Below are 215,390 nucleotides of genomic sequence, written 5' to 3'. Positions count from 1 at the left end.
GATAGTTTTGTATGGGTGTGTATTTTAGTAGAGACAAGGTTTCACCATGTTGGCCAGGCTGGTCTCTAACTCCTGAGCTCAGGCAATCCACCAACCCAGCTGCCTCGGCCTGCCAAAGCACTAGGATTACAGGTGTGAGCCACTGCACCTGGCTTCAGCCTCCTGCTTTTAACTTAAGGCCACAACCTATTGATCCCCAAATTCACATGGGTAATCCCTGTTCTTCACAACTACTGACCTGTATTTTCATTGCTCGCTTGACACTGCTGCCTGGCATCTCAACCTCTCAAATTTCCTATTTCCAAAGGGAGCTCCTAGTCCTGCTCTCAAACTTGTTCCACCTCCAATCTTCCCCCTCCCAGAGTCCCTGAGTAACTGCAGTGAGTAGGCCAGAAACTGGAGTTGGCTTTCAGTCCTTTCTTTCACACCTCACACACCTGATTTGTCAGCAATTCCTATCAAAATACATCCAGATCCAGCCAGGCATGGTGGCTCATGCTTGTAATCCCAGAGTTTGAGAGTCCAAGGCAGGAGGACCACTTGAGGCCTGGAGTTTGAGACCAGCCTGGACAGTATAGCAAAGACCCCATCTCTGCAAAAAGGTTTTAAAAATTACGTTAGCCAGGCATGGAGGCCTGTGCTCCTAGCTACCTGGGAGGCTGAAGCAAGAGGACTGCTTGAGCTCAGGAGATGAAGGCTGCAATGAGCTATGATCGTACCACTGTACTCCAGGCCTGTGTGACAGAGTGGGACCCTGTCTAGAACAAAATAAGGCAGGGTGTAGTGGTTCATGCCTATAATCCTAGCACTTTCAGAGACTGAGGCAGGCAGATCATCTGATGTCAGGAGTTCAAGACTAGCCTGGCCAACATATAGTGAAACCACATCTCTTTAAAAATAAATAAAAATGAAAAGATAAAAAATATACAAAAATTAGCTGGGCATGGTGGCACAAGCCTGTAGTCCCAGCTACTTGGGAAGCTGAGGCAGGAGAATCGCTTGAACCTGGGAGGTAGAGGTTGTAGTGAGCCAAGATCACACAATTTCACTTCGAGCCTGGGTGACATCGCAAGACTCCATCTCTCAAAATAAATCTTGGAACCCCAAACTCATTCAGCAAAAGGGAAAAGTCAAGCTGGGAACTGGGTCACGCAAACCTGTCTCCCCTTTTTGTTCCTAAATAAGATGGTGACAAGATTAAGAGCTACAAGCCTCTTACGTATTTTACCCATGAAGAAATTATGAGCTCGAAGATCCTTAACCCTAAGGTCTGTTAAAATGTCACCATGGCAATGTAAATTGATAGCTCATCTTCAGAGGTGCAGTCACCCAGGGCCCACCAGGAACAAATGCGTATCTGATTGTTCCCTGCCCCATTTTGTCTGTTATCTTATGTAACCATGTAGATTCCCTGTATTTTTCCTCTGCCCCAATTATCTGTCATCTTATATAAAAAATGCAGATTGACTGAGCCAAAGGCACAAATGACTGTTTTTCCCTTCCCAGCTCTTACATGAAAATTGTGTGCTTCTCAATATCCTCTCTAAATCTTCAGAGAAAGGCATAGACTTGTCTCCTGCGCACACATCCTTATCTTTGGCAAATAAATCTCCTAAAATGATTGAGACCTGTCTCATCATTTTTCTCGATTGACAGCCCAATTGATGCTCTAGAGTGAGCTGACGCTGATGGGATTCCTGTGATTATGTTGCCTTATGTGGAAGCAAAAGGAATTTCGCTCATGTAATTAAGGTTACTAATCAGTTGACTTTGAGCTAATCCAAAAGAAGATTATCTGGGGGGCCTGGCATACTTGCCCTGAGCCAAGGGCTCGGAGATTGAAGGGGCCAAAATCTCAAAGTGTGGGAAGGATTTGAAGTCCCATTGCTGGTTTAGCAGATGGAGGATGCTGTATGCAAAGGAACATGGGTAGCATTAAGGTGCTAATTGCCCCAATTGATGACCGGCAAGGGAACAGGGGCCATGGTTGCTGGCTGCAAGGAACAGAACCCCTGCAAGTGACAAGAATGAGATTGGCTATAATGCCAGCACTTGGGGAGGCTGAGGAAAGTGGATCACTTAAGGTCAGGAGTTTGATACCAGCCTAAGATAGTGAAACCCCAATCTCTACTAAAAATACAAACATTAGCCAGGCATGGTGGTGCACACCTGTAATCCCAGCCACTCAGGAGGCTGAGGCAGGAGAATCACTTCAACCAGGAGGTGGAGGTTGCAATGAGTCAAGATTGTGCCACTGTACTCCAGCCTGGGCAACAAAGGGATAGTCCTTCTCAAAAAAAACAAAGCTTACAAGTTTGCTCCTTATATCCTCCAGGTGAGAATTCAGTCCAGCTTTATTATACCTTGAGCAGAGGACCTAGGCACACTCTGATAGACAGTCTACAGAGCTATACATGTAGGCTGTTTCAATCTGCTACGTTTGTGGTAATTCTTAACGCAGCAAGAGAAAGCAAATACAAATAACGACCTTCAATCCCAAGGGCAGGAAAATATGTTCGCAATATCCTATTGCATTAAACAACTTAGATCCAGGAAATAAAGAACTCCTGCAAAGCAATGAGGACAACAACCACCTGATAGAAAAATGAGCAATGAGCTAAAGACCTGAAGAGACACTTCATTAAAAAATAGCTAATAGGCCTGGCACAGTGGCTCATGCCTGTAATCCCAACACTTTGGGAGGCCCAGGCAGGTAGATCATTTGAAGTCAGGAGTTGAAGAGCAGCCTGGCTAACATGGTAAGACCCCTTCTCTCCTAAAAACACAAAAACCAGCCAAGTGTGGTAGCAGGCACCTATAGTCCCAGTTACTCGGGAGACTGAGGCAGGAGAATCACTTGAGCCTGGGAGTCAGAGGTTGCAGTGAGCCGAGATTATGCCACTGCATACCAGCGTGGTGAACAGAGTGAGACTGTCACCAAAAAGAAAAAAAAGGGCTAATAAACATGTGAGAAAGCATTGAGTCATTAGTCATCACAAAAATACAAATTAAAACAGCACTTCATACTCATCAAAATCTGAAAATGAGAAAAGGCAGGAAATATTAAGTCTTGGCCTGGATATGATGAAACTGCAATTCTCATACACCCCTGGCAGGAGATCAGATGGGTACAAATACTTTGGAAGACTGATTTGTCTCCTGAGGTTGAATAGATGCCTATCCTATGATCCAGTGATCCAACTGTCAGGTATATACCCAATAAAATTTAGCTCACATGTCCAAGACAAGACATCCACAGAAATATTTAAATGTGCATAATGCCCAACAATGATAGACTGGATAAAGAAAATGTGGTACATAAACACAATCAATACTAAGCAGCCATAAAAAGAAACAAGATCATGTGCTTTGCAAGGATATAGATGGAGCTGGTGCCCATTATCCTCAGCAAACTAACGCAGAACAGAAAACCAAATACCACATATCCTCATTTATAAGTGAAAGCTCAACAATGATAACATATAAACACATTGGAGGAACAACTCACACTTTGGGGCCTATGGTGGGGGTGGGGGAGGGAGAGCATCAGAAAGAATAGCTAATGCAGGCTGGGCACAGTGGCTCACACCTGTAATCCCAGCACTTCAGGAGGCCGAAGCAGACCTATCACCTCAGTCTGGGAGTTTGAGACCAGCCTGGGAAACATGGTAAAACCCTGTCTCTATTAAAAATACAAAAAAGAGGACAACCAAGATGGCTGAACAGGAACAGCTCTGGTCTACAGCTCCCAGCATGAGTGACACAGCAGACAGGTGATTTCTGCATTTCCATCTGAAGTACTGGGTTCATCTCACTAGGGAGTGCCAGACAGTTGGGCACAGGACAGTGGGTGAAGTGCACCCTGCCCAAGCCAAAACAAGGCAAGGCATTGCCTCACTCAGGCAGCACAAGGGATCAGGGAGTTCCCTTTCCTAGTCAAACAAAGGGGTGACAAACGGCACCTGGAAAATCGGGTCACTCCCACCTGAATACTGCACTTTTCCAGCAGGCTTAAAAAGCAGCACACCAGGAGATTGTATCCTGCACCTGGCTCAGAGGGTCCTACGCCCATGGAGTCTCGCTGATTGCTAGCACAGCAGTCTGAGATCAAACTGCAAGGCGGCAGCGAGGCTGGGGGAGGAGCGCCCACCATTGCCCAGGCTCGCTTAGGTAAACAAAGCAGCCGGGAAGCTCGAACTGGGTGGAGCCCCCCACAGCTCAAGGAGGCCTGCCTGCCTCTGTAGGCTCCACCTCTGGGGGCAGGGCACAAACAAAAAGACAGCAGTAACCTCTGTAGACTTAAATGTCCCTGTCTGACAGTTTTCAAGAGAACAGTGGTTCTCCCAGCACGCAGCTCGAGATTTGAGAACAGGCAGACTGCCTCAAGTGGGTCCCTGACCCCTGAGCAGCCTAACTGGGAGGCACCCCCCAGTAGGAGCAGACTGACACCTCACACGGCCGGGTACTCCTCTGAGACAAAACTTCCAGAGGAATGATCAGACAGCAGCATTCGCAGATCATGAAAATCTGTGGTTCTGCAGACACCGCTGCTGATACCCAGGCAAACAGGGTCTGGATGGACCTCTAGCAAACTCCAACAGACTGCAGCTGAGGGTCCTGTCTGCTAGAAGGAAAACAAACGACATCCACACCAAAAACCCATCTGTACACCACCATCATCAAAGACCAAAAGTAGATAAAACCACAAAGATGGGGGAAAAAAACAGAGCAGAAAAACTGGAAACTCTAAAAAACAGAGCACCTCTCCTCCTCCAAAGGAATGCAGTTCCTCACCAGCAATGGAACAACGCTGGACAGAGAATGACTGACGAGTTGAGAGAAGGCGGCTTCAGACGATCAAACTACTCCAAGCTACAGGAGGAAATTCAAACCAAAGGCAAAAAAGTTAAAAACTGCAAAAAATTTAGATGAATATATAACTAGAATAACCAATATAGAGAAGTGCTTAAAGGAGCTGATAGGGCTGAAAGCCAAGGGTCAAGAACTACGTGAAGAATGCAGAAGCCTCAGGAGCCGATTCAATCAACTGGAAGAAAGGATATCAGTGATGGAAGATCAAATGAAATGAAGCGAGGAGGGAAGTTGAGAGAAAAAAGAAAAAAGAACAAAAAAGAAACGAGCAAAGCCTCCAAGAAATATGAGACTATGTGAAAAGACCAAATCTACGTCTGATTGCTGTACCTGAAAGTGACAGCAAGAATGGAATCAAGTTGGAAAACACTCTGCAGAATATTATCCAGGAGAACTTCCCCAATCTAGGAAGGCAGGCCAACATTCAGGTTCAGGAAATACAGAGAACGCCACACAAAGATACTCCTGGAGAAGAGCAACTCCATCCAAGACACATAATTGTCAGATTCACCAAAGTTAAAATGAAGGAAAAAATTTTAAGGGCAGCCATAGAGAAAGGTCGGGTTACCCACAAAGGGAAGCCCATCAGACTAACAGCTGACCTCTCGGCAGAAACTCTACAAGCCAGAAGAGAGTGGGGGGGCCAATATTCAACATTCTTAAAGAATTTTCAACCCAGAATTTCATATCCAGCCAGACTAAGCTTCATAAGTGAAGGAGAAATAAAATACTTTACAGACAAGCAAATGCTGAGAGATTTTGTCACCACCAGGCCTGCCCTGAAAGAGCTCCTAAAGGAGGCACTAAACATGGAAAGGCACAACCAGTACCAGCCACTGCAAAATCATGCCAAAATGTAAAGACCATCGAGACTAGAAAGAAACTGCATCAACTAACGAGCAAAATAACCTGCTATCATCATAATGACAGGATCAAATTCACATTTAACACTATTAACTTTAAATGTAAATGGACTAAATGCTCCAATTAAAAGACACAGACTGGCAAATTGGATAGAGTCAAGACCCATCAGTGTGCTGTGTTCAGGAAACCCATCTCACATGCACACACACACATAGGCTCAAAATAAAAGGATGATCTACCAAATGGAAAACAAGAAAAGGCAGGGGTTGCAATCCTAGTCTCTGATAAAACAGACTTTAAACTAGCAAAGATCAAGAGACAAAAAAGGCCATTACATAATGGTAAAGGGATCAATTCAACAAGAGCTAACTATCCTAAATATATATGCACCCAATACAGGAGCACCCAGATTCATAAAGCAAGTCCTGAGTGACCTACAAAGAGACTTAGACTCCCACACAATAATGGGAGACTAACACCCCAACGTCAACATTACACAGATCAACAAGACAAAGTTAAGAAGGATGCCCAGGAATTGAACTCAGCTGTGCACCAAGCGGATCTAATAGACATCTACAGAATTCTCCATCCCCAAATCAACAGAATATACAATTTTTTTCAGCACCACACCACACCTATTCCAAAAGTCACCACATAGTTGGAAGTAAAGCTCTCCTCAGCAAATGTAAAAACAGAAATTATAACAAACCGTCTCTCAGACCACAGTAGAACCAAACTAGAACTGAGGATTAAGAAACTCACTCAAAACTGCTCAACTACATGGAAACTGAACAACCTGCTCCTGAATGACTACTGGGTACATAACGAAATGAAGGCAGAAATAAAGATGTTCTTTGAAACCAAAGTGAACAATGACAACATACCAGAACCTCTGGGACACATTCTAAGCAGTGTGTAGAGGGCAATTTACAGCACTAAATGCCCACAAAACAAGACAGGAAAGAGCCAAAATTAACACCCTAACATCACAATTAGAAGAACTAGAAAAGCAAGAGCAAACACATTCAGAAGCTAGCAGAAGGCAAGAAGTAACTAAAATCAGAGCAGAACTGAAGGAAATAGAGACACAAAAAGCCTTTCAAAAAATTAATGAATCCAAGAGCTGGTTTTTTGAAAGGATCAACAAAATTGATAGACCCCTAGCAAAACTAATAAAAAATGAATCAAATACATGCAATAAAAAATGATAAAGGGGATATCACCACTGATCCCACAGAAATACAAACTACCATCAGAGAATACAACAAACACCTCTACACAAACTATGCAAATAAACTAGAAAATCTAGAAGAAATGAACAAATTCCTTGACACATACACCCTCCCAAGACTAAACCAGGAAGAAGTTGAATCTGAATATGCAAGTAACAGGCTCTGAAACGGTGGCAATAATGAATAGCTTACCAACCAAAAAGAGTCCAGAACCAGATGGATTCACAGCCGAATTCTACCAGAGGTACAAGGAGGAACTGGTACCATTCCTTCTGAAACTATTGCAATCAATAGAAAAAGAGGGAATCCTCCCTAACTCATTTTATGAGGCCAGCATCATCTTCATACCAAAGCCGGGCAGAGACACAACCAAAAAAGAGAATTTTAGACCAATATCCTTGATGAACATTGATGCCAAAATCCTCAATAAAATACTGGCAAACCGAATCCAGCAGCACATCAAAAAGCTTATCTACCATGATCGAGTGGGCTTCATCCCTGGGATGAAAGGCTGGTTCAATATATGCAAATCAATAAATGTAATCCAGCATATAAACAGAACCAAAGACAAAAACCACATGATTATCTCAATAGATGCAGAAAAGGCCTTTGACAAAATTCAACAACCCTTCATGCTAAAACTCTCAAATTAGGTATTGATGGGACGTATCTCAAAATAATAAGAGCTATCTATGACAAACCCACAGCCAATATCATACTGAATGGGCGAAAACTGGAAGCATTCCCTTTGAAAACTGGCACAAGACAGGGATGCCCTCTCTCACCACTCCTATTCAACATAGTGTTGGAAGTTCTAGCCAAGGCGATCAGGCAGGAGAAGGAAATAAAGGGTATTCAATTAGGAAAAGAAGTCAAATTGTCCCTGTTTGCAGACGACATGCTTGTGTATCTAGAAAACCCCACTGTCTCAGCCCAAAATCTCCTTAAGTTGATAAGCAACTTCAGCAAAGTCTCAGGATACAAAATCAATGTACAAAAATCACAAGTATTCTTATACACCAGTAACAGAGCCAAATCATGAGTGAACTCCCATTCACAATTGCTTCAAAGAGAATACCCAGGAATCCAACTTACAAGGGATGTGAAGGACCTCTTGAAGGAGAACTACACAAACCACTGCTCAATGAAATAAAAGAGGATACAAACAAATGCAAGAATATTCCATGCTCATGGGGAAGAAGAATCAATATTGTGGAAATGGCCATACTGCCCAAGGTAATTTATAGATTCAATGCCATCCCCATCAAGCTACCAATGACTTTCTTCAGAATTGGAAAAGACTACTTTAAAGTTCATATGGAACCAAAAAAGAGCCCGCATTGTCAAGTCAATCCTAAGCCAAAAGAACAAAGCTGGAGGCATCACACTACCTGATTTCAAACTATACTGCAAGCCTACAGTAACCAAAATAGCATGGTACTGGTACCAAAACAGATATAGATCAATGGAACAGAACAGAGCCCTGAGAAATAACGCCACACATCTACAACTATCTGATCTTTGAGAAACCTGAGAAAAACAAGCAATCGGGAAAGGATTCCCTGTTTGATAAATGGTGCTGGGAAAACTGGCTAGCCATATGTAGAAACCTGAAACTGGATCCCTTTTCACCTTATACAAAAATTAATTAAAGATGGATTAAAGACAAACTTTAGACCTAAAACCATAAAAACCCTAAAAGAAAACCTAGGCATTACCATTCAGGACATAGGAGTGGGCAAGGACTTCATGTCTAACACCAAAAGCAATGGCAACCAAAGCCAAAATTGACAAATGGGATCTAATTAAACTAAAGAGCTTCTGCACAGCAAAAGAAACTACCATCAGAGTGAACAGGCAACCTACAGAATGGGAGAAAAATTTTGCAACCTACTCATCTGACAAAGGGCTAATATCCAGAATCTACAATGAACTCAAGATTTACAAGAAAAATAACAACCCCATCAAAAAGTGGGCAAAGGATATGAACACACACTTCTCAGAAGACATTTATGCAGCCAAAAAACATGAAAAAAATGCTCACCATCACTGGCCAGAGAAATGCAAATCAAAACCACAATGAGATACCATCTCACACCAGTTAGAATGGCAATCATTAAAAAGCAAGGCAACAACAGGTGCTGGGGAGGATGGGGAGAAATAGGAACACTTTTACACTGTCGGTGGGACTGTAAACTAGTTCAACCATTGTGGAAGTCAGTGTGGCGATTCCTCATCAAGGATCTAGAACTAGAAATACCATTTGACCCAGCCATCCCATTACTGGGTATATACCCAAAGCACTCTAAATCATGCTGCTATGAAGACACATGCACACGTATGTTTATTGTGGCACTATTTCACAATAGCAAAGACTTGGCACCAACCCAAATGTCTAACAATCATAGACAGGATTAAGAAAACGTGGTACATTTATATCATGGAATACTATGCAGCCATAAGAGATGAGTTTATGTCCTTTGTAGGGACATGGATGAAATTGGAAATCATCATTCTCAGGAAACTATAGCAAGGACAGAAAACCAAACACTGCATGTTCTCACTCATAAATGGGAGTTGAACAATGAGAACACATGGACAGAGGAAGGGGAACATCACACTCTGGGGACTGTTGCAGGGGGAGGGGGGAAGGGGGGAGGGATAGCATTAGGAGATATACCTAATGCTAAATGATGAGTTAATGGGTGCAGCACACCAGCATGACACATGTATACATATGTAACCTGCACATTGTGCATGTGTACCCTAAAACTTAAACTATAATAAAAAAATTTATATGTGCATAATTCGTAATGCCTTACAACAGCCCAGCTCTCCTTGGCTTCTCCAACCCCACTGCCCCGTTCTCCTCTTTGCTCACTCTCCTTCCTCGGGGACTTAGTATTTGCTGCTCCAGTGCTTAAGAACCTCTGTCCTTAGAACTGTGGATCTCAGCTCTGAAGGCAATTTTGTTCTCCAGCAGATGTGTGGTTGTCCCTGAAGGTGGCCTTATCCAACCAGGTGGTTGGGGGTGCTACTGGCATTCACTGGGCAGAGACCAACAATGCTGCTTTAACAATCCTATGGCACCCACGGCAAGGAATTAGCCAGCTTGAAACACCCATGGTGCTGAGGTTGAGAGCGCCACCCGCCCCGCCCCCCACCCAATATATTACCACAGCTCCCTCCCCGACCTCATCGAAGTCTTTCCTGGAATGTCACTCTCCCAGGGAGGGCTTCCTAAGTCACGCCATTTAAAGCTGTTTGGTTTTTGAGACAGAGCCTCACCCTGTCACCTGGGCTGGAGTTCAGTGGCACAATCCCGGCTCACTGCAACCTCCGTGTACTGGGCTCAAGCAATTATTCTGCCTCAGCCTCCTTAGCAGCTGGGATTACAGGCGCCCAGTACGTCTGGCTAATTTGTGCCTTTAGTAGAGACAGGGTTTCACATGTTGCCCCGGCTCGTCTCAAACTCCCAACCTAAGGTGGCCTGCCCACCTTGGCCTCCCAAGCTGCTGGGGTTACAGCATGAGCCACCAGGCCAGGCTCATTTAAAACTGTCAAGTGACCTTTGGACATGGCACATTTTCCCACCATCCCTGCCTTTGTTTCTCCATGATGGTAAGACGCACCTTACATTTCCCTTATTAACCTGCTCCCATCTCTCCACCCACTAGAATGCGCCCTCTTGCAAGGCAGTGGTTTGTGTTATTCTCTCTGGACTCCTAGCCCCTGTAGCAAGTGCTCAAACATTTGTTGGGTGGATGCATGGACGAATATCAGACTCAACCAGAGGGCAAATGATAACCAAGCTCTTGGCCGCTCTCAGCAACTTCGCTCTTCTGTATCAACTGTGAACATTAGCTCGTAAGTTAAAACTGCTGAAGAGGCGCCAATAAACCGTTTGAAAGGCTGGCTTCTCATCGGCCCGTATTTTATGTGTGAATGGTTTGCCTTCAAGGTCTAGCATATGTTGCTGTTCAACAAGAAGTCTGACCTTCAGGGGCCGCTTGCCATTATCAATGAAACAAGCATGGGATAAAAACGGACATGCAGAGGCAGAGCGCACACACATTCAGGAAGCACAACAGGACAATATTCAGATAGAAAAACCTGTCACAGCCCCGAAGCAGCTTTGTGCCACATCACAGGATTTGACAAGTGTGTTCATTTCCAATGTGAATCCTCGACTCCCTGAACTAAAAATAATCAGTACTACATTAACTTCAGCATGGACAAGCAGTTTTTGATAGGGGCCCACTCTGTCACCCAGGCTGCAGTGTGGTGACAATCACGATTCATTACAGCCTGAATCTCCTAAACTCAAGCCATCCTCCCACCTCAGCCTCCCAAGTAGCTGGGACTAATTACAGGCGCATGCCACCACACCTGGGTTTTTTTTTTTTTTTTTTTTTTTGTGCAGGGGGTAGAGATGAGGTCTTAGGTTGCCCAAGCTGGTCTCAAACTCCTGGGCTCAAGCCATCCTGCCGCCTTGGCCTCCCAAAGTGCTGGGATTATAGGCTGAGCCACCACCCCCAGCCGTGATTCCAACGCATGAGTTTTATGGAAGGGGGCTGGTCCAAATGGACAGGAAATTCACAGCTCCAAAAGGGGCCTCGATTTGAAGGGAACGGCTTTGATGTAACCTCTTTGGGTGCAGTGCTTTCAATTGTTGTCACATGCCCTTGTCAGCAAAAATTGAGCATGAACTAACAGATTTTCAGTTCAGAAATGAAATGTATTCTAATATGCTATTTATATTACAACAGATACCCCAAAGGAAAATTTGGAAATGAGATTTTCTAAAGTAGACTCAGATTTATACATCTACCCAACGACTTGCTTTATGCGTCCTCTGGGACACACAGACCCCATCGCAGCAACCTCGGCATTAGATGGAGTTTGTACGATTCTTCTCAACCAGCTCCGTAAGTACAATGATAGCAAATGAATTCAAGTCCAGCAGCCAAATGTTCTGTCCCAGGACGGTCATTATCTTCACAGCAGTCACCAGCCACGTTCCTCTTGAGGAGCCTTGGGACTCAGGCTGAGAGAATGGGACAAAAGGCACCCGGGGCCATTTCCATCGTTTGAGTTTCCTGTCCTTTTTTTCTACCTCTTTCTAGAGCTTTCCATCAAAGACTGCTGAATTGGGCTGGGCTGTGTGTAGTATGTAGTAGTCTGCATGCATATCATGAGAATTTCCCCAGTAGCCGGAATATTTCTGGAAGCCACTGTGGTGGGCAGCCATGAGGACCCCAACATCTATTCCTTCTTCCTTATAGAAGGACAGAACATCCAGTTTTCAATGGCACACATGGCCACCCAGGATAAAAGCTGTTCCCCAGCCTCTTCGAAGTTAAGAATGGCCATGGGACTTTGTCTCTAAAGTCTTGCTGTCACCCAGGCTGGAGCACAGTGACATGATCTTGGCTCACTGCACCCTGTACCTCCTGCATTCAAGTGAGTCTCCTGCCTCAGCCTCTCAAGTAGCTCAGGTTACGTGTGCACCCCAACCACGCCTGAATTTTTTGTGTGTTTTTAGTAGAGATGGAGTTTTCACCGTGTTGGCCAGGGTGGTCTCCAACTCCTGACCTCAGATGATCCATCTGCCTCGGCCTCCCAAAGAGCTGGGATTACAGGCATGAGTCACCATGCCTGGCCCATGGGACTAATTTCTGGCCACGTCCCATTCACAATAGCTCTTCCTTGCTGATATGCTATATTCCTCGCCATCCTCCCACCATCAGCCCACAAAAGAAACCTTTTCAGGCTGTCATGGAAGGAACACAGAACCACCATAACGTCCCATGATAAACATGTAAGCTTTCTCTTAGGAAACATGAATGAAAAATAGAGCCCTTCATTTTTAGGCACACTCCATCAGCGTGTGTCCATCACCACATGGGGCCCAAAAATAAGACCCACAGTGCATTAATCTGTTGTGTAGACATGACCCAAGCTTGATTTCTAGGTTTCTCGTGGCCATCCGGAACAACTCACCTCTCACTGCCCCCAATGCATGAAGAGCACTTCGGTTGAGTATCACCAGGGACAAAGTTGCTGTTAATTCCTAAGTTGCCTCTGCACAAATGACAAAAGTCATTTTACATTCTCCTAGGCAGATGCAGTCCTACACTTAGCTTGACAGGCTTGGCGAGTGGGGCACAGATCAGGCTTTAACTCCTACTGGTTCCATCAAAGGACATCCTGGAATTGTGTGCAACCTGTTCAACTGCACATGGCAGCCTTGAAGACGTCCAGGGTTTCCATCTGAGGTGTTAATAAAAGCAATCATAACTCTTCCTTCCACTCCAAAAGCATCACAAAGTCTTACCCACAGAGCTCAGGTATACTGAGCAAACTTCTACCTCAAATAAGAACGCTGTTTGGACAAGGAAGAATCTACCTTTGGCTAAGTGTTGGCTGCTGTGTAAATAATGTGAATATTGCTTCAACGGTCAGGATCTGAAAATTGGGGAACTTCATCCCATTGCAATGGAAATAGTCAAGGTAAGGGAAGGCCTGGAGATGCAGGTTGGCCTTTGTTTTCTTGGGTTCTCAGACTCAGGACCTTCACAGTTCAGGAAGCCTCTGTCCTCCTCCTCACGTAGCTGATACCACCTTGATCCTACTCATCTTCCCTGGTTTCAGTAGAAGTCTTTTTTTTGAGCATCTGTTACTCATTTTAGAGCTACCATGTTAGGTGGGAATTGACACCCAGAGCAAGGCCACACAACTAGTAGAGTGAGAGCCACACACACTCAGGGCAGCCAGCTCCCAAGCTAGCACTCCTTGGTCAAAAGTCCAGATACCAACATCCATAACACTCAAGAGCGTGTTAATGCTTATCACAGCTTGTAACCCCAAGTCACTACTGTTCCTCATACAAAAACATGCCCTCCAATGAATCCAAATTAAGACCACAGTGATTTGTCATTTTAGGAATGCCAGGCTAGCAAATGTGTCAAAACCTAGCATGTTGCAGTAGGCAGAAAAATGGCCCCATGCAGGCATCCATCTCCTCCTTCTGGGTACCTGTCATGGGACATGGCCACAGCAGGGGCAGCCCATCTGGAGCAGCCACTGCAGGGATGCCAGTTGCAAAGGAGGCATGGCCAGGGCTGCACAATTCAGAGCCAGCAAGAGTTGGGAATACGTAGGAGCCTCACCCTCCTAGGCACAACTGCAGCCACCTGGCTGTGGCTCTGGACCCGAGCATCCCTGTGCTCTCAGAGGCCTGGGAAGTCTCCTCTCCCACCACAGGCTCCAAAGTGCCTGTTCCCACTCCCTGGCCTGTCCCCCTGCGTCCTGTGCCCACTTCAATTTCAAAGCAAAGTTGTGGCCAAGCCCAGGCACTTTAGTAACCCACCTGGGGGTACGTGTGCTTGGGACAGGATTGTAACACCAGCATACACACCACCACCCCCAGCCACTACCTTGGCCCTCTATGGACTTTGGGTGGCTGTAAGTTTGAGAGGGAGGTCGGGGTGGCTGAGGGCAGCTCAGCATGGGCCTGCAAGAACCCCTCAGCACAAATAGCATGTGTGCTGTCGACAGCATGTTGATGGTGGGAGGCAGACACATTTCTGGACAGAAAGGGGTAGGTCCCTGGTGAAACCTCACCTTCAAAGCCAGGGATGGCCTGAAGCCCAGGCTGTCTGTTCCAGGTGGAGTGAGAACTTACAGTGCTTTCACTGGGCCCACTCATGGACCAATCAGCATGTACTTCTTTTCTTCTGAGCCTCTAACAACCCCAGACTCAGCAAGACTAACAGAAGTCAGGACTACCAGCTACAGGAAGGAGCTACCCACTTCGGGTCTCCTTTCTGCTTAAAGCTAGGAAGTCATCAGGACAACCTGCCTTTGGGAAGAAGCTACCCTCTGCAACCCTCCCGAGAGCTGTTCTGTCACTCAGTGAAGCTCTTCTCCACCTTGCTCACCCCTTCAGTTGTCAGTGTACCTCATTCTTCCAGGAAGGAGGAGAAGCACTTGGGACCCACCAAATGGTGGGACTGAAAGAGCTGTGACACAAACAGGGCTGAAACACACCCCCACACACTAACTTGCCACATTGCATGCGTTGAGAAGGAGAGAAGAGTTGCGGCCCTCCAGGGAACCCAGATCTAGGGGGCTCCCCAAGCCAGGACTGTGACATGCTCTTTGGGGCTCCAGAGTTCCTGGCATCTCCAAGCTTCCAGGTACCACCACATACTCCTTGTTCAGACAAGGGTGCCCACAGAAACAGCCACATGTGGTACATCTGGTCCAGTCAGCCTTGCAGAGCCAGCACCTGTGCCAGTACCCACAGCTGCCTGCCCTGGCTGCAGCACCCAGCACACCTGGCCATACACAGCAGCCAGACCCCACGCTTGTCACCCACACGCCCGTCATCACTTCATGCCTGGCTCACCCTTGGAACGTACGGGGACCTGGGTCAGCGGCATGAGCTAAGTGCAGCCTGCTTAACCAGGGGGTCAGAATGAGCCCAGCAGGTGTGAGCAATGCTCAGGCAGAAAGTGCCACTGGCCACAGGGGTTTCCAGTTGCAAAGCAACACCCTAAGGATCTTGTAATGATGGCAAGGGGGCATGAAGAATACAGATAGGATCAAGATTGCTAGCCAGCTGACTGTGATGGGAAGGTTATCCTGGATTAGCTGGGTGTGCCCAGTGTCATCACAGGGGTCCTTCGAAGTAGAAAGGGAGGGCAGACAAGGTCACTGCCAACAGATGCTCTTTGAGGAAGGGGCCACAGGCCAAAGGAACACAGCTGGCCTCTAGAAGCTGGAGAAAGGAAACAGTCTCCTCTAGAGCTCCCTGAAGGGATGCAGCCAACACCTTCATTTTATCCCAGAGACTCATCTCACTTTTGACGGAGATTGATGTGATCCTGTCTAGAGAAGTGAAGATGTGTACGCCCTGTTGGCCTAGTCCCCGAAGACTCCACCCCTAGGTTAAACACTATTAGGTGCCTATTGCTGCTGTAACAGGTGACCAGAGTTAGTAGCTTAAGACATTCTTTGGGCTGTGGCCTCTTTCCTTCATCTCCACAGCCAGATCAAGTTAGCCCCTCTCACTTCAGATCTCTCCTCTCCACTTCGTTTCACTTCTCAAGTCCTTGTAGCAGCTCTGTCAACACAGCCAGGACAGGCTCTCTGCTTTTAAGAGCTTATGGAAATAAGGCCAAGGCAGCCAGATCACCTGAGGTCAGGAGCTCAAGACCAGCCTGGTCAACATGGCAAAACCCCATCTCTACTAAAAACACAAAAACTAGTCTGGCGTGGTGGTGCACACCTGTAATCACAACTACTCAGGAGGCTGAGGCAGGAGTATCACTTGAACCTTAGAGGCAAAGGTTGCAGTAAGCCGAGATCGTGCCAATGGACTCCAGCCTTGATGACAGAGCAAGCCTCAAAAAGAACTTATATTGGATGCACCTGGGTAATTCAGAATAATCTCTCCCATCTCAGTTGCTTTAATCACAGCTGCTAAGTCCCTTCTGTCCTACAAGGCAATACCCGTAGGTTCCAAGGATTATGAGGTAGACGCCTTTAAAGGGCTTTGGCAGTACCCAAGGTGCAGGGAGAGCTGATCAGCCCTGGCTGCCTTCCATGCGGACAGAGGTACATGATGAACAGTGTCAGAGACTGGGAGCCCCTGGATGCAGTGGGGCTTGGGCTCAAGGCCACCTTCCATAAAAGCCCACTCTGCTGCTGTGGGGTTGACTGGAGCACAAACACCAACGCAAGCAGCCCCAACGGCAGGCTCCTGCAGCATCCGTGCAGGGAGTTCCAGAAGCCCAGCCCAGGGCTCCCATGGAGGAAGAGATGCCCCGGATGGACTAATTCAAGGTGTGCCCACAGTGGCTGCCCTCTCAGACTCAGTAGGGGCAGGATGAAGGAGGTATGTGGGTGGTACATCCCTTCCACCACATCCTCCCATAAACAGACTGCAAAAACTGCTGACACTCCTTAAAGTTCCTCCCCTGTCCCCGGAGGAGGATTTGACGTGGAACAGGGTCGTCATTGGCCATGTGCTGAAAGAGGCCCTAGCAGAGGAAGACGCATGTTAATGAGGGAGCTGGAGGGGAATGGAAGAAAATGACCACCATCTGCTCCAGAGCTTTAGGGAAAGGGAGGGACTAGGACAGATGTAGACTCAGTGACCCCAATTTAGTCTCAACTGCAGCTGTCTCAAGGTCTGGGCTGCAGGGACCCAGGTGTCCTCGCTGATGCCCTTAGCAGGCAAATGCCATTTCTATGGTTCCCACCTAGAAAAGGGCCCTTGGTCTTCTCAATCAGAACATGGTCACCCGTTGCAGTTGGTCAGCACCAGGGGTCTGTGGGAGGGGTTCTCCAGGCAGAGGCACAGTCACAGGACAATAACAAGTTGGCCAGAGCAAGGAGTTTGCATAGGGAGGAGGAAGTGAGGCAGGAAGGCTGGCACCAGGACAGATGGATCTGAAGTAGGGTCATTCATGTCATTCTAGGGGTGATCACATTTTCTAGGCAAAGTTGGGAGTGGAGGTGAAATAAGACGTCCTATGTCCCCCAAATGCTGTTCAAATCAAGAACTTCTAAAGCAAAAATAATTCAGTTTTTATAGTGACAGCATCAGGAGTAGAAGAGTAGATCGTTATTGCCATCTGGGGGGAGGAGCCAAGATGGCCAAATAGGAACAGCTCCAGTCTACAGCTCCCAGGTTGAGCAAAGCAGAAGACAGGTGATTTCTGCATTTCCAACTGAGATACAGGGTTCACCTCACTGGGGGGCGGGGGGCAGGGGGCACAGGGCAGCAAGGGATTGCCACACCTGGGAAGTGCAAGGGGTCAAGGAATTCCCTTTCCTAGCCAAGCAAAGGTGTGACAGAAGGCACCTCGAAAATTGGGTCACTCCCACCATAATAGGGGAAGCAGAGGGCAAGGCATTGCCACACCTGGGAAGTGCAAGGGATCAGGGAATTCCCTTTCCTAGCCAAGCAAAGCTGTGACAGAAGGCACCTCGAAAATTGGGTCACTCCCACCGTAATACTGTGCTTTTCCGATGGTCTTAGCAAATGGCACACCAGGAGAGTATATCCCACGCCTGGCTCACAGGGTCCTATACCCATGGAGCCTCACTCATTGCTGGCACAGCAGTCTGAGATCAAACTGCAAGGCAGCGCAGTGAGGCTGGGGGACGGGCACCCGCCATTGCTGAAGCTTGAGTAGGTAAACAAAGCAGCCGGGAAGCTTGAGCGGGGTGGAGCCCACTGCAGCTCAAGGAGGCCCACCTGCCTCTGTAGGCGCCACCTCTAGGGGCAGGGCATAGCCAAACAAAAGGCAGCAGAAACCTCTGCAGACTTAAATGTCCCTGTCTGACAGCTTTGAAGAGAGCAGCAGTTCTCCCAGTACGCAGCTTGAGATCTGAGAATGGACAAACTCCCTTCAAGTGGGTCCCTGACCCCCCAGTACAGGCAGACTGACACCTCACATGGCCAGGTACTTCTGAGACAAAACTTCCAGAGAAAGGATCAGGCAGCAACATTTACTGTTCACCAATATCCACTGTTCTGCAGCTTCTGCTGCTGATACCCAGGCAAACGGTCTGGAGTGGACCTCCAGCAAGCTCCAACAGACCTGAAGCTGAGGGTCCCTTTCTCTTAGAAGGAAAACTAAACAGAAAGGACATCCACACCAAAACCCCATCTGCACATCAAAGACCAAAGGTAGATAAAAACCACAAAGATGGGGAAAAAGCAGAGCAGAAAAACAGAAAAATCTAAAAATCAGAGTGCCTCTCCGCCTCCAAAGGAACGCAGCTCCTTACCAGCAATGGAACAAAGCTGGACAGAGAATGACTGACAAGTTGAGAGAAGGCTTCAGACAAACTACTGTGAGGTAAAGGAGGAAGTTCGAACCTATGGCAAAGAAGTTAAAAACCTTGAAAAAAAAATATTAGATGAATGACTAGGATAACCAAAGCAGAGAAGTCCTTAAAGGACCTGAAGGAGATGAAAACCAAGGCACAAGAACTACGTGACGAATGCACAAGCCTCAGAAGCCGACTCAATCAACTGGAAGAAACGGTATCAGTGATGGAAGATCAAATGAATGAAATGAAGCAAGAGAAGTTTAGAGGAAAAAAAATTAAATGAACAAAGCCTCCAAGAAATATGGGACTATGTGAGAAAACCAAATCTACATCTGATTGGCGTACCTGAAAGTGACAGGGAGAATGGAACAAAGTTGGAAAACACTCTGCAGGGTATTATCCAGGAGAACTTCCCCCATCTAGCAAGGCAGGCCAAAATTCAAATTTAGGAAATACAGAGAACACCACAAAGAACTCCTGGAGAAGAGCAACTGCAAAACACATAATTGTCAGATTCAAAGTTGAAATGAAGGAATAAATGTTAAGGGCAGCCAGAGAAAAAGGTCGGGTTACCCACAAAAAGGAGCCCATCAGACTAACAGCTGATCTCTTGGCAGAAACTAAAAGCCAGAAGACAGTGGGGGCCAATATTCAACATTCTTAAAGAAAAGAATATTCAACCCAGAATTTCATATCCAGCCAAACTAAGCTTTATTAATGAAGGAGGAATAAAATACAGACAAGCAAATGCTGAGAGATTTTGTCACCACCAGGCCTGCCCTAAAAGAGCTCCTGAAGGAGGCACTAAACATGGAAAGGAACAACTGGTACCAGCCGATGCAAAAACATGCCAAATTGTAAAGACCATCGAGGCTAGGAAGAAACTGCATCAACTAACGAGCAAAATAACCAGCTAACATCATAATGACAGGATCAAATTCACACATAACAATATTAACTTTAAATGTGAATGGACTAAATGCTCCAATTAAAAGACAGACTGGCAAATTGGATAAAGAGTCAAGACCCATCAGTGTGCTGTATTCAGGAAACCCATCTCACATGCAGGACACACATAGGCTCAAGATAAAGGGATGGAGGAAGATCTACCAAGCAAATGGAAAACAAAAAAAGGCAGGGATTGGAATCCTAGTCTCTGATAAAACAGACTTTAAATCAGCAAAGATCAAAAGAGACAAAGAAGGCCATTACGTAACAGTAAAGGGATCAATTCAACAAGAAGAGCTAACTATCCTAAATATATGTGCACCCAATACAGGAGCACCCAGATTCATGAAGTCCTGAGTGACCTACAAAGAGACTTAGACTCTCGCACAATAATGGGAGACTAACACCCCACTGTCAACATTAGATCAACGAGACAAAGTTAACAAGGATACCCAGGAATTGAACTCAGCTGTGCACCAAGCAGACCTAATAGACATCTACAGAACTCCCCACCCCAAATCAACAGAATATGCGTTCTTTTCAGTACACCACACCTATTCCAAAATTGACCACATAGTTGGAAGTAAAGCACTCCTCAGCAAATGTAAAAGAACAGAAATTATAACAAACTGTCTCTCAGACCACAGTACAATCAAACTAGAACTCAGGATTAAGAAACTCACTCAAAACCACTCAACTACATGGAAACTGAACCACCTGCTCCTGAATGACTACTGGGTACATAACGAAATGAAGGCAGAAATAAAGGTGTTCTTTGAACCCAACGAGAACAAAGACACAACATACCAGAATCTCTGGAACACATTCAAAGCAGTGTGTAGAGGGGAATTTATAGCACTAAATACCCACAAGAGAAAGCACTGAACATCTAAAATTGACACCCTAACATCACAGAAGAACTAGAAAAGCAAGAGCAAACACATTCAGAAGCTAGCAGAAGGCAAGAAATAATTAAGATCAGAGCAGAACTGAAGGAAAGAGAAAAAAACTCTTCAAAAAAAAAATCAAAACTGATAGGCCACTAGCAAGACTAATAAAGAGAAGAATCAAATAGATGCAATAAAAAAATGATAAAGGGGTTCTCACCACTGATCCCACAGAAATACAGACTACCATCAGAGAATACTATGAACACCTCCATACAAATAAACTAGAAGATCTAGAAGAAATGGATAAATTCCTCAACACATACACACTCCCAAAACTAAACCAGGAAGTTGAATCTCTGAATAGACAATTAACAGGCTCTGAAATTGAGGCAATAATAGCTTACCAACCAGAAAGTCCAGAACCAGATAGATTCACAGCCAAATTCTAACAGAGGTTCAAGAAGGAGCTGGTACCATTCCTTCTGAAACTATTCCAATCAATAGAAAAAGAGGGAATCCTCCCTAACTCATTTTATGAGGTCAGCATCATCCTGATACCAAAGCCTGGCAGAGACACAACAAAAAAGTAATTTTAGACCAATATCCCTGATGAACATGAATGGAAAAATCCTCAATAAAATACTGGCAAACCGAATGCAGCAGCACATCAAAAACTTTTCCACCATGATCAAGTGGACTTCATCCCTGGGATGCAAGGCTGGTTCAACATACATAAATCAAACATAATCCAGCATATAAACAGAACAGCAAAAACCACATGATTATCTCAATAGATGCAGAAAAGGCCTTTGACAAAATTTGACAACCTTCATGCTAAAAACTCTCTAATTACGTATTGATGGGACATCTCTCAAAACAATAAGAGCATCTATGACAAACCCAGAGCCAATATGATACTGAATGGGCAAAAACTGGAAGCATTCCCTTTGAAAACTGACAAGACAGGGATGCTTTCTCTCACCACTGCTACTCAACAGTGTCAGAAGTTCTGGCCGGGGCAATCAGGCAGGAGAAAGAAATAAAGGGTATTCAATTAGGAAAAGAGGAAGTCAAATTGTCCCTGTTTGCAGATGACATGATTGTATATCTAGAAAACCCCATTGTCTCAGCCCAAAATCTCCTTAAGCTGATAGGTAACTTAAGCATTCTTATACACCAGTAACAGACAGAGCTAAATTATGAGTGAACTCCCATTCACAATTCCTTCAAAGAGAATAAAATACCTAGGAATCTAACTTACAAGGGATGTGAAAGACCTCAAGGAGAACTACGAACCACTGCTCAATGAAATAAAAGGATGCAAACAAATGGAAAAACATTCCATGCTCATGGGTAGGAAGAATCAATATCATGAAAAATGGCCATACTGCCTAAGGTAATTTATAGATTCAATGCCATCCCCCATCAAGCTACCAATGACTTTCTTCACAGAATTGGAAAAAACTTTAAAGTTCATACAAAACCAAAGAGCCCACATTGCCAAGTCAATCCTAAGCCAAAAAGAACAAAGCTGGAGGCATCACACTACCTGACTTCAAACTATACTACAAGGCTACAGTAACCAAAACAGCATGGTACTGGTATCAAAACAGATATAGATCAATGGAACAGAACAGAGCCCTCAGTTGTAGATATGCAGCATTGTTTCTATCTGATCTTTGACAAACCTGAGAAAAACAAGAAATGGGGAAAGGATTCCCTATTTAATAAATGGTGCTGGGAAAACTGGCTAGCCATGTGTAGGAAGCTGAAACTGGATCCCTTCCTTACACCTTATACAAAAATTCAAGATGGATTAAAGACTTAAACTTTAGATCTAAAACCATAAAAACCCTAGAAGAAAACCTAGGCATCACCATTCAGGACATAGGCATGGGCAAGGACTTCATGTCTAAAACACCAAAAGCAATGGCAACCAAATCCAAAATTCACAAATGGGATCTAATTAAACTAAAGAGCTTCTGCACAGCTCAAGAAACTACCATCAGAGTGAACAGGCAACCTACAGAATGGGAGGAAATTTTTGCCAGCTACCCATTTGACAAAGGGCTAATATCCAGAATCTACAAAGTCATCAAAAAAATTTACAAGAAAAAAAGTCCCCATCAAAAAGTGGGCAAAGGATATGAACAGACACTTCTCAAAAGACATTTATGCAGCCAACAGACATGAAAAAATGCTCACTGGCCATCAAATGCAAATCAAAACCACAATGAGATACTATCTCACACCAATTAGAATGGCAATCATTAAAAAGTCAGGAAACAGATGCTGGGGAGGATGTGGAGAAATAGGAACACTTTTATACTGTTGGTGGGACTGTAAACTAGTTCAACCATTATGGAAGTCAGTGTGGCGATTCCTCAGGGATTTAGAACTAGAGATACCATTTGACCCAGCCATCCCATTACTGGGTATATACCCAAAGGACTATAAAACATGCTGCCATAAAGACACATGCACACATGTTTATTGCGGCACTCTTCACAGTAGCAAAGACTTGGAACCAACCCAAATGCCTAATAATAGAGTGGATTAAGAAAACGTGGCACATATACACCATGGAATACTACACAGCCATCAAAAATGAGTTCATGTCCTCTAGGGACGTGGATGAAGCTGGAAACCATCATTCTCAGCAAACTATAGCAAGGACAAAAAACCAAACACAGCATGTTCTCACTCATAGGTGGGAGTTGAACAATCAGAACACATGGACACAGGAAGGGGAACATCACACACTGGGGCCTGTTGTGGGGTGGAGGGAGGAGGAGGCATAACATTAGGAGATATACCTAATGTTAAACAAGTTGATGGGTACAGCACAGCAACATGGCACATGTATACGTAACAAACCTGCATGTTATGCACATGTACCCTAAAACAATTATTGCCATTTAATGGATGGGGGAACTGAGGCCCAGATAGATTAAAAGTTTGAAGTGAATCTGTATACAAGTCTGGATTAAAGTTCTGGCCTGTGGCTCACACGGCTTTTTTATATTGTATTTTTGAGACAGGGTCTTGCTCTGTTATGCAGGCTGCAGTGCAATGGCACAATCATAGTTCACTCCAGCCTCTGCCTCCTGTGCTCAAGCCATCCTCCCTCAGCCTCCCAAGTAGTTGGGATTACAGACACATATCGCCACACCCCATTAATTTTTGTGTTTTTAGTAGAGACAGGGTTTTGCCATGTTTCCCAGGATGGTATCGAACTCCTGAGCTGAAGCCATCCTCTTGCCTCAGCCTCCCGAAGTGCAGGTATAGGTGTGAGCTACTGTGCCCAGCTATGCGTGCCTTGTTTATCCGCAGAAGTGGTCAGAAAGCTTCCTGGGAGCAGGGCTGTGGGTTAAGGCTCTGTGACCACCCACGCACATTCCCCATCTCCAAACACACAATGAGCCCATAGCAATGAACCCTTGTTAGCCGATTTCATTAACTGAATGCACTTTCCCCAGATCTGATTAGACAAACAGGCTAGCCTGAATCCCAGCTGGGGTGGGAAAGAGACACAGGAAAACAAAGCACAACCCGCTATAAGCCAGGGGATGGAGAAGTATTTCTGTAAAGGGCCAAATAGTAAATATTTTAGGCGCAGACCATGAGATTCCCATTGCCAACTATTCAACTGATGCGTGGACAAGGCTGTGTTCCAATTAACCTGTATTTACTGAACAGGTGGGCCAAAGTTCACTGACCTCTGCACACTATAATCAATCTATTGAAAGCTAGTCATGGGGATGGGGGTACATATTAGATCTGAAAAAATGAGATGTCTTTCTCAGTCCTTTATAAAGTGGGGGAGGAAGGGCGGTATGGTAAGAAAATGAACAAATTCTGTGCTGAAGACTGAATAGTGGTATTTACCTTTGATCTGTTGTTTACTGCATGTCAGGTGCCGTACATTATTAGCTGTAAGCCTAAAAAAAAAAACAAAAAAACAAAACAAAACTCAGGAAGATTTAGCCCCATTCTCCAGATAAATGTAGTGGCTCAGAGATGTTAAGTTGCTGGAGATCACATAGGCAAGATATTAACACAAAAGCTTATTCTCATTTCGCTGTGTTCCACTGGGCCTCATCCAGTCTCAGCCTCAATTCTCCTGTTTGGGTAGTGGTATGTTATCCAGCAAGATGACCCTGCAAAGTCACTGCTGGGTATTCAAGGCACAATAGACAGTCTTCTAGAGGCAGTAACCTCCACCCAGCACAGTATGGTGAGACAAGGTAGCCCAGGCTGTCTGACCACTTCAGCCCAAATAAGAGTTTCACACAAGCATGAAAATTAGAGAAGATGTCATAATGATGTCAGAGGGGTTTGAACCAGAGCAACTCCATCTTGAATAGGAGCTGGGTAAAATGAGGCTGAAACTACTGGGCTGCATTCCCAGACGCTTAAGACACTTAGTCACAGGATGAGATAGGAGGTCGGCACAAGATACAGCTGTTTGCTGATAAAACAGGTTGCAGTAAAGAAGCTGGCAAAAACCCACCAAAACCAAGATGGTGATGAGAGTGGCCTCTGACCGTCCTCACTGCTACACTCCCACCACTGCCATGACAGCTTACAAACGCCATGGCAACATCTGGAAGTTGCCCTATATGGTCTAAAGAGGGGAGGTATGAATAATCCACCCCTTATTTAGCATGTCAAGAAATAACCATAAAAAAAAGGCAACCAGCAGCCCTCAGGGCTGCTGTCTATGGAGCAGCCATTCTTTATTCCTTGATTTTCTTCATCAACTTGCTTTCACTTTACAGACTTGCCCTGATTTCTTTCTTGCGGGAGATCCAGAACTGTCTCTCACAGGAAAGGGTTCCTGATGCAGTCCCGAAACAATAATGGTAGAAGCACCTGGGATTTGGGAAAATCTTGGAGAGTACTTTGAATTTCTATAAACCCATGAAAAGGGAGATTTTAAAAATTCACAAAGTGTTAGCTAGATCTTTAGGGGCCCAGAGATGCCAACTAGTTTTGGGGCTCCACACCACAATGCAGTCAAAAAAAATAAGGGAGGCTGCTTTGGTCGAAAAGGGAGGTAACAATGTTACAGGCAAGGGGTCCTGATCCAGACCAAGAGGATTCTTGGATCGGGTGCACAGAAGAATTCAGGGGCAAGTCCATAGTGCAAAGCAAAAGTATGTTTATTAAGGAAGTAGTGTAAGTACTGTTAGCCGTAGAGTAGGTCATTCCCAAAAGAAAGGGGAATGCGTCCACTCTACGTACAACACTTGTTTATAGAGAATAAAAAAGATCATGAGGGGCCGGGCATGGTGACCCACACCTGTAATCCCAGCACTTTGAGGCTGAAGTGGGTGGATTACTTGAGGTCAGGAGTTTGAGACTAGCCTACACAACATGGTCAAACAGTCTGTACTAAAAAAATACAAAAATTAGCCAGGGGTGGTGGCACGTGCCTGTGCACCCAGCTACTTGGGAGGCTAAGGCAGGAGAATTGCTTGAACCCGGGAGGTGGAGGTTGCAATGAGCTGAGATTGCACCATTGTACTCCAACCTGGACAACAGAGCAAGACTGCATCAAAAATGAAAACATCTGGATGAGAGACATGCTCTGCTACAAGGATTTGTGATAAGGAATTTTCTTAATTACTATATTTTACAAGAATCAGTGTTATCTTCGAAGCAAAATTAAGAATCCTTCTGTTCAAGGTATCAGGATAACAGGACACTCCCACATCTGGGTCTCTTTAGTAAGCATTGAAGGATGTAATACCTCTTCAAAGATTTTAGCCTGTCAATTGTTAAGTACAATGCGTTCTGACATCCCCTCCAAAGAACCGATTTATCAGTACGTTCGGCTCCCGTTTTGTCCATTTTAAAGTTTAACTTCCTCGTTCTCATCTCCTTGCCCCTAGTTTCAATAAACAACCTTTTCCACCAGTTCTAATCAGTAGTTCACATGTGTTGCCCTGGTCACGTACTCCATCCTGAGTCACCGCTGGTTACCTGCTCTGACTTCAATCATCTAGAGTCACTGGTTCTGTAGCAGTCATTCCTGCTTCTCAGATTCGTACCACTGCTCTTTAAAATAGCCATTCGGAATTAGCTTAGACTGTGGTCCAACCCTAGCCAATAGGGGAATGACAGCAGTAGAGGCTACCTGTGTCAGAAATAAGAACCCCCTCCTCTCCCTTGGTTCAGCTGTGCTCTCGCCATTGCTCCATCTGTAAGTCACACCCTTCTATAGAAGTAGAAATTGCCTTGAGAAAATGTTCAAGTGCTATTTCTTTTGTGGCATCAAAAATTTTTAAGTGTTATTAATCTGTTCCCTTAACCATAAACATCTAGAGGCCAGGAATAGCTACCAGTCCAGAATGCAGCCTCCCAAGTTCCAGCCTCATTTTCCTAGCCCTCATTCAGGATGGAGTTGCTCTGGTTGGAACGCCTCTGATAACAGACCCAAAAAGTTTCTTACTCATTCCCCCGGTCTCCCCAAAGGCCACCCCCGCTGCTAAAAAAAAAAAAAAAAAAAAAAAAAAATTCACTGGGCTACTACATGGTGCTTGAGGTTAAAGTCTTTGAGCCTTGAGATTGTCATTTCAGTGCAAATGTTTGTAAATTAGATGAAAGCCACAGATCAAGCCAGATAGAGGGGGAAAAATAGGCAATGTAGACCTTGGCCATGCTCCCAGGGAGAACGGCCGCAGACCAGCAGATGTTAATCATTTATTAATCCGACGAACATTTGGATGCCTCTGCCCTTTGTCCCTCAGCCCTTGAGTTCAGGGACCAATACAGCATGCTTATTCATTTTCTTTCTACGCCTTCCACCACCTCTTTGTTAAATATAGTGAACTCCAAGTTTCTCCTCAAAGAATCATTATGTCACTATGTTCAGCTGTCATTCTTTGTTCTCCATTTTAACGTTTTTTGTGGTTTTTCTTCACCCCCTTGCCTCTAGATTCAGTAAACAACTTTCCCACCAGTTCTAATCAGTAGTTCACATCTGTTCCACTGGTCACCTGCTTTGACCTGAGTCACCCTGGTCACCTGCTGTGTCCTGACTCCTCCTGAGTCACCTGCTCTGTAACCGTCCTTCCTGCCAAGCTACTCACCCCCACCACTCCGACTCGTACCCCTGGGCTTTCTTTAAAATAGGCAATCGGAATTAGCTTAGACTGTGTGGTCCGACCTTAGCCAATAGGGGAATGACACAGCAGTAGGGGCTACCTGCATCAGGAATAAAAACCCCTTCCCTCCCCTCCCTCGTTCAGGTGTGCCCTCAGTATTGCTCCACTCACGAGTTGCACCCTTCTATAGAAATAAAAACTGCAGAAAGTTAAATTTACATTTCAGTGCTATTTCTTTTGTGGCATCGATTATTTATAACATCTTGGTCCATGAGAAGCCTTGTGACAGCCACTGTGTTTGGAATCCACTCTCCAAAAAGAAAAGCATCGTGCTCAGGGCCAAAGCTGCAATCATGCACGTCTGGTCTCCTTGGGCACATAGTCTGTTTTCAGACAAGGTTATGCAGTATCAGTTTATAACTTGAAATCACAGAAAAAGAATGATTCTGCAGTAACAGTGTTTAACCGTGTATACTAAAATCTTCATGTGAGAGTCGCAGTTCTCTCATGAATATACCTCGCATTTCACAGTCAGCCAAGTTGGCTCAAGACTCAGGGTGATAAACTCTAAATTACCATGAGTCTTTCACAAAGTGTAAGTTACATTGAAAAAAAAGAAAACTTAAAGTCAAAAGAATGGAACCCTTTGTCTCTTATCTACCTAGGACCTGGAAGCCCACCCCGCCCCTCCCCTCCCCCACCACGCCGTCGAGTCTTCCCAGCTTTGGTTCAAGTTGTCTTGCCTTTCTAGACCTGCCCTGCCTTTCCAGACCGAACCAATGTTCATCCTGCATGTATTGATTGATGTGTCATGTCTCCCTAGGATGTGTAAAACCCAGTTGTGATCTGACCACCTCGGGCACAGGTCGTCAGGAACTCCTGAGACTGTCACAGACAGGTGTGCTCAACTTTGGCAAAATAAACTTTCTGGATTAACTGCAACCTGTCTCAGATTCAGCGTTTACAGATGTACACATGCTCTCTCTAGAGCCTTTGCTCTTGACCCCTGGGTGCCCCTGCCTTTCACAGACACCTGTGTGCTTTCTGTAGGCAGATCTAGGGAATTCTCTGGCAAGAATACATTTAGGAACCTGCCCAGGCAATTCAGTAGTCAGGCAATATGGGGACTGGGAGTTAAATCCTGGCTGTCTGCTTTTACCTACTAGTTACAACATTAACTCGCTACAGAACATCCTCAGTTCACCTCTTGGTGTATCTTTTTTAAAGGATACACTAATCTCTTTAAATGCAGGACTGGTAATCAAATCAGATGACGCATATCAAAGCATTTGAGTTATGATACACACATATAATCCATTATCATAGTTGTAAGAAGTTCTTATCACTGGAAAATACTAAGAAATCTTATTTTTGCCTAAATAGGGCCATCCCCCAAAGTACAAGAGAACCTTGTTACAGAAGATGTAACTACATTGAACGAGTCAGACCAGGCCTGGTGGCTCATGCCTATAATCCCAGCACTTTGGGAGGCCAAGGCAGGAGGATTGCTCCAGTTGAGTTTGAGACCATCCTCGACAAGATAGCAAGACCTTGTCTCTACGAAAGTTTAAAAATTAGCCACGAGTGGTGGCACGCACTAGTAGTCCCCAGATACTTGTGGAGGATCACTGGAGCCCAGGAGGTCGAGGCTGTGATCTTACCACTACACTCCAGCCTAAACGATAGGGTGAGACCCTGTATTTAAAAAAAAAAAAAAAAAAAAAAAAAAAAGTTGGGAGGTTGGGGAGTAACTCAGCATTGGAGATAACAGAAATGACGCCAGAAAATCCATTTCTCCAATAAAGCAGAAGGGCCAAAGACCAGAAAACATCAGAAAGGAGAAGAACCAGAAAGCTAATAATGAATATGGAGGACAAGAAAGAATCAGGAAACCAATGCTTTCCCTAGTAATTAAAACAGAATTAACAAGGATATAGCTGAAGTAACTTGGAGCTGAAAATACTCATTTCACGGATCAGAAAGCGTGAACAAAACAGGTGAAAGGAGATCTCTACCTTGGCAAAGTTCTTATATAATCCTGCATATATCCAGGATAATAAAATGTTAACCACAATAGGCCGCAGTTTAAAAAAATCCAGAATGGAACAAAGATTAAAGGATTGAGCCATGACCTAACAATTTCATGCCACACCGAGCTACTGGTCTCATGTAGAAACAAGACATCATACGAGAAGGCAGTAAGGAAAGTGACAGTAACTCAGCCCTCTATATTAAAATGTGACAAAGCTTGAATAGATATACTAATATCACCCTGCTGTAAGAATTAACCTCCGGTCAATAGGAACTGTATTAATAGCCTTAAGATGTCCCCAAGTGTAAAGAACAAGAGATTCATGCTATCATTTTTGGGGGGGGGGGATGGGGGAGAGACAGGGTCTCCTGTTGGCCAGGCTGGAGTGGAGCAGCACAATCATGGCTCACTGCACCCTCAACCTTCCTAAACTCAAGGGATCCTCCTACCTTGACCTCCGCAGGCTTGAGGGATCCTCCTCTACACCTCAGCCTCCTGAGTAGCTGGGACTACAAGGCTGGTCTGGAACTCCTGGGCTCAAGCCATCTTCTCTCCCAAAGTGCTAGGATTACAGGTCTGCGCCCCTGCACCCCTCCCATTGCTACTTTTCAAAATTGCACTTGAGGTTGTAGCTTATGTAATAAGAATTTTAAGTAGCAGGGCGATACAAAATTGCAGTTGTTTACACATTATTCTCCAAGCTAGAAAATGGTCAGGAAACAAAGTGACATTTACTTTGAGCAGGGTAGTCCCATACTGCATCAACGTAAAAACGAACAAGTCAAATATACAACACGAAGCTTTTTAGAAACAATAGCCGCAAAGCTAAGTCTTATTTTAGATGATCTATATAAAGTTGTAACTCTTCACTGAATGACAGACTTGTATCACCCTCATGAATGAAAGACCGTCAGTCAATTCTCCCCAAATTTTATGAACGTAATGCATCACAACCCTTGTTACATGTCAATTCTTTGTAGAATTTGACCAACTTATTCTGAAACGCGGAAGAGCTAGGGCAGTTTTGGCAATGAAAAAGAAAGGGAAGCTTTGACCACTGGATACCAGAATCATGTTACAAAGCTCTAAGAAACCAGGACAGGAATACATAAACCAAAGGAAGAATGCAAACCCAAATAGAGACAGGTTTAACAGAGATTAAGGGGTATTTTCACATGAGCAGAGAAAGACTCAATAGTCTTAAAACAACTGCCCGTGCATCCAGAAAAACATAGTACATTGGAACACTTATCACACACACAAGTAAACTAACAAATCCTCGAGCTATTTGAATAATGAAATACATTTATGGACCTTGCACTATTAGACTTACAAGTTTTTCAAAAACTATAGATAACTGATAACCACAGCGAAGTGATGACGTTCTGCATGACAAAAATATGAACAAAGTAACACAACCAACATTCCAGAAGGTATTTGTAACTTACAACAAATTGTTAATGACAAGGGTCCCCAAACCCCAGGCCAAAAAACGTTCGTGGCCCCTTAGGAGCAGGTGACACAGCAGAAGGTAAGCAGCTGGTGAACAAAGCTTCATCTGTATTTACAGCTACTTCCCATTGCTCACACCACCACCTGAGCTCTGCCTGTTCATCAGTGGCGGCATTAGATTCTCACAGGAGAATGAACCCCTATAGTGAACTGCGCGTGCGAGGGATCTAGATTGCGTGCTCCTTGTGACAAGGTAACTAATGCCAAATGATCTGTCACTGTCTCCCACCACCTCCAGATGGGGCCGTCTAGTTTCAGGAAAACAAGCTCAGGGCTCCCACTGATTCTGCATTTTGGTGAGTTGTGTAGTTTCATTATCATGTCAATTATAAAGTACACAAGAAATGTAAGGTGCCTGAATCATCCCCAAACTGTCCTCCCCTCCCACCAACCCCATCTGTGGAATAACTGTCTTCCACACAACGGTCCCTGTTGCCAGAAAGTTTGCTGACTGCCAATCTACAATGTATGTGTTTTAGACAACACCCCTTTTGTTTTTTACATTAGCTGAAACTAGTCAAGAAAACAGGCTTCTTTCCCCAAGGGCTCCCCATTTCCCAAGAAAATGAGATACTAATCAAAAAGTGGATATAAATGAGCAATTCACAGAAAATGCAGATATTCAGTGACCATATGAAAAGATGTTCCACCTCATCAGCAATCAGGGGGCTGTAAGTTAATGAAGTGTTTCTAGCTATTAAATCACCAAAAGCTTAAATATGATCAGGTGTTCTCACACCTCACTTGTGGTCCAATTGCTATAACCGTTTTGGAGAAAATTTTGACAAAGAAATATGTGCATGCCCCAGGATGGAGCCACCATCAGTATGTCCGCTTGAAAAGCATTTACCCAAACATCAACAAGATGGCCTGGCCAGCGGCCTGAGCTGTGTGTAGTAGCTAAAGAAAAATAACAGGAAACAACCCAGATCGCCTCCAATTGATGGGATGGTTGTGTAAACTTTTACATATTTGGACCATAATACACCAAGCAGTTAGAAAAAGGAAATTTCTCCAAGTATACTGATACAGCTGAGCTGCAAACAGCGAAAAAACCAAGTTGCTGAATGATATGTACATGATACAGTTTATACCTAACAGTTGCTGAAAGCATAGATGTTAACACATAGGAAAGGCCTGGGAAAGTGCACATGAAACTGAACAAGGTCAGCCCCAGAGGAGGAGGAAAGGAGACTGAGTCCTAGAATCACGGTAGGTGGTCATGGTACAGTGGGTAGCTAGTCAGACACGAGGGAAGCAGCAGCCCCTATCCCCCCCCCCACCACCAGGAATGCCAGGGCACTACCAGGTCATGTTCCAGTGGTTGTAAATGGTCTAAAATAATTGGTCTCAGCCAGTGCCAGGGAAAGGCAGGCTTACAACAGACACACCTTAGGCCGAGTACAGTTGCTCATGCCTGTAATCCCACTTTGGGAGGGCGAGGTGGGTGGATCATGAGATCAAGGGTTTGAGACCAGCCTGGCCAACATAGTGAAACTCCGTCTCAGCTATTAATACAAAAATTAGCCAGACATGGTGATGAACTCCTGTAGTCACAACTACTCGGGAAGCTGAGGCAGGAGACTTGCTTGAACCCAGGAAGCAGAGGTTGAAGTGAGCTGAGATTGTGCCACTGCACTCCAGCCTGGGCAACAGAGCAAGACTTTGTCTCAAAAAAAAAAAAAAAAAAAAAAAAAAAAAAAAAAAAAAAAAAAAAAAAAAGGCACCCTAAACTGGTAATCAACAGCTTACCAGTATGATCTCAGGAGCTGGGCAAGTGGGCTCAAACATGCACAGAAAGGCAAAATAGCGGAGTTTTAAACACTCGACTGGTAATGGAAGAACACCTCAAGTGGGCTTGTGCGCAACTTCAGTAAGCACACTGGGCATGCTCCACTCCCAAGTGCTGACAGACCCTGCACATGTGGACAGCCCACCGCAAGGGAAAAAAATCAGGGAAGAAGGGACCCAAGAGACCCCAGAAGCATGCCAACATACAAACCCATGTCAAAGATCAGCCAGTGCCTGTATCTCTCAAGTCACCCACTTGGCCTCCTGCCAAGTATACTTCACCTTCCTTTCATTCCTGCTCTAACACTTCTTAAATAAACTTTCATTCCTGCTCTAAAACTTGCCTTGGGCTTTCCTTCCGCCACATGCCCCCTGGGTCAAATTCTTCTGGCTAGGTGCTGTCTCATGCCTGTAATCCCAGCACTTTGAGAGGCGGGTGGATCACTTGAGGCCAGGAGTTTTGAGACCCGCCTGGCCAACCTGATGAAACCGTGTCTACTGAAAGTACAAAAAATTAGCCAGGCACAGTGGCATGCACCTGTAGTCCCAGCTGCTGAGGAGGCTGAGGCAGAAGACTCGCTTGAACCGGGGAAGCGGAGGTTACACCGAGCTGAGATCACGCCACTGCACTCCATCCTGGACAAAACGCTGGACTTTTTGGGACTCCTACCACCTCCCCCCCACCCAAAACAAAAAAAAACCAAACACACCTTCTGCAGATATTTACAGATTTGCTACTATTAAGACTTTAGTCATCCAAACAATCTTAAAAATCAAGACAAAGGATGAACAAACTGAGTAACTAAAAACCCATTTAAAATAGAAAGCTGTTTTGTCCCCCAGCTTTCCCACTAGTTGGATACTTACTTTACACTGCATTCTAAAAGCCCAGATGAGATGATCAGCCAAGCAATAAAAATGAAGTCAAAAAGGGTTCCTCAACAAAGAAAATATCGTATATCTTTAATACCTTAACTTCTTTATCAAATAACAGAAGCCAAAAACCCAAAGGCAGACAAATCTAGGAGAGCATTAAGTACATACGTAATATAGAAAGTTCTACAAAACAAGGTAGAAAATACCAAAAATACTGTAATAGAATAGGCACACAATTTCCAGAATTAAACCAATAGACCCAAGAACATGTCTGACCTCACGTGGCAGGGGGAGAAATTAAAACAAATGATACGACTTTTTTTGGCTACCAAAATGGTCCAAATGAAAAAATAATGTTGACAGAAAGTAGGATCAACCATTCCCAGCAATACTGTCCAAGGAAAATAGATACAAGCCATATGTGTATCTTCTAACACTACCAGAACCCATTGCAGAAAGAAACAGGTTCAATTTTAGTACTACATTTAAACACACTGTATCAGAAGTGTTATTTTGAGTCACTATAAACATTTACGAGCTATTCACTTTTGGAGGGGTACTAATTCTTCGACATTTGCCATGTGTCTCAGGCTCCTACTATATCTCAATCCAGATGTAAAATTTTACTACAAATTTAAGTTTTATAAAATTTTCCATTGAGAAGAACACTCGCTCAAGTTGTTTTGAACATATTTAAGCTTCCCAATAACAATGAGTAACAGGTCTTACAATTTATTCCAAAGTGGTTAAAATACAATTCAAACCAGTTACCTCAGTCACACCAACCTTTTTGGGGTGGGTTGTGAAGACAGGGTCTCACCCTGTCACGCACGCTGGAGTGTATTGGCAGGATCACAGCTCACTGCAACCTCCGCCTCCTAGGCTCAAATGGTTCTCCCACCTCAGCCTCTTCGAGTAGCTGAGACCATATGCATGTGCCACCATGCTTGGCTAATTTAATTTTTCGTAGAGACGGGGTTTCGCCATGTTGCCCAGACTGGTCTCAAACTCCTGAGCTCAAGTGAATCTCCAACCTCAACCTCCAAAAGTGCTTGGATTACAAGCTTCAGCCACCACACCTAGCCTTGACAACTCTTCAAGCCCATGAAAGCCACCTGTGGCTGGTGGCTGCCATACTGAAGTCTGCATTTCCAGAATAAGTGCACCCGCCTAATCCAGGTCCCGGCTACAACTGGAGGCAGCTCTTTCCAGAGTTTCCCAAGCCCTGGTATCACCGTGCTCTCTGATCAACATTCCGTGGATTTCCAGACTCAACCGTCCTGGCCTCATCCACAGGTGCCTTCCAGTCTGCCCTGTTCTTTGTGACTTTTGCCATGAGGCACACAGCGCAGTTCTTAGTCAACTGCCACCCTCTTCAGTTCTCACGCTGTAAGTTGTAAATAATGGGAATAAGAATGCTACTAAAAGCAACAGGCTCCTTTTACCAAGTACACTGTGTGCTAAACGCTTTGCATCCTTTATCATCTGTACCCCTTCTACTTATATGCAGGAAACAAGCTTAGAAAAGGACATGTTAGGGCCTCGTTAGTAAGCAAAGAGCCACTTGTTCTTGGAACCGGAGCGAACTGGCCCCGAACCCCATGCTCTCCCCCTTCCTCACGGTTCTGGCCTAATTGTGTGTGCAACCTCCCTCCCCCAGTCACCCACAGTGGCTCCCACTGCTCCTTGGGGATTTAGGTGAGCAGGACACCGCCTAGGACACTGCTTCTCAGACATTAGGCCAAGATAGCACCAAGAAAGAGGAGGAAACCCCCACATGGGAGCCTACCCTTGTCTAGGTAAGGAGCTACTGCGCTAGGTTCCTTACATAGATGCTCATTTAATTATCACAGCTATTTCTCAAGTCAGAACTGTCATCACCATTTTACAGAAAACAAGTGAGTCAAAGGCCAACAGCTGGGAAGCTATGGGGCTGGGATTTGGTGGACTGCTACCCCACCAGAAAACTGGGGATGCAGGGGGGAGTCCCCCCAGGCAGGGTTCACCCCATGTCCCTCTTCCTGAGATGATCACAGTACTTGTTTCCAGGGTCTGTGGGCCTACCAGAGTCTAATCCACAGTATGTAAAGTTTTTTTGTTTTTGTTTTTGTTTTTTTTTTTTTTGAGATGGAGTCTCATTCTGTGGCCCAGGCTGGAGTACAGTGGCACGATCTCAGCTCACTGCAAACTCCGCCTCCTGGATTCAAGCAATTCTCCTACCTCAACCTCCCGAGTTGCTAGGATTACAGGCACCCGCCACCACACCTGGCTTTTGTGTTTTTGGTAGAGATGGGGTTTCACCGTGTTGGACAGGCTGGTCTCGAACTCCTGACCTCAGCAGATCCACCCACCTCAGCCTCCCAAAGTGCTGGAATTACAGGTCTGAGCCACCGTGCCCGGCCAAGAGCCCTTTCATTATCATGCACTTAACCCATGATGAGCCATTCTGGAAGCCACTGTGTTGGGATCATTGGGCCCCCACCTTGCTCTAGCAGTGCAGGAAGACTTCACCTCTATTTCCACAAGCAAATCTCTTACAAGCCTATGGCCAAGGTGCTATCATTTGTGTTTTACAGATTAAAATAACCAAGGTTACCCGTAGCATGTCTAAAACCACAAAACAACTCATCAGCAGAGTTGGGGCACTAAACCACACCCTGAAGCTGGGGTTTACTCAATGTTTTTTGGGGGGAGGGGGGAAGAACATGGAGTCTCGTTCTGTCACCAGGCTGGAGTGTACTGGCCGCAATCTCAGCTCACTGCAAGGACTACAAGTGCCTGCCACTACGCCAGGCAAGTTTTTGTAGTTTTACTAGACACGAGGTTCCACCATATTGGCCAGACTGGTCTCAAATTCCTGACCTTGTGATCCTCCCACCTCAGCCTCCCAAAGTGCTGGGATTACAGGCATGAGCCACTGCGCCCGGCCTATTCCTTTATTCTTACAGGCAAACACCATTATCAGACACCTCCTGGGTACTGAGGCAACTGGGACACAAATCAATCAGACATGAACTTGTCAGAAAAAGGAAAACCTGAAAGATTTCTTAAAAAGCAGCCCAAGATGGCTGTAGGTTGGACGTACAGGTAATAGAAACTAAGCCTATGAACGAAATCTGAACGCTGGCCACCGAGGCTTGAGTTCATCAGCTATGTCACTGCTGTGCAACGGGTGCCTATCAGATGAAGGGCAAAGGCAGGAGAGCCTCAGTCCTCCCTCTGCAGACCCTAAGAGGCCTTTGTACTTTTTATCATATATACTGTGAAAGGAAAATAAATCTCGGGGCCCCCAAATCACTGGAGGGAAAAGTCAAGCTGCAAGCTGCTTAGGGCCAACCTGCCTCCCACTCTATGTAAAGTCACACCTCTGCTCACCAAGATAAACATCTATCTGATTGCCTACTTTGGAAAGACTAATCAGAAACTCAAAAGAATGCACCCAGCAGGCAGTACAGTGGCTCACACCTGTAATCCCAGCACTTTGGGAGGCCAAAGTGGGAGGATCACCTGAGCTCAGGAGTTTGAGACCAGACTGGCTAACATGGTGAAACCCCGTCTCTACTAAAAATACAGAAATTAGCCACGTGTGGTGGCAGGCACCTGTAATCCCAGCTACTTGGGAGGCTGAGGCAGGAAAAATTGCTTGAACTTGGAGGCAGAGGTTGCAGTGAGCTGAGATTACACCACTACTCCAGCCTGGGCAAGAAGAGAGACTGTCAAAAAGAAAAAAAAAACCACACACACACCCAACACACACACACACACGAGAATGCAACTGTGTCTTAACTAAGACCTGGAAGCCCCCTCCCTTGAGTTGGCCCACCTTTTCATTCAGTTTTAAGAAAATCACCTTCACTTTATTGCCCAGTGCAGGTTTCTTGGTTTCCACTAAGTGTTCCTGGCCTATCATCCTCAAACTTGCCTCAGGATCAAGTTAACTTTGGTTTATATCTATATATTTGCCTGTTATCTTAACCTCTTCGTTTGACAATTCTGACTCCCAGGAAGTAAATCCCTAGCTGGCTACAGCTGGAAACATTCACTCAAGTTCCCATGTGCTGCCTCCCTCACCTGCCACTTCCCAGGCCCCTTGTCAGCTGTGACCATGTGCTCAGGCCCAAACGGCAGTAACAGGTATCCTCTCCAGGTTGAAGCACTTAGGAGTTGGGGCATGACTCTCAGCCCCTCCTTGGGGGCCACAGCCAGTGGAATCACAAGGTGGCATCAGCCTGGATCCTGAGTCACCACATAGAGGGCTGTGTAGTCAGTGGATTGAGAGTCAAGAGGCAGCTTGCGTGGGTCCAGCCACTGGAACGTTGCCGTTACTGCAGCATAGCCTAATATATTCTGATTAAGCCAATGCGACATAAGCTCATCACATACTGTAGACAGTTGAATTTTTTTTTTTTTTTTTTTTTTTTTTTTTTTTTTTGGGGGGAGACGGGTCTCTGTGGCCCAGTCTGGAGTTCAGTGGTTCACTATCTCACTGCAGCATGGACCTCCCGGGCTCAAGCCATCCTCCCACCTCAGCCTCTCTCATAGCTGGGACCACGGGTGCACCTCTACCATACCTAATTTGTTTGTTTTTTTTTGTTTTTTTTTTTTTTTTTTTTTTTTTTTTTTGTGGAGGGGGATAGAGAAGGGGTCCTACTATGTTGCCGAGACTGGTCTCACACTCTTGGGTTCAAGTGATTCTCCTGCCTTGGACTACCAAAGTGCTGAGATTACAGGCACAAGCCATTACACCAGGCTGAAAACGCTAAGAAAAAAAAAGTGAGAAATTTTGAGAGACCTGATTGCTTTGGTCTTGAGGGGAAAGTGAGGGTTGGAAAGCCGAGATCTGGCAGGTAATGAAGGCAGGTTGACATTTGTCAAACACTGTGCCACATGCCGGGCACTGGGCTAATGTTTATAGACATCCAAGCAAAAGCCACACTCAGAAAAAAGCCTGTAGCATGGTGACCAGGAAGTCAGCCAGTGAAGGCCTCTCTCTGATTAGCCACTGGGCACTGAGGATGCCTTTGCCCTGCTTTGTGGGGCAAAGCAAAGACAAGGACATCCGAGCAGGGACATTCAGAGGGAACTACAGTGGCACAGCCCCCAAAGGCTGGGATGCCTAGTGCCTTTGAGAACCAGCAAGAGAGGTGGGGGGTGCTGGCAGATGACTCAGCCCAGATGTTACTCTGAGTGAGACCAAAGTCTTAGGAGGGTTCTGAGCAGACATGATTTCTCTTTTCAGGGCTCAGGAGGATCCCTCCTGGCTCGCTTGGTGGCTCCTGCCTGTAATCCCAGCACTTTGGGAGACCCAGGCAGGTGCATCACTTAAGCTGAGTTGGAGACCAGACTGGGCAACATGGATAAACCTCATCTCTACCAAAAAGTACAAAAAAGTTACCTGGCTGTGGTGGTGTGCTTGTAGTCCCAGGTACTTGGTAGGGGATCGGGGTGAGTAGAGGTAGGAGGATTACTGGAGCCTGGAAGGTGGGGGCTACAGTGAGCTGAGATAGTGCCACTGCACTCCAGCCTGGGTGACACAGTGAGACCCCATCTCGGGGGGGAAAAAATATCTTTCTAGGGCCAGCGGTTTCAGCTAGGGTTCTGTCCCCCAGGGCACACCTGCCAAAGACTGGAGACACTTTGTCACCACTCAGGGGCGGCTACAAAGTTCTAGTGGGTGGAAGCCAGGGATACGGCTGATGCCAGGGCACCCCTCCCCCCCAATTGGTGGGGGGTGCAGTCCTCTACTTCCAGAGATGCTTCCAATGCCAGGGCCCGCCCCACTCCCAAACAGACTTATGTTAAGGCCATACTAGATGTTTTCCTGAAGACTCGCTGGGGAGAGCAGCACGGGCCTGTGCCAGGGGAACCGGTGAAATCACAGGCGCTGCCAGAGCCTGGACAGACTCTCGGGTCTCCTGGGATGAATGATGACCCGGGAAGTGGTGGGGACTCCCCTGATACAGCGGTCTCTGGAGTTGCCTCCTAGTTAAGTTATTGCCTGCAGAGAAAGGGAGGGGGTGTCGTGCTTTCTGTACGCCCACCCTGTCTCCAAGAACGGTGCTCAAAGTGTATAACCCCCACTTTTGGAAAGGCTTCTTCCAGGCTAGGCACCGAGGCTCACAGCTATAATCCCAGCACTTTAGAAATCTGAGGCAGGCGGATCACCTGACGTCAACCTGGTCAACGTGGCAAAACCCTGTCTCTACTAAAAATTAACTAGGCTTGGTAGCAGACACCTGTAATCCCAGCTACTTAGGAGGCTGAGGCAGGAGAATTGCTTGAACCTGGGAAGCAGAGGTTGCAGCCAGCAGATATTGAGATCACCCCACTGCACTCCAGCCTGGGTGACACAGCATGACTGTCCCCACCCTCCCCCCCCCCAAAAGGGGGCTTCTTCCTGCCCTTGCCACTGGCTTCTGTTCGTCCCTGCTGCACTCACTGTGACCAGGACCATCCAGCTTCCCCCTGGCCCTCATCCCCTTAGACACTCTGCCTCTGCCTCATCGTGCCACACCAAGCTTTTCTCAAGCAGCCCCGTCACTCCTCCTCCTGAACTTCAGTGGCCAAATGAGTCCCCCGAATGAGTGGCAGCTCAGGGTCCTGCTCCAGGGCTGGATCACCAGTGAAATGGACAGTTTGTCTGAGGTCTGTGGGAACAGGGAAAAATGGACCACTTACCTCTAACTTCTAGGAACGTCCTCCTGGGGCTGTAGCAAATCCAAGGAGGTACAGCTGGGCCTGAGCCTGGAAAATTAATAAGGGACTGGTTAATACGATCCACACCTGCCCCAAGCTTGTGCAAGCCCGTGGCAAACTCAGGTCCCAAGACAGAGCCTGCATCTCCACCGCCTGTGTTGGCTTCACCCAGGGTGCTTAAGAAACACTCCCTGGCCTCACCCCAGAACCAGCGCTGCTGCTGGTGGGGCCTGGGACCCTACATTTTCATGGGCATCGAATACCATCTCCTCCCACCCTGACAGAGGCCACCTCCAACCTCCTAGATCCATGTCTTGGTGTGTCTACTTCCAAGCTCTATTACTTTAGAAAGCTCTCAGCTGTGACAGGTTTTGTGTTTTGTCCTATTGTCTTAAGCCAAGGGAGGATCTCAGACCTCCCTTCCAACCATGAGGCAGACATTACGTACAGGGACCAATGCTTTATCATCGCACATCAAGCCATTTGAACAGAGCAGCTCCCCTCTGTACTGAAGTCTTACATGCCCATTATGGGGAATTGGAAAACTAAAAGACAATTATAAAAATAAAAATGATAGTGGCCAGGTGTGGTGGCTCTCGACTGTAATCCCACTTTCAGGCTGAGGCGAGAGGATTGCTTGAGACCAGGAGTTTGAGACCAGCCTGGGCAACATAAAACCCCATCTCTCCAAAAAATAAAATTAGTCAGGTGTGGTGGCATGCACCTGTAGTCTCAGCTACTCTGGAGGCTGGGGCAGGAAGATGACTTGAGCCCAGGACTTCAAGGCTGTAATGAGTTATGATTGTACCACTACATTCCAGCCTGACTGGCAGAGATAAGCTGCCCCTACCAAAATAAAAATTAGTCACCTGTAATCCTGCTAGCCACAGACACCAGCATCCATTAACACTTTTTTTAATCCAGTTTCTATTTCCTATGCATATCTTTAGCATAATTAGGAGCTTACCAAATACAGCATTTTTAAAAAAACCCTATTAGAGTGTTATTGACTTAAAAGGGATAATTGACAATTAAACAGCACATGTTTCATCTATATAATACAATCTTTTCACACTTGTGTACACCCATGACAATCAAGATAATGAACATTGCCAGGTACAGTGGCTCACACCTGTAATACCAGCACTTTGGGAGGCTGAGGAAGGCAGATCACTTGAGCTCAGGAATTTGAGGTCAGCCTGGCCAACATAGTGAAACCCCGTCTCTACAAATAGATAAATTAGCTGGGTGGTGGCAGGTGCCTCTAATCCCAGCTACTCGGGAGGCTGAAGTAGAAAAATTGCTTGAACCTGGGAAGCAGAGGTTGCAGTGAGCCAAGATCACACCAATGCACTCCAGCCTGGGAGATACAGCGAGACTCCATCTAAAAAAAGATAATGAACATTTCCAACACTAAGTTTTTAATGAATTTTGAAATAATTTTAGGTTTACAGAAAACTTACATAGTAGAGACAATTCTTTATTTCCGTCCCCTGAATATTAATATCTTACATGCTTATGGTGTATTTATTAAAACCCAAGAAATATTGGCACATTACTATTAACCAAACTGTGGGCTTTTTTTTTTGAATTTTATCAGCTTTTCCACTTACACCCTTTTTCGGTTCCACCATCCCATCCAGCATCTCACATTGCATTTAGCCACATATGGTTTAGTATCTTGCCATTACTTACCACATTACTAAGCACTGTGTAGTGGAAACCTCTTCAAAAACATTGTTTTAAAGGTTGCTTCGTTTTTCTTGATATCAATTCACTTTATTGCTTAACTTGGAGATTATTCCCAAGTTTTGCTCTTATAAGCACTGTTGCAAAGAAATTATTTGTATCTAAGTCTTTTATATCTCATTGTTTCCTTGGTATCTCCTCCTTGAAATGAAGCCAGGTCAAACGTTCTTTGATACATGCTTGCTTTAAATCAAGAATGCAGAAACACTTTGCAACCATCCCAAGAATACTTTTCTAGTGAAGAATCATTCATGGAAGCAAAAATTAAACGATGGAAGTTTAATGAGAAACAGGATGTTTACATGATCTCAAAATATCTCCCTGCATATTACTTGTCAATTACCAAGAAACCAGTACCAACTTTACATTGGAGAAAACTGACAGGACTATTAATGTCAGAACAAGGCAAATCGACGTCATGGGCTTCACCTGGCATGCGAATGCAAAACAAAATCAGCCTGTGATCATCTTGCCAAAGATGCAAAACCTGAACTGAATAACGAGAACATGCCAGGCAAACAGCATCGAGGGACACGTACCTAGTAATGGGCTTGCACTCTTCAGAACCTTCAATGTCGTGAAAGGCTGAGGAACAGTCTAGGTGAAAGGAGATTAAAGGGACATGACCACTAAATGCAATGGATGATCCTGGACGGAATCCTGAGCCAGAGAAATTCTTAAGGATTTTGATATAAGATACAATTTTGGGAAAATTGATCCGTAGATTACGTCATAGTACCATATCAATTTTTTTTTTTTTTTTTTTTTCCTGAGACAGTGTCTCACTCTGTCACTCAAGCTGGGCATGGTGGTTCATGCCTGTAATCTCAGCACTTTGGGAGGCCTGCTCAAGGGGAGCTGGCAGAAGTACAGAAACTGATAGAGCTCAGACTTAGACTCTTGGGTCTTTCGGAATGAATGACCCGGGAAACAGTGGGGACTCCCCCGATACAGCGGTCTCTGGAGCTGCCTTCTAGTTAAGCCGTTGCCTGCAACAGGGAGGAGCAAAGGGGTTGCCGCTCTTTCTGCACGCCCACCCTGTCTCCAAGAACAATGCTCAGAATGTGTAGCCCCCACTTTTAAGAAGGCTTCTCCCAGGGCTGGGCACTGTGGCTCACACCTATAATCCCAACACTTTAGGAAGCTGAGGCAGGTGGATCAACTGAGATCAACCTAGCCAACATGGCAAAACCCCATCTCTACTAAAAATGTAAGAACTAGCCAGGCGTGGTGATGGGCACCTGTAATACCAGCTACTCGGGAGACCGAGGAAGGAGAACCGCTTGAACCCGCGAGGCAGAGGTTGCAGCCCGCAGACACTGAGATCACGCCACTGCACTCCAACCTGAGTGATACAGCATGACTACCCAAACAAAGAAAGGCCTCTTGGCCAGGCGCAGTGGCTCACACCTATAACCCCAGCACTTTGGAAAGCCAAGGCAGGTAGATCACGAGGTTAGGAAATGGAGACCAGCCCGGCAAACACAGTGAAACACTGTGTTTCTACTAAAAAAACAAAAAAATTGGCCGGGCATGGTGGCGGGCACCTGTGGTCCCAACTACTCCAGAGACTTAGGTAGGAGTACGGTGTGAACCCAGGAAGCAGAGATTGCAGTGAACCAAAATTGCACCACTGCAGTCCGGGCTGGGTGACAGAGCAAAACTCCGCCTTAAAAAAGAAAAAAAGAAAGAAGGCTTCCTTGGGCCCTTACTGCTGATTTCTGTCCGTCCCTGCTGTGCTATGACCAAGCCCATCCAGCCTCCCCCTAACCTTAATTCCCTCAGCCTTTCTACTTCTGCCTACCACACCAAGCTTCTCTCAAGCAATCCCCTCACTCCTCCTTCCTGAACTTCAGTAGCCAACTGAGTCCCCCGAATGACTGGCAGTTCAGGAGCCTGCTCCACGACCGGATCACGCAAGGAAATAGACACAGCTTACCTGAAACCTGCAGGGAAGAGAAAGAGAACTACTTACCACTCTGACTTACAGGAACGTACTACAGGGGCCGTAGAGAATCCAGCAAGACGCGGCTGGGCTTGAGCCTGGAGTATTTATAAGGGGCTGGTTAATACAATCCACACCTGTTCCAGGCTTGTGCAAGCCCATGACAAACTCAGGTCCCAGGGCAGAGCCTGGATCTCCACCACCCGTGTCGGCTTCACCCAGGGTGCTTAAACACTCCCTGAGTCCCCCGAACGAGTGGCAGCTCAGAGGCCTGCTCCAGGGCTGGGTCACCGGGGAAATGGACACAGCTTGTCTGAGGTCTGCGGGGAGAGGGAGAAAGGGACTATTTACCTCTCTGACTTCCAAGGAACCTACTCCTGGGGCTGTGGGGAATCCAGAGAGGTGCAGCTGGGCCTTAGCCTGGAAGATTTATAAGGGGCTGGTTAATACGATCCACACCTGCCCCAGGCTTGTGCAAGTCCGTGGCAAACTTGGGTCCCAGGACAGAGCCTGGATCTCCACCACCTGTGTTGGCTTTACCCAGGGTGGTTAAGAAACATTCCCTGGCCCCATCCCAGAGCCAGCGCTGCTGCTGGTGGGGCCTGGGACTCTGCATTTTCACAAGCATCAAATACCATCTCCTCCCACCCTGACACACACAGAGGCCTCCTCCTCCTGGATCCAGGTCTTGGTGTGTATACTTCCAAGCTCTTTATTACCAGGAGATTAGAGAGGTCCCATCTATGAGGGGTTTTCTTTCTTTGTGTTTTATCTCATTGTCTTAACAAGCCAAGGGAGGATCTCAGTTCTCACTTCCAACCTTGAGGCAGACACATTACGTACACGGAAGCAACAGTTTATTATCGCACATCAGGCTGTTTGAACACAGTGGTTCCCCTCTGTATTCAAGTCTTGCATGCCTATTATGGGGAATTTGAAAACTACAGCCAATTGTAAAAATAAAAATGACAGTGGCCAGGTGTGGTAGCTTACGACTATAATCCCACTTTGAGGCTGAGGTGAGAGGATCCCTCGAGACCAGGAGTTTAACACCAGGCCAGGCAACATAGTGAAACCCCATATCTACATAAAAATAAAAAATAAAAAAATTAGTCAGGTGTGGTGGCATGCACCCGTAGTCTCCACTACTCTGGAGGCTGGGGCAGGAGGATGACTTGAGTCCAGGACTTCAAGGCTGTAGTGAGCTATGATTGTACCACTGCACTCCAGCCTGACTGGCAGAGAGAAACTCTGTCTCTATAAAAATAAAAAAATAAGAATTAGAATCACCTGTAATCCTACTAGCCACAGACACCAGCATCCATTCACACTGGTATTTTTTCATCTGGTTTCTATTTCCTATGCATATACTTTAGCATAATTAGGAGCTTACCAAATACAGCATTTTTCTCCTTTTTTAAGAAAAGACCTATTCAGGTGTAATTGACTTAAAAGGGATAATTGACATAATTAAACAGCACATATTTCATCTGTATAATAGAATGTGTTTTCACACTTGTATACACCCATGACAGTCAAGATAATGAACATGGCCGGGTGCAGTGGCTCACAACTGTAATCCCAGCACTTTGGGAGGCTGAGGCAGGCAGATCACTTGAGCTCAGGAGTTCGAGATCAGCCTGGCCAAAATGGTGAAACCCTGTCTCTACTACAAGTACATAAATTAGCCAGTGTGGTGGCAGGTGCCTGTAATCCCAGCTAATTGGGAGGCTGAGGTAGAAGAATTGCTTGAACCTTGGAGGCAGAGGTTGCAGTGAGCCAAGATCGCACCAATTCACTCCAGCCTGGGAGACACAGCGAGACTCCATCTCAAAAAAAAAAAGATAATGAACATTTCCAACACTCAACACTTCCACGTTAAGTTTTTAATGACATTTTTATTTTGGAATAATTCTATGTTTACAAAAAACTTACAAAGATAGTAGAGACAATTCTTCTTTATCTTTCAGTCCCCCGAATATTAATATCTTACATGCCTATGGTATATTTATTAAATAAAACACAAGAAATTAATATTGGCACATTACTATTAACCAAACTATGGGCTTTATTTGAATTTTATCAGCTTTTCCACTGATGTCCTTTTTCTGTTCCACCATCCAATCCAGCATCTCACATTGCATTCAGCCAAATGTGGTTTCATATCTTGCCATTACTTACCACATTACTAAGCATTACATGGTGGAAATCTCTTCAAAAACATTGTTTTAAAGGTTACTTTGTATTTGTTTATATCAATTTACTGTATTGCTTCACTTAGGTTATTCCCAAGTTTTGCTCTTATAAGCACTGTTGCAATGAAATTCTTTATATCTAAATCTTTCTTTACATCTCATATTGTTTCCTTAAGATATTCTCCTTGAAATAAAGCCAGTATGTCAAAGGTCCTTTCATACATGCTTGCTTTAAATCTTCAAGAATGCAGAAACACTTTGCAACCATCCTAAGAATACTTTTTTTCCAGTGGAGAATCATTGATGGAGGCAAAAATTAAAGGATGGAAGTTTAATGAGAAACAGGGTATTTACATGATCTCAAAATATCTCCCTCCATATTACTTGTCAATTACCAAGAAACCAGTACCAACTTTACATTGGAGAAATCTGGCAGGACTGTTAATTGAGTAATCAAAGTTAACAACATCAAAACAAGGCAAACCGACATCATGGGCTTCACCTGGCATACGAAGGCAAAACAAAATCAGCCTGTGATCATCTTGCCAAAGATGCAAAACCTGAATTGAATAACGAGAACATCCCAGGCAAACAGCATCGAGGGACATGTACCTAATAATGGGCTTGCACTCTTCAAAACCTTCAATGTAGTGAAAGGCTGAGGAACATTCTAGGTGAAAGGAGATTAAAGGCACATGACCACTAAATGCAATGGATGATCCTGGATGGAATCCTGAGCAAGAAAAATTCTTAAAATTTTGATATAAGATACATTCTTGGGAAAATTAATCCGTGGATTAGCTCAGTACCATGACAACGTCAATTTCTTTTCTCTTCTTTTTTTTTTTTTTTGGAGACAGTGTCTCACTCTGTCACCCAGGCTGGGCGTGGTGGCTCATGCCTGGAATCTCAGCAGGTTGGGAGGCTGAGGTGGGTGGATCACTTGAGGTCAGGAGTTCGAGACCAGCATGGCCAACATGGTGAAACCCTGTCTCCACTAAAAAATACAAAAACTAGCCAGGTATGGTGGTGCACGCCTGTAATCCCAGCTACTTGGGAGCTCACAGCAACCTCCACCTCCCAGGCTCAAGCCATCCTCCCGCCTCAGCCTCTTGAGTAACTGGAACTACAGGTGCATGCCACCACATCCAGCTAATTTTTGTATTTTTGGTAGAGATGGAGTCTTCCTGTGTTGCCCAGGCTGGTCTCAAACTCCTAACCTCAAGTGATTCTCCCACCTTGGCCTCCCATAGGGCTGGGATTACAGGTGTGAGCCACAGTGCCCAACCAGAAAACTCTTAGCAAAGTGATGGTGAGATGCTTCCATAAAGCCTTGAAGCTTCCAACTTACAGAAAAACTGTGATATTAGAACAAAGAACTTGCATATACCTCTCACCTGGAGACCTTATTCAAGTTTTGATAATTGTCCCAGTGATGCTCTTTAGAGCAAAGGGACACAGGTCAGGATCGCATGCTCTCATCAATCTTCCTGTCTCTTTCGTCTCCAATCTGGACTGAACTAGAAAGGATGGGCTGGGTGTGGTGCCTCACACCTGTAATCCCAGCCCTTTGGGAGGTTGAGGCAGGCAGATCACCTGAGGTCAGGAGTTTGAGACTAGCCTGGCCAACATGGTGAAACCCCATCTCTACTAAAAATATGAAAATTAGCCGGGCATAGTAGCACACGCCTGTAGTCCCAGCTACTTCGGAGGCTGAGGCAGGAGAATCGCTTAAATCCAGGAGGCAGAGGTTGCTGTGAGCCGAGATCACACCACTGCACTCCAGCCTGGGCGACAGAGTGAAACTCTGTATAAAAAGGAAAAGAAAAGAAAAGACAAAAATGAAAGAATGATGGGAAAGAGGGAAGAGGGAAGGAAGGAAAGGAAAAAAAAAGGAAAGGAGAGAGGGAGGGCGCCTCCACGTTTTTAGAACATCCTTTTATTCTCTGAACATCAACATTTCTCAGTAGGAAAATTTGGAAAACCATAGCAAAACCCAGAGGAAAAATCTCACTACAGAATCACCAAGCCCAGTAAAGCATTGTTTACTCTTGGACGGGTTCCTCATTTTTTGTTCTTTGATCACATTTGAGATTATAGTGAATACATAACATTTTGTGGGTACGTAGCCTCTCACGGCAAGCTTATAAAAATACTGACTTTTGCCCTTGCTCTATCTATCCCAAGCCTACTGAACAGAACCCCCAGGGCTGGGGATCTCAGCATCCATAGTTTCCAATAGTTTTCAGGTGTGCTGATGTACCCACTCAAGATTAAGAACCACTCCTTGCATTCTGCCTTTGTCATTTAATATTATTTCCTAAACATTTCCCTTCACCACTGGAAGCTCTTGTCAATTACTTATATGAGCATGCATTATTTATATTATGCAAATAATTTTTTAAAAGATCTTTTACCAGCCAGACTCATAATTCTAGTTTATAACTTGTGTGAGAGGATTTGCCTAGAGTCGGGCGCTTGGCTGGAGTGAGGGGAACGTTTGTGGAATCTCCATGAGACAAATTGGACCCAAAAATCAGGAAACAGAGTGAAGTGGAATCTGTCCTAGAGACTCACACGTTTTTAGGAAATCATGAGTTGGTGACATTACACTGGGTGGTAATATCTAGTCAAATTTAAAATACACATCCAGGCCAGGCGCGGTGGCTCATGCCTGTAATCCCAGCACTTTGAGAGGCTGAGGTGGGTGGACCATCTGAGGTCAGGAGTTCAAGATCAGCCTGGCAGTGAAACCCCGTCTCTACTAAAAATCCAAAAATTAGGCAGGCGTGGTGGTGGGCGCCTGTAATCCCAGCTACTTGGGAGGCTGAGGCAGGGTAACTGCTTGAACCTGGGAAGCAGAGGTTGCAGTGAGCTGAGATCGCGCCATTGCACTCCAGCCTGGATGACAGAGCGAGACTCTATCTCAAAAAAAAAAAAAAAAAAAACACATCCAGCTGGGGAACACAGTGAGACCCCTTCTCTACAAAAAAATAAAAGATTAGCCAGGTGTAGTGGCACCCACCTGTAGTCCCAGCTATTTGGGAGGCTGAGGTGGGAGGACTCCTTGAGCCCAGGAGTTGGAGGCTGCAATGAACTATGATCACACCACCGCACTCTAGCCCATGCAATAGAGCAAGATCCTGTCTCAAAAAAACAACAAACAAACAAACAAAAAAACAAAAAGAAAAAATCTTAGACTTTGATCCAACAATTCCACTGCAAGGAATTGTTTTTCTGTGAATATACCGCACATAAAGCAAGGACTGAGGATGTAAAGAGCTCACTGAGGTATTGTTTGTGATAACAAATGACCACATACAGCATAGACATCCATCCGTACAATACGGAAATGATGTAATAAACACCATGGAAAGAATGTACCATTCTTTGTGCTTTTGAGCCACTTCCAAATATCTTATTAAAATAATTGTGTGCCTTTTTTTAAAAATTAGATATACGTATTCCTAGACATGAGTATTCATATTTTCATAGAGACCTTGTCTCTACAAAAATAAAAATAATTAGCTGGGCGTGATGGTGGTGTGTGCCTGTGGACCCAGTTACTTGGGAGGCTGAGGCAGGAGGATCACTTGAGCTTGAGCCTGGGAATTTGAGGCTCTAGTGAGCTGAGATCGTGCCACTGCACTCCAGCCTGGGCAACAGAGCGAGACTCCATCTCAAAGAAAAAAAAAAACACTTACGGAAGGATACACAAGCGACTGTTAAAATAGTCATGACTTGTGGGGAGGTGGCGTTGCAGGTCAGTGATAAAAGTGAGATTTGATTATTTATTTACTTATTTCTGTATTTATTTTTGAGATAGGGTCTTGCTCTGTCACCCTGGCAGGCTGCAGTGCAATGGCACTATCATGGCTCACTGCAGCCTCCAGCTTTGAGGCTCAAGTAATCCTCCCACTTCAGCCTCTTAAGTAGCTGGGACTATAGGCGTGCACCACCTTGCCCAGCTAATTTTTTATTTTTTATAGAGATGAGGATTCTCCATGTTTCTCTGGGCTAGTCTCGAACTCCGAGGCTCAACGGATCCTCCCACCTCGGCCTTTCAAAGTGCTGGGATTACCGGCGTAAGCTACTGTGTCCAGCTGATTTTTATAATGTATCTTCTGGTGCTGTTTGAAAATTTTACCATGTGATTGTATTATCTATTCAGGAGGCTGAGGTGGGAGGATTTTTAAAAACTTTTTAAGGACTAACTACAAATAAAGAGATGCTAACGAAACAGTAGCTTCAGCGGGAAGGCAGTGATTTGGAGCATGTGTGGGTGGAGCACAGGCCCGGCGTCGTATTTCTAGGTGATCCTAATGGGTCTTGACACCTTCTCCTAATTAAAGTGGGCGAACACAGAGGTGTCTGCTGGTTCTCGGAATACATCTGTCACTGGTCCCGCCACAGCGGGAGGCTAGCATGCTGAGCATGTGGAATGCGGAGCCTCGGCCCTGCAGCCTGGGCAGCTGGAGTTCAGACCGCTGGTTCCCAGATCAGCTCCCAGCTCACTAGGCTTCTTGCTATGACAGATACAGGGCAGCAGAGTGTTCAGCCTCCAGCTTCCACGCAGCCCACCTGCCCTTTCTGTGCTGTAAATGCCTCCTCCCAGGTTCATGGAGTGGCTACCGTGCCTTGAAGCCCACCTGTGTCCAGTCTAATGTGATGGTCATGAGTGTAGGCTCAGAGGGCAGAGAGAAGCGCCTTGGAGACCTGCTTTAGGCCAGGTGTGGTGGCTCACGCCTGTAATCCCAGCACTTTGGGAGTCTGAGGCGGGTGGATCACCTGAGGTCAGGAGTTCGAGACCAGCCTGGCCAACATGGTGAAACCCCATCTCTACTAAAAAATACAAAAACTAGCCGGGCTTGGTGGCATACGCTTGTAATCCCAGATACTCGGGAGCTGACGCAGGAGAATCGCTTAAACCTGGGAGGCAGAGGTTGCAGTGAGCCGAGATCATGCCATTGCACTCCAGCCTGGACGACAGAGTGAGACTCCATCTCAAATTAAAAATAATAATAAGAAAAACCCTGCTTCAACCACTTACTGTGCAGCCTTGAGAACTGTACCCAGTTTTTCTGAGCCCTTGTTTCCTCATTGGTAAGATGGAGTTAATAATATCTATCTCTCCAGGGGCTGTAAGAATTAAATGAGGTCATTTGTAGGAAGAATTCATCAAATATCAATTATTTATTTCATGAACAAACCTTTATCAGGCACGCTAGTAGGTGCCAAATCCCATGCTAGGAGCTGGAGATTTAAAAAAAATATTTATTTATTTATTTATTCATTATTGAGACAAAGTCTTGCTCTGTCACCCAGGCTAGAGTGCAATGGCATGACCTCCGCTCACTGCAGCTTCTACCCCCCGGGGTTCAAGCGATTCTCGTGACTCAGCCTCCTGAGTAGCTGGGATTACAGGTGCCCACCACCATGCCTGGCTAATTTTTGTATTTTTTTGTGGAGACAAAATGAAAGAAAACATTGGGTTTCACCATGTTGGCCAGGCCGGTTTTGAACTCCTGACCTCAAGTGATCCTCCTGCCTCAGCCTCCCAAAGCGCTGGGATTACAGGTGTGAGCCACCGCACCCGGCCAAAATTTTTTTTTTTAAAGGGCTGGGCAAGATGGCTTCTGCCTGTAATCCTAGCACTTTGGGAGGCCTAGGTGGGAGGACCCCTTGAGCCCAGGACTTTGAGACCAGCCTGGGCAGTATCGTAAGACCCTTGTCTCTACGAAATTCTTTTTTTTAAAAATTAGCCAGGTGTGGTGGCACATCCTGTGGTCCCAGCTACTCAGGAGGCTAAGGGAGGAGGCTCTCTTGAGCCCAGGAGTTTGAGGCTGAAGTAAGACATGATTGCACCACTGCACTCCGGCCTAGGTGACAGAGCAAGACCTGTCTCTAAAAAAGAAAAAAACAGTGACGTGGTTTTTGCCGTTAAGTAATTCACAGTCTAACAGAAAAGGGGTAATATATAATATTAATAGTTTTTTAAAAACAATCCCAGAAAAAAACTCTCCCAGATTTATCTTCCTATTTAATTTTATTACAATCCTCTGAGGTAGCTATTATTATTCATATTTTATATATGAGGAAATGAAGGTCCAGAGAAAAGTGGAGCAGTGGACTGGGAGGTAAAGGAAGTTAAGTGGCTAACAGAGAAGAGAATTCTCTGGGGTTCTCTGGTGACAGTTAACACACTCTTTCAAGGCTACTTTAAGCAATTTTTTTAAATGGAGGAAATTTGACATAGGGATCCAGGGGCCTCATGTAATGCCTGTCATCAAAGTGCAGACAATGTAGCTAGCCCTCCCCCAGGAAAAATAGGAAGTAGGACAAAGTTAGTATTTTTTGCATCTCAGCCAGGCCTGTCTTTCCTTCTTTCATCATTGCCTCCTTTTGTGCATCTGCCTCTTTCTTCATTGTCAATCTGTCTTCAGAGCACAGGGCAGAAAATGACCATCCTTGACTCAGATACATACCATCTCCATGACTGATACATACCATCTCCATGGAGGAGACCAGCCCAGATAGCAACAGGACTCCTCCAAGGAAAGACAATCTGGTTGGCCCAGTCTGGACCACGTGTTTACTTCTTGACCAATCAGCTATGGCTAGAAAGTCAAGTAGCCTGCTCATTGGTGGAGCAGGTAATCTTCAAACAGGAGGGTCTGGGTGGCTGTGTCCACCCTGGGAACCTCCAGAAAAACAATAAATTTCAATAAACAGAGCAAAAAGGGTGTCCAAAAAAGGACTTCCTGAAGAAGATGACATTGAAGCTTTTCCCCAAACGCTTGTCTTTTCTTCATTAAATCTATAATTTCCAAAGCACTTAAGTGACGTAGAATGTCTTATTTAGGTCAGCAAATGTTACCTTGAAAAATGAGAAAATGAGAGAGAAAAAATAAAAACAGCCCTGGCCACTTTTCAATGCCTTTTTATATAAAAGTACAATTATCCAATATGTCCCTGAAGGAATAGAGCTGGTACTCTCATGTATGCACTAACGAGTGTTCCCTAAAAAGATATGTCCACTTCCTAACCTCACGTACCTGGGAATGGACTCTTATGTGGAAATACAGTCTTTGCAGATGCAATTAAGTTAAGGATCTCAAGATGGAAGCATCCTGGATTATCCAAGTGGGTCCTAAATCCAATATCTATTGTCCTTATAAGAGAAAACACTGGGAAATTTAAGATACACAGACACGGGGGAGAAAGCCATGTGAACTCACCTGTAGACGGAGGCAGTGACTGGAGTGATAGTTTACAAGTTGAGGAACACCGAAGATTGCTTCAACCACCAACAGCTGGGAGAGAGGCATGGAACAGATTCTCCCTCGGACCCTCTAGAAGAAAGGAACCCTTCCAAACCCTTCCCACACCTTGATTTCACATTTCTGGCCTCCAGAACTGTGAGAAAATAAATTTCTATTTTTTTGGTTTGTTTGTTTTGAGACAGAGTTTCGCTCTTGTTGCCCAGACTGGAGTGCAATGGTGCGATCTCGGCTCACCACAACCTCCACTTCCCGGGTTCAAGCAATTCTCCTGCCTCAGCCTCCTGAGTAGCTGGGATTACAGGCATGCGCCACCACACTCTGCTAATTTTGTATTTTTAGTAGAGACGGGGTTCCTCCATGTTGGTCAGGCTGATCTCAGACTCCCAACCTCAGGTGATCCACCCGCCTGGGCCTCCCAAAGTGCTGGGATTACAGGCATGAGCCACCGCGCCCGGCCCAATTTCTGTTGTTTTAAGCTGCCCATTTTATGGTAAGTTCTCACAGCAGCAACAGCAAACTAACACAGGTATCAGTACGTGCCTTCCCAAACAGCCATGGTGCTCAGGACACATGTAGCGCATGCCCCTTCAAAGGACAGCCAGCTCAGAATGAGACACTTCATGGGGGCCAGGTCTCCAATCACAGGAATGGAACCCCCACAGCCCTGTCTGTGTTACTGGAAGTTACCCTGCCCTGCCCTGCCTATAGCTGATTGGTCAAAATTAGGCACTTGACCTAAGCCAGCCAATCTGGGTTTTCCCTGAGGATTCTTCTAGCCAGGAATAAGTCATTCATTCTCTTGTGGTTGGCGACAGAAATCATAAGATGGGGACCTGGTGCATGGAAGCACCTGTGTTTCCTGGTGCATGGAAATAAGAGTCTGTAGTATGAGGGAGTGAAGGCATAGCGAAAAGGAACAAGGTGGATGACTTCGAGACACTGAGATCCTTGAGACCACACTCTCTCTCCCTCCCCTTCCCGTGACCTGGGTGAACCACCCATTTTGCATCCCATGAGCCAATACAGTTTTCTGGTTTTGGTTTAAGCTGATTTGAGTTAGCTTTCCACCACTTGTTGCATATATTTTGGTGGCAGTGCTTGAAATCTACCCTCTTAGCAGATTTCCAGTACCTATTACAGTATTATTATGATAGTCCTCATGTGGTGTATTACACCTCAAGAGGTAATTGAGGTGTAATATACCACATGAGGACTATCATTATAATAGTGTATCACGTCAGGCGCAGTGGCTCATGCTTGCGATCCCAGCACTTTGGGAGGCCAAGGCGGGTGGAGCACTTGAGGTCAGGAGTTCTAGACCAGCCTGGCCAACATGGTAAAACCTCATTTCTACTAAAAATAACAATAATAATAATAATAATAATCCAGGCATGGTGGCGGGTGCCTGTAGTCCCAGCTACTCAAGAGGCTGAGGCAGGACAATCGCTTGAACTGGGGAGGTGGAGGTTGCAGTGAGCCGAGATCATGCCATTGCACTTCAGCTTGGGCAACAAGAGCGAAACTTCATCTCAAAAAAAAAAAAAAAAATTACTGTATGAATATACACATATTCATCCCACATAACTCCAACTTTACATTCTTTGACCACCATCTCCCCACCTCCCCACCCCTGGCTACCACTATTTTACTCTGTTTCTATGCATTTATCTTTCTAAAATTCCACATATACGTGAGATCATGCGGTGTTTTTGTTTCTGTGTCTGGCTCATTTCGCTTGGCATAATGTCCTCCGGGTACCATTCCACAGAGGGTAGGAAGTCCTTTTTAAAGGCTGAATAATATTCCCATTTAAATAATACTTGAGGGAGCTATAGTGCAGCTACATTTTGGACGCTGTGTGGGTCTCTGTGAACATTTACCTATGGGGCCTATCCAAATACCACTGAATGTTCACTTTGAAGGGAACTATTTGTGTAAGGCACAAATTCTCACAGTGTGAGCTGGAAAACACTGATCACACTGATTTATTTTTGTGTCACATGTTGTAGTAATGCATTTGTCGCTCAGACCGCCATGACACAACATCGTAGACTAAGTGGCTTACGCAGCAGATTTTTTTTTTTTCTTGCAGTTCTGGAGGCTGGAAGTCCAAGGTCAAGGTGCTGGCCAGTTCACTTTCTGTGACTTAATCTCTTCCTGGCTTGCAGATGGCTGCTTTCTGGCTATGTCCTCTCCTGGCCTTTCCTTGGTGCACGTGCAGAGAAAGAGAGTGAGCAGACACTCTGGTGTCTCTGCTTTTTAAAAATCTTTTTAGACACAGAGTATTGCTCTGTTGCCCCGGCTGGAGCAGCAGATGGGTGCAATCTGTTGCACCAAGATTGTGATACAACCATAGTTCACTGCAGCCTCAACCTCCTGGGCTCAAGTGATCCTCCTGCCTCAAGCTCCAGAGTAGCTAGGACTACAGGTGCATGCCACCATGTCCAGTTAATTAATTTTTTTTCTTTTTTTGTAGAGATGAGGTCTTGCTATGCTGCCCAGACTGGTCTCGAACTTTTGGCCTCAAAAGATCCTCCTGCCTTGGCCTCCCAAAGTGCTTGGATTTCAGGCATGAGCCACCAAGCCCAACCTGGTGTCGTCACTTCTCTTTTTTTTTTTTTTTTTTTTTTGAGATGGAATCTTGCTGTTGCCCAGGCTGTAGTGCAGTGGCATGATCTCAGCTCACTGCAGCCTCCACCTCCTGGGTTCAAGCAATTCTCCTGCCTCAGCCTCCTGAGTAGCTTGGGATTACAGGCACCTGCTATCACACCTGGCTAATTTTTGTATTTTCAGTAGAGATGGGGTTTTGCCATGTTGGCCAGGCTGGTCTCAAACTCCTGACGTCTTGATCTGCCCACCTCAGCCTCCCAAAGTGCTTGGATTTCAGGTGTGAGCCACCAAGCCCAACCTGGTGTCTCTTCTTATAAGGACACAAATCCTATCAGATCAGGGCCCCACCCTTTTGACCTCAATTAACCTTAATTACTTTCTTAGAGGCTCCATCTCCAAATATAGCCACATTGGGGTTAGGGCTTTAATATATGAATTTGGGCTGGGGGGAACCAACAGTTCATCGCAAGTAGTCAGGACGAGTAATGGCAGCTGCAGTAATAAAACATCCCACCATATCAATGGCACACATTACAGTTCCATGCAAGTGTGTGGCAGTCAGCCTTCCACACGGTGCTTCGAGGGTTCAAGCTCTTTCCACCTGTGGCTCTGACTTCCTCATCCCCATGGGTCCACTCTACTCAGCTGGCAGACAGGGAAAGTGAGTGAAGCATTGTATGGGGTGTGTGTATGAGGCAGGCCTGGAAGAGGTGCCTGTCACTTCATCTCCTGTCCCACTTGCTAGAACTCTATCATGTGGCTGCATTGAACTGCAAGGGAGACTGTCTATCTGGGTATCTGGAATAAGGAAGTGGATTGAGTGAACTGCTAGCCAATCTGTGCCACCATGGCGGAAAAGAGTTTGTGATGAAATCGACTTAGGAAAAGTTGTTTTTAAAACAGTTAGATGGAGGCTGGGTGTGGTGGCTTACACCTGTAATCCCAGCCCTTTAGAAGGCTGAGACGGGAGGATTGCTTGAGCCCAGGAGTTTGAGACCAGCCTGGGCAACAAGGCAAAACCCCGTCTCTACAAGAAATACAAAAAAATAGCCAGGCAGCTGGCGGCACACACTTGTAGTCCCAGCTACTTGGGAGGCTGAGGCAGGAGGACCCCTGAGCCCAGGATGTTGAGGCTTTGGTGAGCTGTGATCACGCCACTGCACTCTAGCCTGGGCAACACAGTGAGACTCTGTCTCAAAAAACAAAAACAAAAAGACAAAACAAAACAAAACAACCCAGTCAGATGAATTACCTTACTGTGGAACATCTTAGGTCCTTTAGTGAACTACTGTGCATTGTGAATTGCTAAGACGGCAGGGAGTGAATGGTGTTTCTCATCCTGACTTAAAGACTAGCCCTGTTTTGCTCAAAGAGCTTCTTGTGGCAAAAATATCAGTGTAGAGCAATAGGTCCAAAACCAAGTGAAGAGGGGTGAGTGTGGAGGGGGAATATGACCGGGTGTTGCAATGTGGATTTCGTGGGATGAGCAAATAAAGCTCAGGAAGTCAACATCAACACAGAAGAGGCAGCCTCACAGTGCAGCCCCGGTGCCCTGCCCTGACTGTGGAAGTCACCATCCTGGCCCCCAATGAGCTCATCGAAAGAGGGACATTGTTCACGGGCACTGAGAGGTCAGATAAGTTCATTGCAGTTGAAGGCATTAAAGCAATTTGAAAACTTCAGTACGTCATCTCCTGTGGGTCAGAAGCTGTGCTTTTCTTGGCATCATCGTCAGCCTCAAGATGGGGGACAAACACTGGCATTGTTGAGAAATTTCTTGAGAGCTCCAGGGAGCCTCTCTGCATCAGCCTGGTCTGATGCACTGGCTGGTTGGAAGTGCAGAAAACTGGTTCAAATGCAGAAAACCTCTTTTCTGACCACCTGGGTCCTTCAGAGCTGATGTGGGGTATATAGTGGAGTCCAGATTATGCAAGCTTAGGCAGGGCTGCCTCAAGTGTGGTGGGAAGGTGGATGCTGGAAACACTCAGAACTCTGCTCAAAGCCTGGCTCTGGCTTTGTTTCCTTACCTGTAAAGTGGGGACAATAGACCCCGCTCCAAATGCAAATATGAATATAGATAACAACAACAACAGTGATGATTAATTGAACACTTACTATGTACAAGGCACCGTGAACTATTTTACTTACATCATCTCTCATCCTTTCAGCAGTGGTTCTCAACCAGGGGTGAATTTGCCCCTCAGTGAACACTGGGCAATGTTTGGAAACATTTTTGGTTGTCACAACCAGGGGAGGGGTAGTGCTACTGGCATCCAGTGAATAGAGGCCAGGGATGCTGCTAAGATCCTACAGCTCATGGGATAGCCCCCAGAGCAAGGAATGATCCAGCCCAAAGTGTTGACATTGCTGAGGTTGAGAAATCTGACTTCCAGGGATCCTTCAAGATTGTTCCACCCTTCCCCATTTTACAGATGAAGGATCTGAGGCTCAGACATTATCTAATTTGGAGAAGTCTAGACCTGAACCGACCCGATAGCCATTGTTTGCAATGCCTCTGCGAGCATGTGTGTGTGTGTGTGTGTGTGTGTGTGTACATGCCATCCCCCTTCCTCTCACCATTCTTGTTTATTGACCTTGAGCAAACTCCTCTTCCTCTCATGGTTGTTCCAATCCATGCTAATCATGAGAGTGTGCAACTCATGGTACTTTAAAATCAATAAGAAAGGCTTAGCTGGGGGTGGTGGCTCATGCCTGTAATCCCAGCACTTTGGGAGGCCGAGGTGGGTGGATCACTTGAGGTCAGGAGTTTGAGACCAGCCTGGGCAACATGATGAAACCCCATCTCTACTAAAAATACAAAAATTAGCCAGGTGTGGTGGCACACACCTGTAATCCCAGCTTCTCAGAAAGCTGAGGCATGAGAATTACTTGAACCCAGGAGGCAGATGTTGTAGTGAGCCAAGATCGTGTCACTGCACTCCAGCCTGGGTGATAGAGTGAGATTCGGTCTCAAAAAAAACAACAACAAAAAAGTAAACTAGCTTTCCATTTCCTTTGATAATTTTAAACATTTACTTATTAGATAATTTTTTTGTAAAAAAGAGTCAATGTGTGGCCAGGTGCGGTGGCTCACACCTGTAATCCCAGCATTTTGGGAGGCCAAGGCAGGCGGATCACTTGAGGTCAGGAATCTGAGACCAGCCTGGCCAACATGGTGAAAGCCCGTCTCTACTAAAAATACAAAAATTAGCTGGGTGTGGTGGCGCGTGCCTGTAATCCCAGCTACTCTGGAGGGTGGGGCACGAGAATCTCTTGAACCCGAGAGGTGGAGGTTGTAGTGAGCTGAGATTGCACCACTGCACTCCAGCCTGGCAACAGAGCGAGACTCTGTCTCAAAAATAAAAATAAATAAATAAATAAATAAATAAATAAATAAAACAAGTCAATGTGGCAAAAAGTGTGAAGATGATATATTAAACATGACTGCCATTTGGGAAATATGGTTCTAGGGCTGTCCAGCTGGACTTTCTGCAATGATTGAAATATTCTATTCTGTGCTATCCAATAGCCACATGTGGCTATTGAGTACTTGAAAGGTGGCTAGTGTAACTGAGGCACTGAATTTTAAAATTTTATTTTACTATATAAAGACAATGCAGATCTTGGGTGATAACCATGATTGATAATGCATGCCTGGAATACTGTCTTTAGGAGGACTCAGCGGTCAGTAGTTCTGTGACAGATTGTTAATGCCTGGTGTGGGTATGAGGGGGAATGTGATGGTGAGAGTGTCATTTATTGGCCATCCCTAGACTACGTTTTCTTAGAGGGTCCTTCTAGCTCTAACATTTCAGAATGATATATTCTTCCCTAAGCCTTCAGTAGAATTTAGTACCCAATTAATGATCTGTCTAACCCAGGATGTCATGGAACTATTTGTTTCTGGTTTCTGTGTTTTTTAGAAAACCTCACACCATCTGCTTGTTTCCTGATAAATGTAGAGACTACCGATTAGAAGGCTTCACTTTAAAGTATTTACCCATGTCTACATGCATTTGCCTGAAACTAATTATTTCAGGCTGGTGAGATGTGAGTCACCATTTCCTTTTCTCAAGAAAGACACTAAAAAGTCACCTCTTTAGAGGCAGGGGATCATTACCAACGGAAAAGGAAGGACCCCATCTGTTTAATGTGTGGCTAAAAGTGGGGTGCTGGAAATAACCTTTCTCCACGTGACTACAGAGTTGGGACAGGCTGTCAACAGGCTTGGGCTATCTTGGAGAGAAAGTCCCAGATTCTGCCATGGAGAACAGAGGCAAGGCATGGCATGGAATGCTCCCTCCACCCACCGCCATAGAAGCTGAATGTCAAGCAGGTTGGCAGCTTTCCCCAGCCCTCCCCCAGTGTCCCTGCCAGGCACGGAAGGACGGGTCACAGGGCTGACCCTGGCTGGCATTTCAGACAGCTTTATAATTACACCATCTATTTTTCAACTTGCCAGTGACCTTTTGGTCTTCTCATTTGTGAGCATGCGAGCATGTGTGTATGTGTGTGCATTGGATGTGTCTTCTTTTATCTTTGCCTGATGCTCTCACCCTCATTTCCTTTTCTCTTCTCCTCTGGTCTTGTTTATCATTTAAACCACAGGTTGTTAGGGCCAAGTTGGTTTCTCTTTCCTTCTGCTTTATCCTATTATGGAATTATCTTGAATGAGCCCTGTCATCTCTCTGACCTCAGTTTCCCATTTGTCAAATCAAAGGTTTTGATTGGATCATAAGAATTGGTAACATTGAATTTTCTTTTTTGAGACAGAGTCTCGCTCTGTCCCCCAGGCTGGAGTGCAGTGGCATGATCTTGGCTCACTGCAACCTCCGCCTCCCAGGTTCAACTAATTCTTCTGCCTTAGCCTCCCCAGTAGCTGGGGACTACAGGTGCGTGCCACCACTCCTGGCTAATTTTTGTATTTTTAGTAGAGATGGGGTTTTACCATGTTGGCCAGGCTGGTTCGAACTCCTGACCTTGTGATTTGTCCGCCGCAGCCTCCCAAAGTGCTGGGATTACAGGCATAAACCACTGCACCCAGCCAACATAGAACTCTTGACTCTGCCCACCATATTGCTGTCACCTGCTGTCACTGCCTTAGTCCAAGTCCTCATCACCTGTCACCATTGGGACCAAGGTTCTATCACTCCAGAATGGTACCCCCCACCCTGGGGCTCCCCTCCAATCTGTTCATGAACCTGAACCAGAGGCATCTTTTGGAAATGCCCATTGGATCATGTCACTCCCCCATCCTCCTTGTACCCTCCAAGCCCAGCCTCCCTAACATGTCCTCTGAGGCGAATCATCAGGTCCACCATCTGCCCACCTCTCGTCCCCACTCTACGTCACTCTCCTGCACTCTCTACCCTCCAGCCCTCCTGGCCCTCAGTTCCTCAAGCATGTTAGTCTCCCTCTGGTAACAGACATTTCTGCTGGTGGTCCCCTATCCTAGAACAGTTGTTTTCTAACATGGTTGCATATTGGAATTGCCTTGGGAGCTTAAAAAAATCCTAATGCCCAGGCTTTACCCCAGACCATTTGGATCAGAGTCTTTGGAGGGGCAGTGTGGGCAACAGTATTTTTTGTTTTTTTGAAATGGAGTTTCGCTCTTGTTGCCCAGGCTGGAGTGCAATGGTGCAATCTCGGCTCACCGCAACCTCTGCCTCCCGGGTTCAAGTGATTCTCCTGCCTCAGCCTCCCGAGTAGCTGGGATTACAGGCATGTGCCACCATACCCAGCTAGTTTTTGTATTTTTAGTAGAGACGCGGTTTCAGCATCTTGGCCAGGCTGATCTTGAACTCCTGACCTCAGGTGATTCACCCACCTCAGCCTCCCAAAGTGCTGGGATTACAGGCGTGAGCCACCATGCCTGGCCAACAGTAGTCTTTAAATTTCCCCGGATGACTCCAATGAGCAACCAAGGTTGTGAACCAATGGGCTAGGATGCCCTTTTTCCTTTCCTCCGCTCTCATCAACTCATCCCTTAGAGGCGATGTCAAAATTTCATCTCTGGTTTCCACCTACGTCTAAGTTGGACCCCTTCTTTTATGCTCTCACAGGACCATGGGCTGTATTTTGAGAGCACATAGCTCAGTTTGCAATGACACATGTGTTAGTGTGATGTTTGATTACTGTCTTTCTCCCTCACTGTGGGACCAGCCTCTAAGATGGCACTCAATGTTCTCCACCTCCTGCTGTTACACCCTGTAAGGTGTGATCCCTTCCCACATTGTACCAGGCTTGGTTTCTGTGACCAGTTGCATATGGCAGAGGTGACGGTATGTCACTCTCAAGATTAGGTTTTAAAACACGACGACTTCCATCTTGAGGATTCTCTCTCCCCTGGATCACTAACTTTGGGGGAAGCCAACCCCCATGTCATGGGGTCATGAGGACATTCAAGGCAGCCTATGAAGAGATGCAGGTAAGAAACAAAGACCGCTGGCCAGTAAGGAATTGCAGCCAGCCAAGAGCCAAGGGGGATCACCTGAGATCAGGGGTTTGAGACCAGCCTGACCAATATGATGAACCCGTCTCTACTAAATATACAAAAATTAGCTGGGTGTGGTGGCACATGCCTGTAATCCCAGCTACTTGGGAGACTGAGACACGAGAATCACTTGAACCTGGGAGGCGGATGCTGTAGTCAGTCGAGATTGTGCCATTGCACTCCAGTCTGGGCGACAGAGTGAGACTCTGTCTCAAAAAACAAAACAAAACAAAACAAAACATACTCCCTTGTCAAGCCTAAAACCCCTCCCCAGCCTCTAGCTCTGGCTTACGGGAGTCAGTTGCAGAGGTAGAATGGACAAGAAATGGGACTTGAGATCAACATTGTGGAATGTTGTAGCAATCAGGCCTCTTTTGGTTTGCAAACAACAGAAAACTGACTGAAGCAAAGAAGGAAAGTTATTGGCAGCCAGGCACTGACGAGCTTCAGGTAAGGCTAGACCCAGGGGTTCATTCTGGTCCCTTGCTTCTTTCTTCTTTTTCTGTCTTCTCCCTGTTTCTCTGCCCTAGTTTCTTCTATGATGGCTACATTCCTTGGTAAGCTCTCTTCTAGGTGGGATCTCCCACCAGTTCCAAACATGCACCACCCCTTCCAGTGAACTCCAGTGGAAAGAGATCTTCTCCTAATACATCCAACGAGAAGCCTGGGATACACAATCCTTGATTTGACTTGGGTTCTGTGGCCCTCTGTGACACCCCTGGCATGTGGCCAGAACTGTGGCACCTGATACCTCACATGTACTTCTGCTTCCACCATGGCAAAGCCCAGGATAATGCCAGTGCCGTCTAAACAACAGAAACTAATGTGGGGGAGAGTAGGACCCCCAAAGTACAGTGAGAAGGCATAATGGGCCAGGCGTGGTGGCTCATATCTGTAATCCCAGCACTTTGGGAGGCAGGCAGATCACTTGATGTCAGGAGTTCAAAACCAGCCTGGCCAACATGGTGAAACCCCCTCTCTACTAAAAATACAAAACTAGCTGGGCGTGGTAGTAATCCCAGCTACTCGGGAGGCTGAGGCAGGAGAACCACTTCAACCTGGGAGGCAGGGGTTGCAGTGAGCCGAAGTTGCACCACTGCACTCCAGCCTGGGTGACAGAGCAAGACTCTGTCTCAAAAAAAAAAGGCATAATGGATGCTGCAGAGGTGTCCGTCACAGGTGGGTGGTTCCCACGGACAGTAAGTCACCCTGGATGGAGGTTACATTTCGGTGGTCAGAATGACTGTTAATCAAGTCCAAGAACCTTCTATAAAAGAGAGATGAGTCACCAGGAAATCACTGGGTGATTTCCATGAGAAGGAGCCATCAGATACATCCCTGGCACAGAGTAGGTACTCGATAATTTGCTGAATTAATGTAGAAATGAGTGTAAAGTCTGGGCACAGTGGGTCACACCTGAAATCCCAGCACTTTGGAAGGCTGAGGCAGGAGGATAGCTTGAGCCCAAGAGTTCAAGACCAGCCTGGCAACATAGCTCCCTACCCCATCTCTACATTTTTTTTTTTAAATTAGCCAGGTTTGGTGGTGCACACCCATAATCACAACTACTTAGGAGACTGAGGCAGGAGGATCACTTAAGCCCGGAAGTCAAGGCTGTGGTGAGCTATGATCAGAGCACAGCACTCCAGCCTGGGCCACAGAGCAAGACCCTGTCTCTAAAAAGAAAAAAAGGAAATGAGTGAAAGGCAGTGGAGGGCACACTGGGGAACTGGGAGACCCCTAGCTGGTTTATGGGCATCGTGGAAAGTGGCACATGGAGGAGGGAACAGCTTCTACTCAGAGGGAGTTGCAGACAAAGTAAAACGAGGAGTAAGAGGGGCTTAGGACTCAGAGGAGAGGCTGAGAATGCAGGGGGATTTGCTTCACAGAAACAAGAGCTCTGGGGGCTTCAGTGGAAAATTGAGAGAAGGAGGGGCAGGAAGGGGGGAAAGGAAGCGTTCTGTGTGTGCACAAGAACACAAGACTGGGCCCGGCGTGGCGGTGCACACCTGTAATCCCAGCACTCTGGGAGGCAGAGGTGGGTGAATCACTTGAGGCCAGGAGTTCGAGACCAGCCTGACCAACACATGAAACCCCATCTCTACGGAAAATACAAAAAAAAAAAAAAAAGAAAAAAGAAAAATTAGCTGGGTGTGGTGGCACACACCTGTAGTTCCAGCTACTCGGGAGGCTGAAGCACGAGAATCACTTGAGCTGGGAGGCAGAGGTTGCAGTGAGCTGAGACGGCAGCACTGCACTGCACTCCAGCCTGGGCGACAGAGTGAGGCTCTGCCTTAAAAAAAAAAAAGAGAGAAAAAAAAACCCAAAAACCAGAAGACTGGATTGAGAGATTGAGCTAGAGTCTGCATGGAGAGGAAGGATGATATGGGTGGGGGACATGGTGGAATGAGCTGTCCTCAGGGTGCCATATAAAGTCCTGGAAGCAAACTGGAGTCTGGCGATTGGTCCTGTGTTTGGATGGAAAAGCAGAGGTCATTGGGGTTGAGAAGTGTCTGTGTGAGAGAGAAAGAGAACCTGGAGATCACCTCCTCTCTCCCCCAGTGGCGCATGGCTTTTATCTTACTGATTTTCTGGAACTGAATGATGTAAACCAAGAAGAAAGTGTTGTTGTCAAATTGACATTCTCAGTCTGTAATTAACTTTGTGAAAAATCTTTACCTCTCAAAACTCAATGGAATCCTGCCACTGGGGAACTCAAATTATTCCCCTACTCCTTTCTGTTTTTAAACAAAGCATACTGTAAAATTTATTAGTATCAATGAATATCTGTATCCACGCTAAATCTTTTAGGTATTGAACCGTTTCCTTTATGCTAGGTTTGATTTCATGACAATAAATGGTACCCAGGGGCATGATGATTGCATTGGTTGTTTAATCTGAATTTTGGATGCCTGGCAAAATCCATGCCAATACAAACAATTAGCTTTAGAGCGCCTGACGGATCCGACTGGAGCCAAGATCGGCAAGGTGTCCACGACAAAGAGGAGCAGACATGAGTTCCCAATTTCTGGTTCCCCAGGATCTGATGTGATCACCTGTGGAAAAAGCCCATCATGTACTGAAAGGGTGTTAAAATTATCAGCCCTGCTGGGGAGATGTTGTTGAACTGTCTACACAACATCAAAACGCTTGTTTTCTTAAATGATAATTAGAGCAGCTCCATGGGAGAGCTAGTTCATAAAGACGCTCCCCGTGAAACTGCTCCATCCACACAAACAAGCCAGACGTGGTGCTGTGACCAGAAGGGCAGAGGCCACCGCTAATTAGACATGACATCAGCATTTATACTCTGCTGACCAATTACGTCGGAAGAAGTAAATAAAGCTAATGAAACTTTCCTTTCATCCAAGCTAGGAGCTGCAGACTCTCCGTAGGTGAGTAACGTTGGCCCAGAAACGCCTCTGCTGGAGATCTTTCGGGTAATGTGTGACTTTATTCCTAGAATTCCTTGGAGAGAAAAAAAATACTTAACTAAATTGAATAATGAAATAAATAAACTTGGCTCCATTTGTCAGTGGAGACATAATTTGAGGATGAAAGTAATTTACTTACTTTTTTTTTTTTTTGAGGAGACAGAGTCTCACTCTGTTGCCTAGGCTGGAGTGCAATGGCAATTCTCCTGCTTCAGCCCCCCGAGTAGCTGGGATTATAGGCGCACACCACCATGCCTGGCTGATTTTTGTATTTTTAGTGGTGATGAGGTTTCACCATGTTGGCCAGGCTGGTCTCGAACTCCAGACCTCAAGTGATCTGCCCACCTTGACCTCCCAAAGTGCTGGGATTATAGGCGTGAGCCACTGCTCCCGGCCAAAAATAATTTACATTCCAATGTCTGATTCCAAGAGGAGCAGACCTGCTTCTTCATCTAAAAGAAGAAAGCCTGGGGTCCTATTTGTGAACATGCGTTATCCTTTTTGGGTAAGGGAGTACATATGTCATTCCAACTCCCCCTGCCACAGAAGGCTAGAGGCTTGGTACAGTGGAGGGGTAATTGGTGCTGGGACCACAATGCTTGGGTTTGAATCCCAACTCTGACACTCACAAGCTACGTGACCTTGAGCAAGTTCCTCAATGTCTGAGGTCTCAGTTTTCTCATCTGAAAAATGGGAATAATAAAAATACTTACCTTGGTGGGGTTGTTTTTAGCGCTCAGTGAGTTCATACATGGGAAGTAATCACAATGGTCTCAGGCCACGTAGCTGATGTCTCAGCTGCCTGCTCCTTTACAGACAAGAGGGAAAGTTTGTTTTGTTCCTTTGAAGCTGCATTATAAAAAAATTTGACTGCTGCTGTGCTATCAAATGTAGTTTTTTGTTTGTTTGTTTGTTTGTTTTTGAGACTAAGCTTCACTCACTCTGTTGCCTGGGCTGAAGTGCAGTGGTGCAATCTCGGCTCACTGCAACCTCCACCTCCTGGGATCAGTGATTCTCCTGCCTCAGCCTCCCGAGTTTCTGGGACTACAGGCATGTGCCACCACACTCGACTAATTTTTGTATTTTTAGTAGAGATGGGGTTCACCATGTTGGCCAGTTGGTCTCGAACTCCTGACCTCAGGTGATATCCACCCACCTCTGCCTCCCAAACTGCTGAAATTACAGGCATAAGTCACTGCACCCAGCCCAAATCTAGCTTTAAGAATCCAGTCTGGGAGGCTAAGCACATTTTAAGGGGGACCATGGGCCCCTCATGGATGCGCGGCTGGGCTCTGTGCTGGGGGATGAGGGTGGAGAAACAAACATGTGATGTTTGAAGATGATCAATGTCATGATTATCTATTATGCAAATACTCTGCACAGACACAATGGACAGTGCAGAAGCATTTGGTTATATTCTGCCAAGATTTGCTCATGTATCAGTGCTAAGGTGTCAAGAAGGCTCATGTCAACCTTAAGGGAAAGGTACTATATTGTCCCCATTTTATAGACAAAGAAACTGAGTCCCAGAAACAGGACATGACCTACCCAAGGCCGCAGAGTCATTGAGTGGCAGAGCCAGCAATGGAACCCAGGTGGCCCAACTCCATCCCTTTAACACTTCTCCCTTCCTTTTCTTTCTTTCTTTCTCTTTCTTTCTTTCTTCTTTTTCTTTTTTTCTTTTTTCCTTTTCTCTTTCCTTCTTTTTCTTTTCTTTTTCTTTTTCCTTTCCTTCCTTCCTTTCTTCTTTACTTTCTTTCTTTCTCTTTCTTCTCTTTCCCTCCCTCCCTCCCTTCCTTCTCTCTCTCTCTCTCTCCTTTCTTTTTTTTCCCAGAATCTCTCTTTGTTGCCCAGGCTGGAGTGCAATGGCACGATCTGGGCTCACTACAACCTCTGCCTCCTGGGTTCAAGCGATTCTCCTGCCTCAGCCTCCCGAGAAGCTGGGACTACAGGCGTGCGCCACCACGCCTGGCTAATTTTTAAATTTTTAGTAGAGATGGGGCTTCACCTCAGCCAGTCTGGTCTCGAACTCCTGACCTCAAGTGATCCACCTGCCTTGGCCTCCCAAAGTGCTGGGATTACAGGTGTGAGCCACTGTGCCTGGCCCATTTTTAAATGTATCTATCTTTCTAGCATTTTCTGCACGTTAAGGAGGCCACTGGCGAAGCTGGGTTTTGATTTCAGAAACAGTAAAATGTGAAAAAAATGCGCATCTTAGAATTGAGGAGACGCACCCTGCCCTGGAGGTGACGTTCTGTGCCTTGTGTTCTCACTACAAGAACGGCTCTTGGAGGAGTGGACTGAAAACTTCTGCACTGTGCTGCCCACCTGGCGGTGCTGGGGGAGGCGCTCAGGTATGGCTGGGGGAGTCAGGGAGCAGGTGAGATGGGAGCTGGTCCCTGAAAGAAGTTTGGGCGGAGCAGTGGTCCAGGAGTTGTTCTAACTAAGGAACATCACCAGGAAAGGCCTAAGGAAAGGAGGCCCTGGGGGAGGCCGTTCCCCCAAGGAGAGTCCTGAGGCCTTAGCAACTGTGAGTTGTGAGACATTGGGGCACAGGACAGAGGCAGAACCTGAGTTTCTGGTTTAAGGCACGTGGGTAGGGGCTGTTGCTATTTGTCAAGACAGAGAAATACGAGACAGGCGTAGTGTCTCACACCTGTAATCCCAGCACTTTGGGAGGCTGAGGTGGGTGGATTGCTTGAGCTCAGGAGTTCAAGACCAGCCTGGGAAACAGCGAAACCCCGTCTCTACTAAAAAATACAAAAATTAGCCAGGCATGGTGGCTGGTGCCTGTGGTCCAGCTTCCCACTTGGGGAGGCTGAGGAGGGAGGATCACTTGAGCCTGGGAGGCAGAGGTTGCAATAAGCCGAGATCGTGCCGCTGAACTCCCCGCTGGGGTACAGAGGGAAACCCTGTCCTGAAAGAAAGAAAAGAAAAGAAAAAAAAAAACAAGAGAAAGTGCTTTCGGAACAGAGATGAATTAAAGTTTGGAAATGGTGTGTGTGAGTTGTTTTGGGGACACTGTCATGCTGTCCAGTCAGCGGAAGTTCATCTTGTCTTAAAATCATTCTATGTGGGAACTGTCATCACATACACAGTAATGAATGTGATTGGTGTTGGTCAGGTTTCCTAGGAACGTCAGGGAGCAGAGAAGGCTGCCCAGGACACAGGAAACATCAGTGTTTAAGTCGTCTCGCAAGAGACAAAGGCTGCTCTCTGTTCACCAGCGCCAGGCACAGGGCGCGGTACCTCCTCGGCAAGTCTTTGGAATGGATGAATAATTGGAGGGAAGGTTCATGGTGTTGGGAGGGTTGCTGAGCAGGGAAGCCTTAAATCCAGAAAGCCTCATCTGCTTCACAATGAAACACAGCACAGAGGAAGCAACAAGGAGGCAACACACATTTATAAGAAGGGTGAGGCCCCAGGCCAGGCAATGAGGACACAGTGGCTATGAAGACACTGCTCCTGCTCTCAGGGTATCATGTTGGATTTCATCCCACAACGACATAACAGAACAGGAAAACCCGAACCTATAGGGTAAATACAATACCATGTCACTTTAACAGTTTTTCACACCAAAATATGTGGTTTAAGGGTGTGATCTTGCAGTTTGGTAGCCTTTTTTTTTTTTTTCCTTTTTTTTTCAGAGACAGGATCTTGCTTTGTTACCCAGGCTGGAGTGCAGTGGCATGATCACAGCTCACTGTAGTCTTGACCTCCTGGGCTCAAGCAATCCTCCCCTCTCAGAATCCCAAAGTGCTGGGATTACAGGTGTGAGCTACTGCACCACTGAGCCAAAAACCTGCCTTGGTAGCTTTTTATTAATTACTTATTATTTTATTTTATTTTTTAGATGGAGTCTCACTCACTTTTGCCCAGGCTAGAGTGCTGTGGCATGATCTCGGCTCACTGCAACCTCTGCCTCCTGGGTTCAAGTGATTCTCCTGCCTCAGCCTCCCGAGTAGCTGGGACTACAGGCATGTGCCACCACGCCTGGTTAATTTTTCTATTTTTGGTAGAGACGGGGTTTCACCATGTTGGCCAGGCTGGTCTCAAACTCCCGACCTCAAGTGATCCACCTGACTTGGCCTCCCAAAGTGCTGGGATTACAGGTGTGAGCCACTGCACCCGGCCTCCTTGGTAGCTTAAGAGAGCAAATCCAGAGTATTTCAAAAATACTATGAGATGAAATCATTAGCTCTTTTTGTGGAAGCTTGAAAGGACAGCTTGGAAGACCAAGGAGATACTTTCAAACATCACAGTAACAGGCTACATCCTGGATCCGCTCTCCTTCAGTGCCTAGAACACATCCGTATGGTCTGCCCAGAGGCAGGGATTCCGTGAAAGGCAGATGTCACCCGTTCTATACAGATGGTGGCTCTTTCCTGACATGACCAAGGCGAACTGTGCATAAATCCAGAAAGCCTCACCTGCTTCACAATGAAACACAGCACAGGGTGCCTCTGAGAGAGGAATTAGCAGGAAATGGACATGTGCCTATCAAACAATGGATCGATTACATTTTCCCACGTCTCCATCCACTGCCCTAGCCTCATCGGCCTTTCCATTCCCTCCATTCTGGTCTCTAAAAAGAAGGGTTCGGCTGGGCATGGAGGCTCACACCTGTAATCCCAACACTTTAGGAAGCCAAGGCAGGTGGATCACTTGAGGTCAGGAGTTGGAGATATGGATATGTTGCCCAGGCTGCAGTTCTTTACGTATTTTGGATACAAGCCCTTTATCTGATAAATGTGCTGCAATTTATTTTTCCAGCCTTGCCTCCCATTTTCTAATATCACTGAAGAGCAAAATCTTTATATAATAAAGTCCAATTTAGTAATATTTTGCTTCATGACTCATGTTTTCTGTTTGTTGAGCATAGAGAATTTAATTTTTTAAAAAATTTCACAAAATATGAGAAGTTGTTGGCTAGCATTTTTCCAAATTTTGGGGGGCCCACTCTTTCTTTCCTTTCTGGTACTCATCACGTATACTTTAGACTTTTGATATAGGGTCCTGAAGCTTTGCTTAATAAAATCCTTTTTGTCTTTGTATTTTAGAATGAATACTTTCTACTGATCTGTCTTCATGTTTCCTGACTCTCTTCTCTCTCTTCTCCATTCTGCTATTAAGCTCATCCAGTAAGTTTTAAAATTTCAGATATTATATTTTTCAGTTCTGAAATTTTCATTTGATTTTTTCTATATTCTAGGAGATATCATTTCTTTTCGTTCATACTAAGTATATTTTCCTTTACTTTATAAAGCTTTGTTATAGTAGCTGCTCTATTCTCCTGGAGTGATATTTCCAACATCTGGGGCATCTTAGGGCTGTTTTTTCCTTTGAGAGTGATGTATTTTCTTCTCTTTTTTCTGTTGTTGCTTTTGTTGTTTTGTTGTATGTCAAGCAATTTTGGGTTGTATGCTGGCGAAGGTGAATATTACATTGTGGATAACTAGGATTCAGTTATATTCTTCCGAAGAATGTTGAGGCTTTTGCAGGCAATTAACTTGATCAGACTCCAGTGGTAAGCTTTCTATTGCTTCCTCTGGGCAGTGATTCAAATCTTGGTTCAATTCTTTAAGCCTCTGTTGCCCTGTCTGTCCTGCTCATGCATGTTCTGGGGGTAAGCAAGAGATTTGTGTGAAGCTCATATACAAATCAGAGGCTTCCTATCCCCGGCTGTCTCCCTGCTAGGACTCCTCACTCCCCAGTGACCCAGGCTTCTTCCTCTGGTATCTCTGGTCTAATACACAGTGAATGTTAGGCCAGGCCTGGTGGTTCATGCCTGTAACACTAGCACTTTGGGAGGCCGAGGCAGGTGAGTCACTTGAGCACAGCAGTTTGAGGCCAGCCTGAGCAACACGGCGAAACTCCATCTACCAAAAATACAAAAATTAGCTGGGTGTCGTGGTGCACGCCTTTGGTCCCAGCTACTTGGGAGGCCGAGGCAGGAGGACTGCTTGAACCTGGGAGGTGCAGATTGTCATGTGCTGAGATTAAGCCACTGCACTCCAGCCTGGGCAACAGAGCGGGACCTCGTGTCAAAAAAAAAAAAAAGTGAATTTTGAGAAAAACTTTATTGACCTCTGGTGTGCTGCTTTGCAATTGTGGTTTGCCCTCAGACCAATGTGGAGGGGAGGAGAGACTCACCAAGGTTTTGAGTTCCTTGCATGTCTTCACTCTCAATTGCCAGGTAGGTCTTTTCGTCTATAAAGTTATCTGTAGGAAGTTTGGACTGTAGGGGCTTAAACCACTCAACTCCAGGTGGAGTCAATTCCTTTTTTGTTCAGGGTGCACAAGCCTGGAGTTTTCAGATTCCCTTTTACTCCTTCTGTGACTTCCATATTTCCTGTCTTTTGCCTAAACATCTATTTTAAGGTTCTGTCCTTAGGTATCTTGCAGTGCTGCTAGATTTTCCCAGGAATCTTGTTCATTCCCATGACGTCCCTGGGCTGCACTCCCATGATGCAGTTTTCAGTGTTTCCTGAGTTTCATGCCTGTATTTCAAGCCATCTCTTTTACATTCACATAGAACCTTCAGTCTAGAGTCACTCTCTTGTCTGGCTCACCTGCTTTGGTTACTGTACAGTATTTGTTCAGTGAACTAGGCTTAGAATTACTACAAGTGGAGGATATTTTTGTTATCACCTCCAATTTCTTCACCGAGTGCACTGAACTAAAGATGACAATGATGCTGCTAGTTATTGATGGAACTACTGACAATATTTCACTTTGAGGACAATCCCACAAGGACTACTACCAGGCTTAGGAATATCACTTCCTTCCCTTTCTTCCTCCCCTATCGATTGAGTGTTCATAGTGATAATCGGTATAGATTACTATGTGATTGCCATACCTATGTAGCTTTACTCACCATCCATTGCTGAGTATTCTTTGAGCAGCAACTCTACGCCCTTAGGCACAGTTCCAGCTGCTGGGGATAGAGTGGCAACTGGGACAGACACGGTCCCTGCTGTCTGGAGCTTGCATTCTGGTGGGTGGGTGTGGTGGGTTACACTTAGAGATAATTAAGCAAGGATATTTCTCAGCGATGCGCTATGAAAAAAACAAGCAAGTGAACAAGAATGCAATACTGGGACAAGGAGTGTAACCTTAGATAGGGTGGAGCAGTGTGTTAGTCCACTTTCACACTGCTATAAAGAACTGCCTGAGACTGGGTAATTTACAAAGAAAAGAGATTTAATAGACTCACAGTTCCGCATGGCTGGGGAGGCCTCAGGAAACTTACAATCCTGGTGGAAGGGGAAGCAGGCATGTCTTACATGGCAACAGGAAAGAAAGAGTGTGAAGAAGGAGCTATCAAACACAAAACCATCAGTGTCATGAGAACCCACTATCACAAGAATAGCATGGGAGAAACTGCCTCCGTGATCCAATTACCTCCCACCAGGTCCGTCCCTTGACACATGGGGATTACGGGGATTACAATTCGAGATGAGATTTCAGTGGGGACACAGAGCCAAACCATATCAAGCAGGAAGGCCACTTTCAGGGGTGAGCGTTTGAGTGGATGTCGAAATGATGACAAGAAGCCAGTTTCTAGAGAGGCACAGTGGCTCACTCATTCTAAGTGTGCTGCTAGGCCCCTTTACTGAAGAAATCTACTTCTCAAACATAATTGTCAGAATAACGAAGGGTAACATGATTATTCACATTTAATCGACTTCATTTACATAGATAAAGCCTAAAGGAAAAATCCAATCTGTATTTATGTGCATGCACTGATGTTTAAAAATCCACTGGAGGAAAAGGAAAATTTAGTCAGCAAAATCTTTTCTAGATAAATGCTAGAAATCATTATTCCAAGAAAAGAATCCGCCACTTTTACTATATGTGTGTGTGTGTGTGTGTGTGTGTGTACTCATTAAAAAATACATAAGAGCTCCCCCATGGCTTGAGAGTATTTTATGAAGTTATAAAAATCAGTATTACCTGTCAAGTACTATGTTACATGTGCAATCAAAACTGTTGAGGTTACCTGAATAAAAAAAAATCCCTGATGTCTATTACAGAAAGCTTTTAACAGAACTTGCCTTGGCAATTTACTCCTAAATCTTCTTTTTCCTCCAGCTCAATATAATATTGCTACCTAATTTTGTGACTGCACAAAACCATTTTAGGTACCACTTGGGAATAAGTATTAAGAGTTCAAGTAAGGCTGGGTGCAGTGGCCAACGCCTGTAATCCCAACACTTTGGGAGGCCAAGGTGGAAGGATTGCTTGGGGCCAGGAGTTCAAGACCAGCCTGGGTAACAGAGCAAGACCTTCAACTCCACAAATATAAAAATAAAAAATTAGATGTGGTGACACGAGCCTATAGTCCCAGCTAATTTGGGAGGCTGAGGTGGGAAGGTTGGTTGAGCCCAAGAGTTCAAGGCTGCAGTGAGCTGTGATCACAGCACTGCACTCCAGCCTGGGTGATAGAGCAAGATCCTGTTTCAAAAAGAGTTCAAGTAAATGCAAATGATGTTTTGGCAACCTTTTCTCAAAAGATTCTGCATTGGAATACAGACTGTAATATTAAACTACTATGTGTATATTGTTTCTACAGTTGTATACACCGTAGTGTCTTTTACAGGTATATAAGGTCAATGGCCCTAGTCTAATTCAGGTTTAAACTAATGCTTGCCTTGTGACTCTGCAAGTGATCAATAATCTCTTAATACTGAAAATCACAAAATAGGATAAAACGTTCTGTTGCTAGTCCCATAAAGCTTACTAGATTTTTCCCCCATTCTCCCCAATCTTAGGAGAAACTTGACTAAAGATGTGAGATAAAATTATTTATTGTAAAAAGTAAATGATCATCTCCCCAGCCCCATTCCCAAAGTCACTTGAGCCTTTGCAATCCAATCTGAGATCACTTTAAAAAACCTTCCCCCGTAACATGTTTTTTCCTCCAATTAAAGTGATTAATTGGAAAGGGGAGCATTAGGTGACATTCCTTGCCTTGAGACAGCTGGTGGTTTCCTACACCCTGTGGTGGTAACTCCAGACATGGAGCAGCTAGAGCTGCGCACAGTTACTGCTGCAGACAGGGCTGCGTCCCGTGACTCATTATGGTTCAGTTCGGATTCTAAATCTCCCCCAGTAAAAATCCTCCCCCTGGAACCATCTGCTCTTTGGACAAGCTTCTGCCCCCTGAACCTGGTGCAATCAGGGTCTGGTCTAGGCTTTGCAGAGCTGGGAGGAAATCCCTGGGCCTCCAGCTAACGCTGTCCAAGGTGCTGAATACCGTACTCAGTGTGTTGCCACTGGCTGAGCTGGTGCAACCTTTCACCTCTGAGAAACGTTTTCCAAGACAGGACAGTGTTATGGAGCATGGACTCAAGCCTTGGGCCATCTACATCCGTTCTTTCTCCACCAAGATGAGTTGGGCGACCTTGGCCACGTGACCCCCACCTTTCTGAGCCAAAGCACTTAAAACACATAATAAACATTCAAAACCATAGCACTTAGAATCAGAAAGTCCTTTTATCGTTTTTCACAGTATAAGGCACTTATTTTTTGATATCATTCTCTTTTTTTAAAGGCAAAGGAATTACAAGTGAACACACTAGTCATGGCCCATCAGAATGATAGATGCTTATCTACAAAAACATTTCCTGACTTCTTTCTGAACCTCTTGCCTCTGGGAAATACTGCTGTTTGCTTACTTAAAAAGTGGTGAGAATTTAATATGATTCTCTCTTCCCTTTTAAAAAATTAAATTTGTATAAATATTAGGCGTACAAGTGCAGTTTTGTTACACGGATATATTGCGAAGTGGTGAAGTCCGGGCTTTTCCTGCAACCAACACCAGAAAAGTGTACACTGTACCCATTAGGTAATTTCTCATCCCTTACCCTCCTCCCACCCTTCTGAGTCTCCAATGTCTGTTTCACACTCTATGTTCATGGGTACACTTTATGTAGCTCCCATTTATAAGTGAGAACATGAAGTATTCGACTTTCTACTTCTAAGTTATTTCACTTAAGATAACGGCCTCCAGTTCCATCCAGGTTGTTGCAAAAGACATGGTTTCATTCTTTTTAGTGGCTGAATAGTATTCCATTATGTATACATACCACATGTTCTTTATCCAATCATCTGTTGATGTGATTCCCTTTTCTTTGCATATTCTTGGGGTACTTTTGAATCAGTTAAGTTTTTGGGGAAGGAGATTTGGTTTCATTTTCATTACTTTCAATTATCTCCATTATCCTTCTGCAAACCCATGTGCCACAATTCAGAGCATTTTGCATATGTAAGAACAGAGTGAGAGCTCCTTTTCATTTCCCCCTGGCGGAACCCCCATCCCGGAATCGAAGCCCTCTGTTTATGATCCAAGTGTCACCACATCTCAAGTCTCAATGTGTGTGTGTGTGTGTGTGTGTTTTTTTTTTTTGAGACAGAGTCTTGCTCTGTTGCCCAGGCTGGAGTGCAGTGGCATGATCTTGGCTCACTGCAACCTCTGCCTCCTGAGTTCCAGCGATCTCCTGCCTCAGCCTCCCAAGTAGCTGGGATTACAGGTGTGCACCAGCATGCCTGGCTAATTTTTGTATTTTTAGTAGAGATGGAGTTTCACCATGTTGGCCAGGCTGGTCTCAAACTCCTGATCTCAGGTGATCTGCCCGTCTCAGCCTCCCAAAGTGCTGGGATTACAGGCGTAAGCCACTGCGCCCGGCCCAATGTGTGGTTATTATTAGCTACGCCCTTTACCGAACTCCTTTTCTTGACCTCCTATACCTACACCTGTTGTAAAGAAACAAATACAAAACAAGATTTCAGCAAAACACTAAGAGAAGAGCGTTCTAGTTTTTTAAAAAATTTAATTTTCTTGTGGCACATAACAATGAACTCTGGTGTCACCAACCTATTGTATAATTAACTTCTCGTCTTTTGTTCCTTATGAATTTACATATTTAACTATCTTTCCATTTAATTTCCCATGGTTTTGCTACGTTGACTAAACTCTGTAATGAGAAAGTCTTTTAATTTAATAGACTTTGCAGGTCATGTGTAACCAGCTTTGGAAATCATTTTAGGATTACTGACTGCTGTTTCATAATGCTGTACATTTTTCCTGCCAGGATTTGGAGTACCTAGGTTATTTGTCCACCAGAACAATGGCTGTAAAGGAGAAAATTGAGCAGTGGTCAGAAGCTGCTGAGGAGATGCGGTAAAACAGGTTACATAAAAAACAATGCTGATTTGAAATAACCTATGCGCTTTTGTCAAGGGATTTTGCATTAGTGCATTTAATCCAAGTCAGGGCCAATTCAGAGGATGTGGCTGAAGACACCGTTTTGGCCTTTTTGTTTCTTTTGAGAGCTCTGCATACATTCCCACTTTTCCTGTCAAAGTGGACAAAATGAAGAGTCTCATGAGTGGAGGGGCATTCTGATCCCAAGAGACCACCCATCTGTGGAGTGGCTACACAGCCAGAATGTGGATGTGAACCAACTCAATGTGCTCCCCAGAGACTGAAGAAGCGGCGTTTTAGAGCTTTGGTTTCAGTCTCTTGGAGGAGATTTTCATAAATGGCCAATTTATGTGCAAAGGTGACTTTTCTAGGCACCCAGGAAGGCAAATTTAAGCTCCGAGCTGTATCAACTGCATTCTGTTCCTATCATCAGAAGTCTCAGAATTTAACAGTAAATGGTGGCTACTTGGCTCCTTGTCAAAATAAGTCTGCATGGCTCTCGCAACAAGGGAGACAGCTGTTCGTACTGCTGGAAAGGAAAGGAGATGAACTTTGTTTTGCCTAGCGTTTTGGGAATCGTGACCACAATTTAATACAATCAGGTGTAGTCTGTTTAAGGAATTATCAAAGATCATACTTGGCTGTCAGATTGGAATTGAGGTCGATAGGCAGACTTTGACCATACGCTAACCAGAATACAATCCAATTCAAAAGTGGAGTTGAGAAACACAGCATTAGGAGAATTTATTCAAACATCCATGCAGAGATAGTCTAATATTTTAAAAACTGATTTCCAGGATCACTCGCTCCATTTTAAAGGAAATGCAGTTCTATTTTGAATATAATTCAGGACAGGGCCCCAGCTCTCTGATTTACGCAAAAGGACATAAATTCACAAACCTGCCTGGGCTATTTTTATATTTCAGCAAGGGGTTGTGTGCAGCTGCTGTTTCTGGCAAAATAAAAAAATAGTGCAAGTGAAAAGTGAACGGGAACGGGAAGGAGCGTCATTTTTTCTTGATCAAAGCCATGAGATCGTCTTCTATTCCTTTCTCACTCAGTTCATCTAGACTGTAGTATCGGTGAACAATTTTCTCGGCGGTGACCACCACGACTCGGAGCCCATGGGGGTCTCTGCCAAGCTGGCATCCAATGGCAGATGACACCACCATGTCGAGGTTCTGGTAGGTACCCCCGGCATTCCTGTGGTAGTGGCCTGAGAACACGACTTTGACACCTGCAGGGAAGGGAAAAAGACATTAGGGGGCCGAGGACTTCCATTAGCTAACCTGGGGTCTCCAGCATTTTATTCTGTGAACAGTAATATATTAAATATATTATTATACCATCATGTAGAATTATCATATTAAATGTATAATATTATTCTGTATATAATCAACAAATAGAAAGTGTATGTGACGTCCAGAATCTTTGAAAGGATACTTCATATATATAATATATTATTAACATGTTTGTCTTAACTTGTACAAAGAAGTACTAGGGAAGAAAATGAGAGAAGGAAGATGAAGTGAATGACTTTGAGAAAAGACAAAGGAGACTGAAGAAAACATCCTGAGTCCTATAGAAATATCCAGATGACAAAAGTTATGTATTTTAAAAATAACATTTATGGCCAGGGATGGTGGCTCATGCCTGTAATCCCAGCACTTTGGGAGGCCAAGATGGGTGGATCACTTGAGGTCAGGAGTTCGAGACCAGCCTGGCCAACATGGTGAAACTCTGTCTCTACTAAAAATATAAAAAAAAATGACCGGGCGTGGTGGCTCACGCCTGTAATCACAGCACTTTGGGAGGCCAAGGTGGGTGGATCACAAGGTCAGGAGTTTGAGACCAGCATGGCCAATATGGTGAAATCTCATACTAAAAACTACAAAAATTAGCTAGGCGTGGTGGCAGGTGCCTGCAGTCCCAGCTACCTGGGAGGCTGAGACAGGAGAATCACTTGAACTCGGGAGGTGGAAGTTGCAGTGAGCCAAGATCATGCCACTGCACTCTAGCCTAGGCAACAGAGCGAGACTCTGTCTCAAAAATAAACACATAAACAAACAAATAAATAAATACAAAAAAATTAGGAGGGCCTGGTGGCGGGCGTCTGTAATCCCAGCTACTCGGGAGGCTGAGGCAGGTTATCGCTTGAACCCAAGAGGCAGAGGTTGCAGTGAGCCTAGATCGGGCCACCGCACTCCAGCCTGGGCGACAAGAGCAAGACTCCATCTCAAAATAAATAAATAAAAATAATGTTTATGGCATTCTAATTAAGGTAGCAGAGCATGTCTGACATATGATGAACCCCCTCTGCTCCAAACAGCCGTAGTGGATGAAACATAAAACAGAAAACCCAAGGACACAGGTAGGCTCAAAAACAAAACAAATAGCTCTACAGGCCAGACACAAAACAGAGAGGCAAAGTCATGAGTGGGAGTAAAATGTCACCGGGAGTTCAGCTCTTAGAAGATCATAGAGACTGAAAGCATTTTCAGGGGAAAATGGGGAAAATAAAGCCTGGCCCCCTGCTGGAAGAAGGGCTGTTGTGGGTGCCTCTGTTTACGGAAGGAGGCTGAAGAACGCTGCTGCTGCCTGGGGCTGGGGAAGTGGTAGGCTGGTAAATGTTTCACATGTTATTTTTTTTAAAGACCTGATTTGTCACATTTGTCAATTTCCATGGTGTAAATACTTCCATTGTGGCCGTGGCTGATTTCAAGTTGCCAAGGTGATGTCCTTGAACCAGATGTAGAAGAGATGCCCAGTAGTGCCCATTACATATACATCAGATCTGTTTCTACCATAGAGATACAAGAGCTGCCAACAGCCTCAAGAGCATGGATGACAGCAATATTTAGCAAAAGAATTACAAAGTGATCAGTTTTGAGTATTTATTACCTTTGCTTTTTAATATAATCTATTTAATACTGAGTTTATATAATTATTAATAAGGGCCACTTAACAACCAGCTCACAACATTCCTTAAAATGTAATGATTGGTCCTAATGAGTTAGTAGGAGCTGTCTCCAGCACACCACTAGGCTAAGGCTTACTGCAACCCGAGAGTCTAGGAAGGAAGGAGAGACACAGGTTCAAGTCTAGGAACTGAAATGACTTCCCCGATATTACCATGGGGCCCTAAACCACTATTATAAGGCCTGGTCCTGAATGGGGGTGGGGGTGGAGGTAATGAAAACCACTAGAGAGACAGAAGTTAGTCAAGAGAGAAAGAATGAGGGAAAAACAAAACACACAAAAAATACCCCTTACTCACATTGACCCTGAAATGAAAAATTCTGTTGCCCACGGAGAAATCACGTAGTAAAATAGTCTACAAACCCTTCAATTGGGAACACAAATTCACTCCAGATGAAATTAACTATATAAAATTGTCTGACAAATATTTCAAATCAATGTGTTTAAGATATCAAAGGGTCCTTAATAAAGGACTAACATCCATAAAAAGATGTTATGAAACAACATAGGCATAAATTGAATGAGAACAGGAGGTAATGAACATTTAGAGATGGTGGACACAAGACATCTGTTAAAATTTAAAATAAAAACAACCCTCAATAAATGAGATAGGCCAGGCATGGTGGCTCATGCCTGTAATCCCCATACTTTGAGAGGCTGAGGTGCAAGAACTGCTTGATGCCAGGAGTATGAGATCAGCCTGGGCAATGTAGCAAGACCCCATCTCTATAAAAAATAGTAAAATAAATGAGATCAATTCTAGACATCAATCAAAGAGGAAATTAGTGAACTGAGAGGTAAAACTGAGGAAATGATCCAGAAGACAATACAGAGACCCAGACACAAGCAATAGGAACATGCTCTTGATTTGAGTTCTCCTAATTCAAAAATTCAAAGGATAGATTAAGATCAGCAGAAGTTTAGAGGAGCTGATGGAGGAGAAAGGAGAAAATAATAGTGAGAAGAATTTGAAGAAATAACAGAAATTTTCCAGAAAGAAGGAAGACACAGGTCCTCAGATAAAAAGTACTACACAGGAAACATGACAGTTAATTCCTACTGACATATGGTGCAATAAAATTGTGGTACAGCAAAGACAAAGAGAAAAACCATAGAAAGAACCGCAGTAAAAACATTATAAAGAAATGATAATCATACAGATAGCAGGAATCTTAACAATAACAGAATCAAAGAGTAATACCTTCCAAATGCTGACAGCAAATAACTATGAACCTCAAATTTTATTCCTAGCTAAACTATCATTTAAGTTTGAGGGCAAAAAAAAGACATGTTTGGAACATAAAAACTAAAAGTTTACCACGCCTAAATCTTCACTGAAAGAATTGCTTCAGCAAAAGAAAGGATGAAATATTAAAAAATAATGATGAGCAAACGCCAATATTTTGGTAAACTGAATTAACTATTGACTTTTTTAAACCTATTTTTTAACGTTAAAAGTGAAACTAAACATCAAAAATGTCAAGATAAGGAGTTTGGTGGAAACTTAAAGCATATATAAGTTATTGCCATGTTTGGAAGGGAGATAAAAATACGGAATAACCTGATACTTTGCAAGAAAAAAATGTATAGTTACCTTATTTCTTTAAAATGTTTGGGCATAGCAGTCAAACTAAACTTCATCAAAATTACCAACTTTTGTGCTCCCAAAACATTATAAAAAATGAAAAGACAACCCATGGAATGGGCAAAAATATTTGCAAATCATGTATCTAATAAGCGTCTAATACCCAGAAAACATAAAGAGCTTTCACAACTCAACCAAAAGACAACCCAATTAACGAGCGGGAAAGGATTTAAACAGACATTTCTTCAAAGGAGATACACAAATGGCCGATAATCACATGAAAAGATGCTCAACATCATTTATCTTTGGGGAAATGTGATTAGCGACAACGAGATAACCACTTCATAGCCACTCGGATGGCTGTGATGAAAGAGATGGAAAGCAACAAGTGTTTACAGGGATTTGGAGAAATTAGAACCTTCATACAGTGCTGGTGGGAAAGTAAAATGGTACAGTTCTTTTGGAAAACATTTTGGCAATTCCTCAAATGTTAAACACGTATTTACCATAATTGTGATATTTCACTCCTAAGTATGTATCTAGGAGAAACAAAAACATTTGCCCATGCAAAAATTTGTAGGTGAGTGTTCCTAGCAGCATTTTTCAAAAGAGCCTAAAATATGGAAGCAACCTAAATGTCCATCGGTTGATGATGGATAAACAAAATGTGGTCTACCCATACAATGGGATGTTATTCAACCATGAAAAGGAATAAAGTGTTGATACAAGCTGCAATGTAGATGCACCTTAAAAATATTAAGCTAAGTGAGATAAGCCACTTGCAAAAGGCCCCATCTTGTATGCTTCCATTTATATAAAATGTCCAGAATAGCTAAATCCATAGAGAAAGTAGATCAGTGGTTGCTAGGGGCTGAGGGAAGGGTGGAACGGGAGAGTGACTGCTGACAGGTGCAGGGTTTCTTTGTGGAATGGTAAAAATGGTCTGCAATTAGATCATGGTGATAGTTGCACAACCTTGTGCATATATTAAAACGACTAAATTTGATACTTCAAAAGAGTGCATTTTATGGTATGTGAACTATAGCTCAATAAAAATGCAAAAAAATTACAGGAAGAGGAGGAAGCTAAAATGATCCCTATCGTAACAACGGATTAGAGTTGGAGATATCAGTGGTAATTCATGTTTAGCTTAATATCACTGTGGTTTCACATAGAAATATTTATAGATGTGTATATACACAGGCCAGTACATAGACATTCGTTTCCTTGCTCTGTCAGCTGAGAGCCCCTAGAAGTATGTACTAGCAATGAGAGCACCTAGCACTCAGATCTGGCTTCCTAGTAAGGATTCTCTAATAAAAGGAACCATGGCTCCTTGGAGAAATGGCTACCGTAGCATTGAGCAAGAAATACAGAAGATGAACCTGGAACATCTTGTGTTGCCAGAAAGGATAGTGGTGCTCAGAAACAAAAACCCTGCAACGATGGGGTATGGCAAATGGACACAGGAATCAAGTGACAGGATTCCCAATGGCCAAAGGTTAACAATCTGAGTAGTGAAATAAACTAGTGTTGAATTACAACCCAAAGTATAAAAAAATCCACGAGGCGGCCAGGCACATTGACTCATGCCTGCAATCCCAGCACTTTGGGAGGCCAAGGTGAGAGGATCGCTTGAGGCCAGGAGTTCGACCAGCCTGGGCAACACAGTGAGATCCCGTCTCTACAAAACATTACAAAATTAGCAGGTGTGGTGGCTCATGCCTGTGGTCCTAGATCTCAGGAGACTGAGGTGGGAGGATTGCTTGAGCCTGGAAGTTTGAAGCTACAGTGAGCTATGACTGCGCCATTGCATTCCAGTTTGGGTGACAGAGAGACCTTGTCTCTAAAAACAAACAAATAAAAACTTCGCAAGACCATAATAATAAACTACTGAATAAATAAATAAATAAATGGTAGGGGGATAAACATCTCCTACACGCAGAAGAGTAACAAATAAATGACACAGACACCCCACCCTCCAGGAAGTAGGGCATCTTTCTTCATCCCTTAGGTGTGGGCTGTGCATCCTGACTTCTGTTCAAAGAGTATAGTTTAAAGAGAAGGTTAAAAAAAAAAATGTATTTACTGTGAAGAAACTGGACAAACACCAAAAGTGATAAGTCACATGATTAGTATGTGCTCTTGATATGAATGTGATAGAAATGGCACTTCACCTCTGTGGTCTTCCTCTCCCAAATCCATCACCCCAGTCTAATCCAGAGAAAAACATCAGACACATTCCCAAGAGAGACACATCGTATCAAATACCCGACCAGCACTCCTCAAAACTGTCATCAAAAACAAGGAATGACTGAGAAACTATCACAGCCAAGAGGAACTGAAGCACATACGATGACTAAATGTAAATGATCCATGTGTTTTTATTTTTTTAATTATTTATTTATTTTTAATATATGTTTTGAGGTGGAGTCTCACTGTGACGCCCAGGCTGGAGTGCAGTGGTGCGATCTCAGCTCACTGCAAACTCTGCCTCCCAGGTTCAAGTGATTCTCCTGCCTCGGCCTCCTGAGTAGCAGGGATTACAGGTGCCTGCCACCATGCCCAGCTCACTTTTGTATTTTTAGTAGAGATGGGGTTTCACCATGTTGGCCAGGCTGGTCTCAAACTCTTGACCTCAAGTGATCCGCCTGCCTTGGCCTCCGGAAGTGCTGGGATTACAGGTGTGAGCCATCGCGCCTGGCTGTATTTTTAAAAGTATACTTATCCCCTGTACCATTTTCCCCATTCATTAACATAGTACATCAGGATAATACCTTTGTTACAATTAATGAACCAACATTGACATATTAAGATTAATTAAAGCCCATGATTAGATTCCCTTAGTTTTTTCCTAATGTCCTTTTTCTGTTCCAGGATCTGAATGATTTTTACTAGTTCCACGCTGGGGAACAGGAAGGAAACAGAGATTGAGAATGGTGGTAAAGAGGGGCAAGGGAAAGAAAATGAGGAGACAGGAGAGCAAGGGGAGAGAAAAAAAAAGGGCATGAAGGGAATATGCTGATAGCCTCTGCTTCTGGTGAGTGGGGTTCTGGGAGGCTGTAAAGAGAGCTCTTGGGACTATAGCTACCTGTGCTGGCAGAAACTGGAGATTCACCTGTGGACAGGTGTGGATCAGCTCAGGTGCATAAAGTACTCAGCCTTCCCTACTTAAGACAGCCACAGGTGGAGAGAAACAGCTACAGTCACGTGCAGCACATGGACGTTTTGGTCAATGATGAACGCCATATATGAAGGTGGTCCCATAAGATTATAATGCTGTATTTTCACTGTACCTTCTCTATGTCTAGATACACAAATCCCTACCATGGACGTTTTAGTCAATGATGGACGCCATATATGAAGGGAGTCCCGTAAGATTATAATGCTGTATTTTCACTGTACCTTCTCTATGTCTAGATTTACAAATCCTTACCATTGTGTTATGGTTGCCTGCAGTATCCAGTACAGTACCATGCTGCATGGTTTGCAGTCTAGGAGCCATGTGCTATAGCACACAGCCTAGGCGTGCAGTAGACTACACCATCTAGGTTTGTGTAAGGACACTGTGATGTCTGCAACACTACAAAATTGTGTAACAATGCATGACTGCAATTCCATTTACTTCTTATTAGAATCTGAACAGAAAGAACTCACGTTAAGGGGGCAATCTAGCAATACTGTCGCACATTTTACTGTACATTCCCTTGGCCCCAAAAAACCATTTTGGTAGACAGTTATCCTTCAGAAATCCCCAGGGAAAAGCCCAAAGATGTATCAGGGCTGTACCTGTGGACATTAATATATGGTTCAACGTGCATCACAGTACCGTTAGTAATGTTTATTTATGGAAGACCTGTTAAATGACATTATGTGCATTTTTTAAAAAGAGGTAATTTACATGTACTGGCACCAAAAGGTGCCAAATACCATTAATATGTATAGCACACTGCTGCAAAAACATCGTGTGATCCTGCGTAAAATAATGTATGCCTTAGAAGGTTTGTGGGCATATACAGGTATGTGTGCCTATTTGTGTATATGTATACCTCAGAGGGTATGTGTGCATAGACATTAAACTGCTTATTTATAGTGGTGGTTCCAGGTGAGGGGTGTGGGGTGGGATTAGTGAGAGGTGCATCATTCTCTCTTATTACAGTAGTGTAATGCTTCCAATGATCATGAATTAATCTGGTGATTGGGAATGAAATCCCAGCACTTTTGGAGGCCGAGGTGGGCAGATCAGTTGAGGTCAGGAGTTCGAGAACAGCCTGGCCAAGATGGCAAAACCCCATCTCTACTAAAAATACAAAAACTAGCCAGGCATGGTGGCAGGCGCCTGTAATCCTAGCTACTTGGGAGGCTGAGGCAGAAGAATCGCTTGAACTCGGGAGGCGGAGGTTGCAGTGAGCTCAGATTGTGCCACTGCACTCCAGCCTGGGTGAGAGCAAGACCCTGTCTCAAAAGAAAAGAAAAAAGAAAAGAGAGAAAAAAGAAAAAGAAACATTAGGGCAACATGAGCAGGGCACGGTGGTGTGACAGATGCAGCCACTGCCACTCCAGGGCACAAACTGTGCAGTTCTCAGGTTGCAGCTGGGACTGCTGGGTTGGGCGCTCGATGGGTCCTTGCCATAAATAGACAACTGAAACGCTCCAATCGTACAGACTGGAGGGGTGGTGGAAATGACTGCCTCCTCTGTGGCTTTCCTGGGGTTTCAAAGCCAGTCTGTAGCTCAAATGGGACCGCGTAAGATCAGCCCTGCCTGGGGGAACGCTGAACGGCTGGACAGAAAGCACTTAGCATTATTATTTCTTTGCATGCTAAATTATGTTTATGAGATTTGGCTCTTCATGCCTAACTCATAGTTGCAAACTGTACTATTCTCGAAAGAATGTCTGGCAATTTTGAAAGAAGCTTGCATTAGCCATCATTAGCTGTAAAAACTCATGTTTAAGTTTCACACCATATTGAGTGGCATTAACAGAGAGGGGAGCATTTAACGGTGATTGTTCAAGTGCCCAGAGGACCTCTCAGAGCGGGTCTCCCCAGACCCGTGGACAGCTGTGCCTCTCTGTAATATGCATGTCCTCTCCATCTGCCCCTCAGGGCTCACCAATTATTGTTAACGTCCTAAGTCACAGAAAATGTGACCAAATGAGGATTCTTAGAGTAGCAAAGATGCTGCAAGAGGACTAGCAATAAAGATGCGGCCGGGTGCGGTGGCTCCCACTTGTAATCCCAGCATTTTGGGAGGCCGAGGTAAGAGGATCGCTTGGGGCCAGGAGTTTGAGACCAGCCTCGGCAACATCGTAAGACCCTGTCTCTACAAAAAATTTATCAAATCAGCCAGGCATGGAGGTGCATGCCTGTAGTTCCAGCTACTCGGGAGGCTGAGAAGGGAGGATTGCTTGAGCTCAGGAGTTGGAGGTTGCAGTGGGCTATGGTTGCACCACTGCACTCCAGCTTGGGCAACAGAGCAAGACCCTGTCTCAAAATAATAATAATAATAAATAAAGATGAGAGAAACTACTAGTGAGCAAAGCAGTTGTGTTCAAAACCTTCTCCTTCTGGTAAAAGAGATTTCTCCCCCCAATTCCAATGAGGAACTTGGCCTTCTGGGGTCCTGCATGAAAAAAAATCAAGCAATGACTATGTGATGAGTTTACAAAGAGACGGCCAGGCAGGGGACGAAAGTCTGTCTCAGAAGTAGGAAGATGTGACTAACTCCGTCCTCCTGGGTTCTGCTGCTGAGTTCAAGGCTCTGGCATGTTCCTGGCTGGCTCAAGGAGTCTGAAACGAGGAATGAGATGTTGAGCTGGAAAATGGGGGAAAGACTTCTTGGGTTGGAGCCAGGTCCAGAAGAAGCCTGGTGAGTTTCCAGACGTGGGGGTTTCTGAGTCTATTTCTCAGCTCCAGGGAGGCCTGGAAGTTCTGAACCCGAAATAGTTTTCCTAGTTCCACCTCCAGTAAGGGCAACCACTCCAGGTGGAGTGAAAGGAGGAGGGGCCTGGAAGGGGGTGGCACAGCAGCGGGGCACTCTGTATCCTTCATCCTGCTTTACTGAATCCTCCCAATGCACCTCTGTCCTAGGGACTCACATCGTCTCCATTTTACAGATGAGAAAACTGAGGCCCAGAGAAGTTAAGAAACAAACACAAAGCCACACAGCTAGACAACAGGGCATTGAGGATCGGAACTCAGGGTACTCAGACATCAGAGCCCCTTCTGCTTTGGGACCTTGGACCCATTACTGACCTCTGTGAGTTGGCATTTCCTCTTTTGTACCATGAATAAAAATGACAGCCCATATCATGGGTGGCAGAGGTCTAGGGGGGAGCATGGGTGTCAGTACCAAGCTCCTCATCACCTCACCCAGGAGGCTTTCTCCAGGGCAGGGCCAGCTTCTCACTGCTGGAGGGGGGCACACAGCATGGCAGTCCAGCTCTGCAACACGCAGCCTCTCTCCGAGTTATAATCCTGTCCCTTTCATGCCGACAGGCCACAAGGACCTATAAGAAGTTTTACCCATCTCAGCTTTCTATTAGCTTTTGATAGGGAAGCATTGATTCACAACTCGATGGAGGTAAGGAATGTATTAATAAATCTTGGTTTCCCTGATGGGGGATTGATTTTAGTGATGTTTTCAAGAGCTGGGCAGAATTTCCACTCAGCCTGGGCATCAGTCATCTGTGGCTGACATGCCTCTATGGTTCCTTAATTGAGTATTATGTATAGATTGTTTTTGAATTATGAACTGCTGTAAGGAGATGACAGGCATCTTTTGAAATTACTGCCAGAAGAATTTCCAGCAAAGGCAGCCACAGCATCAACAGAGGATGATTTCTGTGGCATTAGCTTCATATGTGTTTTTTCTCCACGGTATCAAGTCATGAAGACGCTATAAAAGCTATTTTTAAGCTATCTTGATTCAAGTTCATTTCAAATCAATCAGAGGATTGGGACACAGTCACTGTATAATGTAATATTCTAATATTGGAAACCTGCTTCAAATCAATCAGGAAATTGAGATGCAACCCAGTACAATTCTGATACTAAACACTGGACTTCTTTAATGCCTTGGTGTTGGGGCTTAGACCTGGAAAGTGTAAACACGCTCCAACTGGACAGCCTTTACTTTTATCCTGCATGAGACTATATTTGTGAAAATGTGATCCAGCTTTACGTTGCCAGCTATAACAGTGAAAACTGCATTGCAAACCATCACTCACACTGAATTTATTCTGCCTCAGTGGTAGGGAAAAAATGTGACACAAATAAAAAAGAGGGAGAGAAATGGAAAGTTAAAAAAGGTTGGGTGTGAATGTACAGAAAGTAGGTATAAATAATCCCTCCTGCCGGTAAAGAATTTCCTTAGCAGGCTTTGAGATAAGAGATTCTGGCCAGGGGGCAAAGGGGAGGCGACAGATGTTTCTTAAGTGGGTTTGGGAGGTGCAGATTGGGAATATGAAGTCGCGGTTAAGCCCCACCTGACTCAATCAGGAAGAGATTCTTCACTTTGCGTTGTCAATTGGGGAATTCTAGATTCCAGCATATTTGCTCACTCTCATCAGAATTTCCCTGGTATATATCTTCCCCAGTGACCCAATGCCTGTGGCCCAGGACTGCCAGGGCACACGGTGGAAGGGATCCGGGTAAGGTGGGAGGCTGCTTCTTCAGTTAGCTTGAGACAATAAACATTTGTTGAGCTCCCTCTTGGTGCCAGGTATTAAGGAGTGTGGTGAGATCAACCATTCCCAGCAATCAACAACTGGAGGTCTATAGCCAGGCAGTCAGAGAAAGAGCTACTCATAACAAAATGCAGAAATCGACATCACTTAGCAGCGTTTTATTCGCTGGACATCTACGACCTGCATTTTGCACCTGCGTCATCTCACTCAAGCCTAATGAGGACGCTGACCAGGAAGATATCATCCCCTTTTGCAGATGAGGGAATGAGGCACAGACAGGTTAAGTGACTTGCCTGGATTCACATAGCTAAGATGTATACTTGGATAAGGCCAATTCAGAAGCACAGGCTCTGTCCACCATCTCAGAGGTGCAAAGTGCCAAAGATCACCGTGCCATAGGCCCTGTAAGAAGGCTTCCTGGAGGGGGTGGCTCTGACCTAAACACATCCTTAATTTCTCCTAGTTCTCTGCTCATGTCTGACCTGAGGCCTGAGGCGGCTCATATTATGGTGGTAATAATAATAATAATGATGATAATATTTATGGAGTGTTCATTATCTGTCTAGACATTGTTCTAGGCACTTCACTTGTTTTTAGCTCATTTAATTCCCACAATTCCTCCATGAAGGAGGCATGGTTATTACCTGTGATTTTATTATACGATTTAGAGATGTTCAGTAGTTTGCCTAACTCAGCCTGTAAGTGTTGAGGCAGGATCCGAACCCAGGAGTCTGTCCCCAGAGTCAGCACTAAAACACCTGCCAAGTAGAGGTAAAGACACATCAGGTGAGGGGAATATCACGAGCGAGTGAAGAGAGTCAAGTGTGTCTAGGAAGCAGCAGGCACCAAACTTAAAGGCTCCTGCAGACTGGCACCTGCTGGGCATCTGAATTTCCTCTTCAGCATTTTTAATCCTCCTGACACCCAACATCAAGAAACTCCTGCAAATTTCCCAGAGGACACGACTGAAGGTCAGCTGGTGGGTGGTACCAGAATTCCAGTTCAGATTCTGGCTTGGCTAGAGGATAGGCGAGGGCGGGGAAAGGCGGGGCCAGAGGGCTGCATGGGGCTATAGACTGGCTGAAATGGAATGACTTACAAAAAATTCCAAGGTTGGCTGGGCGCGGTGGCTTATGCCTGTAATCCCAGCACTTTGGGAGGCCGAGGCGTGCGGATCACTTGAGGCTAGGAGTTTGAGACCAGCCTGGCCAACATGGCAAAACCCCGTCTCTACTAAAAATACAGAAATGTGGATGTGGATGTGGTGGTGGGCGTCAGTAATCCCAGCTACTTGGGAGGCTGAGGCACGAGAATCACTTGAACCTGGGAGGCGGAGGCTGCAGTGAGCTGAGCTCATGCCACTGCACTCCAGTTTGGTGGCAGAGCGAGACTCTGTCTCAAAAAAAGAAAAAAGAAAGTGCCACGGTCGTGTATGTGTCTCCCTTCTCGTGGTAAGCATCAAAGCATCCCATCACTTCCAGCTTCAGCCTTTCACTGATTCAAACCCTCTCATCCCCAAATCCTGTTAACTAGCATGGCATCTTAAAGACATTTTCATGGAACTTCTTTTGAGGATCACTTGGAACTTAATTGACCTGGGTCAGCAAACATTTTCCAGAAAGGTCTGGATAGTAAATATTTTCGCCTTTGTGGGCCATGTGGTCTCTGTCACGACTACTCAACTCTACCTTCCTTTGTAGCATGAAAACAGCCATAGAAAGTATATAAGCTTGTGGGCATGGCTGTGATCCAATAAAACATTATTTACAAAAACAGGAGGAAGGCCACCCTCACTAATAAAGCATACCATTAAAAAGAATACACTTGGGTAAAGTTCAGCCAAGAGTTCTTGATTCTTCAAAAATCTGAAAGTTTCTGTGCTTTTCAAAAATAAAAATCAAAAAACAGTGACAACAAAGGAAAGAGTAATTTGTAGTTTCATTTATAAAACCACGAATGCCATTTCAAATAAGGGAGGCAAGTGAATTGTGTTAGTGAACACAAAAAAGGTCAACTATTCTATAAGTAAGAGCATCTGTCCTGATGGTCAGAAAGAGACTTCTATATCTACTTTAAAAGTGTCCACATCCTTCCATCTAAAAAAGTAACTCAGATCTAATTCAACTGTTTTGGCCATTATAGGTACCTTGCATTTCCACAGAAATTTTACAATCAGTATGCTGATTTCTACAAATAATAAAACTGCTATAATTTTGATTGGGATTTTGTTGAATCTATCGCTCAATCAGGGGGGAAATGCCATATTAACATTGGCCCTGTAATCCATGAACATGGTCTACCTTTCCATTTACTCAGGTCTTTTAAAATTACTTTCAGCAATGTTTTGTAAAGGTAGAGGTCTTGGACATCCTTTGTTCTTCCTAGGTATTTCATGTTTTATGGTGCTATTGTAAATTGAATTATTTTTGTAATTTCACTTAACAATTGCTTGCTGATAGTATATAAAAATACAATTATTTTTGTCTATTAACCTTGTATCCTGAGACCTTGCTAAATTCATTTATTCATTCTAGTAATTATTTTGTAGATTCCTGGGATTTTCTAAGTTAAAAAAAATCGTATCATCTGCAAATAGGTCATTTTACTTCCTATCTTTATGTTTCTTATTTCTTTCTCTTGCTTTTTGCAATAGTTAGGATCTCCAATACAATGTTAAAAAGTAGTGGTGAAAATACTCTTTTTCTTGTTAGTTATAAATTTAGTTTTCATATTCCTATTTTTTAGACTTTTGATATGACTGCTAAATTATTCTTCAGAAAAATACAATCAATTTAAATACCCAACAAAGATTTGAGAGTTTGATCAATGAAAGCTCATTCTTTGGTGATCTCACAAAAGCCTTGCAAAGATTAAAAGGGAAACTCCTCAGGAGGACCTAAAGTAAATATTTGTTTATCCAGAATTTCTGAGTAACTGCTATCCTCCCCATTCGTTTTTCATGCTGGATAATCCCTTTCATCTTCCTCTGAACAAAGCAGGTTCACGGACTTACTATGGTTGGACATGTGTGTAAAGAGTAGGTGGATATTCTTTTTACTATTCCTTTTCTTGCATCTTTTCTGTAAGCTTGAAAATATTTCCAAATAAAATGTAAAACAAAAACAAAAACAAAAACAATGCATACTTGTTAAATTAAACCCAAATGTTGTAAAAATACAGAATATCAAACAAAAGAAAGTGGGAGGAGGGAAATTTCTTGAAATCCCTGTTCCTATTTTAGGAGTTTAGTGTGTATTTTCCAGATAATTTAAATGTGTATACTATTATACATGTTAGATATAGATCTAAAGAAACATATATACATACACAAAATTTCACAAAAATGGAATAGGCTACATACAGATTTGCAACTTGCTTTTATATATTCAACAATGTATCTTTTACTTATTCCATTCAGGATATGCTGCCCTATTTTAGAGCTACTCACTAACATCCTGAAAACTGTATTTCTGATGTTGGGGCTCAGAAATGGTACCCCAAAACATGGCACTCTGACACGCTGAACTAAAACAGCAGCCTCAAGGTCTCTCTGACCTTCCCTCCCCAAGAGCAGTGACAGACTGTCTCTGGAATTTCCTTATCTGACTAAGGAGATGTCTTTCTAAAAGAAATGCAATTATCTTAAGAATCCCTCCCTAGGAATCTCATCAAATAACCGAGAAAGATTAGCCAATGGAAAAGAGAAGAGACTAAAAGTCATCGCCATGCCCAGACAGACTTTTCTTCCATTCTTCTGAGGGTAGTTCCAAGAGATTACCTGGGAGACTTTATCTACATAATAAGACAACCTTTGTTCACAATGCAGTTCTGCCTCTTACCTTCCCATAACTTACTGGTCCCATTCAGTTTCCTAAAAGAATCATTTACAAGGTAATGTCTGCTTCCTAGGCCCATTCAATTCCCCTAAAAATCATTTATGACTGCTCAAAATTGCCTACATTTCTCCCATCTCCCTCTCCCCTATGAAGAGGGTATATAAGCTTCAACCATTTGCCCCGAGTCTCATATATTGTATGGCTCTCAAGTTCAGCACATTAATAAATCTGTATGCATTTTTTCCTGTTCACCTGTTTATTGTCAGTTCATTTCAACAGTGAACCTTCAGAAGGTGGAACAAAAGCTTTCCCTCTGCCCCCACACTGCTATGTAAAATCTAGGTTGTCGGATGATCATTCTGTATCTTAATAATAAAAATACTATAAACTGGGAGGTCAGGAGAGTTCAGAGCCTTTCAGCCCTCTAAGGACTACTCACATGCATGGGGACACACATAGTTACTACAGCTTCTCAGAGAGCATCCGGATTCAGGGGGCAGAGATGGCCCCCAGGGAAGAAGGAGTCTTGTCTGCACAGCCCCTCTGATCTGGGTCTTGGGGGAGAAGCCCAACTACTCCTGCTTGCTGTATCATCAGCATGAGAAGAGAGACACTCTCAGGTTACGGAGTGCCTAAGCCAAGCAGCTCTGCCCCTGTGAGACCTGGGGTGGGTTGTAGGGGCAATATCTCCTTCTGGAGCTAAGCCTCTCAAAGATTTCACTGTGATGGGTCCACGTGCTCCTGGGCTGAACCCTGCTGGAAACCTGAGTTCAAGCCTCATCTCCTCTTATGCATGTGACATTAACACCTATACACTTGGTCATTTCAGGCATTTGTTCACATGTCTGGTTCATGTGATATAAAGCATCTGGTTTATCTTAGGATTCATAGCCTCCTCTTGAGATTCTCTTCCTCTTTCTTTCTTTTTAATGTTTTGCTTGGGTAGGAAGCAATGGCCCAGTTGTCAAAATGACCTTTACCTAAAGCCAGCTCATACTCTAAAACCTGAAGAGACTTCTTTGCTTTAAGGATTCCTCCCCCCACCCCCATTTCCCCCCCTAAAGAATAGCCATGCGTTATTATTTCAATGTGCCCCCCAAAGTTTAAGTGTTATAAATTTAATCCCCAGTGTAACAGCGTTGGGAGGTGGACCTTTAAGAGATGATTAGGTCACGGGGGTTCTGCCCTCATGAATGCATTAATGCTGTTATCAGAGAAGTGGCTTCCTGATTTTAAAAAAAGGATGAATTTGGCCAGGCCCCTTTCCTCCTCACTCTTGCCAGGGATGCCCCAACAAGAAGGCCCTCACCAGATACAGCCCCTTGACCTTGGACTTCCCAACCCCCAGAACTGTAAAAAATCAATCTCTGTTCTTTATAAATTACCCAGGCTCAGGTATTCTGTTATAGCAGCACAAAACGAACTAAGACACCATGTAAATTATACTTTTCGTACCTCACCTGATTAACGATCCAAAAAAATTATATTCTTCCCTTTTCAAAGCTCCTCTTAATTAAAACTAAGAATGTGGGAGATGGGGATGGCACAGAAGTGGCCTAGAAAACACCTAGGGCTGTGCATTCTCAGCTTCATCAGGATGTAAGTAGTTCTGTGGCAAAAGGTTTGAGAAAGAGTGGATGGAAGAGGTTCAGTGGTCACAGTCATCACACCAACACCTGGAGGCAGCTGAGGGGGGCCCACATTCCTGTTCATAAAATGACGTTTCCCACTTCCACCCACCGCATCTGCATCCCACTTAGAATCAGAAAGGGCATGGGGATGTGCTCTCACACTCCAGGGCAAAGAGCAGTATTGGGAAATAATTACTCTCCAGGGGCTGGAGGTGGCTGGCTGCCCACTTGAGTCCACAGCCTTCAGAGTGTGATTACAGCATAGCATCACTTCCCTATCCTGGACTCGAGGATTAGTTATGCTCCTCCAACCCCCAGACTCACTGCCGTTTATTACTTTTTTGAGACAGTGTCTCTCTCGGTCGCCTATGTTGGACTGCAGTGGCGCGATCTTGGCTCACTGCAACTTGCGTATCCTGGGTTCAAGCAGTTCTCCCTGCCTCAGCCTCCCGAGTAGCTGAGATTACAGGTTCCCACTACCATGCCCGGCTAATTTTTCTATCTTTAGTAGAGACAGGATTTTGCGATGTTGGCCAGGCTGGTCTCAAACTCTGGAACTCAGGTGATCCGCCCACTTTGGCCTCCTAAAAGTGCTGGGATTACAGGCATGAGCCACCGCGCCCAGCCCCTTTATTAGTTTTCTACATGGGGGGCTATGCTCAACTTTTTATTTTTTCCCCTTCCTGATGACTTACAGATTCAAAACCTGTAGAATATGCAAGAGGAGGGCTGTATTTTGTTAATACTAATATTTGGTTGCCAGAAAAGCAGTGGCAGCCTGGGGTGGGAACTAGGGGTTGGGAGACTCAGGCGTGAACCTCAGTTCTGCTGTTGCTGAGCTGTGTAGGTGTGGCATGGGCAGCAACATATCTGAACCCGAGTTTCCTCATTTGGAAGGCAAGACTAGTATCAACCACCCCCAGGGCCACTGGGAAGATAAGTGAGAATCAGGGACACGCCCTGGGTGGCACAGCAGGAAGCTGCGTGTCTTGTACTCAGGCAGCACTCAATAATTATACTTTCCTCTCATCCTTCTCTAAGTATCTGATCAGAAGATCTTTTTCTTTTCATTTGCACAAATTACATCTTTCTCACTATTCATAATTTCCTCTTTATTTTTAAAAGAAGATGGCAGCTTGCGTGTGAAATGGAGCGTGGGGCACACATTAAGGTTTCAATCCAGAATGGACAATTTTCTAGATTTCCATGCCCTATCTTAAACACAGCTGTCAGGACAAGAGGCTCATTAAAAAGATTGTTTTGACTGACAGAATGTTCATGTATCAAATTGGAAATCCATCCAAAAATACTCGAGGGAGGTAGACAGACGTGGCGGCCAGCCACGGAAGGAAAATGTTTTGCAGAATTTGTTCAAGATGAAATTTGCTAGGGAGAAAGTGCCCTGCCTCTGACTTGAGCCAGGGAAAGCCAAGAAGGGGGTACTGCATCCATCAAAACGTGAGGACCTTGGGTAAGTCAGATTCCGTTTGAATAACTGGGCCAAGAAAAATTCTGATCAGGTGATGTTCCCTTAAAGAACACACATTAACTAAATTTGTGCACTTTTCCTTACCCCTGGGCTTCGAGGCACTTCCTCCTCCAGTTAACAGCTTATTCTTCCTGCACACATCTCCGGCTTCCACAAGCCCTTTCAATGGTGGCCTTCCCCAGGCTCTGTCCATTCCCCTTCTCTTGTCCCTTTCCCTCTCACTGATGACCACCGGTTCTGTTATAACCTGAACCAACTCCACCTGCCAAAAATTCAGAATCATTTCCCAGCCAACAATCGGTTCCTAGGCTTTGTGGACCTCTCTTCTGGACATCCTTGCAAGCTTTGCAAACTCAACCCACTTACTTCTTTTGCCCCAATGCCCGCCCCTCCTCGTGTGGGTTTAACTGGAACACCATGCAATCATCCAACCCAGGCATGCGGGAGCCACCCCGAGACTCCCTTCCTCCGCCTGGTCCATGCGTCCTGTTGACCTGTCTGCCTGAACACGCTTACCCCCATCTCCTCTCCATCCTCAGTGTGATCTTCCTGGTTGCCTGATCTCCTGTATGATATTCAGCTGTCAGTGGCTATGGTGGCTTAAAAAAGTAAAGGCTGTATTTGTGCTTAACTATGATTTATCTACCCCATCAAAAGAGGAGGTGAGCAGTCCAGGGAGGGCACAGCCTCTCCAGGATTTCAATAAGGATCCAGCCTCCTTCCATCTTTCTGTTTTGCCTTCCTCAGTTTGTAGCTTCTATCCTCAAGATCGCAAGATGGCTGCAGGGCTTCCGGGCACTGGGTCCAAGTTCCAAGGTGGAAGAAGAGGTAAGGGCCAACAAAAAGCCTTTCTGGAAGCCCCACTTGCTAAACCCCTGAACCTAGGTCATGCAGCCACACACAGCTGCATGGGGGTCTGGAGAAGGAGTATTTCAGCTTGCCATGCTAGTGCCCTGAACAAAACCTGCTCTGTTAGGAAGGAACGCAGAGAAAATGCATCCGGGTAAACTGAGCAGAGCCATCTTTCTAAAATGCAAAACCCGGGCACAGTGGCTCATGCCTGTAATCCCAGCACTTCGGGAGGCTGAGGTTGGAGGATCACCTAAGCCCAGGAGTTTGGGACCAGCCTGGGCAACAAAATGAGACCCTATCTCTACAATTTCTTTTTTAAAGCAAAACCACTTGGGCCACTTCGTCAAGTAAAATTTGAGGGTTCTCCATCACCTTAGGATCCTGATCAAACACAATGTCTCCACTTGAGCCTACTCCAGTCACTGAGCAACTCCAGTGCTAGTGCCAGTGCCAGTACAGGACCAGCTATTTTGTGGCTCCAGCCTCTGCCCATGTTGTGCCCTCTTTCTGCCCAGGTCTGCCTGATGTGCTCTTATTCATCCTTCAAGACCCTGCTCATTCGTTTCCTCCAATGGGAAAACATCCCTGGTGAAGCTGGACAGGACTGCTTCTTCTTCGTCCTGTTCCTTGCAAATTCTTTTACTTTCGCCCTGATTTCTGGATCCCACCTTGGTTTCCCCTACTGGTCTATGAGCTCCTTAAGGGCAGAGGCCATGTGTGTTTAACTGAATACTCATCCCCAGGATGAATAGCAGAGAGCGGCCACTCTGTGACTGCTGGATAGATGAATGAATTGAGAGATGGATGGATGGATGGACAGTGAATGAATAAATGAAACTTGTGGCAACTCAGAAGCTATACTTTAGTAGGTATCCTGGAGGAGAAACCCAAATCTCCCCTTCGTCAATATTATCAAAGGGAAGGGAGAGTTCCCATATTTCCTGATTTTACAAAAGAACTGCCATGTTCCTTACAGAAGGAGGCCTTACTCACAAGAGGGTGGAAATCGGAGACAGTGGAATGAGCACCGACTCTGGATCCTGTCTGTTACTTAAATGCCAAATGACAAGTGACTGCACCTCGCTGTACATTGTTTCCTCAATTTTAAAAAGGGGACAATAATAGATCCCTCAGCCAGGCGCAGTGGCTCACGCCTGCAATCCCAGCACTTTGGGAGCCTCCATTAGAATACAGTTTTGTCAATAAACTTCTTGCATCGTTTCTATTCCTGTGAAATTGCTTTCCCAACCCTCTTGCCTTCAGTAGGACCAAGGCATGCACAGGTCCAAAGGTAGTGAGTGCTGTGGCACATTCCTCATCAGAGAGGGGAGGACGCTGGGATGGGAAAGTTGGCTTAGTAACCCTGGCCCATGTCTGTATGACAACTTGGAGGCAATTCGGAAATGAGAACCAGATGACAGACACGAGAGGCAGAGTGTCAGTTACTAAAACACCCAAAATGTTGGCAACTGAAAACAAAGACAATCTCTTCCTCCCTTTGATTTAGATTGTGGCCCTTTACTTGTGGCTGAAGAGATTTAAGTGCAGAAAATGTAAAGTGGCATAATTTTTTGAAAAGAACTGATGGCTCTGTAACTATGATCCTTAAATGTAAGCATCAGTGGTGACTGATTCAGTACCTACACCAGGGGTTGGCAAACTAAAGCCATTGCCCGCTTTCTGATGAGGCCTGTTAGCTAAGAATGCTTCTTACATTTCTATCATAAATGGCTGCATTTAGGATGTAAGTACTTGTATCATATCCTCAGTTTTGCCTCATGTCCCACAAAACCTAAACTATTTAATCATGCTCTTTACAGAAACCGTTTGCCAACTCTTGACCTATACTCACTCTACTACAGGGATCCTTCTTATAATATTATTCTTTTTTCATGTTTTGAGAAATTTAAAAGATACGGTAAGCACAAAAGAATAATGTAACATTCATAATGCCACCACCCAGAGATAATAAATATTAACATCTTGCAAGATCTGCCTTTACTTTTTTTAAAAAAAGAAATGAAATATTACAATGATATCCCAAGTCCCCTTTAACTGCTCCCCGCTGCACCAGAGGGTCTTGGCTTTACCTTTAAGCAATGTGCACCTTCTTGGGCTTGGCCAGGGATTTGGCCATAGTGTCAGTGACCTCAACAAGATTAAGAATGGTTATTCCTAGGCCAGGCACACCTGCAATCCCAGCACTTTGGGAGGCTGAGGTGGGCAGATCACTTGAGGTCAGGAATTTGAGACCAGCCTGGCCAACACGGTGAAACCCCATCTCTACGAAAAATATAAAAACTAGCTAGGCGATCTTGGCTCATTGCAACCTCGAATTTCTGGGCTCAAGAGATCCTCCCACCTCAGCCTCCCAAGTAGCTAGAACTACAGGTGCACACCGCCATGCCTGGCTAATTAAAAAAGTATATTTTGTAGAGATGGGGTCTTGCTATGTTGCCCAGGCTGGTCTCAAACTCCTGGCCTCAACTGATCCTCCCACCTTGGCCTCCCAAATCACTGGGATTACAGGTGAGAGCCACCACACCCAGCCAGTATTTCTTCTTAACAAGAAACTGTTCATAAATGGACTGCTTATAAACCAAGCCCACACCCCCAATCCCCCAAGCTGTGCAACAGGAGTGCACCTGTATGTGAGACCACAAACCACACTAAAGATGCAGGATTTCACAAAGCCGAAGAAAACGACACTGGGGAAGTCATTGGCAAATAAGGCTCTCACAGAGAAAACATACATGCCCACACTAGCTCCTGAGAAGCCAATCATCAGATTACTGATGGATTCAGAAACAGACTCTTAGGAAGATTGATAAAATCTGAAAATAACCCTCAGTGATGCTCCTGCCAATGTCAAATGTAAAGTACAGGATGCTGTCAAAGAATTTTTTTTCAGATCATTTACTCCAAGGAAACCAAGTCGACACTTGATTACCTCTCTGTTCATTCTGAGTTGGTGCATACTGGCAGTAACAACCATTTTATCGAACACAAGTTGAAATTAACTGATTGCCATAATTTGTCTCTTTTCTCAAGACAATGTTTCAAACCAACCTTTATTTTTATTTTATTGCCACTTTCTGTAGCTACGGTCTGCATTTTAAGTGAGCTTTTTTTTTGGCAGCCATAATCTTTAGATAATGAGACCACCTGGGCTTGAACCTGTGAGGGGCTGGCCAGAGTCTGCGGGGGTGGGTACAGATCCTTCCCTGTTTCATGAAAGACACCATCAAGAAGGCCAAGTGTGGTGGCTCATGCGTATAACCACAGCACTTTGGGAGGCCAAGGCAGGCAGACTGCTTGAGCTCAGGAGTTCTCCAGACCAACTTGGGCAACACGGTGAAACCCAGTCTTTATTGAAAATACAAAAATTAGCCAGGCGTGGTGGGCAGCACCCATAGTCCTGGCTATTCGGGAGGCTGAGGCAGGAGAATCACTTGAACCCAGGAGGCAGAGGCTGCAGTGAGCTGAGGTCATGCCACTACACTCCAGCCTGGGCAATAGCGCAAGACTCCTTCTCAAGAAAGAAAGAAAGAAAAAAAAAAGGCCAGGTGTGGTGGCTCATGCCTGTAATCCCAGCACTTTGGGAGGCCGAGGTAGGTGGATTGCTTGAGCTCAGGAGTTCGAGACCAGCTTGGGCAAAATAGTGAAACAGTGAGATCCAGTTTCTACCAAAAAAAAAAAAAGACACCATCAAGAGCATCTTTGTCTGCAGAAGGCACAATTCACATACTCAAGATGAACGGATGAACGGACAGGCTTACTATGAAAGAAAAATTCCTGCTTGTTGAGGCCAAAGGGGAATTCCACACCCCTGTATTCCACACCAAGTAGGCTCCACGGACCCTCACTTGGCAGATCCCTTTGGATATCCCAGTGCTGAGCCTCTGTGGTCGCTGCACCAGCTCCTTTCCTGAGGCAGCCCCTGGAGAGGAGCAGGTGAAGAATGGGCAGGAGGGTGAGCAGGTGGGACCCTGCCCCACACGGGTATCCCGGCTCCTCTCTACTTGCCATCAACACCCGTGCCCACGGTGTGTTCTGCTCATCAACATGCTCTGGGGCACCCAACAGCAATGTCGTTGAGAACACAGGACCCAGGGCCACTGCCCAGGCCCCAAGCAATTAGTGTCACCCACCACTTCGCAGCTGGTTGATGCTGGGGAAGCCGATTTGTCTCCCTGCGCTGCAGTTTCCTTGTCTACAAAATCAGAGCAAGAGTCCCTGTGGTGTACTATTTATTAAGCAGTCATTATTACTATTTTACTAGTATAGTGTCCTGTGTGTGTTTTCTTTCTTTCTTTCTTTTTTTGAGACGTAGTCTCACTCTGTCACCCAGGCTAGTGGCGTAACCTTGGCTCACTGCAACCTCTGCCTCCTGGGTTCAAGTGATTCTCCTGCCTCAGCCTCTCGAGTAGTTAGGATTGAAGGCATGAAGTAGAAACACAATTTGACCCAGCCATCCCATTACTGGGTATATACCCAAAGGATTATAAAACATGCTGCTATAAAGACACATGCACACATATGTTTATTGCGGCACTATTCACAATAGCAAAGACTTGGAACCAACCCAAATGTCCAACAATCATAGACTGGATTAAGAAAATGTGGCACATATACACCAGGGAATACTATACAGCCATACAAAATGATGAGTTCATGTCCTTGGTAGGACATGGATGAAGCTGGAACCCATCATTCTCAGCAAACTATCGCAAGGACAAAAAACCAAACACCACATGTTCTCACTCACAGGTGGGAATTGAACAGTGAGAACACATGGACATAGGAAGGGGAACATCACACACCGGGGACTGTTGTGGGGTGGGGGGAGGGGGGGATAGCATTAGGAGACATGCCTAATGTTAAATGATGAGTTAATGGGTGCAGCACACCAACATGGCACATGTATACGTATGTAACAGACCTGCACATTGTTCACATGTACCCTAAAACTTAAAGTGTAATACAAAATAAAAAAAAAACATAAAGGCATGCACCACCATGCCTGGATAATTTTTGTATTTTTAGTAGCTATGGGGTTTCGCCATGTTTGCCAGGCTAGTCTTGAACTCCTGACCTCAAGTGATCTGCCTGCCTCGGCCTCCCAAAGTGCTAGGATTACAGGCATGAGCCACTGTGCCCGGCCGTGTCCATTGCGTTTTAAATGACCAATGGAGTCACACTGACCCTCGAGGAAGGTGGTTTTTAATACCCACTGGTGGCACTTCACAGAGCCATCTCAGAGACAGGCTAACTTTAATTTGTCCCCGATGTGGTGAACAGGGGAGTGACAGAACAAACACTGCCAGGAAGACTTTGGTTCCTACTCTGGCAACACTCGGCAGTGGGTCAGGGGTACCAATTCAAGGAATATCAGAAACTGTGTCCCTTACACATCCTTTTCACGTCCAGTCATTTAAAATATTTTTCAATAACCATGATGATAAGAATAGAGGTTCACTATCACTGAGCACCTACCAGGAGCCAGACACTGTCTCAAGGTACTGGATTATTTCATCTGATCCCCACAAAACCCACCGCACCTGCTTCATAGCTTTGTGATCTGAATGGATGACTCTGCCTCTAGGACCTGAATATGTCTGTCAGCAAAACGGAAAAAATACCAGTACCTTGTGGGGTTGCGGTGGAGGTTTGCCACACCATGGGAGCAGCCGCTGACAATAATGTGAATAAAAATAAAAGTGAACACTGACCATGGCTCTCAAGAAGCTGTTCATCTCCTGCACTTTTCGGGAGAGAAATTGCTCTATTAGGTGCCTTCAGTGGCACCATGGAGGAGTGAGATCAGAGAATACTATAGTCCCCAGGGAGAAAGCGCACGCAGCATAGGGCCCCACCTGGCAGGGCGGCCCCAGAGGAGGCTCAGTGGCTGAAAGAACATCACACCTGCCTGACATGGCCCCTTCTATCTGGACAATGTTACTGCAGGGAATAGTACCCTCACCTGGACTTCCAACTGCACACAGCATAGTGCTTACAGAAGGGAGACGTGTGAGGAAAAAAGATTTCCTTTCCTCTTACCGTGCCTATGAAATTTAAAATAGATTCAAGAGTTAGAGGGCCTCTGCTCCTTACAACTGACGTGCTCAGTTTCCACACCTGTGCCGAAGACCTGGAGAAGGCACCTTTAAGGTCCTGATAGAGGGGCTCACAGGACAGTGTCTGGCACCCAGGGGGCTTCACCTAAATGAGTGGTATTTGCTTTTGAGAGTCTCACTCTGTCACCCAGGCTGGAGTGCAGTGGTGCAATCATGGATCACTGTAACTTCAACATTCAGGCTCAGGCGATCCTCCCACCTCAGCCTCCCATGTAGCTGGGCGTGCATCAAAATGTCTGGACTCATTTTTTGTGTTTTTTGTAGAGACAGGTTTCACCATGTTGCCTAGGCTGGTCTCGAACTCCTGGGCTCAAGCGACCCGCCCACCTCGGCTTCCTAAAGTGCTGGAATTACAGGGGTGAGTCTCTGTGCCTGGCCATGCTATTTTTTTTTTTACTTTCAACTCAATCAATTAATATGCAAACATTTTTAAGTAAAATTTAAAAGGCAATGAAATCAAAGCATTTTTGAACTTATTTTACAAAGCAATGTTGTAGATTTGTACTTACACTGTGGGAAATAGTTAGGGAAAATGTCTTTTAAGTGAAGGCAAGTGCAGTAAATAAAAAATAACTTCAACTAGTAGACGGAATGAGCATTTCACTAAGCTGGAGATATTAGAATTTTACAAAGGAATCTCACTGCTAATTTCAAAATGACACTAATTGCTATTTTTGAAACATGATCTCAAAGGAGAAGATATAATATTTTGACTTCATAAACTTCAACAGACACTGCTGTTCCCCATGTTCTGGGGGCTCCTTTTTGAAATGCTGTGATGAAATTAAAAAATTAAATCATTTTTACTTGGCCGGCTGTGTTGGCTCATGCCTGTAATCCCAGCACTTTAGCAGGGGCTGAGGTGGGCGAGTCACCTGAGGTCAGGAGTTAGAGACCAGCCTGGCCAACATGGTGAAACCCTATAGCTTCTAAAAATACAAAAATTAGCCAAGTGTGGTGGCGGGTACCTGTAGTCCCAGCTACTTGGGAGGCTGAGGCAGGAGAATCACTTGAACCTGGGAGGTGGAGGTTGCAATGAGCCAAGATTGCGCCACTGCACTCCAGCCTCGGTGACAGAGTGAGACCCTCTCACAAAAAACAAAAGAACAGAAAAACCCAGACATTTTTAGTTGAAGAGCAATCCACAACCTCAGAGAAGAAACTTCTCTGTTTTGTTCATCCCTCCATCCTCAGTGCCTAGCATGGGATCCATGCTATTTGCTGAATGGATAAACGTTGATTTAACTTCAGGAATCAGCAGCATACATTTACACACGCCAGATTCTCAATTTATAAATATTTACCATCAGGACTTGATTTCAACTTTAATTAGCCCAACTGTTAAGGATACCTCCAAAGTGAGAAATCTAATCCATCACTTCACACCAGATGTAGCTTTGGCAGTTAGTCTTTTATCTAGGTTTATAGTGAATGAGAATCAGACATTAAATGATTAGCATGTGATGTTTTGCGGTGAACTGATTGGAACCTAAAAAATAGGCCAAACGTGGGAAAATGAATTCAAGACTAAATCTTAGGAAATAAAACAAAGAGGGTAAACTTCCTCTAGCTGATAAGGCCCCACAAACTCTGGATTCTATGGATGCTTAAAAACAAGGTGGGGGGGGGGGCGGGGGCATGAGTGTGAGACAGTTTTTTTAAAACCCCCTTTTTTTTTTTTTTTTTGAGATGGAGTTTTGCTCTCGTTACCCAGGCTAGAGTGCAGTGGCACAATCCCTGTTCACTGCAACCTCTGCCTCCCAGCTTCAAGCGATTCTCCTGCTTCAGCCTTTGGAGTAGCTGTGATTACAGGTGTGTGCCACCACACCCTACTAATTTTTATATTTTTAGTAGAGACAGGGTTTCACCATGTTGGCCAGGCTGGTCTTGAACTCCTGACCTCAGGTGATCCACCCACCTCGCCCTCCCAAAGGACTGGTATTACAGGCATGAGCCACCACACTCAGCCTAAAAATTTCATTTTAAATGGGAGGGCACTGTAACATGATTGTCACTGCCCTGTGGACAGGTTTGCTGCATTTGGAAAAAAATATGACTATGAAATTATACATTCAAAGGTGTGTTTACTAACACTTAATTGGTGAGGTATGTTAAATTAAGTTGAGGCTCAAGCTGCCTCCTTACATATTTTATTTTTATTTACTTATTTTTTTGAGACAGGGTCTTGCTCTGTTGCCCAGGATGGAGTACAGTGGTGCAATCATAGCTCATTGCAGACTTGGCTTCCGGGGCTCAAGCGATCCTCCCACCTCAGCCTTCTGAGTAGCTGAGACCACAGGTGCATACCATTATGCCTGGTTAGTTAAAAAAAAAAATCCTTTTCACAAAGACAGAGTCTCACTATGTTGCCTAGGCTAGTCTCGAACTCTTAGGATCAAGCGATCCTCCTACTTTGGCCTCCCAAAGTGCTGGGATTACAGGTGTGAGCCACCATGCCCAGCCTTCTTTATACATTTTAATTTCAGCCAAAGGTTTCTCTGTATACACAGTGAACTGGATGTGTAAACAGAATAGAACATACTCTTGCCAATCTCCGGTTTTGGCCAATCACAGGCAGTCAACTGTTCAAACTGTGTTCAAATAAGGCAAATGCTGAGCTGTAACCAATCTGACTGTTTTTGTACCTCACTTTCCACTTTCCTTTTTCTGCCCACAAATCTCTCACCATTTGGCTGTGCTCGAGTCTTTCTGAGCCTCTATTCTGGTTCAGGGTCTGCCTGATTTACGAATCATTCTTTGCTCAACTAAACTGTGAACTTTAATTTGTCTAAGGTTTTTTCTTTTGAAACAGGTGTGTGCTTTAAAAAATAAAGGATCAAATTTTATCACTAAATTCCGTAAGAATTTTTCATCTACTTCAGCGACTACCATCCTTTTAAACCAGTACCCCCTTTTGTCAAAATTAAAAGTAGCATGCATTCCTCATCTACCCTGAAAACTCTCAGACTGGCTGTAATCGTCTATCTTCCCGCATATCCCAGGAGCCAAGAGAATTTTGTCTAGCTTCACTTCCTATAGTTTGCATTTTGAACAGAGTTGATCATTATTTCCCTTTCAAATCTATACAGCTATATCAGCAGGCAGCAGGCATGTCCCCAAACCAGGCCCGCCTGTCCTGGAGGCGTTCTCACAAACGCCCGCAAGAAGGACGCCAGCACCCCAGGGGTGAGAAGCATGCCGGTCTAGCTAATGGATAAAGCGCATTTGCCTGCTGTGGGGTCCCCAAACGGTTCAGGATCATACAGAACAACAAACACGCCCTTAGTGAGTGCTCACTATGAGCCAGACATGGTGCTAAGTGACTTTCTTTTTTTCTTTTTTTTTTTTTTTTGAGATGGAGTGTCACTCAGTCGCCCAGGGTGGAATGCAGTGGTGTGATCTCGGCTCACTGCAACCTCCGCCTTCCCAGGTTCAAGTGATTCTCGTGCCTCAGCCTCCCGAGTAGCTGGGATTACAGGCACTCACCACCAAGCTCTGCTAATTTTTTGTATTTTTAGTAGAGATGGGGTTTCACCATGTTGGCCAGGCTGGTCTCGAACTCCTGACCTCAGGTGATCCACCTGCCTCAGCCTGCCAAAGTGCTGGGATTACAGGTGTGAGCCGCTGTGCCTGGCCTGACTGGTCTTTTTGATTTTATATATGACTCCTTAAGGGATACACCAACTCGACAAGGTTGGGGTGAGTACCCTCTTTTTACAAGTGGGAAAACTAAGGCAGAGAAATGTTTAGTGGCTTATCCCAAGCAACTTAAGAAGCCAAATCCTGTCTGTTCACCTGCCATGTTATAGGACCCCCTGCCCACCAGCCCAGACACTAATTTCCCCTGTACAAACCTCCAAGTTTTGCCTTATCTGCACAGTACTCATACTACTATTTACTGAATCATTTTCTTTATTTTTATTTTTTATTTTTTGAGTCAGAGTCTTGCTCTGTTGCTCAGACTGGAGTGCAGTGGCGCAATCTCAGCTCACTGTAACCTCTGCCTCCCAGGTTCAAGTCAATGTCCTGCCTTAGCCTCCCAAGTAGCTAGGACTACAAGTGTGTGCCATCACGCTTGGCTAATTTTTGTATTTTTAGTAGAGATGGGGTTTCTCCATGTTGGCCAGGCTGGTCTCAAACTCCTGAGCTCAGGTGATAATTAAATCATTTTCTTTAAATTGATAAGCTAGTTCTATTTTTTTCCAATACATGTGAAGCTGATCACCCAATTATTAGACATCTTACATGCACCATGGACCCTCTTGTCTGCACTCCATCCCCAGATCACATCCTGGTCTTCAGGCGAACATGTGCCTCACCCAGGCACGCCCTCCACTGAAGACCTTCAGGAGGCTTGTTCTGGGCAGACCCTTCTGTCAGTCAGGCAGTTGTTACAATGGGGTCGTCAGATGCATCCTAAACTTAGACACATACAGAATGTGGACAAGGTTCTGGGGAGAGCAAGAGCGTCACCCCGTAATGGGAACATTTCTCTAAGCCAAGAGTTGGAAAATTATCACTGGCAGGCCTACCACCTGTTTCTGTAAATAAAGTTTTATTGGAACACTGCACTGTCTGTGGCTGCTCTCTTGTTATGAAGGCAGAGTTGAGTAGTTGCTACAGAGACCATAGAGCCACAAAGCCCAAAATATTTACTATCTGACCCTTTACAGAAAAGTTCTATTGACCCCTCTAGGCGAAGCATTTCCCATACAAAAGTCAGCTTGTGGGCTGGGTGCGGTGGCTCATGCCTGTAATCTTAGCACTTTGGGAGGCCAAGGTGAGCGGATCACTTGAGGTCAGGAGTTTGCGACCAGCCTGGCCAATACAGTGAAACTGTCTCTTCTAAAAATACAAAAATTAGCCAGACGTGGTGGCGTGTGCCTGTAATCCCAGCTACTTGGGAGGCTGAGTCAGGAGAATTGCTTGAACCTGGGAGGCGGAAGTTGCAGTGAGTTGAGATGGCACCACCGCACTCCAGCCTGGGTGACAGAGTGAGACTCTGACCCCAACCCCCACCAAAAAAAAGTCAGTTCATGAAAACCAACTCACAAGTGATACAGATATTACCTGCTGATAAGTAGACTTGAATCACGCTTAATTCAATTCCATTGACCACTATTTACCTATTGGGGGGCTACTATATGACAGTCTCAGCTAGGGGCTGGCCTTACAGAGGTGAATAAGGCTGGGCTTCTGTTTCCTGGAGGAATCAGGATCTGAACAGTGACTGCAATACAGCGCAAAGGATGTCAGAGCAGGATTTGATGTTTTATCTTCCTATAAAGTAAATCCTGGGAACCTGACCTTTTTGTTCTTTAAAACTTTGAGTTTTTTTAATTTATTTTTGAGACAGTCTTGCTCTGTTGCCCAGACTGGCATGCAGTGGCGTAATCTTGGCTCACTGCAACCTCCACCTCCAGGGTTCAAGCGATTCTTCTGCCTCAGCCTCCCAAGTAGCTGGGACTACAGGTGCCTGCCACCATGCCCGGCTAATTTCTATATTTTAGTAGAGATGGAGTTTCACCATGTTGCCCAGGCTGGTCTTGAATTCCTGACTTCAAGTGATCCACCCACCTCGGCCTCCCAAAGTGCCGGGATTACAGGTGTGAGCCACTGCACCTGGCCAAAACTTTGAAATCTTAAAACTATAACCATGGACTAAGATTTATCTTCTCTCTCTCTCATTTTCTAAAAAAGCATAAATACTAGAAATGAAACTCTAATTCTGTGAAATGACTCATTAACTTTTGCAGGGAAGATCAACTTATTGGAATTTTTTGTAATTGCCAAATTTGCTCTGGGCTCTCTAACACACAGTTCTAATGCGGAGAATGGAAAAAAAGAAAAGGTATCGAGACATCAAGGGAAACATGGTCAGTTAAAGATCTAGCTTTTGTTTTTTAAGATTGAGCTTCTAAATTGGAATCAATATTAAATGGGTCATATATTAACCCTCTGCTGAAAGAGGCATAAAGGACCGAGAAAATGTCTAGGTTCAACCAAAATTTCATTATCTACTATCTGTCTTTGCTACTCCAACTAGGTATCAGGTGAATTAAGGGAAAACCAATTTCTACATCCCTTGGATGTGATGAAATTGATTATCCTCACGCTGGTGAAATGAAGATAGAAAATAACAGGTGCTGCTTCACACTGGTATATCTGTCCTGCCCTGATAACTGTTTATTTGTACCGGCTATTGACAGTGTTTTTGTATCATACAAAGACAGTTTTTCACTGAGCTTCAAAAGTAGAAACAGGATGCATCTGTTTCTAGGGAAACCTGAGCTTGGAGGCTGGCAGGCTTCGATTCACACAGCACACCCCTCCGCTCCCGGTGGTCCACTGCACAGTGACACCCTCCTCCTCGTTTATCTCATCCCATTTTTAAAAATTAATGCAACAATGAGAGATGATTGTTGATGCTCATTATTAAATCATTTATTCATCCCACACAATGATTCAGAATTATTCATCAAGCTTGCTGGAAGGAAGCTGGGTTTTACCTCCACGGTGGTTTGGGGAGAGATGTGCTCTTTAAAAGGATATTTTATAACAACACAATTATCATAATTAAAAGCTACCCTGATATTCTGATGAGCTTTTGACATATTTTTGAGTACTGGCATTTCAGCACAAGGAGATAAATGAGACTGAGACAGTAGTAGGGAATAATATTGCCATGGGGGGAAAAAAACCAAAGGCAATATTAAATACCAGCTGCCATCGTCACCCCCAATTTTATCCCAGCCTTTAAGTTAATGAATTTTACAAAACATCACTTGAACTTATGGCTCTCCAAAATGAGTTCCAATTATGTTGTTGTGACCTGAGCCACTTTCTGCATAACTGAGTCATGGACGCGTACAGCCAAGAGCGCCCACGTACCTGAGCTTCCAAGCCCAGCAAGTCTCTCTGCCTGCAGCAGAGAGCCTCCACATCCGACTCATATCTCCTTCTGATGTTGCCTAAGATTTGTTCTGTGTTTGGAAGGTCATTCAGCAAAGGGCCTGGTTTGGCAGGCCACGGAAACTGACAGGGAATTGCGGGAAGGGCTCTCATCTCTCTGGCCTTCTCTGTGAAGCAGGTTTAGGTGAAGACCCTTAGGCCAGTGGCCAAGAAGAGGTGCCTTTGTATACCTGCAGGTGGTGCCTGGAGGAAGCAGTGGGAGGGGGTGCTTGGGAAGAGAAAGACTGCTGAGTGACTTTGGAGAGCCAGCCTGGGGACCAGAGCAGAGAGAGGCACAAGTGGCTTCCCTAAGACTGAAGGCCACAGAGGCCACGTGTTGAACACAGAGGTCTGAACATGCTCTGTTGCCCAAGCTGGAGTGCAGTGGCACTCGGCTCATTGCAATCTCCACCTCCCAGGTACAAGCAATTCTCTTGCCTCAGCCTCCACAGTAGCTGGGATTACAGGTGGGCACCACCAGGCCTGGTTAATTATTGCATTTTTCAGTAGAGACAGGGTTTCGCCCTGCTGGCCAGGCTGGTCTTGAACTCCTGACTTCAGGTGATCCACCTGCCTTGGCCTCTCAAAGTGCTAGGATTACAGGTGTGAGCTACCACACTTGGCCCAAAGACTTTCATTCATTCATTCCACAAATACTGATAAAACATTTATTATGAGCTAATATCTGAGCCAGGTCTCCCAACTGCATAGCTGAATATGACCCTGTCCCTGCCCTCAGGGAGCTGAGAGTTTAGCGGGGATTCAGACAAGTCAACACTTGCAAATCCACTTGACAAGTGCTGGGATAAGAGAAGCTGAAGAACCTGGGGTGGGGAGGAGGGGAGAGCCTTATACAGAAGATGTCAAAGTTGAGTGGGAGGCGGGATGTAGTGTCTCATGCCTGTAATCCTAGCACTTTGGGATACCCAGGCGGGAGGATCACTTGAGGCCAGGAATTTGATATCAGCCTGGGCAACACAGTGAGACCTCCATCTCTGCAAAAAATAAAAAAATTAGCCAGGCATCGTGGCGCTCCCCTGTAGTCCCAGCTACTTAGGGGGCTGAGGTGGGAGGATCACTTGAGCCCAGGAATCCGGGGCTGCAGTGAGCTATGATCACATCACTGCACTCCAGCCTGAGTGACATAGTAAGACTCCATCTCAAGAAAAAAAAAATGTTGAGGCCGGGTGCGGTGGCTCACACCCGTAATTCCAGCACTTTGGGAGGCTGAGGCGGGCAGATCACTTGAGGTCAGTCAGGAGTTCAAGACCATCCTGGCCAACATGGTGAAACCCCATCTCTACTAAAAATGCAAAAATTAGCCAGGTGTGGTGGTGTGCGCCAGTAATCCCAGTTACTCGGGAGGCTGAGGCAGGAGAATCACTTGAACTTGGGAGGTGGAGGAGGTGGTAGTGACCCGAGATCATGCCACTGCACTACAGCCTGGGTGACAGAGTGAGAATGTCTCAGCAAACAAAAAATTGTTGAGTGGGCCTAGGCAGGTGAACCAGAAGAGGCTGGAGGGGAAGGCAGATGTGACTGAGAAGGGCCCTGGACACTGCAGTGAAGAGCTGGGCCGGACCTGGGGGTGGAGGGAAGCCTCAAGCTTTGCAGTCAGTTACACACCCATCTTGCTGTTAGGTGCAGAATGAACTAGAATGGGTAAGAGCAGAGTGGGGAGCACAGTGCAGAGCTGCTGCTAGGACCCAGATGAGACAGTGGACAGGCTACAGAGACACGAAGGAGGTAGAATTAAAGGGACATGAAATAACCAAGTGCCTTCAGCTAGCGAGCTCCTCTGGAGATGGAGCCATTGGATTCCAGCGCCTGATGTCACTGAGAGTGGAATAAGGAAGCTAACCCCCCGTTTTCTCATGCCTACCAAGCAGCCTCCTGATTATAATTGGGCTTCCCATGTAGCTGTGCCTACGGGAAGAGAAAGCACCGCTGGGGTGGAGGCCAGGGCTGCGGTCTTGCTCTAAATTAATCAACTGCCATTCTGGTTGTAGCTGTCAGTCTCTGGGAGCTGGGATAATTGGAGACACAGACCAGCTCTTGGTTTGCCAGCAACTCTGGTTCCTGTGCTTGAGGGGTTGCAGATCTGAGTGGGCAGGGGGCTGGGGCATCATGGATATGATGCCACCCTGTAGGGCCCTTGGTGGGTGGTCAACAGGCTTCTCCCAAGGGTGCCCTGTTAGAGCTCACACCTGTAATTTAAACTCTTTGGGGGGCCAAGGCAGGGGGATCATTTGAGGCCAGGAGTTAAAGCCCAGTGAGGTGCAACACAGTCAGACCCCGTTTCTACAAATAATTAAAAAAATTAGCTGGGCATGGTGGTGTGTGCCTATAGTCCCAGTTTCTCAGAAGGTAGAGGTGGGAAGATTGTTTAAGCCTAGGAGGTCAAGGCTTCAGTGAGCCATGATCACGCCACTGCACTCCAGCCTGGGTGACAAAGCAAGACTCTCAATCAATCAATCAATCAATCGAAAAAATTAGAACTGTGAGTCTTCTCAGTATCTGGGGGTGCTCTGTCCTACAATGGGAAAACCACACAACTACATACCACTCAGGAATGTGGTCAACAAGAACAAGAACAAAGAACTCAGGGCAGTCATGGGCTTTACATCATCTAACATTAGATCTGGCCAGCTGCGGTGGCTCACACCTGTAATCCCAGCACTTTGGGAGGCCCAGGTGGGTGGATCACCTGACGTCAGAAGTTTCGAGACCAGCCTAGCCAACATGGTGAAACTAAACCTGGCCAAACTGTCTCTACTAAAAATACAAAAATTAGCTGGACATGGTGATGGGCGCCTGTAATCCCAGGTACTCAGCAGTCTGAGGCAGAAAAATTGCTTTAACCCAGGAGACAGAGGTTGCAGTGAGCCGAGATCGTGCCACTGCACTCCAGCCTGGGTGACAAGAGCGGGACTCTGTCTCGAAAAAAAAAAAAGAGAAATACCATTGGATATGAAAGGAATCACTTCAATGGCATTAAATGTTCTCTCTGGCTTTATTCTCCACTACAGAATAGTCTCCATGGTGGTGCTCATGCCGCCTTGACACTTTGTTTCCTTGTCATCAAGACATTTTTCTGCACCAACTCAAGCATGGCATGAAATTTCAAATGCCTTAATAGAAGTTTTCTAACTTTATCTCCATGGAACAGCTGGAAAACATCTCCAATTATGTGAGCTTATTGCAAAATGTCTTGAAAATACAGAATGTTCAGCTGGGTGGGGTGGCTCACACCTGTAATCCCAGCACTGTATTCCCAGATGGGACTAAATCTGTCACTCTCTCCTGATTCTGGAGGAGAACTTAATCCACCTCACCAGAGGAAAACTGATCAGGTCCCGTGGCCTTGGGAAGCCAAGGTGGGTGAATCACTTGGGGTCAGGAGTTTGGAACCAGCCTGGCCAACATGGTGAAACCCCATCTCTACTAAAAGTACAAAAATTAGCCAGGCGTGGTGGTCAGCATTTGTAATCCCAGCTACTTGGGAGGCTGAGACATGAGAATCACTTGAACCTGGGAGGCGGAGGTTGCAGTGAGCCGAGATTTTGCCACTGCACTCCAGCCTGGGCAACAGAACAAGACTTTGTCTCAAAAAAAAAAAAAAAAAAAGCAAGCCCTGGTGAAAGGAAGAATGAGGACAAAGAGAAGAGACACAACAGTTGTCAAAACTGGAATTTGCCAAATCACTGGTAACCCAGGGAATCTGCCTAGAACAGACTGTTTCTCTTGAAAGGCCCATGGCAGGTGCTACCAGAAAGATAAAGGAGGTGGGTGGGCTAGTGCCTTAGAGTGCCATCAGAAATTGAGGTGTGACCTCCAGAAATGGAGGGTCTTCATTCTGTGCGTGCACGTGTCTGTCACATATATGACTGGCAGCAAAAGATGGGACTAAATCCGTTACTCTCTCCTGATTCTGGAGGAGAACTTAATCCACCTTGGCAGAGGAAAACTGATCAGGCCCCAGGAACTGTCCACTAAAGCCACATCCCAGGATTTCCTGAGTCACGGCTGATGAATACTGGAGGGCAGCTTGACTCTTAAAGATCGTCTGCCCTTGAGCAAGGTGCCTGCTTCCCAGAGAAGTGAAAGCAGATGTCCCTGGCATCTTGCCTTCTCCCAAGGCACATGCAAGCCACATTCACACCCACCTGCACTACCCAGTCTCCTTCTCCCAAGGCACATGCAAGCCACATTCACACCCACCTGCACTACCCAGTCTCCTTCCCCCAATAAACCCCTCCTGCCACTTCCAGAACCCCAATCTTCAACTGTGAGCAGCTATGGCACACTGAGTACTTAGGCTAGGGGGCTGTTCTCCATGTCTTGGAGGCCTTTCTCATTTAATCCTTGACACCATCCTGCAATAAGGCTACTATTACTATTCCTGTTTTATAGACGAGGAAACTGAGGCGCAGGAGGATTAGGTAGCCAGCCATGCAGTCTGCAAGTCCAAGAGCTGGGATCAGAACTCCCGGCCTAGTCCTCTCTCCCTTTTTGCCACATTGCAGAGAGACGGGAGAAAGATCTGGAAATGCCCTCTCTAGACTTGCCCTTCCTCCCTGAAACCCGTGGCCCGGGGCCTCTACCTGCGTGGATGAACTTGTCTGCCAACTTCTTCCGAGCGGACTTGCTGAGGTTGAAGTAGTAGTCGTCGTCCTCGTCGATGCTCTCCAGGAACAGCGGGATGTGCTGGAAGACGATGGCGTGCTGGCAGTGCCGCTGCCTCGCGATGCTCAGCTGCTCGTCCAGCCACTGGTCCTGCGCCTGCTTCAGGCTGGGGCACTTGGAGGGGTTCTCGTAGAACTGGGAGTTGAGGACCAGGAACAGGACGCCCCCGACCCAGAAGCTGAAGTAGTCATCTCCCCAAGTCCGGCAGAACTCCTCGACGGTCTCGGCCGTGGGGGCGTTGCCGATGTCATGGTTGCCGCTGACGAGGACCAGTGGGATTGCCCTGTCCACCGCCCTAAGCACTCGCTTCAGGTCCTCCGTCTGCTCCGTCCGCCACGGCTTCCCTGGAAGAGTGAGGGTCACGTCCTGAGAAAGCCAGGGGCTTATTCACTTGAAATAACTAACTTAAGTACTTACTAACATAAAATTTAAAAAAAAGAGTAATCTGGAAATCCACTCGACCTAGCACATGGAAATTGCAAAATGCAGTCACGTGCTAAAAGCAAACCAACAAGTCCGACGGGGGCCTCTGCCCATCCTTTCCCGGGACACCTTAGAAATTCCATGACTACATGGCCCCCTGCCCTATGTTGCTGAGTGATGGTGTGAAGTCAATCCTGAGATTAAATATTAGTGGACTGGGTACAGTGGCTCACACCTGTAATACCAACACTTGGGGAGGCTGAGGTGGGAGGGATCACTTGAGCCCAGGAATTCTGAGACAAACCTGGGCACTACAGTGAGACCCTGTCTTCATAAAAAAGAAAATTAGGCTGGGGGTGGTGGCTCATGCCTGTAATCCCAGCACTTAGGGAGGCCGAGGCACGTGGATCACCTGAGGTCAGGAGTTCGAGACCAGCCTGGACAACATGGTGAAACCCCGTCTCTACTAAAAATACAAAAATTAGCTGGGCATGGGCACAGGCACCTGTAATCCCAGCTACTCGGCAGGCTGAGGCAGGAGAATCGCTTGAACTCGGGAGGTGGAGGTTGCAGTGAGCCAAGATCACGCCATTGCACTCCAGCCTGGGCAACAAGAGCGAACCTCTGCCTTAGCCTCCCAAAGTGTTGGGATTACAGGCGTAAGCCACCGCACCAGGCAGAACATGCGTTCTTTCACTGTTGAATACCAAGTTCCTCATATTTCTACTCAATCAAACTCATTAATGGTGTGGTTCAAATTTTCTGTGTCATTATCCTTTTCTTTCGGCCTGTTGATGTATATTTGTTTCTGAGAGACTTGGTTAAGTTGTCACTGTAACTGTGGATTGATCTGTCTCTTTCTGTAATTCTGCCAAGGTTCACGTCATTTACTTTTAGTTACATTGTTAGATGTATAAGAGTTCAGAATTTCAATATCTCACTGAAATAGTTTTATATTTAACCCTAATGAAATAAATAAATATCAAGATAAGAAACAGGCGATCTATATTAATGCTATGAGAAAATCTTTAATATATAGTAACTTAATAATATAAGGCACAGAGGAATAAAACCACACACAAATTTTTAAAAGCCTCACATGTATTCATGTATTATGGATAAAACGTCCCCCAAGATTCAAAGAAAACTGTTAACTCTGGTTAAATCCAGGAAACAGAAGCAGAGAGGGAGGGAGTCTTACACTTGGTTTAAAACCCTTTATATTAGGTTGGTGCAAAAGTAATTGCAGTTTTTGCCACTGAAAGTAATGGCAAAAATTGCAATTACTTTTGCACCAACCTAAATACTTTCTTTCTTTCCCTGCCTCTCTCCCTTCCTTCCTTTCCTTTCTCCCTTCCTTCTTTCCTTCCTCCCTTCCTTCTTTCCTTCCTCCCTTTTCCCAAGCTTATGTATAATTTTCACCGAAAAAAAAAAAAAAAAAAACTCAAAGATTTTGACTCCATGGTTCTAGGGCTTAAAGAAGATTGAGGAAGCCAGCCAGGTGGCTGGAATGAATGTTTGGACTGGCAGCCCCAGGGCCAGCCTGGATCAACTCAGACCAGCCATGAGGCCAATGTGGACTGCAGACAAACCCCTAGCACCCCTGGAAGAGAGGACTCTCGGTCCCTGGAGCAGGCACGACCTGCTTCCACAGGAAGCTGAGCAGATTGGGCTTCAGACCCCAACTCCTGCTGCAGGGGTCAGCCAGCCTTTCCCGAGCCCATTCCACTGGTGTCCAGAGGTGAGAGGTGGCTGCACGGCCTGAAACCTAGTGGAGGGAGCCTTAGGGAGAAGCAGGTTCTGCCTGCACCAGAAACCAGGAGGCCTCTCTCTCAGGGGTGCTGGGGGTTCATTCACCTACCGTCTGCATCGAAGGTGCCATTGATTGACATTGCTTCTTTAGCCGAACCCCGACTGCAGGCATCTGTGCTGACTTACATGATCCTCTCTAAGACTCCAGTGTCTGGTTCTTTTCCCATGCCAGTTTAGGAAAGATAAGTCCTTTGTAGCTTTGAACACAACAAACTCTCTCAAAGCGACCCTTGTGGTCCACGGCTGATTCATTACCACTTTCCTCACTGGATTTTCTCAAAGACCTCAAAGCCGCCCCTCTCACTTCTTCTTCTTTCTGTTCACACTGACTTGGGGATTTTGGGATATTCAATCACTGACAATACTTCTTAGCACTTCCTACAGGCCAGGCACTGTTCTCAGAGCTGTGTGTGCACCGACTTGCTTCCTCTGGACACCCAGTGGAGGAGTGGGGATTTGAACTTGGTGGTCTAGCTCAAGGTGATGTCTACAGTGTCCTGGTCACAAACTAAGGTCGTTGCTCTCAGGGTGACTTCTCCTGGCTGCCCTGAGACACAGGATGAGGACTTTATAATACACTGGGGTGCAGAGCATCTCCTGTTCTTGATTTTCAAAGGCATTAAGCATGGCCCCTCACATGCTAACTGAGGCAGGTATGGAAAAATGTCCGAATCCCTAATGACCATAAACAGAAAAGTTAAGAAGGGGCAGTTCAAAAGAAAGGCTGACTTGGGAAGGAAACCTTGTCTAGGAAGCAACCAACAAGGAAGAGCTGGGAATTACACACAGTAATGTGATGTGTGTCTCCAAACAAAGAGGGATGCTGCTTTTGGGGAAACCACCAATATCCCCCAGTAATCTGTTAAAAAAAAAATGCAGCTCATCTTCCCTAAATTTCCTTCAGCAAAAATGAGCCTCTTGGCAGGGCGTACTGATGCATGCCTATAATCCCAGCACTTTGGGAGGCCTAGGCGGGCAGACAACTTGAGGTCAAGAGTTCAACACCAACCTGGCCAACATGGTGAAACCCCAACTCTGCTAAAAATAGAAAAATTAGCCAGGCATGGTGGCATACACCTGTTGTCCCAGCTACTCGGGAGGCTGAGGCAGAAGAATCGCTTGAACCCGGGAGGCAGAGGTTGCAGTGAGCTGAGACCGTGCCACTGCACTCCAGCCTGGGCAACAGAGTGAGATTCTGTCTCAAAAAAATTATTTATTTATTTATTTATTTATTTATTGTTGGAAAAAAAAAAAGATGAGCCTCTTTCTTGTGTAGCTTTTCCAACACTTTCTATACCTCTTGCACGGAGTCACAGATGCCGAGGTGGAGTGAGTGTGCCCTGGGGTTGGTCTCTCGCCCCTTACAAGCTGCATGGCCTTAGGTAAGTCCCTTGGTTCCTCTGAGTCTTGGTTTCATCGTGTATGAAATGCGGATGATAATTCCCATACCTCAGGAATGGCTGTAAGAATTCCTACTAAGATAATGATGTCTAGAGTCTGGTACAAACAAGAATGCAAAGCTGTCAGCTGTCTGCTTTCCACATCCCATCCCCCTAAATGTAATAAATTCTTCCATTTTTATCAGCGACCCACTGTGTGTGCATAACAACCAGTAAATCGTTTCGGAAGGAATGAAAATCTTCCCCAGGGACAGAAATAGTTTTTAGTTAAGAATTTGGAAATAAAAGAGTAAATCCTAGATTACAAAAAGCCAAGTTGAATGCAAACATTTGCATGATCTTTAACAAGCTCTCATTTGCATGATCTTTAACAAGCTCTCATTTGCAAGTAACAGAATCTCTGTAGGGTTACAGACAATATTAACAACAACTTAGTATTAACAAAGATCATAGCACAACTTAGCAGAGCTTCCTGAAAAATAGTCCCATTGTGGCTGGGTGCAGTGGCTCATGCCTGTACTCCCAGGACTTTGGGAGGCTGAGGCAGGAGGATCATTTGAGGTCAGGAGTTTGAGACCAGCCTGGCTAACATGACAAAACCGCATCTCTACTAAAAATACAAAAATTAGCTGGGCATGGTGGCATGGGCCTGTAATCCCAGCTACTCAGGAGGCTGAGACAGGAGAATTGCTTGAACCCGGGAGGCGGAGGTTGCAGTGAGCCAATATCGCACTATTGCATTCCAGCCTGGGTGACAAGAGCAAAACTCTGTCTCAAAAAAGTCCCATTATATATGAGAACCCAAAGCCCAAAGCCAACCTCACCAGCATCATGAACAGAAAAAACAGAAACCTGCCCAAGGACACAGAGCTTCAATGAGTTTCCTGTCTCACGCAGGGTTCTATGTTCACAAAAAGAATGTATATAAAGGACAGGAAGAAAGGCAGGGAAACAAGGGGAAAGACTCTGAAAAATGGCAAGACATGACTCAGAAGAGGGGCAGAGAAGGATTGTTCTGGGGTCTCCAAGGTGGATAAGAGGTATCTGCTGAGAAGTGGGTGCCAAGAGTACAGGGACCCCAATGTCAGCACACACCTGACCCCCATGGAGAGGAGCTCTGGGTGGGAATGGCGAGAGCAGTGTAGAAAGCTGCAAAGCGTTTAAAACACTTAAAAAAATTTTAATGCAATTGGTCAAAATAAAACTAGGAGGTAAAAAGCATTATAACGATAATTACAAAATTCTTATTTGTATCAGTGGTACTGTGAGAGGTATGATTTATTTTTGTCCATATTCATTAAGGCAGACATTAGTATCTTGGTTGTTTTCCAAATAGCCTTAAAATACATTGTCTAATAAAATCTCTTTGTGAGTTAGGAAGAGAAATAAACATCCTTAACTGGAAAAAGGACATCTGTAAACAAGTATAGCTATGATCATAGGTAATGGTGAAAGACTGACTGCCTTCCTCCAAGATCAGGAACAAGACAAGGAAGTCTGCTCTCACACTCTCACTGAACATCATACTAGAAATCCTAGCCAGTGCAATAGGCAGGCAGGCAGGCAGGGAGGGAAGGAAGGGAAGGAAGGGAAAGAAGTGGGGAAGGAAGGGAAGGAAGGGAAGGAAGGGAGGAAGGAAGGATGGAAGGGAAGGAAGGCAAGGAAAGAAGGAAGGGAAGGGAAGAGAAGGAAGGAAGGGAAGGAAGGGAAGGAAGGAAAGGAAAGGGCATACAGATTAGAAAGAAAGCAATCAGTCTATTCTCAGAAGACTGTCTCCACAGAAAATCCCAAATAATCTACAAAAAACAAAAGAACAAAACATCAAAGACTCTAAACACTAATAAGAGAAATTAGCTTGGATGCAAAGTAAATATATAAAAATCAACAGTATTTCTATATCCTAACATAACATAAAAATTACAGGTTCAACAAGAAGGATTTAAGAGATATTTAGGAGGTAGAACTGACAGGAATCCTCATTGTACTGGTTACAGGAAGGACTCAAAATTAATTCCCAGACATCTGAGCAACTGGGAGGCTGGTCATGTTGTTTACTGTCAGGGAAAAGACTAGGAGAGAAATAGGTTACAGGTAGAAATCAAAAGGTCATTTTGAATATAAAATTTGATGTATTGTTACAGGCAAAAAAAAAGAGGGGGGGAACAGACAAATTGGACCTCATGAAAATGTAAAATGTTTGTGCATCAAAAGACACTATCAACAGAGAAAAAAGTGCAAACCACAGAATGGGAGAAAATATTCTCAAATTAAATATCCGATAGGGAATGAATATCAGAGTATACGGAGAACTCCTAAAACTCAACAACCACTAAAACAACCTAACTCAAAAGTTGGCAAAGGATTGAATAGACATTTCTCCAAAGAGGATATATAAATGGCCAATAAGGACATTAAAAAGGTGCCCAACACGACTACTTATTAAAGAAATGCAAATCAAAACCACAATGAGACGCCACTTCATACCCATGAGGATAGCTACTATCAAAGAGACAGAAAATAACAGGTATTGGTGAGGATGTGGAGAAACTGGAAACCTCGTGCATTGTTGATGGGAATGAAAAATGGTGCAGCCACTGTGGAAAACAATATGGTGGCTCCCCCAAAAATTAAACGTAGGATTACCAGATAATCCAACAATTCTATATCTGAGTCCCCAAAATAACTGAAAGCAGGGTCTCAAAGAGATGTTTGTACACCTATGCTCACAGTAGCATTATTCACAATAGCTTAAACATGGAAGCAACCCAAATATCCACTGACAGATGAATGCATAAGCGAACTGTGGTATATCCATACAATGAAATATTATTCAACCATAATAAAGAAGGCAATTCTGACACATGCTACAACATGGATGAACCTTTAGGATATATGCTAAGTGAAATAAGTCATGCAGAAAAAACAAATACTGTTTGATGTCACTTATATGAGGCACTTAGAGTGGTCAAATTCAGAGGTAGAAAGTAGAATGGTGGTTGCCAGGACTTTCAGGAGGGAAGGATGGTGAGTTATTGTTTAATGGGCACAGAGTTTCCATTTTGCAAGATAAAAAGAGCCATGGAGACAGATGGTGATGATGGTTGCACAACAAATAGGAATATACTTCATGCCACTGAACTGTACACTTAAAATGGTTAAGGTGGTACAAGTAACGTTACGTATATTCTGCCATGCTAAAAGAAAAGAGAAGAAACTACCAAAGTTATCAATATACTCATGATCCCTCCAGGCTGGGCTGTTGAGAGGGCAGCTGGATCTAGGAGTCTGGAGTTCAGTGGAGGGTGGGGCTGGAAGCAGACACATTCACCATCATTCTAATAGGAGCCCCCATGATGGTGCCCTTGGGGTTGGCTTTTCAAGGGGATCCATAAGTGGGCTCTAGATTCAGAGGACCTGAGGTTGCTCTTTATTAGGGGTGTCCTCTGGGGATGTTGCCCTCTGAGCCTGTCTTCTAGACCCTAAAATGAAAATATTATCACCTCCTTTATGGAAATTCTGTGAGATAAATGAGATCATGTATTTAAAGTGTCCAGTATGCAGTATGTGCATACCTTCCTTTCCCCTCTTTCTAACAGCCCCCTACCCAGGGAAGAGACAGGGGAGGAGGGAGGCAGGTCTCAGGTGTTCAGAGATCTCCCTCACATTTTCCTCATTCTCAGGGAGCTTAGCCCCCAGTGCCGCTGCTACTGTCCCTGAGAAATGCAGGAAAGAACACACATGTCTGCATGTTGACATCCTAGCCCAGAGCTCACGTTTACCTGACAGCTTGTCTGCTGTGGTGCCTGGAGGCCACACCTGTCCTGCAGACAGATGGATACATGGATGAGACAGTGCTTAGGCTCTTGCACAGAGAGGGAAGCATGCCAAGGACAAGAATTTCCAGAGCCAGCCCTAAGAGGTCCCTGGAAACAGAGTCGATGGGGCTCCGTCCCTACCTGCAGGTTGGAAACGGAATAGTCAAGCCAGGGCATCAACTATATGGTTAAGATCATAGCTCAGTAATTAAAACTCCTTTCAGGGGGCAAGTAGAACTCCTTTCAGGGGGGAATTGGAAATATCCATTTAAAGTTTAATAACTTCATGATATTGAGTGAGCCAGCAGTTCCATTTATCAGCCTTTATCCTACAGACACATACACAAGTGTACAAAACATAACTATTCCTTGTAGCAACAATTGAGAAGATATAAACATTTAAATTGGCTTAAATGTTTATTAATAAGGAATAGATAATATGTATAGAGTAATAAACAGGCATCAAAAGAATGAAGGAGATCCGAATTTAGTGGCCACGGATATATAGAAAAGGTGCACTGTTAAGGTTTGGGGAGCAAGGGTTGGCTGGCAGTGGGGGACAGTAAGTGAAAACAGGAAGTATAAGAGCTAGTAGTACGACACAATTTTGTTAAAAATAAATCTACGAGTTGGTATACTCAGAGATAAAAATATCTAGAAAAACATGGCAAAACTGTTAATAGTAGCTGTCTGTGGGGAAGTGGAAGGAGAGAAAACATTTCAGTTTCCTGAAAAACTTAATTTTTTATGAGCATAAGTTACTTTCATTATAGAAAAATAATCAAGACATTAAAAAATCACAGATGTACTAAAATTAGATCTTGTTAAGTAAACAAGTATACATTTAAATAAAATCGGAACAAATGTAAAACAAGTGACAAGGCCAATTGCATAAGTACTGTTCTTTACTCTCAGAAAGAGAGAAAATGGGGAAAAGAGAGTACCAGAAAGGTATTTCGAAATAAGTTCTTAAAAAAAAAAATCGCAGTGGGTAAATTCAATTTAAAAAAATGTATAAAAAATTGTGCTCAGGACAAATTGTGTTCTTTCTGAATCTGAATAATTACATTTTCATAAAGAGAGTTCTCTTCTAGAGCAGATGACTTTAAAAGTCAACATCTAGTGAGTATCAGAGGCAGCACAATGTCTCTGCTACTATTTTGATATCTGAATGAAATAGCATCAAAGGAGAAGGTGGTTGTCCTGGTCTTTTAAATCTAGTTTCTTCTTTTTTATTTTTTTTGAGATGGAGTCTCGCTCTGTCACGCAGGCTGGAGTGCAGTGGTGCAATCTCGGCTTGCTGCAATCTCTGCCTCCTGGGTTCGTGTGATTCTCCTGCCTCAACCTCCTGAGTAACTGGGATTACAGGCATGTGCCACAACACCCGGCCAATTTTTGTACTTTTAGTAGAGATGGGGATTCATCATACTGGCCAGTCTTGAACTCCTGATCTCTGGTGATCCGCCTGCCTCGGCCTCTTTAAAGTGCTAGAATTACAGGTGTGAGCCACCACACCTGGCTATAAATCTCGTTTCTTCAATCTTACTAAAATATGATATGTGTTTCTCAATTTTTTTTTCATTATTGCTGCCCCCAGGAGACCCAAAATTAGACTTTTTCCTAATCTCCCCTCCACTAATAACAGCTTGAGATATAAATACGCAAACAATATAATTCATCCTCTGAAGGTATGTAATTCAGTGGTTTTTAGAATACTCAAAGAGTTGTGGACTGTCATGAAAATCAATTGTGGGACATTCTCATCACCCCAAAATGAACTTTCACCCATTAGCAGCCCTTCCCCATTGCCCCCCAACTCCCACCACCCTAATTCTAAGCAATCACTAATCTACCTTCTATAGATTTCTCCACTCCAGGCATTTCATAGAAATAGAATCATATAAAATGTAGGCTTTTGTTACTGATCTTTCACTTTGCATGATGTTTTCAAGGTTCATCTATTTTGTAGCCTATGTTAGTGCTTCATTCTTTAATTGCTGAATACTATTCTACCGTATGAATATATCATCATATTTTGTTCATCCATTCATCTACTGATGGACATTTGGGTTGTTTCTACTTTCTGGCTATTATGAATTATGCTGCTATGAAAATCCACGTGCAAGTTTTTCACATGTGAAAAGATATGTGGATATCTTTCATCTCTGAGTGTATACCTAGGAGTGAAACTCTGAGTTACATGGTAACTATAGGTGTTTACTTGTTTAAGAAACTAGCAGACTGTCTTCCAAAGCACCATCCTACATTCCTACCAGCAATGTATGAGGGTCCCGATGTTTCCATATCCTCAACACTTGTTATTTTTTCACCCTTTTAATTGTAGCCATCTTAGTAGGTGTGAGGTAAAATTTCATTGTGGTTTCCATTTGCATTTACATAATGACTAATGATGCTAAACATCTGTTGTTGTGCTTACCGGCAATTTTTATATCTTCTTTGGAGAAATGTCTATTCAGATACTTTGCCCATTTTTCAGTTGGGTTATTTGTCTTTTCATTATTAATATTTAGTTGTAAGAGTTCTTTACATATTATGAATACTAGATCTTTATCAGATACAGGATTTGCAAGTATTCCCTCCCATTTGGTGGGCTGTCTTTTCACTTTTTTGATAATGTCCTTTGAGGTACAAAAGTATTCAAGTTTCATAAAGTCCAATTTATCTATTTTCTGTTTTGTCACCTGTGCTTTTAGCGTTATATCTAAGAAATCACTTTCCAATAGAAGATCACAAAGATTTCTCCCTATGCTTTCTTCTAACAGTTTTCTAGTTTTAGCTCTTCTTTGGACTTTGATCCATTTTGAGTTCATTTTTTTTTATTATGGTGTGAGGTAGGGGTCCAAATTCACTGTTTTGCATGTGGATATCCAGATGTCCCTGCACCATTTGTTGAAAAGACTACTCTTTCCCCATTGAATTGTCTTGGCGCCCTTGTCAAAAATCCATTGACCCTAAATGTGAGGATTTCTGGATTCTCAATTCTAATCCATTAATCTCTATGTTTATCTTCATGCCAGTACCATAGTGTTTTGATGACTGCAGGCTTCTAGTAAGTTTGAAATCAGAAACTGTGAGTCTTCCAACTTTATTCTTCCTTTTCAAGGTTGTTTTCACTATTCTGGGCCCACATAATTTTCATATAAAATTTAGGATCAGCTTGTGGTAACTGTGTAATCAAGGAGAAATAAGATCAAGGTCCAACACTTAAGCAGCTTATAGCTTTTAGGCTGGGTGTGGAGGCTCACGTCTGTAATCCCAGCACTCTGGGAGGCTGAGGTGGGCAGATCACTTGAGGTCAGGAGTTCGAGACCAGTCTGGCCAACATGTTGAAACCCCATCTCTACTAAAAGTACAAAAATTAGCCAGGCATGGTGGCACACATCTGTAATCCCAGCTACTCGGGAGGCTGAGGCAGGAGAATTGCTTGAACTGGGGAGGTGGAGGTTGCAGTGAGCTAAGATCATGCCACTGCACTCCAGCCTGGGCAACAGAGCAAGACTCCATCTCAAACAAACAAAAAAAGCTAAGCTATCTTCCAGATAATTTTGTACTTTTAGTAGAGACGGAGTTTCTCCATGTTGGTCAGGCTGGTCTCGAACCCCCGACCTCAGGTGATCCTCCAGCTTCACCGTCCCAAAGTGCTGGGATTACAGGCATGAGCCACCGCTCCCAGACCCGATGGGATGGTTTTAAGGAAGCTTGTCCAACCTGCAGCCCGTATGCAGCCCAGGATGGCACTGAATGTATTTTATGTGTGGCCCAAGACAATTCTTCTTGTAAAGTGGCCCAGGGAAGCCAAAAGACTGGACACCCCTGGTTTAGAGGGAAGAGAGTAGAGGGAGAAGGGTTGGCAAGGTAGTGATTTTATGGTTTTTAGCCAAGAACTGTGATACCCGGCACAGAAAAGAAGACAACCATCTACATATGTGTAAGCTTTATTCTGCTTAAATGAAAAACCATGAAAGAGAAAAATATGTAATTGTGAATGTCACTGGACATGTTACTTCTGGTCAAGGTCTTCCATAAATTATTTTTCCTCCAAAGTGATCACCTCTCCTGTATTTACCTTCTTTTGCGCTAACGCTGGTGCTGCTATAAGGTATATACATACTCAATCATAGAATATTCCATTTAACAAATTGCTTCTGGGCACTTGGTACACATGAGGCATTGCTCAAGGCTAATGATGGACAATGTGATATCCAGGGACGAAGAAGTTCCAGGACAATTACATGCAGATTCACTACTGCCAAGTCCCTTCGCTGGAAGGAAAGAGCACAATTCATTTCTGTTTAGAGATTCTGGGGTGTCAGATCCATGAACAAGTCTTATTTAGAATGACTGCCTTTTATTACTTTAAGATTCCATTCTACAGTCTGAACTCAGGTGTTTGTGGCTACGCCCCTAAAACTTCAGTCCCATTTGGGATTTTAAATACGCAACCTAATGAAAAGTCAATTAAGAGTTTCACAGTTAAACTCCATATATAGATACTGCTCTTTCAAAGCCAGAAGCAGAATCTGAGCAGGCTTAGTCATTACAGGGCTAGAAGCATAAAAATTATTTGTCTTCAGTTAGGCATTTATTCAATGCACCCCTGCTACCCACTGTGTGCCAGGTAACAGCATGAGTGAGACAGTGTCTTTGTTCTCAATGGCCCAAGTTCTAGGGAGGGGCCCAGACATGGGAACAGGCAATGACCTTGTGGTGTTGCATGAGTTATGAAGTTACAACACGGAAGCACTGGGTGCCGTGGAAGCTCAGGGTGGGGGTAACTAAGCCAGTTGGGAGGCACCCCAGAGCTTTCCCAGAAGCAACATTCCCACCAAACATCACAGGGCTTAGGTGGAACTAGGGCCTGCTGAAGACGGGGAAAGAAGGCGGGGAAGGGGGCTTTCCTAACCAAAGGGAATAGTAGGGTGAGGGTGGAGAGGTTTAAGAAAAAGACCAGGAAGCCTTTTGGAAAGTGGGGCAGTAAAGAGTAAACAAATCAGAGTAATAAAAAGAACTTGGGTTTCTGAAGCACCAACTATGTACTAGGCTAAGTACTCTAAACAGATTATCTCACCAATCTATAAGAATCCTATTGGGATCTTTTTTTCTTTGAGACGGAGTCTCGCTTTGTCGCCCAGGCTGGAGTGCAGTGGCGCCATCTCGGCTCACTGCAAGCTCCGCCTCCCAGGTTCGCGCCATTCTCCTGCCTCAGTCTCCCGAGTAGCTGGGACTACAGGCGCCCGCCACCGTGCCCGGCTAATTTTTTTGTATTTTTAGTACAGACAGGGTTTCACCATGTTAGCCAGGATGGTCTCAATCTCCTGACCTCGTGATCCACCCGCCTCGGCCTCCCAAAGTGCTAGGATTACAGGCCTGAGCCACCATGCCCGGTTGGGATCATATTTTAGTGCATATTCCATGCGATACTTGTGTTTAAATAGAGACAGACACACACACACATATAATAATAATTATTATTTTTGAGACAGAGTCTCGCTCTGTTGCACAGGCGGGAGTACAGAGGCACAAATCTTGGCTCACTACAACCTCCACCTCCTGGGTTCAAGTGATTCTCTTGCCTCAGCCTCCCAAGTAGCTGGGATTACAGGAGACTGCCACCATGCCCAGCTAATTTTTGTACTTTTAGTAGAGGCGGGGTTTCACCATGTTGGCCAGGCTAGTCTCGAACTCCTGACCTCAAGTGATCTGCTCACCTCCGCCTCTCAAAGTGCTGGGATTACAGGCATGAGCCACTGCACCTGACTTGTTCCTATATTTTTCTTATCAAATTTACCCTTCCTAAACTGAAGTCCCATCTGGGTTAACCCAGCCTGACTCCAGAGCTGGTGTTTTCAGCTAAGAATGGGAAATACTACACTGTCTCCTGGTCAGCACCACCAGCAGATACAACAAGAACTCTATCAGGGGAAGAGAAGAGAGCTACAGTTAGCTCCATGAATTTCAATGTTGAGATACAACATTATGACTTCAGAGTCAATCCCTTAAGCAGTGAGTCAGCTTGGCCACGTTTTTCTTGATGTGATATCTATCACACTGGCAACAATCAAAAACTGTAGATTGGCCAGGCGCAGTGGCTTATGTCTGTAATCCTAGCACTTTGGCAGGCCAAGGCGGGCAGATCATTTGAGGTCAGGAGTTCGAGACCAGCTTGACCAACATGGTGAAACCTTGTCTCTATTAAAAATACAAAAACTAGCTGGGCCTGGTGGCAGGTGCCTGTAGTCCCACCTACTTGAGAGGCTGAGGCTGGAGGATCACTTGAACCCGGGAGGCCGAGGTTGCAGTGAGCCGAGATGGTGCCACTGCATTCCAGCCTGGGCGACAGAGCAAGACTCTGTCTCAAAAAAAAAAAAAAGAAAAAAAAAAGGTGTTGATAATACAATTTGTTGGTCAGAGCATGGGGATACAGGGATTCTCTTATACGGCTGGCTGGGATGTAAATGGTTTCTTTTATTCAAATTTGAAAATGCACATTCAGCTGGGAGCGGTGGCTCACACCTGTAATCCCAACACCTTGGGAGGCTGAGGCGGGCAGATCACTTGAGGTCAGGAGTTCAAGACCAGCCTGGCCAATATGGTGAAACCCTGTCTCTACTAAAATTACAAAAAATAGCTGGGCGTGATGGCGTGCACCAATAATACCAGCTATTTGGTAGGCTGAGGCAGGAGAATCATTTGAACCCAGGAGGTATAGGTTGCAGTGAGCCGAGATCCTTCCACTGCACTCCAGCCTGGGCAACAGAGCAAGATTCTTAAGCAAAAAAGTGTAACGGGCTAATAGTTTCATGTGGCTGGTGAGGCCTCACAATCATGGCAGAAGGTGAAAGGCATGTCGTACATGGCGGCAGGCAAGAGAGAATGAGAACCAAGAGAAAAGGGAAAAACCCCTTATAAAACCATCAGATCTCCTGAGACTTATTCACTACCATAAGAACAGTATGGACTGTGAGGCCGAGGCGGGTGGATCACGAGGTCAGGAGATCGAGACCATCCTGGCTAACACGGTGAAACGCTGTCTCTACTAAAAATACAAAAAATTAGCCAGGCGTGGTGGCGGGCGCCTGTAGTCCCAGCTACTCGGGAGGCTGAGGCAGAAGAATGGCGTGAACCCGGGAGGCGGAGCTTGCAGTGAGCCGAGATAGCGCCACTGCACTCCGGCCTGGGCGAAAGAGCGAGACTCCGTCTCAAAAAAAAAAAAAAAGAACAGTATGGAGGAAACCGCCCCCATGATTCAATTATATCCACCTAGCCCCACCCCCTTAACACGTGGGGATTATGCAAATATGCTTAGAAATGTCTCTTGGAAAGATACGCAAGAAACTGGTCGTGGTCTCCAGGAGCGAAGACAGAAAGATTGACTTACCATGTCCTTATATACCTTACCTATATATAGGATTTGATTTTTCCCTCCATACGCACAAATGACCTTAAAAATTAAACATCTTTAGGCCGGGCACAGTCACTCACGCCTGTAATCCCAGCACTTTGGGAGGCCAAGGCATGTGGATCACCTGAGGTCAGGAGTTCGAGACCAGCCTGGCTAACATGGCAAAAGCTTGTCTCTACTAAAAATACAAAAATTAGCTGGGCATGGTGGCATACTCCTGTAAGTCCCAGTTACTCTGGAGGCTGAGGCAGGAGAATTGCTTGAATCCCGGGGGCAGAGGTTGCAGTGAGATGAGATCATGCCACCGTACTCCAGCCTGTGCGATAAGAGCGAAACTACATCTCAGACAAAAAAAAAAAAAAAATTAAACACCTATATAAATGCGTGTACGTTAATTATACGTCCATTACACTATGTGCACACACACACGTACACACACACACCTATCTGTTTTTATCAGGCCATTATTAAAATTGAACAAAACTGGATGACTTCATATAGTTCTGGACGGGCCTAGACAGGAGAGCACAGATGCCTTCACACCGATCCTGTCTTCCCGAGAGAGATACGCTCTTGGTTTGGTGAGTGTGTGGCAATGGTTTTCTCCCCAGGAGATGGCACCCCAGATAAATCAATCAGAGCAGTGTGGGACCAGGCCTTTTTCAGCCTTGGAGAAGGAAGCCTTTGCCCTAAAAATACAAAAGTGTCAGCTTCGCTTCTGTGTTCTTTGTAGCTGTACCTGAAACCAAGCACCTGTTTGTGACTTGGCTTCAGTTACTAGCAAGCTTTTCCTAAAGAGGTGTTCAAATCCCGCACACCAAAGGATTTGTGCTTCACTGAAGGAAACTTCTTGTTTTCTGTACCTTTACCTTTGATATTAACAAAGTGTTTTATTATTTTATTTATTATTTATTTTGAGACTGAGTCTTGCTCTATCGCCCAGGCTGGAGTGCACTGGTGCAATCTTGGCTCACTGAAACCTCTGCCTCCCAGATTCAAGCGATTCTCCTGACTCAGCCTCCCGAGTATCTGGTACTACAGGTGTGCACCACCACACTTGGCTAATTTTTGTATTTTTAGTGGAGACAGGGTTTCACCATGTTGGCCAGGCTGGTTGACCTCAGGTGATCTGCCCGTCTTGGCCTTCCAAAGTGCTGGGATTACAGGCGTGAGCCATCGTGCCCAGCCCAAACTGTTTTATTTTATACAAATTCTGTGCAAAGCTTAGTTTACAGCTCAACACAAATAAACAAAATTGTATGTTATTAGGATAAAAATCCCATGCCCAATTCATTTATCCCTCAGTTAAACTGTTTTGGCATGGGGGACTAAAAGTAAACAATATTTGGAATGTCCCTAGGATGGCTATGAATGGCATGTTGCCATAATATTTCAGAAGCCACTGGTAAAGCCCTAGATGGATAGGATGAGCTCTTGGCCACAAAGCTTTTCTTAGGATTTTAATATACTACAATTTATCGTTTACTGGGAACCCAGGTGGAGTGACTTCATTTCCAAGAACATAGGTGTCCACGTTACCACGATTATTTTTTTCAGATTAAGGCTCTATCTTCTGAAGGGAAAATGACCACTATGCTTCACTGAAAGTCCATCTCAATCAGAAAGACAGGCAGATACCACGGAAAATTAGTGCTTACCTGCCAAGCCCAAGACATCATGATGATACACATTTTGTGTTTCTCTCTGAGGGTAAAAGAAGAAGGAAACTGCTGCAAAGTACCGAGGGATATAACCCGGTTATAAAACAGACAGAATGAGAAACAAATGGCAAACCCAAGTGTTGACATTCCCATTCAACCAGACCACCCCTCTGCTTGCTGGAACTAGGAGTAGAGAAAAAATACAAAAAAAGCAGGCCAGGGCTGGGCACGATGGCTTACGCCTATAATGCCAGCACTTTGGGAGGCTGAGGCAGGCAGATCTCCTGAGGTCAGGAGTTCCAGACCAGCCTGACCAACATGGTGAAACCTCGTCCCTACTAAAAATACAAAAATTAGCCGGGCATGGTAGCAGGCACCTGTAGTCCCAGCTACTTGGGAGGCTGTAGCGGGAGAATCCACTTGAACCTGGGAGATGGAGGTTGCAGTGAGCCAAGATCACACCACTGCACTCTAGCCTGGGTGACAGAGCAAGATTCCGTCTTAAAAAAAAAAAAAAAAAGGCAAAATAAATAAATAAAAAAATAACAACCAGACCATCCCAGCCAGCAATATGCAGAGATGGTAAGATTCTACTAGCAAATAATTTTTAAAAACCAACCACCTCTGAGACCTTCAAAATATTTTCTCTCCGCTATGGAGGTTGTCTAAATAACAGATTCTGTGAATAGACTTCAACTGTGTTATGAATCCATTTACTGTCTTAGTAAGAATGTTTTTTTTTTCCAGCAAGAACAAGCAAACCAATGTTCTCTGAGGCAAACAGACAAGAAAAGATGCTGCTTAGTTAAAGAAAATAAGACCTCGCTAATCCCTATTCCCTGAAGGCACGGCAACTCAAAGGAGAACTGATGATGATACACTCAGCCACTGCTGGAAAATTTTAAATTAAATACCAGGACAACCTTAGTAAGCGGAGAAACAGTCAGGTGATGTAACAGGCCACTAATGGAGCCTTTTACTCATTCGGGGTGGCAGCGAGTGGACTTCCCAGTTCAATATAAGCAGCAGCCAAAAGAACAACAAAATCAATATGGCCCTCAGGTAAGTAGATGCCGAGCAGTTAGCTGCAAACCAAATGATTTCTCCAGCTGAGGCAGGCTGCAGGGCAGCCAGACGAATGACAGTTTGCAATGAGGAAGAATTTCCTGCTGGAAAGACTGCTGCCATACTTTGTCAAATCCTTTCCCAGCTGGGCGCGGTGGCTCACGCCTGTAATCCCAGCACTTTGGCAGGCCAAGGAAAGCGGATCGCTGGAGCCCCAGAGTTCTAGACCAGCCTGGGCAACACGGCGAGACCCTGTCTCTACAAAAATACAAAAATTAGTTAGGTGTGGTGGTGTGCACCTGTAGTCCCAGTGTAAGGCAGGAGGCTCACCTGAGCCTGGGGAGGTCAAGTCTGCAGTGAGCTGTCATTACACCACTGGACTCCAACCTGGATGACAGAATGAAGCCCTGTCTCAAGAAAAAAAAAATCCCTTCCCACCAGCATAGTTTCCTCAGCCTGCCCTGGCTTTCAGGGGTTTCTTTCTCCCAGGGATTCTAGCCACTGGCTTTCCCATGGACCCCAAGGCTGGGTGGTGCAGTAAGATGCAGGCTCCAGTGTATTTTCATTGCACAATAAAGATGCTCAGTAGATGTCTGTGGGTTGGTCTAATGTGAAATGAGCTGAGGGCAGAAATTAACAGGAAGACATCGGGATACCCACTTCTCGACTCTCCTCACCCCTATTTCAGGAGTGGGTTATCAGCGGGGCTCTCTCAGAATCCTTCCTCATCAGTCCAGGCTTTCTGATGAGAACAGGGGGGTCGGCAACGTCTCCACCCGGCTCCCATCTAACTTCCGTATGTGCGCACACACACTGCACATGCACACGCATGTACACAATGCACACATATAGTGCACACATACACACGCACACAGGGTGTCATTCCTCTGTCTTCTATAGCCTCTTCCCCTAACAGAGCAGTGGGCGAGCCTTAGGCAATTACAGGTGTGACTTCTGGCTTACTGCAATCTGTGAAGCTGCAATGGGCAGGATATGCCTGTTCTGGATGAACTATGTCCCTGAAAATTCCTATTTGAAGTCCTGACCCCAGTACCTCATCATATGACTGCAATTGGACACGGGGTCTCCAACAAGGTAAGTAAGTTAAAGTGAGGTCGTTAGGGTGAGCCTTAGTTCAGCCTGACTGGAGTTGTTATAAGACAAGGGGATTAATGAGAACACAGCTGCAGAGAGGAAGACCACGTGAGGATACAGGGAGAAGTCGGCCATCTGCAAGCCAAGGAGAGAGGCCTCGGAAGGAATCGATCTGCCAACACTTTGGTCTCAGGCTTCCAGCTTCCAGAATGGTGAGAAAGCAAATTTCTGCTGTGTATACCCCCAATCCTGTGGTCCTTCCAGCCTTACAGAAAAGAAATTCACTCCCAGGGAGGGACGACAGTGAGGTGTGGTCGGAGCAGCTGTGCTTCTCTTACCTGAAGCCTCCTGATGCTCTGGGAGAAGGAATGCTCTTTGGAAAATTCTGCCAGCTGCCATGGGATAGGACGTGGGTTTGTAGCATGCCTCACTTCTCCCCACTGGTTTCTGCCCATGCCACTGCCTCCACCACACGGGGAAAAGCTGCCATCCACCCAGCTGCCTGACTCAGAGATCTGATCCCTGACCACTCCCTTCCTGCCACCCTCATAGCCAGCCACCACCACGTCTTGGGGGTCACACTTCCCAAACGTCTCTCAAGCCCTTCATGGTGCATGGTTTCCTTTGCCTAAATCAGAGTATACTTCCCCAAATAACCTGTGATGTATGCAAACCATCCCCCACTCCGGCCCCCAGGTTCCCTCTGGGGCTTCCTCCAGGTCAGGAATGACAAGGAAGGGGTCACAGACACCTCCTGTGTTCACAGTGGTGGCGGCCTGGATGGCAGACAATAAGAGGCATGCTCAGTGCTAAGATGTCCCCGAACTCACAGACTCTGGGGGTCCCACTGACTTACTACCCAGGCCCTACCCCAGTGAGCTCACCCTCTGTCCTCTGCTTCAATTCCTCACACACTTTACCCATCCCTCTTGCCTTGCAGAACTGGCAAGAGCACACTCCTTCTCCCGGGGCTACAGCTCACTGCCGGGGAAACAATAACCTCCTGACCAGCCTATCACTTCCACGAGTGGCCCGTGCAATCCATTCTCGCGCAGCTGCCAGCAGTGGCTCTTTCAGCTGTCACCAGCCTGGCCTCTTCCAATCACAAACCGCTTGCAGCTTCCCACACTCATCTCATCTTCAGATCCCTTAACCCACTGACACCTTACATCATCCCTTCCCTGGTGCCGTAGATGCACTTGTGGTATCTTATGCAAGAGATCCTTCTGGAAAACCTTGCCCATTTCAAGGCTTGAACATTTCAAGATTAATTCTGCAACAGAAGGGTGTATTTCTGTTACCAGCTGAAGTGTCCATGCCATTTTGCAAGAGAATGGAAAGCGTTTTGCATCTACTCATTACCAGCTCTGAAATGACACGATTCTTTTTCTTTTTTTTTTCTTTTTTTTTGAGAGGGAGTCTCACTCTGTCACCCAGACTAGAGTGCTGTGGCGTGATCTCGGCTCACTGCAAGCTCAGCCTCTCGGGTTCACGCCATTCTCCTGCCTCAGCCTCCCGAGTAGCTGGGACTACAGGCACCTGCCACCACGCCCGGCTAATTTTTTGTATTTTTAGTAGAGACGGGGTTGCACTGTGTTAGCCAGGATAGTCTCGATCTCCTGACCTCGTGATCCACCTACCTCGGCCTCCCAAAGTGCTGGGATTACAGGTGTGAGTTACTGCACCTGGCCGACATGATTCTTTTTGTTTTGTTTGAGACGGAGTCTTACTCTGTCACCCAGGCTAGAGTGCAGTGTGGTGCGATCTCAGCTCACTGCAGCATCTGCCTCTCAGGTTCAAGTGATTCTCGTGCCTCAGCCTCCCAAGTAGCTGGGATTACAGGCATGTGCCACCACACCTGGCTAATTTTTGTATTTTTAGTAGAGATGGGGGTTTTGCCATGTTGGCCAGGGTGGTCTCGAACTCCTGACCTCAAGTGATCTGCCTAACTGTAATCCCAAAGTGTTGGGATTACAGGCATAAGCCACTGTGCCCAGCCAACATGATTCTTGACAAGTGTTTACTTTGAAGGGACCTGCAAGTGAAGATCACTTACAAGATAGGCTTTTATTTTTTTCACACTACTTTGGATTCACGCAGCATCAATCCCTTTATTCCACCACAACCATTTACAGATGAGAAAACTGAGGCTTAGTGCAGTCATAGTAGGAGAGGGGAGGGAGGAATGAGGACTCAGGGTTCAGCTGCAGGGGGTCCAGCACAGCCACAGAAGGTCAGCCTGGGAACTGATTTGTCAACAGGACCACTGGTAGAGACGGAGGGAAGTGTGGAGACCTCGTGTTCAAATCTCTCTCAGTGACCACTAGCTATACTCTTGTGTGCCACAACGAATGAAAACATGTCTTAGATATCTTCAGCGAGTGCTTCCATCTGCCAGGGCACCAAGGCCAAGTATTTCACATATATTTCATCTTGACAATACCTCTGTCACTTTGACACCACCTCTTACCTAGCTGTGTGCTATCTTAATTTCTCTAGGTATAAAGCAGCAATAGGTCAGCTACAGTGACTCATGCCTATAATCCCAGCACTGAGGCTGGGGAGGCTGAGGCAGGAGGATGGCTTGAGCCCAGGAGTTCAAGACCAGCCTGGGCAACATAGGGCGATCCCATCTCTATAAAAAAAAAAAAAAATTTTTTTTTTTTTTTTGAGATGAAGTCTCACTCTGTCGCCCAAGCTGGAGTGCAATGGCACGATCTCGGCTCACCACAACCTCTGCCTCCTGGGTTCAAACCATCCTCCTGCCTCAGCCTCCCGAGTAGGTGGGATTACAGGTGCACGTCAGCATGCCCAGCTAATTTTTGTATTTTTAGTAGAGATGGGGTTTCACTATGTTGGCCAAGCTGGTCTCGAACTCCTGACCTGGTGATCTGCCCACCTCAGCCTCCCAAAGTGCTGGGATTACAGGTGTGAGCCACTGCGCCTAGCCTTTTTTTTTTTTTTTTTTAATACAGAGTCTCACTCTGTTGCCCAGGCTGGAGTGCAGTGGGGTGATCTCAGCTCACTACAATCTCTACCTCCTGGGTTCAAGCGATTCTCCTACCTCAGCTTCCCAAGTAGCTGAGACTACAGGCGCGTACCACCACACCCAGCTAATTTTTGAATTTTTAGTAGAGACGGGGTTTCACCCTGTTGGGCAGGCTGGTCTTGAACTCCTGGCCTCAAGTGATCTGCCCGCCATAGCTTCTCAAAGTGCTAGGATTACAGGTGTGAGCCACTGCACTGGGCCTACAAAAAGTTTAAAAATTAGCCAGGTGCGGTGGCGCATGCCTGTGGTTCCAGCTACTTGGGAGGCTGAGGTGGGAGGATGGCTTGAATCCAGGATGTTGAGGCTGCAGTTAGCTGTGTTGGCACCACTGTACTCCAGCGTGGGTGACAGAGCAAGACCCTGTCTCAAAATAAATAAATAAATAAAATAAAAATAAAGCAGCAATAGTGAACTCGTACCTATCTTCAAAGAATAGAGAAAAAAATGGTGTTATGTGTACAGGGCTAGATGCCTGGGAGATGGTGGTGAATGGGATGGTCTCCGTGCCTGTGAAGTTCAGAATGTGCACATGAGGCTTATGCCAGAGCTGTTAGGGGAGGGACGCTGCCCCTCGTTTCTAAGGACCATCCTCACAGCACCTGTCAAGGAACTGTTGACTAAGTGATGATGAAGACCAAATAACTCTCGCAGGCTTTAGACCATATACGACTGGAGCCCTGGGTTGGCCACATTCACTTCAGTAAAGTATAACCAAATGTGTGTCCAGTATAGAGGGGTTTTAGACACTGTTGGAATGTCTCCAGTTTAATTGTCCAGACAGGCATTCTGGCTGGTGGCGACAGGGAAAACAGTAACACTCAACGATCAAATCTACCCAGAGGTTATCAAGGAGGTCCCTAGAAGTGTAGGGGAGAGTTTGGATATCAAAACCTTTTGTTTGTTTGTTTGTTGAGACACACTCTTGCTCTGCTGCCCAGACTGGAGTGCAGTAGCATGACCATGATTCATTGCAGGCTTGGACTCCTGGGATCAAACCATCCTCCCACCTCAGCATCTCAAGTAGCTGAGACCACAGGTGTACACCACCACATCTGGCTAACTGTTAAAAAAGTTTTGAAGACATGGGGGTCTATGTTGCTCAGGTTGGTCTTGAACTCCTGAGCTCGAGTGATCCTCACACTTTGGCCTGAACACACCGTACCTGACCCAAAGCCATCTGAATTCAAACATTTTAATCTGATGGAGTAATGTTAATTCCTCAAATAATGACAAGGCTATACAACTTCTGAATCCATCATAACCCTGCACTAAAGAACATTACAACACGGACTTATGAACACGCACTTCGTAAATTATCCCCCCTTGCAGCAGCCAGTAGTATTAAAAAGCAAAGACACCAGAATTATAACATATTATTATTCTCCTACAGTCATCTTCACCTTACAAATGTATGGTATGCAAAAATTTGTTCATAAACTGGCTGCCTGGAATGCAACTATGGTTTGTCATAGAGATCACTTTATAACTGATGGTGAGATCTCAGGCTAACTCATACAAACTGAATTAATTCACAATGCAGATGAATACACTAATTCAACTTAATTTACAATCACGCTTCCTTCCCTTGCTGCGTGGTTTACTTTCCCAGCAAAATATTTGCAATTTCTGTTATTATTGCTGGATTTTGTATCTTTTTCCGCTTTTCAAAATTGCTCTTATCAGCAAGTATAAAAACCTAACTGCTATTTATACCCACAGGTGTAATAGCAATGATCATAAGGGAATTCAGTGTAAGAGAGGGGAGAAATGTATTACGTACAGTAATAAGCATATTCAATGCCTTTGATTAGAGGGTCCGTAGAGGTATAATTATGTGATTATCTATACTGAGAAATACTATTTGTTATATTAATAGAAATAAAATATACTGAATTCGTAGATTTAGGATAACATATCCCTGATACATAAAAAAGTAAAAGAGATGAAGAAAGGATTACAGGTTGGTTATAATCTTGAGATCCACCGAGAAAGACTGAGAGGAGCCAATTACAATTTGGGTGTGACCAAGTGAAGCAAAACATTTCCTGAGCTGCCCAGAAAGTCACTCTACAGAATAAATCATGAATATACTAGCGATCACTCATGAAACTCTTACCACATGGCAGGCACTGAGCACTTTACTTGCATGATTGCAACTTCCCTAGCCTGTTACTCTACAACAAGATGCTACATTCCTGGCTGACCAGGTGGCTGGGGCCTCTCCTTGTGCTAATACTATTTTAATGAGTACAACGACATCAAACGAAGTGAGCTATAACCAGGGAGGAGCAGTGAGGCCTGGCCAGTTCTGTGAGGCAAGAGGGTTCTGTGAGGCGAGAGGCAAGGCCCAGGAGTTTGAGCCCAGCTTGGGCAACATACGGAGACCCTGTCTCTTCAAAAAGCATTCAAAGAATTGGAGCAGAGGACAAAGGGTGAGCTCACTGGGGCGGGACCTGGATAGTAAGGGAATGGGACCCCCTGTCTGTGAGCTTAGGAGCATCTTGGCACTAAGTATACTTGTTCTCTGCTGGTGAGGTCACCATCACTGGCAACATGGGTGTCTGTGAGTCCTCCTTGCAATTTCTGATCTGCCTGTCACCATCTCTGTGCTGGAGGAAGCCCCAGAGGGAGCCCTGGGGTGGGAGGTGTGGAGAGTCCAGCATATATCATTAGTTCTTTGGGAAAACCTGATCTGACATCCAACTCAGGTCTCTAGAAGTTCAGCTGTGCCTCCTAGCCCTGGCATACCCTAACCAAAATAGTGAAGATGGCTCCAAGGGCCAGGGGAATACCTGGGACCCAGGGATATTATTAATATTACGAGGTTAATTTGGGGACATTACAAGGTTTAAGGTTAAGACGTTTTTATTTGCCTGGACTTGAAGAACGTGATCAGCTTAAATGTCCATATAATTGTATACAAAGATTTTTGCAAACTCAAGAAAATAACATTTAAGAGAAAGCATCCCACGGACTGTACCTTCAGTTTGGACTATTTATTAGTCATTCTATCTAATAAAGATGTGGAATCAGAATCGTGTTGTCATCTTGTTGGCAATGCAGACTGCAGAAAACGACGTCTGGAGTACTGGTGAGAGGCGGAGGCATTAAAATTTTGTTTTTATAAAGCCACTCAGCAGAAATGACTCAGAGGAAACACAAGGGTATTCTGTTTGGGGAGACTGAGAGAGCTAAAAAGCCATCTTAAAGTCATAATAAAGGTTTCCAGTTAAATATAGTAGATTGAAAACACATTCAGCTTTGTTCCTTCCACAAATCCCACTGTAAAGGCAGGAAACTCTCAAGGACAAACAGGAGAGAACAGCCACAGAATTTGGAAACTGGAAAGTACATGGACAAGTAGCAATGGGCTTAGCTGAGTTATTATTGCTTCTTTTGAGATGGGAGTCTCACTCTGTTGCCGAGGCTGGAGTACAGCGGCGTGACCACAGCTCACTGCAACCTCAACCTCCTGGGCTCAAGTTATCCTCCCAGCTCAGCCTCCCAAGGTTCTGGGACTATAGACACATGCCACCATGCCTGGCTGATTTTTAAATTTTGTGTAGAGATGGGGCCTTGCTATGTTGCCCAGGCTGGTTTCAAACTCTTGGCCTGAAGCTATCCTCCTGCCTTAGCCTCCCGAGTTGCTGGGATTACACGTGTGAGCCACCACGGCCAGCTAATTTTTTTATTTTTTATTTTTTTGGAGAGAAAGCGTCTTCCTATGTTGCCCTGGCTAGTCTTGAACTACGAGCCTCAAGCAATCCTCCCACCTTGGCCTCCCAAAGTGTTCGGATTACAGGTGTAAGCCACTGTGCCAAGCTGCAGCTGACTTAGTTTAAGTTAAATATTCAGCTGGCAGCGAGAAAAGTCAAGAATCAACTGGCTCTGGAAAACTCTCAGGCAGTATTTGCCAAAGACAAACCCACATCTTCCCGATGACCCAGTAATTCCACTCCTTGGAATATACCCAAAGAAATGAGGGTGTGGGTCTATTAAAAGACAGGAACCAGAATGCTCCCGGCAGCTTCATTCACAACAGCCCCCAAGTAGCAATAACCTAGAGATCCATCAGCGGTGGAGTGGGTAAATAATTTGTGATCCATTCATTACATGGTATACTACATGGCTATAACACACAGCCAACTGCTGCTACGTGTAATAACACAGATGAATCTCAGACATCACATACAGCGAAAGAAGCCAGAAGACACAAGAGTCAGTACCGCATGATTTCATTTTTATGAAGCTCAAGAACAAGCAAACCCAACTAGTCCTGGTGACAGAAAGTTGACTGACAGAGAAGGCGCACGAGGGAGCCTTCTGGAGTCTGGCAAATGTTCCACATCTCAACTCGAGTGGTGGGGAAAGGATGAGTTCACGTGCTCCAGCTCTTTACTTCACATTACCTGCATTTTAGTTCCTGAGAAACCTCAATTTTTAGCTATCCTTGAGTATAGGAATAAAAAGAGAGCTAAAACAGAAAGATGGCTTGAAACTGCATGAAGCTGGACCACTGTCCTTCTCACCCTGGCAGAAGATGGGACTTTTAGTCTTTATAAAGAGTAAACAAACGGCCCAGCACTTTGGAAGGCCAAGGTGGGAGGATCACTTGAGCCCAGGAGTTCGAGACCAGCCTGGGCAACATATGGAGACCCTGTCTCTTCAAAAAAAAATTTTTTTTTTTTTTGAGGCGGAGTCTTGCTCTGTCTCCCAGGCTGGAGTGCGGTGGCGCGATCTCGGCTCACTGCAAGCTCCGCCCCCCGGGTTCATGCCATTCCCCTGCCTCAGCCTCCCGAGTAGCTGGGACCACAGGCACCCGCCACCACGCCTGGCTGATTTTTTGTATTTTTAGTAGAGATGGGGTTTCATTGCATTAGAAAAAAATTTTTTTAATTAAAAAAAAAAAGAGTAAACAAGTTCTGAGAGCCAGCAGAGACTGCTGGGGCATGGGTCCCCCAGGGAAAACAAGGGGATAAAGATGAAAGGTTTTACCCTGGATTTCAGGATGGAGTCTTTTCCTTCCATTTGGCTCCTAGAACACTTAGAGCGAAAGAAGCCAGGCAGAGCCCTCCAACAGGAGTGGTCTCTGGGGAATCCGAGAGCCAAAAAGAAACAACCAAAAGCCACCGATAATACGGAAATGGGGAGCCTTCATCACACGATGGTGAAGGCTGTGGGCAAGAAGGCCTCCCTCCCCCGCATTTGTCAGCTTTTCTGTGCTGTACTCTTTTTCATTCTTTTTTTTTTTTTTTTAAATTGCACTTTTAAATGGAAGCAGGCAGCCAAGGACCCTTAGATGTATGAGGAATGTGTCTAATATGAAAAAAAGAACAAAACAACCCCAATGGTAAGAAACAGAGGCGATATGGGGAGGAGGAAAAAAAAAAACCATTAGCAGGCTGGGTGTGGTGGCTCACGCTTGTAATACTAGCACTTTGGGAGGCCAAGATGGGTGGATCACCTGAGGTCAGGTGTTGGAGACCAGCCTGGCCAACAGGGCAAAACCCTGTCTCTACTAAAAATACAAAAAGCAGCTGGGCATAGTGGCACACGCCTGTAATCCCAGCTGCTCAGGAGGCTGGGGCAGTAGAATCACCTGGGGCGCAGAGGTTGCAGTGAGCCGAGATCGCACTCCAGCCTGGATGACAAGCGTGAAACCCCGTCAAAAAAAAAAAAAAAATCATTAGCATTCTCAGAGAGAGAAGATACTGCATTAATCAACCAATTACAGGTGCTATTTTGAAAAGGAATAATGAAAAAAAAAGCTCTTGAAAATTAAAACTATGGTAGCAAAAATGAAAAGCTCGGTAGAAGGCTTAGAAGATAAGGTGGGGAATTATCTCAAAAAGTAGAGTGAGCAAGGAAGTGAAAAAAAAAAAAAAGGAAATAATATTTGAGGACCAGAACAAAAGGTCCAATATTTGCAGACTATGAGTACCAGAGTATAGGGGAGCTCCCCTGCCCACACACAACACACACACACACACAAACACACACACACACACACAGATGGAGAGAGAGAGACAGAGAGAGAGAGAGAGACAGAGAGAGAGGATGAAATAATTCAAAAGGACTTCTGAGAACAAAAGGGCATGAGTTTAAACGGACTTACACCAAAGTCCCTTACAGTATTATTGTAGAACCCTGGATGCAAATAGAAGATCCTATGTGTTTCTGGTTTCATATAAAAGATCAAGAATCAAAATAAAATTGAACTTCTTAAAATCCATACTGAAAGAACAAAGGCAAGGAGACAAAGCCTTCAAAATTCTGAGAGAAAAATAACTCCTCACCTATCATTCTATACCCAGCCAAACTATCAAACTATCACTTTAATGTGAGTTTAATGTGAGGGTGGAATGAAGACATTTTTAGGTGCAATTTCTTCTCCAGAAGCTACTGGAGAATAGGATCCATCTAAAAAGGAGGCAAAGGTAGATCCAACATGAGAGAGAAGCACAGATGGTTCCTAGACTAGACACAGAAATCCTAAGATCACAGCTGTTAGCAGGCCTACAGAGCAAGCAATCAGGAAATAGCTCCAGGAGAAATTTCACCAAAAAGCTGAGATTGGTTATTATTTTAAATTTATTGATGGGAAATTGGTAAGCTCAGACTTTTGGAAGAAGAGTTTGAGGTTGAATTAGCACTCTTCAAAAACTTAAAACAATTTTAAAACCACAACAAATAAAGCATGCAGGAAAAATAACCATGCCTACAATGTGGCTCTGTTGTGAATGATGTTTAAAATAACATATGTACAGGCAAGATATTATAAATACTAAATGCTGATACAACCCGAATTAGGAATTTTTTTTTTGAGACAGAGTCTTGTACTGTCACCCAGGCTGGAATGCAGTGGCACAATCTCGGCTCACTGCAACCTCTGCCTCCCAGATTCGAGAGATTCTCATGCCTCAGTCTCCCGAGTAGTTAGGATTACAGGCGCCCGCCACCACACTCGGCTAATTTTTGTATTTTTAGTAGAGACAGGGTTTCAGCATGTTGGCCAGGCTGGTCTTGAACTTGTGACCTCAGGTGATCTGCCCACCTTGGCCTCCCAAAGTGCTGGGATTACAGGTGTGAGGCACTGCACGCAGCCAACCAAATTAGGATTTAACGACACTGGAAAGACACGGGGATGAAATGTGGGAGTGGGATGGAGAGAAGGACAGAGCTAAATCCTCATTCTCCAGGACATAAATTCAATACATAACAGTAAGTAAGATCTAGAAACACCAACACAAGCATGTTGTTTAGAACAATGGAAGTGATTATCCACAAAATTAGCTCAACTCACGAGGGTGGCTGCCTCTAGAAGTGAGCAACAGGCCAATGAGGAGTTGTGCACTGCTGCTTTGTAAAACTTGCTGGGTACAACTACTTGACTTGTTAATCTGCATGCATTTATAACGTGAATAAAGACAGAAAACAAAATGAAAAAATCTAAATCATAACCTCGTTTTTGCTTCCTATAAAACAGCAATTCCATAACCTGTAGAAAGCATTACACAATTAATTGCTTCTAGTTGGCAATAATTACAGGACAATAATTTGTCTTTGTCTCTGTTTTCAAATTACTCGTTTTTTTTTTTTTTTTTTTTTTTTTTTTTTGAGACGAGTCACGCTCTGTCACCCAGGCTGGAGTGCAGTGGCACGATCTCGGGTCACTGCAACCTCTGCTTCCCGGGTTCAAGCGATTCTCCTGCCTCCGCCTTCCAAGTTGCTGGGATTACAAGCATGCACCACCATGCCCAGCTAATTTTTGTATATTTAGTAGAAACGGGGCTTTGCCATGTTGGCCAGCCTGATCTCGAACTCCTGGCCTCAAGTGATCTGCCCACCTCGGCCTCCTGAAGTGCTGGAATTACAGGCATGAGTCACTGCACCTGGCCACACAATAATTTTTTTTTTTTTTTTGAGACGGAGTCTCGCTCTTGTCGCCCAGGCTGGAGTGCATGGTGCTATCTCAGCTCACTGCAAGCTCCGCCTCCTGGGTTCACACCATTCTCCTGCCTCAGCCTCCCAAGTAGCTGGGACTACAGGCACCAGCCACTGTCCCCGGCTAATTTTCTGGATTTTTTAGTAGAGACGGGGTTTCACCGTGTTAGCCAGGATGGTCTCGATCTCCTGACCTCGTGATCCGCCCGTGTCGGCCTCCCAAAGTGCTGGGAATAATTTTTTAACTAGCAAATAATTTTCCTCTTCCCCAAAGGTATTTAAATGTCTGGCCTCAGGATGTGGTTCCACTCCCCTATGAGTCTACAGGGTTCCCATGGCATCACTCATCAGAGAGATGAGTCCTCTCATGGTCTCCCCACAGGAACACAGGAGACCATGAATCAGGACTTGCACCCCACAAAAATCACAATCCAAGTGCAAGCCTCGAGGAACACAGGGATAAACCTGGGTCAGGTGGTGAAGGGATCCTGTCTTACCTAGCACTCCCCAGCTCTCCCATGCCCATCACCAGACTGCAGAGACCAGGCAAGGCAGGGAGGCTCAAGATAGATCTTGGGTCAAAGCCAGGGCAATAGGGTGAACCCCACCAACAGGCAGAGAAGCAGCCGGGAGTACTATCTGGAGGGTCACCAGCAGCAGAGAGCTAGGGAAGGCTTGTGTTGCCACTGTCCCAAGTGCACGGATGTCCAGGTGATATCGGGTACAAATTCCCTTTTATGGACCTGAAAATCTGCTCCCAACATACTCCATGGACCAATGATTATTTTTGCCTTTCTCTTGGGAAAAGAGAATGGGATGAGCAGACTATGACAATAAAGTATTTTGCACCAAGATCCAATGGCCCCTTCCCCAAAAATAATTTTTTTTTTTTTTTAGATGGAGTCTTGCTCTGTTGCCCAGGCTAGAGTACAGTGGCATGATCTCGGCTCACTGCAAACTCCACCTCCTGGGTTCAACTGATTCTCCCGCCTTAGCATCCCGCCTCAGCCTCCTGAGTAGATGGGATTACAGGCGCACATTACCGTGCCTGGCTAATTTTTGCATTTTTATTACAGACGAGGTTTCACCATGTCGGCCAGGCTGGCCTCAAACTCTTGACCTCAAGTGATCAGCCCACCGTGGCATCCCAAAGTGCTGGGATTACAGGCACGAGCCACCGTGCCTGGCACCCTAAAGATAAATTACACTTAGTGTAACAATATGTATAACTATACCACCTGCTTCATAGGATTGTTATGAAGATTAAGTAAGTTCATCTCTGCAAAGAGCTTAGAACAATGCCTGGAACACAGCAAGCCCTATATAAATGTTAGTTATTACAAATAAAATAAATCAGGGGAAGAGAACATGACTTGTTTGCAAAGGTGCTGTGAGAAGTCTCTCTCTGTCCAGACATTATGCTCACGTGCTGTTTAAATGTTTTGCATGAGACTAAAAAGAGGCCTGCATCCCCAGTGCCCCAGTAAGGAAAGAAAGTTATATTTAAACTGCCCCTAATGGTGGAAGAGGGTTACACCTGGAGACAATTATGGGCTGTCACTTTGGTCCAAGGCATAAAAGGATCAGGTCACCTCCCACCTAGGAAGCAAGATCCCCTGGGCCCTGGAGCCTGACGGAGCTTGGTGCCTGGCACTTCTGTATTCTGTTCTGACTTTGTCAGGGTGAGCAGGGCATGGGGCAGTCCTTATATCTAGGGAAGCTTGGGCCTTCAGAGGAGCCCCAAACTCAGAAGTGGACTGCAGACTGTATAGATCATATCCAAGTATTACTAAACTCCATCAGCAGATGAACAAAAGGTTAAACACCTTTGGATTTTTTTTTTTTTTTTGAGATGGAGTCTCACTCTGATGCCCAGGCTGGAGTGCAATGGCACGATCTTGGCTCACTGCAACCTCCACCTCCCAGGTTCGAGTGATTCTCATACCTCCTGGGTAGCTAAGATTACAGGGACACACCACCACGCCTGGCTAATTTTTGTATTTTTAGTAGAGACAGGTTTTGCCATGTTGGCTAGGCTGGTCTCAAGCTCCTGGCCTCATGTGATCTACCTGCCTCGGCCTCCCAAAGGGCTGGGATTATAGGTGTGAGCCACCGCACCTGGCCTGGATTTTGGCTTTCAGTGTCTGGAAACTTCTAGCTGTTGTGTTGAAGGGAATCAAAGTAAATTCTAGCCCATAGAAGTGAATACAAAGAAAAGGGAGGAGGAGAGACTTAGATTCAGTATTCTTCCATTTGCTTAACCATTATTTACAGAATGCTAGGCAATCTAAACACTAAGATTCTAGGCACTAAGAATACAAGAAAAGTGTCTGCCTTCATGGAGCTTATGTTTTAATGGAGAAAGATGGATGATCAGTGCAGCTAATAGGTAAAGCAGGCAGTATATTAGATGGTGCTAAGTGTTAACGGAGGGAAACCAAGCGGGAAGGCAGTGGGGAGGGGAAGAGCTGCAACGCTAAAATCAGAGATCATCAGATGGGTGCGGTGGCTCACCCCTGTAATCCCAGCACCTTGGGAGGCCCAGGTGGGTGGATCACTTGAGGTCAGGAGTTTGAGACCAGCCTGGCTAACATGGTAAAACCCTGTCTCTACTAAAAATACAAAAATTAGCTGGGTGTGGTGGTGCACACCTGCAGTCCCAGCTACTCAGGAGGCTGAGGCAGGAGAATCTCTTGAACCTGGGAGGTGGAGGGTGCAGTGAGCTGAGATTGTGCCATTGCACTCCAGTCTGGGTGAGAGAGTGACACCATGTCTCAAAAAAAAAAAAAAAAAAAAATCAGAGATCATTTCAATGAAAAGGTAACATTTGAGCAACAACTTGAAGGTGTAGGGCAACAAAGATCTGAAGGACAAGCAGGCAGTCCAAATTCATGTGAAGAAGGAGAAGAAGGGAGAGCAGGCAGAGGGAACAGTGTGTAGGAAGAGGGAACAGAATGTGGAAGGGACACAGAGGAACCAAAAAGCACCCCTTACAGGTGGGGCCCAGAGTGACAGGAGATACAGAAGGCAGGGCCAGATCAGGCAGAGCCTTGCGGTTCCCATGCAGGGACCTGTCTGGATTCTCAGAGCAACCGGCAGCCCCTGGAGGGTTTTAAGCAGGCAAGGGCATACTCAGGGCTGAGCTTTTGAATAACCTCTCTGGCTACAATGCTTTTATTGGCCACAATATTTTGGAAGACTGAAGTTAACACATGGTCTGAGCAGCTTACTCTTGCCCCCCTGAAGAATTCTAGGAACTGTGTGAGGCTGCAGTGGTCAGAGGGGCTGCTGAGCCATGAGAAGAAAAGGGACACTGGAGCTGGGCAACAAAAGGGCTCTGAGGTCGCCAGAGTGGCTGCCAGATACAGAACAGTGGGAGGGAGCGGCTGGAGGGAACATTTGAGCAATTTTCTCTCTCTCTTCTTGGTCTTCTTGGCATTCATCTTCCCTGTGTCAGGGGACCCCTGCCTGCAAAACCAAGGAATCTGGTCATTTTTTAAAGTATAAAAATTGGAGCATCCTGTTCTACCAGGACAAAGTCATCACGGAAATGATAATGACTGACGCCTTCCTGGGGATAAGTGGTTAACACGGTACCCGACGCAGGTAGAGGGCCTGTTAGCAGATGCGTCATGGTTTGGATTATTCTTTCTTTAGAAAATGTTAACAATTCATGTATCCCGGAGATAATCCGAATGTGCATCACGAGAAGAGCAGCCCAGTAAAGGATTGTTGCGTTCTTAATGAAAGGACATTACGCAGCCGTTCACAAGGATGCTTGTAATAATAAGGAGGTTGTTGATATTACATGAAAAATTGCAGCACACAAAACTGCAAATAATGTAGGAACTCAGCTATGCAAAAAAAAAATTTAAAAAGATTAGGAAGGAAATATGCCAACAATGTTAATAGTTATTACCTCTGGGTGGTACAGAATTACGAGTGATTTTTCTCTCTTCTTCCAAAATGTCTTTTGATTGCATATCTATTACTTTTATAATCACACACAAACACTCGCGCGCACACACACACCTGCTTATTATTAAAAAAATGTTGCAGAGATGAAATGTCTCTGAATATTTTAGTTCACAAATGTGTAACTGTAAGCTGTGGACATGAATACAGATGACCACTGATTCATTTATTCAGAAGCAAGAATGCTGAGATTTTTCAGGAATAAGAAAGTAAAAGCATAACCTCCTAGCAAAGTGCCTTACCTACTTAAATAGGAAAAAAAGTATTCAAATTATTTAGAGTTTATGGGTATGGACTAACCTCTGGGTAATTTAGTAGCCTACCATACAAGGTCCTGCTAAAAATTATAACCCTACTCATAAAATGAATGTCATCTAGTTAGGCCCCAAATATAAAATCACCCCAAATTACAGATTCAATATATTTTGTTCAGTTGCAATATTATTAGCAAACTGTTTTGCCAAAACATGTTTAATGTAGCAGCTAAACCCTGGCAGGCTAATGATCATTACCTCCTGGTAGAGAAAAGTTAAATGCAGGAGTTTTCCTACTCTGATCCCAGGATCAGCAGTGCTTGCTCAGGGAGGTTAGCACCACACGGTGAAGGGTGAGTGGGTTTGGGAGGGAGGTGGCTTTGGCATTGAGTCTTGGGTCTGCTGCTTACAGAGCTGTGTAACCTTAAGTAAGGTATTGATTCTTCCTGAGATTGTTTCTAATCACAAAATAAAAATAGTAGCGCCTCACTGGACAGAATGGTCATGAGAATAAGAAAGTGTGCATGTAGAATAAGTAGTAGAGAGACTGGCTTGCCCTGGACACTAAAAGAATGGATAAATGAATGGACAAACAGTCCAAGCAAGTGAGTTTTTTCTACTTGTCCATTAATACCAAAGTGCTGGCCAGGTGTGGTGGCTCACGCCTGTAACCACAGCACTTTGGGAGGCTGAGGCGGGTGGATCACCTGAGGTCAGGAGTTCAAGACCAGGTTGGCCAACATGGTGAAACTCTGTCTCTACTAAAAATATAAAATATTAGTTGGGCATGGTGGCAGGCGCCTGTAATCCCAGCTACTCAGGAGGCTGAGGCAGGAGAATCACTTGAACCTGGGAGGCAGAGGTTACAGTGAGCCAAGATCACACCATTGCACTCCAGTCTGGGCAACAAGAGCAAAACTCCATTTCAAAAAAAAAAGTGCTTGTTCGAGTAAACACTGGGGCTGCAAGAGTGGGGCAGATTGCTACTAGTAGGCTAACCTCTCTCTCATTTCCTCCTTTTTCTCCCCTTTTTGCCTCTAGTATAGAGGATGCCAAAGCAACAACATGGTTCACAGCCTCCTCTCTAGTTAGAGGTGGCCAAGTGGCAAGGAGACATGAGGAGAAATTGGCTGGGGGATTCCAGGGAAACTTTTGGTTTCTTGATAAAAGGGTTAGGTGTCAGTGGTACTGCCTCCCTTCCTGCCTTCTTCTCTTAAACAGTGAGGTGATGGCTGGGCTACAGCAGCCATTTTGCAACCATGAGGAAAATAACAAGAAATTGGCAGAGACACTGATCACGACAGTGTAAACCAAATGAGTCAATGCTCGGAGCTGCCTAGCCTTGTTATTATGTGGAAAGAAAGACGAAAGAAAGAAAAGAAAAGAAAAGAAAAGGAAGGAGAAAAGAAAAAAAGAAAGTAAGGAAAGGAAGGAAAGGAAGGAAAGGAAAGGAAAGGAAAGAAAGAGCGAGCCAGCCCTGCTTTATTTAAGATACTTTTTAGGCCGGGCGCAGTGGCTCATGGCTGTAATCCCAGCACTTTGGGAGGCTGAGGTGGGCGGGTACCTGAGGTCAGGAGTTCAAGACCAGCCTGGCCAACATGGTGAAACCCCATCTCTACAAAAATACAAAAATTAGCCGGGCATGACGGCAGGCACCTGTAGTCCCAGCTACTCAGGAGGCTGAGGTGGGAGAATCTCTTGAACCTGGGAGGCAGAGGTTGCAGTGAGCAGAGATTGCACCACTGCACACCAACCTGGGCAACAGAACGAGACTCTGCCTCAAAAAAAAAAAAAAAAAAGCTACTTTTTAAAAACCTGTAGCCAAAAGTATTCCTAGTGCATACCAATCATGACTAATTAGGTCTGGTCCTTGCACTCATGGAGTTTACCGTCTACTGCGGATGAGGACAATAGAAGGGCCTCACAGATAAATGTCAAATTAGAATATATTATTAGCGTTACAAAGAAGGGAGTGCTTGGCCCACTCCTTTATATAGCAGGGGTTTTCAGCCAGCTGCAGGGGCAAGGGCAGCTTCCCTCGGTGGGTGATGAGAATGCTGGGGGAGCAGGGGTGAAGGAGAGAATTCCTAGCAGAGTGAACAGCAGGTGCAAGGCCCTGTGGCAGGAAAGGAGAGCACAGAGTGAGAGAATCTGTCAGAAGGTTAGAAAGCCCCTGGTCCAGGAGGGTGCTGCTGGGCTGCTGCAGCATGCCCCCTACTGCTTTCAGCTCCCAATACTGGGTGGCTTGTTACCTGCAGGCAAACACTCTCCTAAGTGATCCACCAGCTTTCCCGGCTGATCACAAGAGAAAAGGATGAGTCCACAACTATTTAACAGGCTTAGCAAGTCATTTAATCCACATCTCTAAGGAGCCAGCATTGCACTAGATAACACTGCCCTTTCTAAAACAGGAAAACTGCCCGACATAGCAATATAATGGGGCCCAATTATGACAAAATATCATAATAACTCCAGGCAAACTAGGATAGTACTTAAAATATAGTGGGCAGGACGGCAGAGAGAGTAAATCATCAGAAAGAATGGTTCTGCCTCATAAACGGCACCAGAGACGCTCAGAATGGTTTCATATCAGACTTTTAAAAATCAGCAGAAAAAAAATAAATCCTCCTCTGGTTGCCCTTTTTTTTTTTTTTTTTTTTTTTGCAGAATAAATGAACCGAGACAGACTTGTTTATGGAGAGCTGAGGAGGCTCACATGTGAGTGGAGAGAGATGTCAGAGTCATTAGCGGTGATAAAGGGACGCCATTCACTGTGGGTGTGATTTAAGGCAGGAAGCTCAACTAAGAGCAGTTTTTGCAATGGGCCTGATGATTTGCTTTCCCCCAGTGGGGAAGGAATTAGATGGACACCATTAATCTGTTCACACAGGCCATCAGAGAAAAATCATGGTTGAAGAGTAGGTTGGGTACGTGAATTTCTATGGGACAGAAGCCCCTTTACGGACAAATGAGACATCTGTTAGGGTTTGATGAGATGGCTCACAGTTAACTGTGCTACACTTTGCACTTTCTAGTATATGATGCTAATCACCATAGTCTACGTGCGTGCCTCTCTCCTCTCAAAGACAACAGTATTTAAAACACCGCAAAACTGACCGGGCGCGGTGGTTCACGCCCGTAATCCCAGTTCTTTGGGAGGCCGAGGCAGGTGGATCACTTGAGGTCAGGAGTTCGAAACCAGGAGTTCGAAACCAGCATCGCCAACATAGTGAAACCCTGTCTCTACCAAAAATACAAAAAATTAGCAGGGCTTCGTGGCACGTGACTGTAATCCCAACGACTTGGGAGGATGATGCGGGAGAATCGCTTGAACCTGGGAGGTGGAGGTCACAGTGAGTCGAGATCAGACCACTGCACTCCAGCCTAGGTGACAGAACAAGGCTCTGTTTCAAAAAATAAAATAAAATAAAATAAATAAAATACTGCAAAAATAGATATATTCTTACAAATACATGAATAGAGAAATATGTGGAAATGACCATGATACTCAGAGAAACGGCATTTTACATAACTACAGACATGTCTTTAACACACTGTAATCACATAACCAATAATAAGCTATTCCCTAAAGAAACACTCTACAAGTAAAAGCAACTGGTTGCATAGCGTGACATGTTAGAAATCACACAGTGACACACAGGCAGGTATGAGGAGCCCATGAAATAACTGTGGGATTTTAAACTATCAGACAAGATGAGGAAGGTAGAAAATTCCTAACTAAACATATTAAAGGAATTACAAATGTTCCAAGATGATAAAAAGGTAATGATTGCCAACCTTAAATAGATATGGGAAAATTTATTTCACTCATTGCAAAAACATAAAATCTATCTGCTCAAAAGAGTTACCGCTGAATGCCTGCCACCTTCCTCCAAACCACCGCGGAACTTTCACTGTTCCTTTCCTATGGTGATCAATGGCCATTTATTGGGTGATACAGGATATGCACCCTGCACTGAAAAATCAGGGGTAGTAGATGGATGTTCAGATGAAGACATGAATGTTCAAGGGTAGTTCAGAACATTGCCCAATAGCTGCTTCTCAGTTATTTTATTATCAGTGGGGAAACGACAGTTGTTGGGGATCCCAAAGATCACCCCCAGATTGAACTGTTTGTTAGGAGGACTCATAGGACCCCGCATATTGTCATACTCCTGGCTGTGATTTATCTCAGCAAAAGGACAAAAAACGAGATCAGCAAAGGGACTGGAGGCGTGGGACGAATACACAGGGAACCAGGCACCAGTTTCCTCTCCCAGTGCAGTCACACAGGATGTGCTAACTCCTCCAGCAATAAGCTGTGACAACATGTGTGGCATTTTGTCTATGGGTCATGAATGACCCAGCACCCAGGGCTGTTGTTGAAGCTGGTCACTTAGGCAGCCTCTGTCCAACATATACCCAAATTCCAGACTTCCAGAAGGAAAGGTGGGTGTTCAGCATACACCACATTATAGGAACCATCCCAAAATCCAGGTTCTCAGATGCACGCCAAGTGCCAGCCTTGTGAATGGGGACTTTTGAAGGGTAAGTCTCAGGACTTCTCTGCTAGTGAAGTCTTTTCTGCACAGAAAGACTATTCAATAAATGGAAATGGGGCCACTGGCATAACCAAGTGGAAAAAAAATGAAATAAAATTGTGATCCTTATCCCCACCACACAGAACCCAATCCCAAATAAATTAAATATAAAACACCTCTTCAGCTCTTAAAAGAAAATACAGTAGACTATCTTTATGACCTCAGGATAAAGAACGATTTCTTAAACAAGACCCTAAAATGCACTGGTCATAAAGAAAATGGACAAAGTGGACTACGTTAAAACTTAAAAATTCTGTTCATTGAAACAATGTAATTTTTAAAATGAAAAGACAAATCTAAGAAAAGATAGCAGCAACTGATATAAGTTGATAAGGGATTAACCTGTAAATATACAAAGTACTCTAAGTTACCAGAAAAAAGTCATTTATCTCAATGGAACAAATAGGCTGAGATGAACAGAGAATGCAGAGAGATGGAAATCCACGTGCTCAGAAAACATACGAAAGACGCTCGGCTGAGCACTGTGGCTCACACCTGTAATTCCAGCACTTTAGGAGGTCAAGGCAGGTGGATCACTTGAGCCCAGGAGTTTGAGAGCAGTCTGGGCAGCACGGTGAAACCCCACCTCTACAAAAAAATACAAACATTACCCAGGAGTGGTGGCTCACACCTGTGGTCTCAGCTACTTGGGAGGCTGAGGTGGGAGGTTCACGTGAGCCAGGGTGACAGAGCAAGACCCTGTCTCAAACAACAAACAAAAACCAAAAAGAAAGAAAGAAAGATGTGGCTGGGCGCGGTGGCTCACACCTGTAATCTCAGCACTTTGGGAGGCTGAGGCGGGCGGATCACGAGGTCAGGAGATTGAGACCATCACGGCTAACATGGTGAAACCCCGTCTCTACTAAAAATACAAAAAATTAGCTGGGCGTGGTGGCAGGTGCCTGTTGTCCCAGCTATTTGGGAGGCTGAGGCAGGAGAATGGCGTGAACCCGGGAGGCGGAGCTTGCAGTGAGATTGTGCCACTGCACTCCAGCCTGGGCGACAGAGCAAGACTCTGTGAAAGACAGAGAGAGAGAGGGAGAGAGAGAAAGCAAGCAAGCAAGCAAGCAAGCAAGCTCAACTTCTCTAAGAATTATAAAAAGGAAATTAATACCACAGTGAGGACTTATTTCTTCTTCTAGCCAAGGAGGAGGAACACACACTGGGTTTACCCTCCTGCCTGGAAGAATTTAAAAACTGGACAAGAAACACGAAGCCACAGTACTTGAGACATGGACTAGCAGGCTACGGCAGCCAGTGACCCGTAAGAGACAGGACACTAGTGAGACAGGCCCTACAGGCGTCGGACTGCAGGATTTCTAGGCCATGCTACAGAGAGGGGAACACAGGAAGGGTCTGACAGTCTCCCTGAGATGAGAAAATAGAGCTGGGAGCGCAGGCATCAAGGCATTAAGAGTTTGAAGGACAGAAGCCAGGCGTGGTGACTCACACCTGTAATCCCAGTACTTTGGGAGGCCGAGGCAGGCAGACTGCTTGAGCTCACAAGTTCAAGACCAGCCTGGGCAACACGGCAAAACACCATCTCTACAAAAAATACAAAAATAAGCCAGGCATGGTGGCGCATGCCTATAATCCCAGCTACTTGGGAGGCTGAGAGTATGGGAGGATGACTTGAGCCCAGGAGGATGAGGTTGCAGTGAGCTGAGATCACACTACTGAACTCCAGCCTTGGGCAATAGAGCCAGACCTTGTCTCAAAAATAAAAAAGTGGCCGGGCGCGGTGGCTCACGTCTGTAATCCCAGCACTTTGGGAGGCCGAGGCGGGTGGATCACGAGGTCAGGAGATCGAGACCATCCTGGCTAACATGGTGAAACCCCGTCTCTACTAAAAATACAAAAAATTAGCCGGGCGTCGTGGCGGGCGCCTGTAGTCCCAGCTACTCAGGAGGCTGAGGCAGGAGAATGGCGTGAACCTGGGAGGCAGAGCTTGCAGTGAGCTGAGATGGCGCCACTGCACTCCAGCCTGGGCGACAGAGCCAGACTCCGTCTCAAAAAAAAAATAAAAAATAAAAAATAAAAAAATAAAAAAGTAAAAATAACAGATTAGACACTACAAAAGGAAAGATCAATGAACTTAAAGGCAGTCCAAAAGGAAATGTAGAGGGGGGAAAAGAGACAAAAACAGTAACAAACACTCTCAGAGTATCAGTGAGCTGTGGGACAACTTCAAGCAGGCTAATAAGTGTGCAACAGAAATCCCTCAAACAGAGGTGGGGACAGAAAAAATACGTGAAGAAAGGCGGGCTGAAATCTCTTCAAATATGATGCGAGTTATGAATTCACAGACTAAGAAGCTCAATGAACTCTGAATGAAAGAAACATAAAGAAGACCCAGCAATCCCATTACCAGGTACATACCCAGAGGAATATAAAGCATTCTACCATCAAGTCACATGCATGCGAATATGCACTGCAGCACTGTTCACAATAGAAAAGACATGGAATCAACCTAAATGCCCATCAATGACAGGCTGGATAAAGAAAATGTGGTCCATATACACCATGGAACACTACCGCAGCTATAAAAAAAGGAACGAGATCATGTCTTTTGCAGGAACATGGATGGAACTGGAGGCTATTATCTTTAGCAAATTAACCCAGGAACAGAAAACCAAATACCGCATGTTCTCACTTATAAGTGGGAATTAAATGATAAGAACTTATGTGTACAAAGAAGGAAACAACAGACACTGGGGTCCACTTAAGGCGGGAGGGTGGGAGGAGGGAGAGGAGCAGAAAAGATAACCATTGGGTACTGAGCTGAATACCTGGGTGATGTAATAATATGTATAGCAAACCTGTTACTGTGGAAGTTAAAATATGCAACAATAGCACAAGTTATCTATGTAACAAACCTTCACATGTATCCCTAAACCTAAAATAAAGATGAAAAACAAAAGAAACATACAATGACACCAAGGCATATTATAATCAAATTGCTTAAAACCAACGATAAAGAGAAAATCTGAAAAGCAGCCAGAGAGAAAAAACACATTATACAGAGGAAAAGGTAAGAATTGTAGCAGTTTCTTCTTGGAAGTACTGCAAGCCAGAAGAAAAAAAAAATTTAGGTACTGAAAAATCAATACAAAACAAAATTGTCATGCTACAATTCTATGTCCCGGCAGGGTGTGGTGGCTCACGCCTGTAATCCCAACACTTTGGGAGACTGAGGTGGGCAGATCACCTGAAGTCAGGAGTTCGAGACCAGCCTGGCCAACATGGAAAAACCTCGTCTCTACTAAAAATACAAAAATTACCTGGGTGTGGTGGCACGCACCTGTAATCCCAGCTACTTGGGAGGCTGAAGCAGGAAAATTGCTTGAGCCTTGGAGGCAGAGTTACAGTGAGCTGAGAGTGTACCACTGCACTCCCGCCTAGGCGACAGAGCAAGACTCTGACTCAAAAAAAAAAAAAAAAAAAAAAAAAAAAATTCGATGTCCACTGAAACAAACTTTCCAAAACAAAGGTAACATAAAAACTTTCACAGACATCCTGAAAAAGTACATCATCAGCAGCCTGGGGCTGGTTACAAAAAGAAGGGTTAAAGGAAGGCTGGAAGCAGAAGAAAGCCAATACCAGATGCGGCTCTGGATCTAGACAAAGGCACGAAGCCCACCAGAAATGGCAACTATGTGGGCAAACACAGAATCCTTTTTTTCTTATAATTTAAATTTCTTTGAAAGGAAATTGTCTTTGTAAAAGAAAAAAAATCACGACAGCATATGGCAGGGTTTTTAGTATTTATTTGTGGAAGTAAAATATGTGACACCAATGGCACAAAGCACAGGAATGGAGGAATGGGTGTCTATTGTTATCAGGGTCTTACGTAATACACAAAGTGGGGTGATATCGCTTGCAGGTGGACTGTGAGAAGTTAAAGATGTACACTGTGCACGCTAGTGCAACCTCGAAAATGCTACGATAAACGGTTATAGCTAATGGGCCAGGTGGAACTCAAGTGGGATCAGGAAAAATAATCAAAAAGAAGTGAGGAAAAGAGGAAAAAGGGGAAAAGACAACATATAGAAAAATGGGAAGTAGTGTTACAACTCTTTTGGAATCCAGGCTTTCCAGAGTTTACTCCCAAAAAATAAAAAAAAAAAAAAAGAAGAAGAAGAATGGGAAATAAATGGCAACATGGTAGGTTTGAATTCTACCAATAGAAATATCAATAAGGCCGGGCATGGTGGCTCATGTCTGTAATCCCAGCATTTTGGGAGACTGAGGTGGGCGGATTGCTTGAGCCCAGGAATACAAGACCAGCCTGGGCAACATGGCAAAATCCCACCTCTCTATAAAAAGTACACAAATTTGCCAGGCACAATGACTGGCATCTGTAGTCCCAGCTACTCAGGAGGCTGAGGTAGGAGGATTGATTGAGCCTGACAGGGTGATGCTGCAGTGAGCCATGATTGCACCACTGCATTCCAGCCTGGACGAAAAGGGGGACTCTGTTTTAAAAATAAATAAATAAATAAATAAATAAATAATCACATTCCATAGAAAAGGAAAAAAAATCCCTCTATAGGCACATCAGACTGAAAAATCACTCATGGAAAAATACATCACCTGAATAGCCTTGTAGCTATTAAATAAATTAAATGTGTAAAAACCTACACACAACGAAAACTCCAGGCCCATGTTGCCTGTCTGGTCTCAAACTCCTGGGCTCAGGCAATCTGCCCGCCTCAGCCTCCCAAAGTGCTAGAATTACAGGCATGAGCCACCGTGCCCGGCCTTAACGAGGAAACTTTGGGCGTGACACGTGCACTCATTATTGTGATTGTAGTTACACAGGTATATACATATGTCAACATTTATTAAATTGCACACTCTAAACATGTGCAGTTCATTGCATGTTAAATATAACATATAACCCAATAAAGCTGTTTAAAAACTGTTCACTGTGTGCGCGTTTTTAAATGTCTGCCAATTATATCTCCATAAACCTAAAAGAGGAACACCACGCAGTGCCCGTCTCACACCCAAGAGACTGGTCAAAATTAGAAGCGCAACAACTGAAAGTGTCGGTGAGGAAACAGCCAGTGGACATTCGCACACATTTCTGCTATGCGTATAAATTAACATACCATTTCGTAGACAAAATCTAGCAATATCCTGGAATGCTGAAGTGATTATTCCAGAATCTCTTGCATATGGGCACAGTAACAAATGAGAAAGCTCACTCATAGTGGCATAATTTGTGGTAGCAAAAGGCTGAAAACAACCTGTATGCCCAAACACAGCACAATGGTTAACTAAATTGTGTTATACTCATATATGGTAATACTCTACAACAATGAAAATCAATGAACTAGAATGATCCATATGAATGATCCATATGAATACAGAAGGCTTTCTAACATACAGGGAAATAAATCTGTAAAAGAAAATATGTGAGATATGATACCATTTACACACAGTTTAAAAACATGTGAAATAAGCTTATATATTTCTGAGGAATACATACAAATATTAAAAGCATACCTCAGAGATATTGCAGATTGAGTTCCAGGCCACGACAATAAAGTATCTCAATAAAGCAAGTCACACAAATTCTTTGGTTTCCCAGTGCATATAAAAGTTATATTTAGGCCGGGCGCGGTGGCTCATGCCTGTAATCCCACTACTTTGGAAGGCTGAGGTGGGCGGATCACGAGGTCAGGAGTTCTAGACCAGCCTGACCAACATGGTGAAACTCTGTATCTATTAAAAATAAAAAATTAGCCGGTCGTGGTGGTGCGCGCCTATAATCCCAGCTACTCAGGAGGCTGAGGTAGGAGAATCACTTGAACCCAGGAGGCAGAGGCTGCAGTGAGCAGAGACCTCACCACTGAACTCCAGCCTGGACAACAGAGCGAGACTCCATCTCAAAAAAAAAAAGTATGCAATAGCATTATGTCTAAAAAAAATACATACCTTAATTAAAAATACTTTATTGCTAAAAAAAATGCTAGCAATCATCTGAGCCTTCAGTGAATCACAATCTTTTTGCTAGTAGAGGGCCTCGCCTTGATGTTCATGACCTCTGACTGATGAGGACGCCAGCTGCTGAAAGGTGGGGTGGCTGGGGCAATTTCTTAAAATAAGACAACCATGAAGTTGTCTGTATCAACTGACTCTTCCTTCCATGAAAGATTTCTCTGTAGCATGTAAAGCTGTTTTGTTTAATAGCATTTCATCCACAGAATGTCCTTCCAAATTGCAGTGAATTATCTGAAACAATGCCACTGCATTGTGAGTTTATGGAATACTCTAAATTCTTTGTTGTCATTTCAGCAATGTTCACAGCATCTTCACCAAGAGTAGATTCCATCCCAATAAACCACTCTCTTTGTTCATTCCATAAGACGCAACTCATCTGTTCAAGTTTTGATCATGAGATTGCAATTCAGTCACATCTTCAGACTCCACTTTTAATTCCAGCTGTCTTGCTATTTCTACCACATCTGCAGTTCTGTCTTCTACTGAAGTCTTAAACCCTTCGAAGTCATCCACGATGACTGGAATCTACTTCTTCCAAACTCCTGTTAATGTTAATATTTTGACCTCCTCCCATGAATCACAAATTTTTTTTGTTTGTTTATTTTAGATGGAGTCTCACTCTACACCCAGGCTAGAGTGTAGTGGTGCAATCTCAGCTCACTGCAACCTCCGCCTCCCAGGTTCAAGTGATTCTCCTCTCAGCCTCCCAAGTAGCTGGAATTACAGGCATCCACCACCATGCCCGGCCAATTTTTGTATTTTTAGTAGAGACAGGGGATTTCATCATGTTGACCAGGCTGGTCTTGAACCCCTGACCTCAAATGAGCTGCCTGCCTTGGGCTTCCAAAGTGCTGGGATTACATACATGAGCCACCACGCCCGACAGAATCACAAATGTTCTTAATGGCATCTAGAATGGTGAATCCTTTCCAGAAGGTTTTCAGTTTACTTTGCCCAGATCCATCCAAGGAGTCACTATCTATGGCAGCTACAGCTTTATGAAACGTATTTCTTAAATACATTAAACGTTTCTGTTGTGGAGATGGCTTCTTTCCTTAAACCTCGTGAACCTTAGACTTTGGCTTAAGGGAATGTTGTGGCTGGTTTGATCTTCCATCCCGACCACTAAAACTTTCTCCATATCAGCAATAAGGCTGTTTCACTTTCTTATCATTTATGTGTTTACAGGAATCCCTAGCACTTGTTAATTTCCTTTAAGAACTTTTCCTTTGCAACCACAACCTGGCTGTTTGGCACAAGAAGCCTAGCTTTCAGCCTTTCTCAGTTTTTGACATACCTTTCTCACTAAGCTTAATCATTTCTAGCTTTCTATTTAAGGCAAAGGATATATGACTCTTCCTTTCATTTGAACGCTTAGAAGCCAGTATAGGGTTAGTAAGTGACCTAATTTCATTATTAGTGTGATTCAGGAAATAAGGAGGCCCCAAAAGAGGGAGAGAGACAGGGAAATGGCCACTCAGTGGAGCAGTCAGCACACACACATTTATCTATTATATTTGCCACCTTAAATGGACATGGTTTGTGGCACCCCAGAATGATCACACCATCAAAGATCACCGATCACAGATCACCATAACAGATATGGTAATAAAGAAAAAGTTCAAAATATTGCAAGAATTACCAAGATGTAAGAATATGCTGTTGAAAAAATGATGCTAACAGAGGCCGGGCGCAGTGGCTCACGCCTATAGTCCCAGTACTTTGGGAGGCTGAGGTGGGCGGATCACTTGAGGTCAGGAGTTTAAGACCAGCCAGGCCAACATGGTGAAATCCTGTCTCTACTAAAAGTACAAAAATTAGCCAGGTGTGGTGCCTCATGTCTATACCAGCTACTCGGTAGGCTGAGGCAGGAGAAATCCTTGAACTTGAGAGGTGGAGGTTGCAGCGAGCCAAGACTGTGCCACTGCACTCCAGCCTGGGTGACAGAGCAAGACTCTGTCTCAAAAAAGGAAACAAACAAACAAACAAACAAACAGAAAAAATGATGCTGGATGCATGGTTGCCACAAACCTTCAATATGTAAAAAACACAGTATCTGTAAAGTACAATCAAGAGAAGCCCAATAAAATAAGGTATGCCTACAATAAAAATATAGAGAGATACAATCAAAAACCCAAAACTCTTAAGGATAATACTTACCTCTGGAAGGAAGCAGAAGAATGTTCTCAGGGAGAGGCAGCTAGCTTCCTATCTAATAACCCTTCTTTTTGTTGGCAGCAAGTGTTCCAGCAGAGTGTTCTTAAGGAAATTAACAGTGCTACTCCAGTAAACACACAAATGATAGGAAAGTAAAACAGCCTTATTGCTGATATGAAGAAAGTTTTAGTGATCAGGATAGAAGATCAAACCAGCCACAACATGAAAATATATTACATTTTTCAGTACAATTCTGGTCTCCAGAGTAAGTCATTGGACAGACCTCCTTGAAAAGTCCTTTTGCTACTGACCTTTCCTCCTTCGTAGAATACAGATGTGATGGCTGCAGCTCCTGCAGCCATTTTGTAAGCACAAAGACAAGGGCCATACCCTAAAGATGAAGGAGCAGAAAGCTAGGAAGTCCCGGGTCCCAGGAACCCATGCCTCCAAATGTCTCATTACCTGAGAGAAAAATAAACTCTTAATATATGCCACTGTTCTTTGCATTTTCTTGTCACATGCCCTTAATCCCTAACTAAAACTGGCACACAGGAGGCTTAAATAGGACTGATAATGTTTTACTTCTGAAGCTGGCTAGGGATGCATGTGTACGCGTTATATTAATCTTTAGACTATTTTTGGTGTTTTTTATGCTTTTCAGTTTTTCTAAGATGCTGAAACATTTAAAACTTAAAAAGAAATTGTAGCCCAATACCTAATCCTCAGTAAGATTTTCAGGACTCAGTGATAAAATAAATGAGAAATGTCTGTGCTAGGAAGCTCTGAATAGGAAGCAAAAGCAAGCTTCCTAGAGCCACCAAAGTCATAGAATTCAAACCCAGTTTTGTCTGACTCCCCAGGTCAAAGCATTTCCCACTCTATCCCAAATTACCGAGCACAACTTTGCTTTGAAGATTAAAGCTTTCTCGTAATAAACTAGTTCTGGTTTATAAACTTAAACACAATGAGAACAGAGCAGAGGTTAAAGTGCTGTTTGAATATAAAAAGGCTCCTGCTTTCTTTAAGAAAGTCTATTAAAAAAACATCACAGGCTGTAACTGGATTTTGGTGTGAAAAGCATCTTCTGGCTCTTAAAAAGCCTAATTGATGTTAGTTTATAACATAAACTGGCTCCTGAATCGCTGTTAGGGGTTTAATGAGTTGTCATGCTTGATAAGAAACTCTTATGTTATCTATTACTCTACCACACGAAATAGGGAAGCTTTGTTTAATCTTGACAGCCCTCACTTAATTCTCTCTAACGGCCTTCTGTTCAACCACAGTTGTCTTTAGATTGTTGGGAATAAATCAATCTGTGTCAGCTCTGAGTAGATCAAATTTATTAAATTCTGAAAATCAGTTAGAAGTCTATCCTGGCAGGTAAACAAATGAATAAAAAGACAGTATGTAATGGTATGAAAATTTATATATATAGTATATATATTTATATTATATATTATGTATATGTTTATATATTATATAATATATATTTATATATATAAAATCTTGCAAACTAAAACACAAGCCAAAAATGAAGTGCTTTCAAAAACTGCACCAGAATAAAATAAAAACAAAGAAAAACATTTGGAGCTAGTAGAAATTATCTACTAAAATTCATCTCTGGCAAGACATTACATAACATATATTAATTAGATTATGTATTATATACTAGCTGTATTATTTATTAATGTAATATATAATTACATATTAATAACATACATTATATAATATATAAATATGTCAATATATTAATGACATATATCTATTTCTGCCTCTCTAGTCATAAACTCCAAACTCTCTTGCCTTTCAGATTTATAAACTGAAGACCGATAGCAAAATGATGTTCAGTTAAGCAAATTCAACATGTCTGAACCTTCATAAATTCGGTATAGTGTGAATTTATGATCTAAATTTTTTTTTACTATCCTATTATTCTATTCATTGTGAAAAATATTTCTTTGAAAAGTTACTGGATTTCTTTACACACTCCTATGGACTGAATGTTTGTGTCACTCCCAAATTCGCATGTTGAAATCCTAGCCCCCAGTGATGCTGTCCTGCAGTGTGATCCTGGCCTCGGGAGACGTCTGTCCCCAGCAGAGCTAATCACCTTTACTCTTTGGGTGAAATTGAAACTGATAATATTTTGATGTCAGTGCATCTCATTCAAGAGCTGAGCTGTGAAATCCTACGAAGCCATGGCAGGGGTAGGTCCCGTGTGTGCCCCAAAACCAAGAAAGCCAGGCTTTGGCAAAGGAACAAACAAAAGCAGCAGCAGCAGCAGCAGCAGAGAACAGAAGGCCATGTGGTCCCAGTGATGGCAAAACTCACTGATCGCCACCTTTCCTGGTCAGATGGCCGCCTTTCCTGGTCACTGATCCCCATGCCTAGACCCTCCCCTCCTCCTCCAGGTCTGACTGCTCTTCCTGTCCCTGGATTCTCAATCTTCCCAAGTCTCAACAACCCCAGCCACCTCATATATTCATAAATTCCCCCTTCCTCAGAATCCATGTGTCTACCCACCCTCCTGCCCCTAATGTGAACACACTTCCCGTTTTCCACAGGGAGCCTGTGGTTCTTTATTTGGTTCTTCTCCCTACAGGAGCCCCCTCTCATTTATTTTTTTAACGTCTCCCTTTCATAAAGTGTAGTTTTCTGAGGCTATCCAATCCTATCTGGTGACCGATCCAGGAAAAGAGGAAATGAAGCTGGCCCTCCTGTGTGGCTTGGGGAGAACCTGGGTAAGAATGACAGGCTGGGTAATGAATGGCAGCTCTGGTTGCTTGCAAGGGTGATCCTGGTCATTTCATCACAAGAAAGTCAGTCTCACGGGGGTCTTGGTAGCCCTCCTTTCCAGCTGACAGCCCTCTGAGGCTCTGCACGCAGAGTTTTTTATTTCTTTGTACACCATTGCTTTTTCAGGTGGAAGAAAACAGAGAGACGCTTAGTCCCTAAACTGCATCTCAGTGATGGAGGGGCACACTCGGGTTCACTGTGGCTTTTGAACCCACCCAATTGAGGGTTTAGAGGCTCTGTTTGATGACAGATGAAATAATATTGATTTTAAAACCGGCTCCATCTCTAGAACATTTCGACAGAGTGTTTTCAAGCCAAACCAAACACCAGATGAAGCCCTCTTAGTTCAAGGCAACTTTATTTCGCCAGCAGCTGCTTGTTAGCTGTGGATCTGCTGTGGTGAACACACACAGGGGCGCCTCTCTTTCCCCATCATGAGACAGGCCCCCCATGCTAAAAGCAGTCACATTTAATACACTCAGGGAAGGGGGGCCCAATTTCTAAACCTGATGTCTACAGATCTGATTAAACAAATTAAAGGGGCATGTGCACATTATAAGCAGATTCTTCATCTTACAAAAGCATCCAGTGCAGAGTCCCTCTAAGGTCCTCCTGCATATTCTATTTATAAAAATCCAATTTCACAGGACCTTCTCCACAGCTGACAGGCAGAGGCCAAAAGGGAGAATACCAGCTTTTCTTTGGCCCCACAATGGACCCAACTGAAAAAAATGTTAAAGTGTAGCATAGGCAGGTGTTGTGGCTCACGCCTGTAATCCCAGCACTTTGGGAGGCCAAGGCGGGAGGATCACTTGAAGCCAGGAGTTCGAGACCAGCCTGGGCGACACAGTGAGACCTCTGTCTCTATTAAAAAAAAAAAAAAAATCTTTAAATTAGGCCGGCATGGTGGTGTGTACTTGTAGTCGCAGCTATTCAGGAGCTGAGGTGGGAGGATGGCTTGAGCACAGGAGTTACATGCTGCAGTGAGCCGTGACTACAGCACTGCACTCTAGCCTGGGCAACAGAGAGATCTGTTGTACAAAAAACGTGTAGCAGAAAAAGGTAAGTCAGATTCACTGGAAAACATCCACTCCCAGGAAGCTGCAGGCAAATGTGGCTTATTCAAGACTAAGGTGAACAGTTTCTTCCTGGACATAAAGTGGCAAAAATGGGGTCAAATGGTCTCTGATGGGTCCCTTCTGGCATTGGAATTGCATCATTTTTATGACGAGCATACCAGTGATGCTCATGTATTAATCACTGACATTCTCCCAGGGTAAACTTCTCACAAGCATACAGTATGCATTCTTTTTTTTTTTTTTTTTTTTGAGACAAGGTCTCCCTCTGTTGCCCAGGCTGCAGTTCAGTGGCACGATCATAGCTCACTGCAGCCTTGAGCTCCCAGGCTCAAGCAATCCTCCCACCTCAGCCTCCTGAGTAGCTGGGACTACAGGTGCATGCCACCATGCCTGGCTAATTTTTGTATTTTTTGTAGAGATGGGGTCTCACTATGTGGCTGAGGCTGGTGTATGAACTCCTGGCCTCAAGCAATCCTCCCACCTCAGCCTCTCAACATGCTAGGATTACAGGCATGAACTACCACACCCTGCCTCAATGTGTATCTTTATGTGTCTACTTGTTAGGATGTTAGGGCATTTTTGTGATAGATGTAAATACTTTCCAGAAGGCTAATACCCATACAATAAAATTAATTTACTCATTTGCTTCATCATAGGAAAACAGCTAGACACATTCAGCAAATTTAGAAGATATGTTTGGGACAGCGTCATGTGAAATCCAAGTTATGTGGCATATATGAAATTTGCATGGCAGGGGCGTGGTGGGGGTGCTCTGCAAGATGCCTCAAAGAATCAGAAGTTGCTGGGCACGGTGGCTCACGCCTGTAATCCCAGCACTTTGGGAGCTCAAGGCGGGCGGATCACCTGAGGTCAGGAGATGACCATCCTGGCTAACACGGTGAAAACCCGTCTCTAATAAAAACACAAAAAATTAGCCGGGCGTGGTCGCGGGCACCTGCAGTCCCAGCTACTCGGGAGGCTGAGGCAGGAGAATGGCGTGAACCCAGGAGGCGGAGCTTGCAGTGAGCCAAGATCGCGCTACTGCACTCCAGCCTGGGCAACAGAGCGAAACTCCGTCAAAAAAAAAAAAAAAAAAAAAAAATCGGAAGTTGGTTCAGCTCTAGGCCAGCTGAAACTCATATAATGACACGTCCACAGGACTGGCAATTTGGGAAGGACACGCTGTCCATACTGAGAAGCTGTGGATGTAGTCAGTTATCGTCTTAAATAAGAGTCTCAAACTGAAATTCACAAGGGCAAAATGCTGCAAATTATGGGAGTGATCTGCAACAATGCTGCATCTCACGTGGGCAGTTCCACGCAAACTACTCTGGGGCTGCGGCAGCAGAGATGCATTTAAGAACAGTGAACCAGGCGCGGTGGCTCATGTCTGTAATTCCAGCATTCTGGGAGGCTGAGGAGGGAGGACCACTTGAGGTCAGTTCGAGACCAGCCGGCTAACATGGCAAAACCCTGTGTCTACTAAAAATACAAAAAAATTAGCTGGGTGTGATGGCACAGGCATGGTGGAGCACACCTGTCATCCCAGTTACTTGGGAGGCTGAGGCACGAGAATCACGTGAACCCAGGAGGCAGAGGTTGCAGTGAGCTGAGATACCACTGCACCCCAGCCTGGGCAACAGAACAAGACTCTGTCTCAAAAATTAAAAAAATAAAATTAAAACAGTGAGTGATTCCCTTGACACATACCAGGAAAGCCAGCCAGCAAAATGATAAATCAGACAAAACTAAGCAATTAAGGGTCCCTATGGAAGTTTATGATACCAATTTAACCCTTGACATCAAAGTTATAGACACCTACAGTGCTCTCCCAAAAGTGTTTTCCCCTAGAGAGTATTAAACATCCATGTTAAATGATATCAACAACTTTCCACATCTTACTTCTAAAATTTTTAGATTCAATCCCCTGAAAAAATGTTTATCTTCACAAACTAGAATCAGGGTAAGTAAGGTAGGACCCTATTATAGCACCTCGAGGTGACCAACTAAGTTACAGCACCTCGAGGATGACCAACTAAGTTACAGCACCTCGAGGGTGACCAACTAAGTTACAGCACCTCGAGGGTGACCAACTAAGTTACAGCACCTCGAGGGTGACCAATTAAGTTATAGCACCTCGAGGGTGACCAACTAAGTTATAGCACCTCGAGGGTGACCAACAAAGTTATATATAGCCCAGGGCTGAGGGGTTTCCCAGGATGTGGAACTTTTCAGTGCTAAAACCAGAACAGTCCTGGGCAAACCAGGCTGGTTGGTCACCCTAATTTGGAAGAAGACAGATTCCAAAGCATAACTACAAGCATTACTACAAATTTGAAGGGCCCAATATAATGCAGTCGGCCTACAGGGTTTGCCTACCAGAACTGCACAGGGGGATCTTACATGGGGAAAATAAAACCCACAAAATTGAATGTCTCTACTGGCTTCCCTTTGAATGTTTTGTATTTTACAGACAGAGCCTCAGATCCTGGGCATCGATATTCCACATGGATCCTGTTTGTACCTCTTGTATTCACACCGGGGAAACTGCAAAGGGAAGACTGCTAAGTTATGTAAGGGGGCCCGTGCCTGCACAAATTCTTCCTAGCAGGCACACTGGGGGCCTTAGCAGCATATGTGTTGTGAGTGAGTAACACTTTGCATCCGCAACAGACTTCATGCCTTTCAGACAATCTGCCAGACCAGTCCTAATGGCAACCTTTTAAAAAAGGATGACAAGTCCTTCTAGCACGCTGTCACATGTTGCCAGATTAAAACATTGTGTAATTATTTACAGGAGACGGTGGGGTGTCAGATCATTTGGCTGGAAAGACCATGTTTCCAAATAAATTTGAGAGATAGCTACAGCTGCTCTAAAACAGAGCAAAATATATGGCAACAAAAGGAAGAAGAACACATTATTGAGGCAAATCATGCAATTAAGTATCCACTCTTTGTCATAGGGCATTTTGGCTGTCCCTGCTTCTCCAGGCAAGCTTTTGGAATATTCTGAATAAGAGCTGGAGAGTCAAATAAAGAGAAAACAAAGCCCCTTTCTATCTCCCATACTTTTCCTTCCTGCAGGAAAAGGGACACAGTACCACGCGGTTGAACACCATGTCAAGTGAGGATAAAGGAAAACAGCCATGACATCACTCCATTACTGCCACCCCCAGTGTGCCTCACAGGCCCTGCAATTTATAATCTTGTTTAATCCTCCAAGCAACCCAGGAATACAGATATCATCGCCCCTGCTGTACAGATAAGGAAGCAGAGGCTCATTGGGGTCCAGGAGCATGCCTGTGGTCAAATAGCTCCTAAATGACATTGAGTTTTAAACCCAATCTCCAAAAAGCCTGTATGTTTTGAGCGCCTATGATGTGTCATCAGACAGTGAGGCAGGTACTTGGGATACAATCAGATAAATGGCAGAGAACCTATCCAAGAAGCCCACAAGCTGGAAGCGAATACAAGAAACGCCATCACTCATAGCCATGACAATTACTGAGTGCCTGTCACATGCCTGGCATTGTTCCCATTCATGACTTCAGTTCAGCTTCCCACCAGCCCACTGACCAAGGCACTATTTTCCATGATGTCTTCACTTTCTGACTTTAAAACCCAGACTCTTCACCATTAGATCATGTGCCTGAGATCAATGGCAAGAGATGAAAGCCTGGCCAAAGCACTGTTAATAAAGTAGACTGATTATACAGTTTACTACAAGTAGAAGGAATTGCCACAAACTGGTACTTCTGGAGCAGTGTTCAGGAAGAAGGCAGGAACTGCAGCTGAATCTAGTAATAAGACATGATGATGATGATGATGATGATGATGATGATGATGACAGCAATGACAACAGCAACAACAAAAATAGAGGCTGGGTGTGGTGGCTCATGCCTGTAATTCCAGCACTCTGGGAGGCAGAGGCAGGAGGATCGCTTGAGCCCAGGAGTCTGAGACCAGTCTGGGCAACACGGCAAGATCCCATCCCTACAAAAAATTTTAAAATTAGCTGGACATGGTGGCATGTATCTGCAGTCCCAGCTACTCAGGAAGCTAGGGTAGCAGGATCACTTGAGCCCAAGAAGTAGAGGCTACAGTGAGGTATGATCACACCACTGCACTCCAGCTTGGGCAACAGACGAAGACTCTGTCTCTAAAAAAAAAAAAAAAAAAGACAAAAAAAAAATGCTAGAGAACCAGATTAAAGCAGAAGCAGTCCGGAAATCACACGCAAAACTGCTCCCAGGGAGAAATGCAAGCCCAGGCACAGAGCCCCGCTTGATGGCAGGTGCTGGACAATAACAATGCTGGGATCCCCGCCTCTGCTGCCACTTTCCTCACCAGCATGGATCCTGCCCTCTCCTCTGTGTCACTCACTAAAGGCTCAAAGTCTGGTTCAGGTGAGTCTGAGTACTAGGGCCTGGGATACATGCCTGTGTCCTAACTGCAAAGAAAGCAGAGAGGCCATCAGGCCATCTAGCTTTCATCATGCAGGTGGTTTATACCACAAAGCAGGTGAATATATTCAAGGGGTGATACGGTTTGTCTCTGTGTTCTCACCTAAATCTCATCTCAAATTGTAACCCCCGTGTGTCAAGGGAGGGACCTGGTGGGAAGTGATTGGATCATGGGGTCGGGGGGGTGGTGTGGTTACCCCATGCTGTTCTCATGATAGTGCATGAGTTCTCACAAGACCTGATGGTTTAAAAGTGTTGGGCAGTTGCCCCTTGTGCTCTCTCTCCTGACGCCTTGTGAAAAAGGTGCTTGCTTCTCCTTTGCCTTCCGTCATGACTGTAAGTTTCCTGAGGCTCCCCAGCCATGTGGAACTGTGAGACAATTAAACCTGTATCAGGTGGTATCCTTATATCAGTGTGAAAACAGACTAATACCGGGGCAAACTCTCCAAAAGTCAGAAGGGAATACCAAAGTACTGGGAGGTCAGAAAGGACAAATGGACAACCACTGAAAGCTCCTTGTTCTGTCTTTTCTAAATGAAGTCATCCTTCCAATGGCAGCTGTGGGTTCCACGTCTGTGGATTCAACTGTTGATTGAAAATATTCAGAAAAAAAATTCCGTGATGTTTCAAAAAGCAAAACTTGAACTTGCTGTGTGCTGAGTATGACGCTGAATCCATGAGAATAAAGTGATGTGTAGCACTGTATTGGGTACAGGTAATCTATAGATGATTTAGAGTATACAGGAGAGTGTGCATAGGTTATATGCAAGTACCACACTATTTTATATCAGGGACCTGAGGACTGGTGGATCTTGGTATCCTTGGGAGGGTCCTGGAACCAATCCTCCATGGATACCAAAGGATGATGATAATTGATTGCTAACTTTGCCCTTCACAGGTAGAAACAATTTTACATGTCTCAGAAAGAACAAAGAGTTTAAGATGGTGATGCTGAGATTCTGGACAAGATGGACATGGTGATCTCTACTGGAATCTGGGGACTGCTGTACTACGGTCATATGCTACTGCTGGGGGCCTGGTGTTCCCGGGGTGCACTGGGGGCCTTGCTGTACTGATATGGTCATATGCTACTGGGGGCCTGCTGTTGCTGAGGTACATTGTCAGCAGGCCTAGGCATTGAAAATGACAAAACTGTCTCCTGTTCAGAAGCACTTAGAATCTCCTGCATCGTGTAACAAGTGTTTAGAGATCCCTAGATCAGGGACTCTGGGGACAGTTTTTAATTTACTGATAAGTAAAGTTTTAAAATGTGACATCTTTGAGTACTGCTGCCCTAGTCTATTAAACAAAGAGAAGCAATTCCCAGGCCAGGATCATCCTACTAACCCAAACCTGATAATGCTGATGTGGCCCAGGGCTGGCAGGATGGCCTGGACTGTAACTAGGCATCCCCTGCTTCCATTTGCAGACACATGGCTTTGCCCTGATGGAGACATAGTGACAGGTCATTTTGTACTATGTAGCTACAGATCCAAAGGGCATCTTAGGCTGGCTGTCATTAAGTTCCAGTGAGGAACACCTGTCTTCTTCAGTTCCTGTTTCTCCAGTTTGCATGCAGCCTCAGCCCATCAGAAGGCAGCGGATAAGAGTTCCCCCTTGGATGGCTTTAAGTCGGCAAACAGGGGTAGAAAAGAGGCCAAGCTGCGTGGCGGCAGGCACCTGTAATCCCAGCTACTTGGGAGGCCGAGGCAGGAGAATTGCTTGAACCCGGGTGGCGGAGGTTGCAGTGAGCTGAGATCGCGCCACTGCACTCCAGCCTGGGAGACAGAGCCAGACTCTGTCTCAAAAAAAAAAAAAGAAAAAGAAAAAGAAAAAAAAAAGAACAGAAAAGAAGCGAAGTTCTGAGTTTCTGAGATGGGCTTGAAGCACATGGTCACTACCCATCAGCTGGGCGGTGCTGGGCAAGTTGTTTGACCTGACAGTTTGGTCGTCTGCAAAAAGTGATAAAAGTACAACTATTTCATAATAAAACAGCAATCTTTGTGGCTCTATACTATGACGAGTACTATTACTTACATTAGTAACAAGCTCTTCTCAATTTCTAGTAGCCGCTTAGGTTTACCCAATGATAATAAATCAATCAGGGAAAATGGTGTCCCTGTGAAGAGACTAGTTAACCAGAAATAAATAAAAGCTATGGATACCAGCAATGGAACTACACTAGTAAAATCGCTTCCTAGTTTCCAAAAGTTTGGGCTTAATCTTCAGACAAAATGTTCTGGCTAAAAAATGTGAGCCAGGCACACTGGCTCATAGTATAATACCAACACTTTGGGAGGCCGAGGCGGGCGGATCACTTGAAATCAGGAGTTCGAGACCAGCTTGGCCAACATGGTGAAACCTCACCTCTACTAAAAATACAAAAATTAGCCGGGCATGGTGGCACGTGCCTGTAATTCCAGCTACTCGGAAGGCTGAGGCATGAGAATCACTTGAACACATGAGGTGGAGGTTGCAGTGAGCTGAGATTGCACCGCTGTACTCCAGCCTAGGCGGCAAAGCAAGACTCGTCTCAAAAAAAAAAAAAAGTGAACAATGTCAGCACCATAGGAAAGGTAAATTTTTTTTTTTTAAATGGGAACAATGGAAAGAAGAGTTACAGTCTTAAAATAAACAGATCCTCGGCTAATTGAGAGGACAGCCTGGGGTCTGCCCAAGGGCAGGGAACTGGGCCTCCCTCTTCTGCTTAGTCCCCTGGGACTTAAATTTCCACATTAAAAATACTCTCTCATTTATTTTTACTTCTTTGTCGGGGGAAGAGGGTAACACCAAGGAGATGGTGAATTCAGTTTCTTGGACCACTAGGGATATTATTTAGTAATGGAGGTAAAAATATGATATTGTACTAGTTATGCTGTATGTCAAGGCAAGAATCTAATTTCTACTTTCCTTAATGTTATCATTTGAATAAAGTGATTCAAATTAATCAACAATCTGCTTCTAAGAATTTATCTCAAAGTATAATAAAAAGTAGTAGCAGTAGATAGATAAAATGTGGTATATCCCTATGGTAGAATATTATTCAACAACAGCTACAACATGGATGAACCCTGAAAACATCATGGTAAGTGAAAGAAGTCGATCCCAAGGCACCGCATACTGTATATTTCATTTATATGAAATATCCAGAATAGGCAAATCTACACATGGACAGTGGATTATTGGCTGCCTAGGGCTGGAGTGGGAGGTGAAGGGAAATAGGGAATGACAGTTAACAGGGACGGAGTTTCTTTTTGGGTTGATAAAAATGTTTTGTTTTGTTTTGTTTTGAGACAGGGTTCCACTCTGTCCTCCAGGCTGGAGTGCAGTGGCACAATATCAGCTAACTGCAACCTCTGCCTCCTGGACTCAGGCAATCCTCCCACCTCAGCCTCCCAAGTGGCTGGGACTACAGGTACACACCACCACACCCAGTTAATTAAAAAAAAAAATTTTTGTAGAAATGAAGTCTTGCGCCAGGCACGGTGGCTCACGCCTGTAATCCCAGCACTTTGGGAGGCCAAGGTGGGTGGATCACTTGAGGTTGGGAGTTCAAGACCAGCCTGGCCAACACGGTAAAACCCCACCTCTATTCTAAAAATACAAAAATTAGCCGGGTGTGGTGGTGGATGCCTGTAATTCCAGCTACTTGGGAGGCTGAGGCAGGAGAATTGCTTAAACCTGGGAGGCGGAGGGTGCAGTGAGCCGAGATGGCGCCATTGCACTCCAGCCTGGGCAACAAGAGCAAGACTCCACCTCGGAAAAAAAAAAAAAAGAAATGAGGTCTCACTATGTTCCCCAGGCTGGTCTCAAACTCCTGCGTTCAGGCTATCCTCCCGAGGCCTGCCTCAGCCTCCCAAAGTGCTGGGATTACAGGCATGAGCCCACCATGGCTCGCCTTGATAAAAATGTTTTAATACTGATTTTGGTGATCATTACACAACTCAGCAAATACACAAAAGACCAATGAATGGAAATGGATGAGTGGCATGGTATGGAATTCAATCTCAATAGAGTCATTATTAAAAATAGAACAGAAGTAATCGTAGTTATTGGGCTATATTAAATGCCAGCCAATATTCTAAGCACTTTTATAGATTATTTCATTTAAGTCTTATGAGAAACCTATGATGCGAGTACCATTATTATCTGCATTTTACAGATAAGGAAATTCAGCTACAGAGAGATTAGATAACTTGCCCAAAGCTATTTGGCCAGGAAACAAGAGAGCCAGGATCTGAATTTAAGCCATCTGACATCACAGGCCAGTTCTCAACTGCTGCCCATGTACACAAACGTATGGACTCCAGGAGGGGCCCTGAGGTGCTGGTTCTGGCAGGACTTTGGACACAGTCTGAGCCTCAAATACTAAATTGGTGCCAAAGTAATTGCAGTTTCTGCCATTGAAAGTAACGGCAAAACTGACATTACTTGAGCACCAACCTAATACAAGCTGGTATTTTGTCCACTGAAAAAAGTGAAACACATCTGCATATCCTGCTATGGAAAGACCAGGACAACAACAAGGTATTTAAACATTGTGTCTTTTTTGCTCCCATTTGCAATTTTTTTTTTTTTTACAAAAAGCTACACATGCAAGTGTACCCATACTTGACAAGTTTCCATAATTTTTCATGAAAAAGCATTAATTGTAGCTTTCTCTGAGAAGCAGGTCAATGGTGACAGGGACATTAAGGTTTTTTTCTGGATACCTTTTGGTACTGTTTGATTTTAACTTTTTTTTTTTTTTGAGACAGGGTCTCGCTCTGTCGCCCAGGCCAGAGTGCAGTGGTGCGATCTCAGCTTACTGCAACCTCCACTTCCCAAGTTCAAGCGATTCTCGTGCCTCAGCCTCCCAAGTAGCTGTGATTACATGCACATGCCACCACACCCAGCTAATTCTTGTATTTTTTGTAGAGAGGGGTTTCACCATGCTGGCCAGGCTGGTCTCAAATTCCTGAGCTCAAGTGATCTGCCCACCTTGGCCTCCCAAAGTGCTGAGATTACAGGCGTGAGCCACCACACCTGGCCAAATTTTTGAATTTTTTGTAGAGTTGGGGTTTTGCCATGTTGCCCAGGCTGGTCTCAAACTCCTGACCTAAGTGATCCTTCTGCCTCAGCCTCCCAAAGTGCTGACATTACAGGCATGAGCCACTGCGCCTGGCCTGATTTGAATTTTTAATAAACCATGAGCCTGGGGGGGGCCACCCAGTCATGCTCCAGTTTCAATGGAGCCTTCTCTAACTCACCCACCTCCCACTCTCTTGGGTATCACAGGCTCAGAGCCACCATTTTGTTTTATTTGTACCTCTTGATGCCTCATGACTCTGCCTGTCTAGCCTGTAAGTTTCCTGAGGACAGACACCGTATTTGTTTCTTGCTAAGCAGGGGCAAACACATAGGCAGATCCCCTCGTTTCCCATCAGAGAAACAAATGAGTAAATGAATTAAAGTCAAACAACTTGACCTCACCTGCCAGCCTCAAGGTCATGAGCAGTGACTGGTGGAACAGAAGAGTGTCACGCTGTAAACCATGTCTGTCATACGAACTATGCCCCCGCTAGCACCGGGAACACTGTGACCTAAGAAGTCTGGAGTGGAACTCAAGTAAATGATTTATTCCTTTGATTAAACACATTTACTTTCATCTAGTCCCAGAGAATTTATGGAGCCATAATCCCTTCCATCTCTAATGCTGTTCATTATCTCTTCCTAATTAATGAAGGTATGTAAATTCATTGATCTAAAACTTTGCAGGCATAAACGTTACTCAGGTAGTGATCCAGCCCCACACTGCTAACAGATCAAGCTTCATCAGGTTCTACCAGTTTTTAAATTACACATGTTATCAGACAAGATTCATTTAATTTTGCATCTAACAGCTACAGCTGATTATGCTGGCTGCTAGATATTTATAGCAACTCTTGTTGAATCTGTACTGTTAACCTGCTTAGGATATAATTAATAAAAGAGATTTAACTGTCTGACATAATAGGCAGCTTTGTATGATATAAAATATGCTTTAATGTGCTTTCGAAAAAAAAAACATTAAGAAAGGTATATTATCCAAGTGAAATTTCTTACATTGCTACCTTGCAGATCAATACAAAATTTCTTCACAAGAATATTTATGGATGATGACAGTGGTATTTCACTCAAATAATATATAAAGAAAGAAGGGAATGGTAAATTTTTTCTACAAACCAAATAATACATATTGAACAGAACCTACCATGGCTTTCCAATAAACTACTTAGGAACTGGGGAAAAACCATACAGAATTTGAAACATGCAGGTGAGTTTCTAAATTCTGGGTTCGCGAAATATATGTCCTCACCCGTTCTGGCATTCAAATGCGCCATTTTCCAACCTCTCATTATTTTTTTTCATTCCACATTCTGATCACTTGACCAATTACCTGATAATTGAACCCCTTTTGGATCATGCTCCTTTTCAGTGCTTCATTTAGTTGCAGAAAATAGGCCCATCAAGGAGGCAAAATGTTCTAACTCCAGGAAATGAGTGTTTAGAGCAAAAACAATGAAAAAGAAGATGTAAATATTCCAGTCAGCTAAGCACAAGCTAGAAAGACACTCGCTTTGTCTATGGCATGTTGATTTGCCAGGGGATTGTGCAAACTTCTGCAGAAGGCGTTCATTAGCTCCAGAAAACCCCAAGGGGAGGCAGAGGCGGGTACATCACCTTAGGTCAGGAGTTCGAGGCCAGCCTGGCCAACATGGTGAAACCCCATCTCTACAAAAAAATACAAAAAAAAAAAAAAAAAAAAAAAAATATATATATATATATATATATATATATAGCTGGGTATTGTATTAGTCCATTTTTGTGCTGCTGATAAAGACATACCTCAGACTGTGAAGGAAAAGGGGTTTAATTGGACTTACAGCTTCACATGGCTGGGAGGCAGAAGGCGTTTCTTATATGGTAGCAGCAAGAGAAAAATGAGGAAGATGCAAAAGCAGAAACCCCTGATAAAACCATCAGATCTCGTAGTATGGGGGAAACCACTCCCATAAGTCAATTATCTCCCACTGGGTCCCTCCCACAACACATGGGAATTATGGAAGCACAATTCAAGATGAGATGTGGGTGGGGACACAGAGCCAAACCATATCAGGTGTGGTGGCGGGCACCTGTAGTCCCAGCTACTTGGGAGACTGAGGCAGGAGAATTGCTTGAACCAGGGGGGCGCAGGTTGCAGTGAGCAGAGATCGCGCCACTGCACTCCAGCCTGGGCGACAAATTGGGACTCTGACTCAAAAAACAAAAAACAAAAAACAAAAAAAACCCTGCCCTATTGGACACTGTATGACTTAGTGCCCCAGAAGGAAAGTTTCATAAAAATTTTCTTTAAAGATAAGATTTTCCAGGAAAAGCTGAATTCCTCTTAGATATGGATAAGATTTTGTTTCTTTGACAACCTCTCTCTGGCTGAACTTTCAACTGAATTCTATCAACCACAAGGACTCTTAAGATCTGTTTCGGCCTGTGGTTTTGTCTTCCTATATGAACTTTTATTTTCTTTGGTCCTGACATATTTCTTCTCTACTGTGTGCTTTTGCTCATTTTAAGCCTTCTCAAATGCTTCACTGAACAAATAAACAAATAAGGCGAGGCTCTCTGTTTTCACTTTTTGATCTAAACACTGGAACCCAGACGGAAAGATTATGCTTTTTATTTTTAACCTAATCAAAAGGCAACTGTTAACTAGTCCCTATTATTGAGCTCCTGCTACTTCTTTTCATTGAATAATCAAATATCCACATTTTTCTAGCTACGATTAAGACTTCTGGCCTTTAATTAAAGGTAGAGTTTCACCATTGAGTTTATATTTTGGTCAATTAAAATAGCCACATGTTGACTATGAAAAGGTACCTCCAAAAAGTCAAAGAACAAGAGTATGTGCGTATGTACACACAGGTGTGGGCTCTTATTCTAGGGCCATGGGGATCTGGGGTTCATCCTGTGAACTTGGATGGGAAGAAACCAGTTTTTTCATGAACTTCTGATATTTAGCATTTCCTTCTATTATGAAGTTAGTAGAAATTACAGAGGTATTAACAACCCCCTTGAATTTCACACCAACAGAGATCACATGGATTTTTTTTCCCATCACATCACACTTGTTGCAGATTAATTCAGGGTATGGTTTAAACTCACTGCCATTTTTTCTTTTTCTTTCTTTTTTTTTTTTTGAGATGGAGTTTCACTCTTGTTGCCCAGGCTGGAGTGCAGTGGCGCGATCTCAGCTCACTGCAACCTCCACCTCCCGGGTTCAAGCGATTCTCCTGCCTCAGACTCCCAAGTAGCTGGGATTACAGGCACATGCCCCCATACCTGGCTAATTTTGTATTTTTAGTAGAGACGGGGTTTTACCATGTTGGTCAGGTTGGTCTTGAACTCCTGACCTCAAGTGATCCACCTGCCTCAGCCTCCCTAAGTGCTCTGATTACAGGTATGAGCCACTGTGCCTGGCCTTAAACTCACTGCCATTTTGAAACTATGACAGTTATTAGCTCTGCTATTAGACTGTGTTATATAATAGACCAACACATGACTATTACTATATCTAATAATTTAAAAAATATTTTGATAACCGTATTTCAATAGAATTGGTTTCCTCGAAAATCCTAGGAACTTTATTTTGTGTATTTAGAAATATTATTCTGAGATGGGATCCAGGGGCTTCAGCACCTTGATGAAGGAATCCGAGGCACAAAATGGGTTAAGACGCCGAGACTTGGAATAAAGGACTGACAGCAGCCAGCGTGGCTCCTCTGCCGGGTTGCCACGTAGAAAATGCTGGCAGGGGTGGAAGGGCGACCACACACCTAATCAGAAACAACTTTTTAAGTAATATTCCCAGTTCCCTAATTAGTCATATAAGGTAAATTAGTTCCAACCACTTTTAATCAGCCTCAGCAGAAGGGCGGCATTGTCACTGATTGCCTGGATGATTTCACCGGGCTTATAATGGATGTGAAGGAGTGCAGGAGCCAGGGGGCTTGGCTGATTGCTCCCAGGTTACTGCTCAGCATTCGGCCCACACACGACCTGCTGGAAAATCTGAGCACAGACAGCCCCGGCCCATTCCAGAGGCTGGTGATATTTCAACTATGGCATCACTTTCTTGCACGCATAAAACTCCCTTTTTATGTTTCTCTGTGTTAAACTGTAGGGTAAATTGTCTTTAAATCCTGGCATTTCTTGGAGCCTGGTGTAGACACTTAAACATAACAACACAAGGCTAATGATACAGCTGCGGAAATAAACGTGATTTAACTGAGCCTCTTTAAAAACAAAACCAAACAAAACAAACAGATCCTACTTTAATATGAACAAAAGGGTTTCTGTTCGATGGAAATGTTCTGAGTATCTATGACATGGTAGGCGGTGCAGGAACTTATTGCTTACATGAAAGGGATGGAGGCTGTTGGCTACAAATAAGAGATAGCATGGAAGAAAAGTCCTGGTCAGTCCCTGTCCCCGAGAGATGTTCCCCAGAGAACTGCTAAGAGAACTGGCCGGTGTGCTCTCAGTGCAAATGGCGCTGAGGCAGATACTAAACCCAGGCAACCCTCTTGGACTTCAAGCCTAAAGAAATACTTACCTGACTGTACAACAGCACGTCTGAGGATGCTCACAGCAGCACTGTTCAAATTAACTCCCACCTGGCGTTACTGCAAGATTAACCAATTATGAAATCCCCATCCACGGAATGCAATGCAGTTATTAAAAGCCTCACATGTATGTACAAATGTAAGGTTTTCTAGACAGATGGAAGGAGAAAAAGTAAATCACACAACAATGTGCACAGTATGATCACGTTTGTATTTAAGAAAAGCGTGCTGGCCAGGGCGTGGTGGCTCACACCTGTAATCCCAGCACTTTGGGGAGCCAAGATGGGTGGATCACCTGAGGTCAGGAGTTTGAGACCAGCCTGGCCAATATAACAAAACTATCTCTACTAAAAATACCAAAATCAGCCGGTGTGGTGGCACACACACCTGTAGTCCCAGCTACTCGGGAGACTGAGGCAGGAGAATCGCTTGAACCCAGGAGGCAGAGGTTGCAGTGAGCTGAGATCGCGCCATTGCACTCCAGCCTGGGTAACAGAGTGAGACTATATCAAGGAAAGGAAAGGAAAGGGAGAGAAGGAAAGGAAAGGAAAGGAAAGAAAAGGAAAGGAAGGGGGAGGGGAGGGGCGGGGCCGGGAAAGGGTGAGCATGCTTACATTCATGCACACTTTTGACCATGGTGACCCCGAGGGAAGCACTTAGGGGGTGGTCAAAGTTTATTTTAAATATAGATTTTAAATTTACAAGGAGAATGTCTCTACATATTACTTGTAGAATTTAAAAATCTAATAAAGTAACAATAAAAAGATCCGTATCTACCCTCATTTAAATCCTACAGGAGACTAGGATGACAACAACAAAAAACACAGAGAACTTCATGTTTCAATATATCTACACGTATCTATATTCCTTATTTCTAAGTGAAGCACAGATTTCTGTCTGTTTCATTCACTGACACAGCACAAACATCTAGAATAGTGCCTGGTGCAAAGTAGACTCTCAATACAGATTTGTTAAATAAATGAATTGACTATTTATTCATGTGTTCCAGAAAACTGTACTGGGTGCCTACCATGTGCTGGCTTCTTGCTAAAGATCACGGGAAACAAACTGTGAATCATTTAACCAGCATTCACTGAATACCTTCCACGTGCCTTGCACTGGGCACTAAATGAAAGTACACACCAATACAGACACACAGACACACACACACCCACTGCCCTTTAGGAACTTGGAACTAAGCTTGGGAGAAGGCGAACTAGCAGAGGTTGGAGCAATGAGACAAGGCCTTTTCCTGGCCAGAGCCTCAATCCTGGCTTTGGTTTTCAAAATTATGCCTCTGAGGCTTTGCTTATTATGGCCTGTCTTGTACCAGAATTATGTTCATGGGTTTGTGTCTACCCAGCTGGAGGAAAATGAGTATCAACCTTCCTGGATTGTGGAACCACAGAAAAACAAAGGGCTTTATTCTTTGCCTGAAGCCCAGCACACCAAAGCATTCTTTGTTCAATGGCTTTATTTCCCAATTCTATACATTCATTACAGAATTAGAAACCTCCCAGTGGGGGTCAGGCATGGTGGCTCATGCATGTAATCCCAGAACTTTGGGAGGCCAAGGCAGGTGCATCACCTGAGGTCAGGAGTTTGAGACCAGCCTGGCCAACATGCAGAAACCTCGTCTCTACTAAAAATACAAAAATTAGCTGGGCTTGGTGGTGCATGCCTGTAATCCCAGCTACTTGGGAGGCTGAGGCAGGAGAATTGCTTGAACCCGGGAGGTGGAGGTTGCAGTGAGCTGAGATCGTACCGCTGCACTCCAGCCTGGGCAACAGAACAAGACTCTGTCTGAAAAACAAAACAAAACAAAACAAAACAAAAAAAAACAAAATTCCTAGTGAGGAAGGAGTGTTGATGGTCATTTGGCCATGGCTACTGTTATCAGGACCTTGGTCTAGGCCTTGACATCTAATTGAAGGTGAACAGCTACCAAACTAGATGAATTAGAAGTTTTCAGGTCTCACTGGGGCATTTTCCTGATAGAAAAGCCTAACTCCTTTCATCAGTAATTCTACTTTACTTCCCCATAGCATCTCCCATTCTTAGACGCACTCTACTGATTTGCTTCCTCTCCTCTCCAGACTTTTGCAGCCATATCTGCACAAATCCAGCCCTTCTTTACCTTGAAGTTCAGACTTTTCTACCTAAGTGGATTATTCTGCTTTATCTATAGCAAATATCACTTTTGTGCACGCTCCCTCTCCTCCATTTGTTGGAATCATTTCTAAATTCAATTCCATTTTCATATTGAGTCTCTTTGGTCCCAATAGAAATGGTCCCCAAAATTCAAATATCAGATGTCTGGGACCCTTTTAACTTTTGAAAATGCAGTTACTGGGCAATGGATGTGCGAAAGTTAACTTGGGGAACGACATTAAATCAGAAAAGCCTTCTGCTTTTAGTGATGAAAAGCTTCTTCATCTATAAATCCCAAAGTATCAACTTTGCAGATCCATAAGCTCTTATCCCAAACCCCCTAGGCCAGATCTCATTTGAAATTCCAAGTTTTTCTAACTTTAGAATGGTAAGACAGGTCATAGAACACATATTAAACAATACTTCAAGCTGGGACTCGGGCAGTGCCCTGTAATGAAATCCAGTAATATTTTGTTAGCAAAACATATGAATATGCTCACTAAATATTGGAATCAATAAAGACCATAAACAGCCCTTTGTCACTTGGAAGGCAGTTTTGCCACCAGCTTAGTTTCCAACTTAAGAAAAAACTCGTAGTTTTCAGAGCTTTCTGAACTTTTGAGATGGCAGGTAAGGGGTTATGTACAAGTGCAAGACCCAAACAAAAGAAGCCATTGTAGCTCTCTTAAGCATTCTGCATAAAGACCCTTTTAAAGTATATACGTGTGGCTGTTTTCCTGAACATCAAAGGGCTATTTTGGAAGTCCTGTAAGAAGAGGTCATCCTGCGTTATTCAGTGTTGTGTAAAAAGCAAAGCAAAACCTACAAACTTAAAGCATTTCCCTTTAAATGCTGAGCATGTGTAAGTCTAAAGGAATAATGGTTCTCCTGATATACACCATTATCTTTATCAGTTAAAAGGAATGTTCACAAACCACTTGCATACACACAAGATTACATTTAGCACATTAAAAAGTGGTCCCGATCCGGCGTGGTGGCTCATGCCTGAGAAGTCCAACACTTTGGGAGGACGAGGCGAGCAGATCACTTCCAGCCAGGAGTTCAAGACCAGCCTAGCCAACATGGTGAAACCCCGTCTCCACTAAACATACTAAAATTAGCTGGGCATGGTGGTGCACACCTGCAACTCCAGCTGCTCGAGGCTGAGGCATGAGAATTGCTTGAACCCGGGAGGTGGAGGCTGCAGTGAGCTGAGATCATGACACTGTACCCAGCCTGGGCCACAGAGTGAGGCTGTACCTCAAAAAATAATAAAAATACACAAATAAATAATAAAATAAAAAGTGTCTGTCTCAGCCACCCACGTCAACAATCTGTGGTGATCTGGCATCACCGCGATTCCTGACTCTCAATTTACATGCTACCGGTAAACAATCATTTTGTTACACTTATTCACACCTAAGTACTTAACAGTAAAAAATATGACACACCATTAACACAGGAGAAAACAATGTGCCCAGGGAAACTAAGCAGCACAGTGGCATTACTGGAATACCTGCCTCAGCTGTTCAGCAGCAACAGATGACAGCAGGCTTCCAGTCTCCACCCACAATGCTGCGTTCTGACTCAAAGGCTCCTGTGCACTGTATGTTATTTTTTCAGGTGAGAAGAAACATCAGAAGCAGTTGAGGGACCAGAAAGTGAGTCCGCCAGGGATGAGGAGGCATTCTGCTAGATGGCTTTTTAAAAACGTTCCCTCCAAGCTGGGTTCAGTGGCTCACGCCTATAATCCCAGCACTTTGGGAGGTGAGGAGGGCAATCACTTGAGGTCAGGAGTTCGACCAGCCTGGCCAACATGATGAAACCCCATCTCTACTAAAATTACAAAAATTAGCCAGGTGTGGTGGCAGGCGCCTGTAATCTCAGCTACTCAGGAGACTGAGGCAGGAGAATCACTTGAACCCGGGAGGCAGAGGTTGCAGTGAGCCAAGATCATGCCACTGCACTCCAGCCTGGGGGACAGAGTGAGACTCTGTCTCAAAAAAAAAAAAAAAAAATAGTTCCCTCCAGAGTCATCTGCCTTATTAAAAAGGGCTTTTGTCTTAGAAATCTCTTTTATTAACTGACACAATTTCTTGATCTGTTATGAATGCATGCTGTTCTAGTCCTTCAAAAGCTCACCACACATTGCTATGGTTTAAATATTTGTGTCCTCCAAAACTCATGTTGAAACGTAATCCCCAGTGTGGCAGTTCTGAGAGGTGGTGCTTTTAAGAGGTGGCTGGATCGTGAGGGCCATGCCCTCATGAATGGATGAGTCCATTCATGGATTAATGAACGAATGAGTTAGTGGATTAATGGGTTATCATGAGAGTGGGACAGGGTGCTTTTTTGTGTGTGTTTTGTTTGTTTGTTTTTTTGAGACAGGGTCTTGCTCTGTCACCCAGGCTGGAGTGCAGTGGCATGATCACAGCTCACTGAAGCTTGGACTCCCAGGTTCAAGCAATCCTCTCGCCTCAGCCTCCCAAGTAGCTGGGACTACAGGTGTGCACCACCATGCCTGGCTAATTTTCTATTTTTTGTATAGACGGGGTTTCACTATGTTGTCCAGGCTAGTCTCCAACTGCTGAGCTCAAGCAATCCACTTGCCTTGGCCTCCCAAAGTGCTGGGATTATAGATGTGGGCCACTGCACCTGGCCTGGTGGCTTTTTAAGAAGAGAAGAGACCCGAGTTAGCACACTCAGCCCCCTCCCCATGTGATGTTCTGTACCACTTTGAGAGTCTGCAGAGACAGTCCCCACCAGCAAGAAGGCCCTCAGCTGATGTAGCCCCTTGACCTTGGACTTCTCAGCCTCCATAACTGAAAGAAATACATTTCATTTCTTATAAACGACCCAGTTCCAGATATTCCATTATAAGCAACAGAAAACAGAAAACAGACTAAGACACACATTTTCACCATGTCATCTATGGGTACTTTTCCTGCAGCACTGCCATCATCCTCATCATCACTATTATAGGTTGAGTATCTCTTATGCAAAATGCTTGGGACCAAAGGTGTAGAGTTTTCCACTGTGGTGTCATGTCAGTGCTCAAAAAGTTTCACATTTTGAAGCATACTGGATTTTCAGATTAGAGATGCTCAATCTATCAGTGCTTCTTGAACCTCATTGTCCATACAATTCATCTGGGAATCTTGTTAAAATTCTGATTCAGATCCATTAGGTCTGGGTGGGGCAGAGATTCTACATCTCTAACAGCTCCATCTGCTGCTCTGGGCACCACCTTCTGTCTGACCAGCCAGGCTGCAAAACGAAGCGCACAAGGTTTGGAAACAGATGAACAAGAGTTCCCAGTTTACAAGCTGAGTGGCCTTGGGAAAAGCAATTCACTGCTCTGAGCCAGTTTCCCCATCAATTAAAATGGAAATAGCAATGACACCTCCTTTGCAAGACTGTAATGAGTAGATAAGATAGTAACACAGTTCCTGGCAGATAACAGACCCTGAATTCCAGTCCCTGCCATATGCAGTAGGCTGAACAATGTCCCTCCAGAGATGTTCGACATCCTAACTCCTGGAACTTATAAATATGCTACCTTATTTGGCAAAAGGGGAATCTGCAGATGGGATTATGTTAAGGATCTTGAGATGGAAACATTATCCTGGGTTATCTGGATGGACCTAATATAATCACCAGGGTCTTTACAAGAGGAAAGCAGGAGAATCAGAGTAACAGAATATGAGAGGGTGGAGCAGAGGTCAGAGAGGAGAAAAGGTGCAATGCTGCTGGCTTTGAAGGCAGAAGAAGGAGCATGAGCCAAGAAATGCAGTTGGCCTCTAGAAGCTGGAACCCCTAGAAGGAACACACCGCTGCAGGTTCTTGTTGGACTTCTGACCTCTGGGATGGTAAGGGAACTGTTTCATTCCACTAAGTTGGTGGTAATTTGTGATAGCAGGAACGGGAAACTAACATACCATCTTTTGGAATAATACTGATATGGTTTTGCTGTGGTCTCACTCAAATCTCATCTTGAATTGTAGCTCCCACCATTCCCACATGTTGTGGAAGGGACCTGGTGGGAGGTAATTGAATTGGGGGGGGGTCTTTCTCACGCTGTTCTCGTGACTGTGAATAAGTCTCACGAGATCTGATGGTTTTGTAAAGGGGAGTTTCCCTGCACAAGTTCTCTTCTCTCTTGTCTGCTGCCATATAAGATGTGCCTTTCAGCTGGGCGTGGTGGTTCACTCCTGTAATCATAGGACTTTGGGAGGCTGAGGCAGGTGGATCACAAGGTCAGGAGATCGAGACCATCCTGGCCAACATGGTGAAATCCCGTCTCTACCAAAAATACAAAAATTAGCCGGGTGTGGTGGTGTGTGCCTGTAGTCCCAGCTACTCAGGAAGCGGAGGCAAGAGAATTGCTTGAACCCAGGAGGCAGAGGTTGCAGTGAGCCAAGATCATGCCACTGCACTCCAGCCTGGGCAACAGAGTGAGACTCCATCTCAAAAAAAAAAAAAAAAAAAAAAAGATGTGCCTTTCGCCTTCTGCCATGATTGTGAGGTCTCCCCAGCCACGTGGAACTGTGAGGCAATTATTCTTTTTATTTATAAATTACTCAGTCTCAAATTTGTCTTTATCAGCAGCATGAAAACAGACTAATACAAATACTAAAGCAGGCTTGCCTCCCTTTACAGAACAGAGGAGTTCCCAGGGCTACATCATCAACTGAAACTAAGTCACAGAATAGTTGCCCAAGTGCAGGTCAATACATGAAGAACACTTCAAGGAAACTTTATATCAAGGGAAGAATTATTCCTGTATTAACTGTTTTTGTGTGGTTATGCCAATTTTTAATAAACAGGAATGAATGTATATGTTAGCAACAAACTGTTCTAAAGGCTCAAAGGAATCTCTTGCACCCTAAAGGTATCATCATGTTCTGATTTGTCAGCTTCACACATAATTGCTGAAATCTAACAAGGCTCCTGGGGACAAAACCAGTGGGTCGATACCTCAGCATCAGGAGGACTGACAAGAGTAACCCTAAATTAAGAGTGAAGGATGAAAATCAATGGGTCTCAGTATTTGTACAAATGTTCACTTGCTACTTATAACGTGGCTTACCCCACAGAGGAGCTTTATAATAGAAGAAAATACCAAGATAACCCAAAAGATGCCTGCAAAACAAAAATGTGTTTCAAAACTAAATGGACTTTGTGTGAAACAAAGAAGCCTGTATCTCTTAAGGATTTTCCTATGGGCTTGGCACCAAGGACTCCTCTTCCCATCACATTTTTGTGCTTCTCTGCCAAGACTCTAGTTCCACAGAAAGACCTGGTCTCTTGTCTCCAGTATTACATCCATAGCATCTAGCACTGTAACTGGCACTTAGTTTGCACACAGACATTTTTGTGGATGATAAGTACTATAATAGATGTTTATAAGAAAAAGCATAGTATTACTTTCATTAAAAAAACATGAAAGTTCTTTTTCTCTATTTTCTTTTCTTTTTTTTTTTTCTTTTTGTGAGATGAAGTCTTGCTCTGTCACTCAGGCTGGAATGCAGTGGTGTAGTCTTGGCTCACTGGATTCTCCACCGCCTGGGTTCAAGCAATTCTCCTTCCTCAATCTCCCAAGTAGCTGAGATTACAGGCCCATGCCACCATGCTGAGCTAATTTTTGTATTTTTAGTAGTGATGGGGTTTCACCATGTTGGCCAGGCTGGTCTCGAACTCCTGACCTCAAGTGATCTACCCACCTCGGCCTCCCAAAGTGCTGGGATTACAGGTGTGAGCCACCATGCCTGGCCTTTCTCCATTTTCAACTTAAATCCACTTGGCCCAAGATATTTTCTTTTCTTTTTTCTTTTTTTTTTTTGAGATGGAGTCTCGCTCTGCTGCCCAGGCTGGAGTGCTGTGGTGCAATCTCGCTCATTGCAACCTCCACCTCCTGGGTTCAAGCGATTCTCCTGCCTCAGCCCCCAGAGTAGCTGGGATCACAGGTGTACACCACCATGCCCGGCTAATTTTTGTATTTTAGTAGAGACAGGGTTTCACCATGTTGGCCAGGCTGGTCTCGAATTCCTGACCTCAGGTGATCCGCCCACCTTGGCGTCCCAAAGTACTGGGATTGCAGGTGTCAGCCACCGTGCCTGGCCAGGGCCAAGATACTATTTATGGTAGAACTAAAAGTATGCTTTCTGATTTTATTTGCCTATTAATATATGCATTTGATAATGAAGAATGTGCTAAGTAGTCAAAGCAAATAATTACTTTCTAGTGTCTAACTCTGCCTATGAGCTAAATGAGAGGGAAACCTCTTATTGCATATTAAAAAATGGTAACTAGTTTTAAAATGCTCTGTTTAATCTCAAACCACAATATTCAAAACAGTTACAGTCCTTTCACTGGTTCAATTAAAACCCCAGAAAATAGTCCAAGTCTCCAGAACAAATTATACATTCTGCTTGAGTTGCACTACATGTAAAATTCACGTTCAAAAGTTTGCCAAGTCACATTTATGAAGTCTTGACCAACTGGCGGGGCTGATCATAAAAACTATATCTTTTAATTTATAGTGTTTAATGTATATTCAGTGTATCTTATTTAAAAAGCAACATAATTGCATGAAAAGCTTTTATTTTAAATCTGATTTTGAAATATGACTGAATACATCAACAGAATTCAGAACAAGTTGGTAAACATCTACGAGAACATGTTATATAATTCCAGTGAGCCCTATAACATTCTGTTTGTAAAGAGAAGAAACCACTGAACAGAAAAATTTGAAATCTTCTTTTCTTCCTCTTTTTTCTTAGAGACAGGGGCTCTCTCTGTTGTCTGGAGGCTGGAGTGCAGTGGTACGATCATGGCTCACTGTAGCCTCAAACTCCTGGACTCAAGTGATCCTCCCACTTTAGCCTCCTCAGTAGCTGGGACTACAGGCATGCACCTCCACGCCTGGCTAATTTTTTTTTTTTTCTTTTTTGAGACTAAGCTTCCCGCTCTATCACCCACTCTGGAGTGCAGTGGCGCGATCTCAGCTCACTGCAATCTCTGCCTCCCGAGTTCAAGCGATTCTCATGCCTTAGCCTCCCAAGTAGGTGGGGTTACAGGGGCCTGCCACCACACCCGGCTAATTTTTATATTTTTTAGTAGAGACAGAATTTCACCATGTTGGCCAGGCTGGTCTTGAATTCCTGACCTCAAGTGATCCACCTGTCCCGGCCTCCCAAAGCACATAAGCCACCACGCCCGGCCATTCTCATGTTTTCATTATGGGTTTTGTTCTAGATAAGTGGGCTGCCAGAAAAAAGAGCCACCATGAGGAGGAACTGATACACTCAGGCTTACTACAGGGTACCTCGGCTTCTAAAGGAGTTAGACGTCATCACAGAACTCAGAGCCTCGGTTTACAAGGTACAAGTAGCCCCAGACAAACACCCACAGCCACTGCTGTGTTTTCTGCAATGGTCTAAGGTCCCCTGCCTCCCTGAGGGACAGGAGCACTCTCCGTTTGCTTATACCTGCTTGCTGGGCTTTATCCTTGACTGGGAGAAAAGGACATCAGAGTAGGCAAAATAAATAGGAAGAGAGTTCTAGAAGGTGTCTGTCATCGTTGAATTTCCAACATCTCACGTTTTTCAGGGGAGACTGTCCTGTTCTTTAGGGCACGTGGTTGCAGTGGAGCTGACCCCACACTCTGGTGGAAGGGGGCCATGTGAGCCAGAGGGGTATGAGCCTGGGACTTCGTTTTTTGTTTGTTTGTGTTTTGTTTTTTTGAGATGGAGTCTCACTCCTTCACCCAGGCTGGAGTGCAGTGGCACAATCTCAGCTCACTGCAACCTCTGCCTCCTGGGTTCAAGCAAGTTTCATGCCTCAGCCTCCTGAGTAACTGGGACTACATGCACCACCACGTCTGGCTAATTTTTGTATTTTTAGTAGAGACGGGGTTTCACCATGATGACCAGGCTAGTCTCGAACACCTGAGCTCAAGTGATCCGCCCACCTCAGCCTCCCAAAGTGCTGGGATTACAGGCATGAGCCACTGCACCCGGCCAGCCTGGGACTTTGGACCATCCAGAATAAGGCACTTTCTTTCTGTTCTGGTTTCTGACAAAAGGATACAAATGTAGACCTCCCAGGAGCCACTATCTAGAGAGAGCCTGAACGTAAATGAGGTCAACCCAGAGAAAGGCAGATCAGAGTGACAGAGAGACCAAGTCCTGATAACCAAGCTGACCCCCTAGATCCAGCTGTACCTGCAACCCAGGTCTGCTCCCGGACTTTATAGTCCCATTAGGCAACACATACCTTAAAAAAAAAAAAAAAAAAAAGGGAATCCTGTTTTAAGTTGGATTTCTGTCACTTGCAACAAAAAAGCACCAACAAATAAGGGAGAAATAAAAGTGTAAGAAGAAAGGAAATGAGGAGAGAAGATTATATTTATGGATATAGTGTCTGGAAGCAGTTCAAGTTTGTCCCTGGAAATGCAGAAAGGTGATGTGTGGGAATCTGTTCCATTTTTCATATTAAGCTCAAATCATCAGAACTGTAGCTATGCCTAATTACTGTGATTAATCTCGCCAAACTCTAAATATAACATGAGTGTGCACTTTCTGATGTTCAATGATACTGCAACAATCATGACGCGAAAGAATGGTCCATGACTGAGCAAAGATGCCTTTGAAACAAAATCTTTCTTTTTCCTGCCCAAATGCAGTCATGACTGGCTGAAGGAGAAAAGGTCACAAGCGATGACCCGAGTCTTACCTGGCATGGCGTGGATGAGGTCGCCGCACAGAACGAAGAATTTGGGTTTGGGGTTCAGCTTGTTGATGGCCTGGACGGCTTGCTCAGTTAGACGGATCTCCTGTTCCCATTCGTCACCGCCATTGTCACAGTCCCCAGTGGACCAGGCCTTCATCAGCCCAAACTGTGGGTCTGCGCCCAGGATGAAGTAGAATGGGCCTTTCCATTCGCTTTCCTTTTCTTAAAAAAAGAGAGAGGGAGAAAGAAGGAGAAATGTTGTAAAATCTGTCATAAAAGCAACCAGCTTCCCATGCAAAGTGGATACACTATTTTTCTTAAATTAAGTAGGTCATTTTAATAAGCTGTGGTTCAAACATACCATTTTCCTGTCATAGTCTAGAGGATTTTGATTTATACTAATTATGCCTGGGACCTGGTGATACCCAAAGGCCAGAACTGTCCACGTGGGCTTCTGCAGCCACACCACCAAGCTGTTTGCTGACAAGCTAGACAGCCAAAAGGAAGCACGGGGCCACAAGAGAACCCAATGCAGAGGATATTCGTGCTCAGTAATCATCTTTAAATTAGAATAAAACTCCCCAAATTGAATGCTGCCAGAAGTATTATATTTAAATTACTAGGTGAAGTGCTTACACGTCTTTTCTGTGAGGCTTCGTGGCACCATTTCCACCATTTCGGGGGATGTGACAGAATTTTAATTATAAAACTTGGCGCTTGGAAGCTCTGGCTATCTGGTGGGAGGTGTGGTGCCAGAAATGAAATCTTGGAATGAGTAAGTCAATGTGGGAGAAAAAAAAAGAAAAAAGAAAAATCGATGCTAACATTTCAAAGGCAGTAGGATGTGGGCATCCATGAGGTGTGAGGCTGGGGGTGGGGACTCTTTTATGTTCTTGGAAAGGGATCTAGGCCACCTGAAATCATTCTGCTTGCTCTTCCGATTGACTCTCCTGGGCCAAAGCTTTGTGGGTCTTGGGGTTTCTACTCTTATCTGCCAGAACTGCCGCCGGTGCCTGCTTGGGCAGAGCTGGAATGGCCATTAATGGGCACAGAAGTGCTGTGGGTTTCACTTTTTAAAAAATTATTTGGCCACAGAATCCTTTCCATAATCAAAATCGTACATGACAGACCAATGTTGAAAAAACATTCCAAGCAAAGACGCTTGCTCTTACAGAATAGCATCTGGAACTTCCAGTGCCAGAGCCAGATCTGGGGCTGGACACGGCACAGTCTGAGGACCCCCGATCTACAGCCCCCTCATTTATCCTCTGAAGAAACTGAGGCCCGGAGAGGCAACAGAACTTGCTAAATGGCCTGCTAGCGCTTAGTGGTGGGACAGAGCTGCTCCATCATCTTGAGGCTGTTTTTTTTTTTTTTTTTCATAATTTAATGTATGGCCAGGTACAGTGGTTCACACCTATAATCCCAACACTTTGGGAGGCCAACATGGATGGATCACCTGAGGTCAAGGGTCCGAGACCAGCCTGGGCAACATAGTGAAACCCCATCTCTACCAAAAATACAAAAATTAGCCAGGCGTGGTGGTGGGCACCTGTAATCCCAGCTACTCAGGAGGCTGAGGCACAAGAATCGCTTGAACCCGGAAGGCAGAGGTTGCAGTGAGCCAAGATCACGTCACTGCACTCCAGCCTGGGTGACAGAATGAGACTCTATCTCAATAATAATAATAATAATTTAATGGACAATGCATGCTAACTGAATAAATGGCATTTCCTTTGGAAGTCATGATGATGCTGTAATTTCCAAAAAGCTCCTTGGAATCAGTTCACGTCCATGTGTTTGATTCATTTGTCTATTGAGTATCATACTGGGAGCCTTTGCTTTGCCAGGCCCTGTGAGAGGTGCTGGCAATATGAGGGTGACCAAGACAGATGAGTCCCTGCTGTCCTCGCACTCAGTGCTCGTGGGGGGAGATGAGCAAGTAAACAAGCAGGGAATAGAATCAGAGAGTATTAATGACTATGCAGATTAAGAGTGAGGCAATGGCTAGTTTAAATTAGACAGACAGGGCCAGGCGCCACGCCTGTGATTCCAGCAGTTTGGGAGGCCGAGGCAGGCAGATTACTTGAGGTCATGAATTCGAGACCATCCTGGCCAACATGGTGAAACCTCATCTCTACTAAAAATACAAAAAATTAGCTGGATGTGGTGGTGCATCCCTATAGTCTCAGCTACTTGGGAGGCTGAGGTGAGAGGAATACTTTAACCTGGGAGGCGGAGACTACAGTGAGCCGAAATCATGCCACTGCACTCCAGCCTGGGTGAGAGATTCTGTCTCAAAACTAAATAAATAAATTAAATAAATAAGTAAATAAATAAGATAGGAAAGGCCTCTCTGAAGTGGTGACATTTAAGCTGAGATCTAAATGGCAAGTAAGGGCCAGTGATAACCTTTTTAAATTCCATGGCCACTTTCCCACCCATCACACTGAGCTTACTATCACCTTAGAATGGACTCTGGTTTCAAGCCTCCTTTCCCTTCTTAATTCCTTTTTCAGAGTTAAAGAAAAAAAAAAGTGAACAAAAATACCTCTGCACACTTTACAGAACAAACTGTACATGCACATAAACCCACCAGTCCTCAACTTACAGCACAGTGTTCAATTACAATGGGCCAGAACTCAATCTGAACAAAGGCTGCATGAAACCCTGGTGTGTGCATCTCATGGAGAAAGACAGCAATATGGCACATCCAGCAGGGACTGAGGGAGTCAACTGTCATTCACTGAGCACTCACTGTGTTGGCAGAAAGACTCTAAGATGCCCCCCAAATCCCTGCCTCCTGATATTCACATCCCTGTGCAACACCCTCCCCCCTTTGAGTGTGGGCTGCAACTTGCTTCTAATAAACAGAATATAATGATGGCAGTCCCTTCCAAGAGTGGGCTAAAAGAAGACCATGACTTTCATCTCTTTCTCTTTTCTCAGAGCCCTTGCTCTGGAGATTAAAAACTGTCATGTTGTGAATATCCCTACAGAGAGGCCAATGTGCTGAGGAACAGAGGGAAACCTCTGGCCAAAAGCCCATGAGAAACCAATCCTGCCAACAACCATGTGAGTCAGCTTGGAAGAGGACACTCCTCTGTTGAGCTTTCAGATGAGACCACAGCCCCAACAGATACCTTGACTGAAGCCTTATAAGACTCTGTGGCAGATGAACTCAACTAAGCTGTACCCAGATTCCTCACAAAATCCTGTGACATGATACATATTTGCTTTTTAAGCTGTGAAACTTCAGGGTAATTTGTTACACAGTAATAGATCCCTACAAATGAGGCATTAGGGATAAATGGTCAAGAAGTAGACAACAGGATTTCCTGAAGATCTGACCATTTTGTCATGAAAAAAAAAAAAACTGAGACTCTGCTTTGTGTCTTTATGTTATTAATCATTTATTTTACTTGCATAATAACCTTTTTACACCAATGAATGCTTCTAGCTGTGTTTCTACTTTTGAGGCTGTTTGCAGAGCCATTTAAGCTGGATGAATTAATCAGAACCAGATAAGGGAGGTGATCACAGGCACCCCAAGGTAGCAGCATAAATCAACCTTCTACAACAGAGTTTATGAACAGCTCCCTATAGCAAACGTTTTAACAAATCGTTTCCTATGACAAATAGTCAGAATTTCAAAAAGTCAATAGTCCTTGGAGCTATTAAAATAAATCTTTCATTATTACTTCTTTACTTACTAAAAACTTAAGAATCTCAATTTTATGTGACAAAGTACAAAATAAACAGATTTGACCTAAAATAAACGACAGCTCACATATCAGTATTCAATCTACCTTACTTATCTAATGAGGTAATTTGTTTACTCAGGAATCTTCATTCTCCAAAGGAACTGGATGCTCTTAAGGTTCCTGCTACAGAGGCTGGTGGTCTTTGGTCTCATCGTAATTTCTTTTTATCAAAACTGAATTAAAGATATTTGGAGCTTACAATGCTTAATTCAAGAAGGAGGAATCTCTTCTAAATGTATACCTCTCCATCCCTTAAAAGGGCAGCTTTTTACATTATGAAAGTGAATTGTGTTTTTTTAATTTATTTTTACAGATGTGGTCTGGCTTTGTCACCAAAGCTAGAGTACAGTGGCACAGTCATGGCTCCTTGCAGCCTTGTTCTCCCATGCTCAAGCGATCCTCCTGCCTCAGCCTCCCAAAGTGCTGGGATTACAGGCATGAGCCACCACACCCAGACAAAAGTGAATTTTTTTTTTTTTTTTTTTTGAGACAAAGTTTCCCTCTGTCACCTAGGCTCCAGTGCAATGCTGCAATCTCTGCTTACTGCAATCTCTGCCTCCCAAGCTCAAGTGATTCTCATGCCTCAGCCTCCCGAGTAGCTGCGATTACAGGCATGCAGCACCACACCTGATTAATTTTTGTAGTTTTAGTAGAGATGGGGTTTCGCCATGTTGGCCAGGCTGGTCTCAATCTCCTGGCCTCAAATGATCTGCCCGCCTTGGCCTTGGACTCCCAAAGTACTGGGATTATAGGCATGAGCCACCACACTCAGATGAAAGTGACCTCTTAACAATACTTGCATTAAAATTATTTCACCAAAGCCCAGAGTTACCCCCAGGGTACAGTCCCCAGGCACAGTCCAGCTTTTCTGGAAACCCTCTGGAAGCACTCTTTTAGCAACTTGAGCCATGGAAGTATGGATAAACTGAGGTCCACTCCTGAAGCACTCTGAGTATGACAGTATTTGTCATTACTGGGAAAAAAAAAAAAAAACCAAAAGATACTCAGGGGTCCAGTTTTTTCCCCCTACCTTTCCTAGCTTAAATATGAGATTACTCGGTCAAACAGTACATGCCTGACAATGCTAATTAACGAGGAGAACTAGCCTGGCAATGAGGCTGATGAAGAGGGACAAGGTGAGGGTTACCTGACAGCAGAAAGCAGCAGGTTGCTCATGGCACAGAGATGGCAGGGCTGGGCCACAGCCTTATTCCTCCAGGTGTGACATCAGCGTCGCCTGGGAGCACATTCACAATGCAGAATCTCTGGCCCCAGCCCAGATCCACTGGGTGAGGATCTGCATTTTACTGAACCCCCGGGTGACCTATGCGCACATCCAAATTTGGGAAGCACCAGCCTACATACAACTAACCAACGAACTCGAGTGGCCTGCAACTTACATGCGTTGGAGGAGAAACAGAAGCACAGTGACTTTCATTTCCTTAAACTAAACACTTCAGAGGGGCTTTGTTCAGGTTGTTAGTGGTGGTATATTTTTTATTTTGTTTTGGTTTGGTTTTGCATACTTCTCTGGTCATTGTTAGGTCTCTGCCTATGTACAGGTCATGGATTTGGCCCTAAATATTTCTTATTTCTCTGTATTATTCATTACTATCTAGTCATCACCCTTTATATTGCCTTGCAAAACTAAGTGTCAAGATTCTTTGAAAAGTAAGAAGTTGGGTTGGGCATGGTGGCTCACACCTGTAATCCCAGCACTTTGGGAGGCCGAGGCGGGTGGATCACGAGGTCAAAAGATCAAGACCATCCTGGCCAACATGGTGAAACCTCGTCTCTACTAAAAACACAAAAATTAGTCAGGCATGGTGGCATGCGCCTGTAGTCCCAGCTACTCAGGAGGCCGGAGAATCACTTGAACTGGGAGGCGGAGGTTGCAGTGACCCGAGATCGTGCCACTGCACTCCAGCCTGGGTGACAGAGAGAGACTCCATCTCAAAAGTAAGAAGTTAATCAGGGAATCCATTACTAATTAGTATGTTCTAATTTATTATTACATGACTTCATGGAAAAAGCACCCATTACCAAGTATGAGTATATAGCACACATGCATGTGTACACCCATACGTACACACACACATACACACACGTTTTCCAGTGCACAACAGAGAAGTCTGGATTTTTCTTCCCAAATTGACTTAAAAAAATTAACCCAGTCAGGGGCCCTAACTGATGACTATGATGAAAACCAAGGTCAAATTTTGAGACAAATATGTGTGGAAGGAATAAAAGAAAAAAGTGTTGATTAAGATCTCATTTCTGACCCAGATGATATCAAAACAAGACTATAAACTTTGGAAACAACTTATACAAAGCTCTGGATAATGCCTATAGGGTATTCAGTGTTCATATGTGGTAAAAACATACATTTATTTAATTTAAACACCTATATCTGTTATGAATAAGAATATCCAGAATGAATTGTTCTTTCTTTTTTTTTTTTTTTTTTGAGATGGAGTCTCATTCTGTCACTCAGACTGCAGTGCGGTGGCATGGCCTCAGCTCACTGCAACCTCTGCCTCTCGGTTCAAGTGATTCTCCCACCTCAGCCTCCTGAGCAGCTGGGATTATACAGGCATGTGCCACCACACCTGGCTCATTTTTGTATTTTTAGTAGAGATGGGGTTTCACTATGTTGGCCAGGCTGGTTTTGAACTCCTGACCTCGTGATCTGCCCATCTCAGCCTCCCAAAGTGCTGAGATTACAGGCATGAGCCACCACACCTGGCCAGCGAATTTAACTTTTTCAATGTTAATTTTTTTGACAGATTCATAGAGAAGTTAATTTAGCTGTCTACTGCTGTGTAACAAACTACCACAAATGAATCAGCTTCAAACAACCCACATTTATTATCTTATAGCCTCTGTGGGAGTCTGGCATGGTTTAGCTGGTCCTCTGCAAGGTCTCTCACAAGCTGCAACAGAAGTGTTGGTCAATGCTGAGGTCTCATCTGAAGACTCACATGGGGCAGGATCCGTTTCCAAGCTCACTTACATAGTGGTTAGTAGGATTCAGCTCCTTGTAGGTTGTAGGACTGATGGCTTCAGTTCCTCACTGGCTGCTGGCTGGAGGATGCCTTCAGTTCCTTGCCATATGGGCCTCTCCAATATGGCAGCTTGCAATATGGAGACTTGCCTCATTGAACCACACAAGGCAGAGGGTCTGCTAGCAAATGGAAGCTACAATCTTATATTACATCATGATGGAATTAACACCCCATCACTTTTGCTGTGTTCTGCTCATTACAATCAAGTTACCAGGGCAGCCCACATTAAGGGCAGGGGATCACACAAAGCATGAACACCTGGAGGTGAAATCACTGGGCTCAGCTGAGAGTCAGCCATGGATGGTAATATAAACCTGAGGGCTAGTCTCACATACTTATCTCAGTTAATGTCACATTTGTACCTGACCTTCCAGTACTGCACTCAATAAGGCCATTTATTGTAGCTCATCCTGGTGAGATCAGAAGGCTTAACTCACAGAAGCCCGCCTTTTCCTACCTAAGTACTAGAAATTGTCAGTGCTGGAAGGACTCTCAGAGTTACTGTAACCAGCCTTTCATTAAACCAAGGGGGAGATGCTGAGGTCTGGGTAGTGAGGGGGAAGGGAGATGGGGCTTAGGCATGCCTCAAGTTCAAGGTCACACAATAAAGACCCAGCAACTTCTACCCAAGAGCTATTCAGAACCTCAGTGCTGCTGGGCTGGATGTCCTGGAGTGGTGAGAGCCATGATGAAGACAGAACATGCTCTGGGCTGCCCTCAAGTTATCCACCTCAATACTGACATCTTCTCTCCAAAAAGTTTCCTTCAAATGGAACGTCTTGATAAATGGGCTGTACACAAAGACAATGATGGCAAGACCCAGAGCTCTTCCCTGGTCGGCCGTGATGTTCAGGGTCCCTGCCAATAGCACAGGGTTGATTTGAGGCACAGGCGGGGACCCAGACATCTGTCTCCTGTGAGTGCTCAGTGGTGATCTCTTCCAGAGATTACAAACTCGACGTCTGTGGATGAGGTCTGCTTAGCAGATGTGTGCTGTTGGGCCCAGGCAGCGTTTATAAACTTCTGAATTTGTTGCCAACCTTTTTAATTCATGAGTTTCATATATATACCTGGCTTTCTGGATTCTCTTGGAAAATCTGGCCACATCAGACCCAAATGAAGCATGCTAGTGACTCTCTGGGTCTGTACAGTGGTTGTGCCTTCACATGGGGTTTGTGCTCTCAAATTTGCCACAGTCCCCACCTGGCCCAATTTACCACCTGGCTGCTGTTGGCATCTGCAATGACAAACCCTTATCTATGGTAATCTTTCCATTTTGCTTAGAGGTGAGGAAGAGGAGACCCAGCAAAGGAAAATACATTGACTGAAATCTACAAAGGCTAAGGGGCAAACCAGGCCCCCACCTTTGCAAATTCTGCCACAGACATCACTCGCCCACATTTCAGGACAGCTGAAATTACTATAGAGAAGACATATCCAAGCCAGGAATGCCTAGGTCTAGCCAAACAACAAGCCAGGAAAAAAGAAAAATAAGCTAATGAGTTACCATAATTTTCTTTTAATGGGGTCTCACTCTGTCACCCAGGTTGGAGTGCAGTGGCATGACCTTGGTTCACTGCAACTTCCACTTCCCGGGCTCAAGTGATCCTCCCACGTCAGCCTCTGGAGTCGACGGGAGCACAGGTGCGCGCCACCATGCCCGGTTAATTTTTTGTATTTTTGGTAGAGACGGGGTTTTGCCATGTTGCCCAGGCTGGTCTAGAACTCCTGAGCTCGAGTGATCAGCCCACCTTGGCCTCCCAAGGTGCTAGGATTACAGCCATGAGCCACCGCATCCAGCCTGGTTGCCATAATTTTCTAAATCGAATTATAAAATTAACTTTGAAACACTTTTAAATGAAAAATTGACCTTAGAAATCAGAGTCACCTGTTGTATAGAGAATAACAAGATCTGGCCACTTCCACATTTCGGCTAACTTATAAAAGACTGTCACAGAAACCATATTTCAAAACTGAGGGATAAATACACAGTGAATTTTGGGTAATATCAAGCTAAGGACAGAAAGGCCTGTAGGTTTTCTTTAAACATTATCAGGTGCAAAGCAATTGCGCTCAGAGAAGAATCTTAAAAACCTGGAAGAATTCACGCAATGCTTTACCATTAATCTTTCCTATGAGCCTCTGTTTATGTGCCAATATCCTGCCTGAAAGACAGATATTCAAATTGCAATTGTTCTTTACCGCTGAACTTTTAAAATCACAAACTAAATGTTTTCTTGGATTTGTCTCTGCTAATACATTTCCTCTCTCATTTTTATTATCCCTTTTAGGCATATTTGTCAATGTTAATGAAAGCTGACTTTTTAATATATACCAAGAATTAGAAATTTTATTGATTTTTTCGCTATTACCAGTTGAGCAATGACTAACTATAATGAAGGTGCCCCCAAAAGCAAATGAATCACTGTTTTCATCACTCAACTAGGAAAAGGCCTGGGGGCCAGCCACGTTATTAAGTAATACCTAACATTATAATAATTTCTGCTCTCATGATGTGCTAAACCTGTTACTTGTATGCAACCTCAAATAATTCAAGGTAGAATACAATGATAAATAGCTTTCTTAACTTGATTTTCATAAGAAAAGTCACATTGGCCGGTCGTGGTGGCTCACGCCTGTAATCCTAGCATTTTGGGAGGCCGGGGGAGGTAGGGGGGGATCATGAGGTCAAGAGATTGAGACCATCATCCTGGCCAACATGGTGAAACCTCATCTCTACTAAAAATATAAAAATTAGCCAGGCATGGTGGCACGCACCTGTAGTCCCAGCAACTTGGGAGGCTGAGGCAGGAGAATTGCTTGAACCTTGGAGGCGAAGGCTGCAGATCACACCACTGCACTCCAGCCTGGTGATAGAGCAAGACTCTGTCTCAAAAAAAAAAAAAAAAAAAAGAGAGTAGAACATAGTATTAGTATGTTTGTTTTTCTGGACATGTCCAAGCTCCCAGCTTGTCCCATCAGGATCTTAAATTCAACACTTCCACAGGCAAATCCATCATCTTTTTTTTTTTTTAATTTTACTTTAAGTTCTGGGATACATGTGCAGAACATGCAGGTTTGTTACATAGGTATACATGTGCCATGGTGGTCTGCTGCCCCATCAGCCCATCCTCTAGGTTTTAAGCCCCGCATGCATTAGGTATTTGTCCTAATGCTCTCCCTCCCCTTGCCCCCCGCCTCCCAACAGGCCCCGGTGTGTGATGTTCCCCTCCCTGTGTCCAAGTGTTCTCATTGTTCAACTCCTGCTTATGAGTGAGAACATGCGGTGTTTGGTTTTCTGTTCCTGTGTTAGTTTGCTGAGAATGATGGCTTCTAGCTTCATCTGTGTCCCTGCAAAGGACATGAGCTCATTCTTTTCTATGGCTGCACATCTTTCTTTAAGACTGGCTCCCTCCCTAGATCTTGCTAATTTTGCCACCATCATCCCTAGTCCCCCAATCTACAGATCTTAAGATCATGTGTCATCCTGTGCATGTAGCCAGCCAAGTTGCATCATTCCACGTCTACAACATCCCTGCAGCAACCCCACCTTCCCGTTCCCATCACCAACTACTCTTGGGCCAGGTATTCATGGTTCCCACCTGGGAGAAGGAGGCTGGCAGGATGTCTCCCTGCAGCTCTCCCTACTCCAGTCCATCTCAGGCAGTTGCTGCCATTATGTCTCTTCCCAACCCCTTAACCAGATCATCAAATTCCTGGCTACAGAGCCACCATCCTGAAAGCTCCAGGGCAGGCCCACGTTTGCATTCCCTTTCTAGCATATCAGCAGCTTTTATTATTGAGTCTGGCACGTGGCAGGCATCAGTCAATATTTGGTGAAGAAATGGATGAAGACATCAATGGATCCCCACTCATCCACTCATTCTAGCACTTGGGCCTAAAGGGGCCCAAAGTTCTTCCAGCTGTATCTTTTTTTTTTTTGAGATAGAGTCTTGATCTGTCCCCCAGGCTGAAATGCAGTGGCACGATCTTGGCTCAAAGCAACCTCCGTCCCCCAGGTTCAAGCAATTCTCCTGCCTCAGCCTCCTGAACAACTGAGATTACAGGAGTGCGCCACCACACCCAGCTAATGTTTTGTATTTTTAGTAGAGATGAGGTTTCACCATGTTGGCCAGACTGGTCTCAAACTCCTGACTTCAAGTGATCCACCTGCCTCAGCCTCCCAAAGTGCTGGGATTACAGGCCTGAACCGCTATGCCTGGCCTCTTCCAGCTGTATCTCACTGGTCCTGATGGACCAGTGGCTGTAGTCCCATCAGACCAGGGATGATTCTGACACATAACAATGTCTACAGACATTTTGGGGTATCACACTGGGAAGTGGGTGGTGCTGCTGGAATCCAGTGGATAAAGGCTGGAGATGCTGCTAAACATCTCATAACGCACAGGACAGGAACCCACAACAAAATCCAGCCCATAAACATCAACAATGCTGGGGGGTTGAAAAACCCTGTTTAAGACATACCACAGGAATCCCCCCAGATAGACCACCATCTGCTTCTCCAACACACCCTATACTTCCTGATATGGTTTGGCTGTGTCCCCACCCAAATCTCATCTTGAATTGTAGCTCCCATAATTCCCACATGTCATGGGAAGGACCTGGTGGGAGGTAACTGAATCATGGGGGCTGGTCTTTCCCATGCTGTTCGCATGATAGTGAATAAGTCTCACGAGATCTGATGGTTTTATAAAGCGCAGTTCCCCTGCACATGCTCTCTTGCCTGCCACCATGTAAGACGTGCCTTTGCTCTTCCTTTGTCTTCCCCCATGATTGTGAGGCCTCCCCAGCCATGTGAAGTGTGAGTCCATTAAACCTCTTTCCTTTATAAATTACCCAGTCTTGGGTCTGTCTTTATTAGCAGCATGAGAACGGATTAGTACACTTCCCCTCCTCTTTCTGGTATATGCTCTCCATTCCACCAACTCTTCCTGCTGAAATCCCTTCTACCCTTCCCTGCCAGCTCAAATGCTCCCTGCCCTGTAGGCAGATGCAGCTTGGCCTCCTTCACTCATTCAAGCAGGTATGTTCTGAGCACCTGCTCTATGGCACTGGCTGTCAGTGGTTGGACATTCAACAGTGAGCAATGCTGATGGATCCTGTTCCTTAAAACCTTACACGATAGCGGGGGAGATGCACAACAAACAAGCAAATAACTAAGTCAGTTACACAAGTCAATTACACACTTCGCTCTTTACAACTGCAGGGTCATCAGGCTGATTGCAAGACAGAGTGGCCAGTGGGTGGGGCTGTGGGGACGCGCTCCAGGGAGGGGGCACTGCAAGTACCCAGACCCTAAGTCACCAGAAGGCTGGAGCAGGAGGTGGGGATAGACCATGCTGACAACGGACTTTGGGCCTCTATCTCCTGAAACCCTTAACTGAGTTCCAGTGGAGCTCAGACTGAGGCCTGAGTGCCCAAGTTCAAATCCCATTTCTACCCTTTACCAGCTACGTGACATGATGCAAGTTCCTGAACCTCTCCGGGCCTCAGTCTCCTTATCTGCACAGTAGGAATAACAGCTCCTACCTCAAAAGGGTTATTGAGAAGAATTAATGACTTAAAACATGTAAAGCATTTGGACTAGACACAGAGCAAGTGGTCAAAAGTGAGTTACTCGTGCCATGACTACCATTCACAGTAACCCCTACCCTTATCTTAGCAGAGACAGGCTTTTTAAAGACTCACCTATCTCTTGGTTCCCACAGCACATGGTGGGGCTGAGAAAACATCTGATGAGAGACACATATATATTTACATGCTTTGGTCTTAACTTCTTTTCCTTTATATACTGTGGATATTGCTTTGGTTATAAAGCAGGAAAGATGGGAAGCTTCACAGCCGCCTGCAGGCTTTCTAGCTAAAGAGCAAATGGCAACAAAATGCAATTTTTGCAGTTTCTCACAATAGCAATCTGCATAGTGAATCACAATCTAAATGTCTCCAGCAATACCCTTCAACTGCTCTGGGGACTAATCTTATTTCAGCAGTTTAAAAAAAAAAATCACACACCAAAGAGTAGCTAAACGATATTTACCACTTTGGGACTCTTTCTGACTTAACAATCGTAATGTCCCCACTGTGAAGCTGCCAGAATGGTATGCAGCAGATAAGAGTGTCCTTCATTAGTGGCTGTTTAGGGGTTGGGGGTCTTTGGGGGCAGTTTCAGCACAGGGGTGCAGGGTTTCTTCTTGGATTAAGGAAAATATTCTAAAATTGATTGTGGTGATGGTTGTACACCTCTGTGAATATACTAAAAGCCAATGAATTGTACACATTTACACTGTTAAATCAGAAGAAGCCCAAAGTGGTAAATATTATTTAATTAACAATTCACATGGTAAACTGTAGGGTATGCTACAGTTGTTAAAGGAAAAAAAAAATAGTGTCCTTCAGGACCCTGTCCCTCCCCTCACCCCCAAAATAATTAACTGTGACAGCAATATCCTCAGAGTCTCCAAATAACTTGTCCTAAGTACAGGTTGCATATCTCTTATCTGAAATGCTTGGGACCAGAAGAGTTTCAGATTCCAGACTTTTTTCAGATTTTGGAACATTTGCATATGCAAACTGGTAGTGCATTCCTAATCTGTAAAATCTGAAATCCGAAATGCTTTTGAGCATGACCTTTGATCATCAAGTCAGTGCTCAAAAAGTTTCGGTCGGATCTTAGAGCATTTTGCAATAGGGATGCTCAACCTGTACAAAGGTAAATTTACCCAACCTCTCTTTTCTTGGCCTAAATGCATCCAAAAGGCAGTTTTTGAGACACACAAAAGCTTCTGAGTCATGGCTTGGCTACCACAATGGCCGTCCTTCCAAAATCTTTATCTGCAACTCTTCAGAGAACTAAGAAAGCAGATGGGCTGGGACTTCGTGGCCAGGCGGCTTTTGGCATCACTGGCTTTGGCTGACGCCATTCGAGACAACGGTTAAAGAGGGGAAAAGACATTTCCAGAACCTCTCTCACTTTTCAAGAGCAGAATTCCACTTGGGATTTGCCTGGTTTTGGTGGATGTTTGCTGTTATTTTTTTTCCCATTTCCCTAACAAGACAGCAGGCAGCTGCTGTCCCAGGCAGCACTCTGGGAAGAATTGGTAGAAGGCGCCTTCTCTGGGCAGAAGCAGCTGTGTAGGCACATGGCCAGGCTAACAGAAGCCCCAGATGCAAAGAGAAGGTAACCCTTCCTCCGGGCAGATGTGCTCCATGTGAGGGCACCCACCTGGCAGGCAAAACCTCTGCCTCTAGATGCTCTGGAGTAGTGCACACAGTGCACAGCCACCTGGTGTAGTCATGCAACTTTTTTTTTTTTCGGAGTCTCGCTCTGTGGCCCAGACTGGAGTACAGTGGCATGATCTTGGCTCACTGCAAACTCCGCCTCCAGGCGCATGCAGTTCTCCTGCCTCAGCCTCCAGAGTAGCTAGGATTACAGGTGCCAGCCACCATGCTCAGCTAATCATTGTATTTTTAGTACAGATGGGGTTTCACCATGTTGGCCAGGCTGGTCTCGAACTCCTGACCTCAAGCGATCCACTCGCCTCAGCCTCCCAAAGTGTTAGGATTACAGGCGTGAGCCACCGTACCCAGCCAACAACTTCTATTGGTTTGATCAACACCTTGGTCTCAGCTTTGTTTAGTCCGGAGACTCCATGGTACATGAGAGCAGTGGGTTGGACAGATACACACAGGTGACCCAGGTGGAGTGTATTCATTCATACTCATCCATTTACTCAATATTAAATGGTCACTGAGGCCAGGCGTGGTGGCTTAGGCCTGTAATCCCAGCACTTCAAGAGGCCAAGGTGGGCAGTTCACTTGAGGTTAGGAATTCAAGACCAGCCTGGCCAACATGGTAAAATCCCATCTCTACCAAAACACAAAAATTAGCCAGGTGCGGTGGCATGCACCTGTAGTCCCAGCTACTTGGGAGTCCGAGGCAGGAGAATCACTTGAACCCGGGAAGCAGAGGTTGCAGTGAGCCAAGATCATGCCACTGCACTCTAGCCTGGGTGATAGAGCAAGACTTTGTCTTTAAAAAAAAAGCCACTGAATGTCTACTACTGCTAGACACCATCCTAGGTCTGGGCTTCTTGCTCCTCAAGAATTTATAGTGTACAGGTAGAAAAAGACAGCAAAGTCACAAGAAGAAACATACAACTGGCCAGGCATTGTGGCTAATGCCTGTAATCCCAGCACTTTGGGAGGCCGAGGCAAGTGGATTATCTGAGGTCAGGAGTTCCAGACCAGCCTGGCCAACATGGTGAAACCCCATCTCTACTAAAAAATACAAAAATTAGCCAGGTGTGGTTGTGTGCACCTGAAATCCCAGCTACTTGGGAGTCTGAGGCAGGAGAATCACTTGAATCCAGGAGGCAAAGGTTGCACTGAGCCGAGATCATGCCACTGCACTCCAGCCTGGGCGACAGACTGAGACCCTGTCTCAAAAAAAAAAAAAAAAAAAAAAAACTCACAATGAGATACTACTTCACACCGATTGGGATGGTTAAAATAAAAAAGACCGGCATTAAGAAATGTTGGCAAGGATATGCAGAAATTGGAACCCATATACACTGCTGGTGGGAATGTAAAATGGCGCATCTGCTTTGGAAAATAATTTGGTGGTTCCTCAAAATATTAAACATAGTTACCGTATGACTCAGCAATTCCAATCCTAGATATGAGAACAAATACCCTTAAGGAGATGTGTCTGTGACCGTTCATAGCAGCTTTATTCCCAATAGACAAGAGGTACCCAGATGCGTGAAATGTCCATCAGTGTCAAAAAAAAAAAATGTCCAAATGTTTATCAACAGGTGGTCAGATAAACAAAATGGGTTATCCATACAATGGAATATCATTTAGTAAAAAGGAATAAAGTATTGGTTCAAGCTACAAAATGAGTGAGCCTCAGAAACCTTATGCTAACATAAAGAGGCCAGTCACAAAAGACCACATATTTTTCCATTAACATGAAATGTCCGGAAAAGGCACATCTATGGAGGTAAATTAGCAGTTGCCTGTGCTGGGAGTGGCAACATGAAGAGACTTGCAAGTGGGTATAAAACTGCTTTTTTGGGAAGGTAGAGATGTGCTAAAGTTAGATTGTGACTACACCACTCTAAAGTTAATAAAATCCCTTGAGTTGTAAACTTAAAATGCATGTTATGGTACATAAATTACACCTCAAGAAAGTTATTAAAAAAAATGTAGGCCAGGTGTGGTGGCTCATGCACCCAGCACTTTTGGAGGCTAAGGCAGGAGGATTGCTCGGGTCCAAGAGTTCAAGACTAACCTGAGTGACATGGCGAAACTGTCTCTACAAAAAATATAAAAATCAGCCAGGCGTGGTAGCACCTTCTGTGTTCCTAGCTACTCAGGAGGTGGAGGTGGGAGGATCGAGGATGGCTTGAGCCCAGGAGGGGGAGGCTGCAGTGGGCGGAGATCATGCCACTGCACTCCAGCATAGGTGACACAGTAAGACCCTGTCTCCAAAAAAAATTTTAAAGCAGGCCAGGCCCAGTGGCTCACACTTGTAATCCTAGCACAGGGATGTCCAATCTTTTGGCTTTCCTGGGCCACAACGGAAGAACTGTCTTGGGCCACACATGAAATACACTAACATTAATGATAGCTGATGAGCTTAAAAAAAAATGGCAAAAAAATCTCAACTTTTAAGAAAGTTTAGGAATTTGTGCTGGGACACATTCAAAGCCATCCTGGGCCACATGTGGCCAGCAGACCATGGGTTGGACAAGCTTGTCCTAACAGTTTGGAAGGCTGAGGTGGGAGGACAGCTTCAGTTCAGGAGTTCAAGACCAGCCTGGGCAACACAGTAAGACCTTGTCTCTACAAAAAAATACTTAAAAATTAGCCAGGCATGGTGGTGCATGCCTGTAGTCTCAGCTACTCAGGAGGCTGAGGTGGGAGGATCACTTAAGCACCACAGGTTGAGGCTGCAAATGAGCCATGATCACACCACTGTACTGCAGCCTGGGTGACAGAGCAAGACCACCTCAAAAGAAATAAAATACAATAAATAAATTTTTGAAAATGAGGAAAAACGCCAACATTCAAAAATAAAATTAATTGTGTTTTCTGGAAATGTTACAGTGCAAACTTTTTACATATGTGTGCTGGTCACTCTATCTCTTGACTGATGATTACAACAAAGAGTTGAGAAAGTAATCATAAGCCCTATTTACTCACAGGAACTCTCAAATAAGAGGACCTTCAAATATATCTCAAATAAGAGATAACTAGTTTGGCCTAAATGTATGGCACAATTTAAAGCATTTATTTCATCATCATCATCCTGTTAGAATTTTTAAAACCACAATATTTTCAGCTTTGTTCAAACTTGGAGATACCTTTCCAGGTCTACTGTTTCTAGAAAAGTTCTTAGGTGAGACCTGCAAGAGACAGAGTGAGTTATTTTTTTACTGACACTCTATTTATTCCCTGCCAAGGGAGAAGTTTTCCAGAGAGTACAAGGAAAGATTCAGGATTAGCAAATTCCATCAGCTTCTTAGGAATGAAATGTCTGGGAAAATAATCTTTTTAAGAATTCCACCCATTAGTCCAGTTCTCTGAAGGGAAAATATCAAACTGGAAAAACAGATTCAGACCTAAAAATAATTAGATATAAGTCACTTTAAAAGCATATTTTATCTTGATATCTCTCCCTTTTAGGATTTCTTCAAAACAGAAGCCATAAACTTCTCAAAAGACAATTACTAGAAGAAAGTAGTCCTAATTAGGATATGTGTCAAGAAAACCTAATTATCAATTTGCCTAATTAAAATGAATATCTGAACATGCCTTAGGAATGTGAGCTTTCTCAGGTGAGACGTGTACAATTTTTTTTAATCAACATCCGTCAACAGAGCCTAGCAGATTATGTTAACAGGGAACGGATGACTGAAACCAAGTGTCACACACACCACTACTGGAAGGAGTTGATGGGAATACTGTTACTCACGTAAATCACTGGTGGGAGGAAATGGGTCTTAAAGCAAAGCGCTCTTTCATTTAATTGGCAGGCTACACTTGGAAAACAAACTGCTCAATGAGCTGATTCTGCAGCAAAGGTGAAGGGTTCAGAGCTGTGATTTTTAGGGATTGTTGCTTGAGTTAATCAAACCCCTTTGATGGTGTGTGTTTTGGCAAGAGAAGGGGAAAAGTCAGTTTTTTTTTTTTTTTTTTTTGAGACACAGTCATCACTCTGTCTCCTAGGCTAGAGTGCAACTGCAACCTCCGCCTCTCAGGTTCAAGCGATTCTCCTGCCTCAGCCTCCCGAGTAGCTGGGATTACAGGTGCCTGCCACCACACCCGGCTAATTTTTTTAATTTTAGTACAGACGGGGTTTCGCCATGTTGGCCAGACTGGTCTTAAACTCCTGGCCTCAAGCAATCCACCCACCTCGGCCTCCCAAAGTGCAGGAATTACAGGCGTAAGCCACTGCTCCCAGCCTCGAAAAGCTAGTTCTTTAACTTTCTCAGTCTGCCCAAGGGTCAAATCTATTGGCTTCCCAAGGAGTCTGGAGAGGCCTCTGATGCCTCTAAGGGCACCTCTCCAAGTTGCCAGCTATGCTAATAGAGTCAGGACCCCGGGGAATTGTCAATGAGTGCAATGGAAGCAGCAATGGTAGGCTAGGGTTCAGCACCTAGTAATGTGAACCCACAAACCTGGGATTCTCAGCAGAACACTCTGAGGCTGGGCCTCTCTAGGCCCTCTGTTAAATGACCCATCCTGGGTGTGTCTATGGGACTGCATGGCTCACAGAGGAGATCAAGTGCTGGCCCCACTTCTTGATTTACTCGGGGCTAAGAAAAGTTCAGAGTCACTCTCTCCTCCTATCAGCAGGGTAGGTATCTTATAGATTTATCGTCAAGTCTCTCTCCAGCATCCCCATTCTTATCCAGGGGAGCTGCTCTCTGATCCTCTGGTCCCAGTGGTGGCCCCCTGGCAGCTGCAATGGCCTAGGAAGCTACTATACCTCAGCACTCCCACCATCTCCACTGAAAGACACCCTGTGCCCAATAGGCACCTCCAGCTACAGCAAATAAACACATTCAAAGTAAACAATGGGGGCCAAGTGCGGTGGCTCATGCCTGTAAATCCCAGCACTTTGGGAGGCCGAGGCGCCTGAGGTCAGGAGTCCCAGACCAGCCTGGCCAACATGGCGAAACCCTGTCTCTACTAAAAACACAAAAATTAGCAGGCATGGTGGTACATGCCTGTAATCCCAGCTACTCGGGAGGCTGAGGCAGGAGAATTGTTTGAACGTGGGAGGTGGAGGTTGCAGTGAGTAGCATCACTGCACTGCAGTCTGGGTGACAGAGCTAGACTCCGTCTCAAAAAAAAAAAAAAAAAAGTAAACCATGGGGGACTACAGAAATGCAGCCTCTGGACAAATCCTTGAGCTCCAGCTTCTAACTGGATTGCATCCCAAGTTGCTCTAAAGTAGAAATGCTTTTGTTGCCATTGCTGCAATCAGACCATTCTTTTCAAAATAAAAATCTGATCATGCATCCTTGCTTCCTCACACATCCAGCTTGAAACCTCTTGATGCTATTAGGACACGACAAAAATCCTTAGTTACCACCACCTCCCTCTCCAGCCTCAGCCCACACCATGTCCCAACCTCATCTTTCTGCTCCAGACTCAGAGACTTCCTTCAGCCCTCATCCTTCCCTTTCCCATCCTGCCATGTCCTAGGACTCTCACACTTGCTCTGCCCGTGGTCCACAATGGTTTTGCCTCCCTTTGTGGCCCAGTTAACTCATACTCCTCTTTTAGCAATCAGAAGAAGCAACACTTCCTCAGGGAAGCTCTGCATGAATGACCTCAGAGCCCACCAGTAGCCAAGCATTATTTTTTGTGCCCTAGCTTTGTACCTGGATTATTACAAGCCTCTGAGAGCATGTAACTTGAACCACTCCCCCGCCCCCAACTTCCTATTCTCCACAATACTGGACAGTGCAATAGGAATATAAGAAATATTTATTTCCTTTCGGTTTTTTTGTTTGTTTGTTTGTTTGTTTGAGCTGGAGTCTTGCTCTGTTGCCCAGGGTGGAGTGCAGTGGCACATTCTCGGCTCACTGCAACTTCTGCTTCCCAGGCTCAGGCAATTCTCCTGCCATAGCCTCCCAAGTAGCTAGGACTACAGGCATGTGCCACCACACCCAGCTAATTTTGTATTTTTAGTACAGATGGGGTTTCACCATGTTGACCATGCTGGTCTCGAACTCCTGACCTCAGGTGATCCATCCGCCTCAGTCTCCCAAAGTGCTGGGATTACAGGCGTGAGCCACCGCGGCCGGCCCTCAACAAATACATAGGCGTGAGCCACCGCAGTCAGCCCACAACAAATATTTCTTGAACTGAAAAAAAAAATAATAACAGGAGAGTAACAGGGAACTCTCATATACTGCTGGTGGGAGTATAAATTGGCACTACCACTTTGGAAGGCAGTTTGACCACATCTAGTAATGCTGGGGATGATTATACCCTATAACCCAGAACTTAGCTTGTAGGTATATGCCTCGGAGTAACTCTCCCATGTGTCCACAAAGAGATTTGTACAGAATGTTCATAACAGCACTGTTACCAAGGGCAAAAACCAGAAACAACTAAATGGCCATTGTATTAGTCAGGATCCTTGCAGGAAATAGTTGGCATTCTCAAATTAGGATGATTTTTAAAAGGGTTTAAAAAGGGATTACTTGGTGGGGGTTGGGTGGATGAAACCTACAAGCGAGTGTGGTAACCCAAGGTTAGAAAAGCAGAACCACTGCCACTCCCACGCCTCAAAGGAGGAAATGGTTACTCAAATCCAGAACTAGACAGAATGAGGAGAAAAGCTGTCCTGAGAAAAGGAGCGACCTTGACCTTCAGGGGTGGGGAGGAAGACAGCCAGGCGAGGCAACCCCACAGAGAGTAAACTGCAAGAATAAATACAGCTGCCTTTTGCTTCTCTCCCTGCTCTGATTTCTTCTCAGGGCTCCCCACTGGCTGAGCCCAAAGGAAAACCAAAAGGCAAGGAGCCCACCGATGTAGCTCACGGAGGGCAAACCCCTGGGGCATGGTGGGGAAGGGAGAAAGGTTTGGAGAGGCAAAGGGAAGATATTCAGCATATACATCAACAGAATGTATAAGGTATATAATCATCCAATGGAATGTTGCCCAGCAAGAAAAGAGCAAAATCTTCATGTTGGACAAAAAAGACAAGTTGCATTAAAAATACAGTCGTCCCAGGCCGGGCGCAGTGGCTCAGGTCTGTAATCCCAGCACTTTAGGAGGCTGAGGACGGCGGATCACCTGAGGTTGTGAGTTCGAGACCAGCCTGGCCAACATGGAGAAACCCCATCTCTACTAAAAATACAAAATTAGCCGGGCGTGGTGGTGCGTGCCTATAGTTCCAGCTACTCCAGAGGCTGAGGCAGGAGAATCGCTTGAACCCGGGAGGCGGAGGTTACAGTGAGCCAAGATCGTGCCACTGCACTCCAGCCTGGGCAATAAAGCAAGACTCCGCCTTAAATGAATAAATAAGGTTTTACCATAGAACTACCGGAGAAACCTACTTTAGATAAGGTAGCAGGTAAAGTCTCTCTGAGGAAGTGAATGAACTTTAAAATGAGGTGTGACGGTTGAGAGAGCCAGGCTCACCAACCCTGCTAAAGAAGCAGAAAACAGCAAGCGCCAAGACCCTCAGGGAAAGAACGGCCTTGGCCCTTTTAAATGCAGTTCAAACAAGGGCAACAACAAAACCTGTTGCAGAACTGGGCAAGAGAGAGAATGACAACCCTGAAGGAAGTGGACACAAGCCTGATCATATAGAGCATTTAGGGTGACTTCCCTGGGGGTATAAAGCTGGTGAGAGCCTGGGAGGCGATCCGGCTGCAGGCAGCAAAAAGCCACAGAGGGGAATCAACAAACCAGAAACAAACCTCCCTCTTTACTTAGCACCTAGCATGCGTCCAACACCGGGTTACAAAAATACTTTTGATCTGTTTACGCTTCCAACAACCCTATGAGGCAGGTATTATCAAACCCATTTTTAAGGCAAAGCAGATAATCTAAATCCAAAATCCAAGCACTTCACTACGACTCTCGACTGCCCTCCCTCTCTACTGCTCTGATGGGGCAATGTTACCATTTCGGTGAATGACTTAAATAAACGTCATTATGGAGTACAGAATACATAACGGTGAACAACCTTAATAAAACCGACGCCCTCTAACATGCACCGAACGCTTATCCAGTAACACCCACAAGTATTCCCGTTTCACAGATGTGGAAGCTGAGGCCAAGATGCTAATGCACGGCTTGGAAACCAGGTCTCGCTGCAGAGTCCAAGCTGTCATTAACTATGCTTTGCTACCCTCCTCTTACTTCCCTTCTCTGGGGGAAGTTAGGTCAAGGCCAGGGAGGCTCCTAGACCAGACCGCTCTCTCGGCCTCGCCTCTCAACTGCGCCCCTGGAATCCCTAAGAGCAGGCTTTGATGCAGCTATGGCGGCTCCCAGGCCCCGGTGCAGCCCCGGATGGTGTCCGACTGGCGGAGCGCACACCTGAACAAAAGGTTCCCCCGGCGGAAGGTTCCGCAGCCCCAGAGTCCCCTCCCCGGGTGAGGGGCGGGCAGTACCTGCGGGAAACGCGTCCAGGGTCCTGCCCCTGGCTCTGTGGAAAACACCCCCCGCCTCTGCAGCCGACATGGCGAGCGAGTTTCTGGCCTTCACTTAGAACACTGCGTGGGTGGAAGCCGCGCGACTTTACACAGGACAACCGCTGGACCTGTCCCGCTTCGGGCGACGCCCTTTGCTCTCGGGGCGGAACTGGGGCGGGACGGGGAGGGGCCCCGTGGCTCGGGGCGCCACTAGTGCTGCCTGGGCGGAGCGGAGGCGCCAGCGGCCCCTCTGGGATCGACCTGCGCGCCTGGCGAGTGGAGACTGTCTAGGGCACGCGTGGGCGGGGATAAGGCTTTGGGGTCAGTCCTTCCCTAAAGGCAGAGTTACTAGATTTAACAAGTAAAAATGCAGGACTCCCGGTTAAATTGGAATTTAAGATTTTTTTTTTTTTTAAAGAATGACTGACTTGGTATAAATATGTCCTATGCAGTATTTGGGAGCTACTTAGGTTAAATTTTTTTTTCATTATCTGAAATTCCAATTGAACTGGGCGTCCTAATTTTTTAAAATTTTTCTGTTTTTGCAGGTTTGAATGGAAGCGTCCTGATTTTTTTTTATCTGACAACTCTATCATAAAGTCAGAAGGAGCCACTGGGGTGGCTTACGCCTGTAACCCCAGCTCTTTGGGAGGCCAAGGAGGGAGGATCGCTTGAGTCCAGGTGTTGGAGACCAGCCTGGGCAACACGGCGAGAGACCTTGCCAATACAAAAAATTAAAAAAAAAAAAAGATGAAAAGGTGGATGTCTTGGAGGACTGTCTCAGCTTGAACTTCCCAGTGGCTGCCACCATCTTTCTGTTATTATCTTTGCTTGCTGTGCACCAGGCAGGGCGCTAAGCACTTTGCACGCTGCTCACTTAATCCCCACTACAGCCCTAGGAGGTGGTGCTGTTATTAGCTGCATCCGTCATTTGGGGAAACTGACGCTCAGAGAGATGAACGAACTTGCACAAGGTGACACACATCTAGAGAGGTAGTAAAGCTGCGAGTAACCAAATTAGTGTCTCTTCAACTCAAGAGCCATTGTACTGAACTACTTAGCCAGCATTTGTCAAACGTGTTGAAAATACAAATTCCAGAATGGACCTATTGAATCCAAATCTGTATGAAAATGATCTGTGTTTTGTTGTTGTTGTTGTTTTGAGACAGGGTCTCACTCTAGTTGCCTAGGCTGGAGTGCAGTGGCACAATCTCTGCAGTCTCGATCTCCTGGGCTCAGGTGATTCTCCCACCTCAGCCTCCTAAGTGGCTGGCACTATTGGCGTGCGCCACCATGGCTGGCTAACACTTTGTATTTTTAGTAGAGACGAGTTTGACTATGTTGCCCAGGCTGATCTGGAACTCCTGAGCTCAAGCAATCCGCCCACCTGGGCCTCCTAGAGTGCTAGGATTACAGGCATGAGCCACAGTGCCTGGCCTGAAAATGATCTGTTTTTAACAAGCACTGCAGGGGAGCTCTTATGATCTTACAAATTTGGGAAATTCTTTTCTAAACTAGCTGCCTACATCCAAAGCACTGTTTGAGTAGCTAATATGGCCATAACTACTGTTCTCTAATCCTTGACAAGAGTCACCCATGAATCATAGTGGTTAAGAGTATAAATGCCTATGAGTCGTGGAGTCAGTGGGCTTGGATTAATCCCGGTTCTACACACTTACTGGTTGTATGCTCTTGAAAATTGCATAGTTTCTCTATGCCTCAGTTTCCCTATCTGTGAAATGGAAACAATAGTAGCATCTAGGTCATAGGGTTGCGGAAAGGCTTAAATGAGTTCATGTATCAAAGTGCTTAGAATAATAGTTCTAATAACAAATGATAGGTACTCAATGAATATTAGCCATTGTTATTATTAATCAATCACTATAACCCTATTCCCT

The 215,390-nt window shown here is 44.8% G+C and overlaps 1 protein-coding gene across 3 annotated transcripts; it reads right to left on the bottom strand.

Annotated features, from left to right (window-relative positions):
* Positions 1-75,866: 75,866 nt before the first annotated feature.
* Positions 75,867-213,786, bottom strand: CPPED1 (calcineurin like phosphoesterase domain containing 1). 3 transcript variants are annotated; one of them, XM_063699636.1, is made up of 5 exons: positions 213,472-213,683; positions 200,585-200,692; positions 190,981-191,199; positions 115,350-115,775; positions 75,867-78,833 (listed from the first exon to the last, which is right to left on the bottom strand). In XM_063699636.1, the coding sequence occupies exons 1-5, from the start codon at positions 213,539-213,541 to the stop codon at positions 78,604-78,606; spliced, it is 1,053 nt and encodes a 350-aa protein (XP_063555706.1). In that variant the 5' UTR covers positions 213,542-213,683; the 3' UTR covers positions 75,867-78,603. The 3 variants fall into 3 exon arrangements, with proteins under 3 accessions (XP_063555706.1, XP_018868326.1, XP_055221830.1); XM_019012781.3 differs by lacking the exon at positions 200,585-200,692 and having other exon boundaries at positions 213,472-213,786; XM_055365855.2 differs by lacking the exons at positions 115,350-115,775; positions 200,585-200,692 and having other exon boundaries at positions 213,472-213,718.
* Between the last annotated feature and the right edge of the window lie 1,604 nt (positions 213,787-215,390).

Source organism: Gorilla gorilla, chromosome 18 (assembly GCF_029281585.2).
Source record: "Gorilla gorilla gorilla isolate KB3781 chromosome 18, NHGRI_mGorGor1-v2.1_pri, whole genome shotgun sequence".
NCBI classification, from domain to species: Eukaryota; Metazoa; Chordata; class Mammalia; order Primates; family Hominidae; genus Gorilla; species Gorilla gorilla.
The sequence above is the reverse complement of the archived record's forward strand: the minus strand, read 5'-3'. Positions and strand labels throughout refer to the sequence as shown.

Coding starts and splice junctions, on each gene's coding strand:
- CPPED1 (XM_063699636.1), bottom strand. CDS start 213,541: ATGTCGGCTGCAGAGGCGGGGGGTGTTTTCCACAGAGCCAGGGGCAGG. Junction 200,693..213,471: donor CCTGGACGCGTTTCCCGCAG/GTACTGCCCGCC, acceptor TTTTTGAGACAG/AGTCTTGCTCTATCACCAGG. Junction 78,834..115,349: donor AGACAAGTTCATCCACGCAG/GTAGAGGCCCCG, acceptor CCTTCCCTGCAG/GTGTCAAAGTCGTGTTCTCA.